The sequence below is a fragment of the Conger conger genome, chromosome 7 (assembly GCF_963514075.1).
Source record: "Conger conger chromosome 7, fConCon1.1, whole genome shotgun sequence".
Taxonomy (NCBI): Eukaryota; Metazoa; Chordata; class Actinopteri; order Anguilliformes; family Congridae; genus Conger; species Conger conger.
Window position 1 is genome coordinate 50,722,931 of NC_083766.1, and position 272,243 is coordinate 50,995,173.

The 272,243-nt window shown below is 44.1% G+C and overlaps 5 protein-coding genes across 5 annotated transcripts in view; 2 read left to right on the forward strand and 3 right to left on the reverse strand.

Moving 5' to 3' along the window:
• Nucleotides 1–84,633: 84,633 nt before the first annotated feature.
• Nucleotides 84,634–88,804, forward strand: LOC133134079 (caspase-1-A-like). The gene is made up of 3 exons (XM_061250478.1): nt 84,634–84,861; nt 88,013–88,272; nt 88,601–88,804. Exons 1-3 carry the CDS (start codon nt 84,852–84,854, stop codon nt 88,643–88,645), a joined length of 315 nt encoding a protein of 104 aa, XP_061106462.1. The 5' UTR covers nt 84,634–84,851; the 3' UTR covers nt 88,646–88,804.
• A 1,570-nt stretch (nt 88,805–90,374) lies between these two features.
• On the reverse strand, nt 90,375–203,131 carry LOC133133752 (syntaxin-1A). Its single transcript, XM_061249932.1, has 10 exons — nt 203,001–203,131; nt 176,990–177,067; nt 169,322–169,421; nt 132,961–133,035; nt 129,574–129,647; nt 129,081–129,189; nt 105,950–106,023; nt 104,816–104,953; nt 99,498–99,608; nt 90,375–94,871 (listed from the first exon to the last, which is right to left on the reverse strand). The coding sequence occupies exons 1-10, from the start codon at nt 203,028–203,030 to the stop codon at nt 94,794–94,796; spliced, it is 867 nt and encodes a 288-aa protein (XP_061105916.1). The 5' UTR covers nt 203,031–203,131; the 3' UTR covers nt 90,375–94,793.
• Nucleotides 203,132–205,611: 2,480 nt separating this feature from the next.
• LOC133133185 (dnaJ homolog subfamily C member 30, mitochondrial) lies at nt 205,612–207,291 on the forward strand. The gene has a single exon (XM_061249261.1). It carries the CDS (start codon nt 206,165–206,167, stop codon nt 206,900–206,902), a length of 738 nt encoding a protein of 245 aa, XP_061105245.1. The 5' UTR covers nt 205,612–206,164; the 3' UTR covers nt 206,903–207,291.
• A 3,874-nt stretch (nt 207,292–211,165) lies between these two features.
• LOC133132165 (SH2B adapter protein 2-like) lies at nt 211,166–243,125 on the reverse strand. The gene is made up of 9 exons (XM_061247397.1): nt 242,980–243,125; nt 230,478–231,329; nt 227,975–228,076; nt 226,561–226,652; nt 225,775–225,875; nt 223,566–223,715; nt 222,666–222,871; nt 221,508–221,679; nt 211,166–215,484 (listed from the first exon to the last, which is right to left on the reverse strand). Exons 2-9 carry the CDS (start codon nt 231,291–231,293, stop codon nt 215,162–215,164), a joined length of 1,962 nt encoding a protein of 653 aa, XP_061103381.1. The 5' UTR covers nt 231,294–231,329; nt 242,980–243,125; the 3' UTR covers nt 211,166–215,161.
• Nucleotides 243,126–269,020: 25,895 nt separating this feature from the next.
• cux1a (cut-like homeobox 1a) overlaps nt 269,021–272,243 on the reverse strand; it is a 176,941-nt gene continuing 173,718 nt past the window's right edge. The window contains exons 24-25 of the mRNA XM_061247663.1: nt 269,909–270,179; nt 269,021–269,486 (exon numbers count right to left, since the gene is read on the reverse strand). Coding sequence (XP_061103647.1) covers nt 269,021–269,486; nt 269,909–270,179 — 737 coding nt within the window. The remainder of the gene's footprint in view (nt 269,487–269,908; nt 270,180–272,243) is intronic.

Consider the following 272,243-nt stretch of genomic DNA (forward strand, 5'->3'; position numbering starts at 1 on the left):
CAAGTTGATATTCATAGTAAAGGGTGAAATTGTTCCATTCAAACTCATTAAATTGCATTGTTTTTGCATTCGCAAATATGTAAACATACACACTCATTGACCCTAGTTCAACCATATAGGAAAATTGTTTTTTGATTGGTTGATGGAGTTTCAATGTGTGACTTCTGCCTTTTCTTACAAGTGCCCCCCATGTTCTGTAAAGAAACGTATTTGTCATGGCAGCTTTCGTACAGAACTATGCCCCCCCCCGGGGCTGATCCTTTTAAGGGAAGAGGTGCATGATCCCATGAACCCCCCCCCCCCCCCCCCCCACCGTCACCCTTTTCTACACTGCCCAGCCTTCTCCTTCTTTGTTTTTTTTTTCCTGAGGCTTCTGCCTCGCCCCCACCCTGAGTTAACGGACCGCTTCAGCCCTGTTCATCCCCTGGTTCATGCCAGTGCCTTGACACTTTCTGAGCTACAGATGGATGCATCACCCTGCCTCTCTGCACAATATACTTCCCTTTATTTTGACATCCAGCTAGTTACATGTATTACCTTTACTCAACTGTAAACTGCACCTTATGTAATAGATGTACTTATTATAACTCTATTATATCCATTCCACCGTGACACCTTGCCAGCCAGCAGAGGATGGGCTCCCGCTCTATAGCCGGGGTCCTCCTGAGATTTCTTCCCATTGTGGGGTTTAACTCACCACTGTTTGAGGATTTTTCTCCCCACTGTTCAGTCATTTTCATATGCTTACTATTTGGTGATTGCCCTTCTGTTACTCTTTAAGTTGTCTTTGTGACTTTGTGTCTCCTGGAAAAAGAGCTATAAAAATATGCATGTCCCAGGAAACGCCATCCCAAGTATAGCCGTGGCAGGATCATGTTCTGTGGATGCTTTTTATCAGTAGGGACCATCTATTTAGGAAGAATGGACCAATGGATGAAGATAAATGCAAGAAAATACTGCAATAAAACCTTTAGCAGGACAATGATCCCAAGCACAAGGCCAGAGCAATATTTGAGTGGCTCATGAACAAAAGGTGAATGTCCTACGTGGCTCAGTCAAAGTCTAGATGTCAGTCCCACTGAGAATCTATGGCACTGTTAGAGAATTTCCACAAGCATCATCCTACTGACCTGATCAACTAAATCTGCTAGAAAGAATTGGCATAAATGCACCCAAACAGTGTGCAAAGCTGGTAGACACTTACCCCAGAAGAGCAGTTACATCAGCAAAGATGGCTCAACGAAATATAAATATGTGGGGTTAAGTCACTTTGAGTTTTTCAGAAAATGTACTGCTGGGGTACATGAATTTACAATGAAAATGCAGATATTAATCCATCAATCTGCTTACTCTTGGTCAGGGTCAGAGTGAGGCCAATCTGAACAGACATTGGGTGAAAGGCAGGAATACCCCCAGGCCAGGTCCATCCAAGGGCCCACAGACAATTCACCCCCACTGATTTAACTGATTCAGGCTCTCCAGTTATCCTGATCTGCATGTTAATGGGCTGTTGGAAGAAACAGAGGAAACCAAGGATGCAATCTGCAAACAGTAAGGCCAGGATTCAAACTCAGTACCGTCTTGCTATGATGCGACAATGCTAAACACTGGAACACCGTCGGCCAAAATATGAATGTGTATCATTAAAAACATGCCTAATTTTCATATGCAATCCAGAAAAACTATTCTTGCAAATGGTGAGTGACAGTGAGCACCTGTGAAACTGTGAGCCTGTGAAACTTCTTCTGTTTCCTTATGTTTAAAGGTTTCCATTTATCTCTACCCGATCACATTTAACAATGAATAATATTATAATATATAACAATATTATATATATAAAGCCACTGAAATGAAGGCACTGGCGGCATTAAAACACAAGGAAAAACTGAAACAAAACAATGTTTTCATGCAGTATTGATCTTTATTGTTTTGAACAAGCATTCTAAACTATTTATCATATTTATGTTATATACAAAAACCAGACAAAAAGACAAACAACAAATACAAATGGTGAACATCATATCAAAACTAAAACACACAAAACACAGACAAAAACACTCACAGAAATAATGGACCCTACAGATACAAATATTTTATTTGGCTGTATCTTCAAGGATAACTTTACCATAAAACATTTTTTAAAATCTACAACATACATGTGTAAAACAAAATTGATATATATGGTAATTTATCACAAAAGTTAAAATGACATTGAGATGAACACAAATAATACACAGTTTATGTCTCTGTAAACATTTTATTCAAGTACATAACATTTTTATTAATTAAAAATTTTTATTTTTGGGTCACCCTATAAAAGTGTGCCATTTTGCATCCGTAGGAATCTGAATGAACTAAAGCACATTGTGTATCTGATGATATGAAACCAAATTCAATTAATTCAAGTGTCCTAAAGAGTTTGAAACACATTTTAGTGTTGGGAATCTTGTCAAATTGGTCCCTAGAATCAATTTCTCAATTTCTATGAGCTATAAACCCCCAACCCCCAAAAAATACAATAAAATAAAATAAATTATTTGTGTCATTATGCTATTTCTGTACTTTTGCTTTTGAGGATGTATCGAATTTCAGTTACATACAAACACATCTATATCAATGCAATATAACTCATTACATGAGATACTTATACTTACCAGGTATCTAAAGTTTACACAATTATTTCAGGCTAATAAATCATTCATGAAATTGTTTCTCACCCTCAGATAACATTGCAGTAGGTTTCACTTTCAAGAAATCTTCTGGTGCTGGAACAATGGATCTTTTAGAATGTAGCCCAGTATGACCCTGAACCTGGGGCACAGCAATAAAACTACCTTTATGGAATGGTCCAGTGAAGGAACAACTGAAGCTAGAACTACAGTAGGCCTATTACTTCACAGAGAATCACAATGGTGAGGTGTCCCCACAAATGCCCTGGGGTGCATGTAAACCCCTATTGAGAGGGGAAATAAGAAAGCAGCCAGCTGAGGATAAGGACTCCCCATTTCAAATCTAGATTTTAAAGTAGAGAATATCTAGAAGTGTTGAACTATATTACAGGAAACTGGGTAAATGGTAAATGCTAACTGGGTGTATAAAGAAAAGCAGATTGGAAATTCCTGAAAAATAAAGAAACCACTAATTGACTCAGAAATACAAACTGTACGGAAAGGCCAAGGAAGATAGCGACAGGTGATGACAGATGGATCTCAAGAAAAACCCTAAAACTATGGTCAGTGACACCAGCAGAGGACAGAGGGGAAGATATGAAAAGCCGCTACAGAAGACATTGAGAACATAATTATAGAGGTGACACAGCACGATGCTAACCTCTCATAAGCAGCAAGAATCAAAAGGCCAGACTAGAATTCATCAGAAAAATACAGAGACAAACCAGTAGATTTTATGGAAAGATGAGACCAAAATAAAGCTTTATCAAAGCAATGGAAAGCCCAAAGTGTGTGTGTGGGGGGGGGGGGGTGAAAGGAACAGCCCACGATCCAAAGCATACCACCAAAGCATCATCTGTGAAATATGGAGGAGGTAGTATCATAGCTTGGGTACATATGGCTGCTTCTGGAACAGGCTAACTCATCTTTATTGTTGATGTAACAGAAGATGGCAGCAGTAGGATGAACTGTGTACAGACAGATTTTGTCTGGATATGTCCAAAGAAAGCCCTCCAACCTCATCAGCTGGCACTTCAAATTGCACCAAGACAATGACCCCAAACACACGGCCTATGCAACCACAGCATTCATCAATGAAAGAAAGTTAGAAGTTTGGGACGGGCTAAGTCAGACGAGACTGCAGATAAGCAATTCCAAAAATACCAAATGTTTGATGTCAGTGTGTCATAGATTTAGTTTTTGCATTTAAGGGCTCTGCAACCAAATATAAGAATTTATTGACTTGATTTACTTATTATAATTTAATTTTCTACACCTGAAATGGGGGTACTCAACACAAAAACAGCTGTTTCTGTAAAATGGTAAAACATACGCATTCAAATACCAGGAAATATCAAATACCATGATAAAAGATGAATATCTTACTACTTACGTACTTGACAATGATCTCAGATTTAAATGCCTTAAGTATATGGCAAAATATTTACATTTCACTCTACCATTATTATACATTTGGAGGACTCAACCACCATTTAAGGACAATAATAGCCAGGCAGAGGATTTTCTCAACTGATTAAACTTACACACATAAATTGAGGGACAACTTAAGGCAAACAAAGCACCAGGGGAAGATGGCTACACCTCATTGTGATACAAATCATTCAGGCAGCCACTTACCCCCATGTTATCGGGATCATTTAATTGGGTGGAAGTCTGTCATTTCAGTCCCAAAAAGAGGGGAAGGATAGATTGGAGTGAGCAAATTATAGAGTGGTCTGAACCATGACCGTAAATTGTTTGCCTCTATTTTAACTAGAAGAATTGAGACATTTTTACCTGGAAGAATTAATTCAGACCAGAACAGATTTGTTAGACAGAACAGGATCAGGGCAGTCTTGCTGGGGCTTGAGGCAGTAAAGACGATATGGTAGGATATGAACAGAGTGAGTGGAATGAAAGACATTTAAAAGATATAGCAATTATGTCATATTATGACTTTGACTTTGTCCCAAATAGGTTTGATTCCAGGATTCGGAGAGGAGACTAGAAAGGGCCTCACATCTCACAGCACCCTTTGAACCAGGAGCAATTTGAAAGTGTTCAAGAACTAAAAGATCAACATCAGCAGCCAGAAATCGGATTCATGCTATATGATTTGCTCCCAGAAAACACAAGAGTAAGGAAAAATGGGAGAAAGATACAGGATTCTCCACACTGGAAGGAGATCTGTGAAAGCATGGGCACTATTATAAATCCCATTTGCATTTTCAGAGCTATAGTTGGGAAGGGAAATCCAAGAGAGAATAAAGATAAGTACCGTCTCAAAATAATACTAGTGACACCCAAAAAGGCCCACACTAGAAAATGGTTGAAACCAAAGGCAACTATGGTGGATGGCTGGGTTGATGATTTGTGATGGAGAGATTAATATTTTCTATGATACTCCAGCAGGAAAAGTTTAAAAGAATGTGGGACTACTGGATTCAGTACACAAAGAGAGTAAAATTGTAAATCGGCTGAAAATTGCCAAAATTGAAAATTGCAACGAACAGAGATTGCGGAAGTTAAATCCAAAGAAATGTAGAAAGGACACTGAGAAACTAAGTGCAAGATTAAGGAAAATAAAATACGAACAGTACCAAAAGGAGAAGAAAATACAGAGCGGGCATGCCCCAGACACCCTTTTTGGAATTTCAAAGATGGGAACAATTTCCAGAATGATCTATGAGCCTGACTATTTACACATTATCAATATGCAAGTTGTCAATAACAAGTTGCCTTTTCTATTTCGTAATCTGTTGAATTTGTTTCAATATTATTTTTAACCATTTCAAATTGTGTTGAGAACAAGCAGACTAAATTGTATACATGGATACGCAATATATAAAATGGCACATTTTCATAGGATGACCCTCTGTCTTTACAGTACATTTCAAACAATAACTTCAGCATAAAACTTAAACATGAGTGGCGAAGCAGGGAGGTCTGAGTGATCTCACTGAAGGCTGGCCCCTGTTGCGTCTCTATACACCAGCACCCCTACAACAGACATCAGCCCAATCATGATGCCCGCAAGCCTCCCCCAACACAGAACTGCACCTGACACCACCACCACAGAGGAACTCTCGCGTGTGTTCATAGTTCAGCGGTTATTCTACCTGTAATACACTCACAGAGCAGCAGGGCTCTCACCTATGGATGAGCTCTCACCTGAGCTCGTAAAACAGCATGTAGGCTGAGTTTGACCTCCGCTTCAGCACAGACTTCTGGTCCGTCGGGGTCACTCGCTCGTCATCGAATGACAGCCAGCGTCCATTGCAGTCCCTGCTGTCACTGATGTAATGGCCTGCAGAAATACACAGATTTTTCTGCTCAATGTGCCTTTAATAGGGGATTAATAATATACTGATAATTTCTTGATCAGATTGAGGATATCATATTCGGTATCTCACCGTGTCTCATATTCGATCCAATGTGGGAGAGCACGCTGGTGATTCTATACTCAGTCTAGGAGAGAGAAGGTAGAAATCTGGAGTCAGAAGAGGTACACACCAAAACCCTAACCCTAAGACCTAAGAAGAATTTGTGGGGCAGTCCCAGGAAGGAGCAGTCTTTGCCTAGTACAACTGTTCTACTCATTCAATACCCCTCCTCCTTCTTTTCATCTCTCCCTCTCTCTCTCTCCTCACCATAGCATAGCTGTCCTGCTCTATCTTGTTGGGCGTACTTCCCTCCGCAGATCTCTTCTTTTCAGCTTCAGGGGAAACCAAACAATTCCAAAAACACCATCAGACCTTTTGCCTCATCTTCACTACCACAGACTATACACACTTATCCCTCAGCACTGGATTATTGACGCTGAGTTAGGGGTTCTGCAGGGTTACTGAGCCAGCAGATTTCTGTGGTTTCCTCTTTACTAGCATCCAATATAGACCAGGGTACCAAGGTGTGTGGACCTTTTTGGCAGAACAATAACTAAGTAAGGGCTTAAGTGCAGAAACACACCAAAAACCAGCAGACCCTGGCACCCCAGGACTGGAGACTGACAGTCTGGTCCTGTCTCATGCATAAATTACCGAGAACAGCACCCTCTGGTGGGGAGGAGGTCTCAAAGCAATCCCCATGGGTCAGGTGAGGCTTGGGCATCCCTGGCAATCTAACATTGGCCCGGCTGTGTGCCCGCAGACGGAGCAGCGGGGAGATGCGGAGCCGGTCGTGCAGCTTCACCAGGCTTCCTCGGTGGTTCATACTGAAGCGTTTCAGCTGCACGACCAGCACGCTGCACAGACGCACAGAGGAATGCCTCATTTATCCAGGAAAGGTAGTAATTTAGCCAGGCCAGATATGCGATACGAAAGAGGGAAAGACTGAAAGGGAAGGGGGGCAGACTGCCTGCACTTACCGAGGCAATGACTGGAACCTCTGATCCACTGAGGCCAACTGCCCGGAGCACCACTGGCACTTACACTCTACCTCAAAGCCCTGCAATAACATAACATAACAATAACATTAACACAGATCTCACAGACTACAAAGCACAGTAACACACTCGAGACAGACCTCGCACAGTAACACACTCAACATGGACCTCACACACCACAAAGTGTAGCAACACATTCAACACTCTGTTCACAGACAAATGCAGTAATTTCAAGTCTCCCAGGTGGATACTTACCTTGAAGTAGAGTGCCAAACTATCTTCTATGGAGCCCCTAGCGACTAAGTCCACGGACAGACAGTTGGAAGGCTCCGTTCGACATACCTTCTCCCCACAGCTATGGAGAAGGAACCACAGAAGCACTTAAACTTGACACGCACAGGCACGGATGGGGATGGAATTAAGTTCAACTCATGAAATGTATACATTCTGCTGTTTTTATTTGATGACTCACAAATTGGCCAAATGGAACTCGTCAGCCACAGTTTTGTACATCTCTGCTTCGGGACCAACCCTCACTCTTCCAGCCCGGTTTGTGATTGGTGGAAATCTCCAAATTCAAACCGAGCCAAAATGGAGATGGCTGTTCAGTTTAACTGAGTGCGTGGGAGAAACTGCACATGGGAGGCTCACCTGAGGCACGTCCTGGTGGACAGGAGCTCAAACTCAAAGTTTGCCACAATGGTACTTGCGTCAGGGTGCAGCCCCACCCTTGTCCTCATGGAAAGCCCCTCGTCTTTAAGCTGGGACAGGAGAACACTGAGGAACTCATGAGCATCCTACAGGTGGGGGAAAAAGAGGGTGTTAGGCTTCAAGGTGTTAGCCTTTAGAGCAATTATCTATGCTACATTATGCATCTAATTTGATTTGCTACTTACAGCACTACACCCTCAGTCTATCCAAGAAGATAGGCATTTGTGTGTAGGTATGTGTGTGTTATGTGTCTCACCTGCTGCTCATCCCCACAGAAGTCGCTGAAGTTCGCAGTGATGGTCTGTTTCAGGGTCTTCAGCAGGCTGATCTTTCTCTGATGGCTGGGGCTGGCCCTGGCTGAGTGCAGATCTGTGAGACACCTGCAGGGGGCAACAGAAGCAGCAGGCAGTCAGAAAGACGTCACATGAGATTTGAGTAATTATGGCTGGGACGAAACCGAGCAAGCATACACACTGGGGCCCGAGGACCAGGTCTGGGAACCCATAAATTAGACCTATGAGTAAAACAGTTCACATTGCAGTTGTAGCAATATCATTCTTTAATGGAAGAAATGGGCTCATGAGTAAAACAAAACATATAGGGACACAAGAACCGTTTTCAGCTGTCATTTGCAAGCTTTTCAATAAACATAGCTTCCAACTTCCCATAAAATCCACAATTCCTTTTCCGCCATTGATCGCCAGCCATGACAAAAAATAAACACAGCCATAAGTGATGTCTATAACAGGACTGATATCAACAGATGCCAATAACAATAAATATTATACATACTTCAGTAAACTTGTGGGCAAATTTGACCTCCAGCAGCCTTCCTTGTCCCTGATGTCATGAGTGAAGATGGTGAGGCTGAATAGACTCTGGAGAGAGGCGTTCATGTAGCACGTATTCCCTAGGTTCGAGAACCTGTGGCAGAGATATGAACACATCCCTACTCTGTTACTGCATGGAAGTCAGATAGTAACGGGTCATTCATGCCCAGTAAATTGGCTTGTTCCTACTTAATAATGCAATCAAGTGATATAAGATGTAAGAACATGAAAATGAAGCAGTCCAGATAAAACACCAATTCTATTCAACATACCGACCTCCGTCTGTATTTACATACCCTCAAAATAGTTTTATACCATATACTGTACAAGAGCTCTGACCAATAACAATTTCTGAAGACCATTTCAGATTAAATGTAAGCCCACTTGAGAAAAGCAATGCAAAAAATGGTCATGTGAGTACAACTGATTCGTTTTTCTTGATAATTCTTCCCATTATACAGCCTGAATGAACTGTTACTCTTACCCAAGGACAGTATGATTGATCATGGTCCTCTGGATGACGTGTTCCTCCTCGACCTTCCGACAGCTTCGGAATGGGTGGCCGATGTTCAGGGCCGATTTCTTCTCTGGGCGGCCGATGTTCAGGGCCGATACCTGCTCTGGGCGGCCAATGTTCAGGGCCGATACCTGCTCAGGGCACCCGATGTTCAGGGCCGATGCCTGCTCTGGGCGGCCGATGTCATGAGCCGACGCCTGCTCTGGGCGGCCGATGTTCAGGGCCGATGTCTGCTCTGAGTGGCTGATGGTCGAGACTGGCTCTTCTGAACAGAGGATAGTGAGGGACACTGGCGTTACCTTTGTCCCCTTCTTTCCTTTCTTAAAAGACCATTTCTTCTTCTTTTTCTTCTTTTGGTCTTTCATTTGCTCTTCTACACAGCCGATGATGGTATGTGGCTCCGCTGAGCAGCCAATGGTGGTATTCGGTTCCTCTGTGCAGCTGTTGGTGGTATCTAGCTCCTCTGAGCAGCCGATGGTGGTATGTGGCTCTGCTGAGCAGCCGATGGTGGTATGTGGCTCTGCTGAACAGCCAATGGTGGTATGTGGCTCCGCTGAGCAGCCAATGGTGGTATTGGGTTCCTCTGAGCAGCCGATGATGGTGACTAGCTCCTCTGAGCAGCCGATGGTGGTATCTGGCTTGTCTGAGCAGCCGATGGTGGTATGTGGCTCATCTGCGCAGCCGATGGTGGTACATGGCTCCTCTGCGCAGCCAATGGTGGTATTCGGCTCCTCTGAGCAGCTGTTGGTGGTATCTAGCTCCTCTGAGCAGCTGATGGTGGTATGTGGCTCCCCTGAGCAGCCGATAATGGTAACTAGCTCCTCTGAGCAGCCAATGGTGGTATCTGGCTTGTCTGAGCAGCCGATGGTGGTATGTGGCTCCTCCGCGCAGCCAATGGTGGTATCTGGCTCATCTGCGCAGCCGATGGTGGTATCTGGCTCATCTGCGCAGCCGATGGTGGTACGTGGCTCCTCTGCGCAGCCAATGGTGGTATGTGGCTCCACTGAGCAGCCAATGGTGGTATTCGGCTCCTCTGAGCAGCCGATGATGGTGTCTGGCTCCTCTGCGCAGCCGATGGTGGTATGTGGCTCCTCTGCACAGCCGATGGTGGTATGTGGCCCCGCTGAGCAGCCAATGGTGGTATTCGGCTCCTCTGAGCAGCCGATGATGGTGTCTGGCTCCTCTGCGCAGTCTATGGTGGTCACTGGCTCCTCTGCGCAGGTGTTATTCAGGGCCAGCTGGTCTGCAGATGTTGACTGGGCCTTTTGTCCTTTCTTCCCTTTTTTCCCTTTCTTCTTGGTTTTCTTTTTCTTCTCCTCATCATCATCCACTACCTGGGCCCACACGTTTCAAATGTTACTATCTGGAATCAGTTTTCTGAGTCTTACGCACCACAATATGATATGGTACACTCGTCAACTGAATGATAATGTTTTACTGTCTTTTTAAAAATCAGAATACAGACAATTATGTGGAAATATTTCATATTTAAAATTTGATAATGATTAAATATTGACACAATTATTCCTAAAATATATTTTAAATAAAACAGACAATATATCTGTCAGAATATATAACAGACAGAATATTGTAAAAGTTTGCATTTGATTATTTATAAAAGTATTTGATACTGTATTTATCCAAGGTCTGTTCCGTGAAAATGGTGTATAAGATTAAACCAACTGATCCGAATAATATGAAGGGAATAATAAAAACATGAATAAAGATTTTGTAGTCTACTTACCGTACAACAGCAGAACAATGAATACTTGAACTTCATTTTGGAAATTGCTTGCAGTGCTGTTCAGTTATCGAGTAATTGTAGCTAATGATGCAAATTTCAGTGTACAAATTTCAAACTTGCAATAATTGTTGTTTTACTGTGACGTGGGTTATTTTGCATTGCGTTGCCTAGAAATATTCGATACGTCAGGTTACTACTGTGTAAACAAACACGTTCCGATAATAGACGTCAATACTGAATTACACTAGCTTGTACAGTTCTATTCGTCGTATCTGGTGTTTTGACCAGTATGCTAAAAAGCTAAAAGTGATGAACAAATAAAAAATTGTCGCGTTAAAACTCATTAAAGGACATAGTTTCTGAACAATGTCAAACTTGTAGAACGCTACTCTGTTATTGTTCCAAAACATTCGGGTTCCGGAATGTAAGGGCGTATATCCCTTCAGAAACGTTCGCTACCTAATAATAGCTATCAGTTTGTAACTACCAAAAATGTCGCCATGTCAAGATAAACAAATCCCCCTCAAGTTATCATCTTTGCCTCTGGCAAATAAGATTGTATTGTAGTTTTATGTGATCCTTGTTTTTCGAGTTAAATGTATTCCCTCAACATTCTCCATCAATAATGTCTTCAGTCTTCAAAAGTGATTGAGTCTATGTTGTGCAATCAAGAATGTCACTTTTGTCCCCTGAATATCTTGGGCCTGCTGCCAAGCCTATGGATAAAAAAATAAAATCAAATAAAAGTATTTATCTAAATCAGTCGTCCCCTTCTCCTACAGTAAGAACACCAGGATAGCACCTCTTTAAACCAAAGCAGATCTGCAGCAAAGATATTTCCAAATAGCATGTCTGTGAAGATCAATTTACTGTACCTAAATGACACTGTATTTGTGTGCTTTTGCTTGAAAAGTGACATATTTCTCAATCTACAGATTCATTCAGTCAATCTGACTTGGATATTTTTAATTATGATCGGTAAACATGTGCCTTCACATCACTCACACCAGCGCCATAGACTGCAGCAGGAATTCCACACCACCTTGGGGTCATTCAGCTGCTGATGTTTACCACTGTACATAATCGTTTACTCCCAGTGATGACATAAATTAGTTACTCTCATAATTCCACTTTATGTCAATTTCAGACAAACTTTGTGCCATCATTTCAGGACTTTATTCTTTATTTATTTTTTTGATAATTATATTTTTAGCATTATAGCTCCTTAAAAAGCAAACACTTAAGTAAATACTGTTAAATAACATACAAAATCAGAAACAGAAGTTAGTGGTTTTAGATCACTGGCTAAATATGGAGACAGCAGAGAGAAAAAAACAACAGTTTGATATCTGTGAAACGTCGATAAATTTACACAACGGAAAAGGTGAGACTGAAAATGTTTAACATTTATCTGCAGTATCCGGCTAATAGTGTTTTACACCAAATGCTAATTTCTTGCAGAGGAATCATGCAAAAAAAAAAAAACATTTCCTGAGGGTGACTGGTCCATCTGTGATTTTGTCCTTGATGTTAAAGCATTTGCTCCTTAACAACTTCAATCTCAACAGTTGCTTCACTTAATGAACACTAAATTTGCTGCCATTCTGTCACTCTATTACTCCATGCCAATTTGAAAACCTTTTGTTACCCAGTGATAAAATATACACTACAGATATTTTCTTTAATATAATCCCATTTAATCCTCATGTAGTTTAATTACAAGCAAAGGGTTAAGAAAAGGTTTTTAAATGAATCCCTTTCATCACTGATAGGCAAAACTCAAGAGTTCACGATTAGGTCAGATTCCGTCCTGATTGAACTTTATTGACGCCCCAGACTCACTTTTGAAATTGTCCAGCCAGAAGAAGACGGTTTGCGCTAATGGAGAGCGAATAAAACTCCTGAAAAGAACAAAAAACTTGAAACAATAACTTACAGCTAGTGTAGCTAGAGACGTTATCCTTTCTGTCGTGGGGTTAATGTTTCATTGTGTTGGTAAGCTAATGCTATACTTGTTAGCTTGGCTCATCTTCCTACAATGCATGTGTTTGCTGGCTAACGTTGTGTGCAGTCGTTCCTCTGCATTGGGGACTTCAGGCAGGGGAAGGCCCTGTTTAATGGCCACATTGTGCAGGACACAGCAGGCTAATATTATTTTGCACACCTTCACGGGTGCATAAAGAAGGGTACCACCTTTATTGTCCAGGCAGATCCATCTCGGTTTCAAGACCCCGTTTGTGCGCCCCACAACGGCCTGAGTAGCAGCGTGTGCCTCACCGATCAGTTGCACATTAACGGAATGAAAGTTTTTCCGGTTTATGTAAGCAAATGCATCACAAAGAATGTGTAATCTATTGAGTTGATTTTCATAGATAATTCACAATCATGAACCTAATCTGGATCTTAAACCTGCTAATTGCCAACTAATTTAACGAAATGTATTATATTTTTAATTGTCATGTTTATATCACGTGTTTCAAAGGCATCTGCATATTGTTTACATAACAGAGCGCAATATGAATAAAAACGTTAATTTCCAGTAGTGACAAGCATTATTTATGTGCATTCTTGAATTTACACAAGCACTACGCGTGGTCAGCAGCAGGTGTAGATTTTGTTAGTAGCTACGAAAAGATCGGAGCTACTAGAATATTGATGAATGCCAAAAACCCGTAAATTTTCCTCTACTCGCATTTTACACACAAATTCGTTCAGCTCACGTTTCATGAATGAGACCCAGTGTCTTTATTTCCATCGTATGTCTGTTTTTTTATGTATTGAATCTAAATAGCTACACGGTTGTTGGAGTGTCACCCGTTTCAGTGGATAGCTTTGGGAACTTGCTGACTGCCCAGCAATCTGTGTCTTCATGTATTTTTGCCTCCGTGTTAGTTTTCCTGCTTGATCACTTGACTAAGACGTGTGATTTATTTAGAGTATTCTCATTATGACCTTGTCGTTCACGGTCCTAGGTGAGCTATACCGTAGTTGGGAGACTGCATAGTTCTCTCTCACTGGCATTGTTTGCATATCTACTTCCTACTTGCTGCCGTTTGTTCGAGTTCAAGTCCTCGCTCAAGACGGATTAGACTCCTCAACCATTTTTATAGGTCGTTCTTTCGGTTGGCTAAGTGCCGGGGAGTTATTCATTCCCTTTTTTTCAGTTATCCATTTCCTCCACTCGTGAGTATCCTGTGTTTCTTTGGACACTTTTAGAACCCTTCTCGGTCGCATCTAGTCCGATGACCCCGCTCCCTTACAATCCAGGCAAAATGGTCTGCTGGTCAAAGAAAGCGTGAGGAAATTTAGACGCATGGGGTGTTTAACTACTTAAATACAAATACAGGCCAAAGTGCTTTAGTATTTCAGCACCTTGGCTGGCATCATTTTTTAATTTAATTTAGGCTTTCGACACATTCAGTTTTAATCCAGTTCCAGTCTATGCGATGCAAAATATAGCATACTTTAGGGTCATTATTAAATCGGATGATATCTATTATGGGGAGGTACCACAGGTGACAAGCTAAATTCCTTTCCGCTATTAAGAATGACATTTAATGTTTTAAATTTTTTTTTATATCCAACGGCGAATTAGTTGAGAATCATTTAAAAAACATTAAACCCTCTATTGGCGGCACGGATGGTGCAGTGGGTAGCACTGCCGCCTCACAGCAAGGAGGTCCTGGGTTCGAATCCCCGTCGGCCGGGGCCTCTCTGTGTGGAGTTTGCATGTTCTCCCCGTGTCTGCGTGGGTTTCCTCCGGGTACCCCGGTTTCCTCCCACAGTCCAAAGACATGCAGGTTAGGCTGATTGGAGAGTCTAAATTGCCCATAGGTATGAGTGTGTGAGTGAATGGTGTGTGTGCCCTGCGATGGACTGACAACCTGTCCAGGGTGTATTCCTGCCTTTCGCCCAATGTATGCTGGGATAGGCTCCAGCCCCCCTGCAACCCTGTTCAGGATAAGCGGGTTAGGATAAAGAATGAATAAAGCCTCTATTGATATGATTTGTTTATTTTCCAACATAAAATACCCCATAAAAGAGAAATGACAAAATGTAACACAAAAAGCTCCTGTAACTCACAAGCTATTTTGGCTAGGAAGCACCTAGTAAAGTTGCCAGTTGATCTATAAGCTAAGTTGGGGAAAAAATGTTTTTGTACAGGAAATATGTAATTTAGAAAATGGTCCTTAAATTTTGTATATTTGGTGTATTATACTTGGTATATGTGACACAGCTGGTATAAAAACATCTAAATGAACTACTTTTTGATAATTGTTTCATATATTTTTATGAAGCTACATTATTTGTAGAAGCTGAAAATAATAATATCTCAAAATTGACCTATCCAGGCAAAATGGCCCTTTTCACCTGTGGTGCCTGGTACTTCAAGGACCTTCAAATTTGACTTGCTATGACATTAATCATGGGGAATGGTAAATGGACTGCAGTTATATAGCACTTCTATCCAAAGTGTTTTATAATTGATGCCTCATTCACCCATTCTCACACACACACCAACAGCGACAGGCTGCAATGTAAGGTACCAGTCAGCTCGTCGGGAGCAATTGGGAATTGGGCATCTTGCTATACTTCATAATATAGTAAAGCAAATTAACTTTGTGAGGTACTATATGCTTGCAAGTTGATATTCATAGTAAAGGGTGAAATTGTTCCATTCAAACTCATTAAATTGCATTGTTTTTGCATTCTCAAATATGTAAACATACACACTCATTGACCCTTGTTCAACCACATAGGAAAATTGTTTTTTGATTGGTTGATGGAGTTTCAATGTGTGACTTCTGCCTTTTCTTACAAGTGCCCCCCATGTTCTGTAAAGAAACGTATTTGTCATGGCAGCTTTCGTACAGAACTATGCCCCCCCCGGGGCTGATCCTTTTAAGGGAAGAGGTGCATGATCCCATGAAACCCCCCCCCCCACCACCGTCACCCTTTTCTACACTGCCCAGCCTTCTCCTTCTTTGTTTTTTTTTTCCTGAGGCTTCTGCCTCGCCCCCACCCTGAGTTAACGGACCGCTTCAGCCCTGTTCATCCCCTGGTTCATGCCAGTGCCTTGACACTTTCTGAGCTACAGATGGATGCATCTGCCTCTCTGCACAATATACTTCCCTTTATTTTGACATCCAGCTAGTTACATGTATTACCTTTACTCAACTGTAAACTGCACCTTATGTAATAGATGTACTTATTATAACTCTATTATATCCATTCCACCGTTACACCTTGCCAGCCAGCAGAGGATGGGCTCCCGCTCTATAGCCGGGGTCCTCCTGAGATTTCTTCCCATTGTGGGGTTTAACTCACCACTGTTTGAGGATTTTTCTCCCCACTGTTCAGTCATTTTCATATGCTTACTATTTGAGGTTCAGGCCTGGTGATTGCCCTTCTGTTACTCTTTAAGTTGTCTTTGTGACTTTGTGTCTCCTGGAAAAAGAGCTATAAAAATATGCATGTCCCAGGAAACGCCATCCCAAGTATAGCCGTGGCAGGATCATGTTCTGTGGATGCTTTTTATCAGTAGGGACCAGGCATCTATTTAGGAAGAATGGACCAATGGATGAAGATAAATGCAAGAAAATACTGCAATAAAACCTTTACCAGGACAATGATCCCAAGCACAAGGCCAGGGCAATATTTGAGTGGCTCATGAACAAAAGGTGAATGTCCTACGTGGCTCAGTCAAAGTCTAGATGTCAATCCCACTGAGAATCTATGGCACTGTTAGAGAATTTCCACAAGCATCATCCTACTGACCTGATCAACTAAATCTGCTAGAAAGAATTGGCATAAATGCACCCAAACAGTGTGCAAAGCTGGTAGACACTTACCCCAGAAGAGCAGTTACATCAGCAAAGATGGCTCAACGAAATATAAATATGTGGGGTTAAGTCACTTTGAGTTTTTCAGAAAATGTACTGCTGGGGTACATGAATTTACAATGAAAATGCAGATATTAATCCATCAATCTGCTTACTCTTGGTCAGGGTCAGAGTGAGGCCAATCTGAACAGACATTGGGTGAAAGGCAGGAATACCCCCAGGCCAGGTCCATCCAAGGGCCCACAGACAATTCACCCCCACTGATTTAACTGATTCAGGCTCTCCAGTTATCCTGATCTGCATGTTAATGGGCTGTTGGAAGAAACAGAGGAAACCAAGGATACAATCTGCAAACAGTAAGGCCAGGATTCAAACTCAGTACCGTCTTGCTATGATGCGACAATGCTAAACACTGGAACACCGTCGGCCAAAATATGGATGTGTATCATTAAAAACATGCCTAATTTTCATATGCAATCCAGAAAAACTATTCTTGCAAATGGTGAGTGACAGTGAGCACCTGTGAAACTGTGAGCCTGTGAAACTTCTTCTGTTTCCTTATGTTTAAAGGTTTCCATTTATCTCTACCCGATCACATTTAACAATGAATAATATTATAATATATAACAATATTATATATATAAAGCCACTGAAATGAAGGCACTGGCGGCATTAAAACACAAGGAAAAACTGAAACAAAACAATGTTTTCATGCAGTATTGATCTTTATTGTTTTGAACAACCATTCTAAACTATTTATCATATTTATGTTATATACAAAAACCAGACAAAAAGACAAACAACAAATACAAATGGTGAACATCATATCAAAACTAAAACACACAAAACACAGACAAAAACACTCACAGAAATAATGGACCCTACAGATACAAATATTTTATTTGGCTGTATCTTCAAGGATAACTTTACCATAAAACATTTTTTAAAATCTACAACATACATGTGTAAAACAAAATTGATATATATGGTAATTTATCACAAAAGTTAAAATGACATTGAGATGAACACAAATAATACACAGTTTATGTCTCTGTAAACATTTTATTCAAGTACATAACATTTTTATTAATTTAAAAAATTTATTTTTGGGTCACCCTATAAAAGTGTGCCATTTTGCATCCGTAGGAATCTGAATGAACTAAAGCACATTGTGTATCTGATGATATGAAACCAAATTCAATTAATGAAAGTGTCCTAAAGAGTTTGAAACACATTTTAGTGTTGGGAATCTTGTCAAATTGGTCCCTAGAATCAATTTCTCAATTTCTATGAGCTATAAAAAATACATACCCCCAAAAAATACAATAAAATAAAATAAATTATTTGTGTCATTATGCTATTTCTGTACTTTTGCTTTTGAGGATGTATCGAATTTCAGTTACATACAAACACATCTATATCAATGCAATATAACTCATTACATGAGATACTTATACTTACCAGGTATCTAAAGTTTACACAATTATTTCAGGCTAATAAATCATTCATGAAATTGTTTCTCACCCTCAGATAACATTGCAGTAGGTTTCACTTTCAAGAAATCTTCTGGTGCTGGAACAATGGATCTTTTAGAATGTAGCCCAGTATGACCCTGAACCTGGGGCACAGCAATAAAACTACCTTTATGGAATGGTCCAGTGAAGGAACAACTGAAGCTAGAACTACAGTAGGCCTATTACTTCACAGAGAATCACAATGGTGAGGTGTCCCCACAAATGCCCTGGGGTGCATGTAAACCCCTATTGAGAGGGGAAATAAGAAAGCAGCCAGCTGAGGATAAGGACTCCCCATTTCAAATCTAGATTTTAAAGTAGAGAATATCTAGAAGTGTTGAACTATATTACAGGAAACTGGGTAAATGGTAAATGCTAACTGGGTGTATAAAGAAAAGCAGATTGGAAATTCCTGAAAAATAAAGAAACCACTAATTGACTCAGAAATACAAACTGTACGGAAAGGCCAAGGAAGATAGCGACAGGTGATGACAGATGGATCTCAAGAAAAACCCTAAAACTATGGTCAGTGACACCAGCAGAGGACAGAGGGGAAGATATGAAAAGCCGCTGCAGAAGACATTGAGAACATAATTATAGAGGTGACACAGCACGATGCTAACCTCTCATAAGCAGCAAGAATCAAAAGGCCAGACTAGAATTCATCAGAAAAATACAGAGACAAACCAGTAGATTTTATGGAAAGATGAGACCAAAATAAAGCTTTATCAAAGCAATGGAAAGCCCAAAGTGTGTGGGGGGGGGGGTGAAAGGAACAGCCCACGATCCAAAGCATACCACCAAAGCATCATCTGTGAAATATGGAGGAGGTAGTATCATAGCTTGGGTACATATGGCTGCTTCTGGAACAGGCTAACTCATCTTTATTGTTGATGTAACAGAAGATGGCAGCAGTAGGATGAACTGTGTACAGACAGATTGTGTCTGGATATGTCCAAAGAAAGCCCTCCAACCTCATCAGCTGGCACTTCAAATTGCACCAAGACAATGACCCCAAACACACGGCCTATGCAACCACAGCATTCATCAATGAAAGAAAGTTAGAAGTTTGGGACGGGCTAAGTCAGACGAGACTGCAGATAAGCAATTCCAAAAATACCAAATGTTTGATGTCAGTGTGTCATAGATTTAGTTTTTGCATTTAAGGGCTCTGCAACCAAATATAAGAATTTATTGACTTGATTTACTTATTATAATTTAATTTTCTACACCTGAAATGGGGGTACTCAACACAAAAACAGCTGTTTCTGTAAAATGGTAAAACATACGCATTCAAATACCAGGAAATATCAAATACCATGATAAAAGATGAATATCTGTACTTGACAATCATCTCAGATTTAAATGCCTTAAGTATATGGCAAAATATTTACATTTCACTCTACCATTATTATACATTTGGAGGACTCAACCACCATTTAAGGACAATAATAGCCAGGCAGAGGATTTTCTCAACTGATTAAACTTACACACAGAAATTGAGGGACAACTTAAGGCAAACAAAGCACCAGGGGCCGATGGCTACATCTCATTGTGATACAAATCATTCAGGCAGCCACTTACCCCCATGTTATCGGGATCATTTAATTGGGTGGAAGTCTGTCATTTCAGTCCCAAAAAGAGGGAAAGGATAGATTGGAGTGAGCAAATTATAGAGTGTTCTGAACCATGACCGTAAATTGTTTGCCTCTATTTTAACTAGAAGAATTGAGACATTTTTACCTGGAAGAATTAATTCAGACCAGAACAGATTTGTTGGACAGAACAGGATCAGGGCAGTCTTGCTGGGGCTTGAGGCAGTAAAGACGATATGGTAGGATATGAACAGAGTGAGTGGAATGAAAGACATTTAAAAGATATAGCAATTATGTCATATTATGACTTTGAATTGTCCCAAATAGGTTTGATTCCAGGATTCGGAGAGGAGACTAGAAAGGGCCTCACATCTCACAGCACCCTTTGAACCAGGAGCAATTTGAAAGTGTTCAAGAACTAAAAGATCAACATCAGCAGCCAGAAATCTGATTCATGCTATATGATTTGCTCCCAGAAAACACAAGAGTAAGGAAAAATGGGAGAAAGATACAGGATTCTCCACACTGGAAGGAGATCTGTGAAAGCATGGGCACTATTATAAATCCCATTTGCATTTTCAGAGCTATAGTTGGGAAGGGAAATCCAAGAGAGAATAAAGATAAGTACCGTCTCAAAATAATACTAGTGGCACCCAAAAAGGCCCACACTAGAAAATGGTTGAAACCAAAGGCAACTATGGTGGATGGCTGGGTTGATGATTTGTGATGGAGAGATTAATATTTTCTATGATACTCCAGCAGGAAAAGTTTAAAAGAATGTGGGACTACTGGATTCAGTACACAAAGAGAGTAAAATTGTAAATCGGCTGAAAATTGCCAAAATTGAAAATTGCAACGAACAGAGATTGCGGAAGTTAAATCCAAAGAAATGTAGAAAGGACACTGAGAAACTAAGTGCAAGATTAAGGAAAATAAAATACGAACAGTACCAAAACGAGAAGAAAATACAGAGCGGGCATGCCCCAGACACCCTTTTTGGAATTTCAAAGATGGGAACAATTTCCAGAATGATCTATGAGCCTGACCATTTACACATTATCAATATGCAAGTTGTCAATAACAAGTTGCCTTTTCTATTTCGTAATCTGTTGAATTTGTTTCAATATTATTTTTAACCATTTCAAATTGTGTTGAGAACAAGCAGACTAAATTGTATACATGGATAAGCAATATATAAAATGGCACATTTTCATAGGATGACCCTCTGTCTTTACAGTACATTTCAAACAATAACTTCAGCATAAAACTTAAACATGAGTGGCGAAGCAGGGAGGTCTGAGTGATCTCACTGAAGGCTGGCCCCTGTTGCGTCTCTATACACCAGCACCCCTACAACAGACATCAGCCCAATCATGATGCCCGCAAGCCTCCCCCAACACAGAACTGCACCTGACACCACCACCACAGAGGAACTCTCGCGTGTGTTCATAGTTCAGCGGTTATTCTACCTGTAATACACTCACAGAGCAGCAGGGCTCTCACCTATGGATGAGCTCTCACCTGAGCTCGTAAAACAGCATGTAGGCTGAGTTTGACCTCCGCTTCAGCACAGACTTCTGGTCCGTCGGGGTCACTCGCTCGTCATCGAATGACAGCCAGCGTCCATTGCAGTCCCTGCTGTCACTGATGTAATGGCCTGCAGAAATACACAGATTTTTCTGCTCAATGTGCCTTTAATAGGGGATTAATAATATACTGATAATTTCTTGATCAGATTGAGGATATCATATTCGGTATCTCACCGTGTCTCATATTCGATCCAATGTGGGAGAGCACGCTGGTGATTCTATACTCAGTCTAGGAGAGAGAAGGTAGAAATCTGGAGTCAGAAGAGGTACACACCAAAACCCTAACCCTAAGACCTAAGAAGAATTTGTGGGGCAGTCCCAGGAAGGAGCAGTCTTTGCCTAGTACAACTGTTCTACTCATTCAATACCCCTCCTCCTTCTTTTCATCTCTCCCTCTCTCTCTCTCCTCACCATAGCATAGCTGTCCTGCTCTATCTTGTTGGGCGTACTTCCCTCCGCAGATCTCTTCTTTTCAGCTTCAGGGGAAACCAAACAATTCCAAAAACACCATCAGACCTTTTGCCTCATCTTCACTACCACAGACTATACACACTTATCCCTCAGCACTGGATTATTGACGCTGAGTTAGGGGTTCTGCAGGGTTACTGAGCCAGCAGATTTCTGTGGTTTCCTCTTTACTAGAATCCAATATAGACCAGGGTACGAAGGTGTGTGGACCTTTTTGGCAGAACAATAACTAAGTAAGGGCTTAAGTGCAGAAACACACCAAAAACCAGCAGACCCTGGCACCCCAGGACTGGAGACTGACAGTCTGGTCCTGTCTCATGCATAAATTACCGAGAACAGCACCCTCTGGTGGGGAGGAGGTCTCAAAGCAATCCCCATGGGTCAGGTGAGGCTTGGGCATCCCTGGCAATCTAACATTGGCCCGGCTGTGTGCCCGCAGACGGAGCAGCGGGGAGATGCGGAGCCGGTCGTGCAGCTTCACCAGGCTTCCTCGGTGGTTCATACTGAAGCGTTTCAGCTGCACGACCAGCACGCTGCACAGACGCACAGAGGAATGCCTCATTTATCCAGGAAAGCTAGTAATTTAGCCAGGCCAGATATGCGATACAAAAGAGGGAAAGACTGAAAGGGAAGGGGGGCAGACTGCCTGCACTTACCGAGGCAATGACTGGAACCTCTGATCCACTGAGGCCAACTGCCCGGAGCACCACTGGCACTTACACTCTACCTCAAAGCCCTGCAATAACATAACAATAACATTAACACAGAACTCACAGACTACAAAGCACAGTAACTCGAGACAGACCTCGCACAGTAACACACTCAACATGGACCTCACACACCACAAAGTGTAGCAACACATTCAACACTCTGTTCACAGACAAATGCAGTAATTTCAAGTCTCCCAGGTGGATACTTACCTTGAAGTAGAGTGCCAAACTATCTTCTATGGAGCCCCTAGCGACTAAGTCCACGGACAGACAGTTGGAAGGCTCCGTTCGACATACCTTCTCCCCACAGCTATGGAGAAGGAACCACAGAAGCACTTAAACTTGACACGCACAGGCACGGATGGGGATGGAATTAAGTTCAACTCATGAAATGTATACATTCTGCTGTTTTTATTTGATGACTCACAAATTGGCCAAATGGAACTCGTCAGCCACAGTTTTGTACATCTCTGCTTCGGGACCAACCCTCACTCTTCCAGCCCGGTTTGTGATTGGTGGAAATCTCCAAATTCAAACCGAGCCAAAATGGAGATGGCTGTTCAGTTTAACTGAGTGCGTGGGAGAAACTGCACATGGGAGGCTCACCTGAGGCACGTCCTGGTGGACAGGAGCTCAAACTCAAAGTTTGCCACAATGGTACTTGCGTCAGGGTGCAGCCCCACCCTTGTCCTCATGGAAAGCCCCTCGTCTTTAAGCTGGGACAGGAGAACACTGAGGAACTCATGAGCATCCTACAGGTGGGGGAAAAAGAGGGTGTTAGGCTTCAAGGTGTTAGCCTTTAGAGCAATTATCTATGCTACATTATGCATCTAATTTGATTTGCTACTTACAGCACTACACCCTCAGTCTATCCAAGAAGATAGGCATTTGTGTGTAGGTATGTGTGTGTTATGTGTCTCACCTGCTGCTCATCCCCACAGAAGTCGCTGAAGTTCGCAGTGATGGTCTGTTTCAGGGTCTTCAGCAGGCTGATCTTTCTCTGATGGCTGGGGCTGGCCCTGGCTGAGTGCAGATCTGTGAGACACCTGCAGGGGGCAACAGAAGCAGCAGGCAGTCAGAAAGACGTCACATGAGATTTGAGTAATTATGGCTGGGACGAAACCGAGCAAGCATACACACTGGGGCCCGAGGACCAGGTCTGGGAACCCATAAATTAGACCTATGAGTAAAACAGTTCACATTGCAGTTGTAGCAATATCATTCTTTAATGGAAGAAATGGGCTCATGAGTAAAACAAAACATATAGGGACACAAGAACCGTTTTCAGCTGTCATTTGCAAGCTTTTCAATAAACATAGCTTCCAACTTCCCATAAAATCCACAATTCCTTTTCCGCCATTGATCGCCAGCCATGACAAAAAATAAACACAGCCATAAGTGATGTCTATAACAGGACTGATATCAACAGATGCCAATAACAATAGATATTATACATACTTCAGTAAACTTGTGGGCAAATTTGACCTCCAGCAGCCTTCCTTGTCCCTGATGTCATGGGTGAAGATGGTGAGGCTGAATAGACTCTGGAGAGAGGCGTTCATGTAGCACATATTCCCTAGGTTCGAGAACCTGTGGCAGAGATATGAACACATCCCTACTCTGTTACTGCATGGAAGTCAGATAGTAACGGGTCATTCATGCCCAGTAAATTGGCTTGTTCCTACTTAATAATGCAATCAAGTGATATAAGATGTAAGAACATGAAAATGAAGCAGTCCAGATAAAACACCAATTCTATTCAACATACCGACCTCCGTCTGTATTTACATACCCTCAAAATAGTTTTATACCATATACTGTACAAGAGCTCTGACCAATAACAATTTCTGAAGACCATTTCAGATTAAATGTAAGCCCACTTGAGAAAAGCAATGCAAAAAATGGTCATGTGAGTACAACTGATTCGTTTTTCTTGATAATTCTTCCCATTATACAGCCTGAATGAACTGTTACTCTTACCCAAGGACAGTATGATTGATCATGGTCCTCTGGATGACGTGTTCCTCCTCGACCTTCCGACAGCTTCGGAATGGGTGGCCGATGTTCAGGGCCGATTTCTTCTCTGGGCGGCCGATGTTCAGGGCCGATACCTGCTCTGGGCGGCCGATGTTCAGGGCCGATACCTGCTCAGGGCACCCGATGTTCAGGGCCGATGCCTGCTCTGGGCGGCCGATGTCATGAGCCGACGCCTGCTCTGGGCGGCCGATGTTCAGGGCCGATGTCTGCTCTGAGTGGCTGATGGTCGAGACTGGCTCTTCTGAACAGAGGATAGTGAGGGACACTGGCGTTACCTTTGTCCCCTTCTTTCCTTTCTTAAAAGACCATTTCTTCTTCTTTTTCTTCTTTTGGTCTTTCATTTGCTCTTCTACACAGCCGATGATGGTATGTGGCTCCGCTGAGCAGCCAATGGTGGTATTCGGTTCCTCTGTGCAGCTGTTGGTGGTATCTAGCTCCTCTGAGCAGCCGATGGTGGTATGTGGCTCCGCTGAGCAGCTGTTGGTGCTATCTAGTTCCTCTGAGCAGCCGATGGTGGTATGTGGCTCTGCTGAGCAGCCGATGGTGGTATGTGGCTCTGCTGAACAGCCAATGGTGGTATGTGGCTCCGCTGAGCAGCCAATGGTGGTATTGGGTTCCTCTGAGCAGCCGATGATGGTGACTAGCTCCTCTGAGCAGCCGATGGTGGTATCTGGCTTGTCTGAGCAGCCGATGATGGTAACTAGCTCCTCTGAGCAGCCAATGGTGGTATCTGGCTTGTCTGAGCAGCCGATGGTGGTATGTGGCTCATCTGCGCAGCCGATGGTGGTACATGGCTCCTCTGCGCAGCCAATGGTGGTATTTGGCTCCTCTGAGCAGCTGTTGGTGGTATCTAGCTCCTCTGAGCAGCTGATGGTGGTATGTGGCTCCCCTGAGCAGCTGATAATGGTAACTAGCTCCTCTGAGCAGCCAATGGTGGTATCTGGCTTGTCTGAGCAGCCGATGGTGGTATGTGGCTCCTCCGCGCAGCCAATGGTGGTATCTGGCTCATCTGCGCAGCCGATGGTGGTATCTGGCTCCTCTGCACAGCCGATGGTGGTATGTGGCCCCGCTGAGCAGCCAATGGTGGTATTCGGCTCCTCTGAGCAGCCGATGATGGTGTCTGGCTCCTCTGCGCAGTCTATGGTGGTCACTGGCTCCTCTGCGCAGGTGTTATTCAGGGCCAGCTGGTCTGCAGATGTTGACTGGGCCTTTTGTCCTTTCTTCCCTTTTTTCCCTTTCTTCTTGGTTTTCTTTTTCTTCTCCTCATCATCATCCACTACCTGGGCCCACACGTTTCAAATGTTACTATCTGGAATCAGTTTTCTGAGTCTTACGCACCACAATATGATATGGTACACTCGTCAACTGAATGATAATGTTTTACTGTCTTTTTAAAAATCAGAATACAGACAATTATGTGGAAATATTTCATATTTAAAATTTGATAATGATTAAATATTGACACAATTATTCCTAAAATATATTTTAAATAAAACAGACAATATATCTGTCAGAATATATAACAGACAGAATATTGTAAAAGTTTGCATTTGATTATTTATAAAAGTATTTGATACTGTATTTATCCAAGGTCTGTTCCGTGAAAATGGTGTATAAGATTAAACCAACTGATCCGAATAATATGAAGGGAATAATAAAAACATGAATAAAGATTTTGTAGTCTACTTACCGTACAACAGCAGAACAATGAATACTTGAACTTCATTTTGGAAATTGCTTGCAGTGCTGTTCAGTTATCGAGTAATTGTAGCTAATGATGCAAATTTCAGTGTACAAATTTCAAACTTGCAATAATTGTTGTTTTACTGTGACGTGGGTTATTTTGCATTGCGTTGCCTAGAAATATTCGATACGTCAGGTTACTACTGTGTAAACAAACACGTTCCGATAATAGACGTCAATACTGAATTACACTAGCTTGTACAGTTCTATTCGTCGTATCTGGTGTTTTGACCAGTATGCTAAAAAGCTAAAAGTGATGAACAAATAAAAAATTGTCGCGTTAAAACTCATTAAAGCACATCGTTTCTGAACAATGTCAAACTTGTAGAACGCTACTCTGTTATTGTTCCAAAACATTCGGGTTCCGGAATGTAAGGGCGTATATCCCTTCAGAAACGTTCGCTACCTAATAATAGCTATCAGTTTGTAACTACCAAAAATGTCGCCATGTCAAGATAAACAAATCCCCCTCAAGTTATCATCTTTGCCTCTGGCAAATAAGATTGTATTGTAGTTTGATGTGATCCTTGTTTTTCGAGTTAAATGTATTCCCTCAACATTCTCCATCAATAATGTCTTCAGTCTTCAAAAGTGATTGAGTCTATGTTGTGCAATCAAGAATGTCACTTTTGTCCCCTGAATATCTTAGGCCTGCTGCCAAGCCTATGGATAAAAAAATCAAATCAAATAAAAGTATTTATCTAAATCAGTCGTCCCCTTCTCCTACAGTAAGAACACCAGGATAGCACCTCTTTAAACCAAAGCAGATCTGCAGCAAAGATATTTCCAAATAGCATGTCTGTGAAGATCAATTTACTGTACCTAAATGACACTGTATTTGTGTGCTTTTGCTTGAAAAGTGACATATTTCTCAATCTACAGATTCATTCAGTCAATCTGACTTGGATATTTTTAATTATGATCGGTAAACATGTGCCTTCACATCACTCACACCAGCGCCATAGACTGCAGCAGGAATTCCACACCACCTTGGGGTCATTCAGCTGCTGATGTTTACCACTGTACATAATCGTTTACTCCCAGTGATGACATAAATTAGTTACTCTCATAATTCCACTTTATGTCAATTTCAGACAAACTTTGTGCCATCATTTCAGGACTTTATTCTTTATTTATTTTTTTGATAATTATATTTTTAGCATTATAGCTCCTTAAAAAGCAAACACTTAAGTAAATACTGTTAAATAACATACAAAATCAGAAACAGAAGTTAGTGGTTTTAGATCACTCGCTAAATATGGAGACAGCAGAGAGAAAAAAACAACAGTTTGATATCTGTGAAACGTCGATAAATTTACACAACGGAAAAGGTGAGACTGAAAATGTTTAACATTTATCTGCAGTATCCGGCTAATAGTGTTTTACACCAAATGCTAATTTCTTGCAGAGGAATCATGCAAAAAAAAAAAAACATTTCCTGAGGGTGACTGGTCCATCTGTGATTTTGTCCTTGATGTTAAAGCATTTGCTCCTTAACAACTTCAATCTCAACAGTTGCTTCACTTAATGAACACTAAATTTGCTGCCATTCTGTCACTCTATTACTCCATGCCAATTTGAAAACCTTTTGTTACCCAGTGATAAAATATACACTACAGATATTTTCTTTAATATAATCCCATTTAATCCTCATGTAGTTTAATTATAAGCAAAGGGTTAAGAAAAGGTTTTTAAATGAATCCCTTTCATCACTGATAGGCAAAACTCAAGAGTTCACGATTAGGTCAGATTCCGTCCTGATTGAACTTTATTGACGCCCCAGACTCACTTTTGAAATTGTACAGAGTCCAGCCAGAAGAAGACGGTTTGCGCTAATGGAGAGCGAATAAAACTCCTGAAAAGAACAAAAAACTTGAAACAATAACTTACAGCTAGTGTAGCTAGAGACGTTATCCTTTCTGTCGTGGGGTTAATGTTTCATTGTGTTGGTAAGCTAATGCTGTACTTGTTAGCTTGGCTCATCTTCCTACAATGCATGTGTTTGCTGGCTAACGTTGTGTGCAGTCGTTCCTCTGCATTGGGGACTTCAGGCAGGGGAAGGCCCTGTTTAATGGCCACATTGTGCAGGACACAGCAGGCTAATATTATTTTGCACACCTTCACGGGTGCATAAAGAAGGGTACCACCTTTATTGTCCAGGCAGATCCATCTCGGTTTCAAGACCCCGTTTGTGCGCCCCACAACGGCCTGAGTAGCAGCGTGTGCCTCACCGATCAGTTGCACATTAACGGAATGAAAGTTTTTCCGGTTTATGTAAGCAAATGCATCACAAAGAATGTGTAATCTATTGAGTTGATTTTCATAGATAATTCACAATCATGAACCTAATCTGGATCTTAAACCTGCTAATTGCCAACTAATTTAACGAAATGTATTATATTTTTAATTGTCATGTTTATATCACGTGTTTCAAAGGCATCTGCATATTGTTTACATAACAGAGCGCAATATGAATAAAAACGTAAATTTCCAGTAGTGACAAGCATTATTTATGTGCATTCTTGAATTTACACAAGCACTACGCGTGGTCAGCAGCAGGTGTAGATTTTGTTAGTAGCTACGAAAAGATCGGAGCTACTAGAATATTGATGAATGCCAAAAACCCGTAAATTTTCCTCTACTCGCATTTTACACACAAATTCGTTCAGCTCACGTTTCATGAATGAGACCCAGTGTCTTTATTTCCATCGTATGTCTGTTTTTTTATGTATTGAATCTAAATAGCTACACGGTTGTTGGAGTGTCACCCGTTTCAGTGGATAGCTTTGGGAACTTGCTGACTGCCCAGCAATCTGTGTCTTCATGTATTTTTGCCTATAGGTGAGCTATACCGTAGTTGGGAGACTGCATAGTTCTCTCTCACTGGCATTGTTTGCATATCTACTTCCTACTTGCTGCCGTTTGTTCGAGTTCAAGTCCTCGCTCAAGACGGATTAGACTCCTCAACCATTTTTATAGGTCGTTCTTTCGGTTGGCTAAGTGCCGGGGAGTTATTCATTCCCTTTTTTTCAGTTATCCATTTCCTCCACTCGTGAGTATCCTGTGTTTCTTTGGATACTTTTAGAACCCTTCTCGGTCGCATCTAGTCCGATGACCCCGCTCCCTTACAATCCAGGCAAAATGGTCTGCTGGTCAAAGAAAGCGTGAGGAAATTTAGACGCATGGGGTGTTTAACTACTTAAATACAAATACAGGCCAAAGTGCTTTAGTATTTCAGCACCTTGGCTGGCATCATTTTTTAATTTAATTTAGGCTTTCGACACATTCAGTTTTAATCCAGTTCCAGTCTATGCGATGCAAAATATAGCATACTTTAGGGTCATTATTAAATCGGATGATATCTATTATGGGGAGGTACCACAGGTGACAAGCTAAATTCCTTTCCGCTATTAAGAATGACATTTAATGTTTTAAATTTTTTTTTATATCCAACGGCGAATTAGTTGAGAATCATTTAAAAAACATTAAAACCTCTATTGGCGGCACGGATGGTGCAGTGGGTAGCACTGCCGCCTCACAGCAAGGAGGTCCTGGGTTCGAATCCCCGTCGGCCGGGGCCTCTCTGTGTGGAGTTTGCATGTTCTCCCCGTGTCTGCGTGGGTTTCCTCCGGGTACCCCGGTTTCCTCCCACAGTCCAAAGACATGCAGGTTAGGCTGATTGGAGAGTCTAAATTGCCCATAGGTATGAGTGTGTGAGTGAATGGTGTGTGTGCCCTGCGATGGACTGACAACCTGTCCAGGGTGTATTCCTGCCTTTCGCCCAATGTATGCTGGGATAGGCTCCAGCCCCCCTGCAACCCTGTTCAGGATAAGCGGGTTAGGATAATGAATGAATAAAGCCTCTATTGATATGATTTGTTTATTTTCCAACATAAAATACCCCATAAAAGAGAAATGACAAAATGTAACACAAAAAGCTCCTGTAACTCACAAGCTATTTTGGCTAGGAAGCACCTAGTAAAGTTGCCAGTTGATCTATAAGCTAAGTTGGGGAAAAAATGTTTTTGTACAGGAAATATGTAATTTAGAAAATGGTCCTTAAATTTTGTATATTTGGTGTATTATACTTGGTATATGTGACACAGCTGGTATAAAAACATCTAAATGAACTACTTTTTGATAATTGTTTCATATATTTTTATGAAGCTACATTATTTGTAGAAGCTGAAAATAATAATATCTCAAAATTGACCTATCCAGGCAAAATGGCCCTTTTCACCTGTGGTGCCTTGTACTTCAAGGACCTTCAAATTTGACTTGCTATGACATTAATCATGGGGAATGGTAAATGGACTGCAGTTATATAGCACTTCTATCCAAAGTGTTTTATAATTGATGCCTCATTCACCCATTCTCACACACACACCAACAGCGACAGGCTGCAATGCAAGGTCCCAGTCAGCTCGTCGGGAGCAATTGGGAATTGGGCATCTTGCTATACTTCATAATATAGTAAAGCAAATTAACTTTGTGAGGTACTATATGCTTGCAAGTTGATATTCATAGTAAAGGGTGAAATTGTTCCATTCAAACTCATTAAATTGCATTGTTTTTGCATTCGCAAATATGTAAACATACACACTCATTGACCCTAGTTCAACCATATAGGAAAATTGTTTTTTGATTGGTTGATGGAGTTTCAATGTGTGACTTCTGCCTTTTCTTACAAGTGCCCCCCATGTTCTGTAAAGAAACGTATTTGTCATGGCAGCTTTCGTACAGAACTATGCCCCCCCCCGGGGCTGATCCTTTTAAGGGAAGAGGTGCATGATCCCATGAACCCCCCCCCCCCCCCCCCCCCACCGTCACCCTTTTCTACACTGCCCAGCCTTCTCCTTCTTTGTTTTTTTTTTCCTGAGGCTTCTGCCTCGCCCCCACCCTGAGTTAACGGACCGCTTCAGCCCTGTTCATCCCCTGGTTCATGCCAGTGCCTTGACACTTTCTGAGCTACAGATGGATGCATCACCCTGCCTCTCTGCACAATATACTTCCCTTTATTTTGACATCCAGCTAGTTACATGTATTACCTTTACTCAACTGTAAACTGCACCTTATGTAATAGATGTACTTATTATAACTCTATTATATCCATTCCACCGTGACACCTTGCCAGCCAGCAGAGGATGGGCTCCCGCTCTATAGCCGGGGTCCTCCTGAGATTTCTTCCCATTGTGGGGTTTAACTCACCACTGTTTGAGGATTTTTCTCCCCACTGTTCAGTCATTTTCATATGCTTACTATTTGGTGATTGCCCTTCTGTTACTCTTTAAGTTGTCTTTGTGACTTTGTGTCTCCTGGAAAAAGAGCTATAAAAATATGCATGTCCCAGGAAACGCCATCCCAAGTATAGCCGTGGCAGGATCATGTTCTGTGGATGCTTTTTATCAGTAGGGACCATCTATTTAGGAAGAATGGACCAATGGATGAAGATAAATGCAAGAAAATACTGCAATAAAACCTTTAGCAGGACAATGATCCCAAGCACAAGGCCAGAGCAATATTTGAGTGGCTCATGAACAAAAGGTGAATGTCCTACGTGGCTCAGTCAAAGTCTAGATGTCAGTCCCACTGAGAATCTATGGCACTGTTAGAGAATTTCCACAAGCATCATCCTACTGACCTGATCAACTAAATCTGCTAGAAAGAATTGGCATAAATGCACCCAAACAGTGTGCAAAGCTGGTAGACACTTACCCCAGAAGAGCAGTTACATCAGCAAAGATGGCTCAACGAAATATAAATATGTGGGGTTAAGTCACTTTGAGTTTTTCAGAAAATGTACTGCTGGGGTACATGAATTTACAATGAAAATGCAGATATTAATCCATCAATCTGCTTACTCTTGGTCAGGGTCAGAGTGAGGCCAATCTGAACAGACATTGGGTGAAAGGCAGGAATACCCCCAGGCCAGGTCCATCCAAGGGCCCACAGACAATTCACCCCCACTGATTTAACTGATTCAGGCTCTCCAGTTATCCTGATCTGCATGTTAATGGGCTGTTGGAAGAAACAGAGGAAACCAAGGATGCAATCTGCAAACAGTAAGGCCAGGATTCAAACTCAGTACCGTCTTGCTATGATGCGACAATGCTAAACACTGGAACACCGTCGGCCAAAATATGAATGTGTATCATTAAAAACATGCCTAATTTTCATATGCAATCCAGAAAAACTATTCTTGCAAATGGTGAGTGACAGTGAGCACCTGTGAAACTGTGAGCCTGTGAAACTTCTTCTGTTTCCTTATGTTTAAAGGTTTCCATTTATCTCTACCCGATCACATTTAACAATGAATAATATTATAATATATAACAATATTATATATATAAAGCCACTGAAATGAAGGCACTGGCGGCATTAAAACACAAGGAAAAACTGAAACAAAACAATGTTTTCATGCAGTATTGATCTTTATTGTTTTGAACAAGCATTCTAAACTATTTATCATATTTATGTTATATACAAAAACCAGACAAAAAGACAAACAACAAATACAAATGGTGAACATCATATCAAAACTAAAACACACAAAACACAGACAAAAACACTCACAGAAATAATGGACCCTACAGATACAAATATTTTATTTGGCTGTATCTTCAAGGATAACTTTACCATAAAACATTTTTTAAAATCTACAACATACATGTGTAAAACAAAATTGATATATATGGTAATTTATCACAAAAGTTAAAATGACATTGAGATGAACACAAATAATACACAGTTTATGTCTCTGTAAACATTTTATTCAAGTACATAACATTTTTATTAATTAAAAATTTTTATTTTTGGGTCACCCTATAAAAGTGTGCCATTTTGCATCCGTAGGAATCTGAATGAACTAAAGCACATTGTGTATCTGATGATATGAAACCAAATTCAATTAATTCAAGTGTCCTAAAGAGTTTGAAACACATTTTAGTGTTGGGAATCTTGTCAAATTGGTCCCTAGAATCAATTTCTCAATTTCTATGAGCTATAAACCCCCAACCCCCAAAAAATACAATAAAATAAAATAAATTATTTGTGTCATTATGCTATTTCTGTACTTTTGCTTTTGAGGATGTATCGAATTTCAGTTACATACAAACACATCTATATCAATGCAATATAACTCATTACATGAGATACTTATACTTACCAGGTATCTAAAGTTTACACAATTATTTCAGGCTAATAAATCATTCATGAAATTGTTTCTCACCCTCAGATAACATTGCAGTAGGTTTCACTTTCAAGAAATCTTCTGGTGCTGGAACAATGGATCTTTTAGAATGTAGCCCAGTATGACCCTGAACCTGGGGCACAGCAATAAAACTACCTTTATGGAATGGTCCAGTGAAGGAACAACTGAAGCTAGAACTACAGTAGGCCTATTACTTCACAGAGAATCACAATGGTGAGGTGTCCCCACAAATGCCCTGGGGTGCATGTAAACCCCTATTGAGAGGGGAAATAAGAAAGCAGCCAGCTGAGGATAAGGACTCCCCATTTCAAATCTAGATTTTAAAGTAGAGAATATCTAGAAGTGTTGAACTATATTACAGGAAACTGGGTAAATGGTAAATGCTAACTGGGTGTATAAAGAAAAGCAGATTGGAAATTCCTGAAAAATAAAGAAACCACTAATTGACTCAGAAATACAAACTGTACGGAAAGGCCAAGGAAGATAGCGACAGGTGATGACAGATGGATCTCAAGAAAAACCCTAAAACTATGGTCAGTGACACCAGCAGAGGACAGAGGGGAAGATATGAAAAGCCGCTACAGAAGACATTGAGAACATAATTATAGAGGTGACACAGCACGATGCTAACCTCTCATAAGCAGCAAGAATCAAAAGGCCAGACTAGAATTCATCAGAAAAATACAGAGACAAACCAGTAGATTTTATGGAAAGATGAGACCAAAATAAAGCTTTATCAAAGCAATGGAAAGCCCAAAGTGTGTGTGTGGGGGGGGGGGGGTGAAAGGAACAGCCCACGATCCAAAGCATACCACCAAAGCATCATCTGTGAAATATGGAGGAGGTAGTATCATAGCTTGGGTACATATGGCTGCTTCTGGAACAGGCTAACTCATCTTTATTGTTGATGTAACAGAAGATGGCAGCAGTAGGATGAACTGTGTACAGACAGATTTTGTCTGGATATGTCCAAAGAAAGCCCTCCAACCTCATCAGCTGGCACTTCAAATTGCACCAAGACAATGACCCCAAACACACGGCCTATGCAACCACAGCATTCATCAATGAAAGAAAGTTAGAAGTTTGGGACGGGCTAAGTCAGACGAGACTGCAGATAAGCAATTCCAAAAATACCAAATGTTTGATGTCAGTGTGTCATAGATTTAGTTTTTGCATTTAAGGGCTCTGCAACCAAATATAAGAATTTATTGACTTGATTTACTTATTATAATTTAATTTTCTACACCTGAAATGGGGGTACTCAACACAAAAACAGCTGTTTCTGTAAAATGGTAAAACATACGCATTCAAATACCAGGAAATATCAAATACCATGATAAAAGATGAATATCTTACTACTTACGTACTTGACAATGATCTCAGATTTAAATGCCTTAAGTATATGGCAAAATATTTACATTTCACTCTACCATTATTATACATTTGGAGGACTCAACCACCATTTAAGGACAATAATAGCCAGGCAGAGGATTTTCTCAACTGATTAAACTTACACACATAAATTGAGGGACAACTTAAGGCAAACAAAGCACCAGGGGAAGATGGCTACACCTCATTGTGATACAAATCATTCAGGCAGCCACTTACCCCCATGTTATCGGGATCATTTAATTGGGTGGAAGTCTGTCATTTCAGTCCCAAAAAGAGGGGAAGGATAGATTGGAGTGAGCAAATTATAGAGTGGTCTGAACCATGACCGTAAATTGTTTGCCTCTATTTTAACTAGAAGAATTGAGACATTTTTACCTGGAAGAATTAATTCAGACCAGAACAGATTTGTTAGACAGAACAGGATCAGGGCAGTCTTGCTGGGGCTTGAGGCAGTAAAGACGATATGGTAGGATATGAACAGAGTGAGTGGAATGAAAGACATTTAAAAGATATAGCAATTATGTCATATTATGACTTTGACTTTGTCCCAAATAGGTTTGATTCCAGGATTCGGAGAGGAGACTAGAAAGGGCCTCACATCTCACAGCACCCTTTGAACCAGGAGCAATTTGAAAGTGTTCAAGAACTAAAAGATCAACATCAGCAGCCAGAAATCGGATTCATGCTATATGATTTGCTCCCAGAAAACACAAGAGTAAGGAAAAATGGGAGAAAGATACAGGATTCTCCACACTGGAAGGAGATCTGTGAAAGCATGGGCACTATTATAAATCCCATTTGCATTTTCAGAGCTATAGTTGGGAAGGGAAATCCAAGAGAGAATAAAGATAAGTACCGTCTCAAAATAATACTAGTGACACCCAAAAAGGCCCACACTAGAAAATGGTTGAAACCAAAGGCAACTATGGTGGATGGCTGGGTTGATGATTTGTGATGGAGAGATTAATATTTTCTATGATACTCCAGCAGGAAAAGTTTAAAAGAATGTGGGACTACTGGATTCAGTACACAAAGAGAGTAAAATTGTAAATCGGCTGAAAATTGCCAAAATTGAAAATTGCAACGAACAGAGATTGCGGAAGTTAAATCCAAAGAAATGTAGAAAGGACACTGAGAAACTAAGTGCAAGATTAAGGAAAATAAAATACGAACAGTACCAAAAGGAGAAGAAAATACAGAGCGGGCATGCCCCAGACACCCTTTTTGGAATTTCAAAGATGGGAACAATTTCCAGAATGATCTATGAGCCTGACTATTTACACATTATCAATATGCAAGTTGTCAATAACAAGTTGCCTTTTCTATTTCGTAATCTGTTGAATTTGTTTCAATATTATTTTTAACCATTTCAAATTGTGTTGAGAACAAGCAGACTAAATTGTATACATGGATACGCAATATATAAAATGGCACATTTTCATAGGATGACCCTCTGTCTTTACAGTACATTTCAAACAATAACTTCAGCATAAAACTTAAACATGAGTGGCGAAGCAGGGAGGTCTGAGTGATCTCACTGAAGACTGGCCCCTGTTGCGTCTCTATACACCAGCACCCCTACAACAGACATCAGCCCAATCATGATGCCCGCAAGCCTCCCCCAACACAGAACTGCACCTGACACCACCACCACAGAGGAACTCTCGCGTGTGTTCATAGTTCAGCGGTTATTCTACCTGTAATACACTCACAGAGCAGCAGGGCTCTCACCTATGGATGAGCTCTCACCTGAGCTCGTAAAACAGCATGTAGGCTGAGTTTGACCTCCGCTTCAGCACAGACTTCTGGTCCGTCGGGGTCACTCGCTCGTCATCGAATGACAGCCAGCGTCCATTGCAGTCCCTGCTGTCACTGATGTAATGGCCTGCAGAAATACACAGATTTTTCTGCTCAATGTGCCTTTAATAGGGGATTAATAATATACTGATAATTTCTTGATCAGATTGAGGATATCATATTCGGTATCTCACCGTGTCTCATATTCGATCCAATGTGGGAGAGCACGCTGGTGATTCTATACTCAGTCTAGGAGAGAGAAGGTAGAAATCTGGAGTCAGAAGAGGTACACACCAAAACCCTAACCCTAAGACCTAAGAAGAATTTGTGGGGCAGTCCCAGGAAGGAGCAGTCTTTGCCTAGTACAACTGTTCTACTCATTCAATACCCCTCCTCCTTCTTTTCATCTCTCCCTCTCTCTCTCTCCTCACCATAGCATAGCTGTCCTGCTCTATCTTGTTGGGCGTACTTCCCTCCGCAGATCTCTTCTTTTCAGCTTCAGGGGAAACCAAACAATTCCAAAAACACCATCAGACCTTTTGCCTCATCTTCACTACCACAGACTATACACACTTATCCCTCAGCACTGGATTATTGACGCTGAGTTAGGGGTTCTGCAGGGTTACTGAGCCAGCAGATTTCTGTGGTTTCCTCTTTACTAGCATCCAATATAGACCAGGGTACCAAGGTGTGTGGACCTTTTTGGCAGAACAATAACTAAGTAAGGGCTTAAGTGCAGAAACACACCAAAAACCAGCAGACCCTGGCACCCCAGGACTGGAGACTGACAGTCTGGTCCTGTCTCATGCATAAATTACCGAGAACAGCACCCTCTGGTGGGGAGGAGGTCTCAAAGCAATCCCCATGGGTCAGGTGAGGCTTGGGCATCCCTGGCAATCTAACATTGGCCCGGCTGTGTGCCCGCAGACGGAGCAGCGGGGAGATGCGGAGCCGGTCGTGCAGCTTCACCAGGCTTCCTCGGTGGTTCATACTGAAGCGTTTCAGCTGCACGACCAGCACGCTGCACAGACGCACAGAGGAATGCCTCATTTATCCAGGAAAGGTAGTAATTTAGCCAGGCCAGATATGCGATACGAAAGAGGGAAAGACTGAAAGGGAAGGGGGGCAGACTGCCTGCACTTACCGAGGCAATGACTGGAACCTCTGATCCACTGAGGCCAACTGCCCGGAGCACCACTGGCACTTACACTCTACCTCAAAGCCCTGCAATAACATAACATAACAATAACATTAACACAGATCTCACAGACTACAAAGCACAGTAACACACTCGAGACAGACCTCGCACAGTAACACACTCAACATGGACCTCACACACCACAAAGTGTAGCAACACATTCAACACTCTGTTCACAGACAAATGCAGTAATTTCAAGTCTCCCAGGTGGATACTTACCTTGAAGTAGAGTGCCAAACTATCTTCTATGGAGCCCCTAGCGACTAAGTCCACGGACAGACAGTTGGAAGGCTCCGTTCGACATACCTTCTCCCCACAGCTATGGAGAAGGAACCACAGAAGCACTTAAACTTGACACGCACAGGCACGGATGGGGATGGAATTAAGTTCAACTCATGAAATGTATACATTCTGCTGTTTTTATTTGATGACTCACAAATTGGCCAAATGGAACTCGTCAGCCACAGTTTTGTACATCTCTGCTTCGGGACCAACCCTCACTCTTCCAGCCCGGTTTGTGATTGGTGGAAATCTCCAAATTCAAACCGAGCCAAAATGGAGATGGCTGTTCAGTTTAACTGAGTGCGTGGGAGAAACTGCACATGGGAGGCTCACCTGAGGCACGTCCTGGTGGACAGGAGCTCAAACTCAAAGTTTGCCACAATGGTACTTGCGTCAGGGTGCAGCCCCACCCTTGTCCTCATGGAAAGCCCCTCGTCTTTAAGCTGGGACAGGAGAACACTGAGGAACTCATGAGCATCCTACAGGTGGGGGAAAAAGAGGGTGTTAGGCTTCAAGGTGTTAGCCTTTAGAGCAATTATCTATGCTACATTATGCATCTAATTTGATTTGCTACTTACAGCACTACACCCTCAGTCTATCCAAGAAGATAGGCATTTGTGTGTAGGTATGTGTGTGTTATGTGTCTCACCTGCTGCTCATCCCCACAGAAGTCGCTGAAGTTCGCAGTGATGGTCTGTTTCAGGGTCTTCAGCAGGCTGATCTTTCTCTGATGGCTGGGGCTGGCCCTGGCTGAGTGCAGATCTGTGAGACACCTGCAGGGGGCAACAGAAGCAGCAGGCAGTCAGAAAGACGTCACATGAGATTTGAGTAATTATGGCTGGGACGAAACCGAGCAAGCATACACACTGGGGCCCGAGGACCAGGTCTGGGAACCCATAAATTAGACCTATGAGTAAAACAGTTCACATTGCAGTTGTAGCAATATCATTCTTTAATGGAAGAAATGGGCTCATGAGTAAAACAAAACATATAGGGACACAAGAACCGTTTTCAGCTGTCATTTGCAAGCTTTTCAATAAACATAGCTTCCAACTTCCCATAAAATCCACAATTCCTTTTCCGCCATTGATCGCCAGCCATGACAAAAAATAAACACAGCCATAAGTGATGTCTATAACAGGACTGATATCAACAGATGCCAATAACAATAAATATTATACATACTTCAGTAAACTTGTGGGCAAATTTGACCTCCAGCAGCCTTCCTTGTCCCTGATGTCATGAGTGAAGATGGTGAGGCTGAATAGACTCTGGAGAGAGGCGTTCATGTAGCACGTATTCCCTAGGTTCGAGAACCTGTGGCAGAGATATGAACACATCCCTACTCTGTTACTGCATGGAAGTCAGATAGTAACGGGTCATTCATGCCCAGTAAATTGGCTTGTTCCTACTTAATAATGCAATCAAGTGATATAAGATGTAAGAACATGAAAATGAAGCAGTCCAGATAAAACACCAATTCTATTCAACATACCGACCTCCGTCTGTATTTACATACCCTCAAAATAGTTTTATACCATATACTGTACAAGAGCTCTGACCAATAACAATTTCTGAAGACCATTTCAGATTAAATGTAAGCCCACTTGAGAAAAGCAATGCAAAAAATGGTCATGTGAGTACAACTGATTCGTTTTTCTTGATAATTCTTCCCATTATACAGCCTGAATGAACTGTTACTCTTACCCAAGGACAGTATGATTGATCATGGTCCTCTGGATGACGTGTTCCTCCTCGACCTTCCGACAGCTTCGGAATGGGTGGCCGATGTTCAGGGCCGATTTCTTCTCTGGGCGGCCGATGTTCAGGGCCGATACCTGCTCTGGGCGGCCAATGTTCAGGGCCGATACCTGCTCAGGGCACCCGATGTTCAGGGCCGATGCCTGCTCTGGGCGGCCGATGTCATGAGCCAACGCCTGCTCTGGGCGGCCGATGTTCAGGGCCGATGTCTGCTCTGAGTGGCTGATGGTCGAGACTGGCTCTTCTGAACAGAGGATAGTGAGGGACACTGGCGTTACCTTTGTCCCCTTCTTTCCTTTCTTAAAAGACCATTTCTTCTTCTTTTTCTTCTTTTGGTCTTTCATTTGCTCTTCTACACAGCCGATGATGGTATGTGGCTCCGCTGAGCAGCCAATGGTGGTATTCGGTTCCTCTGTGCAGCTGTTGGTGGTATCTAGCTCCTCTGAGCAGCCGATGGTGGTATGTGGCTCTGCTGAGCAGCCGATGGTGGTATGTGGCTCTGCTGAACAGCCAATGGTGGTATGTGGCTCCGCTGAGCAGCCAATGGTGGTATTGGGTTCCTCTGAGCAGCCGATGATGGTGACTAGCTCCTCTGAGCAGCCGATGGTGGTATCTGGCTTGTCTGAGCAGCCGATGGTGGTATGTGGCTCATCTGCGCAGCCGATGGTGGTACATGGCTCCTCTGCGCAGCCAATGGTGGTATTCGGCTCCTCTGAGCAGCTGTTGGTGGTATCTAGCTCCTCTGAGCAGCTGATGGTGGTATGTGGCTCCCCTGAGCAGCCGATAATGGTAACTAGCTCCTCTGAGCAGCCAATGGTGGTATCTGGCTTGTCTGAGCAGCCGATGGTGGTATGTGGCTCCTCCGCGCAGCCAATGGTGGTATCTGGCTCATCTGCGCAGCCGATGGTGGTATCTGGCTCATCTGCGCAGCCGATGGTGGTACGTGGCTCCTCTGCGCAGCCAATGGTGGTATGTGGCTCCACTGAGCAGCCAATGGTGGTATTCGGCTCCTCTGAGCAGCCGATGATGGTGTCTGGCTCCTCTGCGCAGCCGATGGTGGTATGTGGCTCCTCTGCACAGCCGATGGTGGTATGTGGCCCCGCTGAGCAGCCAATGGTGGTATTCGGCTCCTCTGAGCAGCCGATGATGGTGTCTGGCTCCTCTGCGCAGTCTATGGTGGTCACTGGCTCCTCTGCGCAGGTGTTATTCAGGGCCAGCTGGTCTGCAGATGTTGACTGGGCCTTTTGTCCTTTCTTCCCTTTTTTCCCTTTCTTCTTGGTTTTCTTTTTCTTCTCCTCATCATCATCCACTACCTGGGCCCACACGTTTCAAATGTTACTATCTGGAATCAGTTTTCTGAGTCTTACGCACCACAATATGATATGGTACACTCGTCAACTGAATGATAATGTTTTACTGTCTTTTTAAAAATCAGAATACAGACAATTATGTGGAAATATTTCATATTTAAAATTTGATAATGATTAAATATTGACACAATTATTCCTAAAATATATTTTAAATAAAACAGACAATATATCTGTCACAATATATAACAGACAGAATATTGTAAGTTTGCATTTGATTATTTATAAAAGTATTTGATACTGTATTTATCCAAGGTCTGTTCCGTGAAAATGGTGTATAAGATTAAACCAACTGATCCGAATAATATGAAGGGAATAATAAAAACATGAATAAAGATTTTGTAGTCTACTTACCGTACAACAGCAGAACAATGAATACTTGAACTTCATTTTGGAAATTGCTTGCAGTGCTGTTCAGTTATCGAGTAATTGTAGCTAATGATGCAAATTTCAGTGTACAAATTTCAAACTTGCAATAATTGTTGTTTTACTGTGACGTGGGTTATTTTGCATTGCGTTGCCTAGAAATATTCGATACGTCAGGTTACTACTGTGTAAACAAACACGTTCCGATAATAGACGTCAATACTGAATTACACTAGCTTGTACAGTTCTATTCGTCGTATCTGGTGTTTTGACCAGTATGCTAAAAAGCTAAAAGTGATGAACAAATAAAAAATTGTCGCGTTAAAACTCATTAAAGGACATAGTTTCTGAACAATGTCAAACTTGTAGAACGCTACTCTGTTATTGTTCCAAAACATTCGGGTTCCGGAATGTAAGGGCGTATATCCCTTCAGAAACGTTCGCTACCTAATAATAGCTATCAGTTTGTAACTACCAAAAATGTCGCCATGTCAAGATAAACAAATCCCCCTCAAGTTATCATCTTTGCCTCTGGCAAATAAGATTGTATTGTAGTTTTATGTGATCCTTGTTTTTCGAGTTAAATGTATTCCCTCAACATTCTCCATCAATAATGTCTTCAGTCTTCAAAAGTGATTGAGTCTATGTTGTGCAATCAAGAATGTCACTTTTGTCCCCTGAATATCTTGGGCCTGCTGCCAAGCCTATGGATAAAAAAATAAAATCAAATAAAAGTATTTATCTAAATCAGTCGTCCCCTTCTCCTACAGTAAGAACACCAGGATAGCACCTCTTTAAACCAAAGCAGATCTGCAGCAAAGATATTTCCAAATAGCATGTCTGTGAAGATCAATTTACTGTACCTAAATGACACTGTATTTGTGTGCTTTTGCTTGAAAAGTGACATATTTCTCAATCTACAGATTCATTCAGTCAATCTGACTTGGATATTTTTAATTATGATCGGTAAACATGTGCCTTCACATCACTCACACCAGCGCCATAGACTGCAGCAGGAATTCCACACCACCTTGGGGTCATTCAGCTGCTGATGTTTACCACTGTACATAATCGTTTACTCCCAGTGATGACATAAATTAGTTACTCTCATAATTCCACTTTATGTCAATTTCAGACAAACTTTGTGCCATCATTTCAGGACTTTATTCTTTATTTATTTTTTTGATAATTATATTTTTAGCATTATAGCTCCTTAAAAAGCAAACACTTAAGTAAATACTGTTAAATAACATACAAAATCAGAAACAGAAGTTAGTGGTTTTAGATCACTGGCTAAATATGGAGACAGCAGAGAGAAAAAAACAACAGTTTGATATCTGTGAAACGTCGATAAATTTACACAACGGAAAAGGTGAGACTGAAAATGTTTAACATTTATCTGCAGTATCCGGCTAATAGTGTTTTACACCAAATGCTAATTTCTTGCAGAGGAATCATGCAAAAAAAAAAAAACATTTCCTGAGGGTGACTGGTCCATCTGTGATTTTGTCCTTGATGTTAAAGCATTTGCTCCTTAACAACTTCAATCTCAACAGTTGCTTCACTTAATGAACACTAAATTTGCTGCCATTCTGTCACTCTATTACTCCATGCCAATTTGAAAACCTTTTGTTACCCAGTGATAAAATATACACTACAGATATTTTCTTTAATATAATCCCATTTAATCCTCATGTAGTTTAATTACAAGCAAAGGGTTAAGAAAAGGTTTTTAAATGAATCCCTTTCATCACTGATAGGCAAAACTCAAGAGTTCACGATTAGGTCAGATTCCGTCCTGATTGAACTTTATTGACGCCCCAGACTCACTTTTGAAATTGTCCAGCCAGAAGAAGACGGTTTGCGCTAATGGAGAGCGAATAAAACTCCTGAAAAGAACAAAAAACTTGAAACAATAACTTACAGCTAGTGTAGCTAGAGACGTTATCCTTTCTGTCGTGGGGTTAATGTTTCATTGTGTTGGTAAGCTAATGCTATACTTGTTAGCTTGGCTCATCTTCCTACAATGCATGTGTTTGCTGGCTAACGTTGTGTGCAGTCGTTCCTCTGCATTGGGGACTTCAGGCAGGGGAAGGCCCTGTTTAATGGCCACATTGTGCAGGACACAGCAGGCTAATATTATTTTGCACACCTTCACGGGTGCATAAAGAAGGGTACCACCTTTATTGTCCAGGCAGATCCATCTCGGTTTCAAGACCCCGTTTGTGCGCCCCACAACGGCCTGAGTAGCAGCGTGTGCCTCACCGATCAGTTGCACATTAACGGAATGAAAGTTTTTCCGGTTTATGTAAGCAAATGCATCACAAAGAATGTGTAATCTATTGAGTTGATTTTCATAGATAATTCACAATCATGAACCTAATCTGGATCTTAAACCTGCTAATTGCCAACTAATTTAACGAAATGTATTATATTTTTAATTGTCATGTTTATATCACGTGTTTCAAAGGCATCTGCATATTGTTTACATAACAGAGCGCAATATGAATAAAAACGTTAATTTCCAGTAGTGACAAGCATTATTTATGTGCATTCTTGAATTTACACAAGCACTACGCGTGGTCAGCAGCAGGTGTAGATTTTGTTAGTAGCTACGAAAAGATCGGAGCTACTAGAATATTGATGAATGCCAAAAACCCGTAAATTTTCCTCTACTCGCATTTTACACACAAATTCGTTCAGCTCACGTTTCATGAATGAGACCCAGTGTCTTTATTTCCATCGTATGTCTGTTTTTTTATGTATTGAATCTAAATAGCTACACGGTTGTTGGAGTGTCACCCGTTTCAGTGGATAGCTTTGGGAACTTGCTGACTGCCCAGCAATCTGTGTCTTCATGTATTTTTGCCTCCGTGTTAGTTTTCCTGCTTGATCACTTGACTAAGACGTGTGATTTATTTAGAGTATTCTCATTATGACCTTGTCGTTCACGGTCCTAGGTGAGCTATACCGTAGTTGGGAGACTGCATAGTTCTCTCTCACTGGCATTGTTTGCATATCTACTTCCTACTTGCTGCCGTTTGTTCGAGTTCAAGTCCTCGCTCAAGACGGATTAGACTCCTCAACCATTTTTATAGGTCGTTCTTTCGGTTGGCTAAGTGCCGGGGAGTTATTCATTCCCTTTTTTTCAGTTATCCATTTCCTCCACTCGTGAGTATCCTGTGTTTCTTTGGACACTTTTAGAACCCTTCTCGGTCGCATCTAGTCCGATGACCCCGCTCCCTTACAATCCAGGCAAAATGGTCTGCTGGTCAAAGAAAGCGTGAGGAAATTTAGACGCATGGGGTGTTTAACTACTTAAATACAAATACAGGCCAAAGTGCTTTAGTATTTCAGCACCTTGGCTGGCATCATTTTTTAATTTAATTTAGGCTTTCGACACATTCAGTTTTAATCCAGTTCCAGTCTATGCGATGCAAAATATAGCATACTTTAGGGTCATTATTAAATCGGATGATATCTATTATGGGGAGGTACCACAGGTGACAAGCTAAATTCCTTTCCGCTATTAAGAATGACATTTAATGTTTTAAATTTTTTTTTATATCCAACGGCGAATTAGTTGAGAATCATTTAAAAAACATTAAACCCTCTATTGGCGGCACGGATGGTGCAGTGGGTAGCACTGCCGCCTCACAGCAAGGAGGTCCTGGGTTCGAATCCCCGTCGGCCGGGGCCTCTCTGTGTGGAGTTTGCATGTTCTCCCCGTGTCTGCGTGGGTTTCCTCCGGGTACCCCGGTTTCCTCCCACAGTCCAAAGACATGCAGGTTAGGCTGATTGGAGAGTCTAAATTGCCCATAGGTATGAGTGTGTGAGTGAATGGTGTGTGTGCCCTGCGATGGACTGACAACCTGTCCAGGGTGTATTCCTGCCTTTCGCCCAATGTATGCTGGGATAGGCTCCAGCCCCCCTGCAACCCTGTTCAGGATAAGCGGGTTAGGATAAAGAATGAATAAAGCCTCTATTGATATGATTTGTTTATTTTCCAACATAAAATACCCCATAAAAGAGAAATGACAAAATGTAACACAAAAAGCTCCTGTAACTCACAAGCTATTTTGGCTAGGAAGCACCTAGTAAAGTTGCCAGTTGATCTATAAGCTAAGTTGGGGAAAAAATGTTTTTGTACAGGAAATATGTAATTTAGAAAATGGTCCTTAAATTTTGTATATTTGGTGTATTATACTTGGTATATGTGACACAGCTGGTATAAAAACATCTAAATGAACTACTTTTTGATAATTGTTTCATATATTTTTATGAAGCTACATTATTTGTAGAAGCTGAAAATAATAATATCTCAAAATTGACCTATCCAGGCAAAATGGCCCTTTTCACCTGTGGTGCCTGGTACTTCAAGGACCTTCAAATTTGACTTGCTATGACATTAATCATGGGGAATGGTAAATGGACTGCAGTTATATAGCACTTCTATCCAAAGTGTTTTATAATTGATGCCTCATTCACCCATTCTCACACACACACCAACAGCGACAGGCTGCAATGTAAGGTACCAGTCAGCTCGTCGGGAGCAATTGGGAATTGGGCATCTTGCTATACTTCATAATATAGTAAAGCAAATTAACTTTGTGAGGTACTATATGCTTGCAAGTTGATATTCATAGTAAAGGGTGAAATTGTTCCATTCAAACTCATTAAATTGCATTGTTTTTGCATTCTCAAATATGTAAACATACACACTCATTGACCCTTGTTCAACCACATAGGAAAATTGTTTTTTGATTGGTTGATGGAGTTTCAATGTGTGACTTCTGCCTTTTCTTACAAGTGCCCCCCATGTTCTGTAAAGAAACGTATTTGTCATGGCAGCTTTCGTACAGAACTATGCCCCCCCCGGGGCTGATCCTTTTAAGGGAAGAGGTGCATGATCCCATGAAACCCCCCCCCCCACCACCGTCACCCTTTTCTACACTGCCCAGCCTTCTCCTTCTTTGTTTTTTTTTTCCTGAGGCTTCTGCCTCGCCCCCACCCTGAGTTAACGGACCGCTTCAGCCCTGTTCATCCCCTGGTTCATGCCAGTGCCTTGACACTTTCTGAGCTACAGATGGATGCATCTGCCTCTCTGCACAATATACTTCCCTTTATTTTGACATCCAGCTAGTTACATGTATTACCTTTACTCAACTGTAAACTGCACCTTATGTAATAGATGTACTTATTATAACTCTATTATATCCATTCCACCGTTACACCTTGCCAGCCAGCAGAGGATGGGCTCCCGCTCTATAGCCGGGGTCCTCCTGAGATTTCTTCCCATTGTGGGGTTTAACTCACCACTGTTTGAGGATTTTTCTCCCCACTGTTCAGTCATTTTCATATGCTTACTATTTGAGGTTCAGGCCTGGTGATTGCCCTTCTGTTACTCTTTAAGTTGTCTTTGTGACTTTGTGTCTCCTGGAAAAAGAGCTATAAAAATATGCATGTCCCAGGAAACGCCATCCCAAGTATAGCCGTGGCAGGATCATGTTCTGTGGATGCTTTTTATCAGTAGGGACCAGGCATCTATTTAGGAAGAATGGACCAATGGATGAAGATAAATGCAAGAAAATACTGCAATAAAACCTTTACCAGGACAATGATCCCAAGCACAAGGCCAGGGCAATATTTGAGTGGCTCATGAACAAAAGGTGAATGTCCTACGTGGCTCAGTCAAAGTCTAGATGTCAATCCCACTGAGAATCTATGGCACTGTTAGAGAATTTCCACAAGCATCATCCTACTGACCTGATCAACTAAATCTGCTAGAAAGAATTGGCATAAATGCACCCAAACAGTGTGCAAAGCTGGTAGACACTTACCCCAGAAGAGCAGTTACATCAGCAAAGATGGCTCAACGAAATATAAATATGTGGGGTTAAGTCACTTTGAGTTTTTCAGAAAATGTACTGCTGGGGTACATGAATTTACAATGAAAATGCAGATATTAATCCATCAATCTGCTTACTCTTGGTCAGGGTCAGAGTGAGGCCAATCTGAACAGACATTGGGTGAAAGGCAGGAATACCCCCAGGCCAGGTCCATCCAAGGGCCCACAGACAATTCACCCCCACTGATTTAACTGATTCAGGCTCTCCAGTTATCCTGATCTGCATGTTAATGGGCTGTTGGAAGAAACAGAGGAAACCAAGGATACAATCTGCAAACAGTAAGGCCAGGATTCAAACTCAGTACCGTCTTGCTATGATGCGACAATGCTAAACACTGGAACACCGTCGGCCAAAATATGGATGTGTATCATTAAAAACATGCCTAATTTTCATATGCAATCCAGAAAAACTATTCTTGCAAATGGTGAGTGACAGTGAGCACCTGTGAAACTGTGAGCCTGTGAAACTTCTTCTGTTTCCTTATGTTTAAAGGTTTCCATTTATCTCTACCCGATCACATTTAACAATGAATAATATTATAATATATAACAATATTATATATATAAAGCCACTGAAATGAAGGCACTGGCGGCATTAAAACACAAGGAAAAACTGAAACAAAACAATGTTTTCATGCAGTATTGATCTTTATTGTTTTGAACAACCATTCTAAACTATTTATCATATTTATGTTATATACAAAAACCAGACAAAAAGACAAACAACAAATACAAATGGTGAACATCATATCAAAACTAAAACACACAAAACACAGACAAAAACACTCACAGAAATAATGGACCCTACAGATACAAATATTTTATTTGGCTGTATCTTCAAGGATAACTTTACCATAAAACATTTTTTAAAATCTACAACATACATGTGTAAAACAAAATTGATATATATGGTAATTTATCACAAAAGTTAAAATGACATTGAGATGAACACAAATAATACACAGTTTATGTCTCTGTAAACATTTTATTCAAGTACATAACATTTTTATTAATTTAAAAAATTTATTTTTGGGTCACCCTATAAAAGTGTGCCATTTTGCATCCGTAGGAATCTGAATGAACTAAAGCACATTGTGTATCTGATGATATGAAACCAAATTCAATTAATGAAAGTGTCCTAAAGAGTTTGAAACACATTTTAGTGTTGGGAATCTTGTCAAATTGGTCCCTAGAATCAATTTCTCAATTTCTATGAGCTATAAAAAATACATACCCCCAAAAAATACAATAAAATAAAATAAATTATTTGTGTCATTATGCTATTTCTGTACTTTTGCTTTTGAGGATGTATCGAATTTCAGTTACATACAAACACATCTATATCAATGCAATATAACTCATTACATGAGATACTTATACTTACCAGGTATCTAAAGTTTACACAATTATTTCAGGCTAATAAATCATTCATGAAATTGTTTCTCACCCTCAGATAACATTGCAGTAGGTTTCACTTTCAAGAAATCTTCTGGTGCTGGAACAATGGATCTTTTAGAATGTAGCCCAGTATGACCCTGAACCTGGGGCACAGCAATAAAACTACCTTTATGGAATGGTCCAGTGAAGGAACAACTGAAGCTAGAACTACAGTAGGCCTATTACTTCACAGAGAATCACAATGGTGAGGTGTCCCCACAAATGCCCTGGGGTGCATGTAAACCCCTATTGAGAGGGGAAATAAGAAAGCAGCCAGCTGAGGATAAGGACTCCCCATTTCAAATCTAGATTTTAAAGTAGAGAATATCTAGAAGTGTTGAACTATATTACAGGAAACTGGGTAAATGGTAAATGCTAACTGGGTGTATAAAGAAAAGCAGATTGGAAATTCCTGAAAAATAAAGAAACCACTAATTGACTCAGAAATACAAACTGTACGGAAAGGCCAAGGAAGATAGCGACAGGTGATGACAGATGGATCTCAAGAAAAACCCTAAAACTATGGTCAGTGACACCAGCAGAGGACAGAGGGGAAGATATGAAAAGCCGCTGCAGAAGACATTGAGAACATAATTATAGAGGTGACACAGCACGATGCTAACCTCTCATAAGCAGCAAGAATCAAAAGGCCAGACTAGAATTCATCAGAAAAATACAGAGACAAACCAGTAGATTTTATGGAAAGATGAGACCAAAATAAAGCTTTATCAAAGCAATGGAAAGCCCAAAGTGTGTGGGGGGGGGGGTGAAAGGAACAGCCCACGATCCAAAGCATACCACCAAAGCATCATCTGTGAAATATGGAGGAGGTAGTATCATAGCTTGGGTACATATGGCTGCTTCTGGAACAGGCTAACTCATCTTTATTGTTGATGTAACAGAAGATGGCAGCAGTAGGATGAACTGTGTACAGACAGATTGTGTCTGGATATGTCCAAAGAAAGCCCTCCAACCTCATCAGCTGGCACTTCAAATTGCACCAAGACAATGACCCCAAACACACGGCCTATGCAACCACAGCATTCATCAATGAAAGAAAGTTAGAAGTTTGGGACGGGCTAAGTCAGACGAGACTGCAGATAAGCAATTCCAAAAATACCAAATGTTTGATGTCAGTGTGTCATAGATTTAGTTTTTGCATTTAAGGGCTCTGCAACCAAATATAAGAATTTATTGACTTGATTTACTTATTATAATTTAATTTTCTACACCTGAAATGGGGGTACTCAACACAAAAACAGCTGTTTCTGTAAAATGGTAAAACATACGCATTCAAATACCAGGAAATATCAAATACCATGATAAAAGATGAATATCTGTACTTGACAATCATCTCAGATTTAAATGCCTTAAGTATATGGCAAAATATTTACATTTCACTCTACCATTATTATACATTTGGAGGACTCAACCACCATTTAAGGACAATAATAGCCAGGCAGAGGATTTTCTCAACTGATTAAACTTACACACAGAAATTGAGGGACAACTTAAGGCAAACAAAGCACCAGGGGCCGATGGCTACATCTCATTGTGATACAAATCATTCAGGCAGCCACTTACCCCCATGTTATCGGGATCATTTAATTGGGTGGAAGTCTGTCATTTCAGTCCCAAAAAGAGGGAAAGGATAGATTGGAGTGAGCAAATTATAGAGTGTTCTGAACCATGACCGTAAATTGTTTGCCTCTATTTTAACTAGAAGAATTGAGACATTTTTACCTGGAAGAATTAATTCAGACCAGAACAGATTTGTTGGACAGAACAGGATCAGGGCAGTCTTGCTGGGGCTTGAGGCAGTAAAGACGATATGGTAGGATATGAACAGAGTGAGTGGAATGAAAGACATTTAAAAGATATAGCAATTATGTCATATTATGACTTTGAATTGTCCCAAATAGGTTTGATTCCAGGATTCGGAGAGGAGACTAGAAAGGGCCTCACATCTCACAGCACCCTTTGAACCAGGAGCAATTTGAAAGTGTTCAAGAACTAAAAGATCAACATCAGCAGCCAGAAATCTGATTCATGCTATATGATTTGCTCCCAGAAAACACAAGAGTAAGGAAAAATGGGAGAAAGATACAGGATTCTCCACACTGGAAGGAGATCTGTGAAAGCATGGGCACTATTATAAATCCCATTTGCATTTTCAGAGCTATAGTTGGGAAGGGAAATCCAAGAGAGAATAAAGATAAGTACCGTCTCAAAATAATACTAGTGGCACCCAAAAAGGCCCACACTAGAAAATGGTTGAAACCAAAGGCAACTATGGTGGATGGCTGGGTTGATGATTTGTGATGGAGAGATTAATATTTTCTATGATACTCCAGCAGGAAAAGTTTAAAAGAATGTGGGACTACTGGATTCAGTACACAAAGAGAGTAAAATTGTAAATCGGCTGAAAATTGCCAAAATTGAAAATTGCAACGAACAGAGATTGCGGAAGTTAAATCCAAAGAAATGTAGAAAGGACACTGAGAAACTAAGTGCAAGATTAAGGAAAATAAAATACGAACAGTACCAAAACGAGAAGAAAATACAGAGCGGGCATGCCCCAGACACCCTTTTTGGAATTTCAAAGATGGGAACAATTTCCAGAATGATCTATGAGCCTGACCATTTACACATTATCAATATGCAAGTTGTCAATAACAAGTTGCCTTTTCTATTTCGTAATCTGTTGAATTTGTTTCAATATTATTTTTAACCATTTCAAATTGTGTTGAGAACAAGCAGACTAAATTGTATACATGGATAAGCAATATATAAAATGGCACATTTTCATAGGATGACCCTCTGTCTTTACAGTACATTTCAAACAATAACTTCAGCATAAAACTTAAACATGAGTGGCGAAGCAGGGAGGTCTGAGTGATCTCACTGAAGGCTGGCCCCTGTTGCGTCTCTATACACCAGCACCCCTACAACAGACATCAGCCCAATCATGATGCCCGCAAGCCTCCCCCAACACAGAACTGCACCTGACACCACCACCACAGAGGAACTCTCGCGTGTGTTCATAGTTCAGCGGTTATTCTACCTGTAATACACTCACAGAGCAGCAGGGCTCTCACCTATGGATGAGCTCTCACCTGAGCTCGTAAAACAGCATGTAGGCTGAGTTTGACCTCCGCTTCAGCACAGACTTCTGGTCCGTCGGGGTCACTCGCTCGTCATCGAATGACAGCCAGCGTCCATTGCAGTCCCTGCTGTCACTGATGTAATGGCCTGCAGAAATACACAGATTTTTCTGCTCAATGTGCCTTTAATAGGGGATTAATAATATACTGATAATTTCTTGATCAGATTGAGGATATCATATTCGGTATCTCACCGTGTCTCATATTCGATCCAATGTGGGAGAGCACGCTGGTGATTCTATACTCAGTCTAGGAGAGAGAAGGTAGAAATCTGGAGTCAGAAGAGGTACACACCAAAACCCTAACCCTAAGACCTAAGAAGAATTTGTGGGGCAGTCCCAGGAAGGAGCAGTCTTTGCCTAGTACAACTGTTCTACTCATTCAATACCCCTCCTCCTTCTTTTCATCTCTCCCTCTCTCTCTCTCCTCACCATAGCATAGCTGTCCTGCTCTATCTTGTTGGGCGTACTTCCCTCCGCAGATCTCTTCTTTTCAGCTTCAGGGGAAACCAAACAATTCCAAAAACACCATCAGACCTTTTGCCTCATCTTCACTACCACAGACTATACACACTTATCCCTCAGCACTGGATTATTGACGCTGAGTTAGGGGTTCTGCAGGGTTACTGAGCCAGCAGATTTCTGTGGTTTCCTCTTTACTAGAATCCAATATAGACCAGGGTACGAAGGTGTGTGGACCTTTTTGGCAGAACAATAACTAAGTAAGGGCTTAAGTGCAGAAACACACCAAAAACCAGCAGACCCTGGCACCCCAGGACTGGAGACTGACAGTCTGGTCCTGTCTCATGCATAAATTACCGAGAACAGCACCCTCTGGTGGGGAGGAGGTCTCAAAGCAATCCCCATGGGTCAGGTGAGGCTTGGGCATCCCTGGCAATCTAACATTGGCCCGGCTGTGTGCCCGCAGACGGAGCAGCGGGGAGATGCGGAGCCGGTCGTGCAGCTTCACCAGGCTTCCTCGGTGGTTCATACTGAAGCGTTTCAGCTGCACGACCAGCACGCTGCACAGACGCACAGAGGAATGCCTCATTTATCCAGGAAAGCTAGTAATTTAGCCAGGCCAGATATGCGATACAAAAGAGGGAAAGACTGAAAGGGAAGGGGGGCAGACTGCCTGCACTTACCGAGGCAATGACTGGAACCTCTGATCCACTGAGGCCAACTGCCCGGAGCACCACTGGCACTTACACTCTACCTCAAAGCCCTGCAATAACATAACAATAACATTAACACAGAACTCACAGACTACAAAGCACAGTAACTCGAGACAGACCTCGCACAGTAACACACTCAACATGGACCTCACACACCACAAAGTGTAGCAACACATTCAACACTCTGTTCACAGACAAATGCAGTAATTTCAAGTCTCCCAGGTGGATACTTACCTTGAAGTAGAGTGCCAAACTATCTTCTATGGAGCCCCTAGCGACTAAGTCCACGGACAGACAGTTGGAAGGCTCCGTTCGACATACCTTCTCCCCACAGCTATGGAGAAGGAACCACAGAAGCACTTAAACTTGACACGCACAGGCACGGATGGGGATGGAATTAAGTTCAACTCATGAAATGTATACATTCTGCTGTTTTTATTTGATGACTCACAAATTGGCCAAATGGAACTCGTCAGCCACAGTTTTGTACATCTCTGCTTCGGGACCAACCCTCACTCTTCCAGCCCGGTTTGTGATTGGTGGAAATCTCCAAATTCAAACCGAGCCAAAATGGAGATGGCTGTTCAGTTTAACTGAGTGCGTGGGAGAAACTGCACATGGGAGGCTCACCTGAGGCACGTCCTGGTGGACAGGAGCTCAAACTCAAAGTTTGCCACAATGGTACTTGCGTCAGGGTGCAGCCCCACCCTTGTCCTCATGGAAAGCCCCTCGTCTTTAAGCTGGGACAGGAGAACACTGAGGAACTCATGAGCATCCTACAGGTGGGGGAAAAAGAGGGTGTTAGGCTTCAAGGTGTTAGCCTTTAGAGCAATTATCTATGCTACATTATGCATCTAATTTGATTTGCTACTTACAGCACTACACCCTCAGTCTATCCAAGAAGATAGGCATTTGTGTGTATGTATGTGTGTGTTATGTGTCTCACCTGCTGCTCATCCCCACAGAAGTCGCTGAAGTTCGCAGTGATGGTCTGTTTCAGGGTCTTCAGCAGGCTGATCTTTCTCTGATGGCTGGGGCTGGCCCTGGCTGAGTGCAGATCTGTGAGACACCTGCAGGGGGCAACAGAAGCAGCAGGCAGTCAGAAAGACGTCACATGAGATTTGAGTAATTATGGCTGGGACGAAACCGAGCAAGCATACACACTGGGGCCCGAGGACCAGGTCTGGGAACCCATAAATTAGACCTATGAGTAAAACAGTTCACATTGCAGTTGTAGCAATATCATTCTTTAATGGAAGAAATGGGCTCATGAGTAAAACAAAACATATAGGGACACAAGAACCGTTTTCAGCTGTCATTTGCAAGCTTTTCAATAAACATAGCTTCCAACTTCCCATAAAATCCACAATTCCTTTTCCGCCATTGATCGCCAGCCATGACAAAAAATAAACACAGCCATAAGTGATGTCTATAACAGGACTGATATCAACAGATGCCAATAACAATAGATATTATACATACTTCAGTAAACTTGTGGGCAAATTTGACCTCCAGCAGCCTTCCTTGTCCCTGATGTCATGGGTGAAGATGGTGAGGCTGAATAGACTCTGGAGAGAGGCGTTCATGTAGCACGTATTCCCTAGGTTCGAGAACCTGTGGCAGAGATATGAACACATCCCTACTCTGTTACTGCATGGAAGTCAGATAGTAACGGGTCATTCATGCCCAGTAAATTTACTTGTTCCTACTTAATAATGCAATCAAGTGATATAAGATGTAAGAACATGAAAATGAAGCAGTCCAGATAAAACACCAATTCTATTCAACATACCGACCTCCGTCTGTATTTACATACCCTCAAAATAGTTTTATACCATATACTGTACAAGAGCTCTGACCAATAACAATTTCTGAAGACCATTTCAGATTAAATGTAAGCCCACTTGAGAAAAGCAATGCAAAAAATGGTCATGTGAGTACAACTGAGTCGTTTTTCTTGATAATTCTTCCCATTATACAGCCTGAATGAACTGTTACTCTTACCCAAGGACAGTATGATTGATCATGGTCCTCTGGATGACGTGTTCCTCCTCGACCTTCCGACAGCTTCGGAATGGGTGGCCGATGTTCAGGGCCGATTTCTTCTCTGGGCGGCCGATGTTCAGGGCCGATACCTGCTCTGGGCGGCCGATGTTCAGGGCCGATACCTGCTCAGGGCACCCGATGTTCAGGGCCGATGCCTGCTCTGGGCGGCCGATGTCATGAGCCGACGCCTGCTCTGGGCGGCCGATGTTCAGGGCCGATGTCTGCTCTGAGTGGCTGATGGTCGAGACTGGCTCTTCTGAACAGAGGATAGTGAGGGACACTGGCGTTACCTTTGTCCCCTTCTTTCCTTTCTTAAAAGACCATTTCTTCTTCTTTTTCTTCTTTTGGTCTTTCATTTGCTCTTCTACACAGCCGATGATGGTATGTGGCTCCGCTGAGCAGCCAATGGTGGTATTCGGTTCCTCTGTGCAGCTGTTGGTGGTATCTAGCTCCTCTGAGCAGCCGATGGTGGTATGTGGCTCCGCTGAGCAGCTGTTGGTGCTATCTAGTTCCTCTGAGCAGCCGATGGTGGTATGTGGCTCTGCTGAGCAGCCGATGGTGGTATGTGGCTCTGCTGAACAGCCAATGGTGGTATGTGGCTCCTCTGAGCAGCTGTTAGTGGTATCTAGCTCCTCTGAGCAGCTGATGGTGGTATGTGGCTCCCCTGAGCAGCCGATAATGGTAACTAGCTCCTCTGAGCAGCCAATGGTGGTATCTGGCTTGTCTGAGCAGCCGATGGTGGTATGTGGCTCCTCCGCGCAGCCAATGGTGGTATCTGGCTCATCTGCGCAGCCGATGGTGGTATCTGGCTCATCTGCGCAGCCGATGGTGGTACGTGGCTCCTCTGCGCAGCCAATGGTGGTATCTGGCTCATCTGCGCAGCCGATGGTGGTATGTGGCTCCTCTGCACAGCCGATGGTGGTATGTGGCCCCGCTGAGCAGCCAATGGTGGTATTCGGCTCCTCTGAGCAGCCGATGATGGTGTCTGGCTCCTCTGCGCAGTCTATGGTGGTCACTGGCTCCTCTGCGCAGGTGTTATTCAGGGCCAGCTGGTCTGCAGATGTTGACTGGGCCTTTTGTCCTTTCTTCCCTTTTTTCCCTTTCTTCTTGGTTTTCTTTTTCTTCTCCTCATCATCATCCACTACCTGGGCCCACACGTTTCAAATGTTACTATCTGGAATCAGTTTTCTGAGTCTTACGCACCACAATATGATATGGTACACTCGTCAACTGAATGATAATGTTTTACTGTCTTTTTAAAAATCAGAATACAGACAATTATGTGGAAATATTTCATATTTAAAATTTGATAATGATTAAATATTGACACAATTATTCCTAAAATATATTTTAAATAAAACAGACAATATATCTGTCAGAATATATAACAGACAGAATATTGTAAAAGTTTGCATTTGATTATTTATAAAAGTATTTGATACTGTATTTATCCAAGGTCTGTTCCGTGAAAATGGTGTATAAGATTAAACCAACTGATCCGAATAATATGAAGGGAATAATAAAAACATGAATAAAGATTTTGTAGTCTACTTACCGTACAACAGCAGAACAATGAATACTTGAACTTCATTTTGGAAATTGCTTGCAGTGCTGTTCAGTTATCGAGTAATTGTAGCTAATGATGCAAATTTCAGTGTACAAATTTCAAACTTGCAATAATTGTTGTTTTACTGTGACGTGGGTTATTTTGCATTGCGTTGCCTAGAAATATTCGATACGTCAGGTTACTACTGTGTAAACAAACACGTTCCGATAATAGACGTCAATACTGAATTACACTAGCTTGTACAGTTCTATTCGTCGTATCTGGTGTTTTGACCAGTATGCTAAAAAGCTAAAAGTGATGAACAAATAAAAAATTGTCGCGTTAAAACTCATTAAAGGACATCGTTTCTGAACAATGTCAAACTTGTAGAACGCTACTCTGTTATTGTTCCAAAACATTCGGGTTCCGGAATGTAAGGGCGTATATCCCTTCAGAAACGTTCGCTACCTAATAATAGCTATCAGTTTGTAACTACCAAAAATGTCGCCATGTCAAGATAAACAAATCCCCCTCAAGTTATCATCTTTGCCTCTGGCAAATAAGATTGTATTGTAGTTTTATGTGCTCCTTGTTTTTCGAGTTAAATGTATTCCCTCAACATTCTCCATCAATAATGTCTTCAGTCTTCAAAAGTGATTGAGTCTATGTTGTGCAATCAAGAATGTCACTTTTGTCCCCTGAATATCTTGGGCCTGCTGCCAAGCCTATGGATAAAAAAATCAAATCAAATAAAAGTATTTATCTAAATCAGTCGTCCCCTTCTCCTACAGTAAGAACACCAGGATAGCACCTCTTTAAACCAAAGCAGATCTGCAGCAAAGATATTTCCAAATAGCATGTCTGTGAAGATCAATTTACTGTACCTAAATGACACTGTATTTGTGTGCTTTTGCTTGAAAAGTGACATATTTCTCAATCTACAGATTCATTCAGTCAATCTGACTTGGATATTTTTAATTATGATCGGTAAACATGTGCCTTCACATCACTCACACCAGCGCCATAGACTGCAGCAGGAATTCCACACCACCTTGGGGTCATTCAGCTGCTGATGTTTACCACTGTACATAATCGTTTACTCCCAGTGATGACATAAATTAGTTACTCTCATAATTCCACTTTATGTCAATTTCAGACAAACTTTGTGCCATCATTTCAGGACTTTATTCTTTATTTATTTTTTTGATAATTATATTTTTAGCATTATAGCTCCTTAAAAAGCAAACACTTAAGTAAATACTGTTAAATAACATACAAAATCAGAAACAGAAGTTAGTGGTTTTAGATCACTGGCTAAATATGGAGACAGCAGAGAGAAAAAAACAACAGTTTGATATCTGTGAAACGTCGATAAATTTACACAACGGAAAAGGTGAGACTGAAAATGTTTAACATTTATCTGCAGTATCCGGCTAATAGTGTTTTACACCAAATGCTAATTTCTTGCAGAGGAATCATGCAAAAAAAAAAAAACATTTCCTGAGGGTGACTGGTCCATCTGTGATTTTGTCCTTGATGTTAAAGCATTTGCTCCTTAACAACTTCAATCTCAACAGTTGCTTCACTTAATGAACACTAAATTTGCTGCCATTCTGTCACTCTATTACTCCATGCCAATTTGAAAACCTTTTGTTACCCAGTGATAAAATATACACTACAGATATTTTCTTTAATATAATCCCATTTAATCCTCATGTAGTTTAATTACAAGCAAAGGGTTAAGAAAAGGTTTTTAAATGAATCCCTTTCATCACTGATAGGCAAAACTCAAGAGTTCACGATTAGGTCAGATTCCGTCCTGATTGAACTTTATTGACGCCCCAGACTCACTTTTGAAATTGTCCAGCCAGAAGAAGACGGTTTGCGCTAATGGAGAGCGAATAAAACTCCTGAAAAGAACAAAAAACTTGAAACAATAACTTACAGCTAGTGTAGCTAGAGACGTTATCCTTTCTGTCGTGGGGTTAATGTTTCATTGTGTTGGTAAGCTAATGCTATACTTGTTAGCTTGGCTCATCTTCCTACAATGCATGTGTTTGCTGGCTAACGTTGTGTGCAGTCGTTCCTCTGCATTGGGGACTTCAGGCAGGGGAAGGCCCTGTTTAATGGCCACATTGTGCAGGACACAGCAGGCTAATATTATTTTGCACAGAATATTGATGAATGCCAAAAACCCGTAAATTTTCCTCTACTCGCATTTTACACACAAATTCGTTCAGCTCACGTTTCATGAATGAGACCCAGTGTCTTTATTTCCATCGTATGTCTGTTTTTTTATGTATTGAATCTAAATAGCTACACGGTTGTTGGAGTGTCACCCGTTTCAGTGGATAGCTTTGGGAACTTGCTGACTGCCCAGCAATCTGTGTCTTCATGTATTTTTGCCTCCGTGTTAGTTTTCCTGCTTGATCACTTGACTAAGACGTGTGATTTATTTAGAGTATTCTCATTATGACCTTGTCGTTCACGGTCCTAGGTGAGCTATACCGTAGTTGGGAGACTGCATAGTTCTCTCTCACTGGCATTGTTTGCATATCTACTTCCTACTTGCTGCCGTTTGTTCGAGTTCAAGTCCTCGCTCAAGACGGATTAGACTCCTCAACCATTTTTATAGGTCGTTCTTTCGGTTGGCTAAGTGCCGGGGAGTTATTCATTCCCTTTTTTTCAGTTATCCATTTCCTCCACTCGTGAGTATCCTGTGTTTCTTTGGATACTTTTAGAACCCTTCTCGGTCGCATCTAGTCCGATGACCCCGCTCCCTTACAATCCAGGCAAAATGGTCTGCTGGTCAAAGAAAGCGTGAGGAAATTTAGACGCATGGGGTGTTTAACTACTTAAATACAAATACAGGCCAAAGTGCTTTAGTATTTCAGCACCTTGGCTGGCATCATTTTTTAATTTAATTTAGGCTTTCGACACATTCAGTTTTAATCCAGTTCCAGTCTATGCGATGCAAAATATAGCATACTTTAGGGTCATTATTAAATCGGATGATATCTATTATGGGGAGGTACCACAGGTGACAAGCTAAATTCCTTTCCGCTATTAAGAATGACATTTAATGTTTTAAATTTTTTTTTATATCCAACGGCGAATTAGTTGAGAATCATTTAAAAAACATTAAACCCTCTATTGGCGGCACGGATGGTGCAGTGGGTAGCACTGCCGCCTCACAGCAAGGAGGTCCTGGGTTCGAATCCCCGTCGGCCGGGGCCTCTCTGTGTGGAGTTTGCATGTTCTCCCCGTGTCTGCGTGGGTTTCCTCCGGGTACCCCGGTTTCCTCCCACAGTCCAAAGACATGCAGGTTAGGCTGATTGGAGAGTCTAAATTGCCCATAGGTATGAGTGTGTGAGTGAATGGTGTGTGTGCCCTGCGATGGACTGACAACCTGTCCAGGGTGTATTCCTGCCTTTCGCCCAATGTATGCTGGGATAGGCTCCAGCCCCCCTGCAACCCTGTTCAGGATAAGCGGGTTAGGATAATGAATGAATAAAGCCTCTATTGATATGATTTGTTTATTTTCCAACATAAAATACCCCATAAAAGAGAAATGACAAAATGTAACACAAAAAGCTCCTGTAACTCACAAGCTATTTTGGCTAGGAAGCACCTAGTAAAGTTGCCAGTTGATCTATAAGCTAAGTTGGGGAAAAAATGTTTTTGTACAGGAAATATGTAATTTAGAAAATGGTCCTTCAATTTTGTATATTTGGTGTATTATACTTGGTATATGTGACACAGCTGGTATAAAAACATCTAAATGAACTACTTTTTGATAATTGTTTCATATATTTTTATGAAGCTACATTATTTGTAGAAGCTGAAAATAATAATATCTCAAAATTGACCTATCCAGGCAAAATGGCCCTTTTCACCTGTGGTGCCTTGTACTTCAAGGACCTTCAAATTTGACTTGCTATGACATTAATCATGGGGAATGGTAAATGGACTGCAGTTATATAGCACTTCTATCCAAAGTGTTTTATAATTGATGCCTCATTCACCCATTCTCACACACACACCAACAGCGACAGGCTGCAATGCAAGGTACCAGTCAGCTCGTCGGGAGCAATTGGGAATTGGGCATCTTGCTATACTTCATAATATAGTAAAGCAAATTAACTTTGTGAGGTACTATATGCTTGCAAGTTGATATTCATAGTAAAGGGTGAAATTGTTCCATTCAAACTCATTAAATTGCATTGTTTTTGCATTCTCAAATATGTAAACATACACACTCATTGACCCTCGTTCAACCACATAGGAAAATTGTTTTTTGATTGGTTGATGGAGTTTCAATGTGTGACTTCTGCCTTTTCTTACAAGTACGCCCCATGTTCTGTAAAGAAACGTATTTGTCATGGCAGCTTTTGTACAGAACTATGCCCCCCCCCCGGGGCTGATCCTTTTAAGGGAAGAGGTGCATGATCCCATGAAACCCCCCCCCACCCCCCCCACCGTCACCCTTTTCTACACTGCCCAGCCTTCTCCTTCTTTGTTTTTTTTTTCCTGAGGCTTCTGCCTCGCCCCCACCCTGAGTTAACGGACCGCTTCAGCCCTGTTCATCCCCTGGTTCATGCCAGTGCCTTGACACTTTCTGAGCTACAGATGGATGCATCACCCTGCCTCTCTGCACAATATACTTCCCTTTATTTTGACATCCAGCTAGTTACATGTATTACCTTTACTCAACTGTAAACTGCACCTTATGTAATAGATGTACTTATTATAACTCTATTATATCCATTCCACCGTGACACCTTGCCAGCCAGCAGAGGATGGGCTCCCGCTCTATAGCCGGGGTCCTCCTGAGATTTCTTCCCATTGTGGGGTTTAACTCACCACTGTTTGAGGATTTTTCTCCCCACTGTTCAGTCATTTTCATATGCTTACTATTTGAGGTTCAGGCCTGGTGATTGCCCTTCTGTTACTCTTTAAGTTGTCTTTGTGACTTTGTGTCTCCTGGAAAAAGAGCTATAAAAATATGCATGTCCCAGGAAACGCCATCCCAAGTATAGCCGTGGCAGGATCATGTTCTGTGGATGCTTTTTATCAGTAGGGACCAGGCATCTATTTAGGAAGAATGGACCAATGGATGAAGATAAATGCAAGAAAATACTGCAATAAAACCTTTAGCAGGACAATGATCCCAAGCACAAGGCCAGAGCAATATTTGAGTGGCTCATGAACAAAAGGTGAATGTCCTACGTGGCTCAGTCAAAGTCTAGATGTCAGTCCCACTGAGAATCTATGGCACTGTTAGAGAATTTCCACAAGCATCATCCTACTGACCTGATCAACCAAATCTGCTAGAAAGAATTGGCATAAATGCACCCAAACAGTGTGCAAAGCTGGTAGACACTTACCCCAGAAGAGCAGTTACATCAGCAAAGATGGCTCAACGAAATATAAATATGTGGGGTTAAGTCACTTTGAGTTTTTCAGAAAATGTACTGCTGGGGTACATGAATTTACAATGAAAATGCAGATATTAATCCATCAATCTGCTTACTCTTGGTCAGGGTCAGAGTGAGGCCAATCTGAACAGACATTGGGTGAAAGGCAGGAATACCCCCAGGCCAGGTCCATCCAAGGGCCCACAGACCATTCACCCCCACTGATTTAACTGATTCAGACTCTCCACTTATCCTGAGCTGCAAGTTATTGGGCTGTTGGAAGAAACAGAGGAAACCAAGGATGCAATCTGCAAACAGTAAGGCCAGGATTCAAACTCAGTACCGTCTTGCTATGATGCGACAATGCTAAACACTGGAACACCGTCGGCCAAAATATGGATGTGTATCATTAAAAACATGCCTAATTTTCATATGCAATCCAGAAAAACTATTTTTGCAAATGGTGAGTGACAGTGAGCACCTGTGAAACTGTGAGCCTGTGAAACTCCTTCTGTTTCCTTATGTTTAAAGGTTTCCATTTATCTCAACCCGATCACATTTAACAATGAATAATATTATAATATATAACAATATTATATATATGAAGCTGAAATGAAGGCACTGGCGGCATTAAAACACAAGGAAAAACTGAAACAAAACAATGTTTTCATGCAGTATTGATCTTTATTGTTTTGAACAAGCATTCTAAACTATTTATCATATTTATGTTATATACAAAAACCAGACAAAAAGACATACAACAAATACAAATGGTGAACATCATATCAAAACTAAAACACACAAAACACAGACAAAAACACTCACAGAAATAATGGACCCTACAGATACAAATATTTTATTTGGCTGTATCTTCAAGGATAACATTACCATAAAACATTTTTTTAAATCTACAACATACATGTGTAAAACAAAATTGATATATATGGTAATTTATCACAAAAGTAAAAATGACATTGAGATGAACACAAATAATACACAGTTTATGTCTCTGTAACCATTTTATTCAAGTACATAACATTCTTATTAATTTCTGGGTCACCCTATAAAAGTGTGCCATTTCGCATCCGTAGGAATCTGAATGAACTCAAGCACATTGTGTATCTGATGATATGAAACCAAATTCAATTAATTCAAGTGTCCTAAAGAGTTTGAAACACATTTTAGTGTTGGGAATCTTGTCAAATTGGTCCCAAGAATCAATTTCTCAATTTCTATGAGCTATAAACCCCCGACCCCCAAAAAATACAATAAAATAAAATAAATTATTTGTGTCATTATGCTATTTCTGTACTTTTGCTTTTGAGGATGTATCGAATTTCAGTTACATACAAACACATCTATATCAATGCAATATAACTCATTACATGAGATACTTATACTTACCAGGTATCTAAAGTTTACACAATTATTTCAGGCTAATAAATCATTCATGAAATTGTTTCTCACCCTCAGATAACATTGCAGTAGGTTTCACTTTCAAGAAATCTTCTGGTGCTGGAACAATGGATCTTTTAGAATGTAGCCCAGTATGACCCTGAACCTGGGGCACAGCAATAAAACTACCTTTATGGAATGGTCCAGTGAAGGAACAACTGAAGCTAGAACTACAGTAGGCCTATTACTTCACAGAGAATCACAATGGTGAGGTGTCCCCACAAATGCCCTGGGGTGCATGTAAACCCCTATTGAGAGAGGAAATAAGAAAGCAGCCAGCTGAGGATAAGGACTCCCCATTTTAAATCTAGATTTTAAAGTAGAGAATATCTAGAAGTGTTGAACTATATTACAGGAAACTGGGTAAATGGTAAATGCTAACTGGGTGTATAAAGAAAAGCAGATTGGAAATTCCTGAAAAATAAAGAAACCACTAATTGACTCAGAAATACAAACTGTACGGAAAGGCCAAGGAAGATAGCGACAGGTGATGACAGATGGATCTCAAGAAAAACCCTAAAACTATGGTCAGTGACACCAGCAGAGGACAGAGGGGAAGATATGAAAAGCCGCTGCAGAAGACATTGAGAACATAATTATAGAGGTGACACAGCACAATGCTAACCTCTCATAAGCAGCATGAATCAAAAGGCCAGACTAGAATTCATCAGAAAAATACAGAGACAAACCAGTAGATTTTATGGAAAGATGAGACCAAAATAAAGCTTTATCAAAGCAATGGAAAGCCCAAAGTGTGTGGGGGGGGGGGGGGGGGGGGAAGGAACAGCCCACGATCCAAAGCATACCACCAAAGCATCATCTGTGAAATATGGAGGAGGTAGTATCATAGCTTGGGTACATATGGCTGCTTCTGGAACAGGCTAACTCATCTTTATTGTTGATGTAACAGAAGATGGCAGCAGTAGGATGAACTGTGTACAGACAGATTTTGTCTGGATATGTCCAAAGAAAGCCCTCCAACCTCATCAGCTGGCACTTCAAATTGCACCAAGACAATGACCCCAAACACACGGCCTATGCAACCACAGCATTCATCAATGAAAGAAAGTTAGAAGTTTGCGACGGGCTAAGTCAGACGAGACTGCAGATAAGCAATTCCAAAAATACCAAATGTTTGATGTCAGTGTGTCATAGATTTAGTTTTTGCATTTAAGGGCTCTGCAACCAAATATAAGAATTTATTGACTTGATTTACTTATTATAATTTAATTTTCTACACCTGAAATGGGGGTACTCAACACAAAAACAGCTGTTTCTGTAAAATGGTAAAACATACGCATTCAAATACCAGGAAATATCAAATACCATGATAAAAGATGAATATCTTACTACTTACGTACTTGACAATGATCTCAGATTTAAATGCCTTAAGTATATGGCAAAATATTTACATTTCACTCTACCATTATTATACATTTGGAGGACTCAACCACCATTTAAGGACAATAATAGCCAGGCAGAGGATTTTCTCAACTGATTAAACTTACACACAGAAATTGAGGGACAACTTAAGGCAAACAAAGCACCAGGGGCCGATGGCTACATCTCATTGTGATACAAATCATTCAGGCAGCCACTTACCCCCATGTTATCGGGATCATTTAATTGGGTGGAAGTCTGTCATTTCAGTCCCAAAAAGAGGGGAAGGATAGATTGGAGTGAGCAAATTATAGAGTGTTCTGAACCATGACCGTAAATTGTTTGCCTCTATTTTAACTAGAAGAATTGAGACATTTTTACCTGGAAGAATTAATTCAGACCAGAACAGATTTGTTAGACAGAACAGGATCAGGGCAGTCTTGCTGGGGCTTGAGGCAGTAAAGACGATATGGTAGGATATGAACAGAGTGAGTGGAATGAAAGACATTTAAAAGATATAGCAATTATGTCATATTATGACTTTGAATTGTCCCAAATAGGTTTGATTCCAGGATTCGGAGAGGAGACTAGAAAGAGCCTCACATCTCACGGCACCCTTTGAACCAGGAGCAATTTGAAAGTGTTCAAGAACTAAAAGATCAACATCAGCAGCCAGAAATCTGATTCATGCTATATGATTTGCTCCCAGAAAACACAAGAGTAAGGAAAAATGGGAGAAAGATACAGGATTCTCCACACTGGAAGGAGATCTGTGAAAGCATGGGCACTATTATAAATCCCATTTGCATTTTCAGAGCTATAGTTGGGAAGGGAAATCCAAGAGAGAATAAAGATAAGTACCGTCTCAAAATAATACTAGTGACACCCAAAAAGGCCCACACTAGAAAATGGTTGAAACCAAAGGCAACTATGGTGGATGGCTGGGTTGATGATTTGTGATGGAGAGATTAATATTTTCTATGATACTCCAGCAGGAAAAGTTTAAAAGAATGTGGGACTACTGGATTCAGTACACAAAGAGAGTAAAATTGTAAATCGGCTGAAAATTGCCAAAATTGAAAATTGCAACGAACAGAGATTGCGGAAGTTAAATCCAAAGAAATGTAGAAAGGACACTGAGAAACTAAGTGCAAGATTAAGGAAAATAAAATACGAACAGTACCAAAAGGAGAAGAAAATACAGAGCGGGCATGCCCCAGACACCCTTTTTGGAATTTCAAAGATGGGAACAATTTCCAGAATGATCTATGAGCCTGACTATTTACACATTATCAATATGCAAGTTGTCAATAACAAGTTGCCTTTTCTATTTCGTAATCTGTTGAATTTGTTTCAATATTATTTTTAACCATTTCAAATTGTGTTGAGAACAAGCAGACTAAATTGTATACATGGATACGCAATATATAAAATGGCACATTTTCATAGGATGACCCTCTGTCTTTACAGTACATTTCAAACAATAACTTCAGCATAAAACTTAAACATGAGTGGCGAAGCAGGGAGGTCTGAGTGATCTCACTGAAGGCTGGCCCCTGTTGCGTCTCTATACACCAGCACCCCTACAACAGACATCAGCCCAATCATGATGCCCGCAAGCCTCCCCCAACACAGAACTGCACCTGACACCACCACCACAGAGGAACTCTCGCGTGTGTTCATAGTTCAGCGGTTATTCTACCTGTAATACACTCACAGAGCAGCAGGGCTCTCACCTATGGATGAGCTCTCACCTGAGCTCGTAAAACAGCATGTAGGCTGAGTTTGACCTCCGCTTCAGCACAGACTTCTGGTCCGTCGGGGTCACTCGCTCGTCATCGAATGACAGCCAGCGTCCATTGCAGTCCCTGCTGTCACTGATGTAATGGCCTGCAGAAATACACAGATTTTTCTGCTCAATGTGCCTTTAATAGGGGATTAATAATATACTGATAATTTCTTGATCAGATTGAGGATATCATATTCGGTATCTCACCGTGTCTCATATTCGATCCAATGTGGGAGAGCACGCTGGTGATTCTATACTCAGTCTAGGAGAGAGAAGGTAGAAATCTGGAGTCAGAAGAGGTACACACCAAAACCCTAACCCTAAGACCTAAGAAGAATTTGTGGGGCAGTCCCAGGAAGGAGCAGTCTTTGCCTAGTACAACTGTTCTACTCATTCAATACCCCTCCTCCTTCTTTTCATCTCTCCCTCTCTCTCTCTCCTCACCATAGCATAGCTGTCCTGCTCTATCTTGTTGGGCGTACTTCCCTCCGCAGATCTCTTCTTTTCAGCTTCAGGGGAAACCAAACAATTCCAAAAACACCATCAGACCTTTTGCCTCATCTTCACTACCACAGACTATACACACTTATCCCTCAGCACTGGATTATTGACGCTGAGTTAGGGGTTCTGCAGGGTTACTGAGCCAGCAGATTTCTGTGGTTTCCTCTTTACTAGCATCCAATATAGACCAGGGTACCAAGGTGTGTGGACCTTTTTGGCAGAACAATAACTAAGTAAGGGCTTAAGTGCAGAAACACACCAAAAACCAGCAGACCCTGGCACCCCAGGACTGGAGACTGACAGTCTGGTCCTGTCTCATGCATAAATTACCGAGAACAGCACCCTCTGGTGGGGAGGAGGTCTCAAAGCAATCCCCATGGGTCAGGTGAGGCTTGGGCATCCCTGGCAATCTAACATTGGCCCGGCTGTGTGCCCGCAGACGGAGCAGCGGGGAGATGCGGAGCCGGTCGTGCAGCTTCACCAGGCTTCCTCGGTGGTTCATACTGAAGCGTTTCAGCTGCACGACCAGCACGCTGCACAGACGCACAGAGGAATGCCTCATTTATCCAGGAAAGCTAGTAATTTAGCCAGGCCAGATATGCGATACGAAAGAGGGAAAGACTGAAAGGGAAGGGGGGCAGACTGCCTGCACTTACCGAGGCAATGACTGGAACCTCTGATCCACTGAGGCCAACTGCCCGGAGCACCACTGGCACTTACACTCTACCTCAAAGCCCTGCAATAACATAACAATAACATTAACACAGAACTCACAGACTACAAAGCACAGTAACTCGAGACAGACCTCGCACAGTAACACACTCAACATGGACCTCACACACCACAAAGTGTAGCAACACATTCAACACTCTGTTCACAGACAAATGCAGTAATTTCAAGTCTCCCAGGTGGATACTTACCTTGAAGTAGAGTGCCAAACTATCTTCTATGGAGCCCCTAGCGACTAAGTCCACGGACAGACAGTTGGAAGGCTCCGTTCGACATACCTTCTCCCCACAGCTATGGAGAAGGAACCACAGAAGCACTTAAACTTGACACGCACAGGCACGGATGGGGATGGAATTAAGTTCAACTCATGAAATGTATACATTCTGCTGTTTTTATTTGATGACTCACAAATTGGCCAAATGGAACTCGTCAGCCACAGTTTTGTACATCTCTGCTTCGGGACCAACCCTCACTCTTCCAGCCCGGTTTGTGATTGGTGGAAATCTCCAAATTCAAACCGAGCCAAAATGGAGATGGCTGTTCAGTTTAACTGAGTGCGTGGGAGAAACTGCACATGGGAGGCTCACCTGAGGCACGTCCTGGTGGACAGGAGCTCAAACTCAAAGTTTGCCACAATGGTACTTGCGTCAGGGTGCAGCCCCACCCTTGTCCTCATGGAAAGCCCCTCGTCTTTAAGCTGGGACAGGAGAACACTGAGGAACTCATGAGCATCCTACAGGTGGGGGAAAAAGAGGGTGTTAGGCTTCAAGGTGTTAGCCTTTAGAGCAATTATCTATGCTACATTATGCATCTAATTTGATTTGCTACTTACAGCACTACACCCTCAGTCTATCCAAGAAGATAGGCATTTGTGTGTATGTATGTGTGTGTTATGTGTCTCACCTGCTGCTCATCCCCACAGAAGTCGCTGAAGTTCGCAGTGATGGTCTGTTTCAGGGTCTTCAGCAGGCTGATCTTTCTCTGATGGCTGGGGCTGGCCCTGGCTGAGTGCAGATCTGTGAGACACCTGCAGGGGGCAACAGAAGCAGCAGGCAGTCAGAAAGACGTCACATGAGATTTGAGTAATTATGGCTGGGACGAAACCGAGCAAGCATACACACTGGGGCCCGAGGACCAGGTCTGGGAACCCATAAATTAGACCTATGAGTAAAACAGTTCACATTGCAGTTGTAGCAATATCATTCTTTAATGGAAGAAATGGGCTCATGAGTAAAACAAAACATATAGGGACACAAGAACCGTTTTCAGCTGTCATTTGCAAGCTTTTCAATAAACATAGCTTCCAACTTCCCATAAAATCCACAATTCCTTTTCCGCCATTGATCGCCAGCCATGACAAAAAATAAACACAGCCATAAGTGATGTCTATAACAGGACTGATATCAACAGATGCCAATAACAATAGATATTATACATACTTCAGTAAACTTGTGGGCAAATTTGACCTCCAGCAGCCTTCCTTGTCCCTGATGTCATGGGTGAAGATGGTGAGGCTGAATAGACTCTGGAGAGAGGCGTTCATGTAGCACGTATTCCCTAGGTTCGAGAACCTGTGGCAGAGATATGAACACATCCCTACTCTGTTACTGCATGGAAGTCAGATAGTAACGGGTCATTCATGCCCAGTAAATTTACTTGTTCCTACTTAATAATGCAATCAAGTGATATAAGATGTAAGAACATGAAAATGAAGCAGTCCAGATAAAACACCAATTCTATTCAACATACCGACCTCCGTCTGTATTTACATACCCTCAAAATAGTTTTATACCATATACTGTACAAGAGCTCTGACCAATAACAATTTCTGAAGACCATTTCAGATTAAATGTAAGCCCACTTGAGAAAAGCAATGCAAAAAATGGTCATGTGAGTACAACTGATTCGTTTTTCTTGATAATTCTTCCCATTATACAGCCTGAATGAACTGTTACTCTTACCCAAGGACAGTATGATTGATCATGGTCCTCTGGATGACGTGTTCCTCCTCGACCTTCCGACAGCTTCGGAATGGGTGGCCGATGTTCAGGGCCGATTTCTTCTCTGGGCGGCCGATGTTCAGGGCCGATACCTGCTCTGGGCGGCCGATGTTCAGGGCCGATACCTGCTCAGGGCACCCGATGTTCAGGGCCGATGCCTGCTCTGGGCGGCCGATGTCATGAGCCGACGCCTGCTCTGGGCGGCCGATGTTCAGGGCCGATGTCTGCTCTGAGTGGCTGATGGTCGAGACTGGCTCTTCTGAACAGAGGATAGTGAGGGACACTGGCGTTACCTTTGTCCCCTTCTTTCCTTTCTTAAAAGACCATTTCTTCTTCTTTTTCTTCTTTTGGTCTTTCATTTGCTCTTCTACACAGCCGATGATGGTATGTGGCTCCGCTGAGCAGCCAATGGTGGTATTCGGTTCCTCTGTGCAGCTGTTGGTGGTATCTAGCTCCTCTGAGCAGCCGATGGTGGTATGTGGCTCCGCTGAGCAGCTGTTGGTGCTATCTAGTTCCTCTGAGCAGCCGATGGTGGTATGTGGCTCTGCTGAGCAGCCGATGGTGGTATGTGGCTCTGCTGAACAGCCAATGGTGGTATGTGGCTCCGCTGAGCAGCCAATGGTGGTATTGGGTTCCTCTGAGCAGCCGATGATGGTGACTAGCTCCTCTGAGCAGCCGATGGTGGTATCTGGCTTGTCTGAGCAGCCGATGATGGTAACTAGCTCCTCTGAGCAGCCAATGGTGGTATCTGGCTTGTCTGAGCAGCCGATGGTGGTATGTGGCTCATCTGCGCAGCCGATGGTGGTACATGGCTCCTCTGCGCAGCCAATGGTGGTATTCGGCTCCTCTGAGCAGCTGTTGGTGGTATCTAGCTCCTCTGAGCAGCTGTTGGTGGTATCTAGCTCCTCTGAGCAGCTGATGGTGGTATGTGGCTCCCCTGAGCAGCCGATAATGGTAACTAGCTCCTCTGAGCAGCCAATGGTGGTATCTGGCTTGTCTGAGCAGCCGATGGTGGTATGTGGCTCCTCCGCGCAGCCAATGGTGGTATCTGGCTCATCTGCGCAGCCGATGGTGGTATCTGGCTCATCTGCGCAGCCGATGGTGGTACGTGGCTCCTCTGCGCAGCCAATGGTGGTATCTGGCTCATCTGCGCAGCCGATGGTGGTATGTGGCTCCTCTGCACAGCCGATGGTGGTATGTGGCCCCGCTGAGCAGCCAATGGTGGTATTCGGCTCCTCTGAGCAGCCGATGATGGTGTCTGGCTCCTCTGCGCAGTCTATGGTGGTCACTGGCTCCTCTGCGCAGGTGTTATTCAGGGCCAGCTGGTCTGCAGATGTTGACTGGGCCTTTTGTCCTTTCTTCCCTTTTTTCCCTTTCTTCTTGGTTTTCTTTTTCTTCTCCTCATCATCATCCACTACCTGGGCCCACACGTTTCAAATGTTACTATCTGGAATCAGTTTTCTGAGTCTTACGCACCACAATATGATATGGTACACTCGTCAACTGAATGATAATGTTTTACTGTCTTTTTAAAAATCACAATACAGACAATTATGTGGAAATATTTCATATTTAAAATTTGATAATGATTAAATATTGACACAATTATTCCTAAAATATATTTTAAATAAAACAGACAATATATCTGTCAGAATATATAACAGACAGAATATTGTAAAAGTTTGCATTTGATTATTTATAAAAGTATTTGATACTGTATTTATCCAAGGTCTGTTCCGTGAAAATGGTGTATAAGATTAAACCAACTGATCCGAATAATATGAAGGGAATAATAAAAACATGAATAAAGATTTTGTAGTCTACTTACCGTACAACAGCAGAACAATGAATACTTGAACTTCATTTTGGAAATTGCTTGCAGTGCTGTTCAGTTATCGAGTAATTGTAGCTAATGATGCAAATTTCAGTGTACAAATTTCAAACTTGCAATAATTGTTGTTTTACTGTGACGTGGGTTATTTTGCATTGCGTTGCCTAGAAATATTCGATACGTCAGGTTACTACTGTGTAAACAAACACGTTCCGATAATAGACGTCAATACTGAATTACACTAGCTTGTACAGTTCTATTCGTCGTATCTGGTGTTTTGACCAGTATGCTAAAAAGCTAAAAGTGATGAACAAATAAAAAATTGTCGCGTTAAAACTCATTAAAGGACATCGTTTCTGAACAATGTCAAACTTGTAGAACGCTACTCTGTTATTGTTCCAAAACATTCGGGTTCCGGAATGTAAGGGCGTATATCCCTTCAGAAACGTTCGCTACCTAATAATAGCTATCAGTTTGTAACTACCAAAAATGTCGCCATGTCAAGATAAACAAATCCCCCTCAAGTTATCATCTTTGCCTCTGGCAAATAAGATTGTATTGTAGTTTTATGTGCTCCTTGTTTTTCGAGTTAAATGTATTCCCTCAACATTCTCCATCAATAATGTCTTCAGTCTTCAAAAGTGATTGAGTCTATGTTGTGCAATCAAGAATGTCACTTTTGTCCCCTGAATATCTTGGGCCTGCTGCCAAGCCTATGGATAAAAAAATCAAATCAAATAAAAGTATTTATCTAAATCAGTCGTCCCCTTCTCCTACAGTAAGAACACCAGGATAGCACCTCTTTAAACCAAAGCAGATCTGCAGCAAAGATATTTCCAAATAGCATGTCTGTGAAGATCAATTTACTGTACCTAAATGACACTGTATTTGTGTGCTTTTGCTTGAAAAGTGACATATTTCTCAATCTACAGATTCATTCAGTCAATCTGACTTGGATATTTTTAATTATGATCGGTAAACATGTGCCTTCACATCACTCACACCAGCGCCATAGACTGCAGCAGGAATTCCACACCACCTTGGGGTCATTCAGCTGCTGATGTTTACCACTGTACATAATCGTTTACTCCCAGTGATGACATAAATTAGTTACTCTCATAATTCCACTTTATGTCAATTTCAGACAAACTTTGTGCCATCATTTCAGGACTTTATTCTTTATTTATTTTTTTGATAATTATATTTTTAGCATTATAGCTCCTTAAAAAGCACTTAAACACTTAAGTAAATACTGTTAAATAACATACAAAATCAGAAACAGAAGTTAGTGGTTTTAGATCACTGGCTAAATATGGAGACAGCAGAGAGAAAAAAACAACAGTTTGATATCTGTGAAACGTCGATAAATTTACACAACGGAAAAGGTGAGACTGAAAATGTTTAACATTTATCTGCAGTATCCGGCTAATAGTGTTTTACACCAAATGCTAATTTCTTGCAGAGGAATCATGCAAAAAAAAAAAAACATTTCCTGAGGGTGACTGGTCCATCTGTGATTTTGTCCTTGATGTTAAAGCATTTGCTCCTTAACAACTTCAATCTCAACAGTTGCTTCACTTAATGAACACTAAATTTGCTGCCATTCTGTCACTCTATTACTCCATGCCAATTTGAAAACCTTTTGTTACCCAGTGATAAAATATACACTACAGATATTTTCTTTAATATAATCCCATTTAATCCTCATGTAGTTTAATTACAAGCAAAGGGTTAAGAAAAGGTTTTTAAATGAATCCCTTTCATCACTGATAGGCAAAACTCAAGAGTTCACGATTAGGTCAGATTCCGTCCTGATTGAACTTTATTGACGCCCCAGACTCACTTTTGAAATTGTCCAGCCAGAAGAAGACGGTTTGCGCTAATGGAGAGCGAATAAAACTCCTGAAAAGAACAAAAAACTTGAAACAATAACTTACAGCTAGTGTAGCTAGAGACGTTATCCTTTCTGTCGTGGGGTTAATGTTTCATTGTGTTGGTAATCTAATGCTATACTTGTTAGCTTGGCTCATCTTCCTACAGTGCATGTGTTTGCTGGCTAACGTTGTGTGCAGTCGTTCCTCTGCATTGGGGACTTCAGGCAGGGGAAGGCCCTGTTTAATGGCCACATTGTGCAGGACACAGCAGGCTAATATTATTTTGCACACCTTCCCGGGTGCATAAAGAAGCGTACCACCTTTATTGTCCAGGCAGATCCATCTTGCCTTCAAGACCCCGTTTGTGCGCTCCACAACGGCCTGAGTAGCAGCGTGTGCCTCATTGTATGCCAGCTCCTGTGGTGTCTGCGGGTTGGTCAGTGGGGTCATAAGCCACGGCGTCAGTGGGTAACCCCTATCCCCTATGGATACAGAAGGGTAAGTCCATATATAAAACACACATGCAATTGTATAGGCAGGCTATATTCTTACCAATGAGCCAGCCGTTCCTCACAGCTCCATCCTCCAAACGCATGTTTGGCGTAGCCACGTACCAGCATCGGCGTAGCCACAATAAGATCTGCACAGCCGTTGGGCCCTTAACCCTGCATTGCTCCAGGGGAGGACTGTCTCCTGCTTACTCAAATCAACTGTAAGACACTTTGGATAAAGCCAAATGTGTCACGTTTCAGGTCTGTCTTGCTATGTTTTATGTTTATTCTTGTTGTCTTAGTCACGTAGTGTCTTATCATGTATTATGTTAGTCTAGGTTCGTCATGTTGTTTAGTTATGTTTCGTTACGATTTATTTTCTTGTCATGTCTAGTTATGTTTCGTACGATTATATTACCTTGTTATGTGAGTGGTTATCGTCTTAGTTTCGCTTTGTGTTATGTTTTGATTTATGTTTATTGTTACGTCAACTGGTCGTTGTTTATGCATACACTTTTACATGTCTTTCCGCAAACCTTGCGTTCCGCCTTTTCTCCCTCTCTCTTTCTGTCATTCACTCCCTAATTGTTTCCATTTGTCTATTTACTAAAACTACTAACGCTAGATCAGGATTGGGTAGAAACTAACAAACTAATCATGTGTTCATGTTACCTTACGTTTCTCGTGCATGTCAATTACTAATTTACTAATGCTAGGGCAGGATAGGTTTATTACTAACGATTACTAATCACCTTGTTAAACTTGTCATCCATCCCACCTGTTTTCCATTTCCTTGCTACGCTCTAACTAATTGTCTACACCTGTCTACACCCGCATTTATAGCCCAGTCGCGCAACTGTTCTTCGCGAAATTGTCTGCCTCTGTTTACCACGCAACTCTTGAGAATTACTATTATTGATTACACGTTTCGATCCAAGCCTGTTTACCGACCATTGTTTATTGATTTCTGTTTTGTTGACCACTGTTTGTTTTTGACCACGTCCTCGCCTACCGTTTTGTACTTTTGCTTCGCTGATTGTTTCATGGTTTCGACTCCCGCTTCGCCCACGACTACGCCTCTGCCTGCCGTCCGCCTGTTCATCTGCCCCGCTGACAGCTCTCCTGCTACCGGACCTCCCTGCACGTCTACCGACTACGAGTTTGCCTCTTCCCTCGGCACCGTGCTTTTTGTTTGTTTACTATTTGTTTGGCTGGATCTACGTGTACGGACTTTGCTTGTTCTGACTACGCTCCTGGGATTCGTCCCGAATAAAGCCCTGAGGGGTCTTTGTATAACTATTGTTTCTGAGTCGTGCATTTTGGGTCCAACCCCCACGCACCCGTCTCAAAATGACATATAATGTAATGTAATGTAATGTTGCTAGTGGCGTGAAAGGTGGTGATGAATCTAGTGCCCACAGCTGGAAAGGGCCAACAAAAATACCAGTAGGATGGAGGTCCCAGAGCAATATTCTTTCAGGAGGCCCAGAATTCTTAGTGTCTGGGTGTGTGTGCAGTGTTACTGTTTGAGGTGTTGACATTTTAAGTCCCTCAAACAGTGGATGCAATTATAAAATCCCATTATTATATAACCGTATAATAATCAAGATTTTCTTCTGCATAATGAACCAGAAAAATTACATTAAGTAGAATTTAAAATATTTTAGGCTTAGATTCCAGGCAGCATGAAAATAAGAAAGGAAAAGTCTTAGTTCAGAAATGACTTAAGAAATATCTATTCCAATTCTCAGTTGTTAAATGTAAATATTCAACAAACCATAGAAATTGGCCATAAAACATGCCCAACCGTATAAACTTACCAATGTTCTCCAACCTCTTTTCCCCCGTCGTTGGGTTGAAACCTGTCACATACAGCTCATTGTCATGATGGAGGTAATGACCCTTGGTGACCACCAGAGGGCTGGGTCTCATTGGTTTCACCTGGACCTCGTTAGCGCCAGAGGGTTTCTCCTCCTAAAGGGTATTTAAGACCAGTGCGGGACAGTCCTTCAACGCTTTTGTGTCAACTGTTCACTCTTGCGCAAAGCCGGTAAAAGCACAAGGTAGACTCTGTTCGCTTACGAGTCAGGTACTGTGCTGGTGTGTAATTCCCATTTGTTGAAAAGATGAAAAAAGGTAAGGAAGGCGTTCAGCTGGCTAGTGTTGCGATTCGCTGACGCCTTCCTCAAGGGTCTTAGTTTTCTTTTTCTTTTGGGCTTGTGTGAGCCGGTGGTAGAGGGACGTTGTCCCCGGTATTGTATTTTGGTTTGTTTCGTTTTTCCTGAGCTGCGTTGTATTTTATTTTTGATCCCCGATTTGCTACTGTCAGTGCTCATCTACAAGCACTTGTTTTGGTTGAGTGGTTCGCCCTGGTTTTCGAAGGGTCGTTTTATTTTCTACAGCCATTTTGGGCTTTTTTCTGTTTCAATTGAAAATCTCTTTGGGTTATTTTCTGTTCCTCCCCCTGTTCTGGGAGAAGATCTTAATCTTTCTGTTTATCCCTGTCTTACCTCCCGGGATTTAGTGGCGAACACGTCTGTGTGTTCGCTTAGAAGGGTTAGTCCCTTAGTCGCTTCTGGTTCTCCGCCCAGCCCCGACCTCACAGAACACAAAAGCCACCATAGAGAGACAAGCGACTAGTTCGGGAAGTGAGATGGGAGATTCCCCGCTTGAAGTGGTGGTAGCCGCCCAGCTGGCTGCTCTAGCTAGGCAGGAACAGGCGCTACAGGCGTTGCATGCTCAGCAGGCTGCTACCACTGAGCAGCAGACAATAGTTTTTCAGCGCCAGGATGAGATCTTGGCCAGGTTAGGTAGGCAGCAGGATGTACTGCTGGAGCTCGCCGATAGTTTTCAACAATTGGCGAGGGAGTTCCGCTCAGCGCAGGCACAGGCGCCATCCCCCTTATCGGTGCCGGTATTTATCGATACTCTTATCGATACCACGGCGTGTAATTTAGTGTATAAAATAAAGACGTTACAAGACTCAATCATTTTTTATTACCACAAGGGGGGTAACACCAGCAACATCATTAAACAACTTACAGCACCTGCCTTTTAAGCCCTTAGCAAGTCAACATGTGCGGTGTGAGGTATGTCAAAAAAACGAGCAGGCAGCTCCATACAGCCTTAAAGGTAACTGTCAATGTGTTAATGCTTCAACAGAACAGAAGCTTAACTTTAAATTACAAATGCTTCTCAGAATAGATGAAATTTTAAAAAAACCTAGGGAGATGACCAAAGCCCTTGCCTACATGTTCAACCCAACAGACACATACATGTAAACAGAGCAGTGTAGGGGAGGCGCTTCTCCTGACGCATTTAGCCCTAACAGTTTTTGTTAAGGAAAAGTAACATATTTACTTTCTCTGGCAACAGCCGAGATCGCTCTGGACAGAGTGACGTCACGCAATACACTCGGATAAAATGGCGCTGCGCATGTTTTAAAAAGGTAATTTAATTACTTATTATTTTTAATTATCTTTAATCCTTAAACCTTTAAGGATGTATATATTAGGAATCAATCTTGTAAATTATTAACTTAATCTAGTATTTCACTTCCCCTTTAATGATTCATACACTCGTGACTTGATGAAGAAGCACTGTCGGAGTCTGCCTGCACGGAGGAGGGCACGGTGTTGTTAGCGTATGCCGGGTTGCTAACTTTAGATGCGTTGTTTAACATGCCGCACTCCTTCAGCTTTATGCTATGGGTAGACTGCAAGTGTTTCATGATGTTGCTGGTGTTACCCCCCTTTGACGCAACTACGTTCTTGCATATATTGCATTGAGCCGAGGATTCATTGAGTTTCATGAAGTGAGCCCATACCTTGGAGCGCTTAGCTCTTATGGCCGACATATTGACTACTAGAGAAAACAACGGGGCGCTGCGTCATAACCTGTCGACGGCGGCAGTGTCATAATTACGCAACGGTTAGGTAGACCCTTAAAAAATACCGAAAACAGTATCGTTTGTCCAGAATCTTTAGCGGTAATTAGGAACCGGTACCAAAAAATACCGGCTCTCGGTACACATCCCTATTCCCGGGTAGCGTTTATTTTGTCATTATTGACCGGGACTGCTCTGACCTGGGCGGATCCGCTGATTCAGGCACAGTTTCCCCTAATAGGTAACTCCCAGCTCCTTATACAAGAGATGACACGAGTCTTCGATCACAATGTCACGGGCAAAGAGGCGGCGGCCCGGTTAACTTGGATGAAGCAGGGAACCCAGAGTGTCGCCGAGTTCTCTGTGACATTTCAGGCTCTGGCAGGGGAGACGGGGTGGGCTGACTAAAACCACTTATGACTCTGTTTACGGGCGCGTTGTCAGACCCTGTCAGGGACGCTCTGGCCACCTTGGAACCGCCAGGGGATTTAGGGTCACTGATTTCTACAGCGATCAGAATTGATAACCAGGTTCGGGAACGAGAGAGAGAGAGAGCCAGCAGAACAGGCGGTTTTAAGTGGCCGGTTCCTTCTCCTCTAGGCAGGGTTATAGAGGCAGAGGGGAGACAGGGGGTACCCAAAGTGGAGGAGCCGATGCAGCTAGACAGTACTACACTGGCACGCCCTAGGAGGTGACCCGGGAGAGAAGGGCTGTGTTTTTTTTGTAAGCGGCCAGGGCATCTGATAAGAAACTGTCCCGAACTTAAAGTAAAAGAGCAGTCCCACTAGAGGAGCGAAAGTCAATTTTGGCCGTCGAACTGACGTGGAAAGGGATCGTAGTTGGGGCAGACGCTTTTATCGATTCAGGGGCGGTGGATAACTTTATGGACCGTCAGTGGGCTAAACAAAAAAAACTGCCGGTTCAGGCAATACCGCAGCCCCAATCCTTCACGGTGCTTGACGGTCGCCCATTGGGGTCTGGGGTGGTACGTCACAAAACTGAACGGGTTGTTATACGGATCCCGTTTCGAGGGCATCGGGAGCGTATCTATTTTTATTTGGTGGAGTCTCCAGCTTATCCGATAGTTTTGGGCCATGTCTGGTTAGTGAAACACCAACCTCAAATAAACTGGGAAGATGTCCCGGTGGGGTCCGCAATGTCCCGCTCACTCCAATCGTGTGCATGTTTCTCCGGTCCCTCCCATAGAGACCGACATAGGGTCCGAATTGGACGAGGAGGAGGCTAGGGAGCCCCTTAGTCCTAATGTTGGGTCACCGGAGGAGGAGGAGCAGGAGGGGAGTCTGGAGTGGGACTCGGTCTGTGATTGGAATTGTCCTATTGACGAGGGTGAAGGCAGTGACATCACTGACTGGGACACCGAGAGCCTTTTCCGAACCTCAGTCAGTGGTAGTGAGGACCGGATGGTGGGGGCTATTAGGTTCCCGCTGCCAGTGAATGTTCCAAGGGTATATAGCGAGTTGGCTGAGGTGTTCAGTAAACAACGAGCGACCACGTTACCTCCACACCGGTCGTATGATTGTGCGATCGACTTGCATCCGGGTACAGTTCCGCCTTGGGGTTCACTCTATTCGATGTCTGTGCCCGAGAGCAGAGCCATGAAAGAATATATTCGCGATGCGTTAGCTAACGGGTTCATCAGACCGTCTTCATCACTGGCGGGAGCAGGATTTTTCTTTGTAAAAAAGAAAGATGGGAGCTTAAGGCCCAATGATTGATTACAGAGGGCTGAATGCTATTACGGTAAAAAAACGATACCCCCTGCCATTGATGAATTCCGCATTCGAGCATCTGCAGTCGGCATCTGTGTTCACTAAGCTGGACCTCCGTAATGCGTACAATCTGGTGCGCATACGGGAAGGCGATGAGTGGAAAACAGCTTTTAACACACACTCAGTCCATTATGAATACCTGGTTATGCCATTCGGCCTCACCAACGCCCCTGCTGTTGGCGTTCGTCAATCTGGCTCAGGGAAATGCTGGAGAAGTTTGTGTCTATCTGGACGATATTCTGATCTTCTCCGCCACCATCTCTGAGCACATTCGTCACGTCAAACTTGTATTGACGCGTCTGTTAGAGGCTCGCCTTTTTGTTAAGGCGGAGAAGTGCGTGTTTCACGCGAACTCCATATCCTTCCTCGGGTTTATTGTCTCAGCAGGCAAAACCGAGATGGATCCGGCAAAAATTTTGGCCGTGAAGAATTGGCCCACCCATTAAACAGGTGCAGAGGTTCCTGCGGTTCGCCAATTTTTATCAGCGTTTTATTTGAAACTTTAGCACCGTAGTCGCGCCCATTACTGCGCTAACAAGAAAAAATTCTCCGGCGCGGTTTGTTTGGACCCCTCGTGCGGAAGCGGCGTTTGTGGAGCTTAAGAAAAGGTTCTGTTCGGAACCTATTCTCATAACTCCAAACTCGTCACTGCCATTTATTGTGGAGGTTGATGCATCCGAGCCGGGGGTGGGGGCTATTCTTTCACAACGATCCCCCCAAGACCGAAAGGTGCATCCCTGTGTGTTTTTCTCTCGGTCACTGTCTCAGGCCGAGAGAAATTACGACGTAGGGGACAAAGAACTGTTAGCGATGAAATTAACCTTGGAGGAGTGGCGTCACTGGTTGGAGGGGGCGGAGCATTTATCGTTACGTACCGTCCGGGATCGAAAAACATAAAACCAGACGCCCTCTCTCGCGTATTCGATAAAACAGATAAGGAACACACCCCTGAACCCATTCTCTTGGGGTTTCAAATCGTGGTGCCAGTTATATGGGAGGTTGAATCGGCAGTGCGGAGAGCATTACGCCGAGAGCCAGACCCAGGAGGGGGCCCACCTAACTGCCTATTTGTGCCCGCAGGGGTTCGGTCCCAAGTGCTACAGTGGGGACACGCCTCACGGCTGGCGGGGCATCCCGGGGTTCACCGCACCAAAGAATTGCTGTCCCGACGGTTCTGGTGGCCCGGGATGGAAAGGGACATCCGGGAGTTTGTGGGCGCTTGTCCGGTCTGCGCGCGCAGCAAGGGCTCCCACTGTCCTCCATCAGGTCGGTTACGCCCGTTACCTATCCCTAGGCGCCCCTGGAGCCACATCGCACTGGACTTTATCACAGGGTTGCCACCATCTGAGGGCTCATTTTATAGCATTGCCTAAATTACCATTGGCAGTGGAGACCGCACGGTTGGTGGTCGATCATGTATTTAGGCTACACGGTCTGCCTCAGGACGTGCTGTCTGATCGTGGACCCCAGTTCGCTTCCCGGTTCTGGCGGGGGTTCTGTTCCCTATTGGGCGCCTCGGTAAGCCTTTCATCTGGCTTCCACCCAGAGACCAATAGGCAAACGGAATGTACCAATCAAACACTAGAAAACACGCTCCGGTGCCTGGCAGTTGACAACCCCACTTCATGGAGCCGGCAACTCACGTGGGCCGAGTAAGCCCACAACACGCTGCAGAACGCATCCACAGGTCTCTCGCCGTTCGAGGTGCAGTTTGGGTACCACTGTTCCCTGAACTGGAGAGAGGGGGCGAAGTGCCCTCTGCTGAGGCTTTCGTGTGCCGGACCACTTGGAAGCGGGTGCGGGTTGCTCTCTTAAGGGCTACGGCCAACCAGAAGAGACTGGCCAACAGGCATAGCCGGTCGGCGCCCTGCTATAGGGTGGGGCAACGGGTGTGGTTGTCCACGCGGGATCTGCCATTACGGGTTGAGTCACGCAAGCTCGCTCCTCGATATGTTTATGATTTATGATTATTAAAAAGATCAACTCTTGTCGTGTCTAGGAAATGACAGAGTCCAAATCTTCAATTTGTCGAAAAACATCTTCACGAGGGAAAAGACGACACCACAGCAGCAAGTTCTTCAGGAAAATCAGACTTTATTATGTTACGATCGCTCGTAAATCGTAACATGAAGGACACACACCAGTTTAAGGAATAACAAAATAATAGAATTTAATAAGACAAAAGATAACAGAATATACCAAAATTAGTAATGAGGTGTGTAGATCTATGTGTCATGTATTTAATGTAGGTACATAAATTGAATATGACTGGATACATATAAAGGTTAGCCAGTCAAACAAAAAGGCTTGTCAGCATGGGAGGAAGCAAGCCCCAACTGCAGGAATGGCAGATGTCTTAAGCCAAAGCCTCCGGCCACAGGTGCACCTCATTAAGTTGATGACCTTCTTGTTCCTCAGCCAGCCACTTGAAAGACAAAAAAAAGGAAAACCAGAAACGGATATGAGCGGGCCGTCACAATTAGCACACGTGCATAAAGCCGGATCAGTTCTCCAGAACTGAACCCCGACTGACATTTTTACACCCGTTTTATATACAGTTACTCCTCCTACAGCCCCTCCTCAAACCTCATTGTGGCAAATCAGCCACACCGTTCTTATCTTAACTCCTCCCAAAGCTCCTCCCACAACATCATTGTGGCAAATCGCCAAAGGTCCTTATGCTCTGCCAGCTCTGTACAAAGTTCAGGGCGTTCTGCCAACTAGGAACAAAGTTCAGGACTCCCCCTGTCCTCACTTCACCCCGCACCTGCTCTTGGCAGAGTGGAAAACTACCAGACCTCATAAAGTTCTGGATGCCCCCCCTCTAACACACACGTCATCCATACACGTCACTCTGTATCTTTCACTTTTATAAGACGAACTAAGCAGCAGTAATCTTTGAAAATATACAGAAATACTAAACATTTGATTTAATATTATCTTCTAATATTATTTTCTAATATACAGACATACTAAACATTTGATTAATTATTCTCTTCTAAGCAAGTAAATGTACGTTGCATTCTTTGCATTCTTTGCTCTCATTTCAACAGTTTTCACTGTGGTTTCTTGCGTTTTCATAAGCTCAGCTATAATTAATGTTCTAGGTTCATTTGATTTGATAACAAGCAGCGTACATGTGATATATTGATTATAAGTCACTTGCATATAGATACACTTCTGGCATAAAACATCGAGAGTCCCGGAGAAACCAGCTGTAAAGGCATATCTCGCTCTGTGTCCTTGACTACACAGCTGGCTGCTTTATTAAACTCTGGTTACATATGGGTTCACTGTGTAATTCTAGCACAATGTAGCAGTTAATCAGTTTGAAACTATACAGGGTACATATCATACTTTAATACGGATGTATTGATACACTTTTAGCATACATCGTCGAGAGTTTTGGAGGAACCAGCCTTTTAGGAGGGAGGTCTTTTGTTCTGTGAATTTTCCCCTACACCCTGTCACAGTGCGCCTCCAGCTGCCCCGTTCTATGAGAATCCACCCCACATTCCAAGTCTCTCGGCTTAAACTCATCTTGACTAGCGTACTGGCCCCTGCGGAGGTTCCTCCACCACCTCCACGGCTAATTGACGGGGGTCCGGTCTATACCGTGCGCCGCATCCTGGCGGAGCGTCGCGTGGGCAGGGGTAAACAATACCTCATAGACTGGGAGGGTTTCGGCCCTGAAGAGCGCTGTTGGGTCCCCTCAAGGGACATTTTGGACCCAGAGCTGATCCGCGAGTTTCGCAGGTGGGGGGCTGAAGGATCGGCTGGGGCCGCTCCTTAGTAGGGGGTAGTATGGAGGTAATGACCCTTGGTGACCACCAGAGGGCTGGGTCTCATTGGTTTCACCTGGACCTCGTTAGCGCCAGAGGATTTCGCCTCCTAAAGGGTATTTAAGACCAGTGTGGGACAGTCCTTCAACGCTTTTGTGTCAACTGTTCGCTCTTGCGCAAAGCCGGTAAAACCACAAGGTAGACTCTGTCAGGTACTGTGCTGGTGTGTAATTCCCATTTGTTGAAAAGATTAAAAAAGGTAAAGAAGGCATTCAGCTGGCTAGTGTTACGATTCGCTGACGCCTTCCTCAAAGATCTTAGTTTTCTTTTTCTTTTGGGCTCGTGTGAGCCGGTGGTAGAGGGACGTTGTCCCCGGTATTGTATTTTGGTTTGTTTCGTTTTTCCTGAGCTGCGTCTCAAGGATTTAATTTCGTGCCTAGTTTTTTTTCACTAGGTTGTATTTTATTTTTGATCCCCGATTTGCTACTGTCAGTGCTCATCTACAAGCACTTGTTTTGGTAGAGTGGTTCGCCCTGGTTTTCGAAGGGTCGTTTTATTTTCTACAGCCGTTTTGGGCTTTTTTCTGTTTCAACTGAAAATCTCGTTTGGGTTATTTTCTGTTCCTCCCCCTGTTCTGGGAGAAGATCTTAATCTTTCTGTTTATCCCTGTCTTACCTCCCGGGATTTAGTGGCGAACACGTCCGCATGTTCGCTTAGAAGAGTTAGTCCCTTAGTCGCTTCTGGTTCTCCGCCCAGCCCCGACCTCACACATGTTATTGTACATCCGATTGTGTTGTGTTTTTTCAATCGCATCTTCCGGTTGCTCAGATTACAGGCTGAAAGAAGACGCATGGTTCGACCAAGTTACATATAATCATCTTGCCGCTCTTTCAAAAACGTTCTCCTTCCATCTGTCTGAGCGTGGTCATGGCTGCCGGTAAGAAATGAATATTATTAAAATAAAATGTGAATTTAAAAATAAAATACCAAAAATATAGCCTATGCTCCTACTTTAAATGATATCGTATTTACTTTACAGTAGCCTACCAACTTTAAACTTTCTGAAAAAACCTGATAAAAATAATTAAATGCGAAAAAGAGATGCGAAAAATGACGTCTGCAAAAACATAAACTACCTATAGGCCTGTTAATCGAGATAAAAATTTAAAAAATCTTTTTAAATGGAATTATATTAGTTAGATAAGGTACTGATATTAGCGGCTGTTGCTAAACAGTACCCTTTAAGAAAGTAGACTACCGATTTTGACCAAAAAAAGGACCAGGACAAAATTCGCTGCTCGATGGAAACAGAAGCAGGCGAATTAGCTCATTTTTAATAATTTTAAAGCAATAATAGGTTGTCACTGATGGCTACGGACAAGCAGCGACTTTCTCTTTCAATTTCTGTTCAGCCACAAGAGTACGAAGTACACCTCCGTGACGTTTCCACCCCGTGTGATCAGAACATGAATATTTCCTTATTCCTTTGTGCTGCGTTTGCGCTCATTTGTGCCGTAAAGAAATATATTGTTTGTGTCGGTGCTGCTCGTGCTGGCATGAAACGGCAAGGGAGAGCAACGTTGTGGGAATCCGTATTCCCCAGACCCTGACCGGAGTCCACTTGAACCTGGAGATCTGATATACAGGAGTACTGCCTCCCGTGAATAATCGGCTAGATCTAAACACGAATGCTGTATTCAACATCTCTTTTCGATCCGACCGGTGTGCGCAGATTCGCTGATGTGTATAACAACTGAAAAGAAACCCCGTGATATAGTGTAATCTGCGCCGATCAAGTTGACCACGGGCAAAGAGAGCTAGCGGCAAATAAAACGAAGATAATGAAATCCAGGTGGTTGAACTGGTTGGACAGTGAGGATAGCTCTTCTTACCTTCTCTACTGACTCAGTTCTGTGAACGACTTAAACATTGTGAATAACTGAATGATAATTGAAAGTATCTCAGACATATAAATATGCAAATATGAGAGTCTGGATGATTATTCACAAGTCAAAAGGTTGAGGCTACTATCGCAAAAAGAATACCGACACGGCACAAATGAGCAGAAACCCAGCATAAACGAATGACACCACTTTGGGCCGATTCGGACCATGTTGCGCTGTAAGTTCACGTCATTGCTAATAATAAAACGCTTCATATCTAAATAAACATGGCACAAATATAGCACAAACCAGCACAAACGCAGGACAAACGAACGATTTGGATGATGGGGTGGAAATGACGTCACTCGTGAAAAAGTAGCTACCTAATGTCTCATATCTAAAGAATGAACATTTGTTTCTTTCAATGCCACAAATGACCATAAACAACCAAGACTACTTTGGAGCGATTTGAAGTTACTTGGGGTGGAAAGTGACGTCACAGCTCATTAAATATAATGTGAAATATATCAAAAACCATACCGGTGTGCTTTTTATGGCACAAACGCAATGAATGACAATTATTTGTATTCATGTTCTGATCACATGGGTGGCAACTTCATGGTGGTCCACTGCCTACATCAGGGGTGTCCAATCTTATCCAGAAAGGACCGGTGTGTGTGCAGGTTGTTGTTTTAGCACAGGACTAAGACAGCTGATTCTACTCATCAAGGTCTTGATTAAAGACCATGATTAGTTCATTAGTATAATCAGGTGTGTTACTCCATCCATCCATTGTCACCGGCTTAGCCGGAGTCGCGGTAGCAGAAGGCTAAGCTGGATATTCCAGGTGTCCCTCTCCCCAGCAACGCATTCCAGCTCCTCCTGGGGGATCCCGAGGCGTTCCCATGCCAGGAGAGATATATAATCTCTCCAGCGGGTTCTGGGTCTATCTCGGGGTCTCTGCCCAGTTGGACGAGCCCGGAAAACCTCCAAAGGGAGGCACCCGGGAGGCATCCTGATCAGATACCCGAACCACCTCAATTGGCTCCTTTCGATGCGAGGTGTGTTACTGCTGGGTTAAAACAAAAAACTGCACCTACGCCGGCCCGTTTAGGATAAGACTGGACACCCCTGGCCTAATTGATTGAACTTTATATGGCATGTATTGTTTGGGCAAATGCCATTGAGGTGATTGGTTTATTATGACTCAAAGTAAACTGGTGCATTTCAACGTCACTTTCAGAGTTCGGAAAATGTCCTTCATTGACGATATGTTCGGTTCTCTGAGGTTCTACATAGCCTACTTTATACATAAGTATTTGGACAGTGGCACAGTCCCTCCATTTTAGGGGACCAAAAGTAATTGGGGCAGTTGGCTTCTCATCTGTTTCTGATTACCCAGGTTGACTGAATTGCTTGAATACTGCAGGAAAGACATAAGAAAGCTTTCAGTATCTAGTCTTGTTACTAGGCTTTTGATTGTCTTTCGAGTCTGTTATTGGCAGTAGTCAACATGAGGACCGGAGTTGTGACAGTGACACTCAAGGAAGCCATTATGAGGCTGAGAGATAAGAAAAAAAACTGTCAGATACATATACCAAACAATATACTTACCAAAAATATTCTTTGGAACATCATAAAAAAAGAAAGAGAGGACTGGTGATCTTTGTAATCGCAAAGATCATGTTAGACCAAGAAAGACCTCTATTTTTTTGTGATCAAAGTTTTTATTTTTTTTATTCAACAAATAAATAACAAATGATAACTGACCTTTTACTTTAGAAATAAAGTAAAAGGCTACACTTAAAGTGGGCCAACACTGTTCAACACTTCCTGTAACCGTTCAGAAATCAATTAGTGTAGGCTAATCAGGAAACACCGTTTGGTAAGTCATAGTGAACAATATAAAATATTAAGAAGAGCTCTTTTATTTCATTGAGTTAAATCGAAACAATGTCTTCTAGTGGTCATGGACTGATAGCCCTACTGGTAGGCAATATTAAAGGCAAAACTTGTATTTGGGGGCTGGCCTTTATTTGTCCGAATCGGCCACGCCCCCGGCTATTACCCTAGGCCCGGCTTCAAATAGAATCCCGGACACAATTTGAGGATTTACTGTAGCCTGGTTGTGAGATAGCCCACAATAGCTACATGTACATATGCATTATACTACATACATCAACCCTCTCCTTTTTATCTGGACAGTGAATCTGTTTGCAGTACGGCCTGTATTTGTGGAAAACGCTTCGAAGACCGTTCTCCACCAGCTGCTGGACGATCTTTTGCTAAGGAAGGTTCTGAATGACGGGGAAGTGGAAGCAGTGAGAGAAGAACACTCCCAGAGAGCGAATCAGGCTCGTGCGGTCATAGACATGGTGCGGAAGAAAGGTGACCGCGCCAGTGAGCTGATGATTCAATGTCTTCAGCTTCGGGACCCCGAGCTATATCAACGACTTGCGTCAGAGGTATGTACACCATATTAAGTATCCCATACTAACTAATCTGTGCGCTCTTGTCTGATTCATTGATAAACGAAATGGGCCGTTAATCGTGAAGCCGGAAAACTCCGCGCGCTCCTGGTGTTAGTGGGTGGGTGACATTAATTTGACACCCAACCGCAAATGACATTAGCCTGTTATGTAGGTGTGTGGATCCAAATAACATGCTTATCGGTACTGAAGGAAAAAAAAAGGTTAGGGTGATACCACGCCAAAAGAACTTGGATTAGCCAGCAGCAGCTACAAAAATGTATCATCATGATCATGCTACCGCTAAATGTATACACTTTCACAGGTCTCGCTTGAAGAGGAACCTATGATCCAGGGACAGTTACGTTGATGGAAACAGATCTTTCCCTTCAAATCTGCATCGTCTAGAGGTCCTTTTTCTCCTTTCCAAATTTTGTACCAGTTTTGTACCATTCATACATCTGTATTAACTTCTGATGTGTCATTTTACTCATTTTAAAACAGAAAATTAAAATCACTTGAAATCAAATCTGGATCAGTTTGTGTACAGAGAAATGAGTGCCAGGTCTCTCACATGTTCGGACAAAATGAGAAAAAAAAATTGCATCAGTAGAAAAGGAAAATACATTTTTCACACAGGAGAATAAAATGCATTAAGCGTGCAATTTTTCCCCACACAATGATTGTTGAAACATGTACTAGCCTCCAATGCATGTCTGGCAGGAGCCAATGATTATTTTACATCAAACAGGACACACCTGTTGGTGTGACATAATGGAGTACAGCATGAGACCTTCTGACACAGGCCAACACTAGTCTCCAGGTAATACCTTGGGTCTCCTTATTGACCTACCTTCCTTCAAGGACTGAGCTGTTCAGACGCACAATACTTTTATTTTTTATTTTTCTCCCAATTTGGTAGCCAATTGTACCCCATCTAATCCAATTAGTGTTAGCTGGGGGATACACCGCCCACACCCTGTCCCTCGGCGGCCCGAAGGAGAACAACATGCCTTCTTCAAGCCGTCTCGTCTCATGCTCGTGACCGTGATTCCGAGGCGCCCGGGGTGCTGTTGTGCCCGGCGATCCGCTAACCCTGCCAAGTCCCTCCCTCTGGAGCAGCGAGCCAATTTTGGCGCTCCATGGCCTTTGTCGGCGAACCCCGGTCCTCGGTGTGCAACTGCAACCGCAAGTCCGTGCATCTTAGCCTGTTGCGCCTCCACGGCTCGCTCAATACTCGAGAGGCCAGAATACAATAGCTTTCCCAGAAACAGCTGTTTGAAAAATATAAAAGTATTATTTACAATACTTATTTGTAGCTCTGCAAATAAATATAAATATACAATATAAATAAATAGAAATAAATAACTTGTGTCAGAGACGGCTACAGAAATATTTCAGGAAAGCTGTTACAGGTAAATAAGGGAGTAGAGAAACTGCCAACTGCACGGGGTGATTTATACACTAGGTGAGCATTTTATTGGGTATTTATTAGACTTATATTTTTACACTTCAATCTTCTGCTGCCAGGAGATCAGCAGTTTCTGAGTTACTCAAACCACCCTGTCTGGCATCAAAAATCATTCCATGGTCAAAGTCACTTACAACACATTTCTTCCCAATTCTGACATTTGGTCGGAAAAACAGCTGAACTTCTTGATCACGTCTGCATTCCTTTATGCATTTAGTTCCTGCCACATGATTGGCTGATTAAATATTTGCATTAAAAAGCTGGGGTACAGGTCCACCTAATAAAGTGGTCACTGAGTGTATGTGGGCTGAGAGTATTTGGTATTGCATTTTTTTTACACTTTACTGAGCTTGTCTGGTGTATTGAAAACTATGGAATGCTCTGAAAATTGCAAACCCCACCTTTTTGTCAGTTCAATTGCACCAGGCAAGATCAATTGAGCACAGAAAAGTAAAAATTACAAAAAGCTATTACGTATGTTGAACCAGGTCTGGTGGCTGTTCAGAGTTGATAATGTACTGTAATCTACTTCCGTAATCACATCACCATGTGTTAGAAATTACGTGCTCCTATGTTCACAGTTCACTCTTCACAAAGCCATACATGAGAAAAGAACAGCCTTAAACAGTGCGTCTTTACAATTTTATTTATTTTCAACAACATTTCAGTTTTTTTTAACAGACATTTTTTACCGTTTAAAATTGCATAAGCTTTTTGAAACTGTAATACTCAGCCATTATTAAAAATAAAAATCAGAATAACAAAGTTATACACTGTAATCGCCCAAAAACTATTGAATTATAATATTCTTTAAAATTAAGTATGAACTGTAGTGGTTTGGCACTTCCTACAGTATGTTAGAACACAAAAATGTATTTACACACACATCGCATGGGACATGGAAATGCAATTTCCTCCCGATCTAGGGCAGTTACTTTGCCATTGTTAAGTGGAAAAGAAGACTTAAGTGAAAGCTCACAGCTTTGAAGAATTGCGCTACACAACCTGTACAAATGTGTGTGGTGTACATAACTGTTTTTATCTAATAGGGCTCTGGCGTATCTTTGGTTTGGGGTAACACAGAATAAAACACAATAGTTGGGCCAGGGAACGAAAACTAGCGAGATTTACCCATGGGAACAGGCTTTTTTGGGTCTGACCAAAATGTCGTTGGTCATTTAGATCCAAACGGTGCAGACACTGATCAAACCATGGCATCATGGCCTCATTCACCCAAAGTGATGTTACATAAAACATATTACACAAAGGCTTGTATTAATAGTCATATATTATATACTATGTTAACCTACATAGCAAAAAATAAAAATAAAAAAACTGGAAGAATAAATGGGGCACTAGTTTTTTGCACAGAGACGGTTACTTAGTACAGGAAGAAGGACAGGTAAAAAGCCAGCTAAAATCCTTGTAAATAAATATAGCACCACTCATTATTCATACTTGATCCCCATTTCAGTCAAACTGCTTTGTCCTTGGTATAATATTTTGTCACATACATATTTCTCATTATTTTAAGTGTAGCAAGTGTAGCAGTGTGGTGGGCTGTTCTGTATGAAATCAATCCCTGTTTAGAATGGACTGTCGAAATTCCAGATGTTAAAATATTGTTTAAATGTTACGCATCCGAACGCCACCCCCGGTACATCTACAGTGTACAGTATGATATAATCTGCCAGACAAACTACAGGCTAATGCCACACGTTTAAGACTCAGTCCTACTTCAAAGAACTACACAATCTGTGGCAGGGAATTGAGGTCTGTACTCAAATAAAGTCTGAGTTTGTATTTATTATGGGTCTCAAACCAGGAGTGCTGGTTTCCAGGATCTGGGTTTTCCTGGCGTGTCTTCTCATGTATGAGCTAAAAGTCTAAATTCCTGTTACTCAGTTTGACACTGCCAAAGATGAACAGCGTGGAAATGGCATGAAGCAATATTAGTTTCTGCCACTATACTTGTTTATTTCCAGAAGCAACTGGCTAGGAGGATTGATACGGTAGCTTTCTGTCACCTTTGGAGCAGCAAACTTTACTTCCCATGTATTATTTCACCATATTTAACTGAGAAATTAGAACAGTTGCAATTTTGGGATAAATTGGCAGGTGCAGAAACAGGGCCAGCATAATTTTGTATGCCTATAAATGCCCTGACAGAAACACCACCGTTAAATAGGGCTATATAAATCTGTCAGATCACTTTATTTTGACTTTCACATTATCAGGGGTCTATTACCTTTCTATAACGAAACAATTGGAAAGGGGGAAATGTCTCTTCAGCAGCCCAGCCCCAAGCAATTATTTACTTATTATTTATACTTTTTGTTTTTATCGAATGCTGAAAGCATAGCACAAGAACCTCCAACCACTACTGAACTGACCCCTCAAGCCTCAATTTTGTTTTTAGTAATTCTCCTCATCACCTACCCATACCATCATCATACAGAATCCCAGGTCTGGGCTTTTGGCAAGCCTCAGGGTACAACAGAAGTCGGTTCTTCAGGTCATGTCTATACAGGTACAGTACTCAAGCTGTGTATTGCTATAGGGAGTTGGGGAGGGGGGGTAATCATTTGATTTGCACACACAGTCAGGCTCTTGTTACTCCGCTATGCTCAGAGCCACAGGACTGGTTAACCTACTGCTCCCTAAGACTCGAGAGGAGCTGGAAATGCACGCAATGGTACGGTAAGGAGGAGCACAACTTCTAAGACGGCTTCAAATTCACAAATAAAACGAAGCGACGCACACCGTTTAACATGAACCCATACAAAAAAACAAACAACAAAAAAATAAAACACTCATCCATAGTTTTCACACCAGAATACTTTGGTACAGAAAAGGGAAAGAAACAAACCACAAAAGGACCAGAAAACTAAAACGGGAGTGTTCATATATATATTTTTTTTTAATAAATAAAAAAATAAAAAACAAACCACGCACTCCTAAACGCACAGCACGTTACGAAAGAGGACAACACTATTTCACTCCAGGTTGGCTGCACATGCAAGGTTTTCTGTTTTTGTTCAGCTGCACGGCTCTGCGGTGAGGAAGTGTGCAGCATTAGTGGCGTAGCTTTGATTCAGGAAGAGGTGGTGCGCTTCGGAGGGAGGGCGCCGGGGCCGGCGGTAGAATGCGAGGCGGGGAGAGGAGCCTCAGAGTGTTCACAGGCCAGTTCCAGGGGGTTTTTGGGATGTACATTGACCTCCACACAAGCTAGCCTAACTCTGTATACCACTTTAACTCCTTGATGATACTTCTCTGACTGATCCCCCGACTCAGGCTGACCCACTGCCCCCAATAAGGTCCAAGCAATACCTAAAATGGAGCCAATTGTACCATCATGATAGGAAGACCAGGGAAAGTGTACTGGTCCACGTTAAAAAGCCTATACAGAATATGGCACATCTGGTACATGTCTTGTGTGGTACATAATCATGTCTGGTATATAATATTCTTAACCTTTTAAAAAAGAAAAAAGAAAAAAAAAGAATGAGTTTCCAGATAAGCTTCACATATAAAATGGCAGCATCATACAACAAAGAGGCAACGACTTGAGTAGGCAACATGGCTGTTGTTTGTATTGTTTATTTCTCTTTTCAAACCCAGCAAGTTTTTGGAATGTATTAAAGTCTGACGGCTGATTAGCGTGGTCGCTTAGGCCACTGCTTGCAATGGTCGAGTATGTCCACACACAGACCGAACTGAAAAGAAGTGTAAATGTGCATCACTGTGCACAATCACATAAAACATCACAGAGCAATGTGACCAGCTCTCGGCAAAACAAAACTACAGCATACAGTAGCAGTTTCTGCTTGGAGTTACCTATTTAGGCTGTGATATCTTTCAGGGAATCAAAGCAATTCCCTTGTGTCATTACTTGGGTGAGAAGCAAGATTTCTTTTTTCTCAACACGGCAGAGACACAATTGGCAGTGGTTTGATAAGATGTTCATGTGCAGGCACGCAAACATGGATACAGACACAGACAGAGAGACGACAGAAACACACACACACACACACACACACACACATACACATACAATACATACAATCTTTAAAAAATCTGAAATAAGGTAGAATGGGTAGAAGCAGTTGGTGAAGAGCTAGTGGGAATGAGCAGTGGCCAGGTGTGGGTTTGGGATGGACGTGTTAATACTGAGTGAGATACAGCCCCTCTATGAAGTGGCAGTTAGGGCTGATTTTTCAAAAAAGCAAGGATTAAAATACAAGTTCTGTCACAACTTTTTTGTTCCACTGAACAATGTTATATCTCGAGAAATCATGCAAACGTTACGTCTAGACATACTGCACGTCAAGGAGTGAGAATGGGGCAGCCAGGTATGTTGATATGTTTTGATTGCGCTAATCGAAACTCTCGTTTACAGAAGTCAACACATGAATCTAGCGCTCGTCAGGTTCACTACCGTAGAGTTTGTATTTTGCGAAAGTGCGCACAGAGCACACCCTCCTGTCTTGACTCATTTAAGAAATGATTAGTACTGCAAATAAAGGATATTTATTTTGACATTAAAAAAAATTAGAAAACTTTCAAGTTGGAATGTGTGTGCAACAGTAACAGTTTTCAAGATTACCAATGACCCCTCCCCTTTTTCAAATTGGACCTCAAAAACAGTTTAAAACTTTTGTCATATAACATTCAACACCCAGGTAAACACATCGCAGAACCACACATTTACAGAAAAAAAAGGAACTCATGCATAAGAAATATGTCTCCCTTGGACACTCTTGCTTGTTGTAACATTGGTATGCAAATATGCTTTGTGCAGGAATGCATTGTGTTTATGGGTGTGTGCATGTGAGAATGTGTCTTTGTGTGTGTCCATGTATGCATGTGTGTATACTGCACTGTACTGTGTGTGTGTGTGCGCTTGTGTGTGCGTGCGTGCGTGCGTGTGTGCGTGTGTGTGTGTGTGCGTGTGTGTGTGTGTGCGTGTGTGTGTGTGTATGTGTGTGTGCGCGTGCGTGTGTGTGTGTGTGTGTGTGCGCATGTGCGTTGCAGCTGGAGCTGTATTCTAAGCCAGAGTTCCACCAACAGTGGATGCAATTACTATTCCCAGAACCACACAGCATATAATGATCATGATTTTCTTCTGCATAATGAACAGAAAAATTACATTAAGTCCAATTTTAAATATTTTAAAGATTCCAGGCAGCATGAAAAGGAGAAAGGAAAAATGAGTTAAAACAAAATGTCTGTTTATCTCCAAAGTCTTGGCTGTGAAACACTCAAATACAGGCGTAGCAGTACAGCAACAAGCTCCTGAAATACAAAGGTCACTCCGGTCACTCAGGAGGGCAGAGCCGGAATGGCCTCCCTATTCAAATCATCGTGTATCACTTGATGAAATTGACTACACGTGAGTGCAAATGTGAAGAGGTGGTTTCTTCGCGCGTTCACACGAAGGCCAAGGAGCACTCCCTGAGAGGCAGTACTGGGCAGCGGTCGTCACTAATTAGACTTCAGGGAATGTAAGAATCCAGTGGCATTGATACACCAATTACAATGTGACAGATAAAGGCTGAGGCTGTTGTTTATGTTTAACCCTGGCTAGTTAAAAGACTTTACAATGATGTCAGAACATGACAAAAATATATAACATTAGCACATTAATGGAACAATTGTCACACTGCCAACACCAATGCGTAATCGCTAATTGGTCTAAGTCTTGCTAATTTGGACTTGCTCGGGGGACTGTCTCAATTGATCATCTAGCTCCAGGTTAAAATTAAGACATTTATTTTGGATTCGTCAGGTAGGATAATGGCATGCATTCACAAATAGAAGGCTGTGAACATGCAACATGCACTACATTAAAAGCACAAAAACATGCAGACATCCTGAATATTATTAAAGCTGTCCACTGTTGAGGTATTTTGAGCTTCGCAACCTGCCCTCACCTGTAGACCCAAACTGACTCAGGTCACAGTTCACGCAAAACTGAAATTAAGGTATGTTTCCATTACAGTATGTTTCCAAGAATGTTTTCTTCGTAGTCCGCTTCATTGCTAGCTAAAGGAGCTCCTATGTTGTCTTGGTAGTTTTGCAAAATAAAGTTCAGAGCTGGCTAACACATACACCGCCCACACTCCGTCCCTCGGTGGCCCGAAGGGATCTGCCGATCTGAGAACAACACGCCTTCTTCAAGCCGTCTCGTCTCGTCATGCTCATGACCGTGATTCCGAGGCGACATGGGGGCGACATGGCTCAGGCAGTAAGAGCAGTCGTCTGGCAGTTGGAGGGTTGCCGGTTCGATCCCCCGCCCGGCCGGTGTCGAAGTGTCCCTGAGCAAGACACCTAACCCCCAAATGCTCCTGACGAGCTGGTCGGTGCCTTGCATGGCAGCCAATCGCCGTCAGTGTGTGAGTGTGTGTATGAATGGGTGAATGAGAAGCATCAATTGTACAGCGCTTTGGATAAAGGCGCTATATAAATGCCAACCATTTACCATTTATCCGAGGCGCCCGGGGTGCTGTTGTGCACGGCGATCCGCTAACCCTGCCAAGTCCCTCCCTCTGGAGCAGCGAGCCAATTGTGCCGCTCCACGAGAAACTTGGCTTTTGGCAGAATCGAACCCCAGTCCTCGGTGTGCAACTGCAACGAACTGCAATCGCAAGTCCGCTGCATCTTAGCCTGTTGCGCCACCACTAGCACATACCCTTTGATTTCAATACGCAGGCCAAGTGCAGCAATGAGCTGGCTAACACACTGATCAAAGCAATTGACACTTAAAGGTGCAACGAAGGCACAGCGGTTTGTCACGCCGCTGTTTTCCAGGGAAAGACAGATCCCGCCTGACCAATAACTTGTGTGGCATCGCCGCCGAGGTGGCAGGTTGCCGTAGATACGCACCGAGAGAAGAGGTGGCGGGTCGCCGTAGATACACACCGAGAGAAGAGGTGGCAGGTCGACGTAGATACGCACCGAGAGAAGAGGTGGCAGGTCGCCGTAGATACGCACCGAGAGAAGAGGTGGCGGGTCGCCGTAGATACACACCGAGAGAAGAGGTGGCAGGTCGACGTAGATACGCACCGAGAGAAGAGGTGGCAGGTCGCCGTAGATACGCACCGAGAGAAGAGGTGGCGGGTCGCCGTAGATACGCACCGAGAGAAGAGGTGGCAGGTCGCCGTAGATACGCACCGAGAGAAGAGGTGGCGGGTCGCCGTAGATACGCACCGAGAGAAGAGGTGGCAGGTCGGCGTAGATACGCACCGAGAGAAGAGGTGGCGGGTTGCCGTAGATACGCACCGAGAGAAGAGGTGGCAGGTCGGCGTAGATACGCACCGAGAGAAGAGGTGGCGGGTCGCCGTAGATACGCACTGAGAGAAGAGGTGGCAGGTCGCCGTAGATACGCACCGAGAGAAGAGGTGGCGGCACAGTGTCAGGCTAGCTGTGGCCCAGCGGCCAGAGGACCAAGTAAAATGGCGAGAGAAATGACCAGAGATCCTTTCTGCTTCAGGGAACTTCAAAATTCAAACTTCAATCCCCTTTAGTGGCCCAGGTTAGGGTCGACTAGAGACCGTGATCATACGTACATCCAGTTTAGTAAGCAGCTGGGCTGAAAAGCACATAAGAGAAAAGAAGGAAGCTCACACACTGATACGGTTCTAACACACCTTTAACGCAGACGGCGTTTCAGTCCCTGTGGATCTTTGTCAGGTGCCACCAGACCAGCCTAAGGAGTGTATCAGTGTGTGGGCTTCCTTCTTCTGTTGATGCTACTGAGAAGAACGACACGTAGGAAAAGGAATAGACGGCCACGTTTTTTGTAGGCTGCTGATAAAAAATCAAAAAAACCCTCCAGAATTATATTTACCGTGCATTCCTCCTGCCCCTAATCCTCCTTTGTGCAGCCTGCAGGGAGTTTATTGTGTCATTAAGGGCCAATAAAGTCTCGGCAGCATAGATCACAGCCTCAGTGACAGCAGTACAGCCCGTGTCTCTGTCAGGGGGCATACCCGCTGCTTTTGCAGGGACCGTGGGGGGGGATGGGGCTGGCGCCGTTGGGCATTTTCTCCATTACTCGCGTTCCGTTGGTTTCTGCCCAATCAAAACCAGTTTGCTTTCTCCACCGGAGAAGACGTCCCTTCAGTCCCCGGGAGCCACGCGGGGCTTGTGGGACCGTAAATCTACCTGACAGGGGAGTCGCTGCATGAGTGACCGCGGGGCCGCTAACAGGTAACCTCCCGTCAGTTTACAGCACCGTCCGTTCCCGTGGACAACACCGATGCCCAGGTCACCGCTCCGAGACGACACTATTCAGCATCTTGGCATCCCGACAACCAGGTGGAGGTTTTCCTGCTAGAATAGTAGCTGATGTAAAACTTTGTGCTGCTCTTTGAATTAGCAAATGATGTTAATTCAATGACTGGACTGCTTTTCCATCTTTGTAAATACAAGAACACTTTGGCAGCCATTTTATTAAATCTAACCTTTTTTCCCCTCAATATGCCAAGTCATTATTGCTGACTATCAACCTGTTGTCACTAACATTTATCTTTTAAATTCTTAGCCAGTGATACGCTTGTCGGCCAGAGGGTGGCAGTATTTCCTAATGTCTCTCAAGCTGCCTGTAATTCCATAAGGATGCTGGCGGGAGCGGTTAAAGGTGTCATTTTCAATAATTGTGACACAGTGACAGATCGGTCGCTGGATGAACCAGATCGTTACTCTCCGTGTTGTTGACGTTTGACGGTGAAACTCTCAGGGCCTCCATCAGAGCCTGAAGTGCAGGGGGCAGAGCAGTCACATGACCCAGCTGCTTTTATTTCATCAATGGATGAAGCAAAGTGGGGCTGACTCCATAAGTGCTGAAGATGGGAGACTCAGATCGCTTCTGTGCATGGTGCTGGTGGTCCAACAGGGGGCAGTCTTTACTTTGGTCCAACAGCAAACCGAGTCCTCAGATGCAGTGCACAGGGATTCACTGACTAGCTGGTCAATGTAGTTGTGTGGAATGATGAGCACCACTCCACTAACTGTTACGCACTTCTAGATCTTCGATAAATAATTAAGCCTTTGAAAATTTGATTTAAAAAATAAAATAAAATGTGTACTAGAAATGTTTTTTTCGCCACTTTGTTCTAATGACAGTCGGTAGTTTATAGCCGACTGAAATCTGCAAAAGCTCATGAACGTCGCCTGATATAGATTGTGGTCATTGTCCTTAGCAAAAAGTATTACAAACCAGATGTGGTTATGACCAGCGACGTCCACTGCACATCGTCATTTGCAGGACTGTAAACTGGCCTTCAGCATGCACACAGTTTAGACACAGTACGGTTATAAGATCTGTCAGCTGAGCTGGGGTGGTCGCACCGGGGCTGAGCGACAGCAGGGAAGTGATCTATACCACACCCACTCCCCAGGCCGCAGGACCCAACCCACCCGCGTGAAGTCCCAGACCCGATTCACGTCCATCGCCCTGGGCACGAGAGAACCATGCCAGCGAGCAGGGTGGGGGAGGGGGTCTGCAAAACCCCCTGCAGCTTGGTCTGGAGGCTGCAGAAAGGGCTGAACCGTGCCACACCACACCATACCACACCATACCATACCATGCCACACCATACCACACCATACCATACGACGCCACACCATACCACACCACAGCACACCACACCATACCACACCATACCATACCATACCATACCACACCACACCACCGAGCGCAACAGGCCAGGCGGTACCGTCCCATCCGGCCCGGTCCGATCCAACTCACCCTCCTCGCTTTGCTTTGGTACTTAACGGCCTTCTTGGTGTCGGACACTGCCCTCTCCACGTAGTCCACGGAGTGCTCCACGTTGTACTCGATGCGGTCGATCATCTCGCCCTGAGGCACGGAGAAAGGAAGGAGAGAAGGGGGAGGGGGACAGGGGGCAGGGTTAAGAGAGAGCTTTCACAGACAGTCTGCCTTGTCTCCTGACCGCCAATCACAATCAGCCACCGGGCTGCCATCTGCACTTCCTGGCTGGATTCCCCACGTAAACTCCTTCAGGTTATATATTCTTCATATCATCTCGCCAACAGGGCTCCCTGCTCGGATGAATCTCAATATCTGGCATCTGGAATGTGTAATCTTCACCAAATGTTTTAAATATAGAGACGGAAACCGAAAAGGTTCCATTCTCGTGAACGGGACTGACATTTCTTTCTTTAGTTGTAGGTATGTCTGCGTAGTGAGGATTATTATTAGGAAACCTGGAGCATTAACTGGAGGAAGCCCCTGGCAGCCCTGAAACGAAGTCTTGCTCAAGTGAGCATTGTATGACATGCTGTAGAACAGGGATTTCCCGATATCTTAAATTCATGGAAACACTTTACAACAATGATCAATGTGTTGGCATTCACTAATGTTGTTGTTAATAACTACTGAGAGGCAAATCTGTTAATACATTTGTACATCATTAATTCATGTTAACAACTCTGAGTTAATGCTAATTCATTGTGGAATGACCAAACTGTTCATGTATTTCTTACTATACATTTACCCTATGGTACTTACCCATTCATGTAACTAATATATTAGTTAAGAGTTATACAAGTAATATAATGACCCACAACTAATTAAATGTATTTATTTATTGTTACATTATTTCTTGTAAGCAACTACATTAGTTAATGTGAATTCATGTATGCTTATTGTAAAGTGTGACCAGACTCACAGAAGTGCAGGCCTTCGGGTGGTTTTCAGAGAAATTTCTAACACTTTGACACCTGGCAGCACCTGAAAGCTGACTGCTCAGAGGCCACCTTCTGTGAGATTTTAAAAATATATATATTTTTTACCTTTCCTGCACAAGTTAATGAAAGCAAGCTTAACACCAGAACTTTGCCGCCCACGCAGACACCAAAGGCAGGATCACATTCAAAGAGGCTTCAAACACCCAGGATATTCACTTCTGATTTATTCACAGAGGGAAACCGACGGAGAGGAAGACTTGCCTGCTATATCCTCGCGGGGTGACCGGAGTGGTCTCCCTGGTGACAGCCAGCATGCCCTATCGACCGGGGTCACACTGTTTACGTCTACGACAGCTCAGTGCCAGAGGACAAGTGCTGGCCCTTGTTTACTGACATATTCCTAATTTTGTTATCAAGGAAAAGCAGGCGGTTGTAAAACAGCGATGTGCTCAAAGGGAAACAAATAAACAAAGGGGGGGAGGGGGGGGGGCACAACCTTTGTAATGCACAGAGAGGCCTATTGATTATTTTTGAGGTGCAAAGCTATAATTGCTTAAATTGTGCTCGACTGTCATTGTTAGCCATTTATCATCATTATATAACTGAAGACTGTATAATGATATTCCAGCGCCATTCTGCAAATGATCAATGTTGAGCGGTTAGTGATAGATTTGTTTCTTGGGTCAATATCCTTTTAAAAGCTTTTTCATGTCGACACATACAGTACTGTGCAGAAGTCTTAGGCACCCTAGACTTTATTATATATATGTTTATTTTGTTGTGTGTGTTAGTATAAAAGAACACATTTCAGACTTCGAAATATTCATTTTCCAAAAGATTTAATTTTTGTATTTCATTAAAAAAGTAACATATTACTGTGAGCAATTGACTACATTTTACATAAAAACTTGATCAAGGCTGTCTGAGATCAGAAGCAAGGAGCCAACCAAAGTCTGCAGAAGAACTGTGGCAAGTTCTCCAACATGCTTGGAACAACCTCCCTGCTGACTGTCTTATAGAACTGCAGGATAGCGTTGGCTATCTCAGAGAAGTGGTGCAGTTTTAACACCAAAGGGTGGTCACAAAAAATATTGATTTGATTCAGTTTTTAACTATTCGGTCAAATTACTAAAATGTAATGTAAAATGTATAGTACACTTATTTAGGACCTTTCATTGAATTGTTTTTCAAAGAATCTTATCTGAACAGAATGTTATACAGGTGCCTAAGACTTTTGCACAGTACTGTATACTGATGATGGTTGCCATGCCGATGCATTAGTTATTTACCAAGTGAAATTTGGCCAGGGTAAATGGCACATATAGGACCCAAGCAAGTGAAAATTTGTGCTTAAACCCAGTGCTTAAAAAAACCTATTACGGCTACAGAAAATCTAGAGGGAACAGCTCAAGGGAAAAATAGAACAATGCAGTGGATAAAGTCACTACAGGACTATTTGTCAATGGATTACCTAATTAAGCATTCGTGTTAAAACACACATTTCTCACCCCAGGATTTGGACTTGAATGCACATATCTGACTAATGAATTCATGGCCACGCACATTAATCATGAGATAAAGGGTTTCAGCACCACTCTGAAGAAAAGACATTCTTCAAGGACAAAAGTAAGATGTGACAACGGTAGACACCCCCCGATTAAGATCCTACGGAAAAGTCATTTTCACACAAACCGCACCTCGGCTAAAGTATGTGCGTGTCATTGTTAGGTCCAGCTTGCCCCTGCCACGTGACCACTCCAACTGCACAGTTGATTGTATAATTGAGTTTCTAATTGAGGCATTTATAGAACCAATTAGTTGTTCTAATATGGGGAGAGTGAGGAAGGAAAGTGAACAAGCATGGAAGTTTAAATGCTATGAAAAGCATGTGGTCCTCACTCCTGGTCCTGGAGAGCTGCAGGCTCTGCTGGCTTTTGGTGTTGCTCAGAGCTCAGCATTTAATAAGTTAAAGCAGTTGATTACATAGTTAACTCTATGGTCATCTGGTTTCTTGGGACTGAATGGGTCGCTGATCTTAAGGAAAAACTAAAAGCAGCAGACTCTGTGGCTCTCCAGGACCAGGAGTGAGTATTACCGCAGTAAAAAGAAAAATGCATCCATATAAGGAGTGTTCAATCTTGTCGGCTGATAGGGAGGTATGCAGGTTTTTGTTTTAACCCAGCACTAAGACTCCTGATTCTATTTAAAGTCTTACTTGAAGACCATGATTAGTACATTAGTTGAATCATTAATGTTTTAAACTCTTTTGTGCAAGATAAATGTAATATAACTGCTCTAATTTTTAATGTAGACATTTTCCACTGCTTCCAACAAAACCTAGCATGCCCTGCTGCAACATTAAAAAATACTGCAGCACGTCAGCAGTAGTAAGTAGTCAAACCGCATTTAACATGCGAGTGTCGCTTGTAAACATTTCTGTCAATCATCATCTGTGCTTAATTACTGGCAATTACTTCATCACCTTAGATTATTGAGGTGGTGCAAACGGGATGATTGTTTGAGTAGGGGCTTGAAAAAGATGCTATCACTGAAGTACAATCTGAGAAAACAAGGGGAGACAAATTGGTGGCATTATGTCTTAAAATAGTTTCCGTGTTCACAAGGAGCATAACAGGATTGAAACTACACAGCTAGCAACTGGATTTAGATTTTCAGTCTTACAGCAGGGGTACACAACAAGGGGCGATCAATTTCAGGATTTTATGCCAACTTCTGGTCTTAATTATTTAATTGACTCAATCATATCTTATTTGACATGTGTATGAGTACTGGCTACAGCTGCAGACTGCAAGTGTATCCTAATGATTTTACTGTGCTCAAGTACAGGCTTGAACCACGGTAATTCATACAGCGGTCAGCAAATCAAAAACAAGGCCATTGGTTGGAACAAAAACCAGTACGCAGAGCGGCCCTTGAGGACCAGAGTTGTGCAGCCGTTTTAAAGTAATATCTAGACCTATAAAATTTAATGCAGACCTAGATATAAATATTTTACAGATTTTCTAACCAAGTGAAAGATCATGAAACCAAAACACTGGGTATTCCACCTGCCCAGTACAGACTGGGGGTTTTTCTTGCAAGACCTATACAGTGCCTTTGTATTGTACTTACATCATGTAAGTAAAAAAGAATCTCGCCCCAGTAAGAAATATCAGTCTCTGATGCCATTACGTCTGCCTGCAACACAACCCTTGATCTTATCGCAATTACAGCTGGAACACACTGATTAATGGTAGAATAGTGGCTGGGAATCAGAGACTAGGAACTACCCAAGTCACCACAGGATGGCCAATACACACCAGCCGAATTGACAGGTGTCACACATTCACTGTGCCTCTATTCTTGTGTAAAGTATCATTCTGTTGAAGGCTTAGGAATTTATAAAAAGCAGTCACCGCAAAGGTTCTGGGTTCGGACTAACTCCAGAATACATTTCACGTATTTCCTGTTCCTATAAATAGACACTATTTTAACCAAGTCAGAGATCTTCCTTATACCTCTTACAGGTCAAATCAAACCCGACCACTTATTGAGCAAGTATCGGCATTCGTGTACAACGCGATTTCAACACCAGGCCTGGTGGTTAGTCGGGAGGTGCTGACGTAACGTGCGCCGTGACCCAGATTGCAGGCGGGCGGTTCTGCCGGGGAGGAACACGGAGCCGGTGATCAGGCTCCATTAGATCACGGCCTGCGGGACGAGGCTGGCTGACAGCACCGCGCCGCTGCCTGGAGCGCTCCGAGGCCCCGGCAGACGGCAGGGCCCGGTCTCCCCTGCTACCGTCGGCCCGCGGTACGGAGGACCGCTAAAAAACGTGCGCCACTCGCGCGTCCCCTTAAATATTCCTCCTGAGTTCAGGGTTCCCGCAGAACTACTCCGAGCGCATTTCAACCGCTCAAGCCTCCGGCCTTCCCCAAAGGCATTCGTGGGTACAAGTGAGGGCTGAACCAATGCAAACCAACCCAAACCCCAGTGAATCATGGGAGTCATTTATGGGGAGGATATTACAAAACAGGCCAAACACCCCACCCTCCCCAATAATATACCTGAGAAAAATAATTTACCATAATAAAGCCACAGAAATAAATGTTCAATTTCCCCAGAGAATTCACCAGATCATTTCACAGCTGTTCTTAGGGCCCCCGGACCCCCCTACAGGGTTGCAATTTTTGGGGGTCTATGCATCTCCACCCTCCAATATCCAAGCTAAAGCTACGTCCGTGCAGTGGTTACTTATGCTTTCCTGGCTCGGTGTGGTTCAGCTTTGGCTGTGCGAGGCCCTGGGAGGCGGAGAGGCCCGAGAGGGACCCTGGGACGGAGGAGGTCTCTCCTCACCTGGCTCTCCACCAGCATGGCCATGTCCATGAACATGTCGTGCAGCTCGCGGATGCTGTTCTCCAGCTTGATGATCTCGGTGTGCCGGGTCTCGATCTCGTTCATGGCCTGCTGGGTGATGTTGGAGTCCATGATGATCTGTGGGAGGGAGAGAGAGAATGAGAGAGGGAGAGAGAGAGAGAATGATAGAGGGAGAGAGAGAGAGAATGAGAGAGGGAGAGAGAGAGAGAGAGAGAGAGAGAATGAGAGTGGATCGACTGTGCTGTGGTCCACACAAGCCCACACTCCTTTCTCTCAATCAAGCACACGCACAGACAACACACAAACACTCACCCACACTTCCAATCACGAGAGCAGGCCAGCATTATTTTGTGTAACCCACCCATGATGATAGGTGGGTGGGCTGGTTTTGCTTCCACTGCCTCTCTCTCTCTCTCTCTCTCTCTCTCTCTCTCTCTCTCTCTCTCTCTGTGTTGAGAGGCCCTTCCTGCGGTGATGTTGGCGGATGTTGGTGGAAGTTGGCGGATGTTTTTAATAGCCCCCCCGAGCGCGCCCCACACTCCCCCAGTACAGCAGACCCAGGTGGGCTCTGGGGAGCTGACAGGGAGCTCATCTCCCACGGGGTCACGTTTTGGGGGAGGATTACAGCAGGTGTCTGCTGAGCTCGGGCAGCTGGTACACAAGCCCCGCGCCCCGCTCCGCTCCTGTTTGTACAGCAGTGGCACTGGGGACTCGTTACAGGGGCCGCGGGGGCCCTGTTTTGGGGAATCTCACGCTTCTGCACGGTGGGCATTTCTCACCTTTCCGTGAGGGTGGGGGGACAGGGAGGGGGACGGGCCGGGGGACGGGCCGGGGGGATGGGGGGGGTGCAGTCTTGGTGTGATTGAAAGGCCGTCAGTGTCACAGCTGCTTTGTGTGCTGAGTAAAGGGAGAGAGTCTGGGAGAGGAGCACAGCTGGGCAGGAACGGTGGGTGGCACTGAGTGCAGGTGTGCAGGTGTGTGTGTGTGTGTGTACATGTTTGTGTGTGAGTGTGTGCGCTGCGAGGGCATATGTGGGTACGTGTGTCTGTGCGACTGCGTGTGTGTGTGAGTATGTGTGTGTATATGTGCGTGTGTGTGTGCTTAGACACTCACCCCCGAAGTGAAGATGGCAGGATTGTCACTCTCCAACATGCTCTCCAGCTCCTCGTTGGTCGTGTTCCTGCCGGCTGAAACAACACAAACAAACCAATGAACACTGGAGCCCTGCTGGGCACACCAACACAGTGACCCAACACCAGCCTGAAACAACAGCACACACAACTTTAATAAAAACTGCATTTTAATTTTAAGTGTATTACAGTATATCCCCCATTTCTATCCCAGCCGACTTTGGGAAGAGATCGCTGTAGAAGCGATTCTCTTCCACCCAGCAGATGCACCCCAAATTACACACTGCCCACGTCACTGCAGGATTACGAGGTTGGCTTATTCTGGGTTTGTGGATCGGCACACACCCGACCTGACCAGGAGTGGCCGCTAGAGAGGGACAAGACCGACAGGAGACCCCCCTGTCATTCCATGGTTGGGCCAATCGTTGCCTCGCTAATGCAGACCACCATCCAGAGCCAGAAATGACGTGACAGGAACTCAAACACCCAGTTGGAAGGCTTGTGCCTTTTGTTTTCAAAACTATCCAGTTCACGGCAAGTTCATTCACAAAACATTACTGCACAAACAGAGATGGCGGATGCTCCTTAGGCAAGGAGGCAAGCTTTTGAAACTTGTTGCTTAAGACTGCACCCATGACATCATATGAATGGCCATGCAAAGACTAATCATGGTCTCTAACCAAGATCCAATCAGCCAACACTGAAGTCCATGGCTAAATGAGATGATACATCCCATCCTGAATTACATACCGCTCCCTCTCCCCGGAGAAGCGTGTAATCTGGGCCTGCCGGACGCACGTGTGGCGGGGATGTCACGCCGACAGGGTAAATGAGAGTCCTCGGGACGCTCGCAGGAAGTCCATCCGTCAGGTGCCGGGGCAGAGCGAGGCCCCCCCCCCCCCCCTCCCAGCACCATCCGGGCAATTAAGCAGCCTGTCAGGCCCCGGAGGCATCAGCGCGCGATTAATTACAGTCCAGCCAGCCAGCGTCTGCCTGGCTAACGACCGCGGAGCTGCTATTTATAGAGCCTCGCTGAGACACGGGCCCGGGGGCGGGCGGATTCGGTGAGCCCTGGCGAGTGTGTGTGTCGACACCTGGAGGCCTAACCTGGCGGACGCTCCTCCGCTTAAACGCGGCCGCGGCGCCTCGTTCGGGACGTCGACAGTCTTGAGGTCGCCTCCCGAAGACGTAGTGAACGCGACCTGTGGAGGAGTGGAGGAGGGAAGCACTCGACGCGCGGTGCGAGATGAATGGGCCGCTTTAACAGCGGGTGGTCATGTAGCGGGAGAGAGGGAGGAGGTGACAGCCCCATCCATCAGCCGCTCTGGGAAAGGCCAGGGCACGACACACCGCTGCCTGCCTCCCTGTGCGATGGCGTTTCAGAGGAATGTACCGCACAGTTCTCAGACCTCAGCCTTAAACTGCAGCCTGCAGAAACACAGAACCAGAGAGCTACCCAGAACCTGAGAATCACACAGAACCCGAGGAAGATCTAGAATTTTGAGAATCACACTGTACCAGAGAACCACATAGAACATGAGACTTTGAGGAGCACCCAGACTCCATGCACACTAGGGCTCCACAGAAACTGGGAAACACACAGAGCTTTAGCTTTTCACTGAGCTGCGCGAACATTGTACCCAACAGCTTTCTCATTTTGACGGTGTGAGTGGATTATCAGTGCCCTGGAGGTGTGAGGAATGCGTGGTGGGGTGGTTGCCTGGGGCCGGACCTCCACTGTTAACGCCCACTGCCGCTAACACAGACCACGGCTCACCACTGCTCCAGTCCCGCATGGTGAACAGGTAGTTTGGGCCAGAGGTACTACAACACTGATAATCATGAGCCGTTTTACTCTGACAATAATGCAGATGGCCAGTTTAGTCACTACACAAACTCAACTCCACACTGTGAACTGTCAGCTGAAACATACAGTCATCAGCACACATGAATCACTCTGAGCGGTGGGAACAGAGTGGTTAAAGGTGCTGTTCCACAGCCCAGGGAAAGAGGACACTTTTCAGGCTGGCACTTCAGTCTGAAACGTGGCTGTCCATTCAGCCCTGGTTGTCTTTTATCACAGGCAATTATCCGAATGGTTAGTGCTACTGATTGGCCAGTTTGTCTTCACACCTGACTCCCAGCTAAAGGGAGGGTGGGAAACCAGCAGTTCTCTGCCCTCGAGGACCATGATTTGATGATCCCTGGCATAGTGCTTCCTGTGGCTCTTACTCCAAGCACTGTATGAGAGCAGAATGATATGAAAGCATAACAAAGGCAGCACGACCAGCAAGGGAGTGGGGGGGACATGGGTTTACAATGAAAAGATTCCTTTCTGGCCGTTTCGGGAGTGTGGACAGCAGGGAGTGCGGCCTGAACAGCTACCGAGATTCAATCCGGAGATATTCAGCGGAACTGCTTTTCCAGGAAGGCTGTTTGGTCCTATCGCTCCAGATGGTGACGTTGTTTTCAGTAAAACGCTGGCTGCACACCATGAGTCATTTCATACCGACACGGTGTTGGGCCTTTTGGAGTGTAATTCAGCCATACAGGGCTAAAGGTGGTCTGACTAACCTACACAATGGCACAGTGTGGGGGAACTGCCTAAAAGCCCAATATCTCATACCTTTGGGGACAGCCGACTGTGTGTATGCATGTTTGTGTTTGTGTGTATGCACATTTATGTGTCTGTCTGTGTGTAGGCATGTGTGTATGCCTGTGTATGTCTGTCTGTGTGTATGCGTGTGTATGCATGTGTGTGTGTGTGTGTCTGACTGTGTATGCACGTGTGTGTGTCTGACTGTGTATGCACGTGTGTCTGTGTGTATGCATGTGTGTTTATGCATGCGTGTTCATCTGTGTGTGCATGCATGTGTGTGTTCATATGTGTGCATGCATGTGCGTGTCTGACTGTGTGTATGCATGTGTGTGTATGCATGTGTGTTCATATTTGTGTATGCATGTGTTGGGCTTTCATATGTGCATGTCTGTATCCATGTACATGTGCCTTGATTATTATCAGTGTGCACGAGTGTGTGGGTGTGTTTGGTGCAGAAGTCTATTTCTGTTGTCAATGCAAGCAAGTGTGTGTGTGTGTGTGTGTGTGTATATGTGCATGTTTGTGTGAGTGTGTGTGTGTGTGTGTGTGTGTGTGTGTGAGAGAGAGAGAGAGAGAGAGTGAGCATGTGCATGCATGTGTGTGAGGGAAAGAGAGACTGTGTGTTTGGGTGAGAGTGAGCGAGCATCTGTGTGTATGTATATGTGCATGTTTGATTGTGTGAGTGTGTGTGTGTGTGTGAGAGAGAGAGTGAGCGTGTGCATGTGTGTGTGTGTGAGTGTGTCAGAGAGAAAGAGAGACTGTGTGTTTGGGTGAGAGTGAGCGAGCGTCTGTGTGTGTGTCAGAAAGAATGAGAGACTGTGTGTATGTGTGTGAGAGAGAGCGCATATGCATGCATGTGTGTGTGAGTGTGTCATAGAAAGAGAGACTGTGTGTTTGGGTGAGAGCACGTGTGTGTCAGAGAGAGTGAGAGAGTGTGTGTGTTTCAGAGAGAGTGAGAGAGTGTGTGTGTGTGTGTTTCAGACAGAGTGAGAGAGTGTGTGTGTGTGTGTGTGTGTGTGTGAGAGAGAGAGCACGTGTGTGTTTCAGAGAGAGTGAGAGAGTGTGTGTGTGTGTATGTGTGTGAGAGAGAGTGTGTGTGTGTTTCAGAGAGAGTGAGAGTGTGTGTGTGTGTTTCAGAGAGAGTGAGAGAGTGTGTGTGTATGTGTGAGAGAGAGTGTGTGTGTGTGTTTCAGAGAGAGTGAGAGAGTGTGTGTGTTTCAGAGAGAGTGAGAGAGTGTGTGTGTGTGTTTCAGAGAGAGTGAGAGAGTGTGTGTGTATGTGTGTGAGTGAGAGAGTGTGTGTGTGTTTCAGAGAGAGTGAGATAGTGTGTGTGTGTGTGTGTGATACCACAGCATGGCCCAAATGAATTAGCACAGGTCCTCATATCATTTAAATTCCTCCAAGCACAGTCCCTCCAACTCACTCTGTCAGACAGGACAAACAACAAACCTGACCCCCCCCAGACTCAGAGCCCCAGAGCCTACCGACTAATTAAACTACACTACCCACGTCTCCCCCTCCCTCCCCTGCCCGGCCCACCCACTTCAGGCATCAATTCCCCTCAGCCACACCAGTCCGGAGATAAAGCACGAGCGCGTACATTTTAAGCAGCTCGGTCCTGATTGCCTGGCAGGGGCGAGGTCAATTATTCCTCCTTGGCGAGCGGCAGTGATGAGGTCACAGTGACTCACATCAGCTCTACAGGGGATCACGTGACGCCCGGCCGACACGGCGTGAGTGTCCCTCCGTTTTGGAGCGGCGCGTTTCTGTTTTTATGGAATCTTACAGGACCTGCTGGTCAGGGGCGAGAGTGCGGGCGGAGTGTGTGTGAGTGTGTGTGTGTGTGTGTGTGTGTGTGCGGGTGGTGTGTGAGTGTGTGTGTGTGTGTGTGTGTGTGTGCGGGGAGGGGAAGGGGGGGTGCGATTGTATTCATTAACACTCCCGTCCGCCCCAAACGCTCCGAGACATGGATGGATCGCCGGGTCCCGCACTGCCCGCCCCCTCGCCTCCAAAGCCAATTTCCTCCCCCCCTATTCCACCCCCCCCCCCTCGTCTCTCTGTGCTTCCACAGGGCTCGACCACTTCAGCTGCACCCCCTCCATTAGCTCCATTAGCCCCTCTCTCTCTCGCACACTTTCTCAGTCACAGACATGCACAAAGCCCACACACAGCGGTACAGACGCACACACACACACGTAAGCACACCAGCATGCACGCACTTAGACAGCCATACAGATGCAAGCATGCACCCACACACACACGCACAGATACACACACACACACTCACACACACAGGTACACACACACACAAGTAGGCGCACACACATGCACACTAACACACACAGTCACAGAAGCAGGCACTCACACACATACAAGCAGGCACACACACTAACACACACATGCACTCACAGAAGCAGGCACACACACACACTAATGCACACTTACAGAAGCAAGCACTCGCGCATACATGCACACACACACACACACACACAAGCAGGCACACACAAACAGACACACACACACTCACACAAACAGGCACACACACACACACACACATACACAGGCACACACACTAACGCATAGGCACACACACACTAACTCTGACAGACTCTGACAGACGGATGAATGGTTGCTGTGCCGCGTGACGGATCCTCTGACTGAGTGTAAAGTGCCATTAGAGTCCGCTGCGTCGGTACGGACAGCCTGGGGCCGCTTCCTCCCTCGTATCCGACGTGAAAAATAACGCCGCTTCCATCAGACATGCAGCAAATAAACAATATTTACTTTACTCTTTTGTTAACCGCTGACTGGGAGCCGGCGGTCGGGGATGAGTGGCGTCTGGCTGTTAGCTCGCGGTAAAGCCCAGCTGCTCGCCCCAATAACAACGGGAGGTTACCGCCGGTACCCGAACGCCCACCGCTCACCGGAGCCAATCATGCGCCCCTCCCGGGGCTGACTCAGAACCCACCCCAGGAGAGGTAATCAGAGCAGGGACAGGTCTGGCCGGGTCGGGCCCAGGGGAGAGAGTGCGTACGAGGAGAAGCATGCGGATTACAACAACGCCTGATCCAACACTGCCAACTGGGGGGCAGAGATAGGGAGGAGATAGGGAGAGGGATAGAGTGAGAGCGAGAGAGTGAGAGAGGGGGAGGAAGAGTGAGAGGGAGAGAGAGAGGAAGGGTGGAGGGATAGTGAGTGAGAGAGTGACAGAGGGAGAGGGAGAGAGAACAAGAAAGTGAGGGGAAGAGAGAGAGAGAGAGGAGGGAGAGAAAGAAAGAAAGAGATGGAGAAAGAGAATGAAGGATAGAAAGAAAGAGAATGTAAGAGAGGAGAGATGGCATGGAGGAGAGAGAGAAGGGGCAAGAGAGTGTGTGTGGTGAGAGAGAGGGAGCAGGAGAGAGAGAGAGAGAGCGGTGAGAGACAGAGCAGGAGAGAGAGAGAGAGCGGTGAGAGACAGAGCAGGAGAGAGAGAGAGAGCGGTGAGAGAGGGAGCAGGAGAGAGAGAGAGAGTGGTGAGAGAGGGAGCAGGAGAGAGAGAGAGAGAGAGAGTGATGAGAGAGGGAGCAGGAGAGAGAGAGAGAGAGAGAGAGTGGTGAGAGAGGGAGCAGGAGAGAGAGAGAGAGTGGTGAGAGAGAGGGAGCAGGAGAGAGAGAGAGAGTGGTGAGAGGGAGCAGGAGAGAGAGAGAGAGTGGTGAGAGAGGGAGCAGGAGAGAGAGAGAGAGTGGTGAGAGAGAGGGAGCAGGAGAGAGAGAGAGAGAGAGTGGTGAGAGAGGGAGCAGGAGAGAGAGAGAGAGTGGTGAGAGAGGGAGCAGGAGAGAGAGAGAGAGTGGTGAGAGAGGGAGCAGGAGAGAGAGAGAGAGAGAGAGTGGTGAGAGAGGGAGCAGGAGAGAGAGAGAGAGAGTGGTGAGAGAGGGAGCAGGAGAGAGAGAGAGTGTGGTGAGAGAGGGAGCAGGAGAGAGAGAGAGAGAGTGGTGAGAGAGAGGGAGCAGGAGAGAGAGAGAGAGAGTGTGGTGAGAGAGGGAGCAGGAGAGAGAGAGAGAGAGAGTGGTGAGAGAGAGGGAGCAGGAGAGAGAGAGAGTGGTGAGAGAGGGATGGAGATTAGGGTCAGAGCGGTGACAGTGCTGAATACTGATGCAGGATGGGCTGTGACGTTTCCTTAACACGTCTCCCTCCACCACTCCCCTGTCACATGTCATTACGGCAACAGCAGCATGGCAACGGAGGAACACTCGCTCAGAACAGAAATGACATTCCCTCTGGAAATTTTCAAACAAACCGACGACATACTTGAGGAGAAAACAAAACTATACTGGCCAAACCATGAACCGCCTTTATTAAAAGGAGACAATTATTGTCAGTTGACCTCAAGGCCTCCCGTGTCATTGGAGATGAAACTAAAATGCGGTTTCAGTTACCCTGAGTCTGCTGGAAGCTACAAAAGTTCACTTTTAGGATGGGCCGGGGTCAGGGTGGGGTCAGGGCGAGGTCAGGGTGGGGTCAGGCCGAGGTCAGGCCGGGGTCAGGGCTTGGCGGCACGGCCGCAGGTCCGTCGCGGGGCGGTTTGGGGAAGCATGGTCTGTCGTGACGGCGGAGGTTTTGAGACAGCGGCAGCGATCCGCTCCCATGCGACAGGCTTGTTGTCAGCTCGGCCTGGTCCAATATTGACTCAACTCCTCTCTCATTTCCTGCCTGCCACACACCTGCAACGCACCGCGGGGGAGGGGGGGGGGGGTAACTCTCTGAGCTGTGCAAATTCTGTGGCAACATATTCACTACCGACGGGCGGAACGGCATGTGGGACGGCTCCCATCCCCTGGGACCCCCAGCTGAGCACACTTCCTGTTGAGAGTGACTGGCCTGTACGGATCGATCCGTAAAGACAGGAAGTGAAAGCGGTGGGAACCCAGCGACACAGAGCGTTTACGCTTCGACCCTGTGGGGGTAATTTAACCAGTCTTTCCCAAGTCTCTCCCTCTAAACATTCCACCTGCCATTTATCTTTCTGTACATCCTGCAGAAAAACACATCTCAAGCTAGGTGAGGTGAAACAGCTGGTAGCTAGCTGACCATTCCAGACCAGCTCCCAGATTGATATGGTTTGACCAGCTCAAGAGACCGCAGCATTAGCTGGTTGACCAGCTCATAACGAGCTAGACCAGCTTATGACCAGTTTAACCAGCTCAATTTTAAAGCTGGTCAAGCTGGTATGGCTGGATTTCACAGCAGGGTACACATCTCCTTCCGATCAAACTTCAAATTCATACCGAGCTGGATTTAGATAAGGCTGAACACCAAACACACAAATGCACAAAATGAACTGTAGGCTGAAGGTATCTCTGCATCCTTGGCAACCTGCTCCAAGGTCCTGCCATCCTGCGGAGTTTATCTGATATGAAGCCGCATACGGCACTGCTGCAATACTATTCCAAAAGCAGGAGAACAGTCCTGACATACTGACTATAGGTACCAATTCAGTAGATTCTCCCCGCTTTCTTCGTCTGCTCTTAACAATGTTTTTTTGTCTGGATATGAATATCTACAATGCAGCCTGTCAGTATTTGGACACAATTTCATTTCTGTGGCTCTGTACTCCAGCATATTGGATCTGAAATTGAACAATGAATGTGAGGCTTAGTGTCAGTCTTAACTTAAGGGCATATGCATTCATATCCAGTGATTGGGAGGAGCAGAAATTACAGTCCTTTTAATACATCCCCCCCATTTCCGGGCACCATAACATGGCGAGTTCAGTTGCTTCCTTGTTGCAGGTACAGAAAAATAACATTTTCAGTATCTATTCTTGATTCTAGGCTTTGATTGCCTTTGGAGTCTTTTATTGCGGTTTCCCAACATGAAGACCAGAGTTGTGCCAATGAAAGTCAAAAGCTGTTATGAGGTTGAGAAATAAAAAGAAAAAGAAAAAAAAACAGTCAGAGACAAAGGCCAAACGATAGGCTTACCAAAATAAACCTTTTGGTAACCTCAACACACATTTCTATGAATACACAAGCAGTGTCTGCTAAGCTCAGGACAGTTAGAATGAGACAACATAAGGGAATATACATATTGTTATTAAACAGAAAAGTAGAGAGCATAAATTCATATTGGACCACTGCACATCGCCCAACCCCGTAAATGAATAGCAAATGTGGCCAAGTAGATACCGTCATGGCACTCAAAATAAATGCGTATTAATACAAATGTCACAACTCCAATCCAGCAATGGAGAAGTGTAAAAAAAAATAAAAAAATAAAAAAAAAACAGTGCTCTGGCAGCCATTTTGATCTGGGCTCTCAATCCAAGGTGATGTTGTTTTTCAGGGACATTTCATGTCAGTCTGTTTTCACACAGCTCTTCCACGCATATGATTTCGGCGTAATTCCGGCTTCAGCTCTGAGCTGATGGCACTTCATCTCCTGCGAGGAGGGGTATCTGAGCACTCAGCCCAGGAATTAGGTTGCCAGGACGGTGAGCTCCGTTTGTGAATAATGAGACACAGACTAATATCGGGTTTGGCTGGCATATAAACTCTTAATAACTTCTGATATAAGGTTTAGGTGTGTGTGTGTGTGAGTGTGTGTGTGTGTGTCTGTTGAAACACAACTTTTTGAGAGTTAGTGCGTGTCTCTTTTTACATGTGTATGCACATCTGTGGTGTTTTGCGTGTGTGCAGTGTGTGTGTTCAGTGTGTGTGTTCATGTGTGGTGTGGTGTAGGTGTATGCACAGGGTGTGTGTGTGTGTGTGTGTGTGTGAGCATGGGGTGTGTGTGTGTGTGTGCAATGCGTGGAGTGTGTGTGTGTGTGTGTGTGTGTGTGTGAGTGAGCACGGGGTATGTGCGTGTACGTCCCCTGAGATCATAGTCAAACACAAGCAGATGTGCTGCAAAAGGAAGAAGATCTGACGAAAGCCAGGGAAAGTGTTGAGCCAGCGTCGGGGCTGGGAAGCGTTATTAAACAGGACAGGCCCTAATTAACCGGGAAAAGCCCCGCGTGGGATGAGCGGATAATGGCAGGAGCCGGAGCGTTCGCAGAGGTGGAAAACCGCACGACTCCGCCGCCGCGTTTTTAAACAGGCCTCAATTAGCGCTCTTCAAGCCCCTCAAAAAAACCCCGGAGTCAAGCGAGGGTAACAGCACCGTAAAATACGCCATCGGTTCAATCGCGCCGCATTAGCAACGCATCAAATTGCCCGGGTGTCCGATTAATCAGACGGCAGAGATCGTGCCTAGGCCACCGCACCGCATGTGGGTGCTGAGAGAAGAGCAGTGCAAAATAACACATATTTTACTCTTCTAGTGAGACTTATATCGTGTATTTCTTTTCAAACTACACAAGTAGATCGCATGCCGTTACACGACGCTCGCCAAAGCTCCCCAGCCTCTGTCCTCCCCCGCCCACCGCTGCTTTTATTGCACTGTGACCGTTCTCTCAGATTCCAACGAGAAAACGGTCTGTACAGCCACCTTGGCTTTACTAAACAGGACAAAGGGGGAACAGGACATCAAACGAAAACCTATTTGGGTGAGCAGGTACCCGGCGCTTTAATCAGACGTCGAGGGTGAGATGCGTTTCCATATCTTTGGATACCGTGTGACTGACTGGTGCCGACAGGCTTCACAGTCAGCTGGAGTCCCTGTCTGAATCCTGTTGGAGAGCAGCACAGGAAGCTCTGCCACTCTGCTGATGACTGCACCCGGTGGACGCAGGCTTACACTTGACCCTGATCGGTCTCCCTGAGGGCGGCCATTTTAATAGCAGGGACACGGCGCTAACCTCCCTGGCACCGTGAAGGCCTCTTCAGCTGCAGCTCTTATAGCAGAGAACAAGCAATTACTAGTGGAGCCTACACTCTCACCAACTGACACACACACACACACACACACATTCAATTACTTTCACGCACAGGCACGCAGACACGCACACTCAATCAATCACTTCCACAAAAGGCACCTGCAGTCACGCACAAATGGGCCTACACACATGCAGTTGAACACACACTAACACACACACACTCACTCAATCACTTTCACACATAGGCACACTAACACACACACACACACACACTCACTCAATCACTTTCACACATGCACATGCAGTCACACACAAATGGGCCGACATAAACAGTTCTCTCAAAGGGTGCTATGAAATATGAATGTGGCAGTGGACCGGTGCTTTTCCCCAGTAAAAGTGATCCCCAGATCTCCAGGGGAATGCAGGGCCTGTATATCCCCCCACAGTGGCCTTGAGCGGGGGGCTTATCCCCGGCTCTGATTCCACACGCTGGAAGGCTGGGTGGAGGTGGGGAGTGGGGCTGTCTGCGTTACCAAGATCAATACAGGGCCCCCGGGGTGTTACTGTATCTGTGGCATCTGTGTGTAAGAGAATCAGATCTAACCCGGGTCATGTTCGAAACGTGGCATAGCGTCTATTTAAACAGAAACAGTGGCGCGTTGAACGGCCTATTGCAGACCGTGGGCGGACTGACTGACGTAGGTGCCACGCTACTATGGCGTCTGAGTATGTTCTCCGGGCCTTGAAGCGTAGGCCTACATTATTGATTCGCGCTACACCCCCAACACACCCACGGGAGTAAACATTACCTGATAGCTGTTGAAAAACGTTGCGCACGGTTGGGAGGAAACATATCGTTTATTATGGCGAAATGTTTTCTGATTGAACGTGCCCCAGATCTCCAATGTCTTATCACTGTGACTCATGCATCTGGTGGAATGACTACATTTGGGGGGTGTGGGAAGGGGGGTGCTGGCAGGATCAGTGGTTGGTGGACAGCAGTATTTCCTGGTAGTGGATGGGGGGGGGGGCAGGTGTGGAGGGTTAGAGTCTATACCGCTACCCCCTCCCCTAAAACAGGGAACAGGCTCTGATGGGTTGCCATGGAGACAGCAGTGTAGGGACACTGATTGGAGCATTCCATATCTCATTTTCACCTCATTATCATTCATTTCCAAGGATTTTTTTTTTTCATACTTCCAGAGGCACAAATGCTCCTGTCTGCATAAGAAAGATGAAGAACAAACCACACGCTAGGACTCCTCACTCAGCATACTGTTAGAAGTACGGCATCTGCATTTGTAACAAGAGCAACATTTCAGTTTCCATTGTTTTCCTTCCTATTGAACACAAAAAGTACACAAATACCATTATTTGGTTTTTGTTGTTACTCTGCACTTAATTCAGCAATTAGAGCAGTTGATTACAGGGTTAACTCACCCCACCTGGTTACTTGGATCTGAACTGGGTGCTCATTTTAAAGTGAAAACAATAGCCAGCCGAACTTGCAGCTCTCCAAAACCAGGCTCGCAGACGGCTGGACGGGAGGATTCAGTTGGGCCTGTCCTCCAATCAGTGGAGAGGAACAATCAGAGCGTGTGTCCGTGCATGCTGATAGGGGCATCTCTGTGATTTTTAACCTGTCATTTTGACAAACCCCATTTGAGTCTCTAGGCCAGGGATAGGCAAGGAGAGCTTTATCTGTTTCTGGATTTCAGACCAACTTCTGCTCTTAATTTCGTAATTAGCCCAATCATTTACACGATCTGTCATCGTTAGCCACATTCCATGATATAAACAGCAGGTCATAAATGTTCTTGTCTTGTAGCATTTCGTGGCGGTCTAATTTATGAGTGAATCAATCATGTGCATGTGGCTAATTAGCTGATTGAGCCAGGGTAACTGGTGGCAGCAAAACCCTGCATACACACCAGCCCTCCAGGACTGGAGCTGCCCATCCCTGTTACAATCCTGCATACACACCAGCCCTCCAGCACCGGAGTTGCCCATCCCTGCTACATTCCTGCATACACACCAGCCATCCAGGACTAGAGTTGTCCATCCCTGCTATAATCCTGCATACACACCAGCCCTCCAGGACTAGAGTTGTCCATCCCTGCTATAATCCTGCATACACACCAGCCCTCCAGGACTAGAGTTGTCCATCCCTGCTATAATCCTGCATAAACACCAGCCCTCCAGGACTGGGGTTGCCCATCCTTGCTATAATCCTGCATAAACACCAGCCCTCCAGGACTGGGGTTGCCTATCTCTGCTCTAGTCGCTAGTCCTTGGAGACCAGTCATTAGCCAAGGACGACAGTAGGCACCATTCTCCGAGGTTTCACGGTTCTCTTGGTATGTGTCAGAGAAGGTGACATCATGGCCGCTCACTTAAACGCAACTCAGCACAAAGACCTGCGGTTCTACATTAACTTGGCGGGGGGGATCAGCATCAGCAGGGTGAGGTCAGCTGTTCAGCTCTCCCACTGGCTGCCTTCCCTGCGAGGGCCCATTCTGATAGGCCGGGGAGACAGAAGGGGGGGAAAGCTCCACTGGCCCTGTCAAACCCGGTTAGCGCACGCTGGCCTACCCGCCCGGCTCTAGAGCTCTACTCAGCCTCTGTGTGAACCACTGCACCCTGTTGTGAGACAGGAAGTGATGTCACAGATCTTTAGATTCGCCAGATTCTCTGAGATATCTTGCAGTGCAGTATAGCACCTGACAGTCCTCCAACCAACCAAAACCTGCTGTAGCTAAGAAGCAGAGAGGACAGTTCAGCATCTGGTGGGTTTACGGATCTGAGGAGCACTAGTGGAAAGCAAAGGGGCTCTGAGGGGGCAGGAGAGTGTGTGAGTGTGTGTGTGTGTGTGTGTGTGTGGTGGAAACACTGGTATATCCTCAAGCTATTGCAACACCATGCATATCTCTTCCTCATTATTTTACGAGGGTTTAGTAAATGGGGAGATTCTAGGCTTCAAGCAGCGAAGTAGTTCGAGATGAGGTGCAGCAGAAATAACATTATACACTGCAAGACACAAAAATAAGTCAGTTTTAACAAGTATCTTATTCTTACATTTAGACTTAAATAATTACACTTAAAATCTCCATTCAACTTTTTTGCTAAATAAGACAAAAAAAATTGCAAATGAAGACAGTTTGACCCATTTCAAGATTTGCCAATGGAATAAGAAAATTTAAAAGACATTTCATTACTTAAGACTAAAATACTTGTAAAGACAGTAACTTTTTATAGTGTACACTATTAATTAATGTTAACATCTACATGAATTAATGCCTATTCGTATTGGAATGAAAAAATAAATCAGTTAATTTAGTTGTTAATGGGCAGCTAATTAGAAGTATAGCCTTTGGTTTGCAAATGTATAAATATTAATGTAGCTAATGCATTAGTAGTTAACAAATACATTAACAATTGAAAAGTTAATTTCATGCTTAATTAATGTCTTTGCAAATCATTAATTCATGTTAACAACTACATTAGGTAATACCAATTCACGAGGCTTATTGTAATGTAAGCGTTTCATCTTTTCATGCGCAGGTCCTTCACCCCAGACAACCTGAGAGGAGGGTGTGAACGAGAGGGAGGGTGTGAGCGCGTCAGACCGCGGGAGATCGCTTCTCCCCCCGCGAGACTCGTTACTTAGGCGCACGTTTGCCAACAACGCACCGCAGCCGAGTCCCGGGCCAGAACAAATCCAAAGCCGGCCGCCATTTTACCTCATTCGTCTCTGAGAAAACAGAGCAGCAACCTGAAATCCAAACCAGACCGAACGTGTGATTGTTTTGGATTCAAATAGTTTTCTGTGCTCGCCTGATCTTGCTTGGTGCAACTGAGCCAACCAAGAGGACCGGAAGGCAGTGTTTGTACTTTTTGAGTGTTTTATAGGTTCCAATACCGCAGACAAGCTCAGTAAAGCATAGAAAGGCATTTGAATCAAAACAAATTATGTATTTGACCCAGGTCTGAGCCAGACAATATGCAAATGCCATCAAATGCATACATGCACCCTGACTGAAAAATTTAACCACAATTCATTCTCCATTCCTTCAGACAATAATCCATGTATTGCACAAGCACTGCATGGAATTTGCCCGCTCTGAAGTAGCCACTGTTACTTCTGTAACACTATCGATTTGACTTTAATGTGTATTTTGTTTCAATTTCTGTTTCTCATAATTGCCCATTGTTTATCTGGAGAGGAGCAAAGTGGCAGTCGGCTTTATATTTCACTTGCACTGTACTATAAATGAACACTAAAACGGAAAACGCGAAGCTCGACTGCAAGCATTCAGCATACTTTGTGCGATTTAGAACGAGAGTCAAGAGAACAAAGTCGAAAAAAAAAGTTATTTGTGCATTTTCATACAATAAATCAGGCTATACTTCTCATTAAGCCAGCATTCTCGTCCGAATAGACCTTTGAATCAGGAAACAGATTTGCTTTTCATTTCCTCGAGTCAAACAAGTGCTGCCTTGCTAATATCTTCCATCACTCATGTGGATTTCTATGCGGCTCACCCTCTCCACGTGCGTTTCCCACCCAGGAGAGACGTCCGACCCTCACACATCAAAGGCAGACCGCGCTGACACACTGAAGAGATCGGATTTCAGTCAATAACTCATTTAACTCATATCTCCTGCTCCACGGGCTGATGGGAAAATGACATTGATCAGGGGCCCAGGTTTGAGAGACTGTACCACGGCCAGAGGCAGGATGCTCCAGCACTGGGTGGGTATGCTGGGGTTCTGGGCTTGTGTGATGCTAAATGGGCCTGTTTGTTCCCCGACCTTGTGCTTCTGTGCTGTATAATGCTGGCCATAAGCGTAGGACAGCTCCAGACTGATCTGGGAGCCACTGGAGAGATGGATGGTGTTAAGAAATGTGTGTGTGTGGGTGTATGTATGAGTGTGTGAGAGAGAGACAGAGTGTGTGTGCCTGAGTATTTGTGTCTGTACATGTGTGTTTGTGTCCGCGTGTGGATGCGTTTGTGTGTGTGTGTGGGTGTGCGGCTGTGTCTGACTAAGAACGTGAGAGAGAGAGAGAGAGAGTGTGTGTGTGTGTGTGAGTACAGGGTAGGCTTATACATGTGTGTTTGTGTCTGTGTGTGCGTCTGTGTGTGTGTGTGGCTGCGTCTGACTAAGAGAACGAGAGTGTGTATGTGTGTGTTAGTGTATGCGTAGATGTGTATTTGCATGTATATCTCTGTGTGTGTATGTGTGTTTGTGCATGTGCCTGTGTCTGTGTGCGTATACGTGTGTGTATGCATGTGCTTATGTCTGTGTGCATATATGTGTGTGTGTGCATGCGTGTGCTTATGTCTGTGCGTATATGTGTGTGTATGCCTGTGTGCGTATACGTGTGTGTACGGCTGTGTGTATGTGCGTATACGCGTGTGTATGTGTATGCGTGTGTGTGTGTGTGTGTGTGTGTGTGTGCTCTCAGTGTGCCAGCTGGCAAGCCGTGCCTGAGGACATTTCTCCGAGCCCGATTCCAAAGCAGAGGTGCCAGGATGGTGAGCGAGGCTACATGTGACCAGGCACTCCGTCAACAACAGCGTGCCACACACACATACACACCACAAACACCCACACACACACATCTGTCCCTCTGTCTTTATAATCCTAGGTGGATTCACAGGAGCTCAGAGGCCATGGTCGTCCTTTAGCCTGCTGGGGGGATCAGCAGGGCCTGTTGACCTTGAGAGAAGGAGGGGCTGTGGGGGTGGAGAAGCAGGGGCTGTGGGGGTGGAGAAGGAGGGGGTGGAGAGGTGTCACTTTTCTGTGTGAAGATCATGTACGAGAGTGCTTGTGGCGCTGCCTGCCCAGGTGGCACTGCTGAAGAAAGATTTCTGCTCACGTGAGTGTGTGTGTGTGTGTGTGTGTGTGTGTGTGTGCGCATGTGTATGCGTGTGTTCCAGGCTGTGTGTGTGCAGCCTTTTCTTTCATGTACCTGTATGGCTGTGCATTTGTGAGTGTCTGTGATTGTATGTTGGTCTGTGTTTGTGTGTATTCGCGTACACGTGGCGTGTGTGAATCCGTCTAGATCTGTCACTGTGCGTTCGTCGGTCTGTGCGTATGTGCACGCGTGTGTGTGAGACAGGCTTTAAAGAGCCAGTCAGGTGGCGCGGGGGGGAGAGAGAGAGGAGCAAATGGAGATGTTGAGCGAGTGTGGGAGAGACAGATGTTGAGGGAATCGGGGGAGGGGGTAAGGTGCGCGCTAATAGACCCGGCAGCTGTTTGCGCTGACGACCCCCCCCCCCTCCGCTCTGACTGATCCGTCTCCGTGGAGTCTCCCCGGGAAGGGGCCGGGCCCCGGCCACCAGACGCAGCCCGCCGGCAGCCTTCCGCAGGGAGAAGCGCGGTACGAACAGCCGTGACCGGCTCGCAGCGCTTAGCCCGGGAGCAGACGGCCGGCACGCTGGGAGAGAATGCAACATGGCGCGTCCTGGCGATTCTGAGGTGCGTCTCGACCTCGCCCCAAAGCAGGCTGGACCACGGCCTGCCCCTACATGCAGGGGGGGTGGGCAAAGAGTTGTACGAGGAGTGATTCACTCGGATTCACTGCAAAACGCAACTGTAACGCAACTGTTTTACCAGCACTTTAGTCTTGTAATAAGATCTTTTTTTTTCTCTCAAGTACAAAATACGAGCTTGTTTTAAGTTAATGTTTGCAAATTTAACTTTTCTCATTCCTTTGGCAAATCTTGAAATGAGTCAAACTATTATATGCCATTGGCAATATTTTCATCTTATTTAGCAAAAAAGTAGTATGAATAAGATTTTAAACCTCAAGGGTGTCTCGGTGGCGCAGCCTGCAGAGCACTGACCGCATGCTCATTGTGAGCCGCGGCGTCGGCGGTTCGAATCCGACCGTCCGACAATTTGTCGCACGTCTTCCCCTCTCTGGCCCCCATTCTTCCTGTCTCTCTATACTATACTGTCCAATAAACGCTGAAAAAGGCCTAAAAAATATCAAAAAAAAAAAAAAAGATTTTAAACCTCAATAGAAGACTAAAATACTTTTTTGTTTTTGCAGTGTTTGCTCTGCACCTCCCAGACTCTCGCCCCATTACAAACCCCTAAAAAATAATACAGAAAAATAACCCTGCATATATACAGGCAGTTCAGAAGAGAGTATTTTTCCAACAACATTATGTCATTGTTTTTAAATGTCATGTTTCAAATGGAAATCCTTTTTTTATGGTAGGCAATACATCATTGCAAATGCCATTATGAAGGTAGGGAGAGTATGTGGGTCTGCCTTATCTTATGAGAAATACAATAACAGAGGCAGTGGAAATACCCCTTCCTGAAGCAACTTTTCTCAAAGATAATTCACAGAATACAGAATCTGGATCCCAGGCTAGTCTTCGTTGCCAGTTTCCATAGTCCCTTTTCATTAGCCAGCAAACATTAGCACGACAGCTAAACTGACATTCCCTAGGCCACTTTTCTTAATAAGAGTTATGATCACTATCAGGAATTGTCTACTTTCCCAGAAACCACAATGGACCAGGGGTCACAAACTCCATTCCTGGAGGGCGGCCATCTTGGCTGGTTATTCTGATTTCCTTTCCACCAGCGGCTAATTTCGGCCTTGGAAACAAGGAGTGCAGACTCTTTAGCCAATCGATGACTTTAATTAAGCACTTCAGGAACACATCAACAACACCTGCAGACACAACAGTCCTCCAGGATTTGAGTTTGAGATTTTCTCCCATGTGGTGAATGTGTACAGCCAGACTGACACGTATCTGCGTGCATTTTTATTCAGCGGGTGAACAGCTTGAACGATCTGCCGGCGCCGTGCGAAACGCACCGCTCCGGCACCGATGATTGGATGGCATATTAGATATCACTCTCCTCTTCAGTGCTTTCGCATTCTGCACAGAAAGCCTCATTACGGATCGTCTCCCGCCCGCGAGAGAGTTTTTATGCCACTCGGAGGAATCGATTCAGGAGAGGTGAGAGGAGTCACTTAGGAGCGCGGAGGTTTAGCAGAACCGTGCGAAGGGGGTGCACCAGGGACCCGAAATGGGTCCGTTAGGAGGAGGCTGTTCTCCCGTGACGGAGGTCAGACTGGGACAGAGCTACAGTTGCTGAAGGAGAAGTACTAGAAGGATGCATTGCTGGAAAGCTGCTATACAAATAAAGATATTAGAAACCAGCAATATGCTGCAAAAACCATCTGGACAAGTATTTTAGTCTTATATCTAGACTGCTCTCCCCATTGCTCGCCAAGCGTACGCGTGTCAATATTTCAGGTACCAAACAGGGGAATATTACTGTAGGTACAGTATGTCACAACATAATGAGGCTGTCAATACATCAAGCTCAATACAGCCCGGGCAAATGAACATTCCACGGCGGCTAAATTAGCGCCGGGCGCCTACGGCAACAGAAATCGGATAATATCGGACATTTAAACATCCAATAACCAAGCCAGCGCTTGTAAATAAAGGGAAGGGTGCGCACGTTCTATCGACAGCCGTGCCTGCAGTGATGAGTAATCCCCCGCTGTCTCCCCCCCCCCCACCACCACTCCCCGCCCGCTCCGTTTCATTGGGGGGAAGGGCGGGTTAATGGCAGGCCTCAGCAGGGCCCTGTGTTAACCTGTCGCCGTGCCGTTATTGTGGCTGTGCTCGAGCCTAGCGATTCAGCCCCAGGCTCAGAGCACAGCCAGCCGTATCAGAGTAAAATAACCTGCCACTAAATAAATAAGAGTGGGGGGGGGGGGCTGAATGGTGAAGCCATGAACAATAAAAGGCACGAGAGGGGGGAGGGGGATGGAGGAGGGGTGTGGAGTGTGTGCGCTTTAGCCTTCAGGGGAGTGCGGCACAAAGGCCATCGCCAACGACAGCTCCCACCCCACGCTCGCCAGAAACGCCGCCGTCTAGCCGATGCCGTTAACCCAGACTTGGCACTATCGGTCATCAAGCACAGGATCTTAATCAATTAGCTGGGCTCCTACAGACTACCCTCCGTCTCCCAACCGTGGTTTCACATGCCTCCCCCTCCTCCGCCCACAGCCTGACTCACGCGTCACTCACAGCCGCGCTGTGAGAAGGGCCGGCTCCAGTCACATTCAGCCCAGCCACAGTGCCCGTACCTTACGGGCCGACGACTACGAGGCTCCGCCTCTTCTGAAACATGATTGGCTGGAGGTGAGGGGTGGCCTAGTATCCCGATAGGCCCCAGTCAATTCGCCTGGGGACACGGCAGCTGGAATCAGGCCCTATACAATATAATATACTTCCACTTTTTGCAACCTTTGCTGCAATTATGTCATCCTGGTGAGAGAACTTGGTCGTGCACAGACCGGTAACTAAAGCTCGCTAGCTCACAAATGAGTTGAATTGCCAGCGTCATTAATAACAGCAGGTGTGTACAGGTTCCTCTGCACTAGTCGATACTTTAGCCCTCTGTGTCTTTGGTTTAAGAGGCTGGTTTGTGGACCTGGTTTTGGGCCAGTGTGTTGGTTCTGACTGGCGGTGGAGGTGATGGGTGAGAGCGTGTCGTCTGGGCAGAGATGGGGGAGAGAGGGGGGGGAGGCAGGGGCCTGTCCTGGCAGGCTTCGGGGCCCTACTTAGACACGCCTCCCCACTGAGAGACAGATGGCCCCAGGAAACGGGCCCTGCCGTAGGGTCGGCGCTGTGGAGCCAGGACAGCTGGCACAGGGGGGCATGCCAAAAACAGGCCCAGGGCATCAGCGCAGGGCCAGGGAGGGTAAGACTGGCGGGGCCCGGGGGTGGTGCACGGCCAGGTGAGGGCCACAGGTGGGGCTCCTGCAGCTGGCTGGCTCACCCGCACGGCACATGCTAAACTGTCTGCCTCAACAAGTGTCTTAGTCTTGTAATGAAACTTAAAATCTTAAGGGTTTCAGTCTTGTAATGAAACTTAAAATCTTAAGGGTTTTAGTCTTGTGATGAGACTAGAAATCTCAACAAGCTTTTAAGTCTTGTTATGAGACTTAAAATCTTAAGGGTTTTAGTCTTGCAATGGGACTTGAAATCTCAACAAGCATTTAATCTTGCTTTAGTCTTGTTATGAGACTTAAATCTTAAGTGTTTTAGTCTCACAATGAGACTTAAAATCGTGTATTTTTCTTGCAAGAAAAAAATATTAGCTTGTCTACATTTTGTTGCAGTTTGTTTGTCAAGTGAATTTGCCTTATCCCATTGGCAAAACCTGAAATGAGTCAAACTCTCTCACCTCACTGGCAATCTAATTAGATTCGATTGACCCAGAGGACAATCAGCCCTGTATTCTCGACACTGACACGCTCTTCCCCGACAGTACCTCTGAAGCAGAACCTTCTGAAAGGTCACTCTGGAGCATCACCAAATAATAATAATAATAATAATAATAATACTGCAATGAATTTAATTTCGGATGGAATTTGTAGAACTTCATTGTCAACGACTGTAGAAATTTGACCTTTGGCTACACCCATGAAACACAAAACTGCATACACACATAGAGTAAAGAATAGCGCACAATGACACAGGAAACTTGCTACTAACCAGAGCCTATGAAGCAGAGGAGGAACATCGGAGGAACATCGGAGAGGAGTATCTGGATCTAGTGATTAATTTGGAATATGAAGAGCTCTGATCCCAGGTTATCCGCGTTGGGAATAAAGAGATCTGATTCCAGCTTATCTTCGCTCGGAATATGAACGGCTCTATTCCCCGCTCATCTGCATTTCAAATACGAAGAGATCCGATTCCAGCTTATCACCGCTCCGTCCTGTTCCTGTTCCACAGACGGCCTTTTCAGCTGCGAGATTCTCCACAGCCCAAACAAACTCGCACAAACAAACAAACAAAAGGAACTTTGGAGCGTCTCATATTCAGTTAAATTGGATATTGCCTTCAGATTAGTTTGTGAGTACACACAGCTGTGGGTGGAAGAACACAGAATTTCTGTCTCTCATCAGAAGAAAGGGATGCTGAACATTTCCTGATTTACTTTTTCCTGGTAACACGACAGGCAGTGGCAGCTGGGCTGCAGCTTATGTTCTGAATGGCCAACAGTGAGTAAATAGAGATTTCTGAACCCGCCTCTCTCATTGAGGTCAATTCCAACACACTGCCTGTGGAAAAACTAAGTCGCAGATACTGACAATAATCTCTCAAATAAGGGCTCAAACCATTAAAAGATGACAACACGCGCTCTGCCCCAAAACATGTGCATCAAACAAAAGCTTACTGTGGGATCCGAAACCATGAAAAGATGTTATCAGTGAGATTAGAGCTCCTGCACTACCACTGAAGCCATATCCGTCCTGCTGCAGTTACACACACCGGACACCAGATGGCGATCTCACCAGCAGAGGCGCTAACGGTGCATTCTGCCTCCCGATGCCTGCACTCCAGACCTGGGTCAATTACATAACTGTTTCGGATTCAAATACTTTTCTGTGCTCGATTGACCTTGTCTGGTGCAACCGAGCCAACCGAGAGGACCAGATGGCTGGGTTCTGTACTTTTCGAGAGTATTTCATAGGTTGCAGTACACCAGACAAGCCCAGAAAAGCGTAAAGTATTTGAATCCAAAGCGTTTGACCCAGGTCTGCCGTGCTAGGCAACCCCCTCGAGAAAACTCAAGCGGTGTAGAAATTACACGAACGCGGCTCGTCGCCTGGCGGGGGGTGCCAGGAGGGCCTATCCGCGCTCTCCTGCGGCAGCCGGCGTTTCCACACGACGCCGCGAGTCGCCACGGCAAGGCGGTCATGTGGGCGAGGCGTTTCGCCGCCCGGCGCCTCAGAATCCCGCCGGAGGCCCCCGGAGATGAGATTCACGGGCGCTGTCAGAGAGGCGGGTAAGGGGAGCGAATCGCAGGCGGCGAAAAGCAGTCTAAAACGCACGCGGTAAAAAACGCGTTCTCGCAACGCACTCGCAACGCGCTCGCACGACACCCACCTAATGCTCGCTCGCGGCTGATAAAAAATTTTAAAAAAAATCTCAACTGACGGTAAAGGAGGGAAGGAGGGCAAGTTAGTCGGTGGCAGCTGTATGAGACCGTTGCCGTGGCAACAGTCAGGACCCCCGCGCTGCGTGTCTGACCCACCTCGTGGGCCGTCTGTCTGCATGGCTGTGCATAACTCACTTGTCAGTCTACCAACCGATAGGTGTTATGTGGTACACTTTGATTTGTGAGAAGAACGCCCAACTTCTTTGAAGAGTGCTTTTCTAATAAACCAATGGCTAGACACTCCTTCAGACCCGTCATGATTTCCTGCTGGAGGGAATTCCGATTGGAGGGAGAAATTCAATCCAACTCAACCACTCTGGCAGTTCTGCCACAGCGCTGTCAAAAACTTTCTAGAACTAACTACACTGCTGGATCTTTTGTGAAAGTCGCACAGGCTGCGATTTTCCCAATCCTGATGCCGTAGACCTCTTATCCAAAAATGGCCAATGTGGGTGCAGCTTCTGCACCAGAAATAAGACACCTAATTCAACTAACATGGTCTTCATTTAAGACCTTGATAAGTAGAATCAGTCTTAGCACTGGGCTGACAAAAACCTACACCCACATCGACCCTTTTAGGATAAGACTGCACCCTTGCCCTAGAGACGACTCCAGCGAACACAAAATGTTCTCACAATGTTACTGGTAATGTCTTTTCATTGTTATAACGTCGGCACAACGCGGCAGCAACGCTGCGAGAACGTTCCTCCGCCCGGTACTCACTGATCTCCAGCTGCCGTTGGATCCTGCCCTTGCACCGCTCCCTGTAGTCGGACTGCGTGGCGTTGTACTCTGACATCACCTCCACAAACTTACGGGACAGGGTGGAATGCTAGGGAGGAGAAGGGGAGGGGGAGAGGGCTCCATTAGGGCTGTCTCTGTGCCAGTAATAAAGTTCCAAATCCACTGGAACAAGGCGAAAAATTTCCCAAGACATCGGATTCAAATAAAATATAAATGAGTGAATGGAACTCATCATAACAGAGGAACTGAACAGAATTAGGCTTGGAGCATGACTACCAGATGCGCAGTTGTTCATCAGAAATTTAATTTCATGTCTAGTCAAATGTTCATATCAAATGCTGAAAAATACATATCCATGTAAGCTTAAACAGAGAATAGTTTGGATGGCATTGCCAAAATACGCTCATTCGCCATAGAGGGGCCTGGTTGAAGAATGGACCATCTCTGCTCTGGATGAAATGGGCCTCTTCACCTGTGTCTTGCGTATCCTCAGGTCTGCAGAAGGCCTGTTCAAGCCCTCCTCATGCTCAATAGACTGCTCGATACCTGCAGAGACAGAGACACAACATTAGCCTCCTGACTGTAGCCAAATGTAGAACGCACAATGCAATTGTAATTACATCTGTAAGCTGGGCACTTAGATGTTAAAAAGCATGGAGGAGGCAGACAGTATCTACATGTCCTGATGTATACCTGTAAAAAAATTCAATCAGTTAAGTCTGTACATTGGGGATGTACAGCAATAGAAAGCTATGAATCAACTTCAATGTGAAGCTATGGAGTGAGTCTCCTCAGACATCAGTATGAAACAAAGCCAGCTACAGACTGTGCGGCTGTTAACGGCGCAGTTTCTCCCCCGACTAGTACAGCGGCGGTCTGACAGGAGTAATTCACGCGGCCCGGCGCATTAGAAGAGGGTCAGCCACTTAGTTCTCCCAAGAGGAACTTAGCCAGAGGCCCTTCTCATTCCGGATTTCTACAAAGAACACTGTCCCAGCCAATCGGGTGTGGCGTTGAGTGCCACGGCAACAAGGTGCCCACGGCAGGCACTGTGCTCTACAGAATTCCAGGCAGGGAACACTGCACTGAAGACATCCTATTTCACTTAGCTGCAGATTAATTAAGAGAGAGAGTCTTAGTGATGTCTTGATTCTAGCTGTCTGTTAAGACAGCGGCTTCTTCGGGCCGCTGGAAGGACTTCCTGTCTGAGGGAATGAGTTCACAGAAATCAGAAGATATTTGTCCAAATGTTTCTTTCTTCCCCCTTCTCCATCTCTATATTCTCAAACACATACACTCAGTGTGTTCAAGACTGTGTCTGCATATGTGTTCCTGTGTATATATGCAAGTGGCGTGTGTGTGCGTATGTGTGTGCATATGTGCATGCGTATGCGTGTGAGTGTTTACGAGTACACGTGGATACATGTGTGTGCATGTCTGTGTGTGCGCGTGTATGTGTTTGTGTGTGTATGCATACGCATGGGTGTATGTATGCATACGTTTGTGTGTGTATCTATGTATGTACGTGCCCGCATGTGTGTGTGCCTGGGGGGTGTATGCGCACATGTGTGTGCATGTGTGGGGTATGTTTGCGTGTGTGTGTGTGTGTGTGTGTGGGGTATGCTTGCGTGTGTGTGTGTGTGTGTGGGGTATGTTTGCGCGTGTGTGTGTGAGGTATGTTTGCGCGCGCGTGTGTGTGTGGGGTATGTTTGTGCGCGCGTGTGTGTGTGTGGGGTATGTTTGCACGTGTGTGTGTGTGGGGTATGTTTGCGCGCGTGTGTGTATTTTAATGCTTTATTGGCAAGAGCAGACCCTCTCACCCGCGGTCTTACTGTGCGGTTCTGAGGAAAGACTGAGCGCTCCCTGGGACAAAGGAAAAATGAAACAGCGGCATCAATGCCATCAACCACAGACTTATTCCTCCCCAGACATCAGAGTCTGGTGCTGTGAAGGTCGCTCTGATGCTAAAGCCCAGTTCAAATCGAATCTGTGAGCAGAGACAAGACTCGACTACTAACATTCAGACATTCCTTGCATCACACTGGTAGCACTAAACATGAATGTGCTTTTATAGCCATTCACAGTTAAATGCAAAAGTATTGGGACAGTTGCCAAATTGGATGATTTTCCACTACTAATTACTTCTTGAAAAGAAAAGCCTATGAGGCCAAATTCACAATGTCTACATTAATTTCATGCATTTTTTTTTTTTAACTACATTACAAAATGTCATTCAATGAGTCAAGTCCACCAATTCCATGTCAGCATACGTGTTGGAACAAAAAATGACCGTCACTTGATTACATTTTCACAGGTTTACCACATTGGTTTACTTATTTATAAATTGTAAAAGTTGTGAGTGTTAGAGCGTGGGTTATATCCTCTGACTTTATAAGAGGGCCAGTGAATGGAGTGTGGACAAGAAAACTACTTTGAGAAAGAAAAGGAAACATTAATTCGAGCCATTGCAGAATCTTTGTGTATTTAAGTCAACAGGTGGTTATGGACAGGTGGAAGTGTGGAGAAAAAGAAGTATTGCTCTGGACCCTCAGAATAACTTCATCTGTCAAACTGCCTGTCGGTGCAGGCAGTGTCAGGGCCTGGGCCCGTCAGGCTGAATCTGGAACCGGTTCAAAGGTCTTCATCGATGATGTAAACAGCGATAGCAGCAACACAATGGCTGAAGTGCAGAAACATATTTTTCCACCAGTGTCAGAAATTCCGCTGAACTCCTTGGACGGAAGTTTGGAAGGAAGACAACTACTCACAACGTACAGCGAACTTCACTGAGGCGCTTTTGAGGAAGAAAAGGTGGAAGTACTTGACATGGCCCAGTCAGCCACCGGATTTAAACTCCATTGATGTCGCTTTTTTTCCACTTGCTGAAAAGGACACTGAAGTCCAAAGCACCAGCAAACACACAAAACTGAAAGAGAAGCTTGACAGAGCATCTCAAAGGATCACAATATGAACCCTGTGATGCTGTGAAGGCTGGCAGGCTCAATGCACTCATCAAATGTAAGGTGTTTGTCACTAAATATTGACCTTGCTTGTCATTAGATGTGCCAAAACTTGCTTAGTCCAAAATTACTTATGCTGACTTGAAATAGGGGGGACTTGACTCAACAAATTAAATAATTTAAAGTAAATTATATGTAAAACAAGTCATGAAATAAATGCAGACATTGTGGATTTTGCCTCATATAGCACACACACACACACCCACACACACACACACACACACACACACGAGCAGAACATCTGTATTAACAGACAGGAATAGTGCTCCAGTGTTATAAACATCTGAAGAACACTGCACCCTGCTCCTCTCACGATGATAGCTTCTCTGGCTGACATAGTGTGAAAAATTCCAAAGATAAATTATGCAGTCTATTCCCTGTCCTCTCACTATTAGACAGACTGCCTCCCTCCCTCACTGTCTCTCTCTCTCTCCATCTCTCTCAGTCTCTCACTCTGTCTCTCTCTCTCTCCGTCTCTGTGCCTTTCCCTCACTGTGTCTCTCTCTCCGTCTCTCTGTCTCAGTCAGTCTGAAATTCAAAATGCTTTATTGCCATGAAATACATTAGTATATATTGCCAAAGTGTACATACAGAAACACGAATAGGAATAAGAATACAAACAACATGAAATACAAACATTGTGCTAATGATAACGATAGTCGCTTTCTCTTTCTCTCTCCCTCTCTTTCTCTCACAAAGGCACAAACTTGTCAATCTCTGAGTCTATTCATACAACAACTGGGTGATCGATCGGGTTTATTTGAACACAACCACACTCGATCGCCTTTGGGCCGAACAACACCACTTTAATGCTAGCACGCTATAAAGGGGTGACTTACTCTTTAACTTGGAGCGGACTTTATTGGCCAGTTTCTTGATGTCTGTCATCAGCTGTTCTAGCTCCGCCTTCGTTTCTGTTAGGGAGAACATAAAGGGTTAGAGAACTGCATGTGTGGCTTATTTTCCTTCCCCTCTTTATAGAAAGACAGACCATTATACATTTCGACATACACATCAATACGCAGTAGACTGCAAGCACACCTGCGACCTCTTCCGCTCCAGACTTGCTCATCTGTTTAATACAATTCACGGACCCCCCTCCCTCCCATTCCCACCCCCTCCAGCACTATACACTGTTAATAGAGAGCAAAGGTGCTGGAATCGCATTAAGCGGGAGTTTACATTTGAATGCGATACGCCATAAATGTGTCACATCTCTGATCGTTGAACCCTGTGAAAACTGAACCAGATGCTGTAGCTCCCAAGCAAAAGGGCTGGAGAATAACTCGTTTCGCCTTCTTCATGCATGAACGCAGAACAAACACGCGTGTGTGCGCACACACACACACACACACAGAAAATACGGTACCTCGGGGCAATTCAGCAGAGTATGGCATATTGTGTGACGTTGGCTCAGAGGTTAGGCTAAACAAGATAGGACTGAAGCGCAGTCCCCCACCCATCCAATCACACTGCAAAAAAAGTACATCTTAACAAGTGATGTAGTCATGAAACGAGACTGATATTTAGTTGTGTAACGAGACAAATATCATAAAATATTAGCCGGTTTGCTTGACAAATTACATTTTCTTACTCCATTGGCAAATCTTGCAATGAATCCAACTGTCTCACCTCCTTGGCAATCTGTTTTTCTTACTTAGCAAAGTAATAAATAAGATTAATATAAGACTAAAATACTTGTTCAGATATTTATTTCTATATCATTTACATATTATTTTGCAGTGCAACTGTGGGTGGGGGGAAGGGGGGGATTCTTCTGCCATTAAATAAGGGTTAATAAATAAATTTAGTTCAAAGTCACATTTAGGGCATTTGAATATGGATTAATCTCTAAAATGTATTAATCTCTAATATTATCTCTATTATATGATTTCAACTCTAGCTCCAGCCTGCTTGTCACGTTTCATGTTTGTCACGTCATGTTTCATGTTTAGTCATTGTCTTAGTTACGTTATTGCCATGTCACTTATTATGTTAGTGTAGTCTCGCCATGTTGTTATGCTTTATTTCTTGTTACATTTAATTTTCATGTCATGTTACGTTTCTATGATTTAATCGTTAGTCTTGTCTTGTCACGTTATGTAGTTTATTCATGTCACAGTTGCAAACTTGTTATGTCACGATTTATGTTTGTTTCATGTTATGTGGTTCTGTTCATTGTTTAGCATACACCTTTTTGTGTCTTTGCATTCCTGCTTTCTCTCTCTCCCTTTCTGTCACTCACACTTCCCTAACTGTTTCAATTTCCCTTGTCTTCTTACTAATCTACTAACTTTAGATCAGGATTGGGTAATACTAACATTCTAACCATGTGTTCATGTTTACCTTACAAGACTTTGGTCTTGACTCTTGCAACGTCATTGACCCTGAGCCTGCCAACCGTCCGCCTGTACTTCTGCCCCGCTGACAGCTTTCCTGGCTACTGGACTTTTTGCATGGTGTACCGATTACGAGACTGCCTTCTACCTCGGTACTGCACTTTGGTTTTGGCTGGATTGCACGTGCATGAACTTTGCTTGTTTTTCGACTACGCTCACTGGACATTCCCTGAATAAAGCCCTGACGGGACTTTATTACACCTCTGTTGTCTGAGTCGTGCATTTTGGGTCCAACCCCCCCACGCACCTGTCTCACTGCTGGGGTTTCAGCCTCCTGACCATGGCGGGAGACCTCTGCCACAGCAATAAGAAAGTCAATGTGCCAGGACACAGCCACAAGTGATACAAACAAAATCCAGCAAAGTGTTTAAGCTAGCGCCAGTCTCCATTACCAAGCAAGTGATTGCCTCGCAAGTGATTCTTCCAATTACATAGTCTATAAACCTTTGCCCGCTTGTGTCATTCGATCCGTTAATGGATGGGAAAAGCTTCTAGAAGCCTCAGGCGGAGCTACCATATGCTTTCAGATCAGAGCCATGCTGATTTCAACCAACCGCTGCAGTTTGCCCGAGAGAAGAAAGTTTTGATTGGTTCAAACATTTCAGTGATTGACAGCCAACTGTCGCCCCGCCCACTCAATTCAACGTCACTGTGCCCAGGGGGAAACTCGTTCAGTCTGTAAATAGGTGAGGTTCTTAACAAACAAAACAGAAAGAACACAAAGGGAAGCGTCATAGCATCATAAAACAAATACCTGCAGCAGCAATGTACAAGTGACAGGCAAAGAATATCGCTGTAAATAAGCCTTGACAAAAAGGCTAACAGCAGTTACATGAACACAGGCCTGCTGTAGCAGATGTTACACTTCATCCTGTAGGTGTGATGTTCATGAAACCAACCAGACTCCCGTCACTATTGTAGTGCCCCTCCTCCATTTTGTGTTTCTTCAGCACTTCACAAAGTGACACCACGGAGGGGGGGGGGGGGGGCACCTCACCCCACATACAGTTCCCTACCACAGCCGCAAGCTACAGCTGATATCAGCCGAAGCCCCAACGTAACTCCTCTACCTGTCCTGATTCATCAACTGGCACGAGCGGCTTAAATACGCACCAAGAGACGGGGGTTGAATCTTGATTGAGGCATTTGCCAATGATGTATGGACACCACTGCTCGACTTCTAAGGGCCACCAAGCTGTGTTGTGTTAAGATTCATAGTGGCAGCCAAGTAGAGTTGGTGTTGGTGGCGGAGCGAGGCACTGTGGGAGTGGACATGTTCAAGAAAGCCAGGTTTCCACATGCTGTGGGGACATCCAATATCCAGCACGGAATCCAAAATGCGAGATATCATTTGCGCCACACTGCGCTGTTTGTACAAAGCAAGCATTTCATTCAAGCTATTAATCAGGCAAATAAGGATTTATGCAAATATATGTCTGTTTGGCTGTACGGATTCAGCGTGCAAAATAATGAGCATCGTGAGCAAATGCTAATGGGAGAAAATAAATGATGCTTTCTGCACAAGTTCCTCTTAAACCTGATGGCAAACAAGGAAAATGTCAGAAAATAAATTAATGCTCTCATGCTAATGCATTTATTGTACCACAGCGACAAACCAATCGGCAAAAGAGCCCATTAGCATCTACATATGACAATCAGCAAGACTGTATGGTGAGCACGTGGACAACCTAGTGTGTGTGTGTGTGTTTATGGGTGTGTGTGCGTGTTTGAGTGCGTATGTGTGTGGATGCGTGTGTGTGTGTGTGTGTCAGTGTGAGTGTGTGGATGCTTGTGTTTGTGACCTGTATGCACACGTATGCATGAGCTTGTGCATGTGCTTGTGTGTGTGTCCATGTGTGTGTGTTTGTTTATGAGTGTGTGTGCATGTGTCTTTGTGTGGATGCTTGCGTTTGTGACCTGTATGCGCACGTATGCATGAGCTTGTGCGTGTGCGTGTCTGCGCCAGTCTGTGCGTGTATTCGCGGTGGTGGTAGTTAGATATACAGTATTAGGCTTCACAGTGTTGCTGTCCCAGGGAGAGGCTGTATCTTTCTCCCATGCTGCTTATTACTGCAACATCAAACAAGGGAGGCAGGCCTTGTTCAGCGTAAGAGCAACAACCTCCTCTGGCTGTGAGGGAGGGCGGGGGGGGAGGTGCCAGGCAACGCACTCTACAGCACCCCCCTGGGGAGGGCCCTGCATGTCTGTCTGATACACACACACGCACGCACGCACGCACGCACACACACACACACACACGTGCATTCAAATGTGCATGCAAAAAACGCAGGTTTGCTCATTTGTGTCACCGCTCACGTCTGGTAGACCCACAATGTACGCTGAAACATGCATGCGCAAACACCGACGTGTACTCACGCTTGGTGGGAATTTCAATACATGCTTGCATTTTCTTTCAGAATAGAGAGACTTAACAAAGTCACACACGCACACACACGCAGACACAGCAGACACACGCAGACACACAGACACACACGCAGACACACACACACGCAGACACACACGCAGACACACACATGCGCAGACACACGCAGACACACAGTAAAAACAGACCAGCTCCCTCTCGCAGCCCCAGTCTCCCAGCCTGCCTGATGAAAGATTGAGCAGGGGCTAGAAAAAAAAGAGCCATCAGCTAAACACGATAAAGCTGCAAATTAACGAAGCAAATATTTGCAGCTTTAAGCAGCCGCAGACTTCCACTGCGCATAAATCCGTCCCTGGCCTTCCATTCAGACCATGCATGGCTCCAAATTTGCACAGAAACTCTGCATATGCAGATCCATATTGAGCTCCGAGCGGCAGAGACTCAGGCAGCCATCTGGCAGATATCTCAGGCGGAGATGCCCGCACCTCGCACTACTGTCACCTCTCTCTCTCTGTCTCTCTCTCTCTCTCTCTCCCTCTCTCGTTCTCTGTCGCCATGGCGGCACTGTGCGCTCAGGTTGCCGCGGCGATGGCAGGTAACGTTGTCGCGAGTGCCACGCTCTCACGCAGACAGGAAACCTGCGCGCTCACCTAACGTCGGGTTAACCTGCCCCCACCGAAAGACAAGCGCCAGACAAAAGCAACAAAACAAATGAGCATAAATTAACACCTCGTTGGAAAAGGCTCGTTCGCTGGGAAGCAGAGTGGCTGCACACACAGGGTGCCGGCTCCTCGTTGTTGGATGCTGCGTGCTGTCACATGCTCACTGTGTCTGGAAAATTGATATTTGAAAAGCAAACAAAGTACACGCGTTAGGGGAAAAGAGCTGTGTGTAAAGGCAAGCGACAGTTTCCTAACCTCAGGCCAAGGTGGCTCATACACTGCACATCGCTCTCGCACTGAGATCACAAAGAGATGGAAACAGGTATCAGGAGACTGTCTAAAGCCAGGGGTCCAGAGACTGTCTAAAGCCAGGGGTCCAGAGACTGTCTAAAGCCAGGGGTCCGGAGAGAACGAGTAGTCAGCTCCTATCTGCCTATTCCTACGGGAGTCTGCAGTGGAACTTCAAAGCACAACAGCAGCAGCAGCAACAATAACAGCAACAACAAGAACAGCAACACTGCAAAAATGAAAAAAATAAATCAATATCAACAAGCGTTTTTCATATTTAGGCTGAAAATGTTCTCTCTTTTTTTTTTGCTAAATAAGACAAAAATGTGACTGAGGTCAGACATTTTGATTAATTGCAAGATTGGCCAATGGGGTAAATTTAATCTGTCGAGCAAACGGTAGTAAAACAAGCTAATATTTTCTACCAGAGAGAAAAGAAAAGATTTTAAGTCTCATTACAGGATTAAAACACTCAAGTCTTTTCCGCGGTGAATAACAACAGCAAGAACAACACCAACACCAATGCCAACAACAACATATGTCAAGGAACGACCAACAAAGGACAAGAATAAGTGATAAAATCAAACCTGAGTAGCATTTTTCACTGTTGGAAAGTATTAGTAACTAGCATTTTTTTTTTTTTTCAACTGTCCAAATATAATTTGTTATTCCTCCTACTCCTACTACTTGTATAGCCGTCCAGTAATTACACTAAAATCTATAAATCCTTTCAAGTGTATGACGACATGCAGATTTATCAACCATATTTATTTGTGTGAATGTAGCCACTCCGGCTAAGTGTACCTCCATGGGCGCAGTCATTTACGCATCTCCTGGGAGTACTCCATTTTATTCAATACTTAATTTGGTCATTGGTTTCTAATTCATCCATTTCATCCCCCACAATATGCTCTTCAAATATTAGGATCCTAATTTCCAAATCCTCATTTCCATGATTACATTTAAAGTGAACCGCTAATTCGCAGAGTTCCACTCTTCACCTTGCACTCCTTCATCACAAATTGCAGCCGCAGTCTTTCATGTGAATTTCGTATCACTGCCAGTTCTAGAATATTCTACCTCTAAAAATGTGTGTTGCCAGGCATACTGCAGACACACAACTGACCAGAGGAGGCACTCTTGAGCAGTGAGCCAGGGACAGACTCTCCATCTTGGCCAACTAGTAAGTACTTTACGGTGGTAAAGTAAGGATTTGACACCAAGAGGATGGACAGATTGCTGAAATAAAACCCAGTAAGTTAAGTGGTTAAGTAACCTGGAAAGCAGAACAGCTCATCTTCTTAAAATCTATGCTTTTTAAAAACAGAGAGAAAACCCTATTCTGTTGTCATTTGAAGGAGCAAACGAGGACATTAGGCTTTGAGCAGGGATGTTGGGTCTGACTGACTGGCCGGGGACCCTACGGGAGATGTACAACTGCTTCTGCACGGGGGTGGTTGCCAACCCTGTCAAAACATGCAAGAAGAGCCGCTCCTCACAGGGCAAAGGGCAGAAAAAGTCATGCTGCAGCCTCCACGGACAGCTAGATAATTGTCTTCAGTATAAGTAGAGCATTCGGTGTTACTCACATAAACACACGCGGGGTTCGAGACCTCTGGCTGCAGGGCATCGACCGGGCCCGATTTCCCACAAGTCTCCTCCGTTTAACGAAAACACCTGACCGACTGGGGGAACGTCTGAGGACGTGACGGAGACAACGCAGTAACGAGTTATGGATTTTCTGAGCCGGGGCAATTAAAGCTGGGACCACGGGAGGGCTAATTAGTTTCAGACGAGGCTTTTGCCCGTCACACTGGCTTGTAGGAATGGGAGCCAGCGCAGTAACGTGTGGCTGTACGGCAGCCTTCCAGCCTGGGAGTGGATGGAGGCCCACGGGCGAGCGCTAGGACCCAGGTTCTCAGCTTCCGAGGGCCACAGCACACAGACACTAGCTTTCCTCCCCCAGGCTCGCCGGTTTAAAAGGTGGAGTAGACAGCGCTGGGGGCTGGCCTCCTCCGCTTTGATTCGCCGTTCGGGGAAACCAGCAAAAAAGACTGCTCCTGCCTTAATGCTGCATCGAGAAAAGGTGAACTTACAGAGGCCCCAGGTCGTCTCCACCATGTTCGTTTGAGACCAGTCAATCCTCGGAGGTGAATCCCCGACACAGACTAGCAGATGAATTACGATCCCCCTGGACGTTCGCTGTTCCTCGAGAAGGAGCCTGCAACGTAGACCGGTCGCCCATAAGACCGGTCTCAGCCCAGCCAGGAACAACGACGCCCACACTTTCAAGAAACGTTGGAACGTTGGGCCAAGCCTGTTTGGCTACTGTGTGTGAACACGCTCCGTCTGTTTTAAACATCTCAGGGGACAAACGTGATTGGAAACCGAAATGGCTAGGTAGAGAAATGCTTGCTACTTCAGTGTGGTGTGGAACATATGCTACACAGATCTGAACATGTATCAAACGCCAGTACCCTGTACATTCTGTAGGTTTTCATTTCAATCCTAATTTGGCACACCTGCTTCTACCAATCAGCATCGGAATGACACCTTTAGCTGCTGAATGAGGTGTGCTTCTTAGGGCTGGAGTGAAAACGTACTGAACGGTAGAGCTCCAGGAACAGGGTTGGACAGCCCTGCTCTAGCTGTTGAATAAGGTATGCTTTGTTAGGGTTTGGAGTGAAAGCCTACAGGACGGTCGGATGTCCAGCAACAGGGTTGGGCAACACTGATCTGGTTGCACAATGGTTTCAACACAACAGAAAACATCCACTAACATAATCATGATTGCGGGGGGGGGTAATTTGAAAAGCCTAATGTATTTGGTCTGCTCTGTTCAGGTTTTATGCTTTCACTATGCTATCCATTAGTCACATTATCTCATTATAATCAATATAATGAGCCAATATACTTTCATGCAACGTGATATTCCCGGGACCAAGTGGCTCCACCTTCTCGAGGCCGCAGTGGACAGAGCCGTAATTTGCTGTGTAAATGAGAGACGTCTGTTTACAATCACAGCGCAAATGAAATTCTCAGCTCCGCGCTGCCTTTTATCATACACATAGCCCGTAATACAACAAGAAGAGGAACAGCTGCCACAATTTAATACGCCGTAATTGCGAGCAATTTAATATTAATGCTCATTAGGATGCTGAAGTGGCCCGAACGAAAATACATTCAAATTAGAGAAAACAAACAGACGTACGGTACGAGAAGACGCGGCAAAGGCACCGAACGTTTTCGGTGATGGCACTCAGGACGTGAATTATCATGCGTTCTTTCTGTAGGCCAGTATTTATGCATTTCGATTTTTCGAGTTATTTATGGCCTGGTTTTTTTCCCCCAGTTTGTGGACACAAAGGGAAAACAGCGGTCGCTTGTTTTTGGAGAGTGCATTTAGCGCTCTCCAAAGCGCTCGCACACACACACAAAAGATGAATGAGCAGCGGGGAAATGAAAGCAGCAATATGCCGCGGCCCAACAGGCCTACGTCCCAGAATGCAGCACTGTAGCGGCATGCGGCCCTCTGTCATTATTAGCGCGACTGGGCGCCGGACGTGTCTGGCAGAGCGGTGCCACGGGAACATTTAGAACAGGCGAGTCCAATCTCATTCGAAAAGGGCCGGCGTGTGGGCCGGTTTTTGTCACAGCCTAGCGCTAACACACCTGATTCAACCCATCAAGGTCTTGATTGAAAATCATGATCAGTTAATCCGTTGAATCAGCCGTTGTAGAGCTGGGCTAAAACAAAAACCCGCACTGCACCGGCCTAGATACGACTGGAGCTTTGAAAATTGAGCTGGTCAAGCTGTTCATAAGCTGGTCTAGCTGGGTATGAGCTGGTCAACCAGCGTGGTCAAGCTGTTTATAAGCTGGTCTAGCTGGGTATGAGCTGGTCAACCAGCTAGTGCTGGTAGCTTGTCTGAGCTGGTAGCTGGTCAACCACCTACCAGCTGTTTCAAAACATAGCTTGAGCTGGTCAAACCATGTCAATCTGGGAGCTGTTCAGAACTGCTCAACCAGCTAAACCGCCTCAAGCTGGGAGCTGTTCTGAACCGGTCAACCAGCTAACCAGGTGTTTAATAACCTAGCTTGAGCTGTTCTTTTTCAACAGGGCCCTGATACAGACGCAGACTCCGAGCAGCCGGGCTCGTCGATGACAGCATTTCTCTCCTGCCTGTATATTTCAGCCCCTGCCCAGCAGCCGAGGGAAATTAAAAGCTGAAGCTCTGGCAGAAACGCCGAAGCTGTAGGGACGTGTGTCGCTTCACCTGCTTTGCCCCGTGAGAGAAACAGGCCCTGTGCACTCCCGGCTACAGTCAACATCTCTCTCGTTTTTAATAATTCAGATGCAGTTTTCACTTGATGCTCTGCGCAAGTGTGTGTGTGTGTGTGTGTGCGGCTCTGTGTGTGGGTGTGTGCTGAGGGCAACCGCACGCTAATTTGCATGCCCCATTACGCCCAACACAAGGGACCGGCGAATATTACCACACAAATGAGATTTAAAAACCAAAGAAGAAGGAAGAAAAGCAACAATAAACAAGGAGGGAATTCAGGTGGTATTACCGTGGGCCGGTGGAGCCTATGCTTCAGGACCCGAGGGGTGCCCTGCATCGTCGCCTGATTAAAATCCTCACAGAGCCCCCAGCTTCAGAGGTTCAGAGTCTTCTTCTTCCCTCATTATTACATCACATGTCATTTGGCTGAGACACTTTTATCCAAAGTGACTAACAGTTTTAGACTAAGCAGGAGATAAACGCCCCCCTGAAGCAATGTGGGGTGAAGGGCCTTGCGCAAGGGCCAAACAGCTGAGCGGATCTTATCGTGAAGCACAGGAAGGGAATACGCGTACACTATAAAAAAGTATTTTAGTCTTATTAGGAGACTTAGTCTTTTTGTTGCCAATTCTTGAAATGAATAAAACAGTCACCTCAAAGGCAATCTTTTTGTTTTAATTAGCAAAAGAGTAATAGAAATAGACATTTTAATTCTAAATATCTAAATATATGGCTAAAATGCTTACGATTGACTTATTGGAGGGGTGTTATGATGTGATTCTGTGACCACCAAAACAACCGACCTCTCAAGACTCCTTCCTAGCTCTATTAAAAAGAGAGTTCTGTTAAAATTCAGTTATCCCTGAAGCCAAAACCTCTGCTCAACAAGGCATGAAATTCATTCATCACCAAGCACAACACAATGACATTCCGTACAGCAGGCCAGCAGTACTCTAGTGCAGCCCGCCAGGCCAGTGTTACGGCTGGGTCTTTTTTCTCCATCTGATTGTTAATTGATTGATCCATTAACTGAGGTTTTAGTTAACTAATTAACGTTGAAAGCAGTCCTGATTAGAGCTCATTAGAACCAGCAGTACCACTGCCCTTGAACAACAGCCATTGCCAACCAGAACATCCTGTGGTCACGAAACAGAGGAACGCAGGAGTTTAGTATCAGGTGAGTAAACATGAGTAAATATGGTAAATGGTTGGCATTTATATAGCGCCTTTATCCAAAGTGCTGTACAATTGATGCTCTTCATTCATCCATTTGTACACACACTCACACACCAACGGTGATAGGCTGCCATGCAAGGTACCAACCATCTTGCTCAGGGACACACCCAGAGTGGGATCGAACCATCAACCCTCCGACTGCCAGATGACTGTTCTTACCTTCTGAGCCAATGTCGCAAAATATGTGGTTTGGTCATGCCTGCAGATCTACCAAGAGCTCCCGAAGTCAGCCATTAGCTATGACCACAAGAACTAGAACAGGACAGGGGCTCTGAATCACTATGGATGCCCAGACATTGTCACAACGTTGTTGCCATGTAGTGGCAATCTCATAACATTGACACGACATTCCAGTAACATTGCGAGCACATTGCTTTAGCTGGGGACTGGCCCTCTGCAGAGCCTGGTCTGCTTTTGCATCCGCTAGGTGAGCCAGCACAAAATGGCGGCTCGACGGCTAGCTTGGTGTTTGCAAGTTCATAATGTGAGTTACTTGATATGAGCATTGCACCAGCAAAAGGATCATGTAACGCGCTGCAATAATGGTTTTCTTCTGTGTATTGGGGTGGGAGTAGGGGGAGCTGTGGTGAAAACATGCCTGTATGGGTGCATTTAAAATAACTCCCAGCAGCCTCCTCCCAGGGGCCCATGCCTCCATCAAGGCGGCCTATCAAAGCACCACCGTTTCGCTCTCGCTTCCAGCCTCGTACCACTTCTGCTCCCCCGGTGGTCTGCTTCCACAGCGACCACCCGCAGAGAAATGGTGATTTCACCCAAGCTCTGTCACATACAGCACTGTAGCTTTGTGTTCTCCCAGCTCGCCCCTGGAGTCCAGTTCCCTGCATACGGAGCTGTTACTCTGAGCATCTAAATCGCTACTATACAGCTTAAACAATGGCGCCATTTTGTTTTTGTCTATATCCTCCATAATTGAATTATCTATGCTCTCTCATTTATCTATTTTCCACTTCAGAGGAAGTAAGACTTCATCTGCACAATAAATCCTGAAATGTTTTTCATAAGTGGACCAAAACTATTGAACCGTTTTAAAAATTGAACTGAAAAAACAGCACAGCATTATACAGAGACGTACACAGTAATGTGTAAAAGTATTAGGCCCCCTAGATTTTTTCACTATAAATTTGGATGTTCATTTTTCTGCATTAGTGTATCAGTAGAAAGGAATACATTTTCGATTTCCAAACATTTATTTTCCAAAAAATGCAATGTAACAGAATTTTGGGTATTTTGTTAAATAAAATAACATATTAAATAGACCAATTTTTTGATAAAAACTTAATCAGGGCCGTGTGCAATTACCTGGAGAGCCAGAAGCAAGCAAGACTACCAAACTCTACAGAAGAACTGTGGCAAATTCTCCAATATGTTTGCAACAGCTTACCAGCTGATTTCCTTACACAACTGCAGCACAGTGTATAGTGGGGCAATAATTATTTGATCCCTTGTTGATTTTGTAGGTTTGCCCACTTGGAACTGTGTAGAATTTTAATCATAGATACATTTTAACATTGAGAGACAGAATATCACAAAATAATCCACAATAACAACATCATGTACATTTTATAAATTTACTATCGTATTTTTGCATGAAATAAGTATTTGATCCCCTACCAATCAGCAATAATTCTGGCTCCCACAGACCAGTTTTCCATTAAGAAGCACTCCTAATCTCAACTCATTACCCAAAACACCTGTGTAACACTGTGTTACATCGTTATGTAGTATAAAAGACACCTGTCCACACAATCAATCAGATTCCAACGTTTCCACCATGGCCAAGACAGAGGAGCTGTCTAAGGACATCAGGGACAAAATTGTAGACCTGCACAAGGCTGGGATGGGCTACAAGAAAATAAGCAAGCAGCTTGGTGAGAAGTTAATAACTGTTGGAGCAATTATTACAAAATGGAAGAAACACAAAGTCACAGCCAATCTCCCTCGGTCTGGGGCTCCACGCAAGATCTCGCCTCGTGGGATATCAATGATCATGAGAAAGGTCAGGGATCAGCCCAGTACTACACAGGAGGAGCTTGTTAATGACCTGAAGGCAGTTGGGACCACAGTCACGAAGAGAACCATCAGTAACACACTACACCGTGAAGGATTAAAATCCTGCTGCTCACGCAGGGTTCCTCTGCTGAAGAAGGCACATGTACAGGCCCATCTGAAGTTTGCTAAAGAACACCTGGATGATCCAGAGGAGGCTTGGGAGGTGATGTGGTCAGATGAGACCAAAATAGAGATATTTGCATCAACTCGACTCGCCGTGTTTGGAGGAAGAGAAATGCAGAGTACAACCCCAAGAACACCATCCCCACAGTGAAGCATGGAGGTGGAAACCTTATGCTTTGGAGGTGTTTCTCAGCCAAGGGGACAGGACGACTTCACCGTATCGAGGGGAGGATGAATGGGGCCATGTACCAGGAAATTTTGGGCGACAACCTCCTTCCCTCAGTGAGAGCACTGAAAATGGGTCGTGGATGAGTCTTCCAACATGACAATGACCCAAAACATACGGCCAAGGCAACAAATGAGTGGCTCAAAAAGCAGCATATTAAGGTCCTGGAGTGGCCTAGCCAGTCTAGCCAGTCTGGATCAAATACTTATTTCATGTGAAAATATGATATTAAATTTATAAAATTTATATGATGTTGTTATTGTGGATTATTTTGTGATTCTGTCTCTCAATGTTAAAATGTACCAATGATTAAAATTCTACACAGTTCCATTCTTTGTAAGTGGACAAACCTACAAAATCAGCAAGGGATCAAATAATTATTGCTCCCACTGTACCTAAGAGGACTGATGCAGTTTTAAAAATGCAAACATTGATTTGATTTAGTTTGTAGCTGTTCGCTGCTCTTTATAGCATTATCGATATTAAAAACAGTTTTGTTTCATTATTTTTGAAAGCCTCTTCACAGATTTGTTCGACAAGTGCCTGAGACCTTTGCATTGTGCTGTATCTCTCACTTTCCATCTCCCCTCCCCACGGGGGTCTCCATTTTCCCTGGGCCCGTCATGAAGCACAGCCCCTGCCAGAGCCAGTGACATCATCTCTCACAGCCTCACCCCTTCACCAACCCCAGTGGAACATGGCATGATAATAATAAAAAAATAAACACACACCCACACACACACACACACACACACACACACACACACACACACACACACACACACAGAGCGATGTATTTCCGACCAGTGCAACGACCCAGGAGACAAGTTCTCAGTTTCGCCGGAAGGTTCTCCGCACTGATTTACAGGCTCCCTTGTGAGTCGTTGGACCCCTTGTGGAGCTGAAGACATTTATGTGAGATGTTAAGATGGCCGTCATGTGCCTATCCCGCTGCCTGAGCTGACCTTTCAGTAGACCAACGGACAGCTTTCTGCAACCCGGGTCCCAAAAGACACCCCATTGCGCATTAAAAGCCATCCGTCATGGGCATACCGAGGCCAGGCCACATTTACATACGTTAACAAGCTCTCTGGATCTTTCACGCTCCGCGGTCAGCTAGGTCACAAAGTTTTTTGGAGGAACAATGTCACTCATCGCCTCAGGCTGCTAGAGCTACTCCAGTGGATATTAGTCATTAAAAATTAATATGGGTGCAGAACTTTCTAGAAGCATAATTGAGTAATAAGAAGGGTGAAGGCAACTTTAACCTTGCAGTTTGCCTTTTAAAAATTTTCCTTGGAGGTGGTGGTGGTGGTTTGGCCTTACGTTAATCCTTATTAAGCATCAGCACCCTCGTTCTTATCAGACCACGGGCTATACGGAGGGTTCTGTAATCGCAGGTCCTCCGCGAACTCCACCGTATCAGACCCCCCAGGGGAGCGGAACTGCTCCGACACAACTGGGCCAGCTGCCACTCCGCTAACCCCCGCTGACTGACTGCGCACTGCGGCCTACAGCAGGCTGAACGGACTGAGGAACTCCCCTGAGATGCAGACAGGCTGAGACTTGTAAGAAAGAGGAAGATAAGGTGCAGGGGATAGCACTGTCGCCTCAAAGCAACAAGGTCCCGGGTTTGACTCAAAGGCATGCCGATTAGGTGTTTTTTTGCACTCGACAGCACAACCGTGTTTTGCTTGATGTTACTACGGAGACGAACGCTGTTCTACCCTCTAAACTGAGAGCTGCTCCAATGGACTCATTTCAGTTAATATTGCCTTTCCCCAAACCCCCTGGACTGAGCTGAGCAAAAAGTGAGCCAAGAAATCGAAAAAAAGGAAGTGAGCCTTGGTCTTCTGCATGAGAGACAATCACACTAACCACAACAGCAAATCTGTCAGGAGCCAAAGCTGCCTTTTCGATACACGAGGCTGCCCTCTTATTAAACTTTTTTTTCCCCCCAAGACTGGCAAACATGCAGGCACGAGATTACAACACATGATTACTCTTTTGAAATAGCCATCTGCCCCCAGGGAACTGTTAAGGGCAAAAATATAGCAAACCAGGTTAGGCTAATTGGAGGCTTCAAAATGCCTATAGGTGTGTGCATGTGTGTGCGTGTGGGTGTGTGTGTATACAGGGTAAATGGAGACTAAATTGCGCATAGGTGTGTGTGTGTGTGTGTGTGTGTGTGTATAGACTAATTGGAGACTCTAAATTGCCCATAGATATGAGTGTGTGACTGAATGATGCGGATTCCCTCCGATGGATTGGCAACCTGCCCAGGATGTATTCCAGCCTCTCGCCCAGTGCATGCTGGGACAAGCTCCAGCCCCCAGCAACCCCCGACCGGAAACACGCAGGTTAATGCGCTCGCCTCCTCCACATTCGCACCTGGTAGCGAACAGGAGAACAGGACTTGTGAAGCCGGATGCTTGGTCTTGTGTTTACACTGCGTCCCCCCCCCTCCTGTAGAAACAGGGCCTGGATGAGGCTGGCTGAGACTCACTGGTTAAGACTTCATTCCCAGGCCTGATGAAGTGGCCATCTGTCGCGCGCGCCACAGTCTAGCCTGAGCAATAAGATGACACATGCAATTACTCGGGTGTGGCATCACAGCCACGGTGCGGAGGGAAGTCTGGACACCAAGATGCTAGAGCAGGACCGCACTACAACAGCCCATCCGCTTCAGGGTTTCGCGCCAACTTGAGCTCTTCATTATTTACTTCGCTCAATCGCATCTTGACCTGATGTTTGCATAAGCAGCAGCTACAGCTGCAGACAGCAAGTGTACGCTGAAGATCTGACTGTGTTCAAGTACAGAAGTGAACCATTTAAAAAAAAAGAAAAAAAAAAGAAGCTGAAACTAAGGTAACTGGATCAGAAATCAGCAGGCAACCCTGGCCCCCCCAGGACCAGAGTGGTGTGCCTCTGTACTGGTGAAAGGGCCGGCCAGCGTGTGGCAGCTCAGGGAGGGATGCGTTATAGGCCTGCAGCAGAGCCACTAATTCTGTCTGTGCAGAACAGAGGTAAACAGCTCTGTCACAGCACGGCAGACATTTTATACTTATTTTATTAGATGGTGGATTGTTTCGCCTGCAAAAAGACCGGCCTGAGATTTCTATTATTCTATCTGTATACAGCTTAGACACTGCAAGAACCAAAGAGTATTTTGTATTTTAATGTTATAGTGAGTCTTAATCTTATTTCTATTACTTTTCCGCTATGAAAATATTGCCAGTGAGGTAAAACACAGACTCATTTCAAGATTTGCCAGTGGAATAATAAAATTCCACTTGTCAGGCAAATCTCATTTCAAGATTTGCTAATGGAATAAGATAATTTCACTTGTCAATTTTTTTATTTTTTTTATTTTAACTTAATACAAGCTAATATTTTCTATTTAAAGAAAAAAAAAAGACCTCAAGTCTTATTACAAGACTAAAATTTTAAAAGACAGTCACTTTTTGCAGTACACTGGTTTAATAAATATATTACGAGGGAGCATTAACAGCAGTGTGCGGGTATTACTCTAGATTTTTAAAACCCAAATTAAACCTGCTAGAGGAACAGCATTGCTCTGCACCAGATGGACAGAAATAACCGCATGAAAGTTAAGCACCAGCACCCTCTGACACAGGAGTTTTTCGGGTTACGGGAAGATGGGGACTTAGTGGTTTCTCGGGTGATGGAAGGACGCAGACTAAAACCTAACACTGCAAAAAAAATAAAAAAAATAAGTCAGTCTTAACAATTATCTTAAGTCTTATATTTAGACTTAAAATCTTAGGCTAAATGAGACAAAAAAGGTGAGAAAGACTCATTGCAAGATTTGCCAACGGGATGAGAGTTTCACTTGTCAAGCAAAACAAACAAACTAATATTTATTTTCTCAAGTAGAAAATAAGGTCTTAAGCCTTATTACAAGATTAAAAATGCACTTTTTTCAGTGTAAGAGGGGCTGGTTTCGGAGCTGGCAGCTGCTGGGTGCGTATCAGCAGAGCGCGGCGGGTTCCATCAGTGTAAATCACCTGATGGTGGGCCGGGGTGAGGCGTGGGACAGCACAATGCCCCCCCGCTCCTCTTCTCACATCGCCATGGCGACAGCGACTATCGCTGCACCTCTCCCTGGGCCTGTGGTGTCAGTGACCTCAGCCAACCCACCGCCCCAAACCACAGAGCCCTGACGTCGGTTTCAGTGCTGCTGGTCTGGGCTGAGTGTGTGTGCGTGTGTGTGTGTGTGTGTGTGTGTGTGTATGCACTCAGTCAGCACTTCATTAGGTATTTTTTAGAATTTGTCTCCTGCTGCTGAAGCCTATCCACTAAGAGGTTTGTGGATAGGCTTCAGAGATGCTCTTCTTCATAGCACAGTTGTAATGCGTGGTTATTTGCGTTACTGTCACCTTCCTGTCAGCTTCGAGCAGTCCTCTGACCTCTCTCATTAACAATGCCCGCACAACTTCAGCTCACTGGATGTTTTTTGTTTTCCGCACTATTCTCTGCAAACTCCAGAGACTGTTGCATGAAAATCCCAGGAGATCAGCATTTTCTGAGATACTCAAACCACCCTGTCTGGCACCAACAATCTTTCCCCGGTCAGTTAGATCACATTTCTTCCCCATTCTGACATTTTGTCTGAAACAGCTGAACCTCTTGACCACATCTGCATGTTTTTAATGCATTTAGTTGCTGCCATATGATTGGCTGATTAAATATTTGCATCAACAAGCTGGTGTACAGGTCTACCTAATAAAGTGGTCACTAAGTGCATGTGCGTGCGTGCGTGCTTGCGTGCATCATTTGCTTTACCATCCCTGAACATTATGGATGCATTTTCTGTTTAAAGTACATACACAGCACAGCAAAGCACTGAACAGAAGATTCCAAGTATAAATGGCATTAGAAAGCTTCTTCAATTCTCGATTTGTTCTGCAAAACTTTATCACCATCATTATTTTGAGTGCCACACAGTACTATGATACTAATCTGCTAGCTATTATTCTCAAATACTTCCAACCTTTGTTTCCCAAAATGCCTGATCACAATGGAGCTGAACGTGCAATTATACAAATTAATATGAATGGTAGAAGAATAATTATCACTCCAATGTAAAACGCAGTATTGAGCAATGGTGTAAGTTCTCCAATGCAACTGCAGCATAAGCGGTGATCTCCACATATTCTCAAGATTGATTCTAATAGTTTGAGAAAGAATGCTGTAGATGTCCAAAATAATATGCATATTGTGATATTTATTACTGATAGATAAAAATGAACATGAATATTTATATATTCAGGTGTTCTGGTGGCCTGGGTTCTAACAATAAAAACAATAACCATAAATCCCGCTGAAATGCGATCAGGAACAAAAATGCATTGCGCTCGCTGACAGTATTGGTTCCTTTATGCCTCCTTGCACAAGGTAATGGCGAAGGAGCACATGATTTTATTTATCCGACAGTCCCTTTCCGAGGCCTGAATGAAATGTCTGGGAGAGAGAGAGGGGGAAAGAAGCGGATTCGGTCTCCGAGGACACATTAGGTGGCGAAGGTGGAAGGAGCTAATGGAGTTTGGGACGGATAGCTGGTAGCCATTCCACTCCCCAGCGAAGTGGGCTCCTGAGGATAGCGGTATCATTACAGTCCTGCAGACAAGGGCCTGCATTTCATTTCATCTTTACTACAGAGCATTTGAGCTTTCACCCCACCGTTTTGTACCAACTGACGCGCCGACACCGTATAAGCTGCCTTGAGCATGTAAAGCCTGTCATCACTCTGCAGCTTTATTTTAAATGGCTCTGTACTGGGAAATAACCTGTGAAATTTCAATAATTATGAACTCAACGGATGAACAAAAAACTGAAAAGAAAATACTAATGACTTCAAAAGTGGTTCATGTAATATGCAAGATCCCTGCAGTCAACAGTGGCGCCAGCTTTAATCAGAGCAGGAGCAGTCAGCCTTAACAAGTATCTTAGTCTTATATTTAAACTAAACTTAAAAGACGTATTTCTATTACATTTTTGCTAAATGAGACCAAAAAAAAAGAAGAAAAAAAAAACAGCCAATGAGGTGAGAAAGTTTGACTCATTTCAAGATTTGCCAATGGGGTGAGAATTTCACTTGTCAAGCAAACAAACTTAAAACAAGAGATCCTTGAATTAAGTGTCAAGACAACCATTTTTAAAATCCCTATCAGCTATCAATATTCATCTCCCTCCACTGCATCTGGGTATTCTATTGCACTCTAAAAAATGGTTCTGAAAGGATTCTTTGACTTGATTCCATAGGCAAACCCTTTTTAGTTGTTTATGGAATCTTCTGTCATAGGTGTGAAGTGTGAAAACCTCCATACAAAGAACCATTTTTCCCAACAAAGAACCTTTGTAACTAGATGGGGTTCTTCTATGGAATCACAGGGTTCCTACTGGAACCATTCTTTTAGAGTGTGCGTGTCTGCACATCTACACGCCTCTTTGAGACTAACCATAACAGCCAAGTCTGTTATGAAAGGCAAAGGTACCTTGCTCAGCTAATTCAGTCACTTCAGTGACTGGCTCAGTTCATACAGCACCCCCGGCTTCATTTCCATCTTGGCCATGTGGCACCATGCAGAGACATCCATCTCCTTCCAGGCATTTCCGTGGACAACTCCAGACTGCAATATCTGAGCATGTTTTGTGTGTTTGAGCATGAGTGTGTGAATGTAAGTGTGTGTATGTGTGTGTGTGTGTGTGTGTGTGTGTGTGTGTGTGTGTGTGTGTGTGTGTGTGTGTGTGAGTGTGTGTGTGGGGAGTGTTCACAATGCTATCACCAGTCCTGACAGTCAGACTGCACTCCGGCAGATTGGGTGATGTACAAATTTCTCCCGCCGAGGCTGCAGAGAGACAGGCCAATGTACCCCCCCTAAGGAAGAGGGGTAAAGGTGACACAGCAGTAACATGTCAGGGGGTCCCAAGCCTGAGTCCACAGCCTACTACCTTCCTAAACCGGCACTGTGCGAGCTGTGCTCCAGAACAGAAGCCCCGCACTTATGTTCAGGGAGCTCTACAGAATCACTCTAATCCTGTCCATCATTTGACATCAAATATGAAAAAAGACAGCTGTCGCTCATTTAGAGGACGGGAAACAGAAGAGCAGAGGAAATGCAATACGGTTCCCTTTCAAAAAACAATATGACCGAAAATGGGTCCGGACAGGGACCGTAAGCATGCTCCTCTCCATGGCTGCAGTACGGACCCACCTGACCCCACCCCAAAATGTTGCCACCCCACACTCCACACTCTGCGAGTTCTGATCCTGTCATATCATCGGACCTCAATCACAATGGCTCAACTGCTTCACCACAGAACAAAAATTGTAATAATTGATGAGGAGGTTCTGGCACCTCTCACATCTCGCACCGTTGTGGCATAAAGGACCTTACTCTCCTGCATCCTCTTGTTGGTATACATCAGGCTTCTGCCACGGTCTCACAAATTTACTGAACTATGAGCCTGAGCGGGCTCAAACTGATTAATCTGCGCTGCATATATAGGTCCACACTGCTCATAAAGCAATGGAGAGTTACTTCTGATCTTGTGTAGGTGACTCTCCAAGTGAAGATGGCAATTTAAACCAGAAAATGCTTTGGTGGTCTGTCAAATCTCTCATCTTAACCTTAATATACATACTAGGCTAAGCATTTTTCCCTCTTTACTTTATAAAACTATACCAACATCTGTTCACCACAAATTTGTATAAAAATGTTTTTCTGCGCTAACATAGCTAGCTAGCTAACGGTCTCTTCAGACGTCAGTCGCTGTTGCTAGTCTAACCTGCATCAGATGCCTTTCTCATTAAGGTCAGAAGAGTCACAATGTTATAGTACAAGTGCATCTCAAATTAATATTGTTGCATTCTTAGTAGTTTACTTTTTAGTACACTTGTAAGATTAGCTTATAAGAAGCTTATAAGATAAGCCTACAAGTACAAGTATGCAATTTGAGACACAGCCAAAGTTCCTGCAAATGAAGTAGAATTTCACTGCATTGCTGTGATTGGAGGAGTAACATATCTGCTGGCTGGCAATGGAACACACTCTGCCTCTGATTGCCCAATAACACACAAAACAACAGATGAACAGAATGTGAATGCCATAACCACAGACACAGAGCAATTCACTTTAAGATGGTTGTTTCCATACCTTTTTAGTCATTTTAAGAAAAAAGGTTTATACTCTTTCTTCTTAATGATGTTCCAAACAGTAGATTTTGGTAAGCCTAATGTATGGGCCCTGTCTCTCCCTGTTTTTCTTATTTCTCAGCCTCATAATTGCTTCCTTGACTGTCATGCCAGGCACAACTCTGGTCCTTATGTTGACAAACACCAATAACAGGCTCCAAAGGCAATCAAAACCCTAGAATCCAGACTACTGCATAGTTAGATACCATAAGCATTGTTATACTTGCACTAAGGAAGTGATTGAATACACCTGACAAATCAGAAACAGCAGAGAAGCCAACCATCCAATTACTTTTGGTCCCCTGAAATGGGGGGACTGTGTATAAAAAGAGATGCAATTCCTACACGGATCACCCGATATGGACATAAATGCCCACAGTCTGCACTTTAACCTCACGTCCAATGTGCTGGAGCACAGAGCAAACAGAACGGAAATTGCATCACTGTCCAAACACTTATGGACTGCACGGTATATGCAGGATGGGTCTCGGTATTGTTATTCAGTGGCTTTTTCCTTTCCCTTTCCTCAACTGGCAATTTGCACCTCTCCTCAGTCCAACATCTCCCCACCCTACCGGAGCGTAAATAAATCAACAGCACAGCCCGTTTGTCAAGCAATATTGATCAGCTAAAGCCGGGGCCGATGATGTTTCCGATCGCCGACGATAGACAACGCACACAGAGCGTGACTTGGGGGGCAGAATTCCCGAAAAGGGCAAAAGGCAGTGCCTCCTGGGACACTTTAACACTCGCGGCCCAATAATGCCCACCCCATTCCTCAAAATCTGTCTTTCAGGGGGGCAATTATCTTCGCTGTGACCGTCCCATCTCAGCGCGCGCTCTCCATAATGCTCCATAATGACTCGCACCTGCCGTCAGCCGACACACGAATCAATCATCCCCTCAGTCGATGCGTCTTCAAATAAACCCCGCCGAATATTAACCTCCTCCTTTCCATTAACCTTCCTGTAATAAGGACACGCCAGCCAAGGACATAATGGATGCGTGATCTCTATGCCTTCTGCTCTGCTTTTTTTTCTTTTTTCTTTTTTTTTTGCGAAGGAGAAATCGGGGCGTATTCTACGACTGCCATCACTCAAACAGGAAGTGCCCAAACAAAAGCCGGGAAGATAAAGAACTTATCGGCGCTATTCAGGAAAACGCCAGTCTCGTTACTTGAAATATTCAGTGCACAAGGCCTGATAATATTTTGTTTGAGTCACAGCACAATAAACTGGTAATTACGGCAATTAAATTTTTTAATAAGACTTAATAGGAGATGGCACCGTTTATCTTACGTGATGAGATGCGCTGAAGGGAAATCCACCGGGGAGGCCATAATTAAGATGAGCGTTTTGGCTGATAGTACTTCCTCCATATCAGCGGAGGAGCAGCGAAAGAGAATGCAAATGGCTGACTCACCGTTCATGCGGAGCAGCTTCCGGCCCTCGGAGGGGAATGTTTTATATCCGACGGACCCGACGAACCGCAGGCAATGGGAGGGCGTCCAAAACCTGCATCATTTCAATAACTGCGGGTTTATTGTGGTCATAACTGATATTAATGTAATATTGAACAACATTAAATTACTTCCCTTGGCCTTTGGCTCATTTCCTTTTGCTGTGTGTAATATATGCGCTTCTTACAGTTGGCCTAGCCTAGTGGGTTTTTTTCTTTTTCTTCTTCTAATTTTTCTCATCTTCTCCCAATTTGGTAGGTAATAGAACTCCATCTATTCCAATTACAGCTGAGGATACACCGTCAACGACCCCGTCCCTCGGCGGCCCGGATGGATCTGACGATCCCGAGAACGGCACGCCTTCCTCAAGCCGTATCGTCTTGCCCGGGGCCGTGATTCCGAGGCGCCCGGGGCGCTATTGTGCGCGGCGATCCTGCTAACACCTGCTGAGTTCCCCCCTCGGACCGGGTGAGCCGGCCAAACTCGGCTTTGGCAGGACCAGGAATCAAATCCTGTGTGCAACTGTAACTAATTTTACCATTTTAAGTGAATTTCAGTTTTCAATGAAGTGAAATGAAGCAGCAAGGGAGAGGTAGGCTGAAGGGGAGAGAATTCTCCAGCCATACTGAAACCCCCCATTCAGTCAGCAGCTCCATTCCCTGCCACTGCGTCCTGACACTCTTATCAATCTCCATCTGTGACCCTCTCCGCTTTCCCCATCAGAGTAATATCAGAAGATATGAAAGGAGGAGGGCGTCTGCGCCTTTTTAATAAAATGAATAAAACAGCACAGTTAATGGTGCACTTGAAATGTGCACGTACGGATGCATCACACGTCATGTGATATGAAAAGCTGGTATGCGATTGGGTGCTCCTCAGGGTTCTAAGAGATCTTCCACACCGTCAGGTGAAACCACGTATGTGGACACAACCGGTTTCCCCTCGTGTAACATGCCGCCATTATTTTTCCAATAAACTTGAACCCTGTTCTTAAATAAAGCTCAGAGCTGCCCTACGGAGACAAACTGCAAGCACGAGAAATGACTTAAAGCAATGTAGTTTCTGAGAAGTGTCTGGAGATGGCAGTTTTAATTACTGACTTCTTCTGTGTGGGAGTCAAATTCACAAGTGAAGCTTAAAAGAAAGCCTGCATTTATCAATTTATCACATCAATTTTTAGATTTTTTTAATTACTGTTGTATCTCTGCTGCCCTGTCATGTCACCTTCCCCGGGAATGCCCAGGAGTTGTCCACCCACTCTCTCTGCCTGCACCCACCCGTCCGCCCCCACCCGCCTCCCCGGCATCGCAGCGACCTTGCGGAACAAAGAGTGGGGGCGAACACCTGGCTGTCGATGGCACAAGGCCGCCCCCGCCATCCGTCCCACAATCTGCGAAGGCAGTCCCCTTGGAAACAGCTGTCTACCACAGAACCTCCAGACGCACCAGCTCTAAACATTTCACACTAAAACTTTCCTCTCCCTGCTGCTGAGGCCGGAAGCCTGGAACATTCTAATTTACATTACACTTATTGAGCTGACACTAACAGCGACTTACAGGTGATTAGATTGAGCAGGGGACAATCCCCCTGGAGCAATTCCCGGGTTCCTCAAGGGCCCAACAGCAGCACAAATCTTACCGTGGTTACACCGGAGCTTGAACCACCTACCTTCCAGGTCCCAGTCATGCACCTTAGCCAACTTAGCCTGTAGCATTTAGTGACATTAAGTTGCAAAATATTTAATCAGCCAATCATGTGGCAGCATTAAGAAGCTGGAGTACAGATCTACCTAATAAAAGTGCTCACTGAGTGTTTCTTCAATTAACACTCAATTACCTTTATTTTTATAATTACTGGTTTTCTTGGCCCAAAGGAACATTTTCTTTATCACTTCCCTGGATGCCTCAGACTCAGTTGCCCTGCTGCAGAACCTGGAGTGATTGCCTGTCAGTGGTTCCAGCCAGTACCAGGAACAGCACACTGCCACAACACCATTTTCCTTGGAGGCGTCTGTCTTCTAAAGGGTCAAGAGAAGATGGATGCCACAAATAGCCACAATTGGCCAGAAAAATCCATTTTTCATCGCAAAATAAGACTGGCAAAAGTCACACCAGCCAGGTTATCGGATTGTTCCAGAGACCTTTAACAAGCTCTTTCAAGGGAAGCAATTTCCCCAGTAACAGTCCAGGATGGCAACAGAAGTAATCCAAGTAAACGACTTTGGTAACGAGCTGCTAACCAGAGGTGCCAAACATGAAACTCATCACAAGCCCAGTCAACAGCTGCTCCTCAGTTCGCTCTGCTAAAAAAACATTTATGTGAAGGTGTGGCTGCTGAAATGTGAGTTTCTAAACTCATTCCTCGAGCTGGTGGAAACCATGCCATAAAATTACATTACTCACAAACACTTACCCGGACTGCCATTTATCAATCCAGTTCCGCTGACATTTAGATATCCACCACAGCCCAGCCTGCTGCAGACTGAAGACACAACTCTTCAAGCTGCACCTCTCCCCACGCCTCCCTACCCCCCTGTAATCTTTAACTGATTGGTAGTTGTTGTTTTTCAGTTCTCAATAGTGAGTCACAATAACTTGTTCTCTAGGATGATATTTTTGCTAGTTTCCTTTGGCATGTAAGCCGTTTATTGTTCCTACGTAAGTGTATATGATTCTATTGCATTGTGCCGTAACAGTTTTAAATATCATCCATTGTCAGATTAATGAAATAGGCCCTAGTCCTTATCTTTGCACTTGAAATTGCACTTCCCTCTAGGGTCTTTCAGCGCACTTGTTCCTGGTGAAGGGTATGCACTTTGCACTTTGTTGTACGTCGCTCTGGATAAGAGTGTCTGCCAAATGGCAATAATGTAATGTAATGATGCGAGAGACCTCAACACACCAACATTTTTGCGGTGCTCGTTGTGCTGAAAATGTACATAAGATAAATTAAACTTTATCTCTTTCCAAATATAATGCCATGTTTACTCACAAACATTCACAGAGCTTAATTTGTGCTTCATCAAAAACAACTGTTTACTTTGTAAAGGCCTCTTTAAACTCTGTGTTTTTGTTGGAATGTACAACCCTTATTATTTTCACAATGTGTTTGTCCTCTACTTGTTTTTCAGCCTCCAGAAGTCAACGGAGTACGAATTGGAGCCGAGCCTTGCCTACCCTTTGAACCGCCGTTTCCATAAAAAATTCTGCACCACTTCATCAGCACTAACACAGTTATCATATTTTTGCAGAGGTTCTTTCTCCCGCGAAGCGGCTGTTCTCGTGGCGGAAGCCAAATCGTTTTCAACAGCCAGCGCAAGGTCGGCAGCCTTTGAAAAACAGGGAGTGTGCCCAAGCCCCGCCCCCAAACAGAAACACATCTGTAACTGCAGGTGTGAGGGGGTGAGCGCGGTGCACATCTCGGGCTCCAGCTGTTGTGAAAAGACAGCCTCCGTACACGGGCTCAGGTGAAGAGGGACCAGGCCTGAAAGTGGTCTGATGGCTGCTCATTCAGCGTGTGGTTATACCAGTGCTCTTCAGACTCAATGGGGATGGCTATATCGCGCACTACCTCACCCGAGTCAAATACCTACTCAACCCTTTAGACGCGGAAAAAACTCCTCCAGAATTCAACATGGGAATTCCCAAATATGCAATCATATAAATTAAGACTCATGCTTGTAAGTGTAAAAAATTGTAATCTGCAGGATTGTACTAGCATTTATTAGACTAAAATATTTCAAATAAAGGATATGACAAAGGTCTGATTGAGTCTATGCGCCCATTAATGGCCTCTTCAGACCACACGATAACGGCCTGATCCGACAGACCGGGGGAATCAGGACGGACAATGAGCATCGGGGCAACAATTGGTTGTTTTATCCCGTGTCATATGACATGGAGGAAGACAACCGAAGCACCATCTGGGGGACCTCATGACACCATGGCAGAAAGCCATGTTTGTCAGATTTTTTTTTTTCTCCCCAACAGTGTTCATTCCTCCAGTTTCCAACCCCCCCCGTCCCTTCCCCCCTCCATATCCGCGGTCATGAGTGTCAAACGCAGCCCGTCCCATCTGGTGACATGTCAAGAGCTAATCGCCTAGTGTGACTTTGTCTACCTTCAACAATTTTTAAATGTTGTGCAGTCTAGGGACGCCATAAGTGGGCCTGTCTATTGGTCCATCCGTCTGTCTGCTGCCCACAGTATGTCTGTTATAAACAGGCAGTCTGCTACATTAGCCGTCTGTTTGAACAGTGAACTGCTTTCCCTGGGCTCTGAAAGCGCTATATTCACAGGTGATGAGTGATGATGTGTACTTATCCATTCTCCCATCTTATATGCCGATACACCTATACCTTATACATATTCGCCATGTTCTATAGTAGCTGTAGTAGTCCTGTTATTATTAGACTTTCCAAAAGACAATGATTAAAACAGATTAAGACTGCAGTCAAACACCATTTTGGCACAGTCAGGATACAGTAAAGCTGGTGAAAAGGGGCTTTTAATCTACAGGGGATATACCTTGCCAATCCTCCACAAAATAGTAGAGAAAGCCCTTTTCAGAGAAAGGTTTTTATGCCGTTTTAAATCCAAAGTGAACTAGAGCACACTGGCTAAGGTCAAAAATAAACAACTCTATCCAATTATTTCAGTGAGCTAATTTGCAGCGCGAAGTACAAGAGATTCATTTTTTTTGAAGGGCTGAATAGATTAAAAGCTGGCAGGTGACAACACCTTGTGCCCTTGTTTGACTCTGGCTCTGACAGTAATTAAAAACTTCTCCGTAGTAAAAGTTTCGGAGGCATAGAGGGCAACCGCTGTATGACGACAGAAAGTACGAGTAAATCTGAGCCATTAACCCTTGAGATACGTTTTTGGTCAAATTGTTAAACGTTTAGTAGAAGAGAAATAACAGTTTATGGAGATGAATTTCATAACCTGTGTCTAAAACAGTGTATATTTGGTTCTTGTTTTGATTCAATTTGTTGTTCATCATCTGTAGTATGTTTTGTGTCTTTTTGCCCGTAGTTTCTTCTTTGAATACAATAAGATGAAAAACAATTGAGAATGTCAGTTCAAAACAATAAATACAAATACTCTACTTTCACTGTGGCAATGAATAATCTGAGCTGTGATACAGCAGCCCAGGGAATCTGTGCTGGAACACCCTTAGACTGCTTTGGAAGGGTGAGAGACAATGCAGTCTGTGTTCGTAGGTTTTTATCATAATGTACCTAAACAACAAGTCCAATATTTGCAAGCCCAAGTACAACACGTATAGCAAGTAAGCTATAATAAGCAAGTAGACTTAACATGCTGTTTAACATGCTTAACATATGTTTTTGTGGTGCTAAACCTGACAGAAATGCTAATGCAGGACTATTGTTTAATGATACATAAACGTGGATCTCAAAACATTTCTCAACAAAGTCTGTCGTCTTTGGCAACAAAACTCAAAGACGGCAACGCTGCCCAAAACGCCCCCGTTTCTATTTTCTATGCCATTACCAGTATGCATAAAAGGATTCAGCCAAGCCAAGATACTACTGTAAAAACACACCTGGCCCTGTCTGATCTCAAGCAGGTGGGAGGAAGAGCATAATTGAACATCTTGCATTAATAAGTACGACTGGTATGTTATTTACAGGACAGTTTCAAAGCCGTTTCAAGTAAAACAATGCAAAAATGTGTAAATAAAAGGGAGAATGATTGCAGTGCTTGTTGTTAGCAGAGCCTTAATCTCCTGAAGTCGCTCTGGAGAAATGCGCACTCTGGTCATGTGTCGCATCGCTTGGACAGCAAGACCGCTCAATTTTACAGCTGCAGACAGTAAAGGCGTAGGCAGCAGTTAGAAACTATAGTTTTACTCTCAATGTCTCCAATTACGGTTTTATATTTTATGGTGAGCTATTATCCGCTGCAAGAAAACCAATTTTGTTATACACTGGTAACATACTTACTGTAAATAAATGTGGTCCCAACATGAGGTCTTACATATTACTGGCATGCAGAGAACACACACAGAATGGCCCATATCCAGAAGCTACAACACAGCACCATAGGATATCAACAGCAGCATTCAACAGCATAAAAAGGTCCATTTTATCATTTTCATTTCAGTTTGGATTAAGGTGCCAATTACTTGCTCAGAAGGTTATATTCCAACACTGATGATGTGACGTAAAAGTTAAGAGTCAAAGACCATTAGCAGCCTGTAGAGAGCTTGGTAATTTGTCCATAAGGCTTAATGATTATAGTTATGAAGACAGCAAGGGCTCAGCTGTAAAAGGAGCCAGAGGAGACTGCGTCCCTCATAGAAATGGTAAACAACCCTGCTGTAAAATCAAGCTACAACAGCTTGAGCAGCTTGAAATATTTAGCTGGCCAAGTTGGTCATACGCTAGGTATGAGCTGGTCAGCCAGCATGGCCAAGCTGGTCATAAAGTTGGTCTAGCTTGGCTGGTCAACCAGCTACCAGTTGTTTCAAAACATAGCTTGAGCTGGTCAAACCATGTCAAGCTGTATGCTGGTCTGAATTGGTCATCCAGCTAAACCATGTTGAGCTGGGAGCTGGTCTGAACAGGTCAACCAGCTACCAGCCGTTTCAAAACCTAGCTAGAACCACTTTCAGCAGGGAACTAACAGGGTTTCTTTCCATTGTCCAGTATGTGCACAATTCACTTTCACCATGCACTGAGCATGATTAATCTTTCAACAGAGTGATGGATGGTGTTGAGGGGATTGGCATTACGTTCTCAACCTCCATCACGCGTGTGAACTTTGACTGGAGGCCATTCAAACACGTCCACTTATGAATGACACCTGCAGAAAGAAAGCAAGCGGCTTTAAAAACCGCATCCTACAGGAAGCCATTCACAGAACACCCACAGCCCACCTACATCTATGACTACTTTATGCCAACTGCTTTTATAAAAGGAGCCATAATCACTAACGGTTGGGAAATGAAGAAAATGCACCAACCCACCAATTCAATCGGCATGTGGGAATGCACTTAAATAGCAATGGCCATTTTATATAAACCCATTTGCAGAAACATTAAATAGCTTTTTATCAGTACGCTACCAGCACACTTGTTTAGGAGCTTTGTGGGTTTAGAAAGCGGGTCAGACTGATTCTGCACAAGTGTGTGCATGTGTTTGTGTGTATGCATGTTTGTGTCTGTGTGTGTGTGTGCAAGCGTGTGTCAGTGTGTGTGTGCGGGGTTGTTAAGAGGAAAGAGGGCAAGGCCTGGGAAGGTAGTTTTATCATAAAACCCTGTTAACTGTGGAAGATGAGGCTTCTACTGCCATGAAAACAGTGCTTTAATACTCTGGCACAGGGACAGGAAAGGTCCCCAACAGCAGCATGAGCACAGCGCTGCTAATGCACTGGATTTACATTCCTGTCTGCCCTGCGCTCTCAAATAGGGTCAGGGAGAAGCTGAGCCAGAATGGCTGGGGCAGGTCAGCGCTCACAGAGCCGGAATGGCTGCCTCGCCACTTTCACCTACGACCCATCACCTCCCCAGCCCATTCCTATCAGGCCTGTCCAGCTGGTGGTGGAGGGGGAGGATATTCAGGATGAAATACAGCCACCGAGTGAGCAGGGAGACGTGCGGATAATGGCGGTGATTTACGACGAGGGGGAGGCGTATTGGAGAACCCATCACAGACATGGACACGCGGACGGGCATCCCAGCAGGACGGAGAAGGGAGGGATTTTCCTTGAGGTGAAAAAAGACCCTTTCGTTTCCTTTACTCCGTGGTGTGGAACTGCACCCAGGGGACGAGGATATGGCTAACGTGGACATAGACGTGCAGGCATCACACGCTGTAACAAACGAGTAACATCCAAAACTGCGGCTACGACACTAATGACACTGACCGTCAATACAAATGCAATTCACATGCCTACTAACACACCATTTACCCGTAAAATATCACTGCTGTGGGTTGCAGACCTGTCTGCTCACTGGACCATTCAAATTAATCAAGCCTTCCAATGTCCCCAGTACCCTTGGTTTGGAACATACTGCAATATATCGTTACGAGTGATGTGCGCTTGGGAAATAGTGACAGGTATATTTTCCAGCAATGTATACATATTCATAAATTCAATTTTATTTCGAAATATTGCAGCATATTCCATTTCCGGAAGGGAAGGATAGTGTCACATTATGATGTTAAGAAATGAAAAGCCTTGTTAGCCGTTATGCATTCACAGTTCAGCAGCGCCGGGATTCCCTGGCCCGGACGAGGCCCGTCACAGTGATGTGACAGTTGTGCAGAGACGGCTCAGTTCATTATCCGCAGTGAAAGCCCTCATCATCGGCACTGGGCCCGAGCGAGTGTCCTCAAACCTCGCTCCCTCTCTGGGCGTGTTCTCAAAGCAGAGTCACCTGGACTGTCGTCTGAAGCTGCCAGAAAACCCGACACCACAGAAGAAGATTTAAGGTCTATATGGGTTTCCCACTGGAAAGGCCCACATGGACACCTTATCCTGTCGGATGAGACTGCGAAAAATCGGATTCAAGATGCAGCACAGATTGGCCGAGTTGTCATGTACTAGCTCTTGCCAACATGGTCGAACAAAGCACCAGGTCCTCGGTGAACCGTTAGAAATGCCATAGAATAAAGCCGCAAGTGAATCACAGCTACAAATTTAAAACACACCGATATTCTTTGGTAACTACACTCAGTGAGCACTTTATTAGACATTCATTAGACTTTCTTTTTTTTTTGTCTAATTGGTCTTCAGCTGTTTAGAGATTCTCTTCTGAATACCACTGTAATGTGGGGTTATTTGCGTAACTGTCACCTTCCTGTCAGCTTTGACCCGTCTGGCTCTTCTCCTCGGTCTCCTCTCATTAACAGTGCATTTCTTCCCACAGAACTGCTCCACGCTGGATGTTTTTTTGTTTTTCGCACCATTCTCTGCAAACTCTAGAGACTGTTGTGTGTGAAAATCCCAGTTTGTGATATTCAAACCACGCTGTCTGGCACCAATAATCATTCCACGGTCTAAGTAACATAGATCATATTTCTTCCCCATTCTGACATTTGGTCTGAAAAACAGCTGAACCTCTTGTATGCATTTAGCTGCTGCCACATGATTGGCTGATTAAATATTTGCATTAACAAGCTGGTGTACAGGTCTACCTAATAAAGTGGCCACTGAGTGTATAGTACAGCAGCATTCAATTTCCCGTGGCATTTTTTACCTCCAGAAATAGCCAAACATTGCTTGCTATAACTAATTGCTAGCTAGTCGATTGTTTACATTCTAGGCTAGCTACAGTCTGACAGGAACTAACACACAGCCACACATACCCCTTCTTTCAATTGTTCGACCACAAAGCATCTGAACGTGAATGAGTCGGATGGCCGAGTTGTGATGTATTCCCAACTCGGGAGAAAACTAATGACCCGACATCACTTGAAACAGGGACAGAACTGAGCAGTAGGCCATAGCAATCATGGGAAATGTAGTCTTACTTCATATAATATGCAAAGGCTTTGCTAGGGGACCAGGCATTCCCCCAGAAGTGGTTGCTGGAGGTATTGCAGATTATTTATTCTCTGGCAGGCTTCTGCCAGTCTGGCAAAATGATATCACCTTGGCAAAATGTAAATTTTGGAAATTTTGGACAGTACTCTTCAATTCTCAAATTTCTTCACACTGAACTAATTACTCTCCAGAGACCAATTTCTTTCTGAGCCACACAGAAGATATCATTATATAATTAATAATTTTTCCATTCTTATTCATCCCTTTATGTTTAGATACCGACTACCCATGATGCAAAAATGCCAAAATTCACCGTAGTCATGGCAGCCTCCATGAATTGGCTTCATACGCCGTTGAGCAGCTCCCATAAGAATCCATGGAGCCGGTAATCTCGACGGGCTTTGCACATACTCATTTCACACCAAGCCGCATACAGTAATGCCATTATCACTGCTAGGAAATTTGTCATGTAGGGTTAAGTCACGACGACGGTCTTGATCACAGTTGTGGCATGAGGGAAAGGTGTGACATTGCCAGGATGTGCAGAAATTACCTAGCAAGCCATGGCTCTCACTACTGTCGCAACTCAGGAACGAAGATTGCATTTGCCAGGGTCCGTGGCCTCTCGAAAATTAACAAAAATCCTGGGCACTGCCGAATCCACGGGGGGTTCACATGAGTTAACATTTACAGGGATGTCAAGATACTAGAACATTCTATTAGGGAGAAAAATTGGCTGGTGAGAATGTCATAGCATGAACTATGAACGCAGAATATCAGTGCATTAACTACTGTAGCTTACAGATTTTAGATGCATATAAAATTGTTAATTTGTCTGTACAAAAAGTTAAAATGGCATTCTATAATTACTTCCAGCTCAAACAAAACATTCCCTTCTTAAATCAAGCTCTGTGTTCTCACAATGTATACACACAAATATGTACCCTGTAGGTAAGCTGTACAGTGAAAATTAACATGATAGATGACTTTTGAAAACAAACTCGGATAGCTACTTTCACAAGATCAATGGAGGACGGAGTCAAATTACTGTTCTGAAACAGCAGCGAGGAGTGCTTAAAAACCAGAATGTGGATTTGCTCCTAGTCACCATCTGTACCACAGAAATAAAATCTACTTCACTGAACAGCAGGAGAATCAGAAAAATCCCCACTTACTCTGAACCCTTCGAAGAGTAGTTTTTTTGGGAATGTTGTAGAATCCAGTATTCAAGATCCCATTGCTTCAGTACCAGTAGTGATAATTATACCAGCATAAGGACATTCACAACAGTGGTCCTCACTTCTGTTCATGGAGAGCAGCAGTGTGTGTCGGTTTTTACTTGTTTAACTGCTCAATTAAAGCAGTTAATTGCACAGAAACCTCACCTGGTTTCTCGGCTCTGAATTGGTCGCTGATATTAAGGTGGAAACAAAAACCAGCACAACCTGCGTCTCTCCAGGACCAAGAGTGAGGACCCCTGATTTAAAACTGAGTTTCTCAACTCCAGTCTTCAGGACCCACTTGCCAGAAGGTTTTTGTTGTAACCAGAAACTCACACCCCTGATTTAATGACTGAACCAATCAAACCACCAAAAATGGCCTTGATTAGTTAAACAAAGTCAGTTGAGAAACACTGGTTTAGAACATCCCAATCACATATTTGCCATCTTCCACCTTGAAGGGTTAACACTGCTACAGTGTGTGTCCATAGCCCTCCGGCAGTAGAGAAAAACTCTGTCAGGAACAGCGCCATGCTGTGAGAACATTAAGCCTCAGCTGTGTTTAGTGTCTCAGCTGCGCTCGTTCTGACCCGATCGCACGCCATTTCCCGGGCTGCTTCCCGGATGCTCTAATTTCGCCGTGCTCTGCCTTCGCCAGGCAGAGGGCAGCGGGAGGGGGCAGGAGCACGGCTGGGCCTAGACTGGGATTACTAATGAAATGTCACCACAGGGCGAGTGTACGCTCCCAGTGTGCCGTTCTGCTGCCGACTGGCCTCCTTCCTCTAATGCACACAGCGCTCGTGTTGCCATAGAGGCCACGGCGGGGTAGGAGGGTGACTCCGACCGTGGCTCGGCTCGGCTCCCTCTCCCACGCGCACACACACACACACACACACATTACCCATCACACAGGCTTTACAAGTGTATGGTACACACAGCCGGTTTTTAATCCTTTGCTTAACGAGGGGAGGTCCATTGAGAACATGATTCTCTGTTTCATGGATGCCCTGGGAGAAATGCCAGAAGGAAGAGTTGCAAGTGGGGAAGATGAGAGAAAACAGGGTTAAGGGCCTTGCTCAAAAGCCCAACGGCAGAGTTTTTCCTGTTCTTCCATTGAGGGGCCAGACTTCATCCCAAGTCAGCATCCCTATGTGCCCAACAGGGGCTCGAACCAGCAATTTAACATATTTTAATTATTTATTTTAGGCCGCAGTTAAATGTAACAAGAAGGGTACAGTTTTTTGAAGTCAGGGTCTTAGCGTTCAGGTCAGCCACACATATATACACACACACACACACACACACACACACACACACACACACACACAAAAAGCCGTACAGACACATATCCTGAGGATACACAGGTAAACAGTGCAAAACTACTGTCCACTTCCCCAGCATTGAAGTACATGGCATTTCTAAAAGGGAAGTCTGTTGAACAACACTTAATCTCGAAAAACATTTATGGATTTCAGTTGTTTACTGCAGCTGATGGAGTAGCTTCTAGAGAAGAAGTACAATCAGAGGACATAAACCTGGCCCATCCGCTATAAAAGCTCATATTCAGAGTTTGATCAGTACCAGAATGCAAGCACAAATTAATTAAGATCCATAAACCGCACATTGCCAAGCAAAGAATCAATTAGACCGATACCTTACAGAAGTTGGGCCCAAGCCACAGTCGATTGCATTAATCCTAGCATCGATCACATATTTGTTGACTGTTTTTGATGAAGCACAAATGCTTTTCCACACCACTAAATCTAAAAGGCGCGGGGCAATAAAATCTCATTAAAAGGCGGTTTGGAGACAGAACCGCCGAACGTGATTCTGACGAGGGCACACAGACGCCGCCTGATCCCGCCAGCCCAGGAACAGAGAGCTGACGGGGGGAGTTATTTCACCGGAGCAGGGGTGGATGTCTGGATCGATTAGCGCCTTCCGGGTAAGAGAGCGTCAACGAGAGTGATGGCCCCCCATAACCTTTACACGCCAGTCAGTAACAAGAGACCTGATAGGATGAGAAAAGTAACGGAACAGCCCTATACGGTAGCCCCCTGAACCGCATGATTGGTGAGGTCTGACTTCCATACAGCGCCTGGTTTTTCCAGCTTTCTAAAACTACTCTGGCATAGCATAATTCTCTGACATAACTGATTTGTAATATGTTCTGTTATGTTCCGGGTCAAGAGTACACCATATATGCCAAATCAGGACATCTTGTGTGAGCGCATTCACTGTAAGATATGCAAGATGAGAGCTTGTGTCTTGTTAGGTCAGTCAAATAAAAACACTGTGTCCACTTAACAGCATTCATTTTCTGGCACCTAGTCAATTACGAGTCTCTGAGCGCTATATTTTATTATATAAATACTTGAGATCAACCTCAGAACTCTTTTTCATGCGCCAAATAGGGGCTTTAATAGCAATTTATGAGTTTGTGACTAATCATCTGAAATCCTGTGTAAGCACTCTAATAATGTTCCTGAGCTTAGCGTCTCAGTGTAATGTATCGGGGGCCTGTGAGTGATGATTACTGGCTAAGAGCGGCCGGCTGATTTTGAGCTTGAAATGTTTCTTATTCATGCGTCTGGGTTTCACACGGCAGAAAAGCCTGTCTTAAATAACCGTTTTAGTCTTGTACTGAGACTCAAAATCTTTTTTTTTTTCTCCCAAGTAGAACATTTTAGAAGCTTGTATTATGTTTAATTTAAGTCAAGCGAAATCCTCTTCGCCAATTGGCAAATCTCTAAATTACTCAAACACTCACCTCATTGCCAATATTTTTGTCTCATTTAGCAAAAATGCAATAGAAGATTTTAAGTCTCAGACAAACATACTTGTTAAGACTGGCTGACCTTTGGTTGTTGAAGTGCACCAGTTGCATGTGACTGCCGACAGCCAATTAAAACTTTTATTTGTTTTGACAAGCAAATAAATAGAGACCTATACAGTCCCGTTCCTATTCCATGTAGACGCCCGCACCCAACCTTAATGAACCGGTCGGCCGTTTTATGTGCCTTTATATCCCAGATATGGGCAGCAAATACCGTTGTTAATGATGTTTCCTTCTCTGCGTAAGTGTGGCTGAACATTTAGCCCACATTTTCACAGCTCTTACTTTCGTCCGGGTTGGGCGCGGCAAGGATAGCGCTGTGTTTCCGCTTCACCTCCTCCACCTTCTCGGCAAGGGAGTCGATGAAACCGCGGATCTCCTCCACCTGCGGAAGGGGGGAGAGAGAGGTGCACATTACATTACATTACATTATTGGCATTTGGCAGAAGCTCTTATCCAGAGCAACGTACAGTTGATGAGACTAGGAGACAATCCTCCCCTGGAGCAGTGCAGGGTTAAGGGCCTTGCTCATGGACTTGCTCATGGACCCAGCGGCTGTGCGGATCTTATTGTGGCTACACCGGGATTAGAACCACCGACCTTGCCTGTCCCAGTCATTTACCTTAACCACTACGCTACTGGTGCAGCAATCTACTTCACTGCAACACTAGTCCTGTTAGACACACACAGGGGCACCACCAGGCCCTGTGAAAAGATCTCAAATTGGACCCCACCTCCCCCAAAAAAACCCTATAGGTTCTAATATCAGGGCCCTTGGACTCATCCTAAATTCCATCGTACCCCACCCCCAGATGCACAGATCATATATCATGCATCTCATAGGAAGTGGAATTTACTTCAGCTTTCTAATAAACGCACAGTAATACACTATGATCCAAAGTAAAGAGGAAGTGTTAAGAGTTCCCTCTAAGCCACCTGCCGGTGTGAGCAATGTCCCTTGGTTGAGTTCAGCCTTTTGTTTGGTTGATGTAAAAAGCTGTACTTGAAGGCTTACCCTGCTCCATTCAGAATTTCACAGTGGTGTACAGCCATGACTCATTAAAGCAAAGCCAGAGAGTGAGGGACCAGCTGGGTACAGAACTGTCAGTTTCACTGGTGTGCCACAGCTCTTTGGAGACCCTGCACTGACACACATATTCAAAATACAAGAAACGGGATAGCTAGCAGTCGTCAGCCGATGAATAAATCCAGGAAGTGAGGGAATTGTTGATAATGAATTCACCACCTAGAGACCCATTCGGGCACAACGGGGCCGGGTAGCAGACGAAAGCTCTTTGTTAATATTTCCTTACAAAAAGAAAAAAGTAAAGAAAAAGTGCAAATGAGGCACGATTAACAGCACTGGGGGGGGGGGGGGGGATAATAATGACATAAACCCACCGAGACGTGCTCTCCTGCAAAACCGGTCAACACACACCAAAGCTGGCCAAGCGCTTCCTGCCCGTCACGTCTCCCCCACTCCCAGCCTTAATTGCTTGTTTGATTGGATTGGCATCTTTTTTAATACACACATAATTGGCTGTTTTCCCCCATCTGGAGAATGAATATTGAGGCAGATTGTTATTTAGATAGGTGGGGGGGGTCCTGACACCCTGGGGAATGGGGGTGGGTGGGCAGGGTCCTGGTGCAGGTGTGTGGGAGCTGCCCTGGGGGGTGGGTGGCAGTCTGTGTGTGCCACTTTAACTAAAAACCAGGCCTGTGGCCAACCAACCTCACCGCTGACACAGAGCACTCACAGCAGAGCCCTTTCTCCTGACGCACCCGCGGCAACTGGATGAGCAGTCAGCCCCGGCAGCCTTACAGGGCCGCGCTGAGGAGGGGAACAGGTGTGGAACAGAGCTGAGTCAGCCACGGAGCGCGGCAACACCGCACCACTGAGACACGGATTAGAGTAAGAGCAGAATGACTGCACCAGTAGCTTCCCATCCCACAACCAGAAGACCTGCAGCCCTCCAGAGAGAAGGGTTTCATAATCACACACAAATATCATCTCGCCCCGTCTACACATTAATTCCACAAATTAAGTAAACCCCCCACCATCCCCCCCCCCCAACCAAATCAAAGTAAGCCTCGGCAGCAAATTACAAAAAAAACAGGCGATTTTGGCATGCTTTTCGTCTTCATCATTAATTCACTTTAACCGAGGGTGCCGCTTGCTTTCGTTGCGCAAGCAGAGATGTTTCTGTTCGCGGATGATGGATAGGTGTTCGGCTCCGATGCAACATTAGCAGATAATGCCTCTCGCAATAACATTATAATCTCCGCTCCGTGGCTTTCCGCCGTACGCTGCACTGCATTCTTAATTAGTCGGCCTCGGTGCAGAGGAAATCTAATTGGCTCCCTCCAGCACAAGCTGGACTCGAGAGAGGGTGGGGGGGGGGGGGGTGGTGGTGTGGTGTGGAAGGGTGGGGATTTGGCATAGCATCACTCAATGGAAATAGTGCTGGGTTAGTGGGAGAAGCCCTCCCCCCTGTGATCACCTACAGATGCCACACCAGGCAGGAGGTTGGGCCGAGCTTAGCGTGTGTGCCTGCCAGTACACAAGCTTACAAGTGCAAAGGGCGGTCAACCAACAGCCGATTCTATTTTACTGGTCCTCAGCTAAAGTAAGTAAACTGTTACCATCTCAACGTATAGGCCAGTGGAGGATGGGCATCCCCCCTATAGCCGGGTTTCTCTCGAGATTTCTTCTCATCGGGGAGTGTTTTCTCACCAATGTTTGACGTTTCTTCTCCCACTCGGAAGTTGTTTACCTCATATGCCAGTTGGGGGCATAGGGCTGGCATTTCCCATTTTTTCTTCCCTTCTATTACGATGTAAAACGTGTTTGTGACAGTCAAAGTGCCATACAAATAAACTTGAATTTAACTGAATTAGATTCTTTGGGGTCAGCTTGGTTAGCAGAACGAGAGGGCATAAATGGAAACGATAAATTCCACAAAGAGAGTGGTCACCGTGTGGAATAGCTTGCCACCGGGAGGAGGCAGAAACACTGGGGGGTTTTTCAAGACCAGGCAAGATAAGGTGTTAGATACTTTTGTTTAGCTTCTAAGCAGTCAGTACACTTTAGTGGTAGGAAAAGAGGAGCGCTGCTGGGCTGAATGGCTTGCTCTCGCCATTATCTTATGCTACGTTATATAATGTTATCCTCAGAATGGGTCCGAGTGCAAACAGGGTTGAGTCAAGGAGGGGACGTAGAGTCAAGGAGGGGACGTAGAGGCAAGGAGGGGACGTAGAGGCAAGGAGGGGACGTAGAGGCAAGGAGGATACAGGGGCTTGGGGGGAGGTGTGTGGGGGTTAGGGTGCCGCGGGGAGAGCAGGAGGACTGCCGTGACCCTCGTAGTGTGTGGGGGTGCGTGGAGAAATAAGAAATGACAGCTCTGCTGTGTGTGTGTGTGTGTGTGTGTGAATTCTAGCCACAAACCCCCCTCCCGCTCCCTGCTCTTCCCATCAAGCGGAATCAGTGAAGCGAGTGACTGCGCGTTCCAGCACAGATGCTGCCACTGTAGTAACGAAGACCTTTCTCCCATCATCCCTTACAGGAACGCAGCGCCGTGTCGGGGGCGGGGAAGGGCCGATAAATAATGAAAAACAAAAAAGGGAAACGCAATGAGAGTGAAACAGAATCCGCACACAGCCAGACAATTTAAGCAACGCTCTCAGAATCCTCGCAGACACTTTAAAAGGAGCACTGTCACGCTCGTTTCAGTTGAGATTATTTGGATTAAATGCTTACATTCTGTGTGCACGCCTTTTTAAAAATCACTGCCAGTGTAGCCGTTTCCTAAATATGGGGCAAATCTTCCGTGGGCAAACCACGTCACTGGACGTGTTTGGCTTGAATTTCCTGCCCATGTTTCCCAGAAAATTATGGGCGCTTGAACACAGAGACTGGTTTATGGGCAGGCACCCATCCAGGCGATCATATGACACTCTCACAAAAATATGGTAATGTTAGTATACAAATATCATGCAACCTAACTTGGCTCACAGAATCCTCGGTCAGATATTTTTGAATCATGTTCACAGAATCTACACACAGTCAGACACTTTAAATCAGGGATCAGCAACCCACCGTCCTCAAGGGCAGAACTTCAGGTTTTCCACCCACCATTTACCTGGGAGTCAGGTGTGAAGACGGTCTGGCCAATCAGTAGATCTAATTACCCGGGGGAAAATAAAACCAGAGCTGGGATTGACGATCCCTGCTTTAAATCATGATCACAGAATCCTCAGTCAGATATGTTAAATCAGGGGTGTCCAATCTTATCCAAAAAGGGCAGGTGAGATGATTGTGCAGCTTGTTGTTTAAACCCAGCAGAAAGATGCCTGCACTTGATTGAACTAAGTAACTAATCATGGTCTCCAATCCAGATCTTGATAGGTAGAATCAGGTGTCTTAGTTCTGGGCTAAAACAAAAAAGACCTGCACAATCACCGGCCCTTTTTCAGATAAGACTGGACACCTCTGCTTCTGATCATGTTAACAAAATCCTCACACAGTCAGATGTTAAATCGTGTTCCCAGAGGTGCTATGGAAACAGAAATAATGCTGTGTGTTTACTGTTTCGATTGCGTTTGAGGTAACTCCACCGTCTTGTGGTTTCAGGCACATCAATATTATGCCCTTTTCACATCTTAACCTTAAAAACAGTCGACCGTAGAATAAATCACATTTCCACCTGGGGTCAGCCATGTTCAATGTGACCTCTGACCTGACTGGCTCGTGCTCTTTTTCTATTTTGAATTTCTCTAACACTAGCTATCCCATTAATTTAGTTTAAAATTTATTTAAAAACATAATGTTTTTAAATAATATTTATTTAAATAATGTGTTACAGACCTGGGTCAAATACGTAATGGTTTTGAATTAAAAAAAATTTATACGCTTTACTGAGCTTATCTGGTGTATTGGAACCTATGAGATTCTCTCAAAAAGAGTATCCTGGTCCTCTTGGTGGGCTCAATCGCATCAGACAAGATCAGTCGACCACAGAAAAATATCGGAATCCAAAACATTTCTCTTCTTTCAGTTTTTTTTGTAGTAACTCGTCAGTACTGCAAGTGAATGGCTCTCCCTCAACGCATCTCAGAGGTTTAAATAAAGCTTCAGTTGCAAGACCCTTTCCCTAATAAGACAGGAGCTCCCAGCTCAATGGGGGGTAAAGAAAGATTAAAAACGTCTACAAAAATGGAGGACATGAGCATCCCAAAACAAGAGTCCTCCTGCCCAAGCCTCTGCGTCTGTGCGTCTGAAAACTAAAAAGGGGACGCGGCCAGTGTTCGGCAAGCCGACCTGGTAATTGAACGGGAGTGTAACAGCCCCCCCATTAAAAAAGCATTAACGAAACGGGCACACATCTCATATTAATGTGACCTACTATAGCGTGTCATTTCATTTCGCGGAAACGTTTCCGCCCGCCGCCGTCGCCGTGTTCATTAGTTTCCGATGATGCGCGCTGTCGCGGGAGGTCTGCGGGGACGTGATCTAAATATCACTTAAAGAGGAGAATGTAGGCTGCGCCGCGCGCGTTGTTTCCAGTGCCGCCATGCTTCCCGCTGTGCCCCCTTGCCAACCGACCTGTGTGTCGCACACCTGTGTGAGCTCCCCCCTCCCCCCTCTCCGCCGGGCCCTCGTTAGACCGAGGGCAGGGCCGTGGGGGACGCCTCGACCGCGCTCCGCAGAATGCCGCCGGAGGGGGGGGGGGGGGGGAAACGAGCCGGCCGTTCTCAAAGTGGAACAAGTGACGACGTCGGAGGAAACGATTCTATGTACACATCTGCTCGAGCCTTCCGGGGTTCGTATAAACAAGACACACGAGAGACAGGATCGCTACTCCGTAGAGACGGCTCCATACAGAGATTCTGTACACAAGCAGGTGTCCGGCCTGTTAAGTTTTCCTTAGTTATCTTCAACCATTCTCATTAAGGTTTAAAAGCAGACATTTTATTTAGACGCTGTGTATTCTGAGCTGTCTGGTTACATGCCTTTGGTGCCGACTACTGAGAAGCTGGTGAGAGATATACGAATGGCAGCAGTGCTGAGAGCTGCATTAGATTGAGCCGTAATGGCCGCTGTTTCACACTGCGACACAAATTGACATAATCTGCCCTTCAGCTCTAGAGCCCATCCTTTCAGCCTGTGTGTGAACATCACTCAGTTTGAGCAGGGTGAACAGATAATACACCATCGGGAAAGTTTGAAACTAGGCCAGGGCGGGCTTATCTAACAGCCGGAATCAAACAAACCCTCCACATTTATAATTGTGCCCAACATTTTCAGGTGGTTCTGAACTTTTGGGACTTTCCTCTTGGCCAAGTTCTGGGTCCTGTTGAATCTGACTGCAGTTGTACAGCGGAGATTTCAGGATCATCAGCAGCATATTTGAGCTTCTCCGCATCCTATTATTCAATACAAATTACGCTACGCTAAAAAGACACAGAGCCCCTGGGTGGCAGATCCAGCCACATTACCGGTTCCCTGCACAACGCGTTTGATTATGCCTTCTAAATTGGACGGAAAAAAGGGGGACACAATCTTGTGCGAAAACAGGGCTCTCGGGAGTCTCCAAAAACGAACAGGGAGCCGTCTGATTGAAAGCAATCATGATGTAATAAGACCGTGAAAGAGAAGTCTTGCAGCAGATGTCTGCACCGAGCAGTGTGATTTCATTACAATACGGTTAACTATATTGCACGCTATTAGCCGCTTTAGAAAATGGTATTACAGGCATCCTGCGATGCTGTCATGTCCGCCACCCCCCACCCCTCCACCCCCGGTACATTCCATGCAGCGCTGGGTTGCCAGGTATGTGCTAAATGGGAGCGGCATATCTGAAACCTGGCGCTGAAACACACTCCCTCCCTGCACATTCTTGGATGTAGGCCCTTTCCTCATCAGTAGATAACATGGCAGGCTGATTGCTGGAGACGAGTATTATTTTGCGAGCCAGGCACGGTCCCCCGACACTGACAGACTCAGCCGCTTTTCCAATCCAATCCATAACCAAACAGAGACAGAAACGCGCTTCAGTTATCCTCCAGGGCTCATACGTAGCATCGCAGTTTCTTACAAATGTGTTTTTCTTACCTGCATTTCAGTCCTCCCACAGCATGGGGGTAGTAGAGCCCTCTTTAATTGCACATTAGACAATTATCACATTCAGTTCATCGCCTCCCCAGTCAGCAACTTTTCGTAAGTCAATTATGATTGATTGACAGCAATGTACCCACATGTCACATTCAGTGTGGTCATTCGAACCACAGACAGGCAGTAGCATATTCCTACTGTAGTGCTATATCATTTTATTTTACTGTGAGGCGTAGCCTAGCGATATTACAAAGGCCAATTGACATAACTGCACAAATAATGACAAGTAGAAGACTATTCATGATAATAAAATGAAAAAAAAGCAGGGATAGGCTAATAAAAATGTGAATAGATTAAAACGAATGAAGTGAAATTCTTGTAAATTGTAAACTCCCATGGTGCACAGTCTTTAGACAAACTGGTGAACGTACTCATTTTCAAGTGCAAATTATTTGTGATTTCTTTGCATAAATGTGTGCTAGTAAGTGTGGGATGTTGCATGCTGCTCGGAAAATTTTCACCAGGGGAGTTTTTAAATTGAACTTCCAATCTGAGGGGGGTGGGGGGACCTCCAGGAGTTCACACGTACCTGTAACCTGAAATACTTGCAGGCAAGAGCAGCTGAAAAGTAAATGGACTAGGCAAGAAGTAGAGGGGGAAATAATAGGAGAGTATGTGGGAAAAGATGATTTTTATCTTGCCAGTTCTTTTAATGGAAAAAGAGGAGCACAGACAGAAGAGAAAAAAATAGCAAAAAGAAATGTCAAACAGAGTGGGTTCTCGATGAAAAACTCTTCAAGGAGAGGTATTTCTCAAAAGAGACTCAAGAAAAGGGACCTCACCTGCTCGAAGAACTCGTCCATGAAGCGGTTTTTGTCCAGGCTGACAGCCACCTCGTCAAGTTCGTCATTGTCCTTGCCCTGGAAATACAAAAAGAAAAATCCAGCTTTAACCAAACAAGATAATCACATCTCACCGAATCTGTACAAAATCACAAAGGATAGAAGTAACTGCCATACAAATTGTATTGGCACACTCTAACTTAATTAAACCCTGCCCTCTACATCACTTCCTGCCATTTACAAAAGAATCAGGGCATGATACACCAGTCCAGGAGGGTCCTGGTTTTTTAGCATTTCAGCACATAAGCATATTGAGTTCAGCGCTAGGTGACAGCATTCATTCCAAAGCCTGCTGGTTGAAAGAAAACCACACACTGCAGCTCTCCAGGGCCGAAGTCTGACACCAGTCACCCCGACCAATAAAACTGATCAATTAACAGCGATGCAGTTTTAGCGTCAACGCATGAACGACTTCTCTACATTTAAACCTAGATTAAAAGCCAGTCTCTTTGGCCTTTATCGGAGATAACACTGTTCTCCATAGTTCCCGTGGGTCCACATCCACACCTTTTGACCGTTTCTAAGGTTCCTTGTGTCACGATGGTCTGCGATGACATGATGCTATATAAGCCAGCCATATCCCTGCTGCCAGTTAATGAGGACACAGGGGCCCTGTCTTCAGGTCTACGGCAAGAACTTCTGAATCGGGCCCCCAGGGGCCCCGTCTCTTCCCTGGAAGTTGTGGATCAGACAATTAACTAATAACGGATAACCATAAAATGGGGTCTAGTTGCTCTTTTAATTAAAAGTTGAATTCGATTAAGAATCAATTTCACCAAAAACACTGGCGCTTAGAGTTGGCCTTTTCTTGCCTTAAAGGGATCTAACCCCACTCTACCCCCGACCCCTTCATGTACGAACCTTTTAATGTCGTTATTCACCCAATTGAGAGTCCTATTTGAGCAGGAGTGGTCAACCTGATCCAAAAAAGACCACTGTTGGAGCAGGGTTTCGTCGCAGCCCAGGCCTAACACACCTGATTATACTCATTAAGGTCCTGACTGTCAACCACGATTGGTTAATTTTCTTAATCAGGTGTTGTAGTACTGGGCTACAACAGAAACACACAGGTGTGTAAAGGATAAGATTAGTGGACCCGCGTTATAGCATCTCTGTCTGCAGCCAGGAGTCGAAATGCACCTCATCAGGTCTCCCACAATTCCTCAATGTGATTTTCTTCACTGTCGGCAAAGCATTACCTGTCTATTTCCCCCGTCCTGTGAAGGCCTCGCTCGGTTAGAAGCGTTACATTACATTCAATCAAACTTTATTGAGTGAAAGCACACAGCCGCACAGCCAGGCAGAGCTGTGGACTCCAAGAAAAAACCAGCATTTTCAAACATGGTCAGAAGAGAAGTTCTCTTACTCTTCCCAATAGCAATGATCATTGTCTGATGTCCGAAACACTGCAAATATTATGCGGCCGTACAGTAAATTACTTTACAGCCACTCCCTCAGTATAGATATATCCGTTTTGCTTAGTGCCATTCTCTCCATTGCCTTCTCACTTCTTTATTTCTAGAGCCTGGACAACAAATTGGTTGTAAGTGGTGCCATTAGTCTTGTCAACACCCATAATGCAGACTTAGTCTACGGTGTAGAATAACACAGGGGAGCACAGCCCTCATCGACCCGACTGATGAATTCTGCTCCAAAGCCTCAGTAGCCTGAATGTAACATATTACACGGCTATATTTACAGACCATTTTAAAGCCCTGTATGTCAGCACTGCCTCATGCAGAGTAATGTTACTCTTACCAAAGATAATTGCTGGGCGCGATGTGCACACTGCAACAGATAGATGTTTTTTAAGGCTCGGGTTTTAAACTCATTCACTGTTACAGTACCGGCTTTATGGCAATTTCTCCTGCGGTATGAATATCATATAACCTGATAAGACCATCTGACAATGAAATAAATGCGCTCATGAATAATATTTTTATTGTTGTTTACTGATAACCAACAGAGTGGCAATGCAAGGATTCATTTCAAATCATTATTATTTTCTAAACTGCACGGGGAGCGTTTTTTAAAGCCGAATATGAAAATCGCGGCTCGTATTAAATCTTACCCCCGACTCTGCAGTTAGAAAGTAATCTCTATCAGACTGGAGTTGAGAACCATCTATCAGGCAGTCTGATAGGATACAGGAGCGATATGATGACTTTAACACGTGGACTAAGGAGCTTAGCACAGTCTGTGCTGGGAAATGGGTGACACACCAGGGAAAAAAGAGTGGGGGCTGATCAGACAGCCCGAACACTTGCACAAGCCTAGGCAGGGGGATTTGGGGTGAGGGTTTGGTGGGCTGTGCGCAGGCCACTCAAGGCAAGCACAACTTATCTGACCCACCATACAACTCAAGAGTCCTGAACCAGACCAGTACCCTGCTGAAAAATACAGCCCAAGCAAGGTTTCAAACCAGCTGGTAGCTGGTTGACCAGTTAAGACCAGCTCCACGCTCAAATGGTTTGATCAGCCCAAGCTAGGTTCTGAAACAGCTGGCAGCTGGTTGACCAGTTCAGACCAGCTCAACGCTCAAATAGTTTGACCGTCTCAAGCTATGTTTTGGAACATAGTTGGTCGTTGGTCATTTCAAGCTGGTAATAGCTGGTTTCATTAGCTGTTGGTAAAAGACAGTCTTCTAATGGGACTTGTGGCACCAGCAGAATTTGGGGGAGCAGTGATGCCAGTTTAGCAAGTGGTGTGGGGCGAGGGGGGTGTCTGACGTCAAAGCCCTGACCGTGTCATGGGAGGGGTTTGGCTGGTTGTCGAATCCTACGCACGGGTGGCCTGCAGGGAGCGCACAGCCGCCTGGCAAAATGGCACCCCCCGCCCCCACGTTACGGGGTGCGCACCGTCTCCATGGAAATCACAAAAAAAAAGAAAAACAAAGAACTCGCAGCCACCTCAGAGAGGCAAGATTCCGCTGTGCCTTCTGTCCCTCTGATTTATTTATTCTCTGAGGCATGTGACCAGCTGGGAAGAGAGAGAGAGAAAGAATGCCAAAATAAAATAAATAAATCACGCCCCAAAGAAATTGAGCATGATTGATCTACAAAAAGACTGAAAGGAATGGATCTTGAATCACTGGCTTATTTTTGGCTCTGCGAAAGCAAAGCGATCCCCAGTATAATTATCTCCCAGTGTTGGCAGGGAAGCAAATCAAAATTCCATGAATGTCTAATGTCTGCCCCTGAGCAAGTTTCAGCCCCTTGGGAAGTTCAAAAAAACGTGGGAAATGGGGTGGGGTCAAAGGTCATCACTGATCTGAAGGTCCCCTCTGCTGAGAGATCAATTTATCCCCTTTTAATAAATGTGCAATTTCTGACCCACTAGCCTAATGTATCTTTCAAGAAGCATGCCATCAAAACCCAAAGGCAAGAGATTCTGCTGTTGATGAAGGCGCAAGCACATGAGAGAGTATGTGTGTGTGCGCTTCGATAGACTACATCCTCTTTCAAAAGATACTTAGCACAGATACCTGGCATAGATACCACAGCCTGCAATAGGAACACAATAAGTCTAGGGCTGCCCTGTGTAATTACTGCTCGCATGTAGGTCAAGAGCTGACGTACACACACATACACACACTCCCACACACACACACACACACACACACACACACGCACGCACACACACACATACACGCACACACTCCCACTCTCTCTCACGCACACACACACACGCTTACTCTCTCACACACGCACACACACTCCCACATTCTCTCACGCACACACACTCTCACACATGCACACGCTCCCACATTCTCTCACGCACACACACACACACACTTCATACATAAGCCCTTTACAGTCACAGATTCACAGCATTGGACAAATTCCGCATAGCAGCCTACCTTTCATCTGTACCCATCACATGCCCCAGCCTGGCTTCCTCATTCCAGGAAGGGGGTCTTTAAGAAGGGTTTTACAGCACAACGATGTCGGGAATGTCCCCATCTTTTAATTCATTTTCGTTTCATGTTGACATTCCTCCTCACATCCCCACTCCCAGACACTGATACAGCGCAAGACACATATTTCATTTCACGCCTTTCTAGTCAGAACTGGCTAAAAATAGCATTCCCATTAACTTATTTAACATGCAATTTGAATCTTTTTTTAAAAAGAACGTTCATTCTTTTATCTTCGGCTTTCAAAACTCAGAAGCACGCCAGGCCCCCGGTACTAACTACAGGAGGTGGTGCTGTAGAAATTGAAGGAAAGGCATCTCCCCCTCAGCAAACGCTCCTCTTTCTTCCAGTAACACGGATCATTTTGTGCTTCTGGAGGAAAGAAATCAGTCTAAGGAGGATCGAGAGCATCTTCAACAATACTTCACCCACCACTTTTAGAATGGCACTCAAACTAACATACTTCAGCTTTTACAGAGAGTATTTTGCAATACGTACATAAAACAGGTACAGTAGGTAATGCATGCCTTTTACTGCATTTCAGTTGAAAGATACATGTAACAAAATCTACTCTGATATCTTAAAAAAATGGGCCACAATATTTAATGTCTAAAAAAAAATAACTTTAAATAAATAAATAGTGAAACAGTTGCTACTTCGGGATAATAAAGTTGCAGTACCACAAAATCTAGCCTAATGGTAATGGGATTGTAGCTCAAAGATTGTGGGTTCAAATCACAGCTGGGGGTTGCCACTGTACCCTGTATACTTGCTGAATTGCTTCAGTAAAAATATTAACTGCAAATGTCAAAATGTAATAATAATAATAATAATAATAATAATAATTTGTTATTCTGCTGACGCTTCTATCCAAAGCAACTTAGACTTGATTAGAATAAGCAGGGGACAATTCCCCCCTGGAGCAATGCCGGGTTAAGAGCCTTGCTCATGGGCCCAAGTTGGCCCAGTTGTGCAGATCTTACACCGGGGCTTGAACCACCAAGCTTCCAGGTCCCAGTCATGTACTTTAGCCAATAGGCTACAGGTGGCCCCTGTATATGTAATGTAATGCAATGTAAGGAACTCACTCACCAAACCATAAAGAATGTGTCACATGTCCCACAACATAATTTACTAAGATTATAATTAGGCCAAGGCACAGGCTCATATTTCACCAAAAAATTGCGACAAATGTCCTTCCCTCGGGGATAACTAAAACAGACAGGAGGGTAGGGGGCCCCTGCAGTCCCTGAATTTTCATCCATCACGATGGTGAATTAGGCCAGCATGTTCTATTTTTCACAGGCAAAACAGGCACACCTTTAGTTTGTACCCATAGTCCAGCCCCCTGGATTCTAACTGGCCAAGCAGTCAAGTTCCTTCCTACAATAACAGCACAGCTAATACCAGAACACAGACCTGGGGCAAACCGACTGCAGAATCTCAAACAGGCGCTAAGATTTATGAGTCAGAAAGAAAAAGAGAAATGAAAACATACCGTTAAAAGGCTGCCCGTCAATCATCTCGGGAGTCAATGACAGAACAGCAGAACTGACCTCTGGAAACACAATTTCCGATTTTTGCAAACGGGTATTTTGAGATGGAATCAAACCGCTTCTGCCAGTGTGCGTGCAGTTCACTGCGTGACAGTGAGCACAATGGCAGTCAAACATTCACCATTCACCAATTTAACAAACAAAACACGATATTGAGCCAACGTATGCTTCCGCACTATACAAGTAGCATGAATTAACTCCACTCTTGAGGACCGTTTGCCCTTCCACACGACCTCTACTGCATTGATTCAATTACCGAGACATTTTTGTTGCCTTACACAGTCAATTGTGCTTGACTTTTGGTTTCTGAATGGTGGAAAATGTCCCTTGATCTCACTGACACCCAGGGTGTGATTATAACAGCATTTATAACAAATTCAAGGTTTAATTCTTTAATTGTGAGTGCATAACCGTTGAAAGTATAGCGTAGTTGAAAGTGTAAGTGGTAGCCCATGATGGTTCTGGGATGTTGTCGACACACAGACAAAAGATGACATTAATTCCTCAAATGGTAAATGGACTGCATGTATATAGCGCTTTTACCAGCAACTAGGGCTACACAAAGCGCTTTACAATTCATTAATTCACAGAGGCACTCACACACCAACAGCGAAAGGCTGCCATGCAAGGCACCAACCAGCTGGTCGGGAGCTATTGAGGGGTTAGCCGTCTTGCTCAGGGACATTTCGGCACACCCAGGGCAGGGGATCGAACCGTCAACTCTCCCACAGCCAGGCAACCACACTTGCCTCCTGAGCCAATGTCTCTCCCGTTAGTACAGACACACACACACACACACACACACACACAAGTCCGGAGTGGTTTACAGCTAAAACCAAAATCGGGCAGATGGACAATTATCGTGATGTACCAATTTCCAAATGAGAATACCAGTCACGGCATTGTCCTTTACCGTTTACAACATGATCATAAACCGCAAGCACATACTGTACACTAAGGAGCAAAGGATTGTGGTTATTGAATATTCATTCATGGTTCCCCCAGTACAGAGGAGCACAGTGAAAAAAGCTGTCACTTGCAGTACAGTAACTAGAGGAACATCAAAGATCCAGCCCAAAGATCCATAAATGTGATAATGATATGGCCAGACAGACTTATACACGGTGTACTTATTTCACTTTTTTTTTTCATTTTTTGTTTAATAACCGACCTCGACTACTTGGCTCAGTTTCACAGCAGGAGTATTTGAGCTTGACAGGTGATGGAAACCCTTCAAGCAGATTTAAGCGTCAAGTGGTGCAGTGGGAGTTCAATGTTCAAGAAGAGAATGTCACGTACAGCATAAATGTGTGCAGCTCATACCACAGGACCACCCTGCGCGCTGTAAAACAGGAGGTCACTGAATCAGAACGAATCACGCCCTGCCCTCTGCGATAAAAGCTCAAGGTTACAAACGCGAGGGAGGGACGGAAAGGGACCATAAATCAGTGGAGAAAAACCCCTTACAAACCCCCTCCCCCCCGCGCGTGCCCGCGCATATCGACTTTCCCGTAAATATTACAGCGCTTTATCGGCTTCCAGGGCTGTGCCTGTTGAATGTGTTCAATGATTTAACAGGCAGTCATATGGTACACTAAATGCCACCATGACACTAATTCAAAAGCCACCTAAATATCACTATTACTCAACACAGAGAACATTTTACAGCGCTTACCTTTAAATAATTAAACCACTGTTTATTCACTCAGGTTATATTATTTTAACATAGCCATGAAATACATATTGAATTTTAGCACGATATGTCCACCAGGTTTTCAGAAGACTGGGGTGACCCTCACCACCAATCCACGCCATTTTAGGCTGTTTGCCTCATCGGACAAAAGCAAAGTTGCCATGAGCAAGCGTGTGCTTTAACTGCTTGGTTTCAAACATGTCTTTTGCATGACATCCTGGTAAGAATGTGATGTGTGTGATCTATGAAGGGTTAGCAGCCAAACCCGTCTTCTCTGCAACTGTTTGAGCAGGCTCACCATGAGAAAACACACAAAAAATATGGTTCCATAGAAGAACCTAGTGTAGGTAAAAATGGTTGTCCGAGAGCTTTCACACTTCACACCAATGATAGAGGGCTCTGTAAAGAACTAAGGGTTCATCTATGGAATCAAGCCAAAGAACCCTTTCAGAACCCTTTTTCTAAGAGGGCAGGTGAGAAATGCTTGTTGTTGCGAGAGAAGCCTTATGACTCTTCCCCCTGAATGGTTAGCTCACTTTCGCTCCTCTCTCTCTCTCTCTCATACTCACTCATCCGAATCAATACTTCTGTTCACTGTCTCCCTTTCAGTTGATACAACTTTGCCAAATCAGTTCCACTCTTTCATTTTGACACCCCCACCACCCTACCCCTTTTGGACACATGCACCCCCCCCCCCCCAGTCGTGCCACAGATGAACAACTTCTCTCCTTCGTAGCTCATCTTCTCTGTTTGCCCTTCAAAGAAAACATTCCACAAAGCCGAAAGAGACAATCAGCATCCCCAAGCTAACAACAGAGATGGAGCAAGAGAACCCCGGCCCCCAACGCCAACCACTGCAATACAAGACTTTCAATCACAGAAACACAACAATAATCTCTTGCAAGCGGTGTTCTGTTCGCAAAAGATTATTGAAGATTATGCGCTACAGTACACTGCAATACAGAATGGATTCAGAAAGGGCTCTTAATGCCAGAGGGTGAACCACATTCAGTTGAAACTTGGAGACACAGAAGTCGGAAAGTGAGGTCAAAATCCCGAACACAGGAGAAAGGCTTGACTCAAAATGACAGCCATGGAAGCAACAGCCCCGAAATCATTCAGCATTCAGGAGACGGTTGGCCATGTCGCTTGAGCTGCACACAGACATCATTGCCAAAGTCAAGGAGGTGATGACCCACAAGGACCTCAGCGAGTCCAGCACAGCCCCAGCACTAGCCTATACACACCCACTCAATATACGGCTTAATATGGTATAATACTGCAGTCAGGGCCAATGGTCCTTCACCTAACAGAATTACCCGTTTTCATATTTTCTCCACACAAGTATGGGGAAACAAGGAAACAAATAAGTAGTTCAGCAAATTCATGGAAACCTGGTTAAGGCACATGGCTGGGTCCCAGAAGGTTGGTGCTTCAAGCCCTGGTGTAGCCATAAGATCCACACAGCTGTTGGGCCTTTAACCCCATTGCCCCCTGCTTAGTCTCATCAACTGTAAATCACTTTGGAAAAAGCATCAGAAAAATAACAAATTCTTATTCTTCCTCTGAATATTTTTTTACAATTAAGGAGGAGCTGCCATTCTGTCTGGGGCGGCCTGTAGCGAAGTGGTTAAGGTGAATGACTGGGACACGCAGGGTCAGTGGTTCTAATCCCGGTGCAGCCACAGTAAGATCCGCACAGCCGTTTGGCCCTTGAGCAAGGCCCTTAATCCTGCATTGCTCCAGGGGAGGATTGTCTCCTGCTTAGTCTAATCAACTGTATGTCGCTCTGGATGAGAGCGTCTGCCAAAATGCCATTAATGTAATGTCTCCAACTCTCCTGTCTTTCAGTGACCTTATAATCGTTTTTCCTGCAGGCAACCAAGTTTATGCGTCTGCCATCTTCAATTGCAAGTGTGTAGTCAGTAGCTTAGTCTGTGCGTCATAAGCGGTCTCCGCTTTTCATCTCTGATTCAAAAGAGACACTCCACAAGGGTATAGACTCACAGCAATTTAGCCCACTTTGTGTTTTACTTTCCTCATCCCAATGCTCAAAATGTCTTTGTTAGCTGCGTGATTTGGGCTACACCATTTTGTGGCTGGTTAGCAGTGCTGGTCTGAATATGAGCTTCAGGGCAAGCTGGCTGAGAGGACCAGGATCATCACTTTAAATTGGTGGCGATTCAGGGCTTTTAAGATTGGAGTTTGTGGCTTTAATCCCAGCTGGCCACTGCCGCTGTTCCAATGAGCAAGATATTTATCCTGACCTCCTTCAGTAGGAATATCCAGCAGTAGAAATGGGTATTATGTCGAAAAGAAAAAAGAAAAAGAAAAAAGGCTTGACATATTCTGTCCTTCTGGATAAGAAAAGAATGTCTGCTGAATGCCAAAATGCAAGGTTAAGTTCTAGTGTGCCATTGGGGCTTGATTTAAGATTAACCAGAATTTTGTTCTCCTTTTGCCCAGTTATTGTCCACAGAAATCAGTTTCATTCTGCCCTACAAATGTTATGTTTTTTTCTTTGTACAGGTATCTGTAAATACCCGACCAGTGGAGTGTAGCCTTTCTGAGTGGAACCCACACCTCACTTTCATGTCACATAATGGGCTCACAGTTTTGGACTAGATTCTAATTGGAATGCTTAGTTTGAAAAGGAGTTTACTTTTTGCATATAGTGCTCTTCTGGTCGTTTTATTTAATAGCCATGCGAAGATTTTCTTGCGCAGTGTTCGTCAGACCAAGGTAAGTATAGCTCTTGCGTGTTCGGGGGTATTGTTGCCCAGAGTTAATTTGCATCTTGTTTCCCTGACATCTGGGCTTCTTCTGGAAAACTGTAATTTTAGTCTTTTGTGAATGCGCTGCCCCGGCCCGGTTCAGCACGCGCGCTCCAGCAGCGCTTCTGGAGAAGCTCCCACGCAGGCAGAGGTGGCGGCTATTTATCCCCGCCCCTCCCTCTCTGATCCTGGGCCTGCTCTCGGCCGTGGGAGGGCGGATCCACCCCGTTCCGCCCGGCTGTCACGCAAACCTGATTACAGGGAGAGGCCCACACAGCGCAAACTCAATTACCCACCCCCTCCTTCCTCCTGCGCAGGCTTGGTCCCAGGGCCAGCGCGCTGCCCACTCCGGGGCCGCGACCTGGAGGAGGATACGAGGGCCCTTTCCAATAAACAGGCGCTTCGCTGCCCAGACTGCTCCAAAATAAAACTTCACCCACACGAATCTTCCCGTGCTCTCCTTTCTGTCCACAGCAATATCAGCGCTGCGCGCAGTCTGTTACCGATGCACAGAACAGGTTATGAGCCGTGATGCAATCAATCTAATTGTGCTGCAGATATAAGCACTATATAATCATAACAAACAAACAGACAGACATGGCAAAGCATTTTCAAAGATAATATTTTTTTTGAGCAATCTTGAGAGAGATTATATAAGGGCAGCCATGCCAAGTAACACCCACTCATAGATGGCCAAAACATGTCTTGCGAGCTTACAGAAGTCTGGTATTTACCAGTGAATTTATCAAGGAAATTTCACCTGTAGCCTCTGACTCTAGAAACAGTTGGCAAGTGTAAGCATGGAAGATACAGGAAGGGAAATCTTTAGAATGGGCCCTGAAATGTATTCTGAGCTACAAGTCGTATCAATTTGAGGTTTCAGAAAAGGACAGTGAGCAGCTAACGGAAAAGAACTGGTACATATTAGAGAGACCATGTGGTGGAGGGGCCTCTCAACCCAAATCCCCCCTGTGAACTGCCACTTTGTCTCCCTGCCAAGTGACTTTCTGTGCTGTGATCCCATCTCCATTTGTAACACTCAGCTTTCCACCCGTCCGGATAAAGAGAAAAAATTCATAACCATCGCATACTGCCTACCTTTTTCAAAAAGGACAAATTGTTGCTTGCTAAATATGATGCATGCTTTTCCTTTTCTCGTTAATCTTCCACAATGAAATGTCACGGCCAATTAGCAATAAGGAATAAGCATAATGAGAATATACTTTGTAATCTCTTTACGCATTTCAATTTCAACCGCAAATGTAATAAGATGTACAAACGTACAAATGAATATAAATGGTCAGCGTTAAGAGCGAAGCAAAATCCTGAATCCTGAAATAAACATTTTCCAATCCATCCCTCCAAAAATGAATTATGTAAATGTGAACGGGCAGTATTAGACAAACCAACTTTTGGATGGCAACCTGTCTGCCAAGTTTTGAAGGGCTGTCGCATCTTATAATTCAAGAGGGACCCGATTTCTTTGCATCTGTGACTGACACCATAATTAAATCTGTCACAAACCGAACACTTCCTCGATCTAATCTCTGTTTATTCATTTACTGTCAACAGACAGCCAGGATAATCCACCAATGATGGAAGCTCAGAGATTCAAATGGATTAGCCACAATTGACTTCCATGATCATAAAACTCTTAGTTCTATGATTGTACACTCAACCGAAGCATTTTGTACATTCATGAGTAAAGCTTTACAGCCATCTGAGCAATCAGCACGCAAACATCACTCGCTCGTTGAGAGACTATTTTAAATAGCTCTGAAATGTAGTCAGGCATGTACAAATTCAGAGATTCGAACACCTAGCTACTGTAGTGCAGACCTGGTTCATATGTAATTGTTTGGGATTCAAATACTTTTCTGTGCTCAATTAATCTTGCCTGGTGCAATGGTGCCAACCGAGAGGACAAGGGGGCAGGGTTTGCACTTTTTGAGAGTATTTCATAGTCTTCCAATACACCAGACAAGTCTGTAAAGCATAGAACAGTATTTGAATGCAAAACAATAATGTATTTGACCAAGGTCTACTGCAGTGTGCAACCCAAAAAAACTGTAGAATCCATCCAAAAATTACACCATAATGCCTCATATTTCACTCATTTTTTTGGGATACGAACTGATATTGACATTTCATGTGGAGTTTAAGGTTTTTCCCCATTTTTGTCATTTTCAATTTTGTAATGCGCAGACAGTTTTATTGACCAGTTGTGCTTATCCCTGCAACCTCAGCGATCAATTTTGGAGGGCAACAACATGCACCTGCTCTCCTCCGAAAAAAACCATCATGTGAAGTACAAATATTAGGAAGTCTTTTTTCACACAACGAGTGGTCAATGTGTGGAATAGCTTGCCAGGACATGTAGTGGAGGCAGAAACACTGGGGGTTTTCAAGACCAGGCTTGATACAGTGCTAGATACTATGTAGCTTTTGGGCAAACTAAGCAGTAGGTACACTTAGGGGTAGGAAAAGGCGAGCGTTGCCGGGCTGAATGGCCTGTTCTCGCCATAAGCTTATGTTAAGTCCATTCACTGTCTCAGTGCAGTCCACAGGTAGAGCCCGCACAGATACGAGGAAGGCGCTTCACATTTTATGAGTGAGTAGTCAGCGGTGCCCTACTGACCCAGCGTGGGTCACGGGTAGCCAATGAGGTGCGCTGGCTCACCCTGGCCGATTGAGTCCCTCCCTTCACGGGTGACGGCACAGCCAACGGCGCGTTGCCCAGCGCTGCTGCCCCCGGCCCCACTCAACACTGACACAGATTCCACATCAGACAGAGGAGCCTGCCTCCACACTGGAACAGGGCCTGGAGTCATCCTGCAGACCCGTCAAGTAGAGTCCCCCCCCCGTTGCGCACAGGTCTAATTCATGCGCATACTGTACAGGTCATAAATAATGTATACGCCCCCCGCCCCTGAACAGGGAACGCAGCTCTTGAATACACAATCTGTCTGCGTCCCCCTCCGTCGGTTTGGCTGTGGCTAATTTAGTTTTTTGCGGTGAGAACCGTGCGCTCCGGCCACAGCGGGAGCCCCCAGCGGGGGGGCGAAGCTCGCGGCTCTGCACGCGCTCAAACCGCCAGACACAGGACCGCATCACGCCTGGATCAAACGCTCGCCAACGGACACTAGCAGCATTCCTCCACAGAGAAACATCACATTTACTCTTACTGTTATCAAATTTTACTCAGGTTTTTGTTTCGTGTGATTTCACGTTTTGAAAAGTAACAAGTTTAATTGAACATTTGAGCGTCCACAGGATTCAGTGCTTAGCCCCTCTTTCTACAGAGCTACTTCAACCATTTCAGAAACTTATTTCTGAGAGGCAAGCAGGACGCAGCTGTCAACAACACACAAGCCCACAGCGCAGTCGTTCCCTCAACCTGCGCTTTATAAATAAAACACGTCAACTGCCTTGCAGTGCCGTTTCTACTATCCACAAGTTCCAATTTATTTCAGTTTGGAGCTGTGCGGCACATTTTAACTGTATCTGCAAGTGGTTCAGTCCTCAGGCCTGAGCAGATGAAAGATTTGCTGGGTTTCAACTACCCTGGAAAACTGAGGTGGCGCTAAACACCCATCAGCTCCCCTAATAGCATCCAGTCGATAGTATATTTATCAACGGAAAAAGGAATCGATAAAGTTAGAAAAATAAAATCTTGGAATAATTTGTTTCTAAAACCATTCCAGACGGCAACAGTTATCAGGAACATACAAATCCCATCTCTCTGGAGTGATTAAACAATTTGCTTGTCTAATGACTGTATCCATCCCTCGGCTGATACTAACTAGGATGACATTTTGTTGTAAGTTTAGCAACACGGATTACTGCAAGTAATGCCTACGGTCCACAAATATCTCCGATTTCTCATTTGATCTAATTACTTCCCTGGGTAATTAATTGGATTATCAGGAACATCAGTAAGTACTTGAGAATTAAATCCAGCCTTTAATAAAAAACGTACACCAGGTCAATGGTTCTTCATGCTGATTTAAGAGAAGAACGTGTGTGCCCAACCATGAGAATCCTCAGGGGATAATTCCCTAGTAGAACCACCACCCTCTAGCTTCTCAGCCTCCAGACCGCCATGCTTCATTGCAAGCCGAATAGGAAATGAGGGAACTTACATATGAGGTGTTCCCGAAGGAATATCAATATCTAGGCGGTATATCTACACATTTTACATAAACACACACATGCCCATACAGTATATACCTATGTTATGTTTATGCAGTAGTTTGTTACTTGGGTAGGGGGCAGCTGCTCTCCCGCTCGCCATATTCAAAATCCAGAAGATCGAACATCTGCTGCCAGTAATCCCACAGCACTGGAGAGTCGAGCTGTAACAGGCAGAGCTTGCCAGTTGCATCGCCCTAGTCGAGGCTCAGCTTGAATCGCGGTCCATAGCAAAGTGGCGCAGCACGGAGACACACTGGGCAAGAACATAAAACAAGAGGTCCTCCTGAGAAAACTGTATGCTAAGAGGCAGCATGGTGAACGCATCGAGGGCTGCTTATTTTACAGCCTCAGAAAACACATTGGTACTCTTCCACTTATTATTCCTCTCAAGCCACTGTCAGCCTCTTTGTTTATTCGCACATAGAGTTAAGAATACAAAAACTAGAACAGCAAAACATATACAGCAAAAGCATACAATGGCAAATCTATACAGTGCCAAAAAGGCTAATCAAGCAGCTCGCCTCATTATTATATACATGCAGTGTATGCCTACACAGTGGCAAATAATAACGCAAGGCAACTAACCCAAGCAAAATGTATTCGGCAGACAGTTAATCACAATTGTAAAGCAATATATCATCGACTAACCATACGCGACTATGTAATGGGAAACAGATGGGCTTCCAGATCCCCTACTACCTGTAAGGCACATAAAGTGTGACTGGGGCGGCATCTCCCTGTTGACTCACCTTCTCCTGTGTGTTCAGGGCCAGAGACAGATGGCCGCACAGCACTGCGTATCTGTCACCAGCACAATGACAGGAAAGTGCATGTAGTTTGACCCTGAAACACAGAGCTGGACCACTGGCAGACCTTCGCCCAGTTTTACAACGGAAGCCCATTAAAACTGTATGAACGGTGGCCTATTTAACCAACATAATAGAACATTAATTGTGTGTCAGAAGAGGCCTGTGAAGTATTTGAGCTGCAAATATCCTTTCTGTATTCCAATATTTTTCACCTTGATCATTTGAATACTTCATATTTAATCTAAAAGGCCAGGCTACTTTTTATGTTGTACAAAAAAAAGATAATCATAAAGAATCATCATTGACAATGTCAGCTTGATATAAAAGGTCTGCTATTCACATAGATTATCTAGTTGGATGACCAGACCCATGACTTCATTTCTTAATGATTAACTTTTCTGATTTATGCATATAGGCTGATAATATAACGATCAACACAGTTTCCTGTGGAAAAATGAATATCTTGGTAATCAGACAAAACACAAAAGTCCCTTTTTCACAGCTGTAATTGGAACCACCTAAAATGGATTCTGTCCATGGTTCCATTGTAGTACCTTTAAATGAGGTAATCCTGGCTGGACCTGTCCGTCACAAGGCCCAGCCAATCAGAGGAGCTTTTCATAACCCACTGTAGTCTCACTGCTTTCTCCACTGCTGGGCAAATTCCATTCCCACTTCTGCTCCCATATTCATTGCGGTTCCTTCAGCGGTAGAGTGAGCCATCTGCCACCCCCATTTACCTCTTTACACCTCACCCTTACCCAATGAACACATCTGCCCCAAAGCAGCATGATTGGACCCTTCCTCAGAGTCAGAGCTTTTATTCCGGCGTGGCCTGCAGTCGCCTCAGTTTGTATTATCAGCTTAAAGCCACTCTGGACATTTCTGTTTCCGTAACATTTCCAGCCGTAATAGCATTTGCAGCCCTTGTCCTATTGAAATTTGCATTTATATTGTATTTTGTCGTTTGATCCCCTGTCTTCTCATTCTGCTAATGCTCTGTGATAAGACTTGAAAGTACCGGCCGAGGAAGCAAGTAAGTCACAGCGTTGGTTGCGATCGCACCGGCTTTCTGGCAGCGAGGTCACACTTGCCATCAGAAAGCGCAGCGTGCACAGCCTCGGGCCTGCAGGTATCCGTCACCTGCTGAAAGCGAAAAGCTGGCTTTTATTGGGAATTGTTGATCACAGCACAGCTTACGGTCTGTCACCTGCTTAATGTAACCTGCAAAACGACGTGGAAAAGAGCACCGCCATTTATGCCAGCCTGCTGCCCAGATGCGGGACACCCTCCAGCTTAATCTTTGAGTAAAAGTTGGTCGAATAAGAGGCTTTAAAAAAAAGCACATAGGAACATTTAAACAGGGTGTGATTCTAATCAGGGGATTCCTGCTGGAAGAAAAGCCGTCTTGTAGCGGTCAAACTGCACTGGGAGAGACCAAATGTTTGCAAAATTGGACTTAGAAGAGAGCTAGAAACGCCCAGTGCAGGTCACGACGTCCGTTCAGAGGCACTTATGTTCAAAAGCACCGTCGCACGTCTCTTGTAGCCGTCTAGAGCACTCCAGAGTTCATGGCAGCAGCTGCTTTGCTAGACTTATTGATCATTTTGCGTACAAAAACAAATGTGCCCCTAATCCACCACATCTGTGGAGCCAAATAAAGATCTCCTCCAAGAGTAAAAGCGGACCAAGTGCAACGGGAAAACCTCCAAAAGCTCCGTAAGCAGAAACAGACACGTGTATTTTGTCACATTAATAACACACAGCTGTTTCCTGCATGCTTCATTAGAACAATTCGCTCAGGAGAGTTTCACTCCCCGACTGGGATGAAGATGAAGCCGGGCGGCCTCCTGCAGGAACCGCTTCTGTGCTAGTATGAACACGAATACAAACACGAATACCAATGTGAATAACTCACTCCTTCAATGGGATCTCCTCCACAAAGACACTCAACTCCCACGTAATCTCCTAACAGCGCTGATGTTTGTGAGGCGTGCCGTGTACACAGCTCCACACATACCGTAGTCTTTCTTTTGTGCGTTCACACACACAAAATGCAGCAGGTAATTTACCATGACTGCGTTCCAAATACGGGTATCAGGCCCCAAACAGGGATTTCTCAGCTCATAAACAGTACACAGCGAAAGCAAAAATGGCAACAGCAATCCACCACTTTCATAATAACCTCTTCCCCGTCTACGTGTCATTGGCTTCACCTTCATAAACCCGAAAGATTGATGGGTATCCATAAACTCCGGATGTTGATGAAAACAGACTGCATTCAAATTGCATCTGTAGTAATCACATACTCTTGTACCATCTCACCGGTTTAATTTCCATAACAACAGCCTATGCTTCAAAGTCCTGTCGTTGTTCGGTTGTATAATTTACAACAATATTAAAAATGAGACTTGCTTTAGTTAATCCACATTCGTGTTAGCAGGGCAACACAGGAGGGATGTCAATCAAATGCAGAATATACATATTTCTGAAGGGTGGTGACTGAGATGTCTAATCAAAATTACAGGTGATTTGCAGAGGGGGAGTGGATCCAGAAGCAGGCGTAAACTTCAAACCTACACAGTCCCCACTCCAACAGGTGAAATGCGACTGAAAAAAGATGCCATCCTTACAGTTCAAACGGGATTTGTATCGTACTTCCCACCTGCGCTGCCATCTCGCCGAGACGTGATTAAGGTAATGAACAGGGTAGTCCCGACACATTCGCACAAACAAAGAGTTTCACCGACAAGCGCCGAACCAGCTAATAGGTCCCTATGAGCTGACATGGAGTGTGAACCGATGTTCGTTTCCAACAGCGCGGTGCAAGGATGAGCCCGGCTGCCGCGGATTGAATCCGGAACATACCAGAGCGACGCTCCGTAGGGCAATGCGGAAACGCAAACTGCGACGGCCAGGGTATGGGAGGGTTCAGTAGGTTAGGGATCGGCTTTCATCTCTAGTGACCCCCGCTGGACGGTTGGGGCGCCTGTGGGTTTCATGAGAAAGCGGCTTGAAAAAAGGTCCTCCTCTGACACTACTCTGTGCAAGCTTAGCTGTAGTCTGCAGTGTGAAAAGAAGCAGCTGGAGACACCGCGTGTTTAGGAGGAGAACCGCGGACATGGTCGCACTCCCGAATCGACCGAGGGGATAGCAGCATGAACGCTGATGTGCTTGCAGACGATTGGCCAATCCAAATTGGGGTGGGAATCGGAGAAGCTCAGCCCCATGTTGGCCAGCAAATTATTATTTAAAAAATATACATTTTCTTTTTTTTTTTTAAGGACTTGAGTTCTTAATGGCACCATTCCAGCTAGTAATGCCAAGAGATGACCAGAACCTGGTATTGTGGGCAAAGGGTCACAGGCATTAGATTACATGTTAGTTGGCTGACGCTTTTATCCAAAGTGACTTACAGTTGATTAGACTAAGCAGAAGACAATACCTGGAGCAATGTGGGGTTAAGGGACTAGCCCAACAGCTGTGCGGCTCTAATCATGACTACACCAGGGATCGAACCACCGACCTTGCGGGTCCCAGTGATGTATCTTAAGGCTGCCTCCTATACAGACTACAGCGGACATCTGTACATTTCATATGAAACGCACCTCATGAACATCAAGAATTAGGTCTCGCCAAACAGGCATCCCTTCAAATTAATGCAAGCATCTAAACATTTTAAAGGCTTGGAAGTGAAAATGAATGCCCAATAAAACCTACGTGGTTATTTATTGCCCTTTCAATCCTTCATACAGACAGCCTTGCAGCATAAACCACTGACTGCGTTTCAATTAAAACCATCTTTAGATAGATGTCTGCCAAGTCAAAATGCTGCGCTTTATCACGCAGCCTGTCAATCAACAGATGTGATAAAAAGTGAAATATTAACAGCACCTTTACAGTAGCATTACTGCAAGGCCCCAGAGGGAATTATGTCTGCTTTCATCAGACACATCAATGTTCACTTTCATTAAGCACGAAGCTAACCTTTAAACGGACTCCTCCGATAAGACACATACTGTTGTATGAGGTATTAAACAGAAGTGCTTCACCGGAATCTAAGTCTGCTAATGAATTCAAGTATTTATTTTGGAAAGGGGTTGGTATATTCAACAGTAGGAACTTATAAACAGTTACTTTACATTTTGGTGGATTTGCCGTTGATTTACCTAATAAAGTGCTCACGCAGTGCATTTATTAGACTTATTTTTTAGACTTAAGTCTTCTGCAGCTGTAGCCTATCCACTTAGAGGTTTGATGAGTTGTGTGTTCAGAGATGCTCTTCTGCATACCACTATTGAAATGTGTGTTTATTTGCGTTACTGTCACCTTCCTGTCAGCTTTAACCAGTCTAGCCATTCTCCTTGAACCTCTGTCATTAACAAGTAATTTCTGCCCGCAGAACTGCTGCTCACTGGATGTTTTCACACCATTCTCTGCAAACTCTAGAGACTGTTGTGTGAGAAAATCCCAGGAGATCAGCAGTTTGAGATACTCAAACCACCCTGTCCGCCACAATCATTCCACAGTCAAAGTCACTTAGCTCACATTTTTTCCCCATTCTGATGGTTGATGTGAACATTAAGTGAAGCTCCTGACCCTCGACCCCAAACGTATTTTATCATGCAGATTTTATGCATTGCCCTGCTGCCACCCAATTGGCTGATTAGATAATGGCATGAATAAGTAGTACATTATGTACATATAATTATAAACTGCTCAGTGAGTGTGTATTTGTTACATTTTAATACTATCCGTTCCCTGTGAAATTCCTTTCGGCAGACTTGGACTCGCTCGCGGTGGCAAATAACATTAACTTTTATGTACCTTTAAGTTCGCATGCAAGCCATCAATATAACTTTAGAGGAGTAAAATTTAAATTCCGAAGCACCGAAATGTAATCACAACAAGCGCTAGCGGCTGTAATTTCTGACAGATTTACGCACTTACTTTACAAGTGGAAGCATTCCAAGAAGCCGATATGTTGTTCAAGTCAAATGTGCGACGGTATTAGCACATAAACACAGAATAAACCCTCGCTCGTTTCCTGCCCGGGGGAAATCAAATTTCTTTAGACAGTTCCCCAGCAGGATTTTAATCTATATAAAGACAAACGGCACAAACAATAAGAAACAACATGGCCTGGCTCTGCAGACAGCAGAAATGCTTCCCTCTTGCTCTTATTCCTTTAGGTTTCAGGAACAAATCAGGTAGAAAAATAACGAGTTTCAGGTACCGAGTTTAAACAGGAGGCCCTTTGAATCGAATCTCATTAAACAAGATAGTGCCCGGTTTTCGAAACTTTGATCACCCGCACCCACCCTATGCTGTTCACAGCATATTACTTTCATTGCCCATAAGCAAAATAAGCTAGCTGAACAGTAAACTAGGCCTGTAGCTCCACAGATCCTCCTTGGAGATATTACCAAGAATATTAACTGCAATTTACTCCCAGAAGTGAATCTTCACCATTTTGACGAGGTGTTGAAAGACAAGAGGTGATGCCTATTATGACAAAACAGATAATTAATTATCCACCTCCACTGTTTACACATGTACATTTAAAAGAAGTATATGCTTATCACGGTTGAAAAACAGGATGTCAAGTAACCACAGAAAACGTCTAACTGCACTGCTTTCATTGAAATGAAAAATATGGTGACGTAATCCCAATCGAATTAACACCTGCGTCCAGTCAGGCATTCAGCAACCTGCTAACGGTGCAGTCGGGATGAATAATTCATCCAACACACATGCAAACTAGGTAACGGGGAATATTTTGCTCACACCTAGTGAGACACCAACAAACCATACAACAGCCAGAAAACATCCTTACAGGCACTCTTACCCAAGACGAGCCCTAATTCTGACTCTATGCTACATCCTTAGCTGACTGTAGGGAGCAGCCCACAGCAGCAGGACTATTACTGACCATCTCACTGAGGCAGGCCATGTTTTAATTAGCTCAGGGCTACAGCTGCATAATAACCCCCTAGCCATTCGCCACGCACCTACAGCCTTACCAGCTGTTAGCCAGAGGCCTGGCTGTGTTCTGATCTGCCCAGGGTTGCAGCCACACATCCTCCGCCGAGAAGCGAATTATCTCCACTGATGACATCGGCTCCACTCATTTTCAACGAGAGGCGATTCTTCACGACCGCCGGTAACGTTGAGATGTCCGGCGTCGCGAGCCAAGCCGGCGAAGTGGCCAGAAGGACGGGGAAAACGGTGTGATAACCAATCAGATTAAAGACCCATAAGCGACCGATTTGGGGAGGTGAGAACGACGCCAGGCGGTCTCTCGGAGGCTGTAAGACTTCTACTTCAGCTCCGCTGTGGTACTGTGAAAGCCGCCATTAAGCGCGTCCCAATACTCAAAAAGAAATTCATCCTCCTTTCCTCCACTAGTCTCCTTCTATCTGGAGGTATGGGGGGAGGAGACGGGAGGAGGAAAGGAGGATGCATTTTCAGAATATTGGGACTGTCCCATGGACTCAGGTTGAGGGCACTGGAGGAGGACCTGGGAGAGCCATCTGCACAAGAAACAGCAGAGCACCTCCAATGTTTTTAAAACGGAGGCCATAACAGCCAGCTTTATGAATAGCTACTGACAGCAAAGACTTAACAAGAACAGCCATTCCATATTCTCACAGGGCAGTGCTTCACACCTCTAATATTGCATTATATCGCCGTCTCCTCTTTATTATTTTGTTTGACAGGCCAAAAAAAAAAAAGAAGAAATCAATAAATTTAAAAAAAGGCTCATTCTCCTCTACTGAAGAACTAGACCAACGTGATGCCATTGGTCACAGCATCACATCGAGGGGGGAGAGGATTTGAGCAAGCTCTTGGTCTCGCCATGCGAGGCTGGCCCCATCCAGCCAATCGCAGATGGAGAGTCTGCCTGCGTACGGCTCTGACGCCAGCCCTGCTCAGCCCAGCTGGCCCACTGCTGAGTGAAAAGAATATGGCCAAATTGGTGGAGGAGGTTGCAGTGCTGAGACAGGCCTAAGAATAAAACCGGCCATTGTAAATGGGAGAAAAACACTGCTTTACCAACCCTCTCATTTGCCTGAGTGCTGTGCACAGTGTTTATCATGTACTGTACCCTCCAAAAGGCTGATCGGTTACACCACCACCCCCCTTCAGACAGGACCCATCTGCACTATGCTAAACTACACTGTGCTACGCTACACAACGCAACAATACACTGCGCTACACTACACAAAGCTACACTGCGCTAGACTACACTGCACTACACTACACAATCCTACACTGTGCTAAGTTACACAACACAAAGCTACACATCGCTAGACTACACTACACAATCCTACACTGTGCTAAGTTACACAACACAAAGCTACACAGCGCTAGACTACACTACACAATCCTACACTGTGCCAGGTTATACAACACAAAGCTACACAGCGCTAGACTACACTACACAATCCTACACTGTGCTAAGTTACACTACACAAAGCTACACAGCGCTAGACTACACTACACAATCCTACACTGTGCTAAGTTACACAACACAAAGCTACACGGCGCTAGACTACACTACACAATCCTACACGGCACTAAGTTACACTACACAAAGCTACACTGCGCTAGACTACACTGCACAATCCTACACTGTGCTAAGTTATACAACACAAAGCTACACAGCGCTAGACTGCACTACACAATCCTACACTGTGCTAAGTTACACAACACAAAGCTACACGGCGCTAGACTACACTACACAATCCTACACTGCGCTAAGTTACACTACACAAAGCTACACTGCGCTAGACTACACTGCAGTACACTACACAATCCTACACTGTGCTAAGTTACACTACACAAAGCTACACGGCGCTAGACTACAGTACACAATACTACACTGCACTAAGTTACACTACACAATCCTACACTGCACTAAACTACACTACATAAAGCTACACTGCACTACACTACACTACACAAAGCTACACTGCACTGCACTACAGTACACAAAGCTACACTGCACTAGACTACACTGCACTAGACTACACAAAGCTACACTGCTAAACTACACTACATAAAGCTACACTGCACTACACTACACAAAGCTACACTGCACTAGACAACGCTACACTGGACTGCCTTTTTTGAGACTCCTTTCACTGGAGCACCAGGTGTCTCCAAACACATTCATTCATCCACTCAAGGCAGCCAGTAGTGAAATAGTTCTACTCCAATGGCACGAATCCCAGACACTGCACACCCCGCTCTCCTCTCTCCCCTCCCCCCTCCCTGCTCAGGTGATGAGCATTTCAGGGTCAGTAGGAGAGCCGATGGGCTCTGTAGAAATCATCAATAGACTTCAGAGCTGAAAATGAGTGGCAGAATTAAATTATTTAAAAAGGCCAATTAAATGAATAAATAAATCAAATTAAAATCAATAAATCAGACAGTTCAGGCTTTATAGTCAGTATATATTTATTATTTCAAAGGTAAAAGGGTTATATTCTACCTAGGGTCTTACCTGTACATGATTACATGACATGTTATTGAGCTGACACTTTTACCCAAACGACTTCCATTTGATTAGACTAAGCAAGCAGGGGACAATCCCGCCTGGAGCAATGTGGGGTTAAGGGCCTTGCTCAAGGCCCTGGCTACTTATCATGGCTATGTTAATCAGATGGATTAAATCCATCAGATTAACCCAGCGGTTCTCAAACTCTGTCCTGGAGTATGCTGGTTCTCATTCCAACCACAGTCATAATCCCAGAATTGCAATAAACTGTAGCTTTACTAAATTAAGTACTTGTCATATTTGGAGAGATCACTTAATGATTATGAGATGCAAAGAGATGCATACATGGCTCAGGCAGTAAGAGCAGTCGTCTGGCAGTCGGAGGGTTGCCGGTTCGATCCCCCACCCGGGCTGTGTCAAAGTGTCCCTGAGCAAGACACCTAACCCCCAAATGCTCCTGACGAGCTGGTCTGCGCCTTGCATGGCAGCCAATCGCCGTCGGTGTGTGAGTGTGTATATGAATGGGCGAATGAGAAGCATCAATTGTACAGCGCTTTGGATAAAGGCGCTATATAATGCCAATCATTTACCATTTGCATACCATGAAGAATTAAACTCCCATATTCACATTGCGCTATATTACAAACAATGACATAAAGAGAGTAACTGATCCGAACAGATTAAAGACTGAGGTGAATCAACAGGTTTCTTATTCATGGAAGTGTGGACACCTGGCCATGAAAACTAACCATCTGGTAGATAATATAGGAAGTATTCAAGTACTAAGAAAATGATAATTAATTATGCCAATAAACTGACAGGAGATTATGAATAAACTTGAACACCTGCATTCGGCAACCTAATTCTAATTAGGAGCCTATTGATTCACTTGTCTTTAATTTGATATATATATATATATATATATATATATATATATATATATATATATATATATATATATATATATATATATATATTTTTTTTTTTTTTTTTTTAACAGTTTGTTAAAAATCTGGGATTGCAATTGTTGCTGGAACAAAAACCAGCATACATAGGGGGTCCTCAGGACCGAGTTTGAGAATCACTGGATAAATCCAACGGTTGGATTATTTTCCAATTGGAAGCACCAATAACATGCATTCCCCTTATTTCTGATCACTCGTCTATCAAGTGTGTGGTTGTGGAGTCCGGACAAGCTGTCAGAAAAATAGTGCTGCTTCTCTGTGTAGAAAATGGCTACAGTGAATCTTGTCAAGACAGCCCCAGAGAGTTCATTAAGACCACAGTTGAAATGTTGCGGTCAACAGGCCAACAGGATTATTATTTGCAGGAGATTCAAATGGCACTCACATAAAATCAAATTATAACCTGCTAGTTGTTGGAATATTCAACATATGGGGGATAAATGTAATTTACAATTACATATATTCTCACTGTTTCAGGATTGATTTGGCTAATATACCTCACAAAGACACCCAGGCACAACTGAAAAAAAATGTCTAGGCTATTCTTTGAACTGCAGCAGCCCTCCTAAATATGCAATGGAGTCAATATCTTATAGTAATATTTCAACCAACTGATTATTATAACTCCTGCCAAAATATAAGAATCACAGATTCAGTCATTGATCATTTTAACTATTCGTAGTGCTTACAGAGCATTCACGTTCATGATTTGTAGTTTTAAATTCATATTCAGTATATTCATTTAAAACCACGCACCACCTTTCAGCCTAATCAACACTTCACAGACCCTAATGAAAGCATCAATGCTTTATTTGGAGGTCACTCGCCTGAAACGTTTAGCCCCGGTGACCTTGTTTGACAAGGAATTACTTTCTGCCACCTAATTAGTTTCTTCATTGACTTAGAAAGTCTCAAACAACCGTTAGTTCACAGTTCAATTATTAATAAATGAACACAAAAAGTGTCAAAAAATTTGCTTCCAAGTTACCGTTGCCACTCTTGCAGGAAGCCAATTAAATGGCAAAAAAACACCAGTTTTTAGACTAAGAAATGTCCATGTCCAGTATTGTGGCTAGTTAGGGTACGTTTCGTGTTTTATGGCAATCACGCACATAGCGCCCATAGATAGCGCCACCTGACAAATCCAATCCAACTGAGGTTCTCAGACAGTCTTTCACCAAAGCCATTAACGCTTCTAATAGGCTACATAACCACTTCCCAGGGTTAGAACACCGCCAATTATAGAACAATTCTTAGAAATTAAATAGTTAAATTGTCTATTTGAAACTAAATAATATACGGATACATCTCATGTGTACTCAGTGGTTCTTAGTACTTCATATTGCAGCGTTCATATGCATGGTTAAATGGTTTTTCCTGAGATGGATAGAATGCAAGTGCATTTTATATCAAAACATTACGTTCCGCGAATCGTCGTTACAATGCACGTCGTATCACATTATTTCACCAACACCAAACCACCGTTTGCTTCAGTTGTGGGCAAACTCGCAGTAATCTGAAAAATATTATTAGCTACTTACACTCCTAAGCTCATGCGTACGGTCCTTCATGTTGTATATTGGACTTCTCCACCAGTTTCCCTTGTAGCTTCTTTCAGAAAGAAGATGCTTCCAGTATCTCTCTTGGTTGCTCAGCCGATTTCCTTTCCCTTTTCAAAGCGATATGGGGCGGGGACGCGCAAGGGGTGTAGAGACGCCAAGAGCGCGCATGGCTCATTTTGAGTCGGAAAGAGAACGTGATTTTTTCCCCTTTATGTAAGCTGGCGCACAGGGAAGGTAAAATATAATTACATGCATATTTTACCCTTAAATTCTCGGTCACAGTGATTATCTACATATCAACTACATTAAACATTTTAATAATGAGAAGTGCCACGACATCTTAGACTAAATGGGAAACAAGCTCATTTATGATCAGACATAACATCAAATTATCGCGCATTTTCTTTGATATTTCATATACGTTATAAAAAGAAACAGGTTGTAGAAAGATAACGCCCAGCTGAGCTCTGAATTTCATTTTTCTTCTTATGGCAGTTTTGCTTGGACAATAGTGACCTCTGCTGGCTATAATTTATGAGAACGTGTTTGCGGAGTTTTAATCCAGAATTAGTTTTATTGCGAGAGACCTTTTAAGGTTTAAGGTTTTAAAATCTAAAGGTAAAAGAATCTAAAAGAAAATCGTTTACACATAAACACATACACAGAAAAGTTCAGGCTTGGTGAATTAAAAACATGCTAATCTTAAAGCACACTATTAATTTAGTTTGGTTAGGTTTGCAACATCTCGCGACTGCGGTGCCCATGATTAAGGGTCTATATGTTTCATGAGTTTACAGCAATTATACTTAACGGACGAGTGCTAAAGAAAGTAAATTGGTTAAAGCAGAATTCTTCATCCCTTCCCTTTTAACATCTCACAATCACACTCATAGTATATGAAAAGGATGCTTGTTTTTGTCTTAATATTCTTCATGTTGTTCGTGTGCAGGGCACATTCTGTTACATTGATAAAGACCACTGGTTTGATACAATCTATTACATAAGTACACATTTAAAAATGAAAAGGCCATATGTCTGTTTCAGGACAAACATCAACATGGTTATACAAACATCATAAAACATACTGACAAAACCCTGTTTAAAACCTATAAAAAAATAAAATCGCCATCTGATAAAACAAGAGACAAGTAAAAGGAACTGGTTGGTGTATTCCTGTCATCTTCGCAACAGCCCCGAACATATGACGGTCTAATGAGATGCATCGACAATAAGTCTTAAAGGCATGAATAATACATGGCTTTGTTAAGGAAGAGCAGTTATTTTTAAATTTTGAACCTCACTCCATGATCTCCTATTGCTCGCTTCACATTAAGAAAGGAGAGATGCGTTCTCATTTCTAAACAGACTAGGGTGTAGGTTCACCGCGTGTAGACAGGTTCTCTCTGTTCCTCCCCTGGGTCATTTTGAGCGCCACTTCGGCACATCGTCAAACGGTCGTCTGGCTGAGGAGACACACACCAACCCCTGCTCCACCAACACCTCCATCGATGGTGGAGACCAGGCACAAACAGCATTTCCCAGCAATGCTGAAAACATTTTGCAGTTTAAGCTTTGTTCCCCAGTAATAAAACTATTTTATTTTCCGAAAAACTATTATTCTGCATGTCCTGAGAAAAATGTCTGAATGTAATATCATTTATGTCAGGCCCCGAAACATAATAAATAAAAATGTTCTATTACTGGGCTAATAATTCTAAGATGAAACAGAAAGAACCTAAACATGTTCCACTACCATGTAGGTCACATACGATATGTATAAAGAACTGTATAATGATAAACTGTATAATGAAGAATTGTGTGCAATACTTTAGTCAACATTTGAACTGTATGTCCTTCGAGTTTTATAACGACTCATACTCTCAGTAAATTAAAGAAGTAGCCTATCAATGAGACACATACAGTGACACTGGCTATGTCAGTACTTGGATCAGCTTTAACATAATGAATGCTCATGCTCATTGGGGGTAATGTTCACTTAGGGACTGTTGTTTTAGCAACCGTAACTGCAAGCTGCTAGTTCTGTCTGACACATTGTAGTACGACCTCTAGTGGTGACACTCGTTGATATGGTTTGACGTCAATTTTTTGGTGAATATAAACAGGAGCCATACGTACATTTGTTATTTCTCCCAGTGTCCCTTATGCATACAACATGCTTGTTGTATCCTTTAACTTCATTAGATTTGATTAACAGTTCATGTATCTGAGTTTGACACATTTTAAAAAGAATATGTATTGAGTTTGCTTTTCTTTTTACCCTTTACTTTCATATAAGTATGTGAAAACGATGCACACAAACTCCCAACACATCCATTATTTTATACATCCTTATGTATTCATTTTGTCAAGGATGTGTCATAGCTGCCAACTCTCACGCTTTCGGCGTGAGACACGCATTTTCAGTAGGCTGTGTTTTCAAATGTATGATTTACGTTGTTTTTATAGACTAATGTTTTTGAAATAGCCTAATTCCTGCGCTGGAGTGGATTATGATACTTTCTTATTGGTCCACTTCAACCAGAATTACCGGAAGTTGTTTCTGTTTGTGCGTCCGGTGTCTCCGCCTGCGAAAATGGCGAAGGTCGGACGCGCATTTGGAAGTACAGCGTTCACACTTTTAAAAAAGACAAATAATTTATTATTTTCTAGTCCTAGAGAGAAGACAACAAACAGTACAATTGCAGCACTACCAGTGTCCTGTGGAACTCGGCTATGTGGACTCCAATAAAAGGACGCGCAAGCTCAAGGACGTGTTAGTCGGTAGAGTCTTCCCGGCATAGCACGTTACTGGTAAGCCGTCGGTCCAAGAGACGAAGCTTCTCCAGTTATTCACTGAAAAAAGTAACTGAGCTGATAAATCCCATTCGAAATGACGAATTCTCTCCTCTTCCTTTGCAAGCGTCTTACTGGAGGACATAGATCTGAATGTATTCGAAAACACACTGCAGTTTCATGTTATCAAACAGAACACCCTGCAATAAAAGAAAATACACATTACAATAAAATACCCGGCATGTAATGCGGATCTGTCAGTGAGTGAAGAAACGAAGTAACACACTGAAGACCCAGTCTGTTTCTTTACATCGCTGCCTTCCCCAAATACTCGGGTTCGTTTTGTTAGCATGGCTAGTTCACTTGGGAAACAGAAGAATGTCCTGACGGCTGCTGTCCTTGTTAAAAATCATGGGATATGTGCTCAAAAGAGAAGATCATTGTCTACCATTATGTTAACTGAAAGAGAGCGGAGCCACCGCAGTTTTTTGCAGCGATCTCGTGGAGAGGTTATGTCATCAGTCCATGCTTACATGAGAAACAGCCCCCCAGACCCACCCCCATATCAAAGCAAAACGGCGTATTATGACATTCTTCAGGTGTCCACGAATGCCACGCATGCTCAGATAAAGACCGCTTACTACAAACAGTCCTTCATCTATCACCCGGACAAGAACGCGGGGAGCGAGGAGGCCACGAAGCGCTTCTCTGAAATCACCGAGGCTTACAACGTGTTGGGCAATAAGAGTCTGAAAAAGAAATATGACCGTGGTATCCTAAGCCACGCCGACGTGCAAGGAGCGAGCAGACCCTCAGCCAAGGAAGCGGCCAGCTCCCGCACGGTATCGCAGCCGAAGAGCTCACAGCAGTCCCCCACAGTGGGCATGAGCGGAAAGTCCGTGTTTGATTTCGATGCGTTCTATAAGGCTCATTACGGGGAACAGCTCCAACGGGAGAAGGACTTACGCCAGCGCAGAGTGGCGATAAAGAAAGACCAGGATAAACCGCACCATGACTTTTTGGTTGATGCGGCGGCGGGGTTCTTGCTGTTTATGACAGTGATTATTCTGGTCAGCCTGAAAGTGTAATATTCCGTTGACCGGCTGGTAATGAATACACACAGGAGGTTTCTTTGCTCTCTCAATGCAGAACATTTTGCGCTAGGACACATTAAATGTGATTAAAATAACGTGGGTCAATTTGAATAGACCTACATCAATCCGTTTTTGAACACATTTATATGTACAATAGTAAATTATATTCAGCTTATTGGCCCGAGTAAACCGTATGAAGGTGTGAAGGCTAACACTGAGCCCTACTATCAAATAGGCTATTTGGCTGCAAGATGGTGTTCTACAAGTTATTGCTGGCACAAATGTGAATAATATACATTAAGATTTTATTTATTTTTTTCTGAACAGAGAATGTTTGTGATTGTCTTCTTAATCATTCATAATAAGAGCAATGTTGCCAATGTTTTGGTTGGGTTTCTGGTTCCGTTTCTGGTTCTTTGGGTTTAAATATGAAATGATGTCCAAAGACAGGTGACAGGCTCTGTAGCTCTGAAACTTTACTGCATTCACACCATATCATAAAACTGGAATGACACAAGCCTCCCTTTTAAGAGTTGATTAATGAATAAATGGCAGCCACAACAAGCCTGCCGATTTGGGGAGGTTTTACATTACGGGTATATTTAGACAGTGCTACAGTAGACCACAGCTGGTATGGTATGGTATCAATACCTATGTGGTGTATTTAATTGTGTAGTGCTGTGTGTTGACTGTGAATGGCCGATGTGTGAACTGAACCCTACATGGCCATTCAGGTCTGTACAAGCAGGAGAATAGAGAGCACATATGCTGCTGGCCCCATTCAGGGCGAGGGTAAATCGAATAGAATCTTAACATTTTTCTCTTCAGTGTTGACCAAAGTTTGGTTTAGTAGTGGTTCTCACTGCAAGGAGATAAAATAGCTTGTAAAAGCATGTGTGCCTTATGTGTGTGTGTACACGTGCATTATATAAATATGTAATTTATATATACTTGCCAATGTGTGTGCCATGGAAGCGTTGCATACTTGAGAAAAAGATAAATGTTGGAAATAACATTACTTATTTATCATTCTAAAGGGCTTCTCCAAAAGGGCTGCTATGTACAGGTTTTGGCATCAGATGTTTTCAGTTGGCATACAAAAAACATGCCATACATTCTTGCATAATAACTGAAATACATTTCAGCTGAAGCTAGGTATAGGAACAGCCATTAAATATTGTTAGTCATCCAAGCTAATTAAGCACACCACCGTGTTTTACATTGTGTTTTTACTCTATTTACTCTCACAAAATGTACTGTACCTTTTCTGTACTTGGATTCAAAACTCAACTGAACTTGGGTTGTACACTACTTGAATTAAATATATTAAATTATAGATTCCAATATAATAATGTTAAAAGGCCACAAGGGGGCACACTTTCCTCATTGCAAAATAAACCTCCTCCACTTGGAATTGCGTAGCGACATGATTTAGTTTTTTCTTAGACCCCCAAATGACCAAGAGTCATGCTATAAGCAAAAGCCTGACAGGCTCTTGTTATGTCCCCCCAAAACATATGCACATGTACAAATAAACGGGGTGACATTTGCCCAGGAGGTAAGAGCAGTCGTCTGGCAGTCGGAGGGTTGCCGGTTCGATCCCTGGCCTGGGGTGTGTCGAAGTGTCTGAGCAAGACACCTAACCCCTAAAATGCTCCTGATGAGCTCGTTGGTGCCTTGCATGGCAGCCAATCACTGTTGGTGTGTGTATGAATGGGTGAATGAGAAGCATTAATTGTACAGCGCTTTGGATGAAGGCACTATATAAATGCCTACCATTTACCAAATACATATTCTCACTGTGCCCTATGTATCCTAGAAGCCACATTCAACAGGAAGAAGTGGTATTATCGAGTTGGCTGGATAAATTCACAGCAGTTTTTACTTCAGTCCATGTGCCAGTTTTGGAAGGGTTTCAGGTTTTACTCAACTTTTCCTGCCAACTCAGAAATCCTGCTTTGTGATATACCTCCAGACGTGCCAAATTACCAAGGGACAGTAGGTCAAAAGGCCAGGCTACATTTATTACCGTTGGCAGCAGGTGGAAAGTGCCAGCAAGTCTGAAAAAATACTATTGAATAAAGAAACATCTCAACTTCATTCACTCATGGTAGAAAAAACACCATGCAACACAGAAAAGGCAGAAGCTCTGCATACACAACACAGCCTGGATCAGGGATACTCGATACTTACCGAGAAAGAGCAGGTGTGGGTGCAGGCTTTTGTTCCAATCAAGCAGTTACACACCTGATCCTACTAATCCACCATTTGAGTCTTCGCTTAGGACCTTGGGAGTCAGAACAAAAGCCTTCGCTGCAGTAGGAAGGAGCGAGGTTCTCGATGGGTGCCTGAAAAAGGCATTCAATTTTGGGAGTGTCCTCCTGGTCCCTTTTCTACTTTCTTTTTAGTAAAATACTCTACAACTAGGAAAGCCACAATCAACGCAATTGCTTGCTTGCTAGCTAGCTTATCTACATCAATGTCTTGTGACTGACATTTGCAAATGTTACCTCTAAATAGGAAGCTATATACCACATCATAATCATAGACAGGCGGCACGGATGGTGCAGTGGGTAGCACTGCTGCCTCACAGCAAGGAGGTCCTGGGTTCGAATCCCCGTCGGCCGGGACCTCTCTGTGCGGAGTTTGCATGTTCTCCCCGTGTCTGCGTGGGTTCCCTCTGGGTAGTCCGGTTTCCTCCCACAGTCCAAAGACATGCAGGTTAGGCTGATTGGAGAGTCTAAATTGCCCATAGGTATGAGTGTGTGAGTGAATGGTGTGTGTGCCCTGTGATGGACTGGTGACCTGTACAGGGTGTATTCCTGCCTTTCGCCCAATGTATGCTGGGATAGGCTACAGCCCGCCTGCGACCCTGTTCAGGATAAGCTGGTTAAGATAATGGATGGATAATCATAGACATTTGCCACTGGACAACAATAGAGGCATATTTCCCTGCAAACCTATTATATCAATTACAATGGAAGAGTTTACTATGCTCACTCAAATAATTTGATAATGGAGCCCTCTGCTAAGAAAGGGTTCCAAAATGCTTCTCTGTGTCAGAGCAGGGATCAGCAACTCACAGTCCCCAAGGGCCAAGAGCTGCTGGTTTTCCACCGTCCCTTTAGCTGGGAGTCAGTTGTGAAAACAGTCTGGCCAATCAGTAGCACTAATAAGAAAAGAGAAGCATGGCTGGATTTTGATTTGAGGTCCAGAGATGGTGATACTTGCTATAGGGCAGGGGTTGGCATCCCTGGTCCTAGAGAGCCGCAGGGTCTGCTGGCTTTCGTTGATACTCACCACTTAATTGATCAATGAAAGCAGTTGATTACACCGTTAACTCGCCTCATCTGGTTTCTTGGGTCCGAATCAGTTGCTGATTTTAAGGTGAAAACAAAAACCAACACACCCTTCAGCTCTCCAGGATCAGGCTTGCTGACCCCAGCTATAGGGGAACCCTATTTAATTCAAGAGATTTTTTTGCTCCATCTTGGAATTTCACACCTCAGATCAGTGTTTCTCAACTCCAGTCCTCAGGACCCACTTTCCAGAAGGTTTTTGTTGTAACCAGGAACTCACACCCCTGATTTAACTAATCAAGGGCAACATGGTGTGTGTGTTCCTGGTTATGACAAAAATCTTCTGGCTAGTAGGTCCCGAGGACTGGAGTTGAGAAATGCTGCCACAAAGGATTCCATGGGGGTCCCCCTTTGAAACTAACTACAGAGCCATTTCTTTCAGAGGGTGGAATTTAGATATTATTTAGGTCTATCTAAATTCAATGGCCACAAAAAGACAAATTACACAGGTGCAAGGGTGTACTCAATTCAACATGACTCAATGTATTTGTTCTATATTTAATACATATATCTTTACAGTTTTTGTTTTAGTGCTATACTGCACAGCACTTGGATTATTATTATTATCATTATTATTATTATTATTATTATTATTATTATTATTATTATTATTGTTGATGCTTCCTCCAGCATGAGTAGCCTAATTTCTTAAAAGGTCCGGTGTCAACAGCTGCCCCACCTAAATCTCCAACACTGAGTCATACTGTTAGGATTAGCAATAAAATGTAATGACAGCAATGGTTTATTTATGTGTTTAAAATGGTTCCATATATATTTTGGACATAAGTTAGTGTACCGCAATCTTTCTGTTTGAAGCTAGTCATACATCAAACGTCAGTGACCCTGTTGGCTCCACAATTGGAGGGGGGAAAAAAACATGAAAAAGTGATTTAAAGCATGTTGTTCACCGATTTTATTCACACAAATATAAAGTAGTACATCGGGTAAACATCACTTTGTACAAAAGTGGACAGACTCATCAAAACGTGAGCAGACGACAAAATAGGTTCAGCGGTTAAAAAAAGACATAGAAAACAAATGCTTTAAAGAGAACAGGGAAGATAAACGAGTCTGTAAAGAAATGACATTTCCCTCCATGGTAAAGCTTCTTGTGTGAACAGGCTTTGATTTTCTATAAGGGGCCTATTGTATTTGTAAGCGCTTTGTATATAAAACACGCACACACACTCACACACACACAAACACACACGCACACACACACACAAACCTCCCAATAAATAAGTCTGTCTCAGGAGACATATACAATAGTTGAGAAATGAACAATCTAAAAATACAATGTTTACATTGGCACATGTGCATTGTACTAAACCCGCACCTGTTCCTCTGGGTTGCCATGTCACCTGGTGGTGTACTGAACTCTGTGGGCTGTACATACAATAACAGAGAAGAATCCAAACTGTGCTTAGATGCCTACAGGAGCTGAACGTGAAAAGACCAGGTCAAGTGTTCAGGTTGGGTTTGGGCACCCCTGAAGGAGAACCGTGGCCCGGGACATCACTAGTGGGGTGAAAGGTGGTGTCGACTCAGTGGGCCCCACAGTTGGAGAGGGCCCACGAAACTTCCAGTAAGATGGGGGCCCAGGGCGATATTCTTTCAGGGGGCCCAGAATTCCTAGCTACGCACCTGGTCATGGCACCTCACATAGGTACAGCCCCTCCCTTACCAAACACTGAGCAAACAGAAAATAACCAAAATAACTCATGACCCCAACCACCCAGTGTCACTATTTCAGGGGAGGTCTTCAATCATACACAGTACCCACTTGTGTTTGAGATTAAAGGTTATAGGGTGTGGGGTGGGACGTATCCAAAAGACCCTGTTGCCTACATCACTCACAGTCCACGTAATCTTACCCATGGGGCACTGTGCGTATGAACACTCTTTGTATAACAGTTACATTGAACACTTTAAGGAGAACACCAAAAGAGAAGGCCCAACCATGGACCAATAATGAATGAGCTAGTTAGTCATCTTGACCATCAGTGTACCTGTGATTGAGGGAAAGTATGTGAGTGGTTAACAGCTATCAGGACCGTGTTCGGCCTTGTCCCATTGAGGGCATCCCAAACTTATTCCTGAGGCCCGTACCTAAATCATTTTATGGTTTTGTACCGATTTTAACAGAAAGATGGGTTGTCTCAAACCACCTCATTTTAAAGATGCTGGTGCTTGGGCAGGTTCTTGTTTTACTTTTTTTTCCATTTAGGGTGAAGATTATGATTTTACCACATACCAACGTATACAGTACATTCGACTCAAAGAAACATCACTTCTTTCTAACAGTACCATTGGCCACAGAGCACATTAGAGGAAGAATGCAGTTATTGGCTGAGGTGCAAGTCAAACCACAGATATCACAAATGTTCATGCTGCTGTCACATGCAGTTCTGCATGATGCATAGACCCAAGGCATGAATAACTACAGTCAATGTCTCTATGTAAAAATAACCACCAGATTCTACCTGACAGGACTTTGCTATTTCACATACAGTATAAAGATGTTTGGAAGATTTAGCAACATTTCCGACTACCTAAGATGCTCTTTGTTCTCTGACTAACACAAGTGACCATCAATGTTTTCCCTAATAAGACGGCAATAAGGCCCAACTAGGAATCATGACAAGTGTTTCCATAAAAGGACACAAGTTGTCCATTCGTGTCCTTTCAAAGAACGTGCCATTGTATGTAAACATTAAACTGGGATATCATATATACGTATTTCAGATCGGCTGAATCTATCTACAATCACTAAATCATTCAAGAAAGAGGATTTCAGTTGATGGGAGTGTATGTGACTGAGTTTGTCTGAACAACACACACACGTTTGGTTGGCATGTTTAAAGGTAATGCACACAGTATTGCAAAAATAAATGCAAAAGTCCTCCGAGACTTCATAAAAAGTACAGTTGGCTCAGTGGCAGCTGACTAAAGGATGTAAAATAATGCAGTTTTCAGAGCCTCAGGAGGTATACTGACATGTATACTATACAGTACTGTACTGTACTTCCACACATTAACCCTGTCCCTCCAGGGTCCTACGCCAGAGAGTAAAAACATGCAGAGGTGGAAAGTTCAGGGGCCAGAAAGTAGTCCTGCCATGTGTTTCTTCTACGCACAAACACGGCTATCCAATTTCACTGACTACAATCTCCCTCCTGGCTGAATAAGTGCGCTAATGAGCAAATCCAGGTGGTAAGACCAAAATATTAGGGAGTATTTTTACTGTACTTTCTGAACCAAGATTTTTCACCTCTGATAACATGCAACCAAAAATCTCCACCATTACACAATTTGACATGGTGGCTTTACTTAAAAAAATGTCTTATAGAAGTGTTTCAGATGCAAAGAAAGGTTGTGTGCAGAATCATTGGTTTAGCTGGTGGGAATCATTTTTCTAATCTAAGCTAAAGTGGATCTGTGCAAAACATAGATAGACATGGAGATAGTTTTAGGCAAAGCGAAAGAGCATTTTAAATAGAAATGGATTGTGATCTTATTTTGACCTTCAAATTAATAATAAAAGGTGTGTAGATAAAAAATAATCCAGTCCTACATTCATTGAAGATCCACACAGAAGGTTTTTCATTTCCGTTGTAATGTTTGGGTTGACTGCCTTCATCAGTAAAATGGTGCTATACTGTATGCCTAGTGCAATCTTATAAAGTATATCTACGTATATCAAACTCTAAAATATCACCACAAGATGTACTGTACACTGTGACTGAAAGAGCACCAAGACAATTCACCCTGTATTTGTTATAGTTAAGCATTAACCTTTATCTTAGCCAGTATCTTAGTCTAGTTCATGATACTTTCTGGCATCTGAGGATGGCTGACCAGCTTTGACTGTACAGATGTTTACTAAAATTACAGTTTTGATTTAAAATAGAGAATTGGTACAAAATACAGCGAGGTGGAAGCTGCTGTATTTCTATTCAACTGTGCCGATCAATCTATCAGTGGAACGACTCCGAGGGTCAGACCAATGTTCAGAGTCGGTAGTCAGCAGCTCTTCACAAACATGTAAATGCTCCAGAGAATATGCGATTAATTCAAAACGATTACAAAGTCATTTAACCTTTTGCTCAGCGAGGATGACAAGTTCCCTCTCCCACCCGCCACAAAAAAATGTTTTGGAAAAACTGAAGAAGGAAGTGGCTGGGCGGATTAATGTGGGAATTCATCAGACCATTTCCTCTTTCCTCTCTCTAACTCCCCAAAGACCTCATCCAGCACCATGAAAGGCATCTATAAGAGACAACGGGTGTATTCATAAATAACACTACAGGGAGTACTTGTGCACACAATGGTTTGTTCATAATCTGCTTTCTGTTTGTAAATTCAGTTTGTGAAGTCAGTTCGGACGTTTTCAAACTGGCAGGAAAAATAAATTAGCGGATATTATAGTTTAACTTGTCGTCATAGAGGTCCAAGTATTTATTATGTTCTTCTGATAAAACTGGTATGATTCAAAGTTATTCAAACCTAACCTCCAGCTAGCTTCTGGCAAGCTAACTCCTGGCATAACTATTATTATGTATATATTATCTGTTTTTAATTCTAAAACAATCCTCCATAAGCATTTTAAGAGCACGTTTTTGGACACACCATTAGAGAACCCCAATAATGTTGTGGACACTCCACAATACTGTTAATTATATATATTTTCAATGACCATCTTCAGTATAAAACCATGAAGAGGACTAAGACGAGTTAAATTTGTATTAAAATACAACCTTGAAACGAAGTGAGCAGAGTGTATTTACCACCCTCAGAAATAATCCCTTGCGATCTGTAACCTGGACAGTCATACTTGTGTGCTTCCCGTAGCTCAGAGCGGGATCCACTGGGATCAGATGGGATCCGCCGGGCTTCAGTAGAAGGAATACTGGTTTTCCACGGCTCTGGTCCTCCGGGCGCCCTCGTTCTCATGGTAATCCTCCGGAGAGCCACTAGGGGGCCCCAGCAGGTGCTCCGAGCTGTTGCTCCGGCTCCGCAGGCCTCCTCCGCCCGCCGTGTCGGCGCGGCCGAGGGGAGGAGGCGCAGCCGGTGAGGAGGAGGAGCTGGAGGAGACCGGACCGTCTGAAGGAGGCGTGGCCGACTGCAGGCCCCCAGGGAAGTAGTGCACGGATTGGGGAGGGTCGCCCCGGCAACCAGCGTCTCTGGAGGGGGCAGGGGGAGGAGGCACACCTGGCTCTGCGGGGGAAAGACCAGCAGGTAATCAGAAATATACAGAGGTGTAAAATCCGGGTTCAGAAAGTAGAAGTCCTCCCCAGTATTTTGTTCCAACCACCTGGATTTGCTAATTAGCACAGTTCTTCAGAAGGAAGGAAGCTGGCTGAAGTTAATAGGTGGAACAAACACATGGCATGACTTTCTAACACCTGGACTTTCCCCCTCTGTAAATACATCTACAGGAGAAAGTTCATGCTTGGGAAAAGAGATAGCATAAGCTGACACAAGACCTGGGGAGAAGTTCAAGAAGTTCATGTATAATGCAGGCACCACTTCGTCCTGTCACTTAATGCAAAAAAGAGTGAAATTATGGTTCATGGTTGACATTTAATATAAGACAGGTGAAAACTTGTTAGAACCAATCAGGAGGCAGGAAAAGATGAACAGTGAAGAGTGAAACGGCTGTGGTGGAATGTCCAGGGGTCAGAAAGTAAAAGTCCTAATAAAAGTGCTAATATCTTCTAGTTCTAACCCCTGGATTCTCCACCTCAGCCGTTTACAACCCTCACCCGAGGAGCGAACGAGGTGCTGGCTTTACCAGGGCCTAGGGGGGCAAAATCCATATGATCTAAATGCAGGACAGCATGTCGATTTTGCAGCAAACAGCAGTGAGTCTCTCTCCCAGTGAGAGGAACAAGGGAGATGCAATGTGACAGGCTGTGTAGGCTAGGCTACTTGCGGTGAATCGGAGAAAGAAAGACATACTTTTTAAACCTAGAGGGGTAATTTTCCCTCAAGTATCTGAGTTACTTAGGAGCAGTGGGCAGCCACAGTGAGGCGCCCGGGGAGAAACTCCAGTTCTGAGGCCACTGCCTTGGTCAAGGGCAACGCGAGGGGTTCGCCTAACCTGACATGTCTTAGAGTGTGGGAGGAAACTGGAGTACCCGGAGTAAACCCACGCAAACACGGGAACTCGGAGAGGGTGCGCCCGGCCAGAATGAATGGATTGGTGATTTATAACTCGACAAAACAATAAGAATTCATACGTTTAACATACTTAAGCTTACTGAATTGTAGGGCATTCTCATTTGTCGCAGGACGTCAGACAAATCGTTAAAAACGCGGGACTGTCCCAAGAAAAGTTTGGTTGGTCACCCTGGTGGGCCCCTGGTGTTCCACTGCCTTTGTGCAGCAGTGTAAACAGCTTATTCGCCCAGAGTAAAGAGCGGAAGGCCAGAGGGGTCCTGGGGCAGGGGAACAGAGGGGTGCTGTGATTCAGGATTCAGCTGGGGCTGAAACCGCCCCCCCTCGGTAACCCAGAAACCCCGCCCCGCAGCAACCCCTCCGCATCTGCGTCCTCCCTTACAGAATCACCACTCTGTTCTCCAGCAACAGGACCCATTCACCCCCTTCCACAGGGGCGTGTGGGCTGGGGTCAGGGGAGGGGTCGAGCCGCGCAAGCTGGATTATTGCATTTCTGCGTTTCCGCCCCTCTGTGGAAGAAAAACCCTCTGAAATCCGCTTTTAAAGCGGTGCACAGTCAACCCCTGCGCTGCGCTTTAAAACCCCCTTAACACCTCCGGGGATAAAAGGCCGACAAATGTCAAAGCTTGCCATGTCAAAGCAATCGAATCCTGAGGTGAAATGCAGGTCACAATAAGAGCAGTGGATCAGGAGTTGGTTTATGACGTGGCTTTAAAGCCTTTGAAATGCATGTATAGAACAGTACATAGGACAGTTTTAACAGCATATACTGTGCAGTGAGCTCCATTTTTCTTGGGACAAAAACATATTTTTTATTGATTTGGATCTGTAATCCACAATTTCGGATTTGTAATCAAACAATTTATATGTGGTTGCAGATTTTCAGCTTTTATGAAAGGGTCATTTTTAGGGGTGGGAAGAAATATCGCGACACGATATATCGCAATGCAAAAACGTGACAATATAGATATAACCACATATTTTCTAATTAGCCAAGGGACAAACAACTTTACGTCAAACATTTGCAACACCTTTATTCCAATCAAGTGCACGAGTAAAATAAATCAGCAAAAGCATAGGCGTTTATATGACTCATAACCTAACACCGTTTTCAGTTGTTAGGAACAAAGGATTTCAGAAGCTAATTAACACTTTGGAGCGCACATTTTAGTCGTAACGTAGTTCCAACAAAAGTGACTCAGAGGTTGAATGCTGCCAACTAAATCTCGCTATCGACCGACGGCTGGGCCTCCCGAGCCACCTAGTCCAACATCACAATCACAGCCCACCCCAAAAATGATGACAGGAAAATGTCCACTATTCATCTCTCATACCACAGCGAACATAGAGGAAGTGCTCAAAGCTGTTTGAGAATGGAAGCGGGAAAAGTCGTGTCATACCACTGCTGTTACAGGCAACGCAAGGAATATGGACATAGCCGTGAGTGAAAGACGGCTTGGACCACATATGTTTGAAATGAAGTTCAGATGAAGACAATGTAGAATTGAACAAGATTACTTGTTTAATCCTGAGGCAAAAAAATTACTAGGATGACAATGTTTTTTGCCTCAGGAATAAATAAGTAATCTCATTCAATTATACACTGTCTTAATCTGAACGTAATTTTTAATATCATGACCATATCGTGCCGTGAAACCAATTTTGTGTATCGTATTGTATCGTGAGTTGAGTGTATTGTCCCACACCTAGTAATTTTTTATAGATTTTGGTTTCACTGTGCAGAAAGTACAGCACTCCATCCTCATTATAAATCTGAAATTGTGGAGTACAGAGCCAAATTGAGAAAAAAATGTCTGTCAAAAATTATAGAGCTCATTGCATAACATCAGTTTCATTGTCACACGACATTTCAAAATGCTACTTGTTTTAAAGTAAATAATGATTTACTTATTAATAAAGGTGAATATGACTAACTGCATTGACCTTTATTTAAGCAGGAAGACCATCTGAAATCCCATTTCTTATTTACAGTGATGTTTGGGAACAGAAGGCAGGTAGGGAATGCAAGGGGATTAGTATAAAATAAGCCCTAAAGGATGGAGTGGTCTGGCGGCCATTTTAGACGACCAGTGTGGAATTTGAACTGTAAAATCTTCACCAATCAGTGAAGAGTGTGGAGTCTTGTCCGAAGGATGAAACATGGCAGAACCTTAATTGCGAAATCACATTATGACTGGCCTGTCCGTCAGGTATTATAGGTCACTGCTGTTACATGATAATTGTCAGCAGACCTGGGCTTCAGCTGAGGTGTAAAATATCCAAGAATTCTGATATTTCTGGTTTCACAGCTATGCTTCTAAATAAACCAGATCTCAGTTCAAATTAACTTCAAGATGGTTTGTCCTCAACTTTGAATAACAGATCTAATCAAGTGTTATATTTCTATATTATTTATAGAACATTTCTGGTACTTTCAGCAGCTGGCAACTCCAAATGTGTCACTTGCTAAAATGTGTTATTCGGAGCTAAAGGCAAATCACAATATGGCAGTATTGAATCTTGGCCATTGATTGAAGTCATTTTTCAGCCAGCTAAATTCATTTATAGACAGTGAGATATTATAGAGGCACTTCCCCTGAATGTAAATATGTCTATTAAATCATAATTAGGGAGGATTCTCCTGTCTGGGCCAATAGCTGGTGGTCGTCATACTATTTACAGTATATTTGACTTTTTCACATTCCCGATGTGAATCACATTAATTATTTGACACATATTTTGTATTTATTTGTGTAGCAGACACCCTGATCCAGAGCATTCGTAAAGCCTAACATTTTTACATTTAGTTTATTTGTACAGCTGGATGCTTACTGAAACAGTTTGGGATAACAGTGAAAAACAGACATTTTGACGTCTTTGATTCCTTCCTCAGAGGGCCTTATCCATTTTAGGACTCTGAGAAAGAAGCTGTAGATGTACTGTAGAAATGTCAATCTCCCCTATTCCATTAAACAGTGGGTCTTGCTTTGAGCTCTGAGAGCTCCAGCATTCCTTATTTTCTGGCTAGTCCCCGTGAAGTTGTCCGGGTAAAGGGTCTTTCACTACAGTCTGATTGTCCTGGCTGTTGAGCACATACAGTACTGTGCAAAAATCTTAGGCACCTGTATAACATTCTGTACAGATAAGATTCTTTCAAAAATTATTAAATGAAAGGTCCTAAATAAACGTACTATACATTTCACATTACATTTTAGTAATTTGGCAGAATAGTTAAAAACTGAATCAAATCAATATTTTTTGTGACCACCCTTCAGCGTTAAAACTTCTCTGAGATAGCCAACACTGTCCTGCAGTTCTATAAGACAATCAGCAGGGAGGTTGTTCCAAGCATCTTGGAGAACTTGCCACAGTTCTTCTGCAGACTTTGGTTGGCTCCTTGCTTCTGATCTCAGACAGCCTTGATCAAGTTTTATATAAAAAGTAGTAAATTGCTTACAGTAATATGTTACTTTTTAAAATTAAAATTAAATCTTTTGGAAAATGAATATTTGGAAATCTCAAATGTGTTCTTTTATACTAACACACACAAAAAAATAAACATATATATAATAAAGTCTAGGGTGTCTAAGACTTCTGCACAGTACTGTATTTTAGTCCTCTTTTATTTAGCTGGCTTGTAGCACTTTGAATCACAACTCAGGATAAGTTCTTTGCAGAAGGACACCACGACAGTGCCACACAAAGGAACTGAACCTGTAACTTCTCAGTTATCAGTCCAGTTCCTTAATCGTCACTCACATCACCAGCTGTAGTTCACAGTCATGGTTCACACTGACGGATGTCATTCACAGCGATGGCTGTGATTTCCCCGTGTTTTTTTGTTTTGACTTCCTGCCACCACCACCCCTTTTTGGAGGTCAGCTTTATTTTATTTGCAATTATAATTTACAAAACATTTCTCTGAAGCCTCTGAGAGGGAAGGGTATCACAAAATCTAAACCCAAAGTCAGCAAACAAACTGTTGTAAAGCAAGACGACAACAAAGAAAGATACAGATTAATATTGGTGATGGGGGGAGGGTCATAGGCAGACATAGATAGAAGACTAGACTAAACAACCAGAGGGGGCAGACATCGATAGACAAGAACTGACAGGCCTTAAACTGATGGGGAGAAGGGGAAATAAAACAGATCCTTTCTTCCTGGTATTGTTTATGATTTCTGAATGATATGCTTGAGAGTGTGCGGGTTTGTGATGATGAGGTTATGATTGTGTGTGCCTGTGTGTGTGGGTGTGTGTGTGTGAGCGTGTGTGTGTGTATGTGTGTGTGTGTGTGAGAGTGTGTGTCTGCGTGAGTGTGAGTGTCTGTGTCTGCGTGTGTGTGTGTGAGTGTGTGTGTGTCTGCGTGTGTGAGTGTGCGTGTGTGTGTGTATGTACGTGTGTGTGTGTGTGTGTGTGTGAGAGAGAGTGTGTGTCTGCGTGAGTGTGAGTGTGTGTGTCTGCGTGTGTGTATGTACGTATGTGTGTGTGTGTGTGTGTGTGTGTGTGCACATGTACTGGTTTTGTGATGTATGTGATTCAGAGTGCTGGTTGTGTGATGTGTGTGTGATTCAGAGTGCTGGTGGTGTGATGTGTGTGTGATTCAGAGTGCTGGTGGTGTGATGTGTGTGTGATTCAGAGTGCTGGTTGTGTGATGTGTGTGTGATTCAGAGTGCTGGTGGTGTGATGTGTGTGTGATTCAGAGTGCTGGTTGTGTGATGTGTGTGTGATTCAGAGTGCTGGTTGTGTGATGTGTGTGTGATTCAGAGTGCTGGTTGTGTGATGTGTGTGTGATTCAGAGTGCTGGTTGTGTGATTGTGTGTGATTCAGAGTGCTGGTTGTGTGATGTGTGTGTGATTCAGAGTGCTGGTTGTGTGATGTGTGTGTGATTCAGAGTGCTGGTTGTGTGATGTGTGTGTGATTCAGAGTGCTGGTTGTGTGATTGTGTGTGATTCAGAGTGCTGGTTGTGTGATGTGTGTGTGATTCAGAGTGCTGGTGGTTGGTGTTGTGTCTGTTGCAGGGGGTGGGGGTGAGGGAGGCGTGGGCAGAGGTGCGGTACCTGGCGGGGGCGGCGGGGCCTGGACGTAGCTGCGCAGCGTGATGTCGGCGGAGCCTCCGGACTCCAGCGGGATGGGGTGCGTGTGGAAGTGCTGCAGCATGTCCGGCACCGTCTGGAACCACAGGTGGTGCACGTGGCACTGCCCGCTGTCGTTCACAGACAGCCGCAGGTGCTGTCGGCGGGAGACGGAGGGGGGGCTGGATTACACACCGGCTGGCTGGAGGCATGGTTACCAAGGTTATTATCACCTACGCGTCTCAGAAGCGGCGTCAGTCCGTATCACACCAGCTTCTGCTGCGTAACCGCGACAACGCGCCCAGACGGCTCTCTCTCGTAAAGCTGATATATGCACCGTGAGGGCCGCAAAGCACTGTGGGAAAATTCCACCGGTGGAGACGTGTGAACGCCAGCCCCAGAAACGGCTGACTCACCGGAACCCTGCGAGGCTTCTGCTTACAACACACGACCCCTTAGAGCGCTCGACGGAAATACTCAAAATCACCATGCAGCGCTGAGGCCGACACGGGAGAAGGAAGGAGTATTTTACTTCTTGGTTGTGGGCCAACGGGGTGCAGGGACTGCGTTACTCTCATCCTACATACGGGGGGGCTTGTGCCAGCCGGACATGTGCTGTCGTTTTCGTGGTAACATAAGTAACATATCCAATATAAATAATTATCAGAAGGTTGTACGAAAACCTCAGAAAGCAATTAAGACCTCCAGTTAGATGCAGAAGTATTGGCACAGTTGTGTGAAATTGTACATCAAATCAAACAATGACTATGAGCCTAAATTCACAATGTTTATTTAATTTAAACAGACATTTAGCTACACTCAGTAATCACTTTATTAGGTACACCTATACACAAGCTTGTTAATGCAAATAGTTAATCAGCCAATCATGTGGCAGCAATGAAATGCATAAACGCATGTAGATGTGGTCAAGAGGTTCAGCTGTTCTGCAATGGTAAAAATGATTTTAAAAAAGCCAATGATTTATTCAACCCTTTAAGGCAAGATCTTGAATAAGAGGGTTGAATAAATACTAATGCTACTGGTAATTGGAGTTAAAAAAAGCACCAACTTGGAATTCAGAAAAAACATTCCAATAATCCTACTCTTCACAGGATTAAAAGCTCAGTAAACATGGCCGCTCACCTTGGCCTTGCCCTGGAAGTTGAAGGTGAGGACGAACTCTCCCGGCCGCGTCTCGCTCTGCCGGATCACGAAGAGGCCGTGGCTCCGGGCCCCGCCCGCCAGGACCAGCTGGGCCGCCCGAACCCGCGAGAGCGTGCCGTGGAACCAGGGGTATCCGCCCAGACCGGCGTCAGCCTCCGTCTCCTCTGCTCCATCGCCATGACCGGCTGAGGGAACATGACATAACATGACATGACATGACATGACGTAACATGACATAAGGTAACGGCAATAGAGCAATGCTCGCCTTTGTCTCCTCTGCTCCATCGCCATGACCGGCTAAGGCCCGGTTAGACACCAAAAACATGATCTAAAATAATTTGTTATAATGTATATTTTTTTGTGATCAAATGTTTTTTTTATTCAACAAATATTTTCAAACAGAATATTTAACCGTTTTCTTTCCCCTTAAAACATTCCCCCATTGGTTATAATATTTTAATGTTACATATTCGTTACCAAATCGTTCCTTTTTTAGTTGATTACATATCCATACTATATTCACACTATTATAATTCTATTAATTTTATTATAATATCATTTCAATGTAATAATCTATAGGCAAAGTCCGATACCACAGATTCTTTAGATTCACCAGATACACATCAGATACTCAGCCCCTACACTCCTTCAGTTCTCTCTGTTTCTTAACTACACAATGTCCCCATTGGTGACAGTAGCTAATGGTGCTGACAGCACTGCCATACAGAGCATCCATTGCTACTGTACAATATTGCACTTGGTCATGGATCAAACTGCAGTGTGTTGTATTGACACAGAGCTGCCAACCCTAACAAGAGTTGAGTATCTGATGACTCTAAAGCATCTGTGCCCATCACTCGTGTGAGGACGTGACAGTACCTGCTCCAGGTGCAGGGGTGTCCAGCGACTGCAGGAAGCATTCTAAGGGGATGTGTGACGGGTGCTCGCTGAAGGGGGAGTCCCGGAGGCGGACAGAGGGGGCGCTGTAGAGCGAAGCTCCCGTGGTGCTCACAGGCACTCGATGGAAACCTGCGCAGGGAAACGACAAACAGTCTGCAGCGGCCGCAGTGACCTAGGGAATGCTTTATGTCTGTCTTTAAAGCACAGGATACTTAAAATTCTGCATTTTACATTAATTCATTTGTTCATAGATTTTTCTTTTTTAATTGCCATAATATGCAATAAATAAATTGCCCACGATAATAACACATCAATATATTTTGTCATTAATATTTTTTGTAATGGAAGTGAGATAATAATCCGGGAATAGCAGGATTATTATTATTTTGGCGTTGTTAAACAAAAACTTAGTCACACAATAATAATAATAATTTAGCCTATAAGCCTATAAGCAGCTCTCATTCATAATTTGCTTCACATAATCATTTTAACATCCTGTTTCAGATGTAACAGGAATTGGAACTGACAGTAAACAGTAAAAAAGCATCTGTTTTGGCCCAATACCATTATGTGTAATAAAAAGTCCATTCTGTCATAATTCATTTGCAGGGTTTTCTAGGTCTTGGATTCAATATGATTGGCAGAAATTTTATTTAAAAACCCTAGGAGCAATTTTTGCTTTAATTTATTCATGGTGAGTAAGCTAGTATACACACACACACACACAAACACACGCAGACACACAAGCTTGACATCTCGTTTTTCGACTTTCCATTCCAAATAATAGCTTTCTCTTTCAGTCTCACAATGCTACCAACGGCTGTGTAAATATTATGATTAATCGACAACACAAATGTGTTGACCGAAAGACGATTGGCTGAAAGAAACAGGAGCAATTATTTTGTTGTGGTTCAAGTCTGGGTCATCGCCTGTTGTAATCTTAAAAAAAGGCCTCAGGATGTGTGTGTTTTCCCTGCATTTCGGCTGTTTGTCCTGTGTAAGAGACGCAGGAGCCACTATTAACGTGACCACTCCTCTACATGACTCACGGTCTGACTGCTGGCTCTGCGGCCCAGCTCTGATAAGGCTGTAGTGAAGCGACAAATCATCGCAATGAGGAATAACACCACCAGACATCCGACACGTCGCACCCTGACAAACAGTTTCACAGGCAAAATGTTGCCGATCTGACTTCTTTTCTCATTACATTTCCTTCATGGCCATTGCAGATTAATTAAAGACAAGCTGAAATAAAGTTGAAATGAAGAAATGAAATAAGACCAGCACTAGCTTCTGCAATATGACATACGCAGGTGAAACAAATATGTAGGGGGGATTTGTATCGATTTGACTGATGTCAAATCAGGAGGCGGACAACAAATGAGGATACGCACCACTGCAGGAAAGAATATTGATTGGAGGGGAACTGAAAACTGACAGACATTTCATGGGACGCAAGCCCACTGATGCACGATGACGTATCTAAATTCACATTTTTTCAGAAAGCGGATGTAAAAGAGCTTTGATGTGAAAACACACTAGTATTACAATTTCATTAATGTTATGGAATATACACTCACTAAGCACTTTATTAGTTGTTTTTTTTTTTTTTTTTACTTATTGGTCTTCTGCTGCCTATCCACTTAAAGAGGTTTGACGTGTTGTGTGTTCAGGGATGCTCTTCTGCATACCACTGTTGTGTGTAGTTATTTGCGTTACTGTTAGCTCCTGTCAGCTCTGACCAGTCGGGCCCTTCTCCTCTGACTTCTCTCATTAACAATAAATTTCTGTCATAACTGCAGAACTGATGCTCACTGGATGTTTTTTTTGTTTTTTTTGCACCATTCTCTGCAAACTCTAGAGACTGTTGTCCATGAAAATCAGTAGTTTCTGAGACATTCAGACCATTTCTTCCCCATTCTGACATTTGGTCTAGAAAACAACTGAGCCTCATGACCATTCTTTAATGCATTTTGTTGCTGCCACGTGATTGGCTGATTAAATATTAACAAGCTGATGCAGAGGTCTACTAAATAAAGCGCTTTAAGACGTGTTCAGAATTGCACGGCCATGAAGAGTTGACTAAATTGAGGGAAAAGTTAGTTTTTATTTCAGCTGGTCTTAAATGCTTCACATCCTACAGAGCTCTGAGGGGTCCTTTTTTTAAAGGTCAGGTGACCCCGCTCACCCTCGGACAGGAGTTCGCAGCTGCAGGACGACACCATGGGGAACTCCCTGGGCTGTAGGCTCTGGGGGAAGGAGCTGAGCTCGATGTCATCTCCGCTGTCCCTGCCGCACCAACACACACAACACATCTGTTACACCCAAACGCAGTTAGCTCACTGCATTGTGCTCAATAAAGACGTCATAGAATAACACAAGATTCTAACAACTTTCTTATACAGTATATATAGGGGATGTGACTACATACTTACAGTAATGAAAACTGAACATCTGAGGCAGTTTTATTGTATCTTGTTATTTGACTGTCTGAATGTTTTAATACGAATGGGATTATGTTAGTGGTGATTTGTTGTTCATGTCCTTAATGTATTTATATTGTAATGTGAAGCCAGCACATACATTTCCACCTAGTGTGGACAATGAAGTTACATTTAGCTTGACAGGCACAGGGCATCAGACTGACACACAACCCAAAAGAAGAAATAAGACCTAGTTAAAATGCAGACTGTCAGCTTTTGGGTATTGCCATTCATATTGAGTGATCCGTGCTGGAATTACAATTTAAACATGGTCGCCGATCTACATTAAAAGATTGACTTCAGTCAAATTCTCTGGGAATTGCTGTGCGAAATTAAATATTTTCTGAAAGACTGCGGATGACTAAGCATGTCTTCTGGAGTTCTTTAAAACCACTTTCCCCACTACATTACAGATCTTGGAGAAGAGAGTAGAGATAATATATGTGTTCAATTATAAAACACCCTACCACATATAGGGTACGTGTACTTACCCAGGGTCAATGCAATCCTGAATATCTGCTACCCAAGAATGTTTCTGCAATGAATCAATGGTCTCCAAGATATATTCTTCACCATTTTCTACCTGCAACAGAAAACAAAACATCTATCAGCAGTTTGGCAATTAGCTCAGAATGCACCTCACAATCATATAGATGACCTGATTTCCCCATTGCAGACAGTGCTGTACAGAACAGGTCTGGTGCCATGACCTCATATGCTCAGCGTTAGGCCAGTGAAATGCTGACCTCGTCCCATCAGGCCCGCGCCCCTCTAATTGCTGAAACTGTAACACGTCTCTCGTTTAACACTCGGGGTACACTTGAGACCGCGGCGGCGGGATTCTATTCCGCCAACTCGCCCGGAGAAAGGCCGCGCGGCCGCGGGAGCCGGCGGTTATAAACGGCGGAGAGCGGAAAGGTCAGGAGGACGACGCAGACGGATGTCACGCGGGGAATAGCGCGTTCGCAGAGCGCCGTGCGAGGTGTTGATTGAGAGCGAGCTAAGCTGCGGGCTGCACGGTGTACCATGGGAAAAAACACAGTAACAGCCCTCTCTCTCCCTCTCTCTCTCACTCTCTCTCTCTCTCACTCACTCACTCTCTCACTCACTCACTCTCTCGCCCTCTCTCTCTCTCGCCCTCTCTCTCTCACTCTCTCTCTCTCTCTCACTCTCTCTCTCTCTCTCACTCTCTCTCTCTCTCTCTCTCACTCACTCACTCTCTCTCTCTCACTCTCTCTCTCACTCTCTCTCTCTCACTCACTCACTCTCTCGCCCTCTCTCTCACTCTCTCTCTCTCTCCCTCTCTTTCTCTCTCTCTTTCCCTCTCTCTCTCTCTCTCTCACTCTCTCTCTCTCCCTCTCTGCCTCCATCTTTCTTTCAAGCTGCAATTTCACATTCACAATTCCTCTTTCTCGCTGTCACTACCACTAGCTCTATTTCAAGCAGCAACTTCACATTCACCATCTCGCCCCTGTTCTTACACACACACACACACAGACACACCACCATTTACTATATGTTTACACCCGTTTTAGTAAATGTTTGGCATTTATATAGCGCCTTTATCCAAAGCGCTGTACAATTGATGCTTCATATTCACCCATTCACACACACACTCACACACCAACGGCGATTGGCTGCCAGACAAGGCACCAACCGGCTCGTCAGGAGCATTTGGGGGTTAGGTGTTTTGCTCAGGGACACTTCGACACACCAAGCGTGGGATCGAACCGGCTGCCAGACGACTGCTCTCACTGCCTGAGCCTAAGAAAATATGTAGGATGCATATATATTAGGTGCTTGCAGGCCTCCTAACTCTCAGACAGATGGGTGCCTAAGATTAATCGCTTTTGCGTTTTGTGCTCTTCCCATCTGCGATGTCTGTAAAACGGGAGTGTGGCATACCTTGAGCACAAAGGTGTTGTCCTTGTCGGGCATCTCCAGAGGCATCGTGGTTCTCACCTCCACCACCGCTGACAGAGGAACGCTCACCTTGGGTTTGGAGGACTGGGGGGGGGAGGGAGAATGAATGTGACACACAGCCATGATTGGACAATGCAGCCGACCCAATAACAGCCCAATGCATTCTGGGAGTTAAGTGCTTCCTTTCTTTTATCACCAGGAACTTAATGCGTGGTCATTAAGTCTAATATCAGTGGTGAAGTGCTTAACTACAGCCATTCTTTATCCTGAGAAAAGATCAGTGCGGTAGACTGTGCAGAGTTTGAGTCATTCGGCATGATGAATCATACATTCCTTCCCCTACTATTACTTTCATATTCAAATTATAATCTTGGAAATAATAGGAAATCATCTGCATCCAGTTCTGCTTTGATTTACCCAGTAGCCGAATAATTAATTCACGGGACACTATTTCAATGCAAATCCTTTCTAGAACATATAGAATATATAACCAAATGAAATACATTTGACGGCACTGCCGGCTCTCTCTGAATCCGTGTTTTTAGATTTGTTCTCTCTGAATTATTCATCGCCAGATTCATGAGGAATGGACGGCGCGGATGGGAAAATTAATGTCCTTTGTTTCTTTGAATTACTTGAATGAACTGTAACAAAAAAGGCCCCAAGGTGTATGTGTTGGATTTTTCTATTAAAAAAATAACCTGAGGGGTTTTGGCAGACCCAACTAGCATTTACAAGCCAGTGCCTGGAACTGTACCCCCAAGTGAACACGCTTCCTTGTGGTTAGTTTTATAGTCCTTTTTACAGGCAACTCACCGCACTGCATGCTAAGTCACGCAGTATATCTTACGAAATGCTAAACGATATATCAAATAAAATGCTAAACGACATATCATGAGAAAAGGCTAAGCGATATATCACACGACATGTTAAATGATACGTACGACATTCGCATTACTGAGATATCTATAATAAGGTCATCTAGAAATACATTTATGCCACAACACTTCAACTTTCAAAGTAGAGGCCCAGGTTCTCTGAACAACTTCCCCTGAGAACAGTTTTTTTTTCTATATCCATAGTAGCACGCGTATATTAATCTCTTAAGTGTTTGTAATGAAGAAAAAAACGAGGTACTATTAATTGCGGTTGGCTGTGAAGAGGGCAGCTGCTGTAACCCGGTACGACACACGAGAGATCCTGCTGGCATGGACTGCCAGGAACTGGCATTAACTTTGAAAGGGAAATAGAGGCCACTTTTTAGGAACGGTGGCTAAAGTTTTACCAAGAGCAGCCCTGCTGTAAACTGATTTAGGACAGGTAATGCGATTGGCAGTTTGGAGGACGTTAACAAACTCAATAAGGCTCATCCCTGTAGTACGTCTCACTCACTTTATATCTATTGCTAATTCGATTTCCACACAAAATTTCATACCAGAAAAATTAAGTTAAAAATAGATACAAACAGAGTGCTGGAAACTCGGCCAACAGTTTTGGGGAGAGTCATCAGAGACTGTAGAGGAAAGCTTTCTCCAATAATGGCCACACGCGGTACGGGTCAATGGGGACACGCTCTTCCAAAATGCTGGAGGGCTCAGGTGTCCCCCGGACCACGAGGCGATGCTGGCCGCTGCTCTTAACACCACATTCCGGAGCGATTCCAGCTGGACTGGGGGGGAGGAACGCAACCGCAAAAGATCCGAAACTGCCTCCACGGCAGCCCGCGATCCCGTTACACTGCGCCGACGCTCAACGCGCTGAGCTTCGACCTGCAGGCTGCAGAAACCTTGTACTGGCCTCTCAGTGCACCAGATCAAACAGGCCATTTAGGATTTACATGGCTAATTTACAGTTATTTCTAAATTTGGAGAAGCACATTTCACCTTGTACGGGATTCATCGCTGCCCCCCTATTGGCTGAGATGGGCAATGGTGAATGAATGGCAAATTAAGTTATTGTAGCTGCCTGGTATTCACGTTCTAGAAAGCGTCCATCAGTGCACCAAAAACACCTTTTATGGCCAACATTTCAATTCAAGTGAATCTTCGTAAGGTCAGCAAAAGAAGTGAAATGCAGCCTAACCTTTACACACATACACTCTCATAAATAAAGGTACAGCAGAGGTACATTTTCGTTCTTTAAGGAACACATTTCAGAAATGTACCGTGAAAGTACAAGAATGCAATAATAATAATCATTTGGGTACTAATAAGTACTTTTAAGAAGCAAAAAAGGTACAAATGAATTGTGTGTCACTGGCGAGGGGTACAATTTTATGAGCGTGGATAAGACACATCATCTCATCAATCACACCTCCCAGGACGAGGTCCCGTTTCAATCCAGGTGACTCTTTGTAAGGTCAGCAATAGAACTAAAGCGGCACCAAACCTTTACACACGCGCATAAGACCCGTCTCGCACATTCACACCTCCCAGAATGAGGTCCCATCGAGACGACCCCCCCCCCCCCCATTTTTTGGACCCACCTTGGGGGGCACGTAGAACTCCAGCAGGAAGCGCTCGCCCTCAGCCCGCGGCGGCGGCCCCCCCACCTTCCTCAGCAGCAGCCGGCACTTCTGCCACTGGGAGCTTCCCATGCAGGTGGTGTCGTCGGCCACCATGTAGCGCAGGGCGCCCTCCCGCTGCACCTCCAGCAGCTCGGCCTTGTGGCCCTGCGAGGCCCTGGAGAGCCGCAGGCGGTGGGTCCAGCGGTCCGCCAGCTCGCCGTTGGCCTTGCGCCCGGCGTCGGGTTCGGGCGAGGCCCGGCGGTGCCAGATCTCCTTCACGCCGTCCACCACGCACAGACTCATGTTGCGCAGCGAGAAGCCCTTCTTGAAGCGCGCTTTGGGGTTGAGCCTGGCGGCCGAGACGTCCTCGGAGCTCCGCGAGTGTCCGAGCGCGGCCGCCTTGCAGGCGGCGGGCGCCCGGGGGCTGCCGTTGGCCGTGCCGCTGTCCACGCTGTCCAGGGACTCGCTGGACGCCCCCGCGCCACGCCGCCGCAGGTAGAGGTCGTGGCCGTAGGGGAGCGGGCAGCTCTGGAGCCCGGCGAAGGGCACGATGGCGGGGGCGTGGGTCTGGCTGAGCGCCGCCGAGAAGCACTCCAGGAAGTGGCGGGCGAAGTGGCGGGAGAAGGAGACGTCGGCGCCCGGCGAGTCGTAGCTGGGGTTCTCGCGCACGAAGCGCCGGAACTTGTCGGCGAAGTCGGAGGCGCCCGCGCGGGCGTGCAGCTCGCAGAACTCCCGCCAGTCGGGCAGGGGGCCGCAGGACGGGTCCGGGCTGCTGGGGCGGGCCTCCCCATTCATGGCTGCTCCATTCCACCGCTGGGGGGGGAGCGGGGGCTGCGGGGAGCAAGCGGAGAGCCGGGTTACTCGTCGCTTTTTATGTTTATTGATTTTGATTTTCATCCTAAGTAAAAAACCATTTCCAATTGCCCACGCTGAATAAAAAATATTGTTGGTCGTATATTTATTTATTTATTTATTTATTTATTATTTGGTCCTTATCTTAGCCTCAATCAATTAATTAATTAAGAGTTATAGGCAGGAGTGTTGGAACGTAAGGAGCAATCCATGGGACAACATAAATTCTGGGACCAACCACCTTCTCCTTTACTTTCATGTTACTCATCGTTTAACCAAGGTGTACTTCTGAATATTCAAAGGAAATGATACCTGCACATTTATTAAAGTGAGCAAGACAGACTCTTTATGACATATATCTACAGGGAGCATTAATAGCAGTGTGCAGGTATTATTTTCTTACTTTGTACTTTGGATTTGCGCTTTGACTCTTGGCTTGCCACTTATACTACTTCTTAATATACCTATTATTACTTCTGAGTATCCCAAACAGAAACACCATCCTCACCTCCTGTCCCCCCCAAAATCCAGCCTGCTCACACACTCTCCAACCCAACACCCCCCAACCTAGCCTCCCTCCCACTGGACAGACAGAGGGACAATGACAGCACCCATTTCCGAGGCCTCTCAGACTGTCTAATATTAATTATATGTTGAATTTCAGTGAATCAAAAGAGCAAAATTAAAACTGCATTTTGAGGTACTGCATACAAGACAGTGTATATTCACATTCGCGATGTTTGGCTCATTTTCAATCAGTATAGACGTCTTTTGGAGAGCAGAGGAGAAAAAAACGCACGCTTCCTCTTTGTGTTTACAACAACAGCGCAGCATAACAATCTGAGAAAGTGTTCAGCTGTAAGCACAGAGACAGCCTCTCAGCCCCGCGCTGTGCCAGTTTCCACAGGCTCCTCCAGGCCTCCCACCGCATGCGGAGACTCGGGCCGTGCCAAGCCGCATTGTGTCAGAGAGAAACGCTCATTGTGGTCTGTGGTGCGACCCCGAAGACAGGGAGGCCATTGTGGCTCCAGAGTGACACAGTAGCTGTGAATAAAGAAGAATGGATTTTTCCCTGCATCATGCCAGCACATCAGTTACACCCAGGGGTAGGGCAGGTGCGCGAACCGAGGAGACAACCTGCTGTGATTTAAAGTGAATGTCAGTGCACAAATAACACACACACACACACAATATACTCACACACACAACATACTCACAGACACACACACACACACACACTCACATACAATATACTCACACTCACACACACAACATACTCACAGACACACACACACACACAATATACTCACACAAACAATATACTCACAGACACACACGCAACATGCTCACAGACACACACAGACACACTCACACACACAACATACTCACAGACACACTCTCACACACACACACACACACACACACACACAACATACTTACAGACACACATACATACTCACACACACAGACACATACACACACATACTCACTCACACACACACAACATACTCACAGGCACACACATACACAACATACTCACAGACACACACACACACTCACTCACACACACTCACACACATACACTCACAGACACACTCACACACACTCATAGTCACACACACTCTCACACACACACACTCATAGTCACACACACACACACACACACACACACACACACAAACACGCTTGCTCCTGATGTGCAGCAGGTGCCTGATTGGACAAGAAATGCTGGGATAGGCTGGAGGAAACAGCCCTCTAGATGAACGATAATCTATGAAGCAGCTTGACGAGATAAATGGTACGCCTCCCTGATGCCATTTTCATTAAGAGGCAGATTATGCTGGAGACTGACAGGTACATAGTGTTAAAGCCACTTTGTGCTAACTGGTTAGGCAGATCGATGAAAACCACAGCAATATTTATGGCTTAATCAGCAGCATCATGATTCTCATTTCACTCAAACTGGCTTTTAAGGACAAAATTTAGTTATTTTTATTACAGGCCAAAGTAGAACGTTCCATCCACGTCAAATATCTACCGCCTTGTGTCGTGGTTTTCCAATCAAAAAGATTTTCCAGACTTTGTGGAGAATTTCTTTAAGATTTTCAATAAAGAGGATGAGGCAGAATCTTCCAGAATATCAGACTTCATTCTTCAATTGTAGATCATAAAGTCGTGGTGTCCCTGCAGTGACCCAAAATCCGTTCAGTTACAGACAGGCTTTATACAGTCTCCAAACCGGCTTATTTCCTCCCAACAGGTGTCTCTTTTCACCGCGCCACAATGATTCTACAATTCTTAATTACATAGGCTGATGTTCATTGGTTGGCACCAATCTTACTAACATCATGAAATAATTGTTTACACACGCTTGGATACTCCATCCTCCTCTTGGCACTCATTTTCGAGACTGATAAACAATTTCAAGACTGATGAACAATTGTGGAACAAATGTCTCAAAGATAATAAAAATAAAAATGTGTTTATTAACTTCATAAATGCATACAAATGTCAGTGGGTGAGTGGCTTGATATAACCATATACTTCCACATTGTTTATATGGATTATGACTGTTCTGATATGTGGTTATATTACCATACAAGTTTATATAATGAATGACATTTCCAACATAATATTTCCAACACTTGTTTTGGGGTAGGATACATCTTGTGTCATGAAAAGAAAATGTGCAGTTATATTCAGTCTTTAGATATATGAAAAGATTTTGGAAAGGGTAATCGAGCGCTACAAGGAGAAACCGCAGGGAGAACAGGCCTCCCCCTATCATCCCAAAATTTCAAAGCCTGCTAGCGTTCTCACTTCTCAGTAAACATTTTTGTGGTGAAAAGTCAGCGAAACGCTGTCTAGGTGCTCAAAACCTGCCTAAATTTGGTTGAAAAGTAAAAGTTTACTAGTGGAGTAGGGGCCTAGATTGAGTTGAGGTTTAGCACAGGGAAAATCTGTTAGCACACACAAAACCAATAACATGCCCAATAATTGGTCACGGTATTTGTTTCACACCAATAACTGCTCGTGTTGTTAGTTTTTGCATGTGCTAAAAGGCCTTGCACATGCTAAAGGTCTTAGTAAATCAGGACATAGCCAGGCTACATCCAGGATAAAACCTTATACTGTGGTTAACCGTGTCTCTCAACCTAGATTTCCACACCTCTAGACGTCTAGATTCGGGCTTTTGCTCATTGGGTTGGGACGGGCCCTCCAGCACTGTCAGGTCCGTGTCTCTGTCGTTCTCAGTTACACCTCGCTAACGGCAGAGGATGCCAGCTGTCATGAGCTGAGAACGTAACCAATCTGGCACATCCGATTCCAGCAGGTTACAGCGTTTTAAACTCCAACCACGGGGCACATTTACCTGAATGTGCACAGTCAGCCTTTGAAATAGAGGCATATTTTAAATTTGGGGGAGTATTAGCATATTTTTTTTGAAGTGGCTCACCAATTAATTTTTCCCAGATGAGAAGAGATAATCACTTTGGACAGCTGCCTGCTATTTGACAACTTAACGTCAAGTGTGAGCACTTGGCTGGTTGCCTTTTACAGCCGGAAAGGCGAACATTTCTGGGCTGATTGGAATTTAATGGCTGCTCCCGTCAAGAAATATTAAAGATTTAAATGCAAAAAAAAAAGAAGAAAAAACTTCACAGTAGGACAAGTCGAGGCCTAGTGGAAATAATCCCCCCACGCAAACCTCTCTTCTGGGTTCCTGGAATTTTCCTCGCAAAAAACGGCTTTGCTGTCATTTTGGAAAACATGGGGAACGGGGAACATGCCAGACGGGTTTAGTGCACACCGGAGCCCTCAGACTGTAAGTAATGTCAGTAATTAATCTGCTGTGGTTCAGGCACAGCTCCTGTTTAGATATGCAGCTACATCCAGCTCCACGCCAGCTGAGCGTGCAACACAACACCAGCGTCGGGATCAAATTCAAATACAAATGCAAAAAAGGCATCTGGTGAAACAGCCACATTGACACAGCAGTTGCTTTTTTTTGTTTGTTATGATATAAAAACGTTTTCACACGTTTGACAGAAAGTTTCTTCATAGTAGTATATGCTATGAATGATACTTAATCTCTCCGCTGGGCAAAACCACAGCCCTTCAATGCTAAAATGACTACAATAAAATCATTTTCGCAGTGTTTCTCAACTCCAGTCAGAATCATAATCTTGTTTCCCTCATGTGAAATATATTTTTATATTGACGATATAGCTGAAGACAGCAAATTGTACCAAGACAGAGAAGCGGCCAGATGTTGGTAGACCCTAAAGTCAGTTTGAAGAGGTGGGTTCAGTTGAGTAGGGGATACTGTACAATATCTGTAGCTAACATGGAAAACCATGAGGAAATCTCATGTCTTCTGATTTTTATTATAATACAATGGGAGTTTTCATTCAACATTGCAAATGTCAGGAACAGTGGTTGTATGGTAACATCTGTTATACATGTTGATTCCAGTATGTTATAGTAATCTAGTAGGTTATGTCATCGATTTTACAGACTTTGTTACAACATTTCCTATAACTGAGAAATGTCAAATCTTTAATGTATATATTGTGTTGCTACGAAATGTTTAAGGTTTGAAAAATTGCTAATGAAACCCCACCTACTCAAACTCCGCCTATCTCAATGTCTAATGTAAAGGATAGGCACCTAAGAATACATCACTTGTGTCATCTCAGCCATATTCGGGGAACAGAATGATCGAGTTTCAAGCACGACTTTCACAGAACAAGCGGATCTCTGAGATATTCTACGGACTTGGAGGTAGTTTATTGTTCTGGGAGCATGGGGTTCACAAACTCAGCAATACAAGGACAGCATCAGCTTTATTTGGGTGAGCGGTGAACGGGGAGCGGGTAAGGGTGGTGGAGGTGAGGATGAAAGCTAAAGGATGCTAACGGATGAAGGGAAAGAGTGTGGTCATATTGCAGTGGCCTGCGTTCAGCCGGGTCACAGACATGAATCAGCAGAGCGGTGCCGGGGAAAAGGCCAGTCGCCAGGCTGTCGCTGTGTGTAGGAGGCGCCCGCCCTCTCAGAGCGATAAAACTCACTCACGGTTATCAATTTCATACGGCTATCGCACTCTCATTCAATCTTCTCACTCGTGGGGGCTTCAATAAGCACCCAGAATGCAACATGTTTCAAACGCACGGACAGACTCTGTGTAAAGCAATATGCTTACAGAAAGTTACAGGATGTTAGGACTCAAAAATACATTTCTGAGCGCAGAAGGTCCCCCATTTCAAACGTAGTGCATACCAACTCAGAGGCCTGTCACAATGCTGGAATAATCCATACAAAAACTGTACATAAATTATTCCTGTATCAGTACTCATTTTCACTCTAACCATAATATAACCATAATAGTTATAATATCACGGTTCAAGGGTGTTAAAGGAATTGTAACCTTCCAGTTAATTTTTATGGCAGATTTTCATTTTTTTTCTTCTAAACTAAGGGAGTAACCAAATGCGTGTTTATTTACATACATGGCTGCTATGCATTTTTTAAAAGTTTATTTAACATTTCCCATTGCTCTTATCATCTTATAGCTTTTTTTCCCTCAGGGCATTCTTTATTGTCCCCGCTGAAAAAAACAGCTCAAGCAATGTTTTGAAACAGCTGGTAGCCGGTACTTCAAGCTGGCCATACCTGGATTTTATACCAGGGTTAAATACATTTTAAACCCACAGAATTCCATTTCCAAGCTAATATTTTTAAAGAAATGAAACTTTAAACCTGGCGTTAAATATGAAGCAATTGAAAGTACCTTACCGGCCAACTTCCAGCGACTTCGGCGGAAAATGAAAGATGCGTCATGGAAACGCTTTGCGACGCGGCGCAGATGTCGATAAATGTGGACGTGTGCATTTCTCAAGGTGCTGAGGAGTGAGACTGCTGTTAAAACACTGCGCAGAAAGAAGAGTCAAGAAGACACTGTGTACTGCCCACTCGCACTCAATCACAGCCTGTCACCCCATTGTTCCTGCGGACCATTGTACCCAGTGGGGACATGCCACTGGGGTAAAACACACGTACTGAAGCGCTATGCTACCATTCGAGTTAGGGAACTTCATTCACATATTGGGCTTGTCGCTCATATCCATCTATAATCAATACCTATAATCAATTTCCTCCCATCATAGTGCTGTAGTGATGAATTTTTATAACTACATAATATACTTCCCTAAATAGGGAACACTGTAAAGTATAATTAAATAAATAATCTTCTGAAGATAGCTCCTCTGGTCCAGAGTTGAAACCACTTAATTGGAATCAGCAATAGCAAACAGTAAGATGCTAATGAAGATGCAGTAGGATGCTAACGGGTTACTGCGGTCCTATGCTGACGACAGCAGCCCAGTTTATTTTAAGGACTTCCACAGATGTTCCAATACCTGTTACCATGTTACTGCTGAAACAGTACAGTCCTTTATAAAGGAAAATCTACCGCAACAGAGGGACTGTGATTTATAGAGAGGAAGGGAGAGAAAATGCTGATCTGCAGTGCTTTCCACACAAGCTTTGTCTCATTGAGTTTCCCTCTAAAGATTGGGCACAATCTCAGCATGGATGCTCATTGGGTGTAAAATGCAACGTCCTAAAAAAACAATGCAGTCCAAAGCAGACAGATCCACTAAAGTCAAAGTGAATCTGACATACCTCATTTTTGTTACATAAAAACATGTCAGACATGACTAAACAACAGCCTAACAAAGCCAAATCCCTTGTGATTTTTGGGGTCAAACATCTTCCTCAACTGTCTCGTAGGAGTCTTAAAAAGTACTTGATCTGTGTTCAAATAACAAATGCATAAAAAAACTAAACAAAGTGAAGAACTTCAAAAAGAGAGATGACTCAGTGTAAGCGGTGTCACCAGCCAATCACAAAAGCTCAATGCAATTAAATTAGGAACAGCTGTACACCTACTTATTCATGCGATTATCTAATCAGCCAATCATGTGGCAGCAGTGCAATGCATAAAATCATGCAGATACGGGTCATGGGCTTCAGTCAACGTTCACATCAACCATCAGAATGTGGAAAAAATTTGATCTAGGTGCCGTTGACTGTGGACTGATTGTTGGTGCCAGACAGAGTGGTTTGAGTATCTCGGAAACTGCTGATCTCCTGGGAATTTCACGCGAAACAGTCTCTATGGTTGGAGAGAGTGGTTCGAAAACAAAAAAACATCCAGTGAGCAGCAGTTCTGCAGTCAGAAATGCCTTGTTAATGAGAGAGGTCAGAGGAGAAGGGCAGACTACTCGAAGCTGACAGGAAGGTGACAGTAACTGAAATAATCGCACATTACAACAGTGGTATGCAGAAGAGCATCTCTGAACACACAACACATCAAACCTATAAATGGATAGGCTACAGCAGCAGAAAATAAGTCTAATAAATACCTAATAAAGGTAAACACTGAGTGTATATGTCTTTCCGCTATTTAGCTATTCAAACTAGGTTCTCACATTAGCAGCTGATGATTTTTTACTTGATTGGATCTAATGCACTCATCTTACCTGCGAACTTCCAATTAAATACGTGAGTGAGGTTAGTGTGATTTATGAGGGCATTGTAAGGAAATGGAAAAAAATGCATAACTTTATTTGTTCTCATATATGTTCTTGAGAGCCTGAGAATCACGCATAAATTATTCATACAATTAATTATCCTGCCTGAAAGCTTGAGTCATTATTTGCATAGAAATTTGGCAGAATGAATTTCATAATGTGCTTGGGGGTGGGGGGGGGGGGGGGGGTTAGAAGCAGAGTTTGATTATTTGATTGCATGTTCTTGCAAGAGCTATTTTCCATTTCAAATGGGTCTCACACCGCACGCACGTACGTACACGCTAGTGACATGTCAGGAGTGTGTGAAAGCGGAGTGGCGTTCCACATTCCCATGGCAGCAGAACAGAAATGCTGTGATTCGCAGAGGAAAGGTGATCCCCTAATCCCCTCTGACACCCTTAGAGGTCTTCAGCATATGTCTTCAGCGTTCAGCCCCTGAGATTAGACAGTGAGCTAATTGTGTTTACACTTCATCTGCCACACTGCATTGAGACCGGACACATCACGGGTATTACCTACAGCAGTGAGTTTGTTATGACAGACGTGCGTTTATGTAATATCTACATGTGTGTAAACAACATAAGGGCATTCGTAAAATATGCATACTTATTACTGCTTACTCTGTCACACTGGTATCAGTTGGCGTTTGTGGCCTGAACAGATTATTTCTGATGCATATTAATAACACTGGTTATATGTTCGAAGGGCCAGATATTATCATATGTTGGGTTGCATTCAGCATAAGATTAGCAGCTGAATAGGCCAGATAAGCAGAAGTTACACTCTAGTGATAGGAAAAGGCAAGCATTGCTGGGCTGAATGGCCTGTTTTTGTGATTATGTTATGTTAAGTTATATTATAACTGGTAGAGCTTCTTAAACAAGAGCAGGTTCACCTCTTGATAGGTCCCCCAAATTCAGTTTCAGGATACCATGTTTGAAACTATGCTGTTTGAATGCTACTGCCTTGAGCCTGAATAAAACACAAGTTCTGAAATGATCAAGTGAAAATAACAATCAAATACCCTATAAACACAACCAAAACTGTAGTACCCTTGTTTTATAAATATACACTCAGACCTGTATACCAGATTAACACAAATATTTAATCATGTGGCAGCAACAAAATTGATAAAAGCATGCATATGTGGTCAAGGGGTTCATCTGTTTTTTTCAGCCCATATATCATGGGAATGGGGATGAAATGTGATCTAAGTGACTTTGACGGTGGAATGATTGTTGGTCCCAGACAGGGTGGTTTGAGTATCTCTGAAACTGCTGATCTCCTGGGATTTTCACGCACAACAGTGCGTTGCAGAGAATGGTGCACACAACGTGTCAAACCTCTACGTGGATAGGCTACAGCAGCAGAAGAAAAAAAAATTAATCTAATAAATACCTAATAAAGTGCTTACTGAGAGTATATCACAGCAAACAAAACGGCAACAAACAGAATAAAGGCAGTTTGAGTAGGTGAAATGACAGGACTTTGATTAATCGTATGCAAACGAGAAGCAGAGGGGTGCATTCAACAGTAGCATTTCTGTCATTCCTGCTACTATCAATAGGCCCCCTGTTATCCACATTTTATGAATAAGGAAATATTGAAACAAGATAGTGCCAGTCATTGCAAAATATCCTCCAGTGAAGTTCATGAATAACCTTCATTGTGAATCGTTGGAGAAAATGGAATGGGCTGCAGTAGGATCATAGCTACAATTCAGCCCACACATAGAAATTAGTACAGGCCTTAGTCAATTCAAGCATGCACACAGGCCACCCAAAAACAATAATCATAATAATAATAATAATAATAATAATAATAATAATAATAATAACAACAACAACTTATTACGTGCTTTTAAAAAGCAGCACTCAAAGTTCTTCACAAAAACAACAAAAGAAAAAAGGTGTAAAAGACGTGTAAAACAAGTGACACTGACAGGAGATGATTACACTGTAGACAAGCAGGAACACTTGTGCATAAGACATTAATCCTCCTCTCTCCAGAAACTTCAATGGACTGATTCCTCTGTTCCTCCAAACAGATTAAACCAAGACTTTCAAACACAAACTCCCCAATGACACAGTTTACAGTCAGATCTGTCTATATTTGTTGTAACTTGTGGATGCTGTGGTTCAAAGTGACCACATCACACCAGCCCTTGTAAATTCCAATGACAAAGGTACAGTATAACCACCGGGTTATCTGGACAAATTCCATAGTTACGTTCCCCTAACGACAACTACAGAAAGAATAAGAAAAAAGAAATATGAGTGGAAAGTAGGTAGTAAGCCATAACCAATCATTCCTCAATATGCAAGGATGTGTTCCGTAGATGTGCTGTACTCCGTAGGTTGTCTTGCTGTAGCTACAGAATGCACGCTTTGAATGAGTCACTTTCGTGGAACTGTGTCACACCTCAGCGGTATTCACGTACTGTTTCCCTGTTATGAGGTGCGTAATTTCATCCCGTCACATCAGTGTTTACACTTGTTGCAGAATCTAATTTTAGATTCTTGGTGTTGCAGCAAACCTATATTGTTCATTCACGCCACACGCCTCCGTGGCCATTGAAGCATCAACTCCAATGTACTAGAAACTCGGCTGTGTCAAGTAATTATGACAATACTTTTCAGTTCAATGGAGCATGTGCTAATGTATTATACATTTCCTCAAAGCTTTCGTGAGCAATGTAACGACTTGTCAGTCTTGAGCCAGCCTTTACAAAGAAACGCCTCGCGTCATCATCTGACTCTTAATGCTGAGTTTTGTGTTTCGTAGTCAAGTTGGCTACAAACAGCTTCTATCTGTTGCGAAACCTGGGTCACGTTAATCGTATGGTTTCAAAGTCATTTGCTTTTGTCAGACTCAATGATCGTACTGTAGGCTACATACTGTATTAGTTTGATTTAAAATTGGGCTGTGCATGATTTGTTTAACAGGGACGTGAGTTGTCACCATGTGGTTGTAGGATGCAATGGAAAAAAAAAAACGTTATAGTACATGCTCTGTGCATTCATTCACTGAAAGTCATTCATACCAATCACTAGCCGGCTCCCATAACATTGCAAAATGTCTAATGTGAGACTTCCTGCTGGTTGCAAACCTTTGAAACATATTATAGATAATCCCATAAAAAACAGATTATGATTTCCCATGCGCTAACTAGGTAACGCCACAAGTGTTTATATTAAATATCATAACTTTGAATTAAACTACAGGATATGCTAATTGATATCCAATATTTTGTGTAGGAATTCGTCATTAATGCACGCTGACTCGCAAACCACAAGAAAAAAGGCACCTACTGTATTTGCCAACAATGCCAAAATGGTGTGCGTCGTTTTAACTGTTTGGACTGACTTGAATGAGCTAAGACATTCATTCATGCAGTTGATTTCATAATCACATTTTGCGTTTCCATTCAAAGCACAAAACCACCATAAATATGAAAATGAACACTGAAACTTCAGTTCAAGGTCGCATTTCCCCTGCGGAGCTGACTACCACATAAAATAACCGTTATGAGAGCGTACATTTAGGTTCAATTTACGTAGCTAAGTGTTTTCACAAATAACTGACAGCTACTGTACTTCTTTGAACTCTCTAGGACCCTGGAGGTGAAGGGGGGTTCATCGGCCCCTAACTGGATTAAATGTAAGCCCCTTTCAATGGCTTTCAATCCCAAAAAGCATGCAGTCGTGACAAATCCATTCACACAATGTTTGCAGAGGATATAGTACCAATCCAGTCACCTTGCTTTAAAATGTACGCGTTTCAGCACCAGACACCATTGGTGAGCGAATGGTGGCCGCAGGACACAACATAGATTCACCTGAAAAGGCACGGGCAAAACTAAAACCCCCTGTAAATATATACGGTGGTGAGACAAGCTTCATGGTAAAACACAGTTCTGAGAGCCATGCACACAGACCCTTGGTACGTGCCACGATGTTCGCTTACATGTTAAGTCACAGGCGTTTTAAGAGAACCGAAAAGTGCATTAAAAAATAAAACGCAATAGCGCTTACCTTATTTTCGAATCATTGCATGACGTCAATACTGATGTCGTTATTTCGGAAATTTTCGGATATCATATCAATTTATGTCTTATTGAAAATATTGTGGGTGGAAAATTCCTGGATGCGCATTTGCTACACGATCTCTCCATATCTCCTTCCTGTGTACAGTAAACAGTAAACTACACAGACACACGCACACGCGGGCGCACACACACATTTGGTGGGCGGCTCTGATGGCTGTGATCTATCTAGCAGACATTGCCGCCCGTTTTAAAGGGGACGTGCAGTATTGCGGTTGATTTCGATTTCCGATGCGAGGTTTTCTTGGATTATATTTAAACACGATCCCTAACTTCTTAAAAACAGCAACATGCAACGTGATAGGCTATAATTCATTAATACAAGGCGATTTAAGGCATCGATAATATAATGCACCATTGTAGCAATCAGACATAGTTTTGAAAACGTACGCACAAGGCGGTAATCAAAAGCAATTTAATCATTTCTGATTCACAATAATATACATATACTGAGCACTTTATTAGGTAGACCTGGACACAAGTTTGTTAATGCAAATATTTAATCAGGCAATCATGTGGCACCAACTAAATGTATTAAAGCATGGTCAAGAGCTTCAGCTGTTTTTCAGACCAAATGTTAGAATGGGGAAGAAAAGTGACTTTGACCGTGGAATGATTGTAGGTTCCAGACAGGGTGGTTTTTAAGTATCTCAGAAACTGCTGATCTCCTGAGATTTTCACGCACAACTGCTTCTAGAGTTTGCAGAGAATGGTGAAACATCCACTGAGAAGCAGTTCTGGGGGCAGAAACGCCTTAATGAGAGACGTCAGAGGAGAAGGGCCAGGCTCAGTGAGTGTACAACCTTTCCCCGAATGTTGCATGAGCAGAATATGTGAATAGTTGGATAAAGTCCCTTGGACTTAGTCCCTCACAACTGAGACATGGAGCCTTGCTTATATCTTCAGGTTCAAAAGAAATGAAGCATCCTGCACACCAATAAACTTATACAAAGAGTAGGATCATCAGTGTCTTAAGTGCTTGGCAAGCATTTACATATGGAAGACAACATTAATATAATAAGCAGATGAAACGCATACATTCTTATTAAGTGAAGTTTGTTTAAAAATTATATTAAGATGAAATAACAGAGAAACGACAGGAAAAATACAAAGCACAGTAACTATTAGCAAATGATACATGTCTTTTCTGAACACATAGCTACTGCCATATGTATTCTAAAGGAAGGTTTTAAATCCATCCCAGTAAGTCAATAGCCACTTCATGCACCAGGCAGAAGGATTGTCCAGCTCTACATAGTGTGCATTATCCACAAAGTTTTTATTAAGATGTCATGTCCAGCAATGAGGACAATTAGCTTTCTTAGTGCACACAACCAGTGTGAACTGCAGAGTATGGTTTTAACCAGGCAGGTGTGTGTCTTACTGAAGGAAATTCTGAGTTAGTACCTTGCTCAAAGACACAAGAGGACTTTATCATCAGATGACTCAGATTAGAATTTCTTTGGCTACAGGCATTTCTCGCCACATACCAAGACATCCAAGGACGAATCAATCTGCACTACACAGAGACAGAAACACAGTTCTTGGCAATAGGAAACCCATTTCTGTCCCGCACTCTCCAGAACAGTCATGCTTTTCATGGCGATTGTCAAAACACAGACATATGGCAATTATAACAGGCGTTCTTTGAACAGAAACTTCTCCCTTCGTCTTTGCAATTTCAAAAAGTTGCTGTAATAATTAAGCCCCAAAAAGGAAATATGTAACTTGCCCAAGTTCTACATCTATATAGTTAGTGCAGGTGACCTGTAACTGCAGCAAGTTCAGCTCATCTGTGTTCAAGAACGAGTCACACACTCACCATCAGACTTATCTAGCGTCGCCCGCAGAGTTGTACATCAAAGAGAAAGCAGAGTGTGTCCGGGCTGGAGCACACTCTGACCAGCGCTAATCTGACCCTTGAATTTGTCAGGATCTAGCGTAAGCTTTTATGATACGGGGAGGGGGGGGGGGGGGGCACTTCTACAAAGTATGGCAGCATTGCCTAACTGTCAGTTCAATGAGCCTTATGTTACAAAACATAGTTAAGTCCCCTTCCATCTTAAATCCACTTAGCAGGCATATGGATTCAGTTCAGCCATATAAATCATACAAATACAACAGACCATAATTGACGTGAACAGCAATGCTTTGTAAATATGTGTGCTTTTTTGGAAAATATGGCAACACATACAGTATATTTCACAGGGGTGTCTTTTTAAAATGAGTATATTGCAATATTTGACATTTATGTCAACAATTAGCATATTTTCTCATATATTATAAAGTTTGGCAATGTCTTTTATAATCTTGATAATGTATTTCTTGACCATTGCAATGTATTTCAATATGTTGCAGTGTATTCCCTCCTGTAAGGGGACAAAACTGGATCTGTGTCTTCATCCCAGCTTTTAAGCAGCAGCGCACCAGGGACCAGCAGATGACAGGGAGTTCTGAAGTGACGGGCGGCTGACTTGAGCAGAGACTTTGCATTCGGTTCTCTGGAGAGCTGTGGATTCAGGCCGCTGCCTCTCACGCTTCAACAGGGAGCGTCTGCATCCCCTCACTCCTTACAGTACCTGCACCCTCGCTGGAATAGGAAACAAGTTGTGCTTTTAAGTAAATAATCAGAGTCAGAATCAGAATCACTTTATTCGCCATGTAGGCATTCTAAATAACTGGAATGCCTCCCTCAGTACAGACTTCATCTATCAGTTCAATTCTTTAAAAAAAAAAAAATCATTTTTTACTGTGGCATGAACCCTTTCAATGATGTTCAGTTTCAAGTGCTCATGGGTACACACATACCAAAAGAACACAAGGTTCCTGGTTTGGGTATGGGGGACACTCATACACCTTGAACACAAGGTTTCTGGTTTGTGTATGGGTACACTCATACACCTTGAACACAAGGTTCCTGGTTTGTGTATGGGTGGACTCATACCAAAAGAACAAGAGGTTCCTGGTTTGTGTATGGGTACATTCATACCAAAAGAACACAAGGTTCCTGGTTTGTGTATGGGTAGACTCATACCAAAAGAACACAAGGTTCCTGGTTTGTGTATGGGTAGACTCATACCAAAAGAACACAAGGTTCCTGGTTTGTGTATGGGTAGACTCATACCAAAAGAACAAGAGGTTCCTGGTTTGTGTATGGGTACATTCATACCAAAAGAACACAAGGTTCCTGGTTTGTGTATGGGTAGACTCATACCAAAAGAACACAAGGTTCCTGGTTTGTGTATGGGTAGACTCATACCAAAAGAACACAAGGTTTCTGGTTTGTGTATAGGTACACTCATACCAAAAGAACACAAGGTTCCTGGTTTGTGTATAGGTACACTCATACCAAAAGAATACAAGGTTAATGTCAAGTTGTAGTTCACGGCATTAAATGATCAGTACCATGAGACATGAAGAAGAGAAACCTGTTGAATAATTTGTTCATTTGTGCTGGATGATTATTCTGAATTACCGATGTGCTTCATTCATTAATTAATTAACAAGATAATTTTAAGTTTATCAAATTAACAAGCCAAAAGCAGCGAAATGTGGCAAGTAACTATGTGCTGATCCTTATCCCCTGTGTTGCCAGACATTACCGATCTCATTAGACAAATTCAAATTCAATTTTTTTAATTATAATAAATCTTGAGTATGACAGTACACAGTAAAATATTCAGTCTCCAGATTGGACTCATACTGTATGCAAGTTGAATTAATACTGGACTGTATACCGTGTAATGTATATGAATGGCTCATTTTACAAAGGTCAAATTTAAACTGCAGGCAACCATAGAATTCCAATATATCAGGAGAAATGGATCCAGAGGAATACTGTGTATATGTGGCAGAGTGTGAAATGTTTGAGTTGAACCCTTCAGTGAGGTATAGTCAGTCTGAACCAGCAGCTAAATAACAAAACCAGTTTTGACCAGAAACAGTTGTGTCCAGCTGCTAAACTCGCATCAATGTTCGCTTCTGTGTGTGTGGCTTTCATTACTCAGGGCATAGCGGCATGTGACTACATCAGCCAATTGATTTATAGGATTTTGAGACGCTATAAGACTCAGGAAGAGCCAGTGGCATTCGAGGTCACCGTGTCATTATTATAATTTATTCATTTAGAGGATGTTTGTATCTAGGGGGGGCTATGCAGCAGGGCCATCAAGGCTTGAGGAGTACCATAAAAGTCAATATTATAAGAGCAGTGATAGCAGGGGCACGTGTGTATAGATTAGGAGGTGCAGCAGTAGGATGATGGGATACAGATATACACAAGAGACGCACTGCAAACAGGTGTACATTCACATCATGCTATGGACAATCACTTCCTGGTATTTGCAGATAAGAGCATGAGATGGTGTTCAGAAGATGACTGGACACAAAACAGAAGCTGAGGCAGAACACCTGGCCCCTCAGCCATAATACCTTGCCCTGAGAAACCTTTCGAAACAGAGTCTGCCCAACCCTGTTCCTGGAGATCTACCGACCTGTAGGTTTTCATTTTAACCACATTTGTGCTTTGTTGGGGTTGGAGTGAAAACCTAGAGGACAGTAGATCTCCAGGAACGGGGTTGGGCAGCCCTGGCCCACACAAAGGCCACATCCTCATGTACGAGCAGAGGCGTGTTCCCCAGTACGTTTTTATTTTAGACATTTTCCCAGCTGAAGGGAACGTAAACAGGGCCCGTGTCTCACAGTGCCGGCGTCCTCAGGGGAAGGACACATCCTCTCGGTGATGGAGACACGATGCGACAGGGCCCTTCCAAAGGGAGCGCGGACCTGTCACGAGAGAACGAGGTTTTGGGGAGGGGGAGGAGGGCTACACGATTTCTGGTCTGCTTCCAAGGGAGCCTTCTGGCCAGCTGGCTGTTCCCATAACAACAGCGACTGCAGCGGAGGATAATTTTGAGGTGAGGAGGGAGGGAGGGAGCGGGCTCCTCAGAGAGAGGGTGTCGTCCTCCTGCTTGCAGGGGGCTACGTATGGGTGATTTGACGGCCGACCGTCAATCCCTCTGCCGAGCTTAGCTTAGCGTGGAACTGTGGGAAACTGTGGGTAAGCTCTAGCTGCAGCATTGCTGAGGTGGCAGAAGGATCCGGAAGGAACCTTGATGTACAGCTACTCCCCAAAGCTGACAGCAGCACAGCTTACAGGCCCGTAAATCTGCCTCACTGTCAATACGAGTGCATTGTGGGGCCTGGCTTTGAAAACCTGTCTATGTTTGAAGGATGCACATTTCCTGCACAGCTAACATTGATATTGGCTGAAGACTAAATGTACTTTAGAGGAAAGGGGACTTGGTTGAGGATCAATACATCAATCTATCCATCTTGTCCCTGGCGCCTTGACGATTAGGCCTAGGGGCTGCCTGACGTTCCTCACCGTAAGGCCTGCTGAGATGCTGACAGAGTGATGAGAGAAAGAATCCCCAGTTCATCCACTTACCTCAGGCCCCTTTCCCAAAACCATAAACAAGCACTGCAGCCAATGAAACAGCAGCCAACACTGGCTGGATATCTTATTCAGAATTAGGCTGTTGGGTCATCAGGGCAACTATGACTTGACATGTCCAAGAACATTAAACCAGGCTTTCTCGTATATCAATAAATGCTAACTCCAGAGTGGCTGGGCTATCACACACATTCACACTTCAAAGTACTGTGCTTTTAGTAGGGAGGGAGGAGAAAACACAAAAACAATACAAAAGCTTGCTTGGGGTGACAAGTGTCATCAGAACTCAATGTGCTATATTTCCCGTGTGATGAGCAGCAGAAGATCACGGATTCTCCTGGTGTGATGGGTACCAGAGAATGACAAAAAGCACCAACAGCATCTTGTTGCACTTGGCTTCTCACAGACCCATGGCATTTCTCATTCTAGAGCATCCATCCATCCATCCATTATCTTAACCCACTTATCCTGAACAGGCTGGAGCCTATCCCAGCATACATTGGGCGAAAGGTAGGAATACACCCTGGACAGGTCACCAGTCCATCACAGGGCACACACACCATTCACTCACACACTTATACCCACGGGTAATTTAGACTCTCCAATCAGCAAAACCTGCATGTCTTTGGACTGTGGGAGGAAAACAGAGTACCCGGAGGAAACCCACGCAGACACGGGGAGAACATGCAAACACCACACAGAGAGGCCCTGGCCGACCGAGATTCAAAACCAAAGCCTCCTTGCTGTGAGGCGGCAGTGCTACCCACTGCACCATCCGTGCCGCCCCACTCTAGAGTAGTGATCTCAAACTGAAATCACGGAGACTCACTGTGTCTGTCGGGTTTTGATGTATTCATGCACTTAAGTGCCTAATTTAAGTCATTGATTTGCTAAAGTGGTTAAAGAGTCTGCCTAGATTGGCTGCTGAATAAAAGGAAACAACAAAAAACCAGGACTGGAGTTTGAGACCTCGAGAGTAGGGAGACCTCAAGGCCAGGAGGACTGCTGGTTTTCAGTCTTCCCCTCTATCAGATAGAACTATCAGGTAGAAAAGAAAACCAGCAGTTGGCCTCGAGGGTCAGATTTAACCATCCCAGCTCAAGAGCTTCCTCTCCTTCCCCCAGCAGTGATGTATGATGGACGGACAGCAGCATGATGGGAGATGTAGTTTTTGTGAAGTGTCAGTGCAGGGCCTTTTGAGCAGCTCCAGGCTGATACAGCGAGCTGCAGCTGAGGGCCCCTGATGAAGGCTCATCCAGGTGGGGCAGCAGTAAGGGGCTGACTGGTGAAGGCATCTGGGTTCTGGAGCCCTCTGCTGGAGCCAGCCGGAATCACACCATGCCAGCAACACACCGAATGGCAATTAAAGGGGAACTAACTGGAAAACCTGGGTGGGCCCCATGGATAAGTCAAAGGGGCCCACAGGAGCTTGAGTTAAGAGCCAGTTTAATTATTGTAGATAATTACATTTAGATTACTCATACCCCAGGTATGAGTTTAGAAAGGCCTGCAAAGTACAAAGAGGGGAATGCAAGGGAATAACTCTTAATGGAGCATACAAGGTTATTAGGATATTGCTTAACCCTTTGAATAGTTTTTTCTGGAATGTTTTTGTTATAATAATAATAATAATAATAATAATAATAATAAGTCAGTGTTCTAGAACACCATTGCTTTCAATCACCAGTAGTGATCATTTCGTCTGCATTGGAATGTTCAGTTAAGAACATTCTCATCACATATTTGTTGCCACACATCTTTAAGCACAGGTGTCAAACTCCAGTCCCGGAGGCTTGGCACACGTGGTTCATCGAAGTTATTGATTGGTCAAAGAATCAGCATACCTTGTTCTCAAGGCCTGAATTGATAGCTGATTGAAAGAAAGGCACAAAAACCTGGCAGACACTGCGGCCCCCTCAGAATTCAGTTTGCCTTAAAGAATGAAAGAATCTGTCCACCTAACAAGGGTTTATTGCAGACAGCACTAGCCCTGAGCTATATAAATGCCCACACAGTTCTCTAACCTTACCTGGTCTCTTGGGTCTAAGCTGCTGTGAATACAAAGACCGCCAGTCTCTGTGGCTCTGTGGGACAAGGGAACAGGCTCCAGCATACATCAATCGACCCCAAAAGTTCAGCAGAAACACGTCAGAAGGTGACGTCATTGCATGAGATGGTATCAATTCACCATAAATGATAATGAGGCAAAATAAACAGCTTAATAGCTGAACCCACAACATTTAAATTGTTCCTTGTTATGCTGTGTTATCTGGTGTCATACACTACATGTAATTACAACAGGCTGTTAGTTCAAAGGGAAAATTCCAGAAAATACCACAGATATTTCTGCCTGGTTTCCTCTATTGCCTTCCAGGATAAGTATCTGCAGTTTAACTGAATTACAACAATGATTTTAATTGGCAATTGCCCGTTATTAGCACACAGTCCTGTCTGAGTCCCACAGCAGATGCAGGGCTGGTTCTTTTCTCCTCACACTGAGTGTGTGCAAAGCAGAATCAGCGCCCTTGCCTACAGCTGAGTGTGTAAGTTGAATTGAGTGTATAAGTTGAACACAACTTCTGCACACCTTGTACACTGAATAGTAGGCAAGTGTGCAGATTTGGACACTTCCTGAAACTCCAATATATCTCCCTGAGGGTGTGTCCCTGCTGCCCAAAGGTGCATGTGATCTGCAACCTTTGACCTCTCACTTCTGCAATCAGGCTGCTGGGTAAAATACTTCATATGGAATATTTTACACCACTAAAATATTCCAGGAGATTAGTGACAGTTTGAAAATAAATATCTATTTTAATCAAGATTCAGAACAGAAGTTATTGACCGAGTGCTGGTGCATCATCTAGAACAGAAGTACAGAAAGGTGCTGTGGCCAGGTCAGGGAAATGATCAAAAAGAAGATATCAGAACTCCCAAAAAATGGAACTGCACATGATTTTCTGCTCTGATAGATCCCATATTACATTTTTAGATGCTTACTTCCATTCTACCTCCACTTTACACCAGGCCAGTGGATGGGCTCCCCCTCTATAGCCAGGTTCCTCTGGAGATTTCCCATTGGGGAGTTTCTTCCCACCGGGGAGTTTATTTGCATTTTTTTGTTTATTTGTAAATCACTTGATTTTTGGCAGTTCAGACCTGGATTTTGCCTTGGTTACATCCACAACAATTCCCTTTAAGAAAATGGCACACGAATGAAATTGGAAAAGGAGATATCAGAACTCCAGGCAGGCAGAAAAAGACTCTACAAAATGGAGGTGGTGGGAATTTTAAAGGCTGTACGGAGAAGCTCAGTAACTGAAACCTCACGCATCACAGCACCACCTCTGCAGCTCTGCACGTTAGAGTGTAAGAACAGCGCTCGCCACAGAGAGACCCAGCAGAACAGGTGTTGGGGGTGGGGTAGAGGAGGGGGATCAGAGGGATTTTGGCAGAGTGCGATTGGTCTAACTGTATCACGTGACTTAGGAACCAGCAAGCAGCACAGGGAATCACTGCAAGGAATTTTCGGCAAGGCTTCCAAATAACAAGGCTGTTTCCATGGAGACAGCTTAGGGACAGGCAAGAAAAACAAACAAAAAAAACAGACATGAGAGTGCAGGCTGACTTATGTAGAAAAAAATATGAAAACAAATGCATTCTAATCAAAGATTCTACCAATAGTGTTTGCAGATGCGTCCTTAATCTGCAAACATCATCAGCAATCATCAACACACGGTCCTCTGGTGCTGAGAACTGCTGGTTTTCCTTTACCTAGAGTCAGGTGTGAAGACAGTCTGGCCAATCGGTAGCACGATGTGTGCAGTTAATTACCTGGGAGGAAAGAAAACCAGGGCTGGATTTGGATTGGAGAGCCAGATTTGATGATCCCTGTCTTGGGGTGTTATGTGTAAAAAAATCATCATTGATTTTTAAGGCTTTCCCCAATGAGTAGAGTGCTAGGCATATTTGTTAGTAATGCACATTTATCACTTTTGTAGGATAAGAAAAATATATATACTTTTTTTGTTCTTCCCAAATTTGTATATTTGTATTTGTATACACATTACCTACTTAACAGGGAAATATAGAAGGCTGCGTGGGTTTTATATATGATATAATTAAACAAGCTTCCCAAACTGCAAGAACCGTTTTTATTTGAAAATAGCAATCAGATTGAATTACAAATTACATATGCCAGCTTTTAAAATTAATTTAATGAGAAAAATGCTATTTTATTCTGACAAATTATTTTGTGTCACAGAGTTGCAGAATATCTCTGGCACCCTCTCCTGGCCGTAGTTTGGAAGCTTTGTGTCCTATATTATTACATATAATTTAGGGAAGGGAAAGGGAGTGCGATTACACTGTATATAATCATGGCTGTGATTCGGTTGTAGGCACGAGGCCGCAGACTCAATTTCCACAATTCCCGGGAGGAAATTCCAGCTACAAGCCGAAGATGGAATCTACCTGGAACCAGCTTCTGGAATTTGGTGACAGAATGTTTTCTTTACCAAGCTGGCCCACCTGCTGAACAGTCTTGCCATCGTAAGCAGTCATGACCGAATCACAGCCGTGGAGATATACAGTATAACAACACTCCCTCTTGTGAGACATTGCTTAAAGGAAAACACCAACATTTTGGGAAGTATACCTTTATTCCGACTTACCCAGATTTGATGAAATGTTTTGTGCATTCACTGGCTTGGTTTCCAGGTTAGCATAACATGTTAGCTTAGCATAAAGACTTGAAGCCTATCGGAGCCAGTAGCCTACCTCCTTCAAAGTGAAGAAATACACCTGACAGCGACTCCAAATCTGTCTTATATCATAGTTCCAGAATATGGAGCTCTGGCGCCCTCTGCTGGCTGTATCGTGAAAGCTCAGCCCTTGTTTCCATGGTTCAGCTGGTCAGGTCCAATGTCAGCAAAGTTTATGGCCGAGGAGGAGATATGAAACATGTATTTTTTCTTGAGTAGTCAAGTTTTGATCACATTTGATTACATTTATTAGCATGGTTTAAAAAAAGCTGCTCTCAAAATGAAACGTGCAATCTTTTTATGGCATAAAGATAATAAAGATAGGTTGAAGTACAGTACAGTTATTAAAAAACAGGCCTTTATTTTAATAACTGAAGTACTTATTAAGTACAGTCCTATAGGAGTCCTCAGGAGTGATGACTGCTGCACTAATGTCTGACTGCAATATTTCATGAAGACGTTTTTGGCAGACAGCCTTTGCCCCAGGGGGAGACCGTTAATTAAACATGGACAGATAATGTATGTCTTTCAAAAACGATAAGGAGGGTAGAAGAGAGCTGTAGAACTACGGCTGGTTTCCTTACTCACTCTAATGGATGAATAAAAGCTCTTTAATCTGGGCCGTTAAAAGAGAGATCATGAATAATATGACAGCTTTCTGAAAGCTGTCTGAGAGGGTCTCACACTGGTGGTTTATATGCAGAAGAGTTGCTTCAAACTCACTTTTTGATTGTGCATTGAGGATGTAAATCTATGCAAGATCCACTGGGCCACTTTTGAGGCAGGATTATATTTTTATTTTTTTATTTTTTTAGAGACAGCAATCGAATATTACAGCACACACAGCTTTAAGTTCTGCCTGTGACTTATTGAGGATAATGGGGATGAATATGTATGTAGGTGAGCGTGTGTATGTGTGTGAGTGTTATCCACCACCTGGCTAAGATGGCAGACGCATTTTGATTGATCACCTGAAGCAAACTCAATGTCCTACTTTGCCAGCTCCAGAGCTCTGGTTTGAGCTGAGAATAGCTTCTTTTTTGCCCCTTTTTATATAAATATCCGTGTGACTTTGTGCCGTTACATCGCGCTTTCATTTTTCATTCGGGTTTTTCTGCAGCGCTGGACGCGTTTTTACACGGACGCGGCGCGAGGTTGACGTGACTCCGAACACCTCCCGTCCGCGCCGCGCGTAGCCTGAAGCGGGAGAATGATGAGCGAGAGGAATTAATACGGCACTTCCACCTGGAGTCAGTGCACTCGTGTCACATAGCATTAAGCAGTGTAACACACTTTATGTGCATTCCAGCGTCTACACAAATGCGAGGTCTCCGGTTGAAATCCGGGACGGGCCCCCAAAGGCTACACGCTACCACGTGCCTGGTAAAGCTTTGAAAACTAGTCAAGGATTTAGTTTTGGTTTGGCTGTAGTTTTAGTTCCCACTCCCTATTCCACACTCCATTTCCCTGTCTTTTACCCAGTTATGGTCCCCATACCACAGGGGTGTCAAACTGAATCCCCAGGGGGCCGCAGTGTCTGCGGGTTTTTGTGGTTTCCTTTCAATCAGCTGCCAATTAAGGCCAATTAAGGCCTTGCGAACAAGGCGTGAGGATACTTTAACCAATCAATGACTTGAATGAACCCAGAACACCCCAAAAACCAGCAGACACTATGGCCCTCCAGGACTGGAGTTTGACACCTGTGCCATACCAGGTCATACCATAATCATGCAGGCCTAAGACTGCATGAGGTGTAAAAATCCAGGTTCAGAAAGTGAAAAGTCCTCCCCAGCATTTTGTTCCAATCACCTACATTTGCTAATTAGCACAATTCTTCAGACGAGAGGTAGAACCAATTAGTGAAATCAGCTGTCTGAGTTAATGTGCTGAAGAAACACACGGCACATGAAAGCATTGGCATTTCAGAAATTTGTGCCGAGGAGTAAGGAGCAAATCAGACATGGCAGGCTTTGTAATCGACTTGAAGGCAAAAGTGAATGTAGACTTGTTTTCCCATGCAAGAGTTCAGCCGTTCACTTATATTTTCACCTGTAATGCATGCCAATTGCTTATTTTTGTTTTTTTCCTTGCTCATTCTTCAACTCCACGCTTCACCTAGAAGCTAGGAAAAGAAGCGAAGCCGGAAATGGAGAAAACATGAATTAGGAAAATGGACCATCCTTGCTCCTTCAAATGTCATTTTCGACAGATGCGTGCGTTTCCTTACTCAAAGGCAAGACTGGAATTTTCTAAAGTGTAGCTCCAAGAAGGAACCTTGATCGATTTCCGGGTCAGGAGCAAGGAAAAGAAGAGGAGGAAAAATAAGCCAGTGGAATGAGCCCATGGTTTATTATCCATAGATGACAGACTGGGTAAGAGGACTCATATGACCGCGTCACTTGTTAATCTCCCGCGTTAGCAGTAATATTTAACTGAGGATGGCCACACACAGGCAGCTAGCACATACTGTGAGAACCAGGGGTGGACGTTCAGAAAGTAAAAGTCCTCCGAAGTATTTTGTTCCAATCACCTGGATTTGCTAATCAGCACAATTCCCAAGTCAGAAGCATGGCTGAGTTCATGGGTGGAAGAAACAAATGGCAGGACTTTTACTTTCTGACCCTAGGACCTTCCACCTCTGGCAAGAACCGTTTTCACATTTGTCGAGGGAGGCACTGCATTGGGAGAGAGGTCAGACTGGTCTGTGTACTCCACACATAAGCAGACACTCTGCAGGGTAGCGGGGTTAAACAGGGTAGCATGCTAGTTAAATATCACAGCCATTCGGAGTGAAGTATTAACAGACTGCTGATGTACAGAGGTGTCCAGTTCCAACCTGACGGGCAGTAATGAGGTCACCTCCAGCACGATACACTTCAAACTGGCCCGAGGCAGAGGGACAGGCCACACCATCTCTGAGGGCTCCTTCCAATCGCTCGTGTTTTACCTCCATGCATCCTTTCCTCACTCCCAGCTCCAAGCATGGGAGGACACAAGGGAAGGAAGAGAGGAAAGGATGTGATGGCAGGTATGGAGAAAACGTCCTGGCCCTTTCATACGTCTAAAACCCACATCAATTACAGATGTGGCAGATGGGGAGAGGTGGATCTGCAGATCGATCGTTCATATGCCACATATTCCGAAAAAATACTTCCGATAAGCTCAATAATTCTTCTAAAGCCTCCTAGCTTCGGCTTCTGGCTCCTTCCAGGAGCATTTGCCAGGGTTGGGGTGTCCTGAAAGAGAGTGGGCCTCAGTCGATTTTGAAAGGGAAGGATAAAATAAGCGATTGGAATGAGCCCTGAGACACGGATCAATAGAGGCCGGGCCTCTTGCGCTGACTCCGGGGTTTACGGAAGTGTGATACGGATCATTCCTGTGCCTCTGCTTGCATGATGTCGCCCCCTACGTGAGAGGTATTGCATTGAAACACCAGCTCAGTGTAGTCGTCATTCTTAAAATTCATGGCCTCAGATTTTCGGTCCGGCCTATGGACCAGGTTTGTACTGTAATGGTGGAAGGGTGATGTTGAACACATACTCAGAGACAATAAGAAATAAACAAACCACACACGCCAAATTTGTGTTTGTATAAAAGATATTTACTTCAATTATCACACCTAGGGTGCTAGTGAATAATAATAATAATAATAATAATAATAATAATAATAATAATAATACAATGTGAGTTTCATACAGTGATATTGCTTCTCCATATTGAATAGGGACTGTTTTACAGTGCTGAGAACAGACTACACGATTTTAATGTTGGAAAAAACAAAAAAACAAAACAAAAAACAAACAAAATAAAATAAAGGGGAGGGGAAAAAGACAACAATCATGCAGCCTCTTACCATGTTGTACAAAAATAGAGTGGCTAACCGGGACCAGGCATAGTGACGGTGTGTTTCTGGGTTAATGGGTGATATCTCTCTATAATCGGTGGCAAGAGAGCAGGAGCGTGATGTCACGGAGCTTGAAGTCACCGGGTGTGATGTCACCAAGCGTGATGTCACCGAGTGTGGGACAGACAGAGCTTCTGCTATGGAGTCATTTCCACCTGAGCTTAAGAAACAAACGACTGCATCAGTTGGTGACGGTGGGAGTGAGTTTTACACACATGAAGCTGCAATGTGAAACAAAATACCAAAAATAACAAATAAAAATAATAATGATGAAAACAATTAAAAAAACAATGCAGCCCCAACAAGACAGGAGATGTCCAAGGCTCCACACACAGACACACCGAGAGACACACACACACGCACACACACACAAATTCAAATGACGTGGGATGGGCCCCGTTTTGGGGCCCCCACACAAATACACAACTATTCGAGAATGGAGTGACTGAGGGAAAAAGAGAACTGCGATATATAACGGCTGCTTTCGCTGAGAAAGACACTTTTTGGTTGACTGGATTTTTTTTTCTTCTTTTTTTTTCTGTAACATCAGGGTAACAAAACTTCAATGTGAAGTCTGGGAAAAGTATCACAATACCTTCACACACATACACACACGAAAAAAAAAACACAAACAAATAAAATAAAATAAAAATCCTATAGAAGCCACATCTGTACAACTGAGGTCTCCAGCCATACTCAGCTCAGACTGAACAATGGCAGCTCATCGAGTTATTAGGAAACAATGAAATATAGTTCAAAGCTCTTTAACAGAGGAAAAAAGAAATATCATTATTATTTGGTATAAAATCGCGTTCCACCCCCTTCCGTTAAAAACAAAACTCAAATTTACAAACGGGAAATAAAGGTTTTTGGTTGGGGAGGGTCCGATTGAATTATAGGAGCCAACAAAACTTCGGTATCTCTCAGTAACGAACCATACAAAATGGCGGCCAGTCTTTGACTGAGATTTTGCGTGGCCCCCCCTGTTCATGATCAGTAACTTTTTGGATATCATGCACAATATTGTGACCGTCAGAAAGCCTGCCTGTTCCAACACTGGATGGTTGGAGACCTCCGGCACTTAAAAAGTTGCGAGTGAGCGTGGCCAAGTACCCCACCCGACCCCACCCACAAACCTTCACCATAGATTTCCCCCACTGTTGATAAAAGTAGTGTCCCTGTTTCCAAGACATCAGCAGAAAAATATTCTGGTAGAAAAAAGACGGCTTATAAATCTGGTAAAGTAGTAAAGTGATAAACTGTATAGGGCCACAAAACTGGCAGCGAGTAAAGCTAGCTCTCTTTTTTTTTATACAATTTGTCAATGCAAATCTCTATACAACAGCCTCTTACAAAGGTCTAAGACTCTGTAGCAGGATATGGCCAAAAAAATACAAATAAATCAGATAAGACGGCGAAGATGAGGTTTAAAAAAAAAAAAAAAAGAAAAAAAAAAAAAAAAAAAGGTAATCGCTGATAAACTGAGACTTGCAGGGGTAAGATGTACAGTAAATTCCCCAGCCTGGTGCAGCCTAGCCCAGGTCTCTGATAACAGCCTGAACAAGCAGCAAGATTTCAAAGATAGGATCTTGTGTGAACCGTTTTCTTTTTTTTTTTTTTTTTTAAAGGGCCACTGCGGAACCTTAGGCGTTTGGAGGGAAATCTCCCATTGCTACACTTGGAGAGGTGAAACGTATGCATATTATCTCACGTCATCAAGAGGGCTCCCCGTGGACTACAAAACAGCACCTCAGGTGGTACTAGGTTAAAGCAGTAGCAAGGCACTGTGGGAAATGTAGTTTTATTAAGCATCAACCCGACTCATCCCCAAAGGGCAAAGCTCAAAATATACTGCACTTCCTGGTCGGTCCCCCAACCGCACAGCCCAAGGCCCCAAAATGGGGTCCAGAAGAATGTTTTGTGCATATTGTCCCCCATTTTCCGAAGGTTGGTACAGAATGCTAATGCTACTACAGGGATAGGAAAGCAAATTTTAAACCCTCTTGCTGATGCTCAATTTCCCACAGAAGCTGGACAGACCTGTGCCCACGGACTCCCACAGTACGGACTACACTGCCACAGAAACAAACACAGGACCATGACAAAGTCAACGGCTTTCTTCACGCTACCAGCCGGCTTGCCTCGAAACGCTCCGCGAGGGAGCTAACGGGATAAACACGGAATGCTACGTTTTATTCCCCGACCTTCATCTCTCAATTCCGGTAGTTCACCACGCAATTATCAAAAAATCTCTGAGGGAACAGGTCTGGCTTAATTATTATTATTTTTTAGCCCCTTGAAAACAATAAAAAGAATAAATATGGAGTTTAAAACAAACCGAGAAAACGGCTAGCTTACAGCGCTACTCTGGCTCTCATTCCAACGCAGCTAAACTACAGCAGCAGTTGCTCACCTACCTGCCTCGCTAACAAGCAGATCCCAACACATCCAACACCAGAGTGCACAGACCAGATCAAGCTCAATGAATATGAAGAGGTAAAAAAAACAAAAAATAATGAATACATTAGCATAAAAAACATACAACATACAAATGGGAAGGGGCTTTGTATGATATAAGACCACTCTGCTGCTTGAGAATTTCGGAACACCCCCACAAAGGGGTCTGGTTATTGCCAAAGGAGTCCAGGGGCCAGTAGTGGGTGGGGAAACCCCCTTTTGGAGTGTGAAACAGTGGGTGTAAATTCTGACTGAAGACGGCCTTCCGTAACGGTGAGACTGCGACAGTCTTTATTGCAATAAAGCCATTTTCCTTCTGTATGACATTTCTCAATTTAATCAAGAAAATTAATTCAGATGCACTGTATTTGCATACAAATTGGGGGTGGTCCATTCATACGATTACTTACTCTGTGTGGAGAAACTTAATTGGAGAACTTTACTGGAAATGAATAGGGGTCAAGAAATGGCTGTCTCAAACTAGCGTCAGTCTCCTGTTACACGTCTTCTCTATTTAAAATTCAGTTTAAGATTTCACCAAAACAAATGAACAAAGACATAAAAGATTTTTTTTTAAGTCTGATGTTTCTTTGTCCTGCTTTGGAGACCGGAGTGGACATGGCAATTCTGCATCCGCCACTCGCAAAACTAGTAATACTTCAACAACAAAAACCAGCTACAGAAATGTGATACAGCTCGAGGAAAAAACACTCTAAGGATATATATTCATTTATATGTACAATGTTATATGACAGTGTATAGAATATCTCTAACAATCTCAATTAAGTTGTATAGAAAAATATTTCCAAATGGCAAAATCCTGAATTTTGTCCAAAAGAATCGCACGGATTCCATAGTAACTGGTACAAAGAGACCGTAAGAGAGAGGTTGGTACTGAGAACTCGTCACGTCAAACGACGACTTGCAGAGAATACTGTGACAAAATGTAAAATGCCCTTTGTATAAACCAGTGTTGCTTTGGGTCTGTGCTCCTGAATTCTAACAGCCACTTCACCCGCTATTCTTCATAAGATAAAAACTCTTGACCCGTTCGTTTCAGGAAACCGTGACGCTAGCCGAGCGGACGATGAGCGGCACGAGGACGCCTTCCCTGTCGTTGGCGGAAATATACAAACCGAGACACAAACACGAGAGGCTTCACCTCCGGAACAGCATTACTTTAGACTCGCGCTCGACACATACGGGCACAGCAACCGCGCCTCACGGTGAGGCTTTATATAGCAATACCCTCTGCTTGCTCCTGTGAAATACTGGCACCAATTCAAAAACCGTGTGAACGGGGAGGGATAAAACCGCTGTGCCCGAGACTCGACTCTGGACCGAGTCACGGGCAATTCATTATATTGCTTATGTGTGATATGACCAACTACGGTTTTTCTGTCAATCTCTATCTTCTCCTGCCTTGTTGAGGGCTCTTGGCGTGAACTGAGTGACACTGTTCTGTGATTGGCTGGAGGTCGTTTGCCTGCGGTTTAACTGTAGCCAAGCTTTATGCTCAATTTTACCAGGTCTTTACAAACTCTGGGGCATGTGCCTCACAAATAAACCAATGGTCAATTACGTATTTTGACCAACCGTGACCTTTTACAAGTGGGGCTCAAATTAATGGCGGCAACTCAAGCAACCACTTCTGACCCGTGACCTACTACAGAACAGCAGGTAACATTGGAGGAAGCAAAACTCGCAAACTTTCTACAGTACATCCTGTAAGCAGAGAGAGACTGTTTGGGGTCAAACCCGGAGCCAATAAAGGGCAGAGAGTCGGTGAGAACTGGGCCACTTCTTCAGCCGCTACATAAACCCGTACACACCTCTCCTTCATCATGTTTGTTACCAGAAACTAACGAGGGAGACGCAACAAAACAGGGATTTATAAGCAAGGTGAAACAGACTCGCCAAATATTGACACATGAAACCGACGCAATGCTGCCTTGTTCTGCTGGAAGTGAAGGAGCTGAGGTCAGCCATCTTGAGGGGTACACCAGCCCAGCTGACCATGGGAGGAGAGGGGGACCCCAGCATACATCTCAAAAACAGAAAATAAAATCAAAAAATAAAATCAACAACTTACTGACCTTCAGAGACGTTTAAAAAAAAATGCCAAGACACAAAAAAAACCCGTTTAACCACCATTATTTGGTTTCCACTAGATCATGTGAGGAGTTTCTTTCGTTGTTGCGCAGAGAGCGCACAGAAACGATAAAACATCAACTGAAAACTGCTAATTCCCCATGACAGATTAAAATAAGACAAAGATGAAATGACATTTGAATAAAACTGTTTGGATAAACCAATATAACACGCTAATCAACGTGCACTGCCTAGCAGAGATCTTTACCTCCTATAAAACCAGCCTATTTTCACACATCAAATGAAAACGGCAGTTTCCAGTGGGTTAAGGATGACAATAGATCCACTTTTAAAATGAGCAATGGGGCGAACTGTTCTCTCTTGGGGAAAACATTACTCCCTGCAGAAGGTTCTATCTACTAAAATAAAAAGGACAATAGGGAAGGGTGGGGGGTGGGTTTGCGTTATTCAAAATTATGAATTCACAATGACAGCGTTCAAAACCATAAAAGAGAAGAGTCCTTATGCGGTTAAATAAAAAATGACAGTCAAAGCTTTTGTGAATCTCAGTAACGATACTCAGTCTGCGGAGGTATTTCATCATTAGACCGGGACACCTTCTCTCCTGAGGTGAGGCCTTGCTAGGCCCCATCCATAAACGCTGACAGTTTAACCGCCCTGAACCCAACGGCCATAGTGATGAACAACATGGACAGAGGCGACAGTATGGGTGCGGTGCCAACCCCCCAACTTTACAGAAATGTAAAAATTCAATGTGTAAAAAAAAAAAAAGAAGAAAGAAATAAAAAAAACTACATTTCCCATATGCAACCTGTAGTCCAACCCAGGCCCTGCTTCATGGCCGTGCTGTTGTAGATGACACTGCTGTTATACCACCCCAATGCTGCTGCAGCTCTGCTGCTCCAACTGACCCTCAGTCCTGCTAGGGCTTCACAATACGCTCCTGAAGGCTTCAGGTTCACCCACCACAGCAGTACAGAAACTGGAAGACAAGTAACAGATTTGGCCTCTGTCCGGTGTCAGGCCTGGTTCCCACTGACCCCCTGCTGTATTTAACCAGACGAAATGGTGACGAGTGCTTCAGTTCGTGGAAAATCCACCACCTCATGTCCCTGGTACACATAGGTCCAGCCTATAATTACGCTATCCCGAAAATAAACCAGCTACACTGCCAGTGAAATGTGCGGGTGCTTATGATGACATCATAAAGTCTGTGCTTTCGTTATTTCAGGTAAAAACCGATTCAGAGGGATGCACTGCAATGCACTGGAATACATATAAAGCGAAGCGAGATGGCAACTGACAGGTGCCAAAACAGAAACACAATGGCGATATAAACAATGTCTAAGCTCGTTTTTTTTAACAACCCTGGTGAAAATACTGATGGCACGTTCAGAAGACCATACTCCCAAACAAGGACTAAGTATTCAAAAACACTGGTTTAAGCAGTAGTTCAGCTTGTGAAGACAGAAACAGGACTAACGGTGGAGGTCAGTGGAAACCAGGGCACATCGCTAACGTGGAAAAAGCAGTCACAATGTACAAGGGCAGTGAAGTGGACTCCAGTTTTACCTTTGAGTGGCAGCTGCACAAGGCTTTAGACAGAGTGAGAATCTAAGTGTCACTACACAGGGTCCCGGTATAACCCTTCAGAGCGCTACAGACCACGCTAAGCCCGAGCCCTCTTTACTGCATTAAAGAGCAATCCGTTAAATGCTAACACTGCGCTGTTCCTGGATCGCTGTCAAGGCACTCCGATGACATCACACTGGGTCGAATGCTTAGCAACAGTGTTCCTCAGTGCGCTTAAGAAGCCAAGGCTAGACTCGGAAGTTTAGGCATTAAAAATAACCCTAGAGCATCAGATATAACCGTGATGATCCTAACCCTGAAATTTATTGTGCTTTTAAAGAGAAGCCTTTGAAGAACTCAACGGGCGGAAATTCAAATGGTGTCATAAAAAGCAGAGGGTGCAACCGTACATCAATCTATTCTCTCTGCCAAGTCGCCGAAAGGGCGCGGAATATGTATGCCGTAAATGGCCGTGGCGTCTCCAAGGGAACGCAGCATTGGCAGAGCCTGCAGCCCAGCCTTCAGCAGGACTTGGTTTGAAACCGAGGGAAAGGCGATGACTACAAATCGAGGGAAGTGCTTCGTTTTGAAAGGTAATTGCATTACTCCTTTACTTTGTAGTTGGAGGTAAATCGAAATACCTGGGGGGCTTTGGGAAGGGACCGGGCATTTATAACCACAAAGGGTTAAAGGCAGGAGCTGTTCATGTAGGCTGGGCTGCAACTGCTCTCAATGTGTACCAAGCATACTACATTTCCCAGCATCCTTTGTGCGGGGTCCAACTATTGGAGTGCTTAGGTTGAAAAAACTACCTGGTTACAGAACTCCTGGAGTCTGGTTGAGACAATGCTTGGAAGTTCTGCTGTGCTGCTATGGTAAGATATACATGCATACAAAAGGGTTGCTCTACAACAGATAAAAAACCCAGGGAAAGAGATTGGTTGGACACAAAAACAGCTTATAGCCACGGCTGGTAAAGACAGTTTACTTGGTCTGTGTTTGTTATGTCTACCAAAACTCTTTCATATTTTCAAAAAACAAACTTCTTTCACAAGAAAACATGACATTTCAACACCAGATATGACATTTAAAAAATATGGAAAACTAGTGATACAGAGAGCAACCCTAGATGCCCTATAATGTTGCCCTGCCAAAGCAAAGACATAAAAATTATTTACAATTAGCTACTGTAAAAATGTGAAAGGTACAATTATACTTCAGATGAAACAATTTTGAATTTGAACTTTTGAAAAGTTAATTATGAGCTTAAAACATTTAGACACTTTAGAAACACATTAAAATTTTAAATGCATTTAAACTCTTTTTTAAGAGTGTCCTAGTGACCAGTGCTTGTGCTTTATACACCATAAGCTGCAAGTGTTAAGGCTAACGTATTGTAATTTTGTAATTTTTCCATGTCGATTTTCATTCAGATAATACAAAGACAAAATTCACAACATTAAGTACATAAAAATAAACTAGAATAGTATATTACAAAGACTATCCCAATATGTGCTGTATTAGGAGCACATATTATTATTTTTTTAGTGACTAATATAATTTAAGTGCACTAATCATATGTCACTAATATACTGCATTTAAAATGGCAGTATGTTTATTAATAAAACTGCCACTGCATTAAGTATTTACTCTACAAGTGTATTTAGGCACACTCAACAGATTCATACTTGAAAATACCAAACCAAAGGTTCCAGTATACTGTATGTCAACGTAGAGTCAGAACTCATCCCGATTAATTTGATTACTTAATCAATCACGTAAGTGCTTTACAGTATCGTACAAGTGCCTGTGTGTCCGCAACTCTGAGGAAAAAGCCTTGTGCAGTGCCACGTGTGTTAACCGACCCAGAGACATAAGCCCAATACACCCCTTACAGCCATACCAGTGCACAACCAGGAGGAGCTCAAAGCCACTCCCAACACCATTCAAGTTCTGTCACCTTACAGGTCCACACTGATGCCTTCACCCTCATAGGATGTTTTTCTCATACTTTGACGGAACAGCACAACACCACTGAAGCAAATGTAATTATTTGACACTGAACAGAAGGTGGTGAACAACCTGAAGCCCCAAGCCCACAGACAATGTTCCCTATATCTCTGAAGCCCACAGACAATGTTCTCTATAGCTCTGAAGCCCATAGACACTGTCTTACATGACTCTGAAGCCCACAGACAATGTTCTCTATAGTTCTGAAGCCCAGAGACACCATTCTATATGGCTCTGAAGCCTATAGACAATGTTCCCTATGGCTCTGAAGCCCATAGACACCGTGGCCTGAAGCACAGAGATCCTGCTCTAAAGCCTTTTCGCTCTCCACGGCTTTGAAGCCACTCGGTGTGGTTCATCGCGTCCTAGAAGTCTAGAAGTTCCTCCACTTTGAAACCCTCATTGCTGCCCTCCCTCAGCCCGTACGCCCCTCGGTACTGCTCAAGATTGACCGAAAGATGATTAAGAACACACATAAATACACAAAAATCAACAGGTTAACGCGATTTCATTCAAGTGCGCCGAGGTGTTCTGTACTCTTACTTATGCCCTCTTGAAGTATCACTTAAATGAATCATGAAAATAAAATGCACAAAGAGGTGTAACATTAAATCATGAACTCATGTGAAATGCACCATACAATGCAATCACCGTAATCATAATTATTGGTTGCTTACTTATTTCTTTTAAAACAATATAAATGTCACTCAAAATAATCTTCAGTTCATTAATATACATGTATGACAACTACATCTTGTAAGTATTACCCAATACTGCCGGCAGTCTATCAGTCTAAAAAAAATGTAACGTGCCCCCTTATATTCCCTTCGATAAAATACAAAACAATTCCATAAACTAACAAAAAAATCGAATCAAATAAGACATCAAAATGAAAAATACAGCACCTATAAATAAGCAGAACCAAGAAACCAAAAAAAAACAAAAAACAAAACTTCTATATTGAAGTAATCTACTGTAAGTCTAAGATATGGCAATAAGTGGAACCTAAACATGAGCTACATCATAAGTAATATAACTGATAAAACAGCTTATAGGAAAAGCAGGGGTGGCAGTTGTGCACGCTACGTGTGTGCAGGTATGTACAAATAAAACACACAATTATAAAACACACTGGAGTGACGCACACACGGGCGCACATACACAAGTGCGTACACACACACACACACACACACAAGGGAGGGACATGGTAGAACAGCTGAGGCCCAGCCATACCCCAACCTTTACACACACACACACACACACATATACACACACACACACACACACACACACACGAGGGGGAGGCAGTGGACTGGCAGGCACTGGGAGCTTGTGGCCTGGGAGAGGGGAGGGGGGGAGAGGGGGGGAGGGGTAGAGGACGAGCTGAAACCGGATCTTCTGGACGTCGTGTGGGGGTAAGCAAGGTGCTCCTTCCCCCAGCACTGTTTCAGTAACCGAAACCTGCTGATGCGGCTGAATATATTCACAAAGGGCAGCCAAAGTTTGCTGAGGCGCTATTATCAATTTGACGAGTGAGAATTAGAAACGTGGAGTTTGTACAGCTGTATAGCTGTCGAGACACCTCAAAATGAAAGGGTACGTTTCCGTCACCTGGGGACGGCATTATAAAGGACATTCTAGAAAGTACGTTTGGGGGGCTAAACTCTGATTGGCTAATCTGTCATAACTTGCATGTCTGTATGGGAAGGCCAGGGAGAGGAGGGGGGGGGGGGTGTTTGGCAGTGAGAGTCTAGCGAATCCTCTTTTGAGAACTCGGTTGGAGCATGAACCTGCACCTCTTCAATTGGTCAGCTGCTTTGGTATCAAAGAAAACGCTCCTTCTGTGCTCGGAATAACCTCATGGGATGGAAACGTCAACTGTTCTAGAGGCGGCCTTCCCAACATCGACTCTTTCAATTTTCAGCTCGACATGACACAATTATTATTATTATGTTAGCTCCCCAAAAGGGGAGTCAAAACACCACCCTTTGTAAATATACATCAGAGGGAGAAAACGTTAGACTGAACTCGTCGAAGGGGTCAGTTGTGCCGGCAGCAGGTTATTCGTCCGAGTGCATAACGCGAGGCGGGTCTCTCCGCCCCCCTCCCGTAGACGCTGTGCGCGCGGAGTGTGAGGACGACACGTGAGAGGGAGTTTACACACGACACACACATGCACACAGACGGTGAGTTTAGGAGGGGGCCGCCGCCGCGCCCTCCGGACGACCTCCGGCAGGGCACGGTAAAGTGAGCCGTGCAACCTCCTCGCGTCCGCCGGACGGAGAAGAAGAAACGCGATCGATCTTCGTTCTCGCGTCTCGCCGGCGATCGTTCCGCGGACAAGCCCCGTTTAGTGCTGCAGCCCCCAGGGTCCAACTGCCTGCCCTGGCATGAGGTCTCAAGAGTGTGGTTTTGTGGTTATAGGTTTTTAAAAAGCAGGTTATTTTTTTTTTTCGTCTTAAAAATATCTAGACTTGAAATATTTCTCCATGTGTACATATGTATTTTTTTTTTTCTCTATTTAAGCTTTCCTGATTTTTTTTTTGGCCTAAAACGGAGCGTATTAAACAGACGCTCCCCCGCGGCCCGTGTAGAGATCCAGACGTCAGTTAAAGCTATGAAATAAATGTGCACTACTTATCGAAGAGCTCTAGATCACGAGAAATAACACTAAAGTCAGCTACCACAACATTTTTTCAGATTTTTTCTGGTTTTTCCTGACATGACCTTTGTTTAAGTTAAAAAATATGTGAATTAAAGTGATTCGTTCGTTATTCCTTTTCAAAGTTTTTAAAACAGCAAGTGTTCATTATTATTATTATTTTTTTGTCCTTTCTTTTTTTTTTTTTCGTTTCGCCTCCCATAATGTCTAGGAATCCAGACTAGGATCGTTTAGAGTCGGCAGACTGTGCAATCTCTTAGTGGCAACCAAATTGCTATATAAAAATGTGTTTTTTTTTTTTCTTTCTTCCTCCAAGGGGAAAAAGAATTTGAAAAAATGCTGATTTCTCCTTAAAAGGAGTCCCTAGTGTATTGGAGGTCCATGGCCATCACATGGCAGCTTTGTGGAAAGTAGAGACGGGGTGAAGGATGGACTTTGTCCTTCTCCCGTATCAGTAAGTGCTTGGCTTTTTGTTCGTGATTTTTCTTCGTTTTACTCTTCTTGATGTGTAGCCAAACAAACGCGACTGGAGAAAAGAAAGGAAAAAAACCTAAACAAAACAAAAGAACAGAACCTCTAAGGAAACAGCCAGACAAAGGGAAAAAAGGCAAGCGCTGTAACAGTTATTGAGCTCGACAGTGCGAAAAAATATCGCTGAGAAGATGCCTTTCCCAAACACTTTGAGGTGGTGAATGAACCCTCTCCGAGGAAAACAAAAACAAACAAATAAATTGCTTTTTTTCTCTGACAGTTTTCATCTCTGAAACTGCAAAAAAAAACAAAATAAAAATAAAAATATGGGAATTAATGCTCCTTGACCGTAGTTCAGACTCTGGTATCCTTTTTCTTCGCACCGTTGGCCGATGGTGTTTGAACCCTGTGGCCTGCAGGGCTTTTAAGTGCTCTTTTTATTTATTTAATAAGAAAAGCAGACAGCGGCTTTTCATCCTCCCTTCTCCTCCTCTTCAGACGTGGGCGTGACGGGGGCCCGGTGCGGGGCCCCTGAGGCCGCGAGGCCGCGCTCTTCGCCCCGGCGCGTCAGAACTCCCACTCGGACGGCTCCTCGCGGCTGGCGGCCTTCTCCAGCCGGTGGATGATGTTGTTGAGGTTGGCGGCTTTCTTCTTGCGCAGGCTGCTGTCCCTGGGGTTCCTGGCGGCGGCGGGGGCCGTCTCGGGGAAGCTGAACAGGCCGCCCGTGGCGCCGCCCTGGTGGCCGCTAGTGCCCGGCGCGCTGGAGCCTGAGTCGGGCCGGGCCGGGGAGCGGGCCCCCGGCGTCCCCGACCCCCCCTCCTCCTTGGGGTCGGCCGGCCCTTCGGTCTCGGAGGCGCCCCCGTACTCCTCGGGCCCCGGGGCCCCGCCGGACCGGCCCTCCACCGTGCCGTCGGACTCGGTCCCGTCGCAGCTGTCGCCCTCGCCGGCTTTGGCCAGCCGAGCGGAGGGGGAGCCCCCTTCCCCCGCGGCCGCCTGGATCTCCTCTATGAAGAGCTCGCGGCGGATTCGTGACCTGCGGCGGAAACAAACACAGACAGACGTCACATCCACTGCCATTAGCGTTAACCCCTTTAAGGTGTAAGATCACAAACATGCGAATAGAATGTTCTCAACTGAACATTCTAATCACAAGTATGCGATTAGAATGTTCTTCAGCTGATGTAACAATCAATGCAGATAATTGATAGCAACAGTCTTCTAGAACACGGCCTTAATTCTGAAATAAACATTTAAGAAAGCTTACTCTTCAAAGGGTTAATGTGATTACAGAAAATCAGCATAGATTTAGGCTACAAAAACCTCAAAGCAGAAGGACTGATTTAGCAAACCACAACAGAACTGCTCACAGACAGAATGGGGACAGAAAATCTGTTGAGGAAGAAAGAAAAGAAGAAAAAAGAGAAAGAAAAACAGACATAAAAATAGCCCAATCACCTGTAATTGTGGAACCAGTTGATGACGGTGCTGGTCTTGAGGTTGAGCTGGCTGGCCAGCTCCTCGATGGTTTTGGGGGAGGGGTAGGGCTTCTGCTGGTAGGCGCGCTTGAGCGCCTCCTTCTCCTCCGGGGCCAGCACCACACGGGGCTTCTTCAGGTGGTGCTGGTGGTGGTGCTGGGGGCTGCTGCCCTGGCTGAAGTCCGACCCGGTCAGACCGCTCTCCACCGGCTGGCTGTCACTCACCGAGCTGTGGCGCCGCTTCATGTAGGCTGGGGAGATACGCGCACGGGAGGGTCACGTACAAGCATACCCAAAATACATGCGTACACACACTGCATACACGCGCACGGGAGGGTCACGTACAAACTTACCCAAAATACAAACATAGACACACACGCTGCATACACGCGCACGGGAGGGTCACGTACGAACATACCCAAAATACACACACACACACACACACACACACACACACACACACACACACACACACACACACACATATACACACACTGCATACACACTGCATACACGCGCACGGGAGGGACACGTACGAACATACCAAAAATTACACACACACACGGGAGGGTCACGTACGAACATACCCAAAATACACACGCACGGGAGGGTCACGTATGAACATACCGAAAATGACACACACACAGGACGGTCATGTACGAACTTAGCCAAAATACACGCACAGGTCACGTACGAACTTACTCACACACGGGTGGGTCATGAATGAACTTACCCAAAATGCATACGCACACACGGCATACACAACGCATGGGACCGCCGCGTACAAACATACCCAAAATACATACACACGGGAGTGAAATGTATAAATGATGCACCATAAAACTAAATTTTTTTACCCAAAAAATATTGAACATATGTTCTGGTACACCATTTTACCAGATTTTGCCTTCTAGCTAGACACCTCTCCATTAATATAGAAGACAGCCTCTTAATGCATTTCCAATTACAAAACCACAAAATACTGTTTTACTGCGACATAAAACATCTCAGAACCTCCAAAGATGACATCAGGTAAAATGACTTCTGACTGAAAATTTATATAACAGCTTTTTATTAGCCAGCTATCGGTCTCGATTAGAACTCACTTGAAAATACACCGTTACTGACAATGCCACCTGGATGTGGCAATTCAAATATTCAAACATTTTATCTAACCAAGAGTAAAGCACAAGACTAATAATGAAGCCAATGCTGTTCTAACGAAAGAAAAACCCCTGTAAACGCTCAAAGTGACGTTTAGAAATCCTCACAGAAACTGTAAACCAGTACTATAAGGAGAGAGCACAAGACAGTGCCATGCTTGCTCCAAGCTCAAATGAAAATGGATCGTAGGCAGGAGGACTTGGTTTTCCATTTTAAATGCATTCTAATGAAAGTGACAGTCACTGCTGCTCAGTTCAGGCCAACGTGCAGGACCAGGCACGGACACCAGGGGGCAGCATCATCCCGCACATAACTTACACATGTGCCAGTTCGGCATTCATTATTAGCATTCAATACGTGATGTAACCCATGAACCTAAATATGCCCATTTTAGCCCATCATGGCATTCAATTTGATGCATATTCGAGTCCTGCAAGGGGTGTGTGTGTGTGTGTGTGTGTGTGTGTGTGTGTGCGTGTACGCACATACCCATACATATGAGTAAATTAGACTTCATGCCTTTCACTTTAATATTTAGTCAGGAACATACTAATAACTCAGGTTTTTCACAGAAGGTGAAAAGCAATGCAAATTTAATTGTGAGATTCTTTGTAAGTTAGGAATTTTGGAACAAAAAAGAAACAAGCTAATGCAGAAAAGGTAATGAGTAAGTAAGTAAAGTGATTAAGTAGGTTGAATTAAATTACTTGCGGATTTTAGTGCACAGAGAACAAAGATCACATGTTGAGGCGTGCAGTAATCTAAAGGGTGCATCTGCATTATTTGAAGATGAAAGACCTGGGTGGCCGACCACAAGAAGATAACATTTGGTGTTTATGTTTCATATTTAAGAGACATTTTTCCTTGTAGTAACATGAAAGGGGTGTGCTACAATGGGTTTAATTTCACATGGAATGACTGTCTTTCCATGGGAACAACACTGTCTGGAAATGTATGCATTATATTCTTTTGGAGCTCGTCTGTGTCTCACCAGCTAATTGTTGCATTTTTATTACATTTCAGGGGCTTGGAAATTCCAGGAGGAAATTCCTGTGCACTTACCAAATGGGGGAAAAAGCGATTTAAAATTTCGCTTCTTATTGTGACAGTATAGTAAGTTATTCTGATAAAATCCGTGTAGGTTTTACATA

Coding starts and splice junctions, on each gene's coding strand:
- LOC133134079 (XM_061250478.1), top strand. Junction 88,273..88,600: donor ATCAACGACTTGCGTCAGAG/GTATGTACACCA, acceptor ACACTTTCACAG/GTCTCGCTTGAAGAGGAACC.
- LOC133132165 (XM_061247397.1), bottom strand. CDS start 231,293: ATGAATGGGGAGGCCCGCCCCAGCAGCCCGGACCCGTCCTGCGGCCCC. Junction 228,077..230,477: donor AGTTCTACGTGCCCCCCAAG/GTGGGTCCAAAA, acceptor TCCCCCCCCCAG/TCCTCCAAACCCAAGGTGAG. Junction 226,653..227,974: donor ACAACACCTTTGTGCTCAAG/GTATGCCACACT, acceptor TTTCTGTTGCAG/GTAGAAAATGGTGAAGAATA.
- LOC133133752 (XM_061249932.1), bottom strand. CDS start 203,030: ATGAAGGACCGTACGCATGAGCTTAGGAGT. Junction 169,422..176,989: donor TGGACGAGTTCTTCGAGCAG/GTGAGGTCCCTT, acceptor CCCCTTCCGCAG/GTGGAGGAGATCCGCGGTTT. Junction 104,954..105,949: donor CTGCCATCTTCACTTCGGGG/GTGAGTGTCTAA, acceptor TCCCTCCCACAG/ATCATCATGGACTCCAACAT.
- LOC133133185 (XM_061249261.1), top strand. CDS start 206,165: ATGGCTAGTTCACTTGGGAAACAGAAGAATGTCCTGACGGCTGCTGTC.